Consider the following 244,102-nt stretch of genomic DNA (forward strand, 5'->3'; position numbering starts at 1 on the left):
ATATTAAATTACTCTACAAATGACAGTTCAGGAAATTGCATTATTTGCATTTTAAACTGAGGAAATTGAGGAATAGAAATGCTATTAGACCAAACATAAATGGTGAATCACATATAAGACATAAAAGAACAGAAACGGTGACACAGATTCATTTAGCAGCACTTAACTGGGTCAAGCTAGGAGTATAGTCACACCACATTCCCTTCATCGAGACAGAGAGTAGCCCAGTAAATACAACTTTGCCATTATTGACAAAAGGCCACAGGCTTTTTATTGCCCTTACAGTCCTGGGTCTGAGGACTTGCCAGGACTTGTCTTGGTGTGGCTTAGCCATGATATCAACTGTCTAGGAGTGAGGTTACTATTGTCAAAATTTGCTTTACCTTAGTTTTAGTTCATAATAACAAGCAGTTATTCTATGTGGACTGAATAATCTAGGACTCTAAAGCAAAAATGGGAAGGATGATCTAAGGTAAATGATCTACAGTATTTCCAGACTGTAAATGCCAACAACAATTGTCAACAAGCAGTCACTATACAAGTGCAGCCTCATGAGTAATGTGATAACAGTTGTAAAGAAAAAAGCAAACAGAAAAACTGAGTAATCTGGAAACAATTAAAATAAGCAACATGTAAGTCTGTGTGATGAAAACAAAGAAAAATAAATCCAAGCAGACACAGGACTGAGGAAAAAAAACGTATCATGAGTATCACACACCATCTGACAAAGACCTCAGGAGTCTGGTGACTTGTTATAGACCTCCCTTCTCCATTCTTCTTCAGAAGTACTGAAGGGTCAACTTTGGACCCAGAGGGACATTGAAAGGGTGAGCACGACACCAATGAACAAGGGGGAGATACTAGGAAGGCTTAGTACAAAAATGTAAAGAATACTATTGATGAAGATTATCTGTGTTAGTTCAGACTATTAAACTGTTAAAACATTAACTGGTCTAGCAATAAATTCTTAGCTCTATATATATGATGCTAATGCCTTTTGCTCATAACTGAATTTTGAGCATAGTGAGACAGAGAGCCTGGTCAGATCCTAAGGCACATGGACTACCATAAGCTACGTGGTCCTCTCTTAACCCTTGGATTCCATTACCAGAGTGAAGCACTGTAAGTTCTCCAGGAGCTCATACATTCCCTGCCTGCAATAACACCCCTATTTACAGACTCAGGTATGAATTCTTACTCTACATTTAGAGGAAATTGTGCTACTTTCAACATTTAATAATTATGATACATTCAAATGTAAAACTCATTTTCTAATATGAATTATCAATAAATAATAACAATTTTCAGGAGCAGCTGAACTCCTGGTCAGTTTCAAAGATAATGATATGTGAATTGCAAGTAACACTTTTCCACAAAAGGGTTTTCATCCTTCCTGATAATGGTTCTACTCCTTTCAGTCTTAAAATACATGGTATTGTTGCATTCTGCCCACTCTGAAATGGTTGCATTTCAATAAGAGGTGAAATAACATTCTTCCTAATACATATGCCAAAAAACTACCTTGTAAATAGAATGTAATTTTTATTATTAGTCCCTTTTCAGACTTCATAATGCAGAGTTAGCACTTTTCAGCTGACTATCACATTGTAGAATATCCTCTTTCCCTCTTACGTTTAGTATCACAAAATACCATGGCAAATTAATTCTGTTCAGTAGCATGATGCCCCAGCAGGAACACTAAAAAAAAAAACCACCCCAGCTTTTTCAAAACCTTGCTTCCTGCAACAGTAGCTTTCATTTCTTTAGAATTCATGATTTCCCAGTAAGCAACAGTAAGAATAGGAAATTATTGACAATGGGCCTAAAACAAAAGCAGACTTAAATAAGCTTAGTATTTGGTAAATAAAGACCTGGGCAAGGGAATAATGAGGAAAATTATTTTTGGGACTACAACCAGTGCAAAACCAAACAATACTGAAGTTGGACAATTCCAAAAAAGGAAATGCGCTAAGACTAATTTGGGCTCACAGGGAGCTCTCTGAATATTTTGGAATCAAGAAAGGATTGTCCAAAAAGTATAAACAGGGAAAAATTGCTTAGGGTGGTTAAGAAAGTAGTACAGAAGCACAAACAGACAAAACCAGGAGAAGATAAGAGCAAATGTGTAAAATCCAGCAATGGATAATAAGCTAGCAAAGGATAGTTGGAAAAAAAAAAAAAATATATATATATATAAAAAAACAGGGTGTGGGAAAGCAAAGCAAAATATCTTCAGCTTTTTGGAGAAGGTGAGCACAGTAAAGGTAAAAATGTCCCAGGGTTTTCCTTTCCTTTTTCACAAAAAGGTTAATAGTGATCAGATGCTTCACAAGATTGTTGTTAACAACAAAGGGATGTGAACATAGGCCAGACTAGAATAATAATACATCAGAGAATATTTAGGTATTCTGGAAAGTTATATATATTCAAGTCACAAAGCTTCAGAAAATCTATTGTAGAGCAAAGCAATCTTTGAATGGTTAGTGATTATTTTCTAGACTTCATGGAGAATAGATGAAACCTGAAAGGGATGGAGAAGGATAAATATTGATCTTACCTTTAAGAACAGGAAAAATAAACAGCTGGGGAATTCAAGATCAGCAAATATAACTTTGTTATGCAGAATGATACTGAAGCAAATGATTAAATAATCAATTTATAAGCTCCTAAAAACAATGAAATGACATTAAGCATCCACTATCCATTTCTTGAAAAAAAACCTTTCCAGTGACTAACCTGTTTGCCTTTTCTGGCTGTCTCTCCCTCAGTAAGCAGAGACGCAGCACAAGCCGAGCTGCATATGGAACTAGGGAATGTTTTTGGCAAAGTCACTCTCAGGAGAAAAAAAGAGGGGCAAATGGTCTGCCAAGACATCACCCCAGCCACTGAAAGAGTCAATAAGAATGACCAGTGTCTGGCATTTTGGTTCTGCCTGAACACAGACGCATAGCAGGTCAAAGAGCCATTTTTAAGCAATTATCACTAGGTTGCAACACACTGGAATATTGTATTAGGGGGGAATGACGTAAGGTTGCACTATGTATAATTCTAGTCAGTGTTTTCATGAACAATATGAATAGTGGAAAAGCTCCTAACATTTGTGGATAAATGATCTGGGAGGGGATGCAAGCACTTTGGAGAGTAGGTTTAGAATTCAAAATAATCTTGATAAATTGGTGAAATGGGCTGAGATCAATATGGCAAAATTCAATAACACCACCTGTGAAGTACTACAGGAAACTCAAGTGCACACATGTAACATGGGAAACACGTGACTAGGTAGCTATGCTGCAAAAAAGGACCTGGGGTATATAAAGACTGAAAACTGGATACAAGTCAACAGTGTGCTCCTGTTGCAAAGAAGGTAAACACTTTGGCATGCATTACTAGGAGTACGGCATATCAGAAACAGAAGGCAACAATCCTGCTGTACAAGACACTAGAGTGGCATCCACCGGAGTTCAGTTTTCAGCAGCCCACTTTCAAAAAGATGCAAATAAGCTAAAGAAAATGCAGAAGACAGCAATAACAATGAAATGGTTTAGAAAACACAAACTGCAAAAAGAGGTTGAAAAAACAGAGTATTTTTAAACTGGAAAAGTCAAAAGGGAAGGCAAGATCAAACCCATCACTGCACTCCATGGTCTGTCGCAGTATTCATGGCTCAGCTGACTCCTCCTGAGTATGTCTCTTTTCCTTGTCAGTTGAAAAAAAATCTAGACTAAATTCTTCCATATTACCATCAAACCAATAGCTGGGTGAATTAAAACTGAAACAGCCTATTTACTTTAACAGGCCAATTGTCCCATCTTTAGACTTCCCCACCTAAATCCTGATTTCTTTCAGCTTTTCTTGATAATTCTGTGCCTGTAGTATGTAAATTAATCTGCCTTTGAAAAAGCTCAACTAGACATTATGGACTAGATTTAGTTCAATGCGTGATTTATTAATTGGGACATTTATAAGCATAAATTGATCTGACGTTTTTAGCAACAGATACTTAATAATATGCATAATCCTTAACATATGCAAGATAAAGATAACAATACAGCCTGTTATCAGGAAGCCATTCTAAATCAGCTCCAAAATCATACCAATTGAAATTACACTTCTCAGCTGATTTTCGCTTCTTTGATGCTACTTAACTCCCATAGTACCATAAACAAATTACGCATTTTCACAGAAGAAACTTAGCTCATTTGTGGCACTTGAGCACAGCAAAGTTCCTTACAAGACTTGAGGCACAGGGTAATAACCCTTCCTTCTTATCAACTGGCTCAGTAAGTAAAGAATTTCAGCTGGAAGAATACTCCCTTGTTTACATTGGGAGACGAAGCTGGAGGAATGGTGCCACACTACGTCATCCTGTATGCCATGACCTAGATGTAGCATTCCACCTTATTTGAGTAGGGACAATGTCAAAAGGAACCTTCACTTTCTTGTTCAGGTAAGAATCAAATAAACGTTGGAAAATTTGCAGACCAAACTCCACTAGACAGGGACAACCTACAAAACTGACTGTTCAGTCAGCAGGACTAGGAAAGTGATTGTTCCCCTGTACTCAGCACTGGTGAGGCCACATCTCAAATACTGTGTTCAGTTTTGGGCCCCTCACTACAAGAAAGACATTGAGGTGCTGGAGCGAGTCCAAAGAAGGGTAATAAACCTGGTGAAAGGTCTAGAGCACAAGTCTTATGAGGAGCGGCTGAGGGAACTGGGGTTGTTTAGCCTGGAGAAAAAGAGGCTCAGGGAAGACCTTATCGCTCTCTACAGCTACCTGAAACGAGGTTGTAGTGAGGTGAGTGTCAGTCTCTTCTCCCAAGTAACGAATGGTAGTATGAGAGGAAATGGCCTCAAGTTGTGCCAGGGGAGGTTTAGATTGGATATAAGGAAAAATTTCTTCACCAGAAGGGTTATCAAACTTTGGAACAGGCTGCCCAGGGAAGTGGTTGAATCACCATCCCTGGAGGTATTTAAAAGACATGTAGATGTGGTGCTTAGGAACATGGTTTAGTGGCGGAGTTGGCAGTGCTGAGTTAATGGTTGGACTTGATAATCTTAAAGGTCCTTTCCAACCAAAACTATTCTATGATTCTATGATTCTATGATTATATATATACATATACACATATGTATACATATATATATATACACACATGCACACACACACACACACAAAGAGGTACATACATGTGCAATGTGGGCCCCTCCAACATGTGGGTTCAGACACCCATTCTGATCAGTTACTGGCCCCTGGATCCCCCAGTCTTCCAAGTTGCTGGCATCTGAGTACAGATGTGTCCCTGAGGCCACAGTCCCACTACATCTGCTGTAACATACCCACTCACACAGACACACACACAAGCTGGCCAGGTCTCACATGGTCCCCAGCAGCCAACCCTGCTGTGGTCTCACCCTCTGTGCTCCTTTTTGGGTGTGCAGACCAGCTTTTATCACATAACCCAACAGAGAGAAGGCAGGCAGTGACCGGGAATCACATTTGGAGATGGGAAGGAGGTAGTAAGTTAGGCAGGAGAGAAGCCCGTTCCAGGATTATAAAAAGAAGAAAATCTGCAGAAGATTGAGGAAAATTCTCAACTGATAGGAGAGGCTTCTTCAATAAAAGCAGAAGAAAACAGAGGAGGATTTATAGACTTGGTTTGGTTTTGAAAAAAGAGAAAACATGTATCCCACTGAGAACAGTTATGGACTGAGTACATGCTTGTTCGTTTACTGCTGTATCAAAAAGCTCTCAAAACTGCAAATCCAACAATGTGCAATACTATGGACCCATTTTTTTTTTAATAAAATGTTGCCAAAACACACAGTGGGTGGAAGCTCAAACTACTGTTTGTGAAGGTTACTTACTCATTCCAGTTACTTATTCACAGAATCACAGAATCAATCAGGTTGGAAGAGACCTCAGGGATCATCAAGTCCAACCATTGCCCTAACACCACTCTGTCAACTAGACCATGGCACTAAGTGCCATGTCCAGTCTTTTCTTAAACACAGCCAGAGATGGTGACTCCACCACCTCCCTGGGCAGCCCATTCCAATGTCTAATAACCCTTTCTGTAAAGAAATTCTTCCTGATGTCCAACCTGAACCTCCCCTGGCGAAGCTTGAGGCTGTGTCCTCTTGTCCTATCGCTAGTTGCCCGGGAGAAGAGGCCAACTCCCACTTCACTACAACCTCCCTTCAGGTAGTTGTAGACTGCAATAAGGTCACCTCGGAGCCTCCTCTTCTCCAGGCTAAACAACCCCAGCTCCCTCAGCCGTTCCTCGTAGGACAGACCCTCCAGACCCTTTACCAGCCTGGTCGCCCTCCTCTGGACTCGCTCCAACACCTCAACATCTTTCTTGAAGTGCGGGGCCCAGAACTGAACACAGTACTCAAGGTGCGGCCTCACCAGTGCCGAGTACAGAGGGATGATCACTTCAAATATTTGATCGGGATTGGCAAAACAACATAAGGAAAAATAAAACTCAACCATGACTTGAAAAGACACTTGTGGGACTGTGATGTTTATAGAACACAGGAGGTGCCCTAGAGTTCACAACAAAGAAAGGCTGCCAGATGTTTGCCAATTTATGCACGCCTCATGCCATGGCCCTTTGTAGCATTTGGCATATAATGGAAGAGAAGCCTGCACAAGAGGAAGGAAAACAAAGGAAAGAGTAATAGAAATGGACATTTTGAGCAACAGAATAGGGAAAAGATGTCAAGTCCATTTTGTCAGAAACTTCCTCTATACTCATCTTCCCTGCATAAAGATACAACAACAGCCCTTTTTTCCAATTAAACTTCTTATGAAAATATTAGAGAAAGGTTTCTTTAAAAAGTTGTGCAGTCTCCGTCCTTGGAGATTTTTAAGACTAGTCTGGATGAAGCCCTGAGTAACCTGGTCTGATCTCACAGATGACCCTGCTTTGTGTTGGAGGTTACACTAGAGACTTTCTGTGGTTTCTTCTAGCCTTAATTTTCCTGTGATTCTGTGATCCTAAAAAGCTTTGTACATCAGAAAGTTCATTTGCATACCTGAAAGCAGCCAAGGCGGCAGGCAGGTTCTGAAAAGTTTGTAAACATGTCATATCTACGGATGTCCCTTCTACAGGCTATCAGTTACAACTGTGGCTAGATGCCTGGCGTAGAAGTTTGGGGTGTTTTTACCTCAAAACCTTTTGAGTTCAAACCAAAGAGTTCATTGAGCCTGAACCCAAATTATCTTAGAATGCCATTTTTGTGACATCTGTCAGTATAAATGTCATCAAACTATGACAGAAGAAGAGGGTGAGTTTCAGGGAGGAGCCATCCACTCAGACGAGCTGTCAGTCTCTTTAGCGTGCAGGGATGAGGCAACAGATCTTGGAACTGTACCGGTAGCTCCTCTCTTGACAATTGTCTATAAGCAGATTATTGAAGTACTTGCTTTTCTAGTTGCCATAACAGTTTTGCTGCAAATTTCGTGTTTGCATTATTTTTTTTCAATTTATTGTGAACCTCTGGGACAGACTCATCAGTCAGTTAAACCTATTTTCCACTGTTTAAGCAGCATGAAGGGTACCACTGATAACTGGTAAGAATTATGCCTATGCCAAGGAGCATTCCATTGGCAGAAAGATAGTGAAAGTGGAATTGCCACCTTGCATGGCATCCTATTTAATGTAACAGATAGGAAGGAAAACTTCACAGTAACAGTGCTGAAACAGTGCTGAAACTGTGCATAAAGTCAGCTGATAAATATAAACTGGGGATGCTGCTTGGGAACTATTTAACCAGCAATAGGAAGCAAAAATGAAAAGCTGTAAGCACTTCCTGAGTGCACCTGAGTAAAGCTCAGATGTAGCTAAAACTCTGCTCCTGCTGTTCCTGTTTAATTTGGTTAGCTCACACTGCTTGTAAATGGTTAATATTTTTATTTCAAGTTCCTTCAGTTCTACCTTAAAATTTTCTGCAAATGTGGAAGAGAATGTAACAGATACAGAAAAATGCAGGAATTGGGAGGAATCGGAACAATTACTGATAAAATGATGTCCCTTCCTTAAATACAGCATTATGAGTATTGACAACAACAAGAATACTTACTCTGTACAAGATTCTGATTTCCATTCAGGCAAGAAATTGATGCCCTTTAGACGCAGTCATTCATAACACTGGAGAAAATTCTCACTATGCTGAACATGCAGCAGCTGGTGGGATGCTCAAATGTCATGCCTTCTCTGTGAGCACACAAAACTATTGAAGAGTAAATATGTTAAAAGTAAAACAGAGATAAGGAGGGTTTGGTGGTGTGGGAGATTTACACTTCCTAAAGTGTTCCTGAAAACAAGTTTGTTCTTTCCATTTAAATTATGTCCATGACAATTAAGAGCTAGGAAGCCATTGACAAAACATTTGTTACCTCTGGACATATATGAGCCAAGAAAAGATAAATAAACTAACTTACTTGGAAAGTCATACAAAAGTTGTGTATAGACTCTTTCTTGTCTTATCAGTTGTCATCTCAATAAGATGCTTGTAATGATAAAAAAATTTCTTACAATGATATGGGATGTCATGTTTGCCTGTCAATGTGTGGTTCTTATTTCCCTTCTTCCAAGAAAGTATATTATCTGTTACTACACACAGAAGAGTTTTGCAAAGACAAATACAGAATAGGGAATTAAAAATATTAGCAGGTGCACATATGGAACATTAAATACAGCTGGATGTTGATCATGAATCTATTTTCTGCGCTGGTTTCCAATCAGAATTTGCTGCATGCGTTTCAAATCCTGTCAAATTAAACAAATTCACACTTTTCTGGAGGCTAAACTTTAGCTAATCTAAAATTCAATTTTAATACAAGTGGATCAAATAATGGCACATATTTTGTTTGTTGCTCAGATGTGATAATTGTTAATAACTTTAGCTGGTATTTTCCATTAACATATATTAGATTACATCAGTTCACTTCATCTTGTGGACTGAGGAGATTAAACATTATTGGGGAAAATGAACCCTCTTTATGCATCATTTCTTATGCTTTCATGAAGGGTAATCTGTAGTGGTAATGTAACCATAAAAAAAAAAAACACGCCATTTGTTTGCTGAGCATTTTAAGTAAAATCTGCTGTAATGCTTTTGGTTATACAGCTGATTATTAATGGTCCTGGAACCTAAAAATCTCTGCTAATCCACTAAAGAGCGAAGTAACAGTGCTGGAAAAATAGTGTCCACAGATCACACTGTGTGCTTCTGTCCTACAATAAAGGGTCATCTTGAAAGTGAAGACTGAAGACTTCATGATCATTCTACCCTTACCTTTGTAATAAAGCTGCCAGCAAAAGATGTTAATGATGATGACTTTGAAATACAAACACTCATCTAATAGAAATGAGTGAAAGAGTGAACAGATTTGCAAGATCCACTAAGGAAAAAAGATCCCCATGAAATGGAAATCACTTTCTCATTCAGAGCCAGACTGCAAGGAATTAGTCTAATTTGTAATGGTTGTTAGCTTTATAGTAAGCTTTTCTCTAGCCCAGGAAAGGCTTACTGGAACTACATCCAGCACACAGATAGTAAGCAAAATACTACTACCCCATCCTCATAAATTTGTCTAAAAAAACACATAGCCCTGAGTACCCACATTCAAATACCCCTACTGATTCTCACGTTTAGCACAAGAATGCTTTGAGGGCCATCCCAGGTTTACTAGTAATGTATGGAACTGTACAAAGAATAGCTACATGATACACAGTAGGGAAGGACTTGTCTTACCATGATAGGGATTTTTGTTGGCCAAACATTCATCAGTTCTGTGTCTCTGTTGTGAAGTTAAAAGCATGATCCATTGAAAGAGCTTTCTGTAAGCACACTCCAATGATAATCATATAGAGTGACATTTCAAAGGGGCTGAGCCAGCTCTCAGGCACCAAAGAAGCACTTGCATCACCAAGGATAGAAATTTTTCTTGTGGAGTGGGCTTCACATACTGCAGTGTGCTCCACAGCACTATCACAGCACATAGAAAGCACCCTAGAAGCAGTATAATCCCTGGGTGAACATAGGCAAGAAAACTGTGGCACCCACGTGAATGCTTACATCTATGGTGCACATGGTGATTTAGATCAGTCATTGATTGCAAATCCAAAATACCTTAAAACCTGCTGTATTGATATGTTGTAAGGTTTTTAAAAGACTGTATGTTTAACTTATTTTCATTTCTATGGTGAGGGGACTGCTAATCTGCACTTAGTATATTGCATCTGATAAATTTTATGGGTTTGACTGTATAAGGGTTGATTTCTTTGTCAAATAAAGTATTAAATTAAATGCAAGCCTCTATGCTTTCTGCTTCAGAGACATTGAGTGCTATTTAATTGGCCTGTGTAGATTGCTTGCTGATTTTTGATACTTTAATAAAACCCTTTGGCATTTCTGTGGTTTCCCATTTCCTTCCAATTAAGCAGAAAAAAAGTCCTTAATACAAATGCAGAACTTTATTAAACTTACAAATATACGCAATAAAAAATTCCAGAGAAGTGCAGTCCAACTTGCTGATTGCTAACAAGGTATAAAAGGGCTTTTTTAATTTATCAAACAATGCTTAGTTTAAAAAAAAAAAAGAAAAAAAGTGTTAAATAAAACTAAAGCACAGCTTGTAAATAACATTTTAAAACTTCCTACAGGCAAAATGAATGGCAGTGATCTCTATTCTCTTTCCTGCACCTACCTTTTCTCTTATGCACAGTGTGGAGCCATACCAGAGCTGAACAAGCGAGGAGTATTGGTCCTGTTCCTCCCACAGTTACTTGAGCCGTGCATTTCCTAAAATATGTGAATGTAGCTAGTAAACCCCGTGTTTGGGTACTTGCTTGTTCCCTACCTGATGGATTACCAATGGCACCTTCCCTGATTCTCTCTGCTCATATTTTGAAACTTTGTGAGGAATCTATAGCTGGGGAAAATCCAATCCATCTGCAATAGCTGACATTTCATGATGTTGCACAGATAGAAAGACTGTAGCAAAATCTCAGCCTGAGGTGGAAATTCACTGCAGTTCGTTGAGCCTTTCATCTGCAGCAAACTGTATAGGTGCATTTGGGCCATTTGGATTAGGCCATTTTTTTTAGGACAGATGGATTAAGCTGAGAGGCCTGATTTTGCATTGTCATGGTGAAGGACTCTCATTCCACCGCAAAGTCAGGTGGGACAGTCGCACATCTATTCTATAGCTTGTGAAGACTCAATGGACCTGCAGATACAGGAGCACCTGGGAACTGGGAGACTGGGGGTTTGCATAGGCCCCACTACTAAATTTAAATCCTGATCAGCCAGAGAGGAAGAAGGGATTGGGCGGGCTCTGTTGCATGTGGCTATGTACATGCTTTGTGTGTGTTTAAGTAGGTGCTGATGAAGGCACCAGTCTCTTGCCTGTGTTGATCTGTGTTGTATTGTGTGTATATTTGTATCTTCAAAGTACAGGCCAAGCCTTGCTACAGCCTGGGCCTGGAATCAGGACCAGCAGCGGCCATGTGTGGCAGACTGCGAGCAGAAAGCCTCTGTGTCTTAAAGTCCTCAGGATCTAGCTTCCCCTAATGTTACTAGAAGCTCATCTTCAATATGAAAGTTCTTCTAGAGGCCAGTTTTTCACGCATACACCAATAGGATCTTGTGATAAGGAGAAACCTGGCACTGCTGAGAATAGCATGAACGTGAGTCACCATAAGAGAATTTCCCAACCTACAGGCAAGCTATCTTGTACCAGCTAGTCTGTGTGTGGCCAGAAATGTTCTTCACTGATGGCAAGACTGGTCATCTGTCCCTGTAGTGGTTGGCTCATAGTAAGGAACATAGATGTGATTAGAAGTCCTTCCAGTTCTGCTGGTAATATGAGGACTCCTTACCTTCCTCACAGAAGAAAAAGCAGTACAGTCTAGTTTTGTTACAATTGCAAAGCATATGTAGTCAATTAAATGTTTATTGCAAAGAAAATATGACTTCTCTATTAAAAAACGAAAAACCAAACCAAAACCAAAGAAAAACTGAGGAGAGCACAGCACAGAGACAGATCCCAGGGTAGATTTCAAAAAAGCACGTTTGATATTACCATATTATTGATGGGAGTACAGCATCGCATGGTACTGCAACTCCCCGATCATGTGGTCCAGACCACAGACCCCATTGCACCTACTCCCACTCAGATCTCTGAAAACTAAATCAGCTCCTGCTGCTGGGCAGATTGCTGCTCCTGCTCACAGTAGCTCATTGCGAGCTGGCTCAGGCACCTCTGCAGTCTGCTGTGTGGATGCCCCAAAGTGCACACAGATCAGCAGAATTTGCAATATTAAACTCCTCAGCTCACACTCTTCGGCATTCACACAACATTTTTTGTTGAAGCTGTTAATTAAATATGTTGAAATTCTAAGCCTACAAGCACCAATATTTCAACCAAACTCATTTGTGCACTTAGCGGTTGATCCACAGCCCACTAGAGACAATGGGAAGACTGCCATTAACTTCACATCAGGCTCATAATTAATGAGAATCATGTATATAAATCACCTAACCGCTGATGGAAAAATAAACCTTTTTCTGTTCTGCTCTTTACACATCTTCCACAGTATGTGATGTTCATCCTCCTCCAATAGCATTGTGAAGACAAAAGGTTTTTCAACAGCTACATCTTTCTAATGATTTTGCTTTCTGTTAATATAAGCCAATTCATGTAGACAGAATACATTTAATAATACAGTCATGAAACAATTACGTTTTAACATGGTAATGAACAGACTTAAAATTACAGCAAAATTATTTCCTAGAATGCAAATGATTATTATTTCTCAATTGTTGTTGAGAAAGTACAGTAACAACGCTTGTTTTTCTTTTCAATTTACTTAAAAGAAAGAAAAATTATTTTCCTAAATTTACATTTTAACTAATAAAGATAACTAGTTCCCTTTTTGTACCGCTCTGCCATCCAAAAGGTGGTTTTTTTCACTTCATTCTCTGATTGCTTCATGTTCCCTTTACATCATACAAAATCCCTTGCCCTACAATGAAAACATGCACAGACATACATATGCGGAATTATAGAGTGCTGTACAACAGGTCCTATTTGCTTCAGCTTACCTTTCCTCTTTACACACTGGGTATGTCCTGGGTAGGCAAGATAATATTAAACCCCGTGGTTAATCACTAATTCTGGTCTAGTATATTAGCCCCTACTAGGCTTATGTGTAGTTTAAAACTTTTTTAACACTCATTAATTCTACACGAAGAAAAGAGCTTTCAGATGTTCAGTATTTTCTAACTCTTTCTATTTGTATAAATACATGTGTAAAAATTTTGAAATAAATAGAAATTAATTCTCTCCTTTTTAACTAGAAGGTAAAAATGTAATATGGCATTAGCCTCACTAATATTTAAATTTGAGAGGAATTTTAATAGCATTCCAGAGGCTGCATTTTCCTGTACATTTCAATAATGATGGATGGTCAAGACACAGTGCAGGAAAAATGAGCTACTGTTAATGACTTGTCACCAGCAGGAGATATTAAGATTCTAGAAAGCATTGCAAATGGATTTTTAGTTTTCAAGACTAGACTGTAGCTGCTTTGCTCCACTAGGTTTAGCCTTTCTTTGTCTGCTTATCCTTAACTCCTTAATGTGGCACATTAATTATAGCCTCTCATATGTTCCATTGTTTCAGGTCCCGGTGTCTAGAAATGTTGCCACTCAAATAGCAAAGCGCAAGCTTTCCATCATTCTAATAGTTAAATAAAGGCAAGGCTATGCAATTGAAACAGCATGAAAGGTCACCTTGACAATACTTTGACTGGTAAAAAGTAGCTTAAGGCATCACAGTTCTTTATTGTGAATGAGTTGACTGAGTTTATGACTCTTGGGGATATTTTAATAATTTCCAAGTTTGACACAAAGTAAGAAATGCCATTTTGGAATTGCTACAGATGATCAAATATGTCAAATGTAAAGACAATATTTACAAAGCATATTTTTGACTACATTAACGAGCAACAAAGTGGGGACAGGTAGGAGTTTGAATCAATGATGAAGTTTTTGGAACAGCTGGCACAGGTAGTCAGTATGAAATTTAAACCTGAGCAGAAGTCCATAAGAAGCTTAAGTCACCAGCAAGGTTCTCAGAAAGTTCTATTTTCAGGATTTAAGAAGCACAGGCATGGAGTAGAGACCTTGAACCGAGACTTTGAGAGGAAAAGTTTTATGTCAAATGCCTTTCATAAATTGCTTTTGGTATGTGTTTTATGGCAGGACTAAGAGCAGGACTGAATTTCACATATTTCTCTGTTGGAGGTGGGACCAGGACCATGTAATTCCCACAGTTATACAGCAATATGATATCTGGTGAAACTGTAAAGGAGATCCAAATTTTTTGTCACTTGCATTTTGTTCTTACCTAAGCCCTTGATGTTTCACATGCCCTTTCATCTAGGTGTTCAAATTAACTGCAGCTTAATTTTCTGAATTATTTAGCTAGAGTGCTTAAGATCAGATTTACACAGAGAATAACTTCATTAAAGACAGTGGAGCTAACCAAGGTACAAACTGCCTTATACTTCCTTTTGTGTTTCCTTTCAGAACTGCTAATTGCAGGAATTGATTGGTTTAAGGTCCTTATGTTACACACTTCAACAAAATGTTAGGTAAGATCCAGGCTATATGGGCTTGGGCAATAAAGACATCATTAACTGAAGTCCAGTCAGCACTTTAGCTCCCACTCTTCTTGTAGATCTATATTTCCTTCCAAAGACATAAAAACAGGGAACATACTTGCTACTTTCCTTGTCCATTAGGAACACTAGGTAAAGCCTTGAATTTGAGATGTCCTAGATACTTCACTGCACACATCAATACTTAAGAATCCATCTTTCAAGTAGCTATCTATCTTTTATATAAATATTACCACTGCACAAATTTCTGTATAATAAAATCTGAATCAAAGCGGAGGGCTGGATATTCTGAATGTCGGAACACAATCTTACACACAGGAGCTATAACTTCCTTCACTGAGCAAGGTCTAGATATTTGCCTGAGAGTAATTAAATCAGTACATCTTCAAGGCTTTTACTGCTTTGTCATCTATTTTCCAAGGCTCGTACTGACAGAATGGAAAAACCACAACATACTAATGAAAGACTTACAACCCAAAGAGCATTTTCCTGCAGTGACTAAAAAGTCACTAACTGATGACACTATTTTAAAAGGTGCCACCAGTAGCTGACAGAGAGGTTAATACGTACATAGCACAAATGAATAAATTGTAATAGGATGAACAAATAAGAAGCTGCGAAATACACCTTTTAAGTGCATTGTTCAGACTGGTGCAAAATCATGAATTTTGAACTTTAACCTAATAATAAATGTTTATCCTGTAGCTGTCAGAAAAAAACATATAGAACAATCAGGATTGTCAGTATAAGACAAAAGCATGTATGGAAATGCGCGTTTTACTTCCTGCTGAGGCTTGTCAGAGCAACTGTTCTGCTCTGAAAGGTGCAGGGCAAGTGGTGCAGCTTGCCAGCAGCATACTGTGCAACTCAGAAGAATAGCACAGTAACACAGTCCAATTTCAGTAGTAATAGAGGAGGGTTATATCTGAATTTCTGGAGACCCTCTCTCAAGACATGACAGCAAATCTTGGCTTTAGACAGGGATATTTGCCAACAAATACACACACAGCTCCACTACAAATGCTACCTAAACATCCATTTTGTATCTTCTTTTAGAAAGGCAATGACCTAAATGGAAACATCCTGTGGACGTATCTGACATTTATAAGGCCTGTAGAGCCACACCGCAGGAGATACCCATGCTGTTTCTCTGTGTCCTTCCAATATTCATTAAGGTATGACATGTGATTCAGGTCCATGCAATAAGAGATATCCTGTCAGGATTGTTTCTTTAGGAGCTGGGCAATAATGATGTCTGCAGAAGTGTTTCTCCAGCTCAGAGGCCTGGATATGATCCCCATCCATCAGTTAGCTTAGCTGGATGAAATAAACATTATCCCTTTTTTTTTGTGAAAGACAAACAAGGTATTCCTAAAAGTCACTGTGTTGACATTGAAATCACAAGCCCACAGCCAAAGGCCTGATCCTGCCAACAGATCTGTATGGGTGGAACTTTGACTTCTGGTCATTCCTATTAGCAAAAAGATCTTACACGGCTATAGTTCAAGTAAATATTTGGAAAAATAACGTAGGAAACAGATAGTTGACCTCAAATTAACAGCAAAACTCCCACTAGCATCCCTAAAGCCAGGCTTTAACCCATCATCTGTAAGAGTCTCTGAATTCACTGAGATAACAGCTCCATAAATGTCGATTGCCTTACGAAGTGGGAAGAAAGAGTTCGTTTGAACTTTCTCCACTAAGTTCGCCTGTGCACAGAGGTCTTTTATAATATAAATTTAAATACACAATCTGTTTTACAATGTTTTCCATCATCTCTCCTCTCCATATGTTCTCCCACTAGGAATCTAATGAGTTCTACATATGAGGGATGACAAGGGAATATGCCTGAGAAATAATTCCAGCAATTACGGCATATGGAGGCTTTGTTTTTGAGTCACTTTGGCCATGAACATTAGGCAGAGCATCTGGGACCAAATTCTGTCTACCTGCCTATGGACATTAGCAAAATCATCATCTTCCATTTGTAAATTCTGCTGAGGTAATCTGCCATACAGAGAGGACCATTTCATCAGCTTTATGATCAGAGAGCATACTAAAACACAGACCATTTATAGTTAGGAAAAAATGCTTCTATTCAGACAGGATAGTTTAAGTTGGAAAACATTTTAAGAGAAAATGATAGAGCCACATCATCTCTCTCTTTCTCTTCTCTCCAAAAAGAACTATGAAAAGCCTGTGTTCTGTTCCAGGCCACTATTTATTAAAAAACTTTTCTCATCACTACTGAAGTTTCATAAGAACTGACTGGATTCCAGGTAAAGAGAAAATAACCAAAGAAAAGTAATAAGAACAACAACAAAGAGACCCAAACTCTAAATCAGTAATAGGAAGGATTAAATTCTCTGCATCCAAATATTGTCAAGGCATTCGGAATTAATCATAAATAGAGAAACAGACTAAAAAAACTCCTTTATATGGAGACATAGCGACTAAAACAACTAGCATACATTTTGTGAGTTCTGGAGATCAGATCTAAATACTAAGACATAAGGCTGGAGAATTCAAGTTCAATTTTTGTCATGTTTGTTATGACAGTAAGAAGAAAAGAGATCAAGAGAGTCAACCAATTTGCTGATATGGGGTAAACTTGCAACTCCACCTATTCATCATGTTCAAGAAAAATGTCTCAGCAATGCAAGTAACATCAGTGTTTTTACATGGTATTTTCCCAGCTGTGCAGTTGAAGCAGTGAAAACAAAGTCATAAATCCCGAACTACAGGGCCCTTAGGTTACCTCGGTGTTATAGGGGGAAAAAAGAATGGTCCTGCTGTTATAGAGGATCTAAACAGAATTTTACAGTTATGAATACAAACTGTAATTTAAAGAGCTAATATAGAACTTTTACAGTTAAGGTTACATATGTGCAATAGTATTTCTATTACACAAACTATTTCTTGAACTTAGTTGGGCAATAAACTGGTTTTCAGAACTGAAAACCAGATATATTTCAAGTCTTTCAATCATGGCTAATATTGACGTGATTAGTGATATTTAATCAACAAAATCTATTATCAAGGAATAACTGGATTTCACTTCCCATTGCCACACAGAATTACCTGTGTAGTAGCAAGGAGTGATTGAAAATAGAGGGAAGGTTCTTTAACCATTAACCTGAACAGGGACAAGCATGTGACCTTTTACGAACTTGCTCATTCAGAATTTACTGAGCAAAATGCTGAATACTCTCAAATGCAGGTGAAGGCCTTATCCAAACCCCACTGAAATCACCAAGGCATCTTGCCATTTCTGCAGTCTGGCTTTGAAGCAAATTCCAGAGACGTGCGAGACAGACCTTTCCACCACTCCAGAGAACAAGCCCGAGGACCTGCTGTCACCACCACAGCCCCAGCTTCGGGATGCTGACTGTACCCCAGTTCTCACTTGCAGGATCCACATCCCCAAAACCTACATCTCTGGTGATGAAATCATACTACAATGGTTTTACCTAGCCTGGGATCCCACTAACAGCAGTCCGAGAAAGAACAGTCATTCCCTTATACAATAGTTTCCATCTGCCACCGTCAGTGGTCCTCGTTCCAGATGGTCTTACGTTAGTTTTGAATTAAGAGATGTTGGAAACATTTGTCATCACCTATCAAAACAAAGTTGTGGGAAAATCAGCCTTTTCATATACTACCTCTTGTAATCACCGCATAAGCAGTGCAGATGAATACAGTAGATGCAAAAGAAACAGTCATGGAAGACATTTTTGCTAAAATATTTGCAATGACTGACTGCAAAATGGTATCAGAAAACCTCTTACAGAAACAAGATCAAAGATGAAATTTGGACATGTTTTCTCATTCTACAAAAGTATAAAAAGAAATGTTTCTCCAGATACAAACTGTGTTATAAAGACTAATAAAGTGATTAGGTAATTCCCATTATTCAGTTTAATACCACTGAAACCATGAGAAATCATTTAATACCATCAGATTGTTCAGGTGTGACGTTTGATACAGAGCTGTCTCACTATCGGCAAAAAGAAACCAGAGTTTAAGGCAACACTTGTATTACAAACCAAAACTGTGCTCCTTTTCCTTGCAATATATTGGTTAACAGCAGATGTGTAAAATTCAAGGCATGAAGGAGGAGGCAGTAAATCAACAGAAAAGGATGCCAATCACATCTTTCTGTTTTGTTGTTATAGACCTCCATGTATTATCTGGAAACTATAAAAGCCAGCTGTACAATCATAATGAGCAAAAAAAAACCCTGCATATATTTTTACAAAACCTAACAAAATAACATTCTTTATAGTAGGTTTTTAGTTTCAAAACAAATTTATCTATCTGATGCACTCTGTCTCCAGTTTTAAAGCATACACATTCTACACAAAACAGAGCTGAATTGGCTTGGTGAAGTACCGAAACTGTACACCAGTTACATTCTTGAGCAGAACTGAAGGAGCCAAGATTTAAAAGATATAGGATAGATAGGAAGATTTAGAGGATACAAGATAATAGGTGGATTTAAAGGTATCTGCAGCAGTGCTGTTTCAAAGGTTAGCACTTACTTATGACCAATAAGCCAGATACAACCAAGATATATTCTTGAATGTGTTTTAAGCTCTATTTTAGATTTATTAGATCTGATGTGGAAATTTTTTTCATTAAGACTCATATTAGGATTTCCTTTTTGTTTTGTTGAACTGATCCAATACATTTATTTTAGAAAGGTTTGAGCAAAGCAGTGAGTTTTCTTTCCCTGGCGATGCACTGCCATATGGAACTGCAGAATATGAACTCATATTCTCCTGCAGTTCAGAGTTCTTGATGATTACTGAATTCAAAGGATAACATGGATTTCCCTCTGATCATAATGCCTGATCATCTTTGTGACAGGATGAAGCTGGTATATCAAATAATTTGGGAAGTAGTATATAAGGAATAAAGGAGTAATTAAAGTAGGATTCATCTTCACACGCCTACAACATGAATGCCCATAGCTGATCTAGTCACCTGTACTCCATTTTCAAAGGTAGCACTAAAACAGGTACTATGGACAGCTGAACTATGGTTCCCAGCTTGCTTCAAGATGCACAAGTAGAGTTCACTGTTGAACTGGCCTTTTATTTCCTTTTAAACAGTTCAGCAAATTAACCTGACACATTACCTATTCAGGAATGTCTACCATGTTCTCTTGCTACTGAAAAGGTCTAAATGAGAATTTTTCAGGATTCCTATTTTGTGAAGAAAAAAAATTTTATTAAGTCTGGCCTGAAAATAACAGTACGCCCTGCAGAATTTCCCATGACAATGCTAGAACAGTTGTGGTAGATATCAGTTTCCTTTGGAAAAGGACCTTTCAAAGTGGTAGGAGATATTCCCAGCTCTACTGAAGAAATAAAAAAAATAATATAACCCTTGAGATTCTTATTCATTGAAAAAAAAATTATTTTGTTCCATGGGTAAACAGAATAGATCTCCAAAGTACACATTCATACAGGGAACTCTATTTTATATTACAATTTTATTCACTTGTTATGAATATTCACAACATTAATCTACTGCAGATAATCTATCCAGTATTTTTGAAAATCCATTTATTTTCACTTATTGATATGCATGTGTTACACTTGTATATAATACAGTATTTTCAATGTTGGTTTAAGAATAAAGAAACAAAGAAAACATATTGAGAAGCATGATGTAGATTTTTTACCAAAGAGAGGCCATATTCAGATTTTACAAAACAGCACATTTACACTTCGCACTGTCCCAGACAATCTCTTTAAGATGCTACCTTCTGTCCTGCACCTGTTAGCACAAATCCATACAATATTAATCCATCCTAAAACACTGAGCTACCTAGTTGCTCCTACAAACAGTTTATCCTAATTAAATTTTAATCAGAAAAGAATATCTTTCCTTGCCAACATTTTTATTATTTCTCTGCAGAATGATAGGATATATTCTCAATTTTATTCCCAACAGTCATTTATTTTATTTAAGCTCTCCTGTGCAATAATACAGCGGAGGTAATGAAATGGTTTTGGAACAGCAGGGGCTACTGTGACAGACAGAGCACTCCAGGGTGTTCATCCATCATGGAACTTAATACATAACTACCTAGCCATGTCAACGGCTTGTAATGACAAAATCATTTCCCTCTTTTTCTGGGAGCCTGGTAACCACACAGGACTTTTAAATAAGCTTGCCCCTATATATTTTTGACTACCATTAAGTGTGTGTGGTTTTCATTTCAATGGACCAAAACATACAGTCAGAACTCCCTCACCCTCTCCAGTCAGCGTGCTTATGCAGAGTCACTAAAAGGAATTGCCAAATTTCTGTTGTATCAATATTACAGATGGTACAATATACATTAAATGGAGTATAAAATTATACATTCTGTAATAACTTGGAAAAAAAGCTCATAGATGCTTAAGGCCTTTAAATATTGAGCATTTTTTTCATGTAAGAGCACATCACAAAGTTCAAAAATAAAAATAAAAAAGTAAATGTGATTTTGGCAAGGATCAGATCTGAATTGGATGACTGTAAGCAAGCAAAATACCCATGAACTGTGAATCTGGGAGGGCACTAGGACTCTTTTCCTTTATAGCAAACAGACTGAGCAGACATCTACATAAGCATCCAATAGTACTTAGGTTCAAGCAAGAAATTTTATTTTTTAATAAAAAGACAAAAATTTTGAATGATTACCATCCAATTTCATAAATGCAAAACTCATTTACATTCCTGCCTACTTTTATAAAAAGGGATGAAATACTGTCATTGACTGCTTAACATGAATTTCAATGAATTAAAGGTTGGGAAAGTAAAGTATATATCAGGAACACCCATCTCCTTCAAACTAAATGGAGATATATATCTTAAAGGTATAAAATGCCTAATAATGCATGTGGTAATTGAGTTTTGACCACTACTTTTTTAATAGCCAAAGAGCTGCAGTAGTTGGTTAGCCTTAGGGAAATGTGTCAACCTGACTATACATTCTAATATGACTGATGTATTCAGATAACTATTACTTGTCAACAATAATTATTAACAATGGATATATATTTCCATTCCTATAACAAAAGCAACTTCAAGATGTTGAAATATATACCTCTGAGAGCTCCAAGATTAGAATACAAATAAAAATGTCTAAAACTGTGCCATGCCAGAGGACAATTTCTGCAACAGAAATTTAATTAAAGCAGTGTGCAGTCCCACCAGCAATCTGAATGGTGGACCAGGGATCATTTTAGAGAGAAGGAACCAATACATTTTGGAGGTTGACTTCATCAAGATGAAAGCCAGCAGTCTGGAACGGAGAATCCGAAAGACTGCTGCTTTTCTGCACCTTTTGAGTATCAACTCCTGTGATTACAGCTGCAAATTCCTCAGCAAGTGCAATTTTACAAGTGTACACAGTTCAATCAGTTGAAATCTTTGTAACACAGAAGTTCAAAATAACTTTCCAGTAGTTTTGATCTCAAGGCTGTTGCTGATTACAAGCCAGGTTCTCATTGAAACAATTGATTCTGAAGGATACACCCCAGCAATATAAAACTTCCCTTCAATGATTGCCTGGAGGAATGGAATTCCTATGTGTTGTATTTAATGTTATCAGCCTTGAGACTGACTTGATTTGTCTTTAGCTATCGGGTTACCTGTAAAGAAAAAGAAAATCAGAAAATCAAAACTGTACATAGAGAATCTACTTATGAAGTACTGAAAACTGAGACTGAAATATAAGATCTCTGTCCAGCAAAGCCCTTTCAATTGTTTTTGCATAAATTAATAATTCCCAATGGTAATAGATGGGATTGCTCTCCAACTTCAATTGTGTGTTTAAGTGCTTTGTTGGAATTGGACCTGAGAAAGAGAAATTGAAGTGTGACCATGCTTAAAAATATAATAAAAAAAATTGCAGGTCACAAATTACCAATCCACAAATGTCAAAAGCATTGGTTTCAAGGAACATTTCTGTATTTTGTTCGTCCTTTTCAATGTCAGACCTTCTGCACGGTAACAACTATGCTTTTAAAATGTTAGCCATTCAGTATAACAGTGACTGATACTGGAGATGTATTTCTCTGTTCTTTGTATGCTACTTTGAAATGCAATGTCCTGTTAAGGGCTAAATGCATCTTAGCAAGCAATAATGACTTCGTGGAGAAAGAGGACAAAAATCATGCACACATAGACAAAAGATAGATATATCCTGTTATTCACAAGGTACAAAATAACTACCAAGGAGTTAACTTAGAGTGGTTTCACCCAGCCTAACATGAAACAAGAGTGGAACAGAAGGACCAGAGACAAAAAGTGAGAGACAAAGCATTTCACAGGATCTGGACTTTCCCTGTGTCTGATTTGGATTTTAAACATTAAAAGAAAAAAAATCCATCATATCAAAGAAACATAACTTTGAGGAATATTTCTGCTGTGTCAGTGGATACAATTAATGACCATGTAACATTTTAATATCAAATTGTGTCAGGGGACAACATCCCAAATCTTGAGGAACAACCCATTGGAATGGTCACAATAAGACTTTATGACATGAAGGGGCATATGCTTTTCGTTTTGATCACAGATAGAAGGGTCATGCTCCTTAATGATGAAACATGTTTTTGCCCTCAGCAAAACTGTGTGCACACAGCTTTTGTCAGCTCTGCCAGGCTCCCCAGTACAAGACAGACATAGACCTGCTGGAGAGAGTCCAGTAAAGGGCCACTAAGGCAAATAAGGGACTGGAGCATCTTCATATGAGGAAAGGCTGAGACAGCTGGGACTGTTTAGCCTGCAGAAGAGGAGGCTCGAGGGGATCTTGTTAATGTGTACAAATACCTGAAGGGAGGGTGCAAAGAGGATGGAGCCAGGCTCTTTTCAAGTGGTGCCTAGTGATGGGACAAGAGGCAAGAGGCACAAACTGAAACACAGGAGATTCCCTCTCAGGAAACACTTTCTTAATGTTAGGGTGACTGAGCACTGGCACAGGTTGCCCAGGGTGGTTGTGGAGTCTCCATCCTTGAAGATGTTCAAAAGCCATCTGGTCCTGGGCAACCAGCTCTAGGTGGCTCTGCTTGAGCAGAGGGCTTGGACTTCCAGAGTTCCCTTCCAACCTCAACCATTCTGTCATTTATTACTTCTATTACACCCAGCTCTGCCAACGCATGAGCTAAGGTGATATACTGCAGCTAGCAAAAAGTATTTTCACACATACATGACTACCCAGTTACATGGCTGTTTGGAAGTGCAAATGTGTTCTTCTTCAGTCACAAAGAAACTCAGTAAAATCATAATCTGCAGGCCTATCTGCTCCCTGCCTTCCCCCCCCCCGCTCCCCGCTTAGCGCTACAACTGTGTGGTAAAAATATCCCTATAAAAGCAACACACACTGTTACATAGAATAAATAGGTGATATAAAGAAAAACATCATATAGCTATCCAAATCTCTGCTCTACAACAGGCAGCTAATCATATACAAAAGTCATTTTGTTTATACAGACTGCACGGGAAGTCAAGCTGCATATTCCTAGTTTTTACAAATACATGACTGGAGTTTTTAACTGCTTTCCCTTGCCAAAATTTTTATTATTCCGTCTGCTTGCTGTTTTTTTTTTCCTTTTCTTTTTTTCTGTTAACTTCCAGGTCACACAATGCTACTCTGAGTAACATGCATAGTGGTTTACATTTGCCTCTGTGCAAGCACAGACCAGACATTAACATTAACAGACATTATATATCCATACACATTAGGGAGAGAATAGACTTCAAATGCTAAAGGCAGTTTCATAAAGAAGCAATGAAATTTTAGCTAATATCTAGTGATGGTATTCCCAGAAATGTTTAATTTTGGATATAGTAAAAGCTATTTGGTTTGAGTGGTTGGAAAGCAAGGTATTGTGCCAAAGGTCTTTATAGGAAAGGGGGACTGATAGAACCATGTGTCTGATCTTTAAAATCCTACAAGAACAGTAACACACTGAATCGGTGCAAATCAAGTTTAATCAATTTTTCAGTTAATAATTAATACGTATAGAAAATTAACTTTGCTGCCGTTTAACAACACAAATGAAAAAAAGGACATAAAACCTTTAGCATCAATATGTGTTGATTTGAATTAATTGTTCATTCTTGGAACATAATTACTCCCTTTATGCTAATATATTTTTTCATATGGTTTTTATATCATAGATACAATGCATTAGACTCTCTTCACTTTCTTGTACTAAACATGCAATTAAAGTATAATTACTCTGCAGTTGCAGATTTTTTAATTTAAATTAGTGAGTGGCTGCTGTAAATTGGCTGTAATTGTATGTGAACTTACTGGTTTTATTTTAAAATAATAATACATAGTTAAATGCAACCGAAGTTTTCCACTGTTCACTAAATTTTCAAAACAGATTCAGTCTTTGGGTAGAACATTTTTGCCAGGGTGTCCTGGTTTGGCCCAAACCAGGCCAATTAGTCTTAGAGAAACCAAGGTCACTGCTAAATTCCTCACTGCTTACGAGTGAAGAGCCAAAGGGGGTCGCACCTGCAGGGAGGAGCAGATGGGGCAGGTGGCCCAGAATTGACCAACGAGGTATTCCATCCCATACACGTCATTCTCACTTTCCTGTTTATTACTAACCCACTGCCCCCTGGAGGTGGGGCCCAGGAGGGAGGGGCCCTCCTGTCTCCCACTGATTGGTACCAGCTTTGCCAATTCTCCAGTTAAAAGCCTGCAGGTGTGATGGCAGGGGGAGCTACTCATTTTCCCCTCTGCCTGTGCTGGGGGGAGCAACTTTGCCTGAGGAGGATTTCCAAGCTCTTGATCTTGGTTTTGTACATATTTGTATATATTTGGTTATTTCTATTATTATTGTTATTATATTCTTTTTCATTATTATAGTTTATTAAAACTGTTTTAACTTTCCAACCCGTAAGTCTCTCTCCCTTTTCCCTTTCCCTTAGTGGGGGGGAGAGGGTTAACAGAGAGCATCTGCCACCTGGTTAATAGCCGACCCAGCTTTAAACCGTGACACAGGGTAACACAGAATGGACCAGAGAAAAACACCTCAAAAGAAGCTCATTAGAAAAGCTACCAGCTCAAGAGATTTTCTGGACAGCCTCCATTCCAGTGTTGCTGACAACGAGTGAAAAATGTCCTCACTTGTGAAATCCCCACAGCTAATAAATACAGCAGATAATACCATCTATTCCCTAAGAATAGATTCCCAATAAAAACCCAGCCTCATACTTTTACTCAAGACTTCCTTCTGCCTTAGAAGAGGAAGGGAGGATGTAAAGACTGGCTGACTGAATATTCTCTGAATAGTAGAGCACTTTTCCTTACTTTCATGCACCTAAGCATCAAAGTCACAGGATCACAACTAGGTATAGTACAAATCTTCTGTTTCTTCAGAGAAACAAATGTATCATTAATTATTTGCTAACTGCAGAATAGTTTATACATGCAAATGAGGCACATAATTATTATTTAATGATGTTAGAAGAATATAGATAACATATGGTATATTGAAATAAGTGTGTGCTGGAACATTTAATAACACAACTTTGTACATTATTATTTTTGACTGGCAGCTCTTTTAATTTTTTTCTATGATGTTTATTGCAAACCATATACACAAAATCCATATTAAAAGCAGACTCCTGAGTTTGCAAAGTCAAGCACTTGAAAGTTAGCAGCTTGCCTTTCTGTGGGTGCCCTTGCAACTCCAATTCTATCTCTTTTCCATCTTGCAGAGTAAACAACAGAATTTAGTGGGGGAGGAGTGTTGGAGGGAAGCCTATTATAATGTAGTCAGGACTATGTATCAACGCAAACGCAGAAAGGGGCAAGTTTTTAAGCCAGTGTTTCTTCCCTTCACAGATGGTTCAGCAGTATGCTGGACCTTCTTTTCCAGGTCTTTGCCAAAGAATACAAATAAACACAAGAAACAGGAAGAACTTAATACTGGGGTTTTTCTTTTTAATTAGAACTGTTCCATCAAATGTATAGGATAGTGTGTGCGGTCATAGCCTGAGTGTCGTCTAAGCATACTCAAGAATCATCAAGCTATCTTTTTTTTTTTCCCTTAGATACATAAGACAGAGAAAGGAAATTATTTTTTTTAAAAGCAATTAATAGCTCACCCCAAGCTAAGTGGAATTTCATGAGACAAAGGAAAGGCATCCTGGCAACCCTAGCATTCTTCTGTAAAATATTAAAGGCCTGTGGGAAATAAAAATGGTGTGGAGATTTCTTTAAAAAATAAAAGGGGTCTCGCAAATGTATTTAATGAACAACATGAGATAAGTAAATACAGGGAATGCCACAAGAATCCCTTAAATATATGCTTGGAGAAAGAGGCATAAGAAATGGCTTGAAGAAATTACTGAATGCCTTCTTTGCCTCTGTCTATACTGTTGGAGGCTGTCCTGAGGAGTCCCGGAGCCCTGAGGCCCCAGAAGAAGTCAGGATAGAGGAGTTTGTCTTGGTTGATGAGGGCTGGGTCAGGGACCAATTAAGCAAGCTGGACATCCATAAATCCATGGGCCCTGATGGGATGCACCCGCGGGTGCTGAGGGAGCTGGCGGAAGTCATTGCTAGGCCACTCTCCATCATCTTTGCTAAGTCGTGGGCAACGGGAGAGGTGCCTGAGGACTGGAGGAAAGCGAATGTCACTCCAGTCTTCAAAAAGGGCAAGAAGGAGGACCCGGGTAACTATAGACTGGTCAGCCTCACCTCCATCCCTGGAAAGGTAATGGAACAACTTGTTCTTGGTGCTGTCTCTAGGCATATCAAGGATAGGGGGATCATTAGGGGCACTCAACATGGCTTTACCAAGGGGAAGTCATGCTTAACCAACCTGCTAACAGCCTTTTATGAGGACATAACCCGGTGGATAGATGATGGTAAAGCTGTGGATGTGGTCTATCTTGATTTCAGTAAAGCGTTTGACACAGTCTCCCACAGCATCCTCGCAGCTAAACTGAGGAAGTGTGGTCTGGATGATCAGGTAGTGAGGTGGATTGTGAACTGGCTGAAGGAAAGAAGCCAGAGAGTGGTGGTCAATGGGACAGAATCCAGTTGGAGGCCTGTATCTAGTGGAGTCCCTCAAGGGTCGGTACTGGGACCAGTTCTATTCAATATATTCATTAATGACTTGGATGAGGGAATAGAGTGCACTGTCAGCAAGTTCGCTGATGACACAAAACTGGGAGGAGTGGCTGACACGCCGGAAGGCTGTGCTGCCATTCAGAGAGACCTAGACAGGCTGGAGAGTTGGGCGGGAAGAAATTTAATGAAATATAACAAGGGCAAGTGTAGAGTCCTGCGTCTGGGCAAGAACAACCCCATGTATGAGTGCAAGCTGGGGACAGACCTGTTGGAGAACAGCGTAGGGGAAAGGGACCTGGGGGTCCTAGTGGACAGCAGGATGACCGTGAGCCAGCAATGTGTCCTTGTGGCCAAGAAGGCCAATGGCATCCTGGGGTGTATTAGAAGGGGTGTGGTTAGTAGGTCAAGAGAGGTTCTCCTCCCCCTCTACTCTGCCCTGCTGAGGCCGCATCCGGAATATTGTGTCCAGTTCTGGGCCCCTCAGTTCAAGAAGGACAGGGAACTGCTAGAGAGAGTCCAGCGCAGAGCCATGAAGATGATTAAGGGAGTGGAACATCTCCCTTATGAGGAGAGGCTGAGGGAGCTGGGTCTCTTTAGCTTGGAGAAGAGGAGACTGAGGGGTGACCTCATTAATGTTTATAAATATGTAAAGGGCAAGTGTCATGAGGATGGAGCCAGGCTCTTCTCAGTGACATCCTTTGACAAGACAAGTGGCAACGGGTGCAAGCTGGAACACAGGAGGTCCCACATAAATATGAGAAAAAACTTCTTTACGGTGAGGGTAACTGAACACTGGAACAGGCTGCCCAGAGAGGTTGTGGAGTCTCCTTGTCTGGAGACATTCAAAACCCGCCTGGACCCGTTCCTGTGTGATCTGGTCTAGGTAATCCTGCTCCAGCAGGGGGATTGGACTAGATGATCTTTGGAGGTCCCTTCCAATCCCTAACATTCTGTGATTCTGTGTGATTCTGTGAAATGCCTAGCTATGGATTGTCCTTCAAGACATGGAGATAAAACAGAAATCTCGTACCAAGACAACCCTTATTTGTATGCAGCACTTTTCCATCCATTTTGTGTCTTTATTTTTATATTCTTTCTTACACTGTATGTAAACAGACCACAAAAAAAATTAAGAAAACATGGTCAACAAAGTGATTCTTTAGCCAACTTTTCGTAATAAGGAATGGACTTGAAGAGGGCTATATCAGTCACATTTTTCCATGACATAAATAACTTTGTTTTGGTAGTGAAAACCTAATACGAATATTAGAATGCAGAAACAGAAGGGCCCATACAACCAGAAACAAAGATCTGTCAATGCATTTTTCCCACTTATGCCCTCTGCAAAAGAGGTCGAGGTTGGAAATTAATCTTTTGAACAGATGGATGTGCACTATTTCCTGGAAGTTCTAAATCCATACAGTGTGTTTGTCATGCACTATCATCATTCATACGTGGCTTATGAAAGCGAAAGACAATTTGCCTTGCCACTTGTGCATATTTATTCACTGAAACAGTTCAACTTGTAAGCTTGAAGGTGCTTCTGATCTAATACTACTACCTTGTACCGGTGATACGCAAAAGTACTTTGCAAATGTTAACAAAGGACAGGCTCACAATTTCCTCACAGCTTCAGAATCCTGTAATTTATTTTCTAAAGAAGGAGGGAAGCTGGACAAAATGATCTTTTAAGGGCATTTTAGCAATAGGGCACCTATATGCATATGTACTTAACAGTAGATAGGTGTGGATTTGTGTGTTTATGCTAGATAACTAAATTTCTGAGTGCACAAGGAACCATTATGTTAAGGTGATATATCCACATTTCAAGGGTATGCTTGATCAAGTAACTGCAGCAGAGAACTGTGAGTTAGGAAACAGGCTCTTGTTTCAGCCTCACAGATCGCTATTTGAGTTGGGCTAATAACAAAAGGCAAAATCTGAGTGATTTGTGAGCAGTTTGGAGAACATTATATTTAATGATAACTATATGGATTCATTTACTTTCTCTGAGGATTAGGTATTGATAGTCTTTTTTTAAAGTCTTCACACATTTCGTTCCTGCTCATAAAACTTTTGCCCTACCTAACTTTTGATATCAAGACTGAGGAGCTTTACATTTTTCCCTTTAACTTCATTTTAGGCACTACAGTATGAAAAATGTTAGCCTAAACATGTTCCCAAACCTGTAACAGAGCAATTTAGAATTCTAGATCCTGAAGTTCATCCTTTGGCAAACACCTCTAACTCATTTTATTAATTAAACAGAACATTTCCCAGTACATTTAAATGGCTCAAAAGTTTCCAGTATCTTTGATAACTAACAGACTCTAAAGCTTTTAATTCTTTCATACTTTTATTGCACTGTGACTAATCAGAATTGCATTTCTAATAATTCTTGTGCTTAGGACCTTCCATTAGGAAGAAACAAGCATGCTGAAAACTCATTTCACACAATGCCATTTGAAGTATAATTCTATATTTCATTTTTCCCACTGCTCTTAATGATTTCAGCAGAAGATTTTTGGTGTTAAAATGAAGACCTAGAAAATCGGTATTAAAAATTGTAATTAAAACGAAAAGAGTTAGGAAATCTTTCACATGTAAATTGAGTTTTCCACTTGCTCCAAATAGTCGTAAAGTTAGGACTAGAAAAATAGGTAAAGGAAAAATACTTTAGAGCATGGCATACGTTCCTGAAAATGGCAGAGGAGTTCATCTTAAACATGGTTTTAAGACTAAACAGACAACATCTAACATATCTTAGGAATATAGTGGAAATACCCCTTTCTCAACTTTTTCTGAACTTTAAGTAATCCAGTATGGGATGCTGAGCTTTCAACTACAAAGCAGCACCTAGCTGAATGTACCAAGACGTACTTCCGTTTCAAGCACTTTTCTCCATAGCACCTGTTGCTTTCCCATGATGGTGAGTAACAAGTTTATTAATTGGGTCTACCTTTGAAAGGAAAGTGAGTGAAGAAAGATGTTTAAAGGCTCCCAGTAACATCCGACTGACACACTGAGGCTGCTTAGAAGAGCAATGAAGTCTCTCCAACCACCCTCCTGAAGCTGTGCCCAAATAAGCCATGATTCCTGGGTATCTGCAGCAAACTAAACAACTACAATGAGGAGTAAGGTATAACAATTCCTGTTAATACTGTGTAAACCTGTATTTGTACACACCTGCTGCTCTGTGAGTAATAAACCAGTGCTGGAACACATTTTCTGGAGTGGTTTGACTCTTTATTCCTCAGCGAACGTTCTGGCCCTTCCTTAGAATCCGACCAAGACTAGGATTCGTCACAACTAGTGCTCCAACGTGGAGCCAGAATATTTTGTGTGTGTGGAAAAATCAAAAATTGTCATCAGGCACAGCAGAAAACTCCCTTCTCTACTTCTCCATTCAGACTTGAGGAGTTTTACACGTTTGCCTAAGAAACAAACACATGTCAAGTACTACACTGTTACTGAATTAGTTACAGAAAACAAAACTGGGATAGATGGAATTTTCTTTAACTTACAAGGAAAAGTCCAAAATGACAGGAAAATTTCAGAATCAGAGCAACTTCTCTTAGCAAAAGAGCATGGTCTCAAAAACACCCCCAAGAACAGTAACCCCAAAGGAAAAGGTTTAAGCATACTCAAATTCAAACTCATTGATTTGTGACAAATAAAAACAATAGAAACTGATAGATAACACTCATTTTTGCAAGTATATCATCAATCTTTAACTATGATAATGCTGTAATTGAAAAGTTCTTTTAAAATAAGTTCATGGATAGACCTGTGGTACAGAAGAGAGCCATGAAGTCAAAACACAATTCCTTCTAAATGAAAGATTTGAATGTGTTCTTCCCATATATGTTTAAAGTAAAAAAAACAAACAGAAAAGAAAACCCTGAAAGTTTGAAGTTTGAAAAATGTGAGCATTCTGAGGACAACTTTACTTAAAGTCATTTCTATGGTTAGTACGTTACAGGAAACACCGTAAAATAACAGATGACACATTTCAAAAGACAATATTCAATTCAGACAGCTAATTACTTATCTAGACATTTGAGGTAGTTTTTGGACCTGCTGATAATGATTGCTTCTGAAAAGGGTTGCAGAGCACCTCAAAAGATCACCTAAATTTCTTTAAATAATGCTTACAAAAAGATTATTATTTTCCTTTTCTATTTTCTTTAGGCTTTTTAACTTAAAGGTCATGCTGCAGATCATTAGAAACATACATTACAAGATTAAACTTATAACTTTAATAACTTGTTGCTTTAATAAAATCTCTACACATTTGAATACTACGAAACAAATTAATATGGCTCTGTATTCATATTTCCTTGAACTTGATAGTTTACAAAATAAACTTAATTGATACAACTCACTGGGACAATTATCACAGTGCACATCTGATGAAGACATATGAGTTATGTCAAGGCTAAATCTAAGTCATTAGTTTTTCTAATGTACTTGATTCTTACTCTCTTCCAAAAGGTAATCCCACTACTTGCACATATCTAAACTGTCTCAATGTTTTTGTAACTCAGCAGACAAATTAAGCTTATGATAGAATTGTTTTAACTTCACAAAATCCTTCATTTAGAGACAACAATTTTATATTGAAAGAAGACTTAAACATAAACCTTATTTTACTTTCTGTAACAGATAATAACTGTAGCAATTCAGACAAGGATATATCCTCTTGAGGTTTTTGTGGTGATCACAACTCCACAGTGGGACTGCAGCATGGCGGCATAAAAGACTGCAAGACAATTAATTAAATAAATGTAATTTTCTTCTCTTTTACACCACTTATTCCATCCAGTCATCTCAAGTGGGAGACAAAAGCAACCTCCTCCTTTTTTTACAGATGAGGAAACTGAAGCATAATAAAGAGTCATGCTACCCTTCCAATTGTCAGAAAGTAAATGGAGAAGGAGGGATGGGAACAGAGTCCTTCTGTCTCTGGCTTTTTCTGACCTCACTTACCTAAAGAAAAGCCTACTGTTGCTCTTGATTGGAAAGGAAAACCTGTAACAAGCAGTTTCCTGTGTTTAATATTCTAAAAGTGAAAAAAACAAACCAAAAAAAACCTCAGTCTTGTTTTAAAACTAGGTTGAGGTTTTAAAGTGCCTAATAGGTATAATGGATTTTTGTCTTTTAATATATTTTTCCAGAAATTGGGTAAGGTTGAACTTCAAATTATCCCCATGAAAAAATCAGGTAGTCTAAATGCATCACATTTGGTATCTTTTTCTTCTTCAGATGTTTATGGTGTGTTATTTTTTCTGGGATTTTGAATGGAGAGTAAAAAGCCATTTGGACAAGATCAAAATAGAAACATAAATTATTTCCTTACCTGTAATTTTATCTTCTCTATGAGGGTACCTGCTGCTCTGTTAGTGCAGTACTGATGTGTTTTCTGCCTTTGTCCCAAGCTTCAGAGATTCCTCTTGTGATTTTTCCCCACTTGCTTACCAGCTTCCACTGCTGGCATTTGGAGGTAGTGCACTCACATTTGGCTCCAGGAATACTGCCACAGCTGAGGGAATATAAGACAACTAAAGAACAAGTTAGAAAACAGCAGAGCAATATCCAGGCAGGAAAAAAAAATTGTTTAAAAACAATGAATCATTCATCAGCTTGAAACCCTTTGATCATTTTCTTCTCTCTTTCCATCCATTTAGAATCTCCACATGAAGAAAAAACTTTCCCATGCTTGAAGAAATTTTAGCCAAAGTAGTGGGTGCTGACAGAGTAGTGGATACCCATTCAGAGAATATAAAATTATTTTAAGGGAATCTAATTTTAACTTTCTCCAGTATGAGTACCCAGCACACCATCACTCTAATAGAGATAAGAAACAGAAGAAATGTGGCAGATTTGAAGGATTTCAGAAAATCCCTGTCTCAAGTCTTAATAGATCCAGGGAAAAGGAAGACTCGAGGGCTCTTCACTTAAAGCTGTCATAGATGAACAATTAGAAGGATTTCTCATTGCCCAGGAAAAAATATAAAAAGTTTGGTTCACTAAGATTATGGTTGCTGATTCACAGCTAATAGATGTAGTCATCTTGATCATCAGAGAAAAAGAAGGTAAAAGAGAAATTAGTACTGTCAATTTAATAAGTAAATAAATTAAACACAAAACAAAGAGCATATCTGCCATCAATGCTTGAAGTTGCGTGTAGACGACAAAATTTCATTGTAATTCTCTTGCATTTTTTACATGTGATGGTCACAAGTTCCTGTGGCATTCTTGGAAGAAGATGGCGTAACACACTGGTATTAATTATAGAAAATGATGTCTTTGATGCTTTTCCCTGGCATTTGCCCTGAACTCATGATAAACTGATGCATGTTACTAGCATCATTCCTGGACTGATTAGAAATGTCTTCTTGCTTGAGTATTATGGAAATTTCCAGGTGAAAGTTACAATTTCCTGTAACTCCCCTGTACTGGGGATCACCTTGATACTGTTTCTGAACTTCACAGTACACAGAAAAGCTGTATCCTGTCAAAGGAAAATCGAACTCTAGAAATTTAAGAATCTGCTTTGGTATCTAATTTATTTTGTCCTTCTTAAAGAACCTAATCAGTTGTCTTCAAATCTGCATCTTCTCATTTTCTTCTAACTAGTATGTGACCCAAGACAAGGTAAGTGTGAATGAATCGGAGTAGCTAATCACAATTAGACACTGGTATTCCAAAATCTCAAGTAATGAAGGAAAGACCAAAAGGCTCTGAAGAGGTTATTGTCTTCAAATTTCAGGAATGTAACAACCAATGATGTGCTTTAAGGTCAAGAGAGAGAAAAAGGACTCTGGTAATTTCTAGAATGAGCCTCCAAAAATAAATTGGCTTTGCAAGTAATCAGCTTCAAATTTGCCAAGTTGCATTCTAGGAGAAAGTCTCCTGTTCCTTTTTTGCAATTTGAAAATGTTGAACAATAATTATTAACAACTGGAATTAGAATGATGCCTTGAAGATAATAAATTTGCTATGCTCTTGTTTTCCAAGGTCACTTTGAAAAGATGATAAGGAGGTAGGACAGAGGGATCTCAGCATTCTAGAAGAACAATTACTCTGATTTTTCAGTGCATTTGCCTGAATTGGTAACAGCACAAGCGGAGGTAAAGTCGTTTGGTCTTCTTTTGGCAGGGACATGTTCCTGGGCCACAAAGCTTGAATTCAAGATGAATGAACAAGTTGTTGTTCTTCTGGCTGGCATCACTCAGATATTTTCTGGCATTTTTGAACCTGAAGAGCAAAGCTGTTTTAGACCTCTTAAAATATGCAGCTCCATTAAAATTCCCAAATATTCTATTACTACTGAGTTTGTAGATACATGTTGGTTAGACACAATCCATTGTTTCCTTGAGATTATATCTATCTTCATAAACTGGAGACACACCTGTGTTCACTTCTGGTTTTAAAGGTCTTGTCAATATAATTCTACTGGTCACTTCATACAAATAAGTCATGGTGAACTGGATATTTTGTAGCTTCACCCTGAATCTCCACTTAAGAGCTCTATGACATTTTTCATTGCAGATATGGAAGGGGATGAATGATGGTCAGGACTGTAAGATCTGGAAGGAATCATCTCTGTATGCTAATAATGCAGTAGAAGAAAGCTCAAAGTCCGTGTTATAGAATATATAAAGTCCTTTGGAGTCTTTCCTCCAAACACAGCAGTAGTGTCTTTCCTAAGACGAACTTGGTGTTCACCAAAGTGGAAGGAATAAACTACAAGCTATGAAAAAAAACCAAACAATTTTGAAACTGTTATGGAAATTTATTTTATGTTGGTCCTCTTCTCTTTTAATTTAGTCTTAGACATCAATCTTCCACATATTCTTGCCTGAATTACATTTTTTCTTCATTTTGAACAATTCTCAGATAGGACAGGACTATCTTCGTTATTGTTATGGAGAAATAAGTAAGATTTACAACCATGCTCACTTTGCTCTGCAAGGGAATAATATCCGAGTAATCTGATTTCAGATGGTTTGAGACTTTTTCACTCTTCCAACAGTGACTGTGCATAATGCTCTGCATGACTGACTTTCTCCGCTTTATATTGATTATTATCCATCTCCTTCCTTCCCTATTAGAAGGCAGAAAAGCAGAGCTGTGACAGGGCAGTACTTCTATACAGTTCTAATGAGTAAGGAAATACCTCAAAAAAACTATGGGATTTTGGAGAATAGTAATACCTTTTGGACAGTTGGCCCCTTTTCCACTCCCTCATATCAGTTCTGCAACTAAGCAGTGATGCACAGCTTTTGAAGCCTGTGCCAAATACTCATGGAAAAAGGCAAGACTTCTGCCTGTAGCTATTTAGGTAGTAGGTAATGTGAGGTTTCAGAACACTCTAGTCCCTCTGAGCTGAAATGTATAGTTTCTGACTTACAGAAATGATCCAAAGAGGCCTTTACAGACTGCAAAGGAGGGTGAGACAAGGAAGAAGTACTAGGTTTAGAGCATGCCAGCGTGACTCACACAATACTGGCATTTGAATATCATCTTCCTATATGGTAACTGGTGAGGTAGTAGAAGCTGACAAAGATTTCCCAGAAAAACTAAAAAGGACTGCTAGATATTCAAAGAGCCCTTCTTGCACAGCTGTGAAAGGGCAAAGAGACTGGCAGAAAACAGAGCTGCAAATGAGAGTGGAAACATCTTTGATTTCAGTGTCAGGATTTTTCTACTTCGTGGAGAAAACCAGTAATTTACATACAGCTTTCAGAACTCATTCTTATTTTCCATCATAGAGGCAGAAAATTATTCTTCAGACATGAGGTCAATATCTCAAACATGCTAGCAAAGGACAAATTGGGGGAAAAAAGAAAAGAAAGAAAAATAAATCACAAGTCGAATTGTTTGGGACAAAGGCAGAAAACCTCTTGGCTGGACTGATGGAGTGGAAGATTCCCATGTGGAAGAAAGTAATGCTTGCAAAAATCACTGATTAGTTAATTAGTGACATGCAACTGAAATCCATTTGCATTTTTCTTTAAATATGCAGAAATATTTTCCTTTTATTTCAAAGTAATTCCGTCAATGTTCAGGTTCTGCAGAAGCTAAAATGATGCTTTATAATGGATGCTAGCTGCAGTCTTACCTTAGGAAAAACTATTCCCTCATAAAAATGTATAAACCACAGCATATATTACTAACACTCTGTGAGTGTGATGAAGGGACTGAAAAAGATTTCTCATGATTTGTATAGTGTGTCTACTCACAACAAAATTAAAGTAACACTTCTGAATAGCTAGAGACAAGACCCAGTGTACTCACAAGGAGATGCAGCAAAGGACTGAAAAAAAATAAGGAAAAATTGCAAACCTTCTAGGCAAAAGCTGCTAATTAAAGAACTAAAAATACTGTTCTGGTTTTAGATATTATTTTCTTTCAAATAATGCATTAACAAGCTCCCTCTTTCCAGAAGAGCTGTACCTATCAATATTGCCTTTAACCAATTCTGTCTTTTGATGTTCCTCACTTTCAGTTCTTAACATCGGTATCCATAGGACTCAAAGTCAGAATAGAGCTAAATAAAATTTGAGACTGAAAATGTCTTGGGAGATGAATGTCTGGATTATCTTCACCTGCCCACCTGTTTTACTGACCTTCCAGTCTATGACTTTGCCTATAACATTTCACACCACAACACTTCTTTCTTTAATCCTTTTCACTGTAGCTTGTGTTTTGAGGGTATTTTTAAGTACATTTGCCTTTGAGGAAAGAACTATGAGTTGTCTAGATTTCTGTGACCTACAAATGAACATCATCAAGCTGTAGGCCTAAACTCATGTCAAATGTAGACCTGCAACAGGAACCTTTTCATAGGGTAGAGCTAGCATGCCAACTTCACATTAAAGAAGAAATTTTGTTATATAGCAGCTATTTTTAAGAAAATCAGTGAATTGCATAACCCTGAATACTGATGATTCCTTGTTACATGTGTTGGCTGGAAATACTATCTATCTTCATCAAAATGTCCGAGTGTCCCAAAAGATTAGTGTTTAGGTGCCCTACAAAAAATACAGAGCTTCAGTATGAAAGAATTGTGATGTTAGATCAAAACCATAATTACTGACTAATACAAAGAGTTAGCTTGACCCCAGAAAATGTCATCTTATTTCCATTACCAGCTCATTTGCCCCCTGAAATTTGTATGTATTTTTACGAATATGTGTATGTACCATTTATTGCTATTTTAATGACAGATTAGATACAGTGGGTCTCTGAGTTAGCAATGAGAAACATGCTGAGACAGCTGCAAATTTCTCCTAGTGACAGATTAGCCAAAGGCATGGAAAGAGATACCATAGCAACAAAGAGGCTGTCACAAGTGCAGTCACTCTTTTCCATAGGTAATATTCTGCTACAGTCTGTGCACTTACTTATATAGTAATCACATTCTTTTTATGAACCACAAGGTATTGCTAGTCACTGTATATATGTGTATTATTCCTATAAATCTTCATCTGAAATTAAGGTAGGTGAGGAGTCTATAGACAGAGGCTAAGTGAGGCAGGGAGAGAGAGCAGTTTTACAGTGAGGTTGTTTTTTAATTTATTCATACAGCCACTTAAACAATATTAGGAAAAGCACTTCCTGTTATTATCTGCTACTGACACATGGCAGATCATTGATTTATCATGTAAGTATTTCAGTTTCACAGTAGTCAAAGCAAAAGGCAAATTGTTTCATGTGATGGAGGTTAGTAGCAGTTTTACACTGAAAAAAATGTGATGTGAGAAATACATTGCCTTATTAGCACTGACTAACCACAACTACCATACATCTGGCCTATCAGAAACATCCTAGAATAACCTATACACAATGTTTATATGATGCTTTTCTGCTTTTTCTAATTACGTGTCATTACTACTGCTGTTTTTGAAAAGCCTGGAGGAAGAAGAGGAATAAAGACATGAGGGAAGAGGTGACCGCAAGGGCAATATTTCTTTCCAGCTTTGGCAGAAGAATGAAACTTGTTCTATTTTTTTCCCTCTGCTGCTGCTTAAAGAGACTATGCATCTGTTGCTCATGCAAAGGAGCACGATCAACAACTAACATAGCTGAATTGCTTACACTGGTGTCAGGCTCAGTTACAAGAAAAATGCCATTTTCTTCTCATATTCAGGGATACATTTTAGGTCTCTTTTGTTATGTTGTCTTACTCAAGCAGTGGCTATGACAACACTGGTAGTAGTTGAGTCACTACTAATGCTGCCTCCTGATACTGGGAATCTCAGTAGCCCACTGCAAAGCATTACTATGTAAAGGTACCTAACAGAGGTCCTTTCATTCCTTGTGCTGAAAGGGTTATGATCAGCATACTTTGTAAATTGAAACATAAACAAAATTACTGCATCTCCTTTCAGCAGCAGTAATTAATTTAGAAACAATCCAGCATCTGCAAGTGAGAAAGAGGAGATAGGGTAAAAATGTAAGCAGTATTTATAGACAGCAACAGAACTGCATTGATTCAGAGTAGTGGAATGCACATACTGAACACCATTTGGCTTCATGTGCAGCCAGTTGGTGTGTTTGGAGAGTACACTATCTCCTCTTCCAAGAATGTTACTCAGTTTTTAGTTTCTTTTAAACTCTGGATGCCATAATGTAAAATTAGATTAAATGGAATATTACAAATATCTGACTTCAGGCTCTCTCCAATATTGTTTTGGAATGTAGATAAACACTCTCAGTATAGATTTCTCTCCATCCTGGCAATATTTCTGCTCTTTTCACACTAGTCATCTATCTCTGGTATTGATTTGGAAAGCAGATTTGGATTTGGAATGTAGATAAATATACTCAATATGGATTTATTTTTAGCCCTATAATATTTCCCTTTTATTTCTCTCTGTCCTTGTAATATTTTTTTTTTTTTACAGTACTTTATTTCTAATATTGGTTTGGTATATAGTTACATAGCAATATATTAGATATTGATTTCTTTCTGTTCTACAGTGTGCTTTTCCCCTCATATTAAAAATAATACCCAGTTTTCAGAGTGACAGTTGCAGTTCCTTCTTCCCCTCATAAAAACGTGGGTGCTCAGCTATTCCAGAAGTTGGATGCTCATTTCCAAAAGATGGCCCTTTATGATCTGTCTGAAAATGCTACTTTCACTTGTTTACAGGAAAACGTTGTTCACTTTCACCTTCTAGAGGTTAGTAATCAATACCTGCTATGCATTACATTTGATCTTTTTGGTTAATTTATATTATTAGTATTAGTATTATTAGTAGTGTTACAGCAACAAGTCAATTCTAAAAGGACATGCACTGATTGCCAATTTTTGCTGAATAATAGATACTGGACATGTTGCTCATCATAGTATGATTCACCGATTTAGCTCATAGCTGTATATCTTCAGAACATGAACATTTTTGAAACTTCTCTTATATTATATTGCATTTGATAGTGGTCAAAGTCCAAAGCTTCCCAAACTAACAAAGAATGAAGGGGCTTTTTTGACCATCTTCCTACTGAAGACCACATCAAAGAGAGTAGTCTCTGAGCCAGCATCTTCCTATTCAACATTAAGTATCTAAATGTTAGGCACTAAGCTAGTCATCATAGTTATCCTTTAGACTTATTAGGGAGACATAAGCACCTCCAGGAGATAATTCATCTGACTTAACTTAGGACAAAATGAATTGTCCTCTGGAATTGAACAATTCTTTCCAAGACCAGAAAGACAGCTTAGAGCTTAGGGTAGTCATCTCACTCTAAAGAGTCCTAACCCAAGCAAAGTCCAGTAAATTTCACTTCACATATTTTAACCAGAACCTAGCACTTCGCATTAAACTATGCCTCATACCACAAGCAGTTCTATCAAATCAAACTAAAAGCTTAAGGACAAGGTACTATGTGATTACTGTGCAATGGTTCAAAGCTGCACCAGGGGAGGTTTAGGCTGGACAGTAGGAAGCTTTTCTTTACCAAGAGGGTGGTCAAACACTGGAACAGACTTCCTAGAGAGGTGGTTGATATCCCAAGCCTGTCAGTGTTTAAGAGGCATTTGGACAATTGGTGTGGAATACATCCCATAACTGAGAGAAATATGAAATTCTTTCTCCTCAGCTCTTATCTGACTGCAAAATGTTGTTTTCCAGTCTTTGTAAAGGGCTCCTTTGTTTAATACAAACCCATAGCATTTTTTTTAATGTAATTGTGAATTTTATACATAACTGCTATATTTTGTAGTTTTCAACTGATGGGAAAATTCCTCTGTTTTAAACAGACATTTTCTTTATTTTGCAAAAAGGAAAGGAAACACAACCAAGAGTGCTTTTTGAATGAAAATGATTATATTAGAAAAATGTTGTAAGAAGAAAAAGTATTTCAAAGGTAAAAAAAATTCTTTGTATTTTCCTCTTTTTTTTACACTTTTGTCATCATTTAAAGAGGGCAACGTGACAAAATTTTTATGTTTATTTATCTCAACATTGAGACTAGCCATACAGAAGAAAATTCAATTGCTTCCTCTCACGACAGTTTCTCAGCCTGGAGGAGAATGCCACAATGGGCCTGGCAAATCTCAGCTGTGCACACAATCATTTCGGAATTCTACTAATGTGTTCCTGAACATCCTCTTTTGTTGTGGTATAATGCTCAGGAACACAAACACACATTTCTTTATATGAAGTAAAAAAAGTTACTATTTTAACTAAATTGTCATTGCCTTTTCTCCCCTTCCCCTTCTGCAGTCTACAAGACCCAAAATAGTCCATTCTAAACCAGCACAAGTTAACTCAGTACTCAGCTTATTCATACACACTTGCCCCCATGTTCATTCCTTTTCCATAGTTAACTCCTAATGTCAGCCCTCATCCACTAATATGCAGACAAATTAGGAAAAACAGTTTAATCTTTCCATAATACCTGTTTTTGCTTTCTGGAGGTAAATAATTTCCATCTGACTTTTCTTAACATTTGAATTCTGAGTACCATAACATTCATGCTATTTCTAATACATTATTCATGTAGTACCTTATTAGATCCCCATATCTGAACAAAATGCAAAACCTCAAGTAGACCACATTTTAAAAAATCAATTCATTTTCTCCCATTATTCACTTGGCCTTTTTGCTTAGTGACTGATAGCGTAAGTATTAAGAAGTTGGTATCATCATTTTTGCAATAGTATGATTAAATATGCTAACAGAGGTGGACAAGCAAAATACCTCCTTCCTCCACTGGTTTTCTCTCTAACATAATGCTTAACTATTAACAGCTCAAGATGTGGAAATGTAGGTGCTGCTTTTGAACTTGGTATCCTGTAGAAGAAAATACAGTACTTTACTGGTTAATTGGTGTACTTTTTCTGCACATGAAGGAGGGAAACTTACAAAAAATGTTTGGAGGTGAATATAGACTTTCTTAGGCCTTTCAGGAAAGCCTTCACAAGGCTTTTCTGCAATACACTTAAATCACCCAAGCTGTTCAGTTCCCTTAGTTTCTTTATGCTTTCACATTATACATGATAATCACATATGGGTTATTTCATTCAACAATCAGAAACTTATTATTCATGACTTCTTAATACTGACTCTGTACAGTCCTTTTTCTTTTTCTCAAAAAAAGGGGGTTTTGAAACCACAGAGCACTTTAGAATTTTTCCTTTTATTTATAGACTTTGGGGAGCAGAAAGAGGAGCTACTAAATATTGTAGTCACTACATATTAGGGAAAAGTACTTGCTTCTTGATAATAAGCTACTCTCCTAACACAAAGAATCACATTTCCAATAGCAATGTATATTTTTCTGGGCATCAGAATGACGTCTGTTAAAATCTCAGCCCCCTGCATCTGGAAAACCAGAGACCTTCACTCACCTGCCACCTAGTTTCAATGACTTAGACCGACTGTCAGTCAGAAATTTGAATTCAAGTTTGCTATTGTCTCAAAACAGCTTTATAGCTGTGTGGGAAATGAAGGAAGAAGGGGGCAACATACAGTATATGTATAAACTAGAAAGCAGAATGAATAGTGGGAGATTTAAGGGGATTAGTATTTTCTTTTTAGTGGTGGTAGGTCTGCAAGCAGGTTATGGTAGCCATTGTACTGAGTCAGCACATATGATGGCAAACAGAGAAAAGGACTGGCTTTTTCATAGCATCACTTCTGAAGAGGTATGATATGACTCCTGAGGATTGCCACCATCCATGAAGGACAAGAGTCCAACTCCTGCAAAGAGCCAGACCTACGAGTCTGCAACAGAGGCATAAGCCCTTAAGGACAAGAGCCTTGGGCTTCTGTAGACCCCTAACAGTGGACAGAACTTCATAATCTTGACCAGTGCAGAAAAACCTATCTTCTGACAAAATGTAAGGAAGAAATCTCCTCAAGGGAATACTAATTTATATCTTCCACTTTTGTGATCTCTGTTTTCCTACAGAAATGTAATCCAGATCCACATTTTTACTTACTGCTTGTAATACCCTCACAATAAATATAAAATGGCATGCATTCTTTGACACTAATACTGTCATGTAGTAGTAGCCAGGAAAGATTTCAAAACACACACACATATATAATTATTTTTCTATTTCTATTACTATTATTAAATTCTGTCTGGTTCCTTTTGGTTATATTACACATGCACACACATTTTACATGCATATAATTAGATTTGCATTGGCATGTAGAAAGTTAAGCGTGGGCAGCATTTTAGCAAGGTTAGCTTCAGAAGAAACACATTTGAAAGAGGATTCAGGAGTCGAACTGTATATCAAACATTTAGGAAGTATCCTTCCTTCAAAGAATGTCAAAATGTTTTAAAGACTTATACATACAGAAACCGAGATGTGTAGAGCTCTCTGCGGAACAGAAGGAATATAATTCAGTCAGTGCACACTACATTTCACTACAACCAAGGTGTACCACAAATATAGTGCCTACACAAGGAAGATTTCAATCAAATGACATGGACACTCAAACACCTGCATACAGCAAACGCCACACTAGCAAATTACAGCCTGACACTACAAACAATTACTAAATACTTGCACGCAAAACCAGTCATCAGTATGTGTGGTGAGGTGTAGGGGTGAAGGTGTTTATGCTTACACACATGCACGTCTGTCTTCAGAGTGCATTTTAATCTGTTTTATGTTGATGAAGAACTGTGTTGACCCTGTAGAGATACAACGCTGTAGTTTTACGAAGTTTGAGTGCTTAATACTTATCTGAAGAACTGGTTATTCTTCTGCTTCTCTTAGCCACTAAAAGGCAGACATGACAGCACATTTACTTTGCTTGTGGGCACTGTATATGATGAATGTTAAATGTATCTCTGTTAATGTAATTTTGAAACAATAATATAAAAAGTGTCAAATGGAGAAAAGGAACTCTCTGAAACTCTGTCAAAATTTTTTAGTAAATCCCAGTCATACAAGACAGAAAGAACCAGAAGATCACACTGTAATGACACATCAAATGCTTACCATACTCAGCAGTTTCTATGTAGAAACATGGTAATTCCATGTTATTGATTAAAATGCACTTGTTTGCTATCCTGTGAATGAGGAGCTTAGCAAGGTGTATAGACTCTGTGCAACTGGTTTCAGAGAAAAATACATATCAGATAATAATACATTTGATCATTACTGGTAGTTGAAGAAGGGGTCATCTCTACTATCTCCACTGCTTACCTGAGAAGGTCTGGCATACTACTTACCATGTTCAAGCAGTTGCAAAGTATGTTGAGAAAAGTGTGCAGGACCAAGAAGTCCAGTCCCACTATGACTCTTTCCACACTTCTTTAATCTTCTCAACTCACGTCTTCTATGTGCACCCAATTTCCTGTGCACTTTTTTTTTTTACCTGTTGGTAACATGTCAGGTTGGTATCATACCTACCCTAGTTGTTTTCACTTTATTCCCAGAGGAACAGCTCCATCCTTTACGATCTGGAAGAACTTTACATTCCTCCCCCTCAAGACATGGTTGCATGTGGCACCACCATTTCTGCTCCACTATTGAAGCTAGAAGAGAGGAAAACACACACATTCGCATGTTGTTGAAATGGGCATTTTAATATGTCATTATGTCGCAACATTTCTTTTATTTTCCAGGAAAATATTAGAAATATATTGACTGATAGCTTGCCTGCCATTTTCAGCCAGCTCAGAACCTTCATAAGAAATTGAGTCTCAGTTTGCACAAGGTGCTATGTGCTTCAAAGTCAATCTCCTTACTGTGTTTTTTTCTTCTCATTTACTGCAGTTCAGGAATTAATTCCATAGCATTTCTTTCCAATCCTCTTTTTTTTCTTACTCAGCCAGATTTCAAAGTTTTAAGCAGAATCTCTTCTTTTGAGTTAGTATATTTTGTCTGATCTACTATATAGTCTAGCATAGCCTGATTAAATTTATTCCCCAATGATGACATATTTACAGCCTCTCTGACAGCCAACAACACATCAACAGTAAAGAGATCATGTAAAGGGTGAATCCATCTGCTCTTCTTTCAGAGACAGAGATGTGAAAAATCAGCTAGTACTTTCCCAAACAAAACATATAAGCCTGTGCCACATTTGTTAAGTAAAACATTGATATTACACTGTGAACAGGAGAAATAGTGTTGGTCTAAAAAGACTGAAAAACAGCTAGAACTATGTTCTGTTTGTTTGCTTGTTTGTTCCTGTATGATAAAGTTAAATATATAAATAAAATGTAAGGCTGCAGCACATGAAAATTATATGCTCATGTAGATTTTGCATAAACACTTTTAATTAAGTGAATTTCATACAGCTCTGAGGGCACTCTGTTAGTTAGATCAAATTTGCCTTCTCAAGAGGTCTCTTTCACTGGCATCTAATAATTTTGCTTAGCATTTCCATGGAGTAATAGCAAATAATTCGTTTTTCCCATCTTCCATTCACCTTAGGCATGCCCTTCAAAATGATGAAGCTTTCCTACTCTTATTTTAAATAGCTAACTGTAATGCAGTGGTTCTCATTGACAACATTAAGCCAGCAAAACCCCCTAGGAACATGCAACAAAAGGAGGAAATAGAGTAGTCGCACCATCAACACAAGAAGGAGCTGCCCGGGTGGTACCTGCTACCTGCCCAGGGAAGCAGGAGCACTTCACCGTCTGTGATCTTTCTTCTATCTTGTTCTTATTGCAACATCTGTGGAGTGCCACCACTTCACAGGTCCCAGTTTTAACATGGTGAGCTGTGAAAACAAGATGATGAGCAATTTGATAACATTGCGAGGTACCTTCATACTGTTTGGGTGGTTTTTTAATTAGAAATGCATTAAACTTGGCTTTGTAAGGCAATCTGCCATGCATGAAACTAGAATTACAATGGTACTAACACTAGAATGTAAAGTTCATTTATTTTCCAAATGTAGTGTAACTACCTCAGGCAGAAAATGCTGGCTAAAGAAGAACAATTGGAGAAGGCTGCATATGGGACTGTTCCAGTGAAGTGGGAAGTAGAAACATTATAAAAGTAACCTAGAAACTATATTAATTTTTGGACTCCTATAAACAGCTCTGTATATCTCCACCAAGCTTTTTCTTTTCCCTAAGGGAGAAACCTTGAAATGGAAGTGTATCAATGTTAAAATACCCATACATGCATATGTTTTCAGAATCTATGTCTCCAGGCTTTATGTCCAGGGCAGATGCAGTTTTTTATATGACATCCCAGAGCCTTCCTACAGATGGAGAGAGAAGACCTGGCAGGATACAGGGACAGCCCTCAAACAAAAAACAGAAATAAAATCTACTAAAGATTCACATTTTACGTCTTTGCCTGTCACTGCAAAGAAAGTCTGGGAACATGGTGAACCAAAGATTTTCAAAGACAGAAGGCAACAGGACAATCTTCATTATCCCATATACAGTACCCATCACCCCCACCCATGAGAGGACCAATTTGATAAGAGGGGAGCTCCCTTTCTGGTTCAGCTGCCAGTTACCAAAGGATGTGGAATTCAGAAAAAATCATTTTAACAGAACTTTCAGTGGTTACTGATACAAGACTAGATATTTCTGGGGATAGTTCATTTCCATCAGAAGGGAGAAAGAAATCTGAACTCTTAGCTTGTATTAACCTACAACTTTGTACAGGGAAGAATATGAATTGTGCAAAGCAATATGTGTTTTAACAGCACCTCAAAGTCCTCTATTTCTTCTGCTGTTTAACTTTTTGTATGCTTTATGCAAAGCCTATATATTGAATGCTTCAGCTACCTTTTATATCCCTAATGGCAAACAATAAACAAGAGCTTCCATGAGGAGAAGGCCCTACTAACAGGCTTTCAGGAGCCCAACATCGATCCCTGGATCCACTCAGTAGTTATTACACAGTATCAGCTCCCAAAAGGCCTAAGGAAGGAAAACAAACTTGATGTAGGTTATGGACCCCAAGAATGTGCCTAGAGGCAAAAGCCACAGGCAGCAATTAGGCCCTGGGTCTTCATCAACAAAACATAAACTTGTAAACATGTCATTCAGGCAATTATGCATTTTTCAGTAGAACAAAGTCCACTGAACAGTCTGTGATCTTTGTAATCACTCACTGAATCGTACTATGTCAGGTTAAATTATGCTCTATCACATCATGCTGTACTACAGCTAAAATGATATAACACAATGTGAGCAATTAACCCTTGATCCATCATATTGTGATACGCTGAAATGTTACATATAAATCAGAAACCTAGGAGAGAAATGGTTTTTTGCATAAAAATGCTTTTCCTTGGTTTTTAACTATTTATTATTTTAATTCAATAGAGGATGAGGAAAGCAATTCATATTATCTGCTTGAACTTTGCAGTCTCTGATATTTTCATAGCTTTGATGATGAGCAAATATTTTTACATCTACCAGTACACAGTCCGCTGTAAAAATTACTTTTAATTATTTTCTAAAAACTTTCACTGGTATATATGCCAATAAAACAACTTAAATAAATACATTCATTTTTCTCATTAAAACTGTTACAAGTTCTTTTTATTTGTGAATATGGTAAAAAAATATTCTATATTATATTTAAAATGTATAACATATAGTAGAACAAGAACATGCTGCTTTTGTAAGTTCACATTAATTACACATCTTATATTCACACATGCTGACATAAATTCACTAATTTGTATTTTATGAAAGGTAAATAAAAAAACAGACACTGAATCTACAAAAAAATAGTAAATTTAGAGGTAGGATGTGAACTTCACCCAACTTAATTTTTCACTATATTAGTTTTCAGCCCTTATCTGTATTCTGATGTGTATCACTGATCCTGAAATTTTATCTCCTCACTCTCTTATTAAATAGCTTGGCACAGCTCTACCAGGTCTACAGAAGTGCCATAATATACCTGCTAAGAGAAAATAAAGTACTGTGTGGACCAATAGCCATCTGGAATGGAAGCCAGTTCAAAGAACTGTTGTAAAATGCTGTGAGAGAAATTGTTGATACTGAAAAAAACTTTTGAAAGACTCAGTTTGTAGTAATAAGGGCGAGAAAATCAGGTGGTTTAAGACTTTTGTGGGAAAAGAGTGTAATTAAATGAAATGGTCGCTTAAATTCACGTACAATACAGAAAAGCATTTCAAAGGGTGAAAAGATAAGTGAAAAATGGGAGAGAATAAAAAAATAATCACATACTATTGATAGTATTTTGGGAATCTTTAATAAAGCTGCTTTGAAATTTTCTTGGTATAAAAACAAAACAACCTAGAAAAGTATACAAATATTTCAAACACTGAAAATTTAGGCCAACCATCTTCTAGTTTCTATTTACCATCTAGAGCATGCAATGAATATTCCTTGAGAGGAAAAGTAGGGATTTCAGCTCCTTATGCTATCAAATAATTAAGTTCCAGTGCAGTAAATACATTCATGGGAAATGAAAGCCTCTATACAGTAGATAAAGGATTTCCCACAACATAATACAAATTAACCTCATTAAGCCACTGAACCGTTCCACGAAAGGAGGATAGTACTTTAGGAGATTCACATTTTGGTTTTGTTTCTTTTTCTCTTAGCACGGACTTCAAAGTATACTGCTTGCTTTGCAGAAAGTGTTTGAGGAACTGAAGGTCATTTCTGGAATCCTACAGAAATTCATTATTCAAAACCACTGCAAACACTCAGTCCTGCAGTCTCTGCTAATGCAAGTAATCCTTCCCGGAATCAATGTGAAGAAGGACTGAAGAAAGAGACTTAGACATATCTATGTATACAGACTGTGAAGTTTTCCTGATGATTATGCATAACACAATATATGTATATTATGTTCCAGAAGATGTAACACTGTATTAGGAGAGTGTAACTTTGAAAATAGACATATCTCACCCATTAACGGTATATCCTGTAATTAACCTGTCATTTTTATAGCATTTTTCATGTAGTGAAATCATCAATAGCTACCTCATAAATCAGCATGATATTGGTACCCCAAAAACTTAAGTGTTCTCAGTCATGCTCCTGGAAAAAATAAAGCTAAGTAATTACTATTCCTCATTTTACATAAAATTGAATGTGCTTAAACAGTATGTTTAAACATACACAGCAGAGACCTTTAAATACATATAAATTTTAGTTCTTGTTCCTTCATGGCAACTTTACATTTCTTTCCTTCAGGTGAGTGAAATTTCAGTCATATTTGCACGGTCCATCTGGCAGTAAGCTATGGCCCTTACTCCTTTACTTCTGCAGGAAGTTTGTTCCAGGCAAGAAGGCAAGTTACTGTTCAGGATTACTACTTTGCAACTCACGAATATGAATATAAGATATTTTGTGCAGTTTTATAGACAAACCTAGCATTAAAACAAGGAAAGTCGTCTGAATTTCATTGTTCATTATGATCGCTGTTTCCTAACCTTGTCACTTAAATATTCATTTCCAAATCTGACACCTATCTGCTTGGCAATTTGAATCTGTTCTTTCCTGAAAGTTGCACAGATCATGCGTTAACACATACATTGGCCATTAACAAAGAGGAAGAAACATGTTGCCATGGACTAGATGAAATAAAGTCACAGGCTGTTTCTGTCCTCAGGTTCCCCATTATTGCAGTAGCCGCAGTACAAACAGTGGGGGGAAAAAAAAAAGACTCTATTATATGCTCTCTGCAAAGACACTGGCACAAATGGGTGATACAACTAAACCCATCTAATGACTAACAGCTACTGGAAAAAAAAAGATCCCTTGTCCTTTTTCCTGCACTCTTTCATCACTTGCTTGCATGAGCATTGTCAATTGATGGTGACAACAGTAAGCCAGGGATTTAGACTGACAGAAAAAGATCCCCTTTTTTGTAGGGTTAGTTCTCTACTAGTTTACCTCCTACAACTGGGTGCAGAGACTAGTGAGAAGCAGTTTCAGCCACAGGGAAGCAGCAGGAGCAGGCAGCCACGGATAGGAGATTGCCTCCTTCTGCAGAAATCAGTTCCATATTGGCTTACAAGCACTGCAGCTCTGCACTCTCACATGAAATAAATGTATCTTATTTTACTCCACTCCAAGTAATTCCTCTGAGGTCAGAGAGACTACGCAAAGTGTGCAAAGCTTTGTTTGCCTGTGTCTGTGTGTTTTTTAAAGCTCTTCGCAAAAACAAAGCTTTAGTTGAAACAAGAAGCAACAGATCAGCAATAAGGAGAGGAATGGAAATTTCTTTTAGCCATGAGTTTCACTCCAAATCACATCCAATATTATACAAACTTTGGCCTTTTTGTCATCTTGGATATAATCAGGAAGATGTCCCATAGGAAATACTATAGTGACCTAGTCTTTGAAAGGAGGCACATAAGTAGTCTTTATTTATGTAAACCATATCCACATGAGTAATCGCATTAAGGACTATAATGGAACTACTTTTTTTTTAATAACCATCTGGAAGGGAAAACAAATAATATTTCAGCAGATTATCAACCTGCTTCATCCATTTCCCTGAGTGATTGGTCACTATTCTATACCACAATATGCAAACAAGTATGTGAGGGGGAGGTGATTGATATCAGAAAAATAAATAAAATTAGTGGTTATAATGTACCATTTTCCAGATTAGGCTCTAAATCACTGTCCTGCTCTTAAGTGACCAGGAAAAAAGTGGGTTTTCTTGTTCACATACTCTGTTTGCTTTGTTCATACTGATTGACGTGGAAAACAAATGTAGGTTATCTTTCTGCTACACTTCAGCAGTTTCAATATGTCATATCAGTCTTAGTGTGTCACTGTAGATAGGAAGGATACATATAAACTTGCAAATTCTCACACACACAAAAACACACGCGTTCACACACACACACAGAGTATTGTTGCATTTTTCCAATAGTTTAATAAGTGTCAGTAGCTGCCACATCTAAGAAATCTTATGCAACCACAGCTAAGCCATGATTTCCATCTAAGCTTTCTCTGTTTAAACATCAGACAAAGATATATGAAAAGAAATACACTGTCCAGTTCCCTCATTCAATTAATTTCAATATTTTTCAATATTATATTATATTCACTTAACAGCTGGTAAAGAAAAACCTGAATTTAGTTTATTCATACTCTAACAACATTGGTGGTGATATTGATGCAGTTGTGTGATCTAATAACTTAAGCTATGTGAAGCTTTTTATTAGAGGTAAAATCTTTGATTTGACCAGTCATTAGTGTAATTGGGAAAAAAGCGGGCAAGATTTTGGGAACACAAGCTTCAGTTTGCTTGTATGAACAAAAAACAAAGCACACTTTCATTTCACCTCCATGGGCCAGAGGGAGAACTGGCAGCATAGACATCAGGAAAAGCAGAGGTGTCTCCCATACTCGTCATAATCTCGTTACCTCTGGCATGCAGCAAGCCACTGATTCCCAAAGAAGCACTAGTAGATACACATTGATCTTACTGAACATGACCTTTAAAGATCAGATTCAAAACCTTTTGAAATAAATGGTTTTGATTTGATCAGTGGTTTTGGATCAGAATTTCAATGACAGAGTTAAAATTTTGTATTTTCAATAAAGATGACACCTGGATTTGCAACTGAGATATTTACTGTGGTGATTGCATATGGAACACCTATTACGGTGATTGAGCAAATGATGACATATAGTCTAGATAAGTGACTGAAAAGTAGGATGAATTAAATTATTAAATCATGTTTTAAATGATCATTAGAGTTGTCATGTGTTTTCCATTGAACAGTTCATTTACTAAAAGTGCAGTATCCAAGCAGTGTAACCATTTTTGAAATCTAGTTAAATTTGGTTAAACATTGAACTTAAAAGTAGGCATTCTCAGAGGTAGGCAAAAAAAAAAGTTGTTTCTATATGTTTTTTTTAATTTTATTTTTATCAGTATTTTTTCTTGCTATGACAAAGGATTTTAAAATTGTAAAAATTCTCAAAAGAAAGCAAAATATTTTATTTAATTTGGAAAAAAACCTACCTGGTATTTTTTTTTCCCCCTGTTTGGCCAGTGAACTGAAAAAACAATTACAGACACAGCAGTAATTCCTGTGTCCTCAGTGATGACAATGAGGCATGCTATAGTTGTGGTGCATCTCAGGAAAGGCACTCATGCTGCTTTATTTTCCAGATGACACATGGGGTTGTGCTATAGAATCAGCAGGAAAAAATGATAATTTTGTTCTGTCTTATTCTACATTATCATTACATTTCACATAGCTACTTAAAAACTTATTTAGCTATCTATCTATTTCATTGATGTCACGCACATTTAAAACATTCACGTAATTCAAAACTAGTGTACAACCAAAAAAAAAACCACAAATTTTACTTTTAAAGAGAGAATTTTCTGTAGGGAGAAGCTGCTCTCTAAGTCTCTTCATGATTCCTTTTCCAAATGCCTAGAACTGAGGATGTGCCAAATAACCCTCACCTTGGCATGGCTCTTGGCTAAACGTGAAGATCCTGGGGGTCCAGAGGGTCCCCTGGATGCTGATGAGCACCAATGGAGTCCCCGGACCTGGCACTCCCAGTGCCATCCATGGGGAGCGATTAGCCCCTGGCCTTTGTAGGAAACTCACCAAGATGAGTCAACCCAAGAAACTACCTCCCCAGAAAGCCTTGCAGATTAAAGGGAGTTACTGCCTACGGGTGTATAGGACCTGTTATCAGATGAAGGAGGAACAGAGTTTTGGGATTGTGTAAAATTTGCCATCAGACATTTTGTAGAAACATGTGAGACTCATCATGGGATGCTTAGTGGAAGGACCAGGGGCAGACAGGGAATGGGAGGGGGTCAGGGTGAATTGAGAAGAAACAAGCATGAGTGAATAAAGGGGACAGGATAAGAGGGGCCAGTGAAGTATAAACAGCAACTGATCAGTACACTTGTCTGGCTGAGCCTTGTGCTCAAACACTGCAAGCTATCCTACATTCTCATTAAATCCCATTTCTATCTTTTTTGTGGGTGTACTCTCTTCTCGGAGTACACATGAATGCTAGGGAAATTCAGCCCAGACTAGTTCATGATAGATTAACAGATCTGATTACCTGCAACTGGCATGGGATCACAAACCTCATGTGCTCATAAATCCAAGTGAGAGTAACTGGCGATGTGGGGGCACCTCAGAACAGCTACCAGTCAGGCTGAGTGTCTAAGACCAGCTACTGGAGTGATCCATTTTATGTGTTTGTATATATATGCATCTCCCTCCACTAACAGACTTCAATTCTGATCAGCTAGGGAAGAGGAAGAGGATTGGGCCGTTCGTTGTGTGATTGCTGTGTGCGTTAATGTGGGTGTTAGGAAAAGCATTTTGTTCTCTCTGCATTGATCTGTGTGTCTGGCTTTCTGTGTACTATGCGTGTGTGAGTCTGCATGTCTATGTGTTGATCTATGTGTGTCTAAGGAGCATACATTCTCAGCCTCACCATTGGCAGAACCTGGGGATAAGGAGCCGCAGCAGCTTCACATCTACTCAGCTACTGTATTCAGCAACTTCTAACAGATGTGAGCATTAGAAACCTTTTGGAAAGGGAAAAGAAAAAAAAACAAGGAAGACAGAGGCAGCATTTGGCAAAATCACAATTAACCCTCAACCTTTGCTTCTAAGAAATGTACACAGACTGTCAAGATAATTCTCTCGTATTAGGCAGGTTACCTGCTAGATCAACAGATCAATAGCTGTAGAGAGGCACGTGCCAAAACACTGCTGTGAGTCATGCAGAAGAGTTGCCCTGTTTGATGAGAGCAGTCCATCCCATGCCAGAGGCCATGCGGACAGTTTTTTTGCTTGATTTGGGTAATGCTATGATGTGGACAACTCCTTCCCATGCAAATATTTCCTAAACCGCTACGAACACACCTTATTGACAGGACTTTGAGGTCTTATTTACTGCATTCATGTTTCCATACTATAGCTGTTAAAAGTCACTTGGTCACCTTGGGCACTGAAAAAGTCCAGATAGACAGACCACCCACTACATTCTACTTATACCAGTGGAGAATCAGGTTACCTTAAAAGTACAGCATTGTTTTTCATTTCTCTTTTACTCTACAATGTCTCTTGCATTTTGGGACAGGTTCTCAAGTGAATTGTTAAAAAACAGAGCTGATTGCTTGAACGGATTATTTTTTCAGTGCCACCTGTAGGCAATACATACAAAAAAGATCCTCCTAACTGCAGCCCCTCCCAGGCTTCTTGGATTCAATGCGGTGTTTTCTCTCCTGTTATTTTAAAATAACAAGAGTAATTCTTGATTAGTGTTTATTCTGCAGATGTTAGCCCAGTTTCTCTCATCGAGCTGCCTCTACCATGCAATTAACCTGGTTAGTCTACTTGGGCGGAGGATAGTAAGCAGAGTTCATATGACAACACTATGCAGACAGCATCTCTGGTAGTCTTTAAAAACTGAGATAATGAATGGTTTGCCACAGTCACATTGCCAAGCATACTTTTCTGCACAGTGCCAAAGAAAAATCTCCCATCAGCTTGTCTGCCAGCCACCAGTTATAGCCATCTGTGTGGGAAGACTTTCTCCATTTTGGAAAAAAATCAAGGCGAACTACAATGTAAGCATTCCCCCAAGAAGAGCTCACTAATGACCCTGTGAGATCAAGCCTCAGATGTTTTCATGGCACTACCTATGCACTGAACTGGACTGAAGGATTGAGTGATCTCCACTAAGAGAAAAAAAATACTTACTGGAATAACACAGCAAGCTGGAATCATCCCAGCTGGTCACACAATCCTTACAAACATAAAACCGTAGATGGAGCATTTCACGTAGGATCTCTTGGACCTGGAGAGCTTGAAGCCATCTGACTTTTTCCTCCTGGCCTTACTGAGGCTATTTTTATTCAATCAGTCCTTTGGCAGGAGCAAGCCAGTCTTAAATAAGCTTATCTCCTCTCTCACAAAAGTCAGAGGCTTTTTATGGCAATGGCTACAAATGACGCCTTCAAGTCAAACTTTTAGCCAAAAACACAGGAACTCAAAACACAACTAATTTTAAGGTAGCCTGAAGGATGACTTCCTCTTCTTTATATGGGCCTCCCTCAGTCTAGAGTGTTGCCCTCCCTAAGTCCCACTTTCAATTTTTAAATCAGATGATTGCATGGTTCACAAACCACAAAGGGTTCGGAGACAAGATCAAAAGCAGTGATCATTCGGGCTCTTGCAGCTCTTTATATGTTTACCCACTGGAAGAAGAGGAGAAGAGACTTCTGCACGTTTGCCCAGTTCTCACAAGCTCAGCTCCCCGGCTGCAGCCAGCCTGCCAGGTCTCTCACCACTTCCCACCACAGGTACCCAGGGTGTAACTGCTCAACCATAGCCACCCTGTTTGCTGAGTAGCGGAGCAGAGAGGGGAGGAGGCTGATGGCAGCAAGGGCCTATGGGCCAGAAATGGAGCCGTTTTGGTTTTTGCAGGCAAGACGCTTCCCATGTTTCTTCTCTAGTGGCTGCGGGCTGACACCATCCACAAGACAAGCTGGTGCAGAGCTGGCAGAGAAACACCCAGGGCGAGGCGCAGTTTATAAATACTACAAGAAGTCAAAAGCCCCAGTATCTCTGAAGTTGTTACCAAACATGTTAAGCAAATGATATATTAAAGTGTGCAGACATTTTGTAAATTAACAGGCTGAGGTTTGAGATTACTAATTATATGATTTCACAGAGAAAAAAGACCAACCCAGCTCTCAGGCACTCAAAAGAACATTTGGCACAAAGACTTTTTATTCTCTCCTACTCTCTCTGTGGGCCTTCTGCCAAATATCTCGACTCAGCAAGAAGCAGTAGCACATGTCTCAGAGCAGCCTTCAGCATCTGACAGAACACAGAAAACATTTTTTTCCTCAGTCTCAAGGCTTCAAAACGCTGTAGCTTACACTTTTTATGGGGAGTATGTTTCCCCTGTTTCCTTAGATGACTCTCATTATCAATTTTCTTTTCTGTCCAGCTGACCCAAATGGTCTCAGGGCACACTGTACTAGATGACAAATTAACATGTTCTCAGGGACACATCAGAAAAAAAAAAGAAACAAAAGGTTTTTTCTACCCCCACGTATTTGAATGACCCTCTGGCACACAACCGTCACCTGAAGTAATGTTTTAAGAAAAGTGCTGTGTATGGGAGTCTCTATGAAACAGGATTAGTGTAACAAGGTGAAGAGGTAAATTCAATAGTCCTTTTGAACAGCCTGCTTTCAGGCTTCTCATGCTTATAAGAAAATAACTCAAGCACCTCAGTAGACTTTAGGTGCCTTTGTGGAGACACAGCTGAAGCCAGGGGAAGGACAACCATGGTTTCCCCAAAGAAGGGTGCAGCTGGATCCCGGTGCTCTATTCCCATATCAACACACATCTAGCTCCTTATGTATGATCTTGCTTCCACAGTTAAGGTACTGATTTATTTATTAAGGTGCAGAAACTTATTTAGATAATAGACCACAGTAATAAGAAGGTCGATTCATATTTAAGCACCTGAATGCCACCATGAATTCCATTATCAAAGTCTTTATGTTTTATTCCTTTCTTCTTTTTAAAAAATTATGCTTTGTGCCCCTTATTCACCCCATACTAAGATTCTTCAAGGTTAGAAAAGTAACGGCCCCCCCAAATTTATTTGGAAAGTCTCTAATAAATTCCACCAAAAAAAAGAAGAGTAAAGAGAAAGCAATGACTTTCAACGTAAGAAGAACAAAGATTTTTTTCTAAGGATGAATATGAACATCGCTTGCTTAATATCTGTATTGAAGAACTATTAAGCTAATTAAACCTAGAATATATGCTATACAGAAGCACTCTGGGACTTTAGTGATGACCTGAGAGAAACTACTCAGTGAGGCCAAGATGGACTTCCGAAAATTCTGCCAACTGCAAGATTCCCATTATGCAGAATTTTTCCAAACATAATATTCATAATACTGAGTCATTCTATATCCCTCTTCCATACAGAAAGGCAGTTATGTACACCTGTGCACCCATTCATCTAGAAAGGATATTTAAATAAAAACATACCATAAGATTCTGAAAGTACTTTTGTACATTCATATGTGTGTGCACATTTGTCACATAGATATGTGATGAAATTTAACATAACCTATCTATAAAAATCATTTAATTTTTGAAATTCCACATTTTAAAAACTCTCCAAGATTTTTGTTTGGTTGGTTGGTTAGCTAGCTGTTTTTTACAGATGAAGTTTAGTTGGTGTGTCATTTTTTTTTGTTTAGGGTTTCTTTTGGCTTTGTTTTGCTTTGCCTTACCTATTTTCATGATTGGATAGAATGGTAACTCTGTACTACTTTAAAGTTTCTTTAATTCTGTAACATATTTTCATAACACATAACATTCCATTTTGCAGCTCTGTAATGTATTTTTACTTAATCTGTCAATTAAACCAAATTATCAAATATACCTTGAAATATTCCTTCCACAAACTGCAGGCACATGTATGCATATTCGCCTTTCTGAAAACTACGTAACTGCTTTTTTTCCTTTTCCACCTCTGCCTTCTAGGACTTCCCAACAGTGCTTCAGACTCCTCCACACGTGTTAAGAGAAACTCCATAGGATGTCACAGCACACAGTTCACCATCTGAAAGAAAGATCTTAATTTTAAGTTTCAGCTTGCTTCTGTAGAGCCCCAGGCAAGCTCTTTGAAGTGCAAAGTCAGGGGAGGAACTTAACTCAGGCCTTTCAAAAAAAACTGCTAACAAGGCACATGTCTAGTCCTGTGAAATCCCCTCTTTTAGACTGATCTCCCCTGCTAAAACCTTCCCACTACATTATTGATTCCATATAAATAGCAAGACTCTAAGCCATGGGCATGATGAATCAATAAGTATCTAGACAGAGTCTATGAATTGAAACTGGATGGCCTGGGAAGAGGCTGACTATTCTTCAAGTCAGAGGAAAAGAAAGCACATCTCAACCAGCAAAATAAAAGAGGAGAAATTGCCAGGAGAACCATTCAGAGCTGTGCAATCAAGAATATTTTTGCTCAAGGATTCCCAGAAGATAATACTTTCAGATATCTCTTCTTGCTGAAAAAATATGTTTTAAGATGCTCCTAGAAGACTCGCTGGCACTTGTTTCTGAAGGAACTCTGGTTAATAGAAGCTGTTGACAGGAAACATATACACCACTCTCACTGCTATCCAAAGTCAGAAGCTGCAAAAATACCACAGTTCCCAGAACTCCAGAAGCCTGCTTTGTAAAAACTGTCAGGTAATTAAAGCATCTGAAGTAATTCACACCTTCAAGAGAAACCTATTAAAAACCAAGATACTGGGAAAAAAATCATAATTATTCAGGGGCTTTTTCAGAGAATGAGGACGTGTCTTCATGCTTGGCATTTTACCCTGTATGCCTGCGGAAGCTCATACAGTACATCCAGGGATGCGAGAGGCCATGCCAGGTCAGCTCATGATCCCTTTTCGTTGCCGTCCATCCCTGAAATAAGCCAGGCACCTTGTGCGTTGTGACAGATGCACTCGACCCCCCTTAACCAAACCAGCAGCAGTTTGGTGCAGGCTCCAAAGGACGTAAAGGCCTGAGCCGTAGCTGGGCCAAGAACTCCTGTAGGAAATCCACAATGCAGCAGAGCGACACAATGAACACCGATAAGTTGTGGGTACAAGGACTCTCGTGCACACCTTTCACACTGTTTGCAATTTGACTACAAGCCAGCCACTTTATCCCATAAATACAACAGCCTAAGTGAGCCTTCTTTGAGCTCACCCTGCTAGGCAGCGTGGCTGCATGGCGATGAGCTCCTCTTGAGCTGGGATGCCTCTCAAGGCTGCTACTCGAAGCAACAAGATCTTTTACCAATGACAGATTGCTGGATGAGCCCAATTCAAATTCTCCTTGGGCGACAACTTTCTCCAGTAGCAGGGACCCCTCTCAATGTTAAGAGATATTAGTGGTTTAGCTTAAATAAGTAAGTTTTCAATAGAATGAAACACTTAGAGTTATAATGTTGTGTGATTTAGTACGCTGTTTGCTTACCTTTACTTACTTAGCAGGAGTAGCTACATTTGCTGAAGCCTTAGGCCACAAGCTATAAATTTCCACTTAGGTTTACTGAACACATACCTACTTAGTCAAAACAGGGCCTCCAGAGCCAGTGAAAATCAGAAGATATGGAGGCTTCAAGGTTACCAACCATCAACAGCAGGTGCAACTAGACAAGATAACAGCCTGTCTGAAGACAGTAAAGGAATCCAATGAGGAATCAGAAGACCCAAGACCCAGATATTGCTACTGGACCAAACCATCACATGAGGGGCTGGTGAATAGTCTGTAAAGGTATAATTGCCCAGGGATTTCTTTGTTCTCTTCTTTAGCCCTTCTCCGGAGACACAAGCTGACCATGATGCTGTATCACTCTATTAAAGTTTTTATTTAATAAAATCTGATGCCTGAGAGTCTGCTTCAGGAAACCTAGGGTTCGAACTTTGGAGTGAACTAACACCAGATGCCCACGCAGAAGGTAAGTGAAGTGAGAATAAGGATGATGAAACTTTGAAATCTTAGCTAAGTGATATAGCAAATCGTGTGTGCACATATAATCCTTTAACTGTAAACACATATAATCCCTTATCCTTTGTATCTCTTAGACATAAACCATTCACAGAATCACAGAATCACAGAATCACAGAATGTTAGGGATTGGAAGGGACCTCGAAAGATCATCTAGTCCAATCCCCCTGCCGAAGCAGGATTACCTAGACCATATCACACAGGAACGCATCCAGGCGGGTTTTGAATGTCTCCAGAGAAGGAGATTCCACAACCTCTCTGGGCAGCCTGTTCCAGTGTTCGGTCACCCTCACCATAAAGAAGTTTTTCCTCATATTTATGCGGAACCTCCTGTGTTCCAGCTTGCACCCATTGCCCCTTGTCCTGTCAACGGATGTCACTGAGAAGAGCCTGGCTCCATCCTCATGACACTTGCCCTTTACATATTTATAAACATTAATGAGGTCACCCCTCAGTCTCCTCTTCTCCAAGCTAAAGAGACCCAGCTCCCTCAGCCTCTCCTCATAAGGGAGATGTTCCACTCCCTTAATCATCTTCGTGGCTCTGCGCTGGACTCTCTCTAGCAGTTCCCTGTCCTTCTTGAACTGAGGGGCCCAGAACTGGACACAATATTCCGGATGCGGCCTCAGCAGAGCAGAGTAGAGGGGGAGGAGAACCTCTCTTGACCTGCTAACCACACCCCTTCTAATACACCCCAGGATGCCATTGGCCTTCTTGGCCACAAGGGCACATTGCTGGCTCTTGGTCATCCTGCTGTCCACTAGGACCCCCAGGTCCCTTTCCCCTACGCTGCTCTCCAACAGCTCTGTCCCCAACTTGTACTCATACATGGGGTTGTTCTTGCCCAGATGCAGGACTCTACACTTGCCCTTGTCATATTTCATTAAGTTTCTTCCCGCCCAACTCTCCAGCCTGTCTAGGTCCCTCTGAATGGCTGCGCAGCCTTCCGGCGTGTCAGCCACTCCTCCCAGTTTTGTGTCATCAGCGAACTTGCTGACAGTGCACTCTATTCCCTCATCCAAGTCATTGACCAAGTCTGGGACTAAGTTTGGAACCAGCTGCACCTAGACTCCTCTCTGAGGAGTTTCAAAAGCAAGAGGGTCCATTGTGAACCTTGTGACTCAATGGGAGGGTCTCCCTTACCTTTCTGCACCTCTAGTCCCTGTGTCAATCATTCTAAATTGATTCTAATCTGATTTTCCCTCTGTATGTTTCCTCCATGTAGTGTAAGTAATAGAGTGAACCTTGCCATCGAACTCTGTTAAGTCACACTTTTATCTAGCCACTCCTCCATGACACGTATCTAGACCACTGCTGAGATTCAGGTGTAGAGCACAACAGAGCTCGCTAAGCAGCTCTTGGGCATGAGATTTCCAGGCCCATAAAAAGCACACCTGGAGCAGGATGTAAGTAAATTATTAGTAAACTAATTTTACATTACCCCAGACTCGTCAAGCCTCCTGCATTGAACATGAGACTCACAGACAAGCCAACCAACCATGCCTCCCACCATGGAGCAGAAGGAAGGCTACAATGCTGTGCTTCTGCTGCTGAAAGGGGTGATGAAAGCGCCACTGTTCAAGGCAAGCTTCCCACTCCTCACCAGGTTCAGCTCCCACAGCTCCTCCTCTGCTGTGTTACCCAACACCGAGATCCATCTTTCCCTGACAAGAGCCAGAGCAATGCTCCTTCAGTCCCCAGGACTGAGGCACCCTCCGGGGGGTCATGTCAGTGCCAGAGACTGCTCATTGCAAAGGGAGAGTCTGAAGTGGCTTCCACAGTTCTCGTATCTTTCTTACCACTGTGAAAGGGTGAGGGGGGAAAAGGAGAGGGTGGACCCTCAGGGAGCAATGAAAATTAAAAAAAAAAAAAAATTAATGTTCAAATTTTAATTCAGATGTTGCTAATAGTAACTTGCAAGGAAGCACTTAATGTATAGGCAAATGACCATCTGCACATAAAATGATAGCATCTATATACTGGCTGTACACATTTTTATGGCTGCATATTCTTTGATCTTTTTGTTAATTTAACATACAATTTTCCTCACAGAGGTCAACATTAGAACCTCAAAACTTCAACTCTCAGATTGCTTTGAAGAGTGAATTTTAGTTAAATGATTGAAAGATCAGTAGATTGAGAAGCAGTTGTTATCTCTGGTCTAGTTTGCATATACTCTTTCAAAAGTCCCAAGTGTGAAGCTGAATGCTATATACAATACAGAGTAGTACAGTGTATTTGTCTTCCAGTGGCTAACAACATGTCAAAAATGACAACAGACGAGTGGCCATTTATAAATATCCATAGGGCCATGCTTGTTTTCAAGGTTAGATGAAATTGTTACGGGGAAATAATCAAGTACCCACAGTTCTTTAGGAGTATCTACACTGACTCCCGACAAATGTTTTTACTGCTTTAGTTCTAATATGCACACCAGAAAAAATAGATGAGTGTTAAATAACTGTCCAGGTCCGCAGCACTGATATGTTGTGAAGGGAAGCAAGAGTACTCTTCTTCAGCATATGGGAGACTGAACAAAACAAGAATTGCCTTCCCCTTTGATTCACCACCTTAAAAGCTGAACAGCAAGGGGATACACTGTAGGTTTTGACAAAATGCCATTCATGAAATACCCTTGTCTGATCGCATATGCAAATCTAGGGGGAGTTTTATCTTCATAGGGGTCACAAGTCAGGGAAATCTTGAGAATAATCCTAGAGCATATCCTCCAGGTGCAGCTGTAGTTAGCAGAGCATTGTAAAACAAAATAAAAAGATGAGGAAATCAGAAACTGAAGATGCAGCAGAGTGAGCCAGCCTTTCCTGACTTCAGTGGTACAGCCTTGTTTTAACAGCTAATTCATAACGTGAAAATACTGCTTTGCCTGGGAGTTATATTACGGCTGGGCACCCGTAATTTCTAAGAAACAAGACCCACAATATAAAAGCAAACATGGACACCATGAATTTCTTTTTATTTCACACACAACTACTCTGATATTTGTGTTTAGTGACAGCTCTTTGCTTGGATTTTTACTTTAGCAAATATGCTGCATAATACAGATGCCATCTGATTATTTCTGATCCTCTGTCTCACCTCTTCAAGGGAGTGGCGTGTTTATCCACATTTCCTTTCCTGTACAGTCGTTTCTAGAGTCTAGCAACACACATATTACATGAGTATGTTGTCAGCTGAATGAACAGAAACCAAATTTCAGCAGTGCATGTATGGTTCAGAACCCCAAATGCAATGCACGGCAGTCTCTGAAATTGCAAACTGGAGAGACTTGCTGAAGTTTTGTCCCTGCTTGTTTTTTTCAAGTATTATACATATGCATACATATATACATACATATACAGTCAAGGACATATAAGAAATTGTCTCTAAGTAGAAGGATCCAAAACTTTAACACAGCAATGCATCTTCACATTTTCATTCACTTTCTGGACCTTTATACTATCATTTATTATATAACAATAAGGAAAGTGGGGCTTCCACTGTTCTCTACAAAAGCCAAGGCACGTCACCATGTGTTGGATATCTACAGCTCTGGTATCTGATCTAAGTTGGACATCCCTGTATAATCAATGCAGAGCTAGAAAAAGAAGCACCCCCAGGAGTTTATACCTGAATTTTAAGTGTGCAAGATTAGATCCCTCCCTAAGGAAAAGAGCTACATCAGCAGAGCCATGACTTGGTCCCCGGCTAGTCATTTGTTTTGTGAGATTGCTCTCATGAGAATCTGACATTACCAAAATACTGAAACAGGCCTAACAGAGGGTCAGTGCTCTATGACCATGTCTGCTCTAGGACTGATAATGTACGTGTATAACTAAAGCAAGCTAAAATACATCCACTGATTTATCCTCCACTGTAAAGTTGACCTCTAAGATTTCAGACATTTGCTAGGACTCAGCAGAGGAGTGACTTTCAGGTCCAAATATAACACTAAAGTCAGAGGAAGAAGCAAAAGGACATTTGAGGAACATACTCCCCTAGCAATTATTTCAGGAGCTTTTAAAATGTTACCAGTTATGTCTGTAAGAAAGAAATCTCATATGTCCCATCTATCTCCTCTTTAGTTATTTATTTTTGATATGCATGAACATAGGAGATTTTTCCATAAAATAAAGTACAAAATAAATGCTAAACATAAAAACTTCATTAAAAACTATTGAAATTGTTACACCCCAGTGATCATTGTTATGAAAAATTGAGTGATATTTTATAATTTAACACTCCTCTCTTACAATGGCTCTATTAGGATAAGCCCTAATTTGGCATTTTCTCATATTTTTAGTGTGGATCATAATGCTGCTTAGGTGTAGACTGTTGTATTCCTACCATCCAGCAGAAGAACAAATTAGTTTATAATCACTCCTACGGATCTGTTCAGACAGTAGAATAGATTTTTAGGAGAGCTTTTCTGGCAGCCGAGATCAGTTTGATAAGTGGAGCTGTTTACGTTCTTTTCCTTACACCACTGTTTGGTGTGATAGTTTTAAATGTGAGTTCTTCACAGGATTTATTGTATATACAGGTTAAAAATGCGCATCAGACTAAGTTATATTTGAAAGAAGAAGCAAGAACTAGACTTAAGAAAGGTATTTGCTTCAACAAATTCATTATTTTTAGATGAACTTTCAGTACTTACTGTCAATAGTACCCAACAGACTAGCAGTGTATTTCAAAAAGATGAAAAAATAATGAGGGTTAAATATTACCTATGATGAAATAAACCACATGAACTGCAAAAAATAAGAGTATGTTTTCCATGTGCCATTCAGACTACTCTAATTTAGTTTTGCTCTGACTTTCAGCAAAAAACTCAAGTTTTAAATGCTTATAACATGAACATAAAACGTTCATAATTTATTAATGGAGGTCTTAGTCTGAAATAATTAAAAGATTTTTGTGTTGTGCTATTTCCAAAAATAGCTGATTGATTCTGAATATTTTTTGGGTACTTCTATGAGTAAAAAATGGCTGTTCTAGAATACGGTATTTTTATAGGCAATAACATGGAGAGGTCCTTGTGGTTTGGGGTTTTTTTTAAAGAAAATTTAAAATTACACCAGTTTAAAAGTTGTTTCTTTTCCTCTAACCTTTAGGTTTTACTTTGGATTTGTGAAGTACAATATACCTATCCCCTCTCTGGTAGCTAAGCTCTTTTCTTCAGTCATTTTCCTCTACACAAGCTGTTTTTCAGAGTAAACCCAGGAAAATGTGATGACAGTAATGTTGTGACAGAGGGAGAGTGGGGAATACATACCGTCCTTAAATCGCTTAGCAGAAAGCACATCTAACGATGCAGGGCAAAAACTGAAAAGTCAAGAAAGGCATGAGATAAGACTGGTGAGCGCTGTCCTTGCACTGGCATAACAAGGATCTACCTAATTCCCCACTTCTAGCTGTTTACATCCCATCCCATCTTCTCTCACATTAGGCAGGGGGCTGACTGCACTTCATTCCTGCAGTCCCCAAAGAGCAGTTTCCAGGGCTGGTGTGACAGCAAAGACTAAAGAAACATTTGTGCTCATCTAAACTACACTATGAACAAGAGTGACATAAGTAGGATGAAAGGTTAATTCTTTTCTCAGATGTTTCCAGGGCATAACCTCTGCAGGATGCCCTTTGTCTTCTGCAACCCAGCTTTCTAGTATACTATGTATTGTTACAATGAGTGACAAATAAGCAAAAATATGGATTATTTACTTATCATAAACGAGATTTTCTGGTTTTCCCATGTTCTGAAAAAATAAACATAGGCATGGAAATTGTATTTTTATTCTCCTAAGGTGTTTTTGAACCAAAACTAGGAGAAAAGAGATTTACACAGCCTTCATATGCACAGCATGCAGCAGTGTAACAAGATGGCACAATATTACTCTTCCTCCTTCCTTATTTAAACTTACATCTTCTCTCAGATACAGTTATATTTGCTCTTAATGTCTCCAGCAGATGTTCTGGGGTGAATGATGCAATTAAGAATCTAAAATTCCCATTTCTTCCAGATGCTTATTTTCTCAATATTCACTCACTGGAAATACATTTACTTTCCACTCTGTGGTGTCTAGCAGTTAGCACACCTTCTGGGTTCCATTTCACAAAATTTCCACAGTTAATCTGACACATGCCAATGCATCTTAAATGAAAGTTTAGCACCAGTAAACTTCTTTTTTCTATCAGTAGTAAATTTACACAACATAACAAAACTGAGAAAAGTTTTAAATAAGTATTTTACTTAAAAAAAACCTTCATTTTGTTGTTTATAGGCACAATACTTTCTGCTATCTGTCATCTTTTTAAACTTAACTTTGGTTTTCCTTAGTCTCCCAGCTCACTGAAGGAATCTGACGATGATTTCAGTCTTTTGTATGATTCATTCTTCTCACTGAGATTGAACTACAGGCTTAACCATTTCATCCTTGTTCCCCTCCCATCAGACACATACATAGTCTTGGGTTCAAATTCTGAACCCAGAACAATTCTGACCTTCCCAGCAACTCAGCCAGCCTCCTACAAGCCCTAGCTCTCCTCTCACACACAGTCCTGGAGCACAGACTCAGCTGAAGCAATTCTAATAACTTGCACGCAAAAATACAACGGCACAATGCACCCAAGATTTGTGTTGGACTTAACAGAACACTTTTCTCTGGCACATCCTTTCCGCAGCTCTGCGTTCACCCAGAATAACCCATGCATTCAGCTTTATACTTCAGTCGTTCAAGGACACTTGATATTGAAGGCAGAACTATTTTGCAAAAAGAATTCTAAGTCTACTGCCTTTACTTGAGAACAATTTGAGTACAAGAGTTATACAAATCTATGGGGAAAAAAAGAACAAGACAGACTTGGCAGCTCCTGCCTCAGCCTCCTCATCACTACAGACAGAATTCTTGCTCAGCCTGGTAAAAGAAAGCTGCACAAAGCAGACTGCTCTTTTCTGATTTTCCTGCTTTCTGTCATCTAAACTCCCAAGCCAGCCTCCATTCCCCAGTAAGTATGCCACGGCTTTGTCACCATCTGTGTGGAGAAGTGGGTTTTCCTTGGTCACAGTCACCTCTTTATCAAATGGTACTTTCACACTTTAATGGGAAGGTCAAAATTTCAGTATTATCCCTCTGCAAATTTCAAGAATTCTTCCTGACTTTCTGTGTATTTTAGCTCAACAAGGAGAAATGGAGCAAACGTCAAATCCAGGTTTTACAACCAAACCTTTTTTAACACAACAGAATGACATTTGCAGAATGATATGCAGATATAAATGAATCTGTCACAGACCAAATTTCACTGGCTTCTGAACTGCAACATAAGACTCCATTTGAACAGTAGAAATAAAATAAGACCTTTACAATTTTATTCAGACATTATGACCATGATACAGAAGAAGAATTATTAGGCATATAAAAGAGCAACAACTGAGCCCTCCTGCTAGGAGACTTTCCAAAAGTTCCAGAAGGTTTCCAATAGGTTGAAAACTCTTTGGTATATGAATTCAGGGAAGTATTCACACCTACACTGAAAGCTTGAGTTCCCACTTTGTGAAAGGAATGAGCTCTGAAGAGTGTTTCAGAGCACCTAAGGGAGATGCCTAAAGCTGGATGTTGTGGAAAATTCCCAGAGTTTTCAGTTATGTTTGAAAAGCTCCTAGTATTTTGTGAAGCTCCCATTAATAAATGATAAGAATTTTAAAAACACTAAAATGGCCCACGTAAGCTATTTCATCAGTGATGACCTTGCATTTTTCTCTTTCATCCAAGTCTCTCATATCTCTGCGTGCATACGCATCACATATGCATGTATACAGACGCAGGCTTTGCTGCTTTGGAGCTGTTGGTTTGTGCAGCTGGGGCTCAGATCAATTCTCTTATCTTCCAAAAAGATGAGACTCTCTTACAAATCTCTACTACAGTGGAAGACTGCCCCAGTGAGCCTTAAAATGGTAAATCCCCTCAGTCCCCAAAGAACAGAACTAAAAATTTTGGTTCAGGAAGAAACTTTATAAATCGCTACCTAAAGTATCTTTCTCCTGCTATTCCCCAGAATAGATGACTGTTTGTGAACATTTCCTTGGCAATTGTATGACTAAAGAACAGCTGTTCCAAAATACGACATTGTACAAGCAATCACTTAACACTGCTATCGAGTAAATTCAGTGAAGAGTGTCAAGAGAGAATGGCATAGTCTTTAGACATCATCAGCAGAAAATTAATGCAGCAGAAAGTTAGATTAACATACCCCCTGGATCCTATAGAAATAATCTCCACATGGGATGCTATTTTCCAGGCACAAACCTCCCAACCTGAGTATGTGAAATCCCCTGAGTAGGAATAACAGGGGTGTGCAGTAGATACCAGCAGACGCATGGCGCAGTCATCACTGCATGTATAGAATGTATGTTGGATGTATGGAACATATATAGGAAAGCCTGAGGGGCAGTGCAGAAAACTCTAAGATCAGCACTGGGATATATGGCCTCCATAACTGAAACCAGATCTAGACTTTGAAGACAGAATTGGCCATAATCCTGCCATTACAGTAATTTTACATATCGTGATACTGTTAAGGATCAGACTCTAGTTATAATGTGATATTGACCCATTATATTTGACCTATAAAAATGACACGATCTTAACATGTTGAATTTGGAGAAAACATAACATAAGGGAAACCAGATTTTCTTTTCAATTATTTTCCTGTTTGATAGTCCCAGACAGTAATAAAATTTTATGAGCAATTCTCTGAGGAAAGAGACAGGAAAAAACAAATTTGTCATACCAGTGGAGAAAAATCTACTTGGTTTCTCCACTAAAGAAAGTTGGTTCCAGGGTCTTGGACATAAACTTTGTATTAATCATGACCTTCCAATATACCCGAAGGTCATCCTACCATCTGAGCTCCAAAGCCATCAAAAGATTCGGTCACAGCTCTTCTACAACCCCTGGCAAATTCCAAGGCTGAAAATCTGCACATAATGTTTCACACTTTTGGAGTAACTCAGTAGTCTCTTGTTATCAGTATTAAGTATTTATGTAAAAATAGAGAACAGCATTCCTCAAAAGGTGTTATTTGTGTAAACTCACTCTGATGTTTATGATTAAAATTTTGCAATCATTTTCCCATTTATAGCTCCTATACTATCAGTCTGTACTGGAAGGATCCCCTTTAAAGACTGTAGCCAACATAGTCAATGAGTAAAAACATTTCCAGAAAGGGAGAAGGGGCTGGGGAATGGGTACAGGCAGCTGCAGCAATCCCACCAGCTCACTATGGCTTAGCACCCTGCTTCATGGTGTATGACAGGAGTCTCCAGGTCACTAAACAGTCCTTTTCTTCCTTTTCTCTCTTTTCTCTTCCTCCCTGATCACAACTGCATCTAATGCCCATTGCTTTCCTTTTCTTCTCTAAGGAAAAGTTTAATTAAGACATCATATCATATAACACAATGTACATTTAGACAAATGAAAAATTCAGAATAAAACTGTAAGCCCAGAAAATAATATTTAAATCTGGAAATGCTAACAATAATATACTACTATATGCTACATTAATTAGGCACTTAACAAGTTAATGAAACAACAAGGAAAATTCTGATCCAAGAAAGCAATACTATTAAACCAAGACTGACTGAATAAAGATGACTATCTAGGGGGCTAATATTTTATTTCATACTATTTTTATGGGTTTAGTCAAAACTGTGGCATATAAATATAAGCACTCTGTTTTCCTAGGTATAAGGATAAAGGAATCTAGCAGAATGCAGTACGTGGTACACATAACAAATCAACAGGAATAATTTGAAAGAATATGAAACTGGAAAAGTAGATCTTATTCCAGTATTAGGAAAATGTCAACATTTACTCATGGTAGGAAAAAATAACAGCAAGGTAAGCATACTATCAATGTTTTTTCGGTCCTAACATCTTACAATACTTTCCTAACAAAAAAGCAAGGGAAAGCTTAATCTTCTAAAACAGAAATGGACTTAAAAAAACAGCTGATTGGTGGGCCAGCTGTCCGAGGGAAGATAACATTACTAATAAATCAAAGGGCTGAAAATGTTAAAAAGTTTGGCATTTCTAACTGTAAAATCAACTAAGTACATAACTTTTACAAGAATGTAATCTTCTGCGCAAACACCTCCTTTCCACCACAACACAAAATCTGAATGTATTTAACAAAAAGATCCTGGGTACTCAGTTATGGAAAGTTAATCAAAATCTGACATTGGAATTACAAGATCAGGTCCAAAATAAAGAACTGCTATGCACTTGCTTTTTACTAGTCTTAGAAAAACTGCAAGAAGCCATAATACTTGCCCAATATAAACTGAAATATTTTTAAGTGATCAATATAAAGGGAAGTGCATGATATCTCATTGCAACTCTCCAACTTCTCTCTACATGGATGCCTCAAGGACAGGCAAGTTTCAGCGTTAAGGTGGTGGTGGGAATGGGGGCAAAAATGAAGGCAGCCATTTGCTGTGATAGAGCTGGCAGCACAGAGAAGAAATAATCGTAATTCTGTTATTGCCATGATTTCTGCACCCATGTCCCAGTGAACCATCAGGACTATTGGCACCTTGGCAATCAGAGAAAATTATTTTCCTTTATACCCTGGCAGAAGGCCAAGGAATGTTATCTACTGAATTCCAACAGATATTGTATTAACATTTTAGATTGCAGTGACAGATACTGATATGAAAGTGTTTGACTGACTGTTCTATCTTATCTTCAAGCAAATGGCAATTTTGGGATCAGGTTCTGATCCTGATATAACCGAAACTTTCAATTAATGCCCAAGCCAGATAAGAACATCTAATATCTTTCTTCCCCATGTCTGCTAAAATGACTATCATCTTCCTTTGTTTCTATATTTAAACATTAATTACATTCAGAATTAAGTCAGTGAAAGCTGCACACAAAGCATTCTCATTTAAGAGAATCTATCTCTGGGAAAAACTTCCACATGAGATAAGATTATCCATGTTTGAGACATTTAGCAAAAATGACAAAAGAGTTTGACAACACAGGACTGACAGATAAACAATAGATGAGTGGATGCCTCCATCTAACATTTTGACAGACCCCACTGACATTTTCCAGCCTCATCTGGTAGCTCCTAAGGCATCCATACATATCTCTCTGCGTGCTTGCAACTTTCGTCATCTAAATATTAGGCAGTTTTCTCCTACCTAATTCCAGTCAAGAACCTGGGAATATGCAGAACAACTGTTACATCCTTTGACAGGCCCACACATCCAGAATGTGCACGTTGAACACATACAATTTACCCACAGGGTCAGATCCCTCACCAAATGTTACGGTACAGACTCTGAAACAAACTGCAAACTGAGGAAAAGATGGTGCTCCTGCTGCTTACCCTTTATATTACAGCCTATATCGTGGAACTGGGAGGTCTGCATTCGGTGCCTTCTTCAGCTCAGAGAGGTTCAAATCATGTATCTTACGTCCCCAAAGAATGCCATTACCTCCAGCTGGACTCTTTAGGAAGGAAGAACAAGAGGGAGCATGTGGCTATCTAGTAGTTATTTAGCTGGAAGGAGGGCTGTCTTTGATCTAGATTCTGTCCTCTGCACCAAGGGTACTCACTGCTTTTAAAATTGAATACAAACACCCTGTATTTCTGCATTATGAATGCTGTCTTCTAAACAGTGTAAAATCCTCAACAGAAAGGACAAAGGTACATTCATACTAAAATACTATAATTTCATGATGAAGGCACTTCTACAAAACAACAACGGTTTGAATACTTCAGAGGTCTCCCGTGTATCAGTTAGAGCTATTCTTATCTAGACACTGTGACTCTAAATGCTGGGAAGCTAGATCTCAAACACCAATATGAGAGGCAATCCCCTAATTTGCCTGAATAAAGTAAAATAGCATTATTTAGCTGCAATGTGTTGTAGGTATTTACCCAAGCCTCTGAACATTGTTGTCAGTAACCTGCACAGTCTTAATGCAGTAAGAAGACACCAGAGCGAAGGACTGATACAGTCCTTCACCAGCCCTTCTGAATGATTGTAACCTTTAGTGTAATTCCCAGCAGTAGAACTGATTACATCTATTCTGCAATGTTCCAGTTGTTATAACGTTCAAGAACTTCTGATATGATTTTTCGTACAAAATGCAATGAGATCAAAGTCAATCAGAGGTCTGTGGTGGACCTTTTCTTACAGAGTACCCTAAAACTTCAGCAGGACTAATAATTCAAAGTTATTATTATAAACTAGACACAAACATATTTTAAAACAGAGAAAACTCAGTGGTGCTGAGTAAAACTGAACAGAAATAAAAGAGCTTATAACAAATCTGCCCTTGGTGGGACGGATTCTTCTTTCCAAGTCTGCCCTCAGACTAGAACCCCTCAACAAAGTCACATTTGTCTCCTTAAGTCCCTTTCTTTCCATCACCTCAGAAGGCTAGGTGTTTGTCTCTTCATCAACCTTAAGTCCCTTTCTTTCCATCACCTCAGAAGGCTAGGTGTTTGTCTCTTCATCAACCTTCTCAGCTGTCCCCCAGTCTTTGCCCCTTCTGTAGACTTCCTGCAAGCTAGTCTCTCTTCTTTTTTACCTGACCAACCATGTCTTCTGGAGGCTTTCTCCCAGCCCACTCAAGACAGTTTCATTTGGTCTGTAGCAAGCAGTGAGAACAAGAAAAACAATGTCTTCTGCTCTGCTGCTTCAGATTTAAACATACAGCAAATCAGGAAGACAAATGAGCAGAACTAATCATCAGTGCTCAGAAGCATTTCTACTTAGGCATCATCTTTAGTAAACTTCAAGGTACATTTACCCACGTCCATAATATATGATACTTCTGACGATAAAGTTTTGTCCTGGGAGTCCAGGGAGTGCAAGCCAGTGTTAGAATTTAAATACTGACTTCTGAACATAGATTCACATGTGTAGTAATAGAATTACACATAGGCAACTAGATGAATATCAGTCAGGGGATAACTGTAAGGAGAAAGTTTGGCTAGGAGAAAATCTATTGCAAGCATCAGAGGATCAATGGTATCTTTAAGGCACAATTCACAACACTAAGAGTTTGCAAAGCATTGTGCAAGATTCACCAGCATGCCTCAAGTCCCTTGCACTGCCCTAGTGATACAAAACCATAAATAGGACATACTTCACCCATTAAGCCATCTAAACAGCTGTCCTAACTCACCACTGAATTTCACTCCTTGTGCATAAAACAGACATGAGGGCATTGAGGCAATGCACGCAGGCCATTACCATAGCTTTTAACAAAGTGCTATATTATCTCTCCTCAGAACAAATCAATTCCACAGCCCCGGGGTCAGGCAGAGACAGGAGCCTGTCACATGCTGATTCAGTGCAGCGTTAGCATTACTGCACTTGCTAACAGGGCCCCGTTGAATGCTAGAAGCCAAAAGAATGAACTTGCACCACCCCACCTGTCTGCAGGGGCTACAAGTCCTTCTGCTCCCTCTCCAGAACCAGGCATAGTACTGCCCATATTGGCCTATGGTATCACATTTGATTGTGTTTGTTCATTACTATGAGATTTTGCCCGCCAAAAAAAGGATACATTCTCAAAGATACACACATGTGGGACTTGTGTTAGACTATATGGAGCACTGTTGAGGGCTTGCCACCTTTTGGTTCATTTTCTTAATAGAAAACATGACAAATCTAGACACAAGACTTAAAAGTTCTTGCAAAGCAAACAGAAATTATGAGTTATCCAAAGAAAATAAGATACCTGGGGACAATTATTACAATTTAGCTGCATTTCTAACTCAGTTGCACAAAGACTTAAAACCAGTTCCTTAGGCTTTCCAGGACTGTTCTGCACATTTTATTTGTACTCTTTTCACAAAACAAAGGGTAAGTAACCTGGTGGCCAAGGAAGAGGATGACCGCTAATGAAAGTCCATCCATGTCAAAAAATGCGTCGACATCACTTGAAAGCATGCTACTGCTGCCACTGGGTTTCTTGCTTCTCATGGTCATACTCATTCCCAAACTCCAGGGCACATGCTATATCCTACATCACAACACTGGTGCCAGCAGTGCTTCTGCCCTGGCAACACAGCTGAGAAAGACAGACCCATCCAGACAGGGTAATCTATCAACTTCGGAGGCTCAGTGGCTCCTTCATTCATCTGGGCTTCAGAACAGCTACTTCTCTGCAAGGAGAAACCAAGACTCATTTTCTCCTTGTGAATAGCAAGACATTCCCTCAAACTTCTAATTTACTGCAAATTCACAGACAAGAAGGTGCAGCAATTCTGCATCACAAACAGAAGTGTTTAGATTGTTTTAACTATATGATAGGCATCAGATGAGTAAGGTCAGCTTCTAGGCGAAATTTTTAAAATGAAAATAAATTATCATGCCTTTTCATCTAGTAAGTCCAAAAATACTCAATTACTTTATTCATCTACTTGGAGCATTTTCTGGTCCCATAACAAATTCCTTCTGGCAAGCAAGCATTCATGATTAGCCATATTTTTAAGTAGCTTTTTATTTTGTCCAGGGATTTAAAATTTAATACAAAGCTTACTGGTTTGCATTTTAAGGAATATTAAATTTTGCTCAGATTCAAAAGCACCCTTAATTTATTTAGATTACCTTACTGTGTTATCAATGTAAAAAAACTTAGTAATCACAAAAAGCTCAAAGAAATATGAATTTTGAAAGATTTTTTATTTTTAGGGTAGAAACTGTGTCTCATTGTAGCCTCTTGTCTACAAAGGAGTGCTTGTAAGAGGCTATCAGTATATTTCTTTCTCAAAAGGACCAGTCCAACATTTGAAACCTTAAACACGGACTATGATACAATGGTCACCAAATCAACTCATGTTCCCTCGGACAGAAATAGCAAACAGGCAGTGATGCTGAACTGATGCCTGCCTGCCACATCTGTCAGTGAACACTATATGTTCGCACGGGTTTATTTGTTTTCCAAGGGCTAGCAATGAGTAGGAGGATCAAGATCAATCTTATAATAAAATACCTTTATGGATTTCTTTCAGCCACCCTCAAGGCATATCAGTTTTTAGACTCATAACCTTGACAACATCCTTTTGGAGATTGATATGCCATTCTTTACTTGTCTTCTCATACATAGCTACTGCAGCACAAATGGATCTGGTACTGTGAGCTGATTCCAGGTGCATGTGTTCGGGTTAGGCACCCATCACTATAGTATCAGGGTCCTCAGCAAAATGAAAAAGAAAAAGCAGAGTTCCTCTTTCTTTCCAGAAGACAGGATAAATGGAATATAAGTATGTACACACCCAGGAACTATGCAGGAGAACTCATAATCCTGTGTGCGGCAAAAAAGTGAGCTTTGTTTTAAATGCTGTGAGTGCTTATCTCTTTTAGCTCTTAGACTTTCTGCCCAGACTGATGAAACTAAAAATCAGCCAAGATATAGGAAGCAGACATGTCTTCAAACCAGTCTTCTCAAAAGAAGGATGGACTTGGCTCCCACACACCTGCCACTGAAAGCTGTAATCTGAAATCCCAGTTTGTAACCCTGGTGGTTGCTCAACTGGACCTCAGAGCCTGGTTCCCCATGCCCTGCCTCAGCCTCTGTTTTTCTTGCTGCTGACTTGGGATTTCTCATTTGTGCCATATCCCTGAAATAAGCACAACAAGCGTAGAGACGGCTTGTGAGAGTCAGCTGTTTATATCCCTGCTAAAGTCTGTCTGGAGAGCAGAATGCTCATTAAACAATTTTTCACACATTGATGATCTTTCTTGCTTTTTCTTTTTCTTTTCTTTTACAATAGCCTTCAGAAGAAGAGATGGGTTTAAGAGTTGGTGCAACTGATGCATAATACGACTAAGTCAATAAGAAAGTAAAGATTTTTTTAAATGTAGATTATCGATCTTTGAAATTGCAAGGGCTCCTTCAAAGTCGTTAGGGTTTGTCGTGTCAATATGTCAGTAAGAATTTCTATAAATGAAGATTAATGATGCTAGAGGTAATTATCACTGAAGAAACTCACATATTTCTCAGTATTTGGAAATTCCATGCAAAGGTGAACAGTGTCAGATTTTCCTTGACTGCATCTTAGCTCCATTTCTGCTGTCAGAGCAGGGAGAAGATTTTCTTTGACACAATGGGAATTTAAACTCCCAGTTTCTTTGGAAATCAATGGTAGCTGAGCTGCGTAACTCTGATTTGTGCTTTTAAAATAATCCCCCATACACAGTGAGTGCAGCTGATTTGCAGATCTACTAAATCCACGAGCCGAAATCCTTCCGAGCATTTTTTCCTCCCAAAAGAATCTGAACATGTACAATAGTTGCTTTTCTAAATTAAACACTCAAGTCATGCTTCTTCTTCTTATTGTTACCTGCAAGACTTTGTATATTTTGCTAAATGGGTGAAAAGTTACAACTTAAAGAACCAAAGCTTTCTGTTAACTTGCAGGAATGTAAAGAAGTCCCTACAGTTAATAACCTGATTTTCCAGGGAGCTCATGTGCATATTTTTTTTAATCTAACAACATTAAATTCAATATTTCTTAAGTTATTTCTGCTCTAAGGTTGGGGCTCAAATGCCAAGTACTGTCCAGATAATTAATAGTATAGCTCTGCTGGAGTTTCCATTGCATGAATATATCTGGAAAGTTAAAATTGGTGGGGGATCATTTGATTCTCAGTTATGAAGCACTAATACCCAAATAGTCCTTAGGATTATAATTTGTTTCCATAAAATACTTGGTGACAGGTTTTACTAATCATTTTTTCAAACACAGTAGCAAGTATACTTTGGCAAACTTTGAGTTGGATTGAGGCAAACACAGCTTGACCAGCTTTTTTGGATGGAATCAAAATGATCTGGAGATGGGCTTTTTGATTTTTAAAGAAAGATAATCAAAGACAAAAGAATTCTGAATCCAGGCTAGGATATTTTGGCTCTTTTCCAATAGATGACTAAACTGGCAAGCCACAGCACAAATCTGTATTCTGGTTCAGAGGGGGAACAAAGGCTGAGCAAAGGGTGCCAGCATGGTTCCTGTCTGGCGTGATGCCCATCTTTGGTGGCTTGCAGGACCACACCAGAATCTGTTTTGTCTACAGCCAAATTGCAACTTGCAAAAGACTTTGCAGAAAGTACCTCTGCATCTTGAAGTCCTTAATCAGTGAGGTATTTTGAAGAAAGATATCTTCACACAGCAGAAAAATAACTAGCAGCTAGATATATAAATTACCGGCTCACTAAATCCTATCATCAGAGGGAACATTATAAAATGTACATGAACACAGAGAGATGAACTGGCTGGTGTTATTGGAGTCCTTCCCCAGTATTAACTCCTTAGCTCTCAGTAATGTTCATGTCCCACCCTTACTTTACCCAAGTTGTTAGAGTTTATTCTGATCTTGAATAAGTGGATAACAGCCAACAGACATTATACGAAGATGAAGTGGACTTCGAAATCATATTGTACTGCAGATCACATTTCAAGTTATATTAGCCTATAAGAAGATATTAGTACATGAATCTGGAGAGCTTCTTCCTTGCATTAGGGGTTTACAGAAACACACATACACAAAAAAGAGACCTTTTTACAATCTCAATAAACCATCACAGCTTCTGCTGTGTGTATACATTTTAAGGGCTGGAATGACCAAGAGGAAACAAATCTCACATTGTCACAAGCTACTAAAGTTCCTGGTCCGGTGTTAGGAATGAAGCATAGAAGGAAGACAACGCTGCAAAGCAACGGTCTTTTTTTGGTGGTGAAACAATCACATTCAGCACACATTATCCATGAAGTTAGCCTTGACAGATAACTGCACACAGTAGCAGCGTACATTTTACTCAAAATTGTTTCTTTCTAAGGTTCATTCCAGGAATTCATTCGTAGCACACATATGTGCTGATATATCTATTTTTATGAGACAAGCAGTATTCATTGTTTGATTTTTTTACTTTAACATCTTTTCAACTGTACCATCATTACAAAATGACCTAAGATCAGAAAATGCTGAAAATGGGACTGAAATACTCAAATTCTCGAGAAATTAATAGAAGTCTACACATTGAAAACTTTCCTCCTTTCAAACTGATTAGTGGAGACACAAATACGCATAAGGAAAAAAGGTCACATAGACTGGACACTTCTGAATTTGTTGACAGAGGCCACAGATACAACAGTATAATAGAACAGAATAGAATTTCTTACCTTTATGATGATTTGCCCCAGATACTAATTTCCCCCACAGCGTTACAACAAATATTATTATTAGCAGTTTTCCTTTTGTTGCTTTCTGTAAGTATCTCTTATTCATCCTGAAAACAAAAATACACAAAAATAAGTATTTATCTTAAGACTTCTTTAAAAAACATTTTTTTGTCTTAATTTAAGGAGAATTCAGGACGTTTTTATAAGTGTCTGGCTGACAACCCTTAAGTCTTAAACTCTGCTTAGCTCTAAATGAGATGCATCATATAGAGCATCAGTATAACCTCCCTCCCTGGTCCATCAGCATTCCTCCACCCTGGTCAGTTCCAGGAGAATTCAACACCTCCACTCATCACATTTCTCTCAAGGCATAAGCCATGCTTATAACCACAGCAGACTCCAAAGATGGCAAGAAGGATGAATCCGTGCAGCTATGCAGCAGGTTTTGATGAATAGAGCAGTTCCATTAATGTGTTTGGGGCCAGTCATGGTCATTGTGGTTCTCTCTGACCACGCAGGGGAGTTTTTAGCTTTTGGGATTGCAACTCTTTTTGAATTGTACTTATGAGTCATAAGGTGATAACAGTTTGAATAGTGTAGATACACATGTACCAACCCTCCCACAGAGAAATCCTGTTAGGAAGACATGAGTGGTTTGGAAACATGGACTCGAGTAGGGAGGATTCACTAGTCTCTCTCCTGTCTATCTTTCAATGATGAAAAGATTTGATTTACTGCACCAAGGAAAATTGCACACACCTACCCTCATCTTGCTCCGTGATGTTTTCACTGTGACAGCAAGCTACCGTGGTGGTTTAAGCACAAGGTAACACATGACTTATTTCTCAGTAACCTCCTCCAAAGACAAAATACCCCTCCACCTGCCAAAAAGACAAGTTCCAGAATATAGGTTCCAGTGCTTAAGCATTACAGTTGTGCAGAGAGTGGCAAGAGGTATAATAATGAAACCTTCTCTCACTTTTCATTCTCTGTAGAAGAGCCCTAGGGAGCTGGCTAAGAAACAGCTCTGCACGATGGTCATGTTTCTGCTGATAGGTCAACAGGACAATGATGTCTATTTCAAATCGCTTATACTAGAAAAGCTGCAAATTTGATCACTTGAACAAAATCATTGCTGTTTTGCAATGCCTGGAACTAGGGTGCCTTTCTGAGCAGAAAAAACTGCATTGCTTTAGTATGGTTGCATGTTTGTGTCCTATTATGTTCATAAGAAGTATAAATGAATTTAAGAGCATCTCTTTTGCTCTGTTCATGTACAACGCTATCTTGGGCAACCACAACTCTGTGGAAGGCAGACTGCTCTAATACAGAATTAACCAGTAGTCTGTTCAAAGTCCCAAATCTCTTTCCTTTCCTTCAAAGCAATTCCTTTCCTCTGAGCAAATTGCTTTCTAACAGAACACTACACGTTGATAAGGCAACCCCCCCACCCCACAAATCCACTCATGATTTTCAGACTTGTAACTAAACCACTTCCCCCAAAACTGCCAATCTTGCTCTTCAGGAGACCGAGCAGATCTTGTTAAGCACCAGTAAGTTTCCACACCAGGCTGTGTGTAACAAAACACTACGACTCAAATTAAGAACCCGCTGAGGAGTGTACCAAACCCTTTCAAACCTGAATTCAGAGCAAACAGAACTCAGCATCCTTTGACAGAAGTCACACATCTACAGTGTGTTTCCCAGAGGTTCAGATATCACATTTATCAGGGGAAAAGAGAGAGGAGTAAGCAAGTGCTATATCTAGGATGGTGAATGTGTCCCTGAAAGCCTGACTGATTAATAATCACAGCGGAGGTCACAGTGCGCTGTGAACCACACCAAGCTCTGTCTTCTTGCACTGATTCCAGTGCCTTTGGTGTGGAAACTGCATATTCATCATCAGCTCTAGGTTTATGAAGCACTCAAAGCTAAAGGGAAATATATTATTTGTCATTGTAAATAAGAACAAAAAATGAAACTGGAATGCACATTGAGCATATGCTCTTTCACAGCTATCTCTGTGAACAGAATATGAATTAACTCTTTCATTCCTGGATTCTCATACAGCACCTGTTATGATGCTGGTGCCAAGTCATCTCTCATTAAAATCAAATCTTTCCTCCTCACCTACCCAACACTGCTCAAAACCCAGTGGGACTTGCACCATTAAGCAAAGTTGAATCTAATACAGTTCCTTCCTGTACTGTGCTGATGCCAGATTCACTCGCTGTGCTGCAAGACTGGCAGCAAATGCACAGCAGAAAATGCAAATATGTAAGGAAAAACAGTAGCAGCAGGGGGAAAGAGAGAAAACCAACCTATCTGCCTGTGAAGAGCAGCCCCTCAGGGTAGGTGGCAGAGTGAAGATCCGAACCTCTGCCCACAGCCCATCACACCAAAGAGGAGTAAGCCAGCACTGAGTATAAAAAAGACTGTTCTGCAAAGTAAAGGAAGGGTTTCAGCTTTGACACAGAAAATCTGGGCTCATTGCCATTGCCAGGTTTTCCAATCAAAAGAAAAACAATACACCATTTCTGTACCACAAGCCTGTTACACTATTCTGCATTACTTACTTGTGGTATTCACCTTTAGAAGGACAAAAATCATAACTGTCTTATAGCAGTCCCATAATAACCACAATTAACAGAAAAGTCAGTGCAAGTAGCAGTTCTAGCTTGGGACTAATAGTTCAGAGGCCATCAGCAGAAGTACAAAAAAGAATAGCTCAGCAGTTAAAGCATTCATAACAAACAGCAGCTCAAATAAGAAAAAGTGGGAATATGATGTTAAGTTTCGAATAGATCATGCAGTATAACACTAGACCTGCAGTTGTGTGCATCGGCCACTCACAACGGTCAGTCCAAGGACAGACAAGTGGCTGCATAAGCACAAACAAAGTACAAAGCGGTCTGCTCCCAGCAGTCCTGCTACACACACAGAAGCCACACTGTAGCAATACAGCCCTAGAAGTAAAAAATGAAGGGTTTGTAGTCCAAGAAACTCGGGGGGTTGGGATGGATGCATCTCATCAGCAAAGCAGGCAAACAGCTAGACAACAAGGAGAGGCCCTGAGATAGGCTCAGTATCGAAGTGCATGCATTATCACCAGGGCTCAGAAACTGTGATGCTGGCTATTTTTTGTGGATTTGCAAAGCAGCCCATGATATAGCACTGAGAAGACACTGGAACTAGATAGCATTTGACCTCAGGCCTGAAACATAACTATTAGCCTCTTGCAACCCTGATCCATGTCAAGTAAGTGCATCCAGGAAATAAAATTCAGTCCATTACCGTACTGTTATTACACTAGCATAACAGGCTGTGTTAAATAGAACAAATGAGCTCTGAAATGAGGTCTACTTTTACTAGAGGTGATGCAGAGCTCCACAGACAAACTATAGCTATTAACCTGAACGATTTTCTTTGTGAAATATTTTCCTCTTCTATTTACCTTACTTTCTGCAGAACCTCTCCCTCTCCGTGATCCTTACTGCCTTCAATAATGAGACATAAGCCAAGGGTGATCAAAACTGAGAACAGACATGCTATAGGAGATGCCTACCTTTGAAAATCAATTTTACACAAAAATACATACTTATGTGTAACAAAAACTTCCTTCAGTTTCTAACCCCAATATGTTGGAAATAAACCCAAGGAATTCTCAGCACTTTCATGCAAAAGAGGACATGAAAGGCTGCCATGTTTGAGTTTTTTTTCCAATGTGCTCAGAGGCAGGAAAAAGAAAGATAGCTCCTTTTGTGGTTCCAGGAACTCATTCAAAATAATAAAAAAAAAAGATGTCACCCATAATTCAAACAGGCAGTGGCTGAGTGTGAGATGACTCTGCCATGACCAGCTCTTCACTAACACCGTAACACAATGAATAAATTTATAGGATTTGTTGCATACAATTCCCTTTTTGCTCCATACAATTCCCTTTCCCTGAAGCGCACTCCATGAGACCATCACCAGTCTGGTATCACAGACTCACGAATAGACTGTTTTGGTGATTAGTGACAAAAACAGGTTAAAAATTGCAGGATTTTTTTCTCAGGGTGAAACCACATCTGATGCTGAAGAGAAGCTTCACAAACTGCTGTTTGTAAGAGCAGAAATCCTTCTCCCTGGCCTCTGTGGCTCATCAGAAGAAAACTGTGAATACACTAGTAGGTTGCACAGGCTCTCCTCATCACTGCTCCACCTCACAGACAGCCCCTTCCCTACAGCAGATGTGGCACAACTATTCGGCTGTACTGAAACTGCCATGCACAGACATGTATTTTCAATTTCACTGCAGCAATGTAGCATCCATAAGCTTTTGAATTTCTACTTTCTTCCTTCTTTGCTTCTGGGCTTGAGATTAGCCACCTTTCCAACAGCTCGGAAATAGAGGAGAATCACATGGGAATCACCTTACATTGTGTGGCCAGTGCTAAATTGCCTTGCTTTCCCATTTTAAGTGAAGTGTAACCTCATATAAGCTTTATTGTTGAGGAGAAAAAAAAAATAAGAAAATAATAGCTTCCATTCTTCCTTTAAGAGATTATACACAAATAAAATTCTCATTTGTTTCCTAGGAGTGACAGCATTTTTCTCTGTTGCTCCTTTTCTTTCTTTTCTTTACAAACATCAGCTTCTGTGAAGCTGTTCAAAATTCATTCATTCCTGCTTTACATATGTAGAAACTTTCAGTGTCACTAAGATCCATTTGTCTTCTGCAAACACATACACCCTGTGAATGCAAGTGTTCACAAAGAGAAGCATAAGCCTATTTCTCTCCTGAATCCTGATGAAATCTTTAAGAGACAAAAACTCGATACAAAATTAGTCTTACATTCTCTTACTTTTCTTTTCATAACAAATATTTTATTTGCTACTTCAGAGAAACCCTGAATGAGTAGTACAAATCACTTCTGACCCCAAATCTCTTGTACAGAAATAATGCAGCCATTTAGATTATGCTCTGTACTGTGTTGAATCTTACATTATTTATTAGTTGTGTTAGTTTCTACATCCCACGCAATGCAGGTATTTCCAGTTTTATTTAGCCTTTCCTGTGTAAGCTAATGCAGATTTAAAAATGCCCCTCTGGTGGATAAGGTCACTTTGTAAAAGTAACACCAAGGTAACCCCTGTGTGTTTGCATATATATAAATTCCCTCTACGACATTCCTGTCATATTTGCTCAGTGAACAAGTAATTTGCCACTCTCATTACTTCAGGTACAAGGTAGCTTGTGAAAATCAATCTTTCTGCTTCATACATCACAGCCTGTAAAAGACACAAAGTGCATTCTGATTCTGAAATGAAGCTGGGGGAAAAACACAGACCTGTTTTCATAAGTTACTTTCTTTGATCGAGGTGGGCAAGGAAAGAAAGGGAATAGGCATTTAGCCTAGCAAAGCACGCAGGTCTTACATAGGAGTCACACAGGAAATCTCCGTATGCAAAGCAAAAGGGGTGGGTTTTGTTAGGTTTTTTTCAAAAAGTTGCTGTTTACCAGTGTGGATCTTTTGATAGCAGAATAAGTAGCCCTAGAGATCTTAGCCCCACTATTGAGAAATATTTGGAAATAGTTAAAGCATTGTTGGCAGATCAACACAGTAAGGTTGTCACTGATACTTCCAGCTGAAGTGTACCAGTGGAAGCAGATTGAAGAATTTTAGGCTTAATGCCGTAAGCGGGGCTTTTGAAAGGCTACTGTGCTAAGACTTAAGACACCGAGGCAAATGAATTCTTCTTTCCAAAAGTAGTTAAGCATATGATTGACATGCATGCCCTTACTTGTCTTTTATTTAAATCAGTGGAACTTAAACACATACTTAAATTTAAGCACATACTTTCCCAGAGATGTATGTACACAACATGAGTTCTTGAAAAATGATTAGTGAGTGAGATTTTATAAGAAGAGACATGTTCAATAAAATAAAATATCTCAAATATCTGAAAAATAAACAGTTATGGAATATATGAAAATATGCAATAAACCAAAAAACGTTTTTCTTTACATACTGCAATTAGTTTCCCAGTAGCGGGAAACTGAAGACAGATGCACATACAGGTAATTACATTTGCCGACAGTATCTCACAGCACTCGGATGTGAAATTTACATATATATTATTGTTTCCAAAATCTGATAAGCACGGATGCTTAAATTGCCAGACGTATAAAATGCTTTAGCCACCTAGCTGCATGCCACCTCACAGCTAGAAACCCTGAGAGATTATGGGGAAAACTTTTTTCTTCCAAAAGGGCATGTATGGTTGTGATGATACCACCTTGAAAACTCAGATGATAATGATGAATGGCCTTCCCTCTAAACTGCTATCAATGTTAATCTCCCCTGCTTCCAGATTAACACCAGTTCTTTGCAGACACAATTGATTGTAATTTTCACCTTCATTAATTTTCAGATGCAACACCTAACAGAAAGCAATAAAGAAAGCAAAGAAAGAGTAAACAAGAAATGCACTGTCCTAGCCAGCTTCAACTCAAACAATACAGATGTGTTTAACTGTGTATACATTGAATTTCTTTCTTGGTCATTTCATCAGGACCAGTAAAGAGTGTTCACCTGATGAACATTGATGCTGACACATTACTAAGTACACAGAAAGAAATGTCATGAATTTTTGTGGGGTTAGATTCTGTACTTCTATGTATTTCTGAAAATATAAAACTAATAATAATAATCTAGCATTAGACCTGCATATGCCATTCATTGTGTTTTTAAGTGCTAACATAAAACACTACATAATATTTAAACATCCAAGATATTCTAATATCTTTAATCTGCCCAATGAAGTCCTACACCCTTGTGAAGTAAGTTCTCACAGTTAAGTGTTCTGTATTAGAAGGTACTTAGGCTCCAATTCACATCATTTTCACTGATACTATTATGCCACTTTAAACTCTTTCTCTCCCAGCTTCTGTGCTTAAGGGAGCTTTAAATTGTAGGGGGTACTATCTATTCACTTAATCATCACGGCGGTAGTATTTGCTTATAACTTACATGTGATCCTCTTGCAGATGGTTATTTAAATTTTCTTTATTCATATCTCACTAACCAATCAAAAGTTTAACTGAAAAAAAAAGGATAGCAGTTCAATGGGCTTTGAACAAAATGTCTCACTGAGACCTGAATCACTAGGTGTACTGTGATTTCATAAAGGCCATTGCAGTGGCACAGATAAGCCTCCAAATCTATCAAGGCAGAGAAAGCATCAAATATTAGTGGGGAATGGCAACTGAAGTGCCCATATTAAAAAGTGAGGACGAAAATGATCTGGGCAAACGTAAGCCTATTAGTTTGACCTCTTCAGTTTGCAAGAGCTTAGAACAGTCTTTGAAGAAAAAGATAAAGACAGAGAAGTAAATAGAACATAGGATAAAGTGTAGCAGTGTTACCAAGGGCAGATTGTGCCAGACTAACTTGGCAGCTTTTTTGATAACTGATTTTCCAGACGAAGAAATGAAATAGATATAATTTGTCTGGATTTAGATAAAGCATTTTCTATGGTGTCACTCCAGAATTTACACATTAAGCTGAAGACTCTGTGGATTACTACAAGAATTGAAAGGTGGATCCATGGGCGATAACAGCAAGTAGTACTGAAAGGGAGTATCAGGGATTAATAGCATTTCTGCTACAAGTTGGGAATTCATCATTTGAAACAACACGTGCAAAAAACAACGTTTATTTCAGTTGACCACCAAGAGCACATCAGTATCAATATGACATGAGATGGCTGTGAAAAAGGCAAATCCTATGAAGTACCAAATGATATATTTCTGATAAAGACACATCTTCACAAAGAAAAACTGAACCCACAAAACATATGGGCACAGTCTTCTATGATGGTTACAAGAATGAAGACTCTACCACAGGAGGAGTTTGAAAGAGCTTGGCTTGTGGAACACAGCAAAGGCTGAAGGGAACGAGAGAAATCAAGGAAAGGGAATAAACACAGTGAGGACAAGAAATATATCCACGAGAAATGGATTACACGACGTCTTGCCAGCAGGCAAGATCAGGATGCTCAGCTCAGTGATTCAGGAAGTCTCTTCCAGTCTTGTCTCTACATCAACATCATGATTCCTTTTTTGTACATTAGTACAGGAAGTCAAGTGCTAGCTTTTTCAAGAATAAATGATAAGCAAGTTCTTTCCAAGTGCATTAGTGTAGTGGGTTTTTTCCAAGTCATTTCACTCTTCTCAAAAAAAAAAACAAAAGTCACAGCATTTCTGTGATATTCTATGTGAAAAAAACTGCGAGGCTCCTCACTAATGACCCCAACCTGCACTGGGTTCCATCCAAAAATTGGCCATGCTGATGAACATCTGATTAAGATGAATATTCCTCCTTATTTTTCAACATCTTGAAGGTATAATTGCCACCTCTGTGTCATAAATTTTAAGATGACCCAAACAGTCACAGTACAATATTTGTGGAAAATTCAGTACTAAAATTGCTTTTTGACTAACTTCAGTGAATTAAAGTCATACTGTTGAGCATGGGTGACTATTCCATGATTAAGGCTCCCTCACTTTTTTTAGAACTCACTCTCTTTTCTATCACTCTTGCTTTAAATTTAAAATCTTCCTATTGTCATCCTGTTTTTAACATTGACATCATGGAAACATAAAACTGGCAAGCATCACAATTGTCAAGATGTGAAGGAGTCTTGTTTTCCACAAGAGTCTAAAAGTAGAAGACAAAAACTATGTACTTTCAAAAAATAATGAAGCATTTTAAGATAAAAACAGAAGAAAATACCATTAGAAATATTTTAACAGTGTCAATACAGGAATTTAAAAATTTCTGTTATTATTAAATCCATTTAAAGTGACTACCATCTTAAACATAATGTCTTTCAAGCAATACTAGAGGATTAATTCTCAGATTGTTACAAGGATGTAAGAATATGGATGAAGTGCTATGATTATACTACATAATCTTGTCAGACCTGAAATTTAGTATGTTCACAGGAACCATTCAGATTCTACTGCATGACTTCCCTACTGAAGGTTAAATTTTGTTTTTTCCAAAGAATCCTTCTGGCAAATAACACTGTGACAGACCTCTGCAGATGAACAGGGAAGCAAGACTCAGACTAAGTTCTCCCCTGCTATTTTCATGACAATTATATCTGTCAATAGGCATAGTAGCACTTCTGACAAATAATAGGTCTGAGCCCAATCTATGTTTTATACCTGACTCCTACACATTTTGAGCCACACTCGAAGGCAAGGGTTCAAGTGTAAATAAAAAATGACAGGTTGCTCAAATCACAGAAAAGAATGAAGCTTGCTTGTGCAATGACCAAAATAGCTCTAAGAGCTGACATAACACACTAGGAAGACAGGAGAGCCATCAACTGGGAGTAAACCTAGTTGAAGCACAGTTGGAACACATTCCTCCACTCTTTTAGTGTCAAGTCCTAACACATGCTCATTCGTCACAGCCACCATAGGCACCACTTCCAGGGAAAAAAAAAGAGTGAGACCAAATTTAGACCAGACTTTTCCAAAATATGGATCTGGTGCATAATGCAAATCTCTATTCCTAAGCTAGTGCATAGGAAAAGACTTCTTTCACTCTGAGAGTTGCTAAAGAAAGGAACCCAGGCTGCACAACCAACCTTCAGCTACAAGCAGAGCAGTAAAATATGAAGTCCAGCAGCTAATCCAGATACAGAGCCTTGTACTCAACAGAGGTATGCCCACATAGGCACACAAAGAAAATCTGAATTTTTAACTTACTTGTAGCAAAGTACAGCAGCTTTCTGTCTATGCATAGGGTTTTATCAAATATTGGTGGTTTTTTGGCCCTGGCATGCTATCTGATCCGTCATATAGACTATAATAACTAATGCTGTCTTGAGAATCATGCTATATGCCACACAATTTTGAACTCTCAGTCTCTGTTTCCTCATCAGTGCTTTGAAACAGTACGAAATTATTAATAACAAGCTCATACTGAAAAAAAAATTCAGACTATTCCTGTGATGGCTTGCTAGGAATGGATTCAAGTCAGGTCAGGATTTGCTTAATGATAGTTGGAGTATCTAAATGGCACCCAGTTCCTTGAAAAATCTAATCAGTTTACCAGCCCCTTTTCAAACACCCTGTTTTGAAGGGTATCAGCAGCTATATAAGAGCCATATTGACCATACATGCCTGAGTTTCATCCAAGTGAGTGTACCTCCAGAAACGATACACTCACTTTGGCATGTACAGTGCCAGCCTTGCAATGGCATTTTAATATGGCAAGGAGCTCATTAAATAGCCAGACATAACCTGCACTTCCTAAAAGTCTATACCCAGCTTCCTGTTGCATGATACGTAGCTTGAGATTTGCAGGTAGAGCAAAACAGGAGGGTGGATGACAAAACAAATCAATAGTGTTTTGTCCCTCTAGTGCCCTGGATCGGAGACTCTTATGAGGTGCATTTATGTTAGCATTTCAGTTTGGAGCTGGACTTCACTTTTCAAACAAATTTTTGAGTTGTCTCCATTTACTGTGACCTGGATCACATCATGGAATAATTCTGGAGGACACAGAATTAATCCTTTTTAGATTAAAGCAGAAGATGAGCCTGAGAGCGCACCTAATGCACTCCAACTGTTTAGGGGTGTTCATTTCAGGGGACAAGAGCTAGACAAAAACAACGTCCTTCTCCACTAAATGAATATAATGTGGACATCATGCCCTCAGCAACAACTGTTTGGGTCTACAAAATCACTTCCATAGGGATAAACTATTTGCTGATGTAGACGCAGACGTATAATCTCACGAGGAAGGAGATAATAGTCATCATTGTTTTATACTTGGATAAAATGCCCTTTTGGTTGTGATTAATCTGAAAAGCACTTTCAGATTCTCAGCAAAACTCAACGGTATATTGTAAGGGAACTGTCACTCGGGAGGCCCTCAAAACAAGTTCTGATCCATATTTTAAGGCCATTATTCCTACTGTGACACCACAGCAAAGGGAAGGAGAGCTTGCATGCCAAAATCAGGGAACAACTACCTGCAGTACTTCCCCTTAATTTAGAGCATAGAGTAGAGAATAAATTACTTCAAATTACTCAGTGAATTGTTCCATTTTGTGAAACAGCAAAACCCTTGTCTTTGAATGCAGAAAATTAAAGACAAGAGCTTTGCTGTCTTTTTTCACACTGAGTACTACCTAATCTACAAGCAACTCGACTGTGGAAGGAAAATACAACTCATTGTAAAACTGTGAAACTGGGTACTTTACTGTCTCCATAGCCATTCTCAGCCATTGGATTATTGATTTTCCCTGAGTCTGGTAGCCCAGCTACCAATAACCACACTTTTAAAATGTGTAGGTTGACTCTTTTAGGTGAACAACTGAAAACAACAGGCCAAAGGGGAAAGCTTAAGAAATTACTGACTGGAGGTAGGACAGGCCCTGGCCAGCTAGGACCTGCCCTGCCCACCCCCTTACATCCCCTGGCCCAGAGGGAAGGCATTGGCTTCATGTTGCCCTGGCAGACAGGACTTAAGGACTGAGCCCAAGTACATTTCAGTTGACTTTATCCAAAAAAAAAAAAAAGCTCATATTCATAATTAGATTAAAATTCTTTTATTCCTGCCTAGGAATGTAAAGTGTCCTTAAATTAGAAGTTTATTAGAGTAAATTAAATCTGACTCGAGAGGTTTTTTTGTTCCCTAATACAGATTTGGCTGAGAAAATTTACAACAGGATTAACTGTTTCTAACAAACTCTGTATTTGCATTCTTATGCATGCTCAGTGGAAAAAAAAATTATTTACTTTCATTTGTATTTCATTATTAAAGAGGGTTATGACATTATACTTTCATAACAATTGCATTAACAGCACCAGTATTAGATACAAGAATGTTCAGGATTCTGTGCATCTTGTTTCAAAAAAGGGTTTACAGCCTGTGTTTGTAGTATTTATGATTAAAGAAAGCCTTTTTTTTTTCTTTTCTTTTCATTCTTCATTTTATAATAATTAACTGGAACTGTCTAGGAACCAAGCCAAGTAATGCCTATTCTGTTGTCAATAACAATCTAAATTTGGTAACATACAAGAGCACTACAGTCCACTACATTCTTTTAGTGCTGTCTTAGAAAGGCTTTCCATGTGTGTCCTATATTAAGAGAGCATTATTCTCTAAATATGCAAGACTTGAAAAGGGTCTTTAGATTAGATAAGAATGAGAATTAGCTAGTACAACATAGGAAGAGCCATAAATGAAAGACAGCAGAAAATTACCCAAACTTCTAAAGATAAATGGTGAGACAGAAGGGTTTAGAACATTGTTTCTGTGAAATTGTGATTTATTTTAATAAGGGAACATTATAATTTACTAGAGCACAGGTATAATACTGTACATACATTACTTAGAAAAAACTGATATAATAATATTACAATACCATTTCAGTCACAATTATAGATATTGCACTGCCATCACCATCAAAGGAAATGATTACATGTTTGCCAGACTTGCAAGAAACTATACGTATGATACTGAGATAGATCAGCAGTTCATTATATGTTGTTTTAATTTTGGAAAATCACCGCAGCATTCATAACTAGAAGAGAAAAAAAAGCACAGTCCAAGCCAATCTGTATTTCCTTCTGCATCAGTTAACTCGATTTCTTTTTAACTACCTGCCTTGCATTTTCTATAATCCTTGCCATTAAAAGGTGAAAACTTCTTACGACACTGATGCAAGACAGGATGTTTGCTGTTCTTATATTCCTCCTTGCATAATTTGCAGATGTGATTGCTAACAATGGGCCTCCATTTCAGTACCCTATTGCACAGTGAAGCAAGCATAGCTCCCCCAGTGTTTTTTTGAGTCCTGTGATATTTGGTGTTTCTCTGAAAGTTCCCAGAGTCCAATAATTAGATAAGAACTGCAATTTTAATTATCCTTTGTAGCTGCAGAGAAAATGTGATTTCTAAAGGCAACAAAACAAAAGGATCCATTTTCATGTATTAAAGCCTTGAGAACTTGAGAAAGATGAACCTAAATTTCTGCACAATCAGATTTTGCAAGTATTGCCAAATTTTTGGTTTGGAAATAATCAGTGGAGGTTACGTATTTATTTTATGCTGCTTTTTTTCAAATTATCTACAGATGCTGTATGGAAATTCATTCTGAATAGCTACATTAACCATGATAAATTCACTTACATAATTGTTGTTCATATCTAATTAATAAAAATGCCCAACTAGGAATATAAAAATTCACATAAAACAAGTCACAAATTCTGGAACGGGGAATTTTCACCTCATTTTCCTATGTAAATTTTGAAATTACACAGAGAAAAATGAAATTGAAATTTCACGGTCAAGATTGGTTAGCCCACAAGTGAATTAAAAAATGCTGCCTAAGCGATGAAAATTACTTACCACAGAAATATATATCTTTAACAAAAAGCCATTAAGATAAATGGAAATAAAAGTGTGTTAAATAAGATTGCTTCTTTTGTTTTTTTCTGTTTTTTAATTCGTAATAGTACGTGCCCCTTCCTGTTTTGCTGGTGTCACAGCAATGTGTATATTGTTTTCACTGTTACACCCAAACGCTGCTAAGACTCAGACTCCTGTGAATGGCAGGAATGAGGATGAATTCTCATGGACATATTTCTGGAAAAAAAGAAGAGCCATGAATTTGTAAAGTTATCGTCTTTAGGTATTTTCCATGGTAGCCGGGTTACTTTTGTATATCCAGTCTAATATATTGTATTTGATGGTGGCAATTCAAGCCCTGCTGGCTGTCGACTGTTTGGCATAATTTTTTGATGCCCCTGAAGTGGATTTTCCTGTACCTATTATCCCTGCTCACAATGGAACAACAGTAATAACAAAGAGTCAGTAAATAAGATTACAATGCCTGTTTCTCCATCTGTACAGTAATTTTATTTTAGATTATTTAGATTATATTTAAATTCTTCAGTAGAACAAGGAGGACCAAAATCTAGTTGAAAGAAAATAAGTGCCTGAAGGACACTTCTTTGCACACTAAATGAGCGTTCACACTAAATCCTATGTTTTCATTGTACTTTACCTAAAATAAAATAGAGCTGATGAACTTAAGTTGTATGCTATGACCTGAAAGTTTAGCAGTCATTTCAAACTGTTTATCATCTCTTTAACTGCAAGATGTGTAAAGCATTTAAATGAACAAATATTGGAATGTAGTGGGAAAGCAACTCACCCAAAATGTATTGCTCCCATAAATATAAACCACTATATATTTGCAGTGTACTATCAGCCAGATTAAGCTCATCAAATATCAATTCTTTGTTCAGCTATAATGAAAATCTTTTACGTGAGGCAAAAGATAAATGGGACATTTCTCATGATTGCTGTAATTCAGAAGTACTCATCTACAGGCAGTATGAGAATGAGCTTCCACACCAAAAAACATTCTTCTCTGAGCCTCAGTATAACTGTTTTTTTTCTATTTTGGCCTGTTCCTCTAAACATGATCATTGCCAAATACTATTTAAAAATGAAAATGCTATGGTTTATTACTGTTGTCTTCTTGCTTGAGCGATGCCAATAGGTATACATGCATTAATGATCTGAAAAGTAGGGGGTAAAAATAAAGATAATCCCACATTAAAACTTGAGATCAGAGAACCACAGTGCTTTAGCAAAGTTCAAATCCAGAAGAGAATTTTAGTTCAAACTAACTTAAAAAACACCCTAACTCTTCTTTTCAGCTTGTGAAATGCATTGAAAGAGGGGTAGAATTTATTTCTTTATAGCAGGAGGAAAGTTCTATAGCCTACTTGCTGAGAAAATACAGTTTCATTGATTAAAAATTATGCAGAAATTTTCACTGAGCTCATCTAGACAGCTGTGAGAAGGGAAAAAATAAATCAAAAAAAATACACAAAATGAAGGTCAGGGCAACAGAACTTTTAATTTAATAATACTGCATAAGTCATTCATCCAGAATATCGAAAATCCACATTCAGGTCCTTGAAGGTAGCTGAAGGAATATGAACATTCATCTTCCAGAAAAATATCCCGATGAGTATGCAGTAGTGTATGGTACTCTCAGATTCTTTAGCTAATGCTGCCCCTAGAAACTTTTATTATTCATTGCAACATCAAAAATACATATTTCACCTCCTACGTGAATATCCCACCCACCAGACTTCAGTCACTCTTTCTCTGAATAATTACGTTTGATACAAAACAGAAAAAGCATCAAGGGATAATCTTTGGAGCAAGCCATTCACACCGTCACTGCATGATCCAATTTCTCAAGGTAAAAAGACAAATCTAAATACAGGTGACCTATGTCTTAAAGGAATTTTGTACAGAAGCAGCTGTTTCTTCTCATTTTTGAGGACTAAGACTAGGCCTTTGTTTTGCTATTTTATACTGTCTGTAAGAGAAATAAGATGTTTTCTTTTGGTCAAATATTTTGTTCAATGCAAACACAAAAAGCATCAAAACTCCCCCAAAAAAATATTTCAGCAACAGCAAAACAGAAAAACACTTCCATTTAGGTTTTATCAAATTAAAATTTGATGAAAATCAAATGGTATCTTGAGATCTTGAGCTTCCACAAAGCTTGCCCTTTCCCCTGTATATATCTACATCTACATCACCCTGGGTGTGTAGTGGTCCCTGCCTCCACCAGCACATTATCCTTTGGACTCTGACAATTGGCGATAGAGTATTCCCACAAGGCATAATGATTATTCAGTCCCACGGAAACAGTGTAATGGGGAGAAAAAGTGCAAATCAGAGGGCAGAATGGAAGCACAAGGAACAGTCTCAGTGGGGCAATATAACTGGTGAGGCAAGTAGACTGCCAACAATCTGAAACTGTTTCAGTATTTGCACATTTCATTTTAGTCCTATTGCATCTAAATCTTTGATTCTGAAAATTATCTAAATACAAAACATTAAACTCTTATAACCCCAAAAGTAGTATTTTTCAATGCAGGTGAAATGAATCTTTAAGGCCATTTATGAAAACCACATTATATGAAATCTACACAGACAAACTGATAATAAGATATTGTCATAGAAGCTGTGCCTTAGTTTCAGTTAGCTTGGAGTCATATGTGAATGTCCTGACATACTGCAGAATATGGTTTCTACGTATTGGAAGAGGTGAGCTTTAGAAATAAAACATGGTTTTACTTCATGTTCAGCTTTTGGTCACAATCTGTTCTTGAATTATAGCAGTTTTGTAAGTTCTCTGGTTGAAGGTGTTCCAATTTGAGGAGATGATTAAATATTCAACAGAACAGACAGAAAAGATCTGATTCCACTGAAAGCTGAATGATGTGAGTGAGGCAGCCATCACACTAAAAAGTCATTCCTTGATTCAAAGACCAATTTTTATATATATATATATATATATATATATATACGTAGTGTACTAGCGCCATGAGGACATACCGTGGGAGACTTATCTCAGAAGACCCTCTGCTCTGGTGGTTACAACACTGACCTCAGGTAAAAGACTCAGTTCAATTCTGCCTTGTGCAAGACAGAAGTGAAAACTATATGCTGCAGTCATTAAGATAATGACATAATCATGCAAAAGCGAACTCAAATCCCTTCAAGTAGAAGAGGAACGTGGTCCTGCATAATTGGAGAAAAAACTTAGTCTGTATGGTGCAACCAGGGAGCTTTATGATGAATCTGTCTTGCAGGATTCTTTAGCTGTCTTACTTTTATCTGTCCTACATCCTTTTCTCAGCACCTCTGGGGACCTATCTACTGTCTACAGATAATCACAGTTATGGCCATTGTATCTGAGCGTGTGTGAAGGAAGAAGGTGGGACATATCCATGCCATGAAAGCACTAGATAGTGCTGAAAGAAGCCACTGCTATCTCTCAGAATGAGACCCAAAGACTAAGTTCCAGCTGCTAATTTTTGACCAATCTACCCCAAACAGTGGACAATACTATATACATGTTAATCTAGACCCTGTAAAATCCCATATGCAGCTTCCCCTATTTTTGCAGAATTCTGAAGTACTTGTATAATTATGAATTAGTTGGCCACAGCTAAAACAAATTTTGGAGATACAATTTAGAAGTCAGTGCACAGCATACTTCAAGTACTAAGAAAGAATGTTAAAGCTACACAATAAAAAAAGAAGTGAAAAATATCCCTTAACTACATGTTCAATAATGGTTGCCAAGAAATCAAAGCATCAGAACGATTAGAAATGATTCAAATTGACATTCCCAGAAGTACTATTTTTCTATCAATAGAAGAATCAGTAGAAAGCAACTGCCTACCTCACAGCTCATCAGAAAAAGAATCACCTAGCTACATTTCATCAAAAAAAAGACATCACATCAAAATGCCATTATAAACCAAGAATCAAGGAAATAATTCATCTCTCTATTTATGAGCCTATGAGGTAGCTGGTGTGATGTGCAATGCTGATTTAAAATCTACTCAATCTCTCTTCAAACTCTGATTCTTGAAAAATATTCAGTGCGATTAGAAAAAGTATTTAAGTTTATAATGGCCATTATATTTAAAAAGTGAGAGAAATCATATTTTTTATCCCAATAGCATTTTTTTCAGTAGCATGAGAGGAAAGATCTATGCTTACTTTTTTTTTAAAACAAAGGCTTTCCAGAAGCGATCAAAGTAAGGTGAGTCAGGTGTTTAGACTTACTAAAGAGAAATCTGAGCCATGCATATCTACCTACCCTGTTACATGTACTTACTACTTCAGTACAATGTGGAATGGCTCAGAATTTATGAACACCATAACCAGGAAAGAGTAGAATATTGATCCTGCTTCCATCATAATAACTAGCAGAGCATACAGGGCATGGAGCAAAATGAGACTTTTCTGCATGGACTTAAAGAGTCCACATTAACCAGGTATTCTGTTTATATCAGTTGACATCTTGTAATGTAAACCTCTGATGACCGTGCCATGCAGAATTCTGGTATCTCTCATGCTGAAGTTTTAACTGAATACATAGCCTTTGTCTGGCAGGCAAAACTTAATTTTGAGACAAAAAAAAATGGTTTTTCACAATTTGAAGAAGGAAACATTCAATTCTATGATCCTTTCTTTCTCCGGGATAATACATAAGAGCTGTCAATATGCTTTAAAGAAATCTGAACTTTTCTGCAAATTCCCTGACTTGATTTTACTCTTTAAATTTTGTTCTGTACATCCATTGAGCAAGGAGAAGGTATTTACGACAGCTCTTTGAATGTGCCATAATTGTTGATGCATGTGTTTATCATTTCTCTAAAAGTCCATCTAGATATTTTGTAGATAGTAGTCTGGAGGAAAGTAGTTTGGATTTGGGAAATGGAATCACTGCTTTTGATTGTGCCATTGAGTGTCAGAATAGTATCAACATAAATTGAAAATATACTCATTGACTACAAGCCTGTCACCTTTTCACGAAAATTGCAGAAATTCAACACTTCATAAGATGAGAGGAAAATTACTGTCCAGAAGGCTGTATAGAACCTACATGGCAGACACACACTGAAGGTTCGAAATAAGCACCCACACGTTACTTGCAAGCTTATTCCCCTGAAGCAGCTCTTTTATTAAGATTATTAAAGACCTAGCTGAGCTTCATGGCTGTGACCTCCTAGGCACAGTATATCAAACAATAAGGAAGCAGTCACTTTTAAAATATCTAAACGTTCAGTGTGTCTTCTCTAAAGGAGGCTGATGCCATGTTTGTAAATATGCAATTAGATGTATTTATAAGACATTTGGCTCAGCTAAACTGAAGAGCTAACCATGGAATAGTCCCAAAAACACTGAAGAAATCATCTCTAAGTTAAGAAATGAGATCTGTTGCTGATTGTGGGCAACAAAATTGTTTCTGAATACAACAAGAAAATGCAGATGATCTCTAAAATACAAGAGCTATTACCAGGGGACTTTTTCAGTTCAGTGTAGGTGACACACTTGACTATGATGTGCAACAACATTTTGACTGCAAAGATTGCCACTCTCTCCCCAACAAGTCAAGGTCAGGGATTTGATCTCAGTGTCACATCAGAATTTAAGTCAAAGGGAAGGCAGGCCTATAACTGAGAACACATCTGGCACTCCAGAGACTGTGGAAGCATATTTCAAGGGCTGAACATCCAGAATAAAAGCTGAGTTTAACAGACATAATACCATGAGTGTCACACTACCAAAAAGGATCAGTAGCTTAGAATCAGCAAGAACACCTTCAAACTGGTTCAGAACACTGGAGGACATGTCACCAAGTTGAGCTATGTACAAGTAACCTTTGCCCTATTACTCATAGCAATTAAACATTATCCAGGAAAGAAAAGTTTGGAAAGGGCATTTAGAAACAGTCTGCAAGCACAATGCTGGAAAGGTAGCTGCAGCCTCAACCGTTCCCCAGTCTGCTCTTAGTAGAGAGATAACATAGTTTTAGCCACATAAGCTGGGATTCACCTTTTCTAGCTAAAACATTTTAAAGATTAAGTATCTAAATGTCTCCATTTCTCTTAGAGTTGATGGAGGGAGGGGAAAGGACAGGTTCAGCAGCTGGTTCACAGCAGCTTAACACAGGTATCTAAGGGCTGCTGAATCATCCCTGCAATTGTGAATTTCCCTCCATTCATTATAAAAGGAGTTAGAGAAACTAGTGTAGACAGACAGATCTGCCTTTTAGAAGTCTAAGGCTAGATGAGATGGACCCCACTCATGAAATCCTTTACTTACCCAGCAAGAGTACATCAAACAGCTGCAGTCTCCTCCTTTCACACGGTTATGACAACTACCTCCTCCTGGTAGGAGCAGCAGCAACGAACTGCACACCTATGCCAGCTACTGAGGTGTATTTGTTCGAGAGCATTATGTTCACTGTATTCATCCTCTGCCATACACAGAGTTCTCCACTGAAATTACTCTTGATGGAATATCGTAAGGCACTGACTCTGGAAATTGCACACCCCACTGAGATTTAGAGGCAAGTCTATTCCTCAACACCATTTTCCAGAATATCTGAAGTCCTGACATATCCTTAAAAGGTATTCTATGTTTGCTAGCTTTCCTTTATCACTGTAAGGAGCAGAAATGACATTTCACTCAGCGAAAGCTGTGATTTCATTGTGCCAAGAGCTGGAGCACTAAGTCTACTGTGTCTCTGTACAGATGTCAATCTGTGTAAGATCAGAGAACTGCTGAAATTTCTGCAGTTTTTGCTGTCCGCTTTAGAGACAGAAAAACACAGTCTAAATAAAAGAGCACATAATATACAGCCTTACATATTTTACAGCTTTTTAAAATCTTGAAATAAGAAATTTGTTTTTCTAATCAGAATTTAACTCCTGTTGCTTTAAAATTCCTCAATAAAAATCTATTCCAATGAGGGTGTTTTATGAGTATTGAGAGTTTTGTTTTTACCTGGTAACCAGATGGCAGCTCTTTGAGGTTTTGGTGTTATTTAGCTGGATTTTAGTTTTTGTTCTTAATAGGTATGGCAAACATTTTGTCCTGCTACTACTATATTTTAGCATATTTAATTGCCAAGTTCACAAGAAACCGATCCACTGTTTTTCCCAAGCAGATGGTGGAAGTTGTTTTTAAAATTGTAGTGAGACTTCTTTTCCAAAATGCTTGCATAGCTTTATGAAGTCTAATCACTGTTCAGTATACACACAGAAGATCAGCTCATGAGCATGTATGCAGTTAGAGGCCAAATATGCAAAGTGTTGAGCTCTCTAGCCTGGAGCTCTGCACTGGGACAACGTTTTGTATCTAAAACCCAGCACATGTTCCAGTATCTGTGGAACTAGGACTACACCTTCAGTTCCTGGGAGACACGAGGTCTTAATTAACACTGGTGTCCATTTTGGACTTTATTATTTATCCTTTCGTTATACATATCTTCTCTTATGAGTTTTAAATATGGGTAATTTATAGCAATACAAGTCAGAAAGGTATACAATAAAAATAATAAAAATTAAATTAATTCTACTTTAACTGCCAAGGTAAATCTATGGCTGCTGCAAAATGAATAGTGCTCTAAAACAATGGTGTAAAAAATAAAGAATTTACATAAGCTTATTTTTTGTAGCTTGGCAAATAAGAAATATGAAAAAGCACAGTAGGAGACATAACTCAGAAATGTAGGTTCAAATATCTCCCAGCACTTTCCAAAGTTCAAATCTGGATCTGAACCCAAACACTGTGCCTTGCCAATCACTAATAACTGTAAAGTAATATTTTAGAATAACTTGTGTGCAAATAAAAAAAAAAATTAAACAGCAGTAGAACCACCTCTTGCCAACCCATATACAGCACAGGAATACAGCTAGGGACATGAGTTGGAGCAGCGTATCTGCCCTGACCCGCTCTCAGAGCTCTGTCCCCCAGCAAAGCGAGCTCCTGCCACCCCACTGAGGCATGGGCAGTCCTCAGCCAAGGCTACATCAGCAGCTATGGCCCACGAGGTGCGCTCTGCTGGAAAAGAATTGCTAGAAGCAAAGTGCGCTGGCAACAGCCTCCTAAACCTCCCCCCACCTCGAAAGACCTGGCCCATATATTTTATACGAGAAAGTATTAAATACAATTGTTTCACATAAATATAACCCTATTCACACAGAAGCCTCATATAAATGTCCATTGGTTGTTAACAAATCACTCTAATTTCAGTGAGTTTGCAATATTTTTGAGACTGTCAATCCATGGCTTTTGCACCATGCTTGGCACAGTACTAACAGCTGATGCCCAGAGAAATAAACAAGAGCTATAACAAATAGTGTCCAAGTAACACGAAATCCTACCAACAGCTGAACCATCAAATTAACAGGTCACTGCTATTAATTGGGATATTTGAATATTGCAAAGTGAAAGTACAGTGAATATTTGAATATTGTACAGTGAAAGTCTGATTTCTTACATAGTTACACAAATACCAGGACAGAATAAATATAATGGATTAATGAATAATATGAGAGAATGAATAGTATGCATTATGCTATGGGAAGATAATGATGCGCCATTCAATAGACTGGCTATTATGCTTCCTAAATTTCAATAATGTAGTTAAGAAAGAGCAAATAGGGCAAAAAGGAGGAGTGAAAGAAATGTAATGTTGATATTTAAAATGTGTGCCTAAGGACCTTGTGTGTATACTCCTTCACAATTTAATCTGATTAACCAAAAGTAATAATTTTCTGCTTAGCACTGCTTGGGAAAAAAACAAGTTTTCATCTTACACAAGATTTTGTATAAAATGCTTTTCAGCCTCAAGATAGCTAACTAGTTAGTTATTAGAGAGACTGCATAATTTTATGACACAAAGTAGGGCTTATCACACATTTCACATCTAGACTGTATTGTAAAAAAATTGAATCCAGTCATTGCTGCTTCTGACTGACTGAAACTAAACATGGTGAGAATAAAATGCACATTCTTTTCCAAATGCAAGAAGAAAGGATGTTCTCATTAAAATGTTTTGCTGATATGACTTAAAACAATTTATTTAATCATCACCTTTTTTATGTAAATATCCTTCAACTGAGAATTTAAAAAGTATAATTTAAAATAGATTTTGTAAAGTATAATGAGATGCTCTGTCAGATGGGAAGACAAATTAAAAGTGCAATTCACACTGTTATAGCAGCATTGCCACCATGGAGCTACTAATCTTTTGCCCAATGCTCACAGTAGAATGTACTCCAGTCTCTGTAGGGCACATGATTATAGACTTGCAGGGAGACTGGGATTTAAATTATTCATCAATGCGGATTTCCTTTTGCAGAAAAATTAGTGTGCCACATAAATAGCAAACCTGTTAATTCTTGGCCTTTTGCAAATTAACTGCCTGGTAATAGCGTCAGTTATTACCAGTTAGTTTCCCTAGCAGTTACAATAGCAATATTCTGTCAACAGAAAGCTATATATGAAAATAATGCTAAAGACAGAACATCCACATAGCCAATTAAATGTTCAGAATGCATTAGGTCCTGTAAATGTAAACAGCCGTGCATAAGCCTGTCGTGAGATCTGATGAATGTCAGACTACGGCCACAACCTATATGTCCAGAGAACAATGCCATCTTAGCTACAGCATGTCTTTACATATGAACATCCAGAGGGAATAGGATATCAAAATAATTTGCCTGAAAAAGACTTGCAGTCTTCAAAACTGTCAGGTATGGATTTCAAGTGAAGTGATATGTGCTTTCATCTGCCTGTTAACCACAGAACACTACAAGCCCATTATTTACAAAGTCAAACTCCATTGTCATCTAAACAGTATGATTAAACTTCCACGCAAGTGGTGTCTGCCCCAGTTGGGTAGTAGAGGATGGCAGCGTCTGTGACATGCCGTCTCTGCCAGCCTTTCAGCGCAGGAATACCAGAGGTTGGTTTCTTCTTCATTTGGGAGAACTGCCACAGAATCTCCAAACTATGGGATGGATTTTAATAACCAGTTCCTAGAAGCTTCACTGAAGGTATTCATTGGGCACAGGGTTAAGCAGATGCCTAAAATTTGGCCATTACTACAAAACAGGCAGATCAAATCAGTGAAAGGACTGTACCGGTTCCTTCCTAAGTGTCTAAAATGGCTCTTTGGACTTGTGTCTGGCTCAAAAAATTGTAACCTATAAAAAAATATAAAAATGAAAGGCTTCATAAAAATAATTTTGACAGTTAAATCAAAAAAGTAAATATCCTTGATTTTAACATGTAAATGGAGTCACTGCTTCTGGTGACTGGTTTAGGAATGAAACACTCAGAAGTAAGAACTAGTATCAAAGTGGAAAATATCAACCTCAGCAAAATCTAGGGGAAAAGCCAACATTAAAATTAGAGGGAAAAAACCAGACACTACCTAAATAATTAAGTGCAAAGAAATGTATGCATGATATTCAGCCAAAATACACCATCTCCAGTTCAAAATGTAACATCTTTACCTCTGCAGCCTGAACAGGAAACAAAAACGTATCTTCTGCCTAGACTTGGGTCTCCTCTAGTTACACGGAAATCGAAGCTCTCCATGGTGTGACACAACATGGAAATTAGTCTGTTACGTCAGATTTCAGTTCAAACCTCAATTCATAGTTTTGAGAATTCATATGACAATACTTGGTCTCACAGGGCAAACTGCATTCTTATTTTCAGTATTGTTCTTTCAGTACCACCATAACAGTGTGATGGAGTTATAATGGATGTGGACCAGTCCTATGTCTGATCAATAAATCTGAACATTTCAGTTAGTCTTGATCATCCTCTCCTGGCAGGCCAAAAACACTACATCCAAAAAGCTTAGGGAAGACAATCCATTCTCCTCAGAAACGCAGTTAGATCTGGTCAGCCTCTTCTCCTGCCCTCTGAAGGACACACGGAGAATACTCAGACCAGCCAGGGCTTTTCTCCATTTCTCATGGCTACCAATGGAGGCAGTATGGGAGGTAACGCTTTCTTTTTATTTCCCACAATAATGATCAAAGTACAAATGCTTACAGCTCAAGGAGATCTGTCTACAGGAGCTGAAAATATCATTTGGGACACAAACCAGGCAGTTCTAGAGAGAGGACTTGATCACTTATGTATTGCTTTTCTTAAATGTTGACCTTTTCTTTATTTTGCAAAGATATTCAGCATACTAAAGAAAGATGTATTTTACTCCATAAGAATAAGGTTGATCTTATTCACTAAACTATTAAACATCACTGATTCCACCTTCACAAAATCCATGAGGAGTGAGTGGCCACTGCCAGCAAGTTCTACAGACTGAGACACTCCTGCCAGGAATATAGACCTGAACCTAATCCAAGAAGAAAAATGCACTGCAATATTCTTCCCAGGTTTTAGGCCAGATAACATTATGATTTAAAAACACAGCAGGCTTCATTATCTAGAAGGGGTTCATTTGCTACTATAAACAAGTCTGTTTTTTTCAAGAACAGTATTCAGTTAATTCACCTTCCCTTTCACTCAGAGACAGAGGAATGCAAAATAGCACCCACATGGAAATCAGTCCTGGTTCCTAGATATTCTATCACAATTTGTAACACTGACAGATGCAGATGCAGTTTTTATTTCACTTAGGTTTCAGGTGTGAAGTTAAGCATCTTCTTTCACATAATCTACCTTATAAAACTCCTATTCAAATTAATTTAACTACCTGCACATGGATACAGAAGGCATGTTTGACTTCTAATGGACAAAACCCCACACAGTGGTGGTGACCTGAAGCATTCCTCCTGCATGTTCCCTCCCCTCCTTCCAGCCTCTTATCCCTTCTTTGCTTGGAATGTGCAATTTAGATATCCTTCCAGGAGAGCTCCAGAATGCCAAAGCTTTGGACACATATAAGGATAAAAGAATGAAATGCTTTTATTTAAATACAGTTGGTTTTATACATAGTCTTTCCCTTTTAAATGTCACATATTTCCAAGTACGTATCTCAGTGATGATTCCTATAATTTAAAAGCAACATAGTGGAAACCTTGCTCTGCTGAAGCAGCACTCAAAAAAAAAGATAATTACCTTGCCTATAGTCTCACTTGTCTCTCTGGAACTAGCAATCCCAGTGCTTGGGACAGAACTGTATATTGTATGTAATGGAGCAGCCAGGCTAAATATAGCTCCATGCCACTGCAGCTGGACTGCTTCTGTTACTCCAGTTAGTTCATTTAGCAGGGATTAAGTATCTCTACATTGCACAAAGGAGACTGAAGGCCAAGTCCCTTGGTAACTTTAAAGAGATTCCAAGCACAGAGGAAATTCCTTGCAGATAAAATACAGCTGTCAGACTATAAACTTCCCAGTTTTTCTATTCCCTTCCTTTCCTCAAAGGGAGGAAAGGGCTGAGCCTGGATAATTACATTGTCCTTTCAGCATAATTACCCAGCTTTGTCACTGCTTCACACATAATTAAGTATTAATATTACCCTATAAGTAAACAATACGTACATGATATCTCTGCAATGTGCGAGAAAGCATTGCCTTATATACACTGTTAGCTGGAGTAAAATTGTAAAATGCATGCTGAATCTGAACCTATACTATGCTGTCAGATATTTTTGGCTAAAATGAATTTGTTTGCTCTTCAGTACAATGAGCCATTAAAAAATAATTTGCACAATGCTAAAAGGATTCATTACTGAAGGGATTCCTGTGCAGTGAACAATGTGTCTAAATACCTGAATCATCACAGAAAACAAGATTCTAGATTCAAGACCACTGTTTGGAAACATCATTACATGTGTGTCAGTGCTGTAAAACTGCCTGTGGTGGCTTAACCTGAGCCAGCAGCTCAGCCCCACCCAGCCGCTCACTCACTCCCCCCCAAGAAGGATGGGAAAGAGAATCAGAGGGGTAAAAGGGAGAAAACGCATGGGTTAAGATAAAGACAGTTTAATTGATAAAGTAAAAGCTGCTGCACAAGCAAAGCAAAATAAAGAGTTCACATCAGCAGGGTGGTGTTCAGCCACCTCCAGGAAAGCAGGGCTCCATCACGTATAATGGTTACTTGGGAAGACCAATGCCATAGCTCTTAATGTCCTCCCTTGCTCCTTCTTTGCCCCAGCTTTTATTGCTGAGTACAATGTCATATGGTATGGGATATCCCTTTGGTCAGCTGGGCCAGCTGTCCCAGCTCTGTCCCAGCTCTGTCCCCTTCCAGCTTCTTGTGCACCCCCAGCCTACTGGCTGGCTGGGCAGCATGAGAAGCGCAAAAGCCTTGACACTGTGTAAGCACTGTTCAGCAATAGCTAAAATACCCCTCTGTAATCAACACATCACAAATCCAAAACACAGTAACTTACAAGCAACTATGAAGAAAATTAACACTATTCCAGCCAAAAAAAGTACACTTCCAAAGAAAAGTGACACTATATTAGATGTTCTTTGCATAAGTGCTGATGACTGCGTGGGGAAAGGTGCACAGAGCTGTTGAGAATGAGGTCCTCCATGTTCATTTGTGAACTTTGAGACAAGTCAACTTTAGAACTGCTTGGTTTGGCCACTGTCCTGTATTGAAAAATCACCAACAAAGGACAGAGCTCACACAGAATGTTTTCCTCATACAGCAGCCAGCAGTGTAGGGACTCACTGGGCCTGATATTGTACTAAGACCAATAAAAATAATAACTATAAATGCCCTATTTGCCATAATTTAGTTTCATCACTTTCAGAAACCATCTCTGTGTTTGCCTTTCAAAATATCCCATAGCAGGGAGTTTTAGAATTTACTTATCAGTTGCAAGAAAAAACACTTCCATTTCTTTGTCTTAAACTGCTAAATTAAGTTGGTACTCCTTAGCTGTAGTGTAATGAGAAAGAGTGATCATTTTTGATTTTGTACATATTTTCACATTTCTTCACAGCTGTCTGTTTTCCAAAGGAAAGAGTCTTAATTTACATTGTCTTTTCTAATAGCACAGCTGCTCCATGCTTCTGGTTTGTATTTGGTTAAATTCCCTGTACCCTTTCTAGTTCTGCTACACCTTTCTGTGATAGAATGAATGAATCTTGCATGTAGTATTCAATTGAGCTTGTGTAACATGTAATTGTAGTTTAATGAAGTTCCACTGTTTGTTCTCAAAATCTTACCTCTAAATATTCAACATCATCTTCTCCTTCTCAGTGTTCAGCACTGAGGTGACATTCTGTATGAAATATCTTCTGTGATTCTAATATTGCTAAATGATAATAGTAATGGTAATTTTGAGGTCATTATTCTGTATGTGTAGTTAAGACCATTTCCTCTGCATGCATCACTTGATATTTATTGACATTGAATTTCATTCGTCATTTTATTACCCAGTATTGTACCATCAGAATCTCATCACAGACTGTTTTAAATACTAGGCATTACTTTGTTTTGTCTGCAAACTTTGTCACTACAATACTCATCTAATTTTCTGAATAATTTATGTTTGTGAAATTCAAATTTATGAATATGCTGAACAGCACAGGCTCAGCACAGACTTCTGCAGGACTTTATTTGTAACTACACTCCATTATAAGAACAAACCATTGATTTCTAACTAGCATTCTTTTAATAAGGTGGCAATATGGGTCTTTGTTGAAGGAATGTGTCATAATCTCTTTCACAGGTCTAACTACATTATATCATCTGAAACATCTTTATCCCATGTTTACTGACACATTGAAAGAACTCTAGATTTTTGACTCATAACATCCTTCTAGTTTCCAAGTCATTTTAGTGCTTATTGTATGTATTTATTTTGTGTCCACTAATTCTACTCTTCATAATAATGTCTATCAAATAGCTTAATGCAAATGTCAGATTTCTTGGTATGTAATTCACAGGATCATCCTGAGACCACATTTTAAACACTAGCATTACATTTTCCACTTTCTACTCATTCAAAATTGTAGGTTGCATATTACTATTGGTAGCTCAGCAGCTTTATATTTAAGTTCCTTAGAACATTTGGATGAAAGCCATTAGATCATGGTGACTTGCTACTATTTATTTTATTGACTTGCTCCAAAACGTCTTTATTGACACTCGAATTTGAGACAGTTCCTCAGATTTATCATCCATAAACCGTAACTCTGGAGTAGGTATTTTCCTGACCTTCTCTGCAGTGAACATAAATGCATACAATCAATTCAGATTTTCTGCACAATGGCCTTATTACACACAATGACTTAGATTATCTACCTACCTACCTATCGCTGACATTCTCTGGCAGACTTCACAATTCCAATGTGTGGGGGGGAGGAGGGGGTTATTTGTAGGTTTCCGTTACCAAGCTGTCCTTCAAAATATTTTTGGCTTTTTTCATTGCAATTTTACATTTAAACTGCCAAGTTTACATTTATTTCTGCTTTCCTCATTTGGACATGACATGCACGTCTGTGAGTTCTAATAGTTTCTCTCTGGCTGCTGCTTAACCTTTTCAAAAGAACACTTTTGAAAGTAGTTTGCAATTAGTACTTAAGTTTATAGTTTATTTAAATGTATCAAGGTTACCTGCAAGCATTTTTGTCCTTGTTACTGCTCCCTTCAATTAGCTTCTTTACACTTTCCTTTCTCACAATCCATCTTTTTAATGTAAAATGGTACAGTGGAACATTTTAGGGTTTTTTTGTACATATTTGGAGGTCACTGAAATCTCTAAACATTATTGTGTTTTCTGCTTTTACAAATTCTCTAGTCCCTGATATTAATCTAGGGAATGCTCATTTACTACATCTATTTCAGTACAAGAACTACAGGCATCCATGTGAAATTGTCAAGTAGAAACTTGTCAACAGGAAATGGGAAGGACCCTTTTCATCCAGTATTTCTTCAGACTATGGAATTCCCTGTCAGCATTTAGGCTAGGTGTTCAGTAACGCAGTATAATAAACCTTTCCCTACTTAGGCATGCCATGTCAACCTCTAGCAAACCTGTGATTATTTTAACAAAGATATGACTTAATGCTCCCACCCATCCACATCTTGACTTAGTGTGTCATTTCTATTTACTTTCTACTCCAGTAATACATGTCCCTTTGATTGTCTTCTCTCCATTTTACTTCAGAGATGCCTTTTATACCAATACACTCATTTAAAACTAGCCATTTTCATTTCTCCATTTGGGGTTCAGACTTGAAATGTAGAGATGGAACTGAACCTGAAAGATATACACAGGGAGGTATATGGAATATCACTGTATTGCTGATTACTCAAGATAAGTGCAAGATTATTAAACAGTTATTCCAAAGGCTAGGAACAAACATTAACTGGGAAAGGTGTTCATTTACAAGATATTAACTATATCAGATTAATTCCAGGTGTGAATCTTCTCATTCTAAAACAAGAACTTATTACAAAATAGTTTTTTGCCAAAAGTGTGTGTGTATATATATATGACATTAATCAGAAAGACTGCACTGCAAACAACTTTTCAGAAATACCTCTCATCAGCCAAATTCTTAATTTTCTTAGGTCATAAATATTCAACGACAGCTGGTTTTACTTTTCTCTAAGAATTTATACAAATTAAACATGGTCTTACTCATTTCATGTAAACACTTTGACACTAAAATACACGTTGTATAGACTGCTGTGCACTTGCAAAAAATGAAGTCTGTGTATCTCCTTTGTCTTGTTCCTAATTCAAGTTCTGCAATATTAATTTATGTTGAATCTTCTAATTGAATGGAAATCTCAAATACAAATCTCAGTTACAACAGTGAGCTGGCGACACTACAACTACTCATATACAATAGTGAAATGGCAGGCAAATAAAATGCAAGTGTAGGCTTAGACTATGAACACGACATTTCAAATTGTCTTCCAGAGGTTGACTAAAATATAAAATTATACACGTGTTTCATTGGCTTTCAGTCTCTAGTATGTGCTATTATCATGTCCTACTTGGAGGAGAAAAGTCTCCCTTTCAAGAATACAACAGATGATACTGATTATACAGATTATACTGTCAATGTCAAGATAACTATTGTGCGAATATATAGACAGATAGACAGACAGAAAGATATATAACTTTTTTTCAGTCCAGAAATTCTAGTCCACTCTTAGTTGACAAGTGAACATGGAATCACAAGAAAATGTTTCATCTTGTTTCTCTTCATAGTAACAAGACATAACAAAAGGAGAAGAGGCATATATGTCAGATCAAACATTCATATAACTCAATATCCTGTCTCTGGCAATAGTGAATAATGATACCTAAGGAACAGTATAAAATAAAGTACGTAATGGTAATTTCGTGATAAACTCTCCCTACCTATAGAAAACTTCAGCACAAGGCTGGTCAAATGTCTCTTTTTCAGGTTGAAGTACACTGGCATAGAAAGTCACTCTTCAAGTATTTAAAGAAGTCATTACACACCTTTCATGAGTCACATCTTATTTATCTTTTCTAATTCTTCTATATGGTTTTCAGGGCTAGAACCCTAGAAGTGTACAAGTTATTAAGGATGAAGGCAGACCAGAGATTTGTACAATGCCATAATGATGTTGCCTGCTTTATTCTCTATTCCTTTCCTAGTAATTCTTTTCATTTTATCTGCCGTCTTTGTGCACTGTTGAATCATTGGCTATTTCTAAGCACTGAGCTGACTTTTTCATAGAACGTTCTATTATAATTCCAAGATTTCTTCCTTGAGTGGAAATAACCCATTCAGAGCCCGTCGTTATGTACGTAAAGTTAGCTTTTTCTCCCAATGTGCATCACCATCAACATTGAATTTCATCTGGCGTTTTATCACACGGTCCCTCTGTATTGTGAAATCTTTTGCAACTCTCCTCAGTTAATTTCCATTTTCACTTCACTGAATAGATTAGTATCAGCACTCTTTGCCACCTCATTATTTACCTCTTTTTCCAGATCATTTATGAACATCTTGAACAGACAGACTTAGCACAGATTCTTCTGGACTCCACCAATGATCTTTTCCCTACTGAAAAATACTATAATTTCTTTTTTTTCCCCTATCATTTAACCATTTATTAGCCTAAGAGAAGACCTTCCCTCTTAACTCATTGCAGCTTAATTTTCACTAGATTTGATGAACAATCTTCCTAGAAACCTCTCTTCAGAATGCAACGGAGAAATAATTTGCAAATATTTTCTGTGAATTTGGTGAAAGAAATTTACTTGTGAATTTGAATTTCATTTTCTGATTTTTTGACCAAATGCATTTTCCATAACATAAGTTGGTTAAATATTTATGTTCATTTTCATTTCTGTTTTCTTCTTGCTTACTTTGCTGCCTCAGAACGATCTTTGGTACAGTTTTGTGCATTGTGGCATTAGGACATTTAAACAACTCAAAATACAGGATCAAATAATCCTGTCTGATTTCATTATGTGCTAAAAATAATAATAATTATTTGTTACTCTTTTCCAATTCCTAGATAGAAATCCTATGTCAGTTAGACATTTTGCCTTTTTTATGATGGTCAAGTCATAGAACTACTTGGAAGTAAATGACTGAATCACACTGGCCAATAGCTGAACTGGCCAAATATGACAAAAGTTGCTTATGGGTTTGTACCCTAGCAACTTATTTCAATAGTATTACACCACTTTCCTTTTTTTTTTTTGTTTTTGTGAAAATTTGGTAAGTAAAGCTTTCTAGTAATATTCAAGAAAAGTAGAAACTAGATTATGAATCGAAGGATAAAGCAATATTCATAATAGTATTTGCTCTGGAATTGCTCCAGAGGCCTCTTTGCAAGCTCTCTGGTCTTCATTTGGCAAGCAGTTTAAGTATATAAATGGTTCTATTCAATTAAAAATTTCAAAAAAGTACTTCAAAAGAATAAACATTTTATGAATTGGGGCAAGCAGTGAGGTAATAAAAACCAAAACATGGGGTCTGCTTACATGGCAGCAGATGCAAGTTCTCAGTGCTTTCGGTTTCTACACATTGAAATGACCACAGTCCATACAATATCATTATTTATAAGTCCTTTACTAGTGAGATGACAGATCATAGTTGAGAAGAATTTTTAAACTTTACCAAAGACAAAGGTATGGAATAATCAAATCCCAGGACATCTAGGAATACCAGATCAAGACCAAAGAGTGCAGAACAGCTTACAAGCTTTAGCTTTAGCTAAATTCTAAAAACAGCTACGCTCATGGCACTGGCCTCTATGTAACAGGAAGCATACTGGGATTTTTTTCCCAGGATATCACTGTGAGCTACAGTTTACTGGAGAAAATGCCAAGTCAGTAGAAGGTGTCAAGGAAGAAGGTACCAACAGGAATCCAAATAGTTATAAGGTATCACTAAGAAAGCAAGGCACCTTCATATCCAAGAGGGTGCTGGAAATGTAAAAGGATGCCATATGCATACAGGACAGCAGCTCAAGGAAATAGTCACAGCCAGCAATCATTCACCTCTGGACTCATACCATTATAACCTTGGCTCTTCATGCATGGTGGATGCTGCTACATTAGGATTTAGTAGTCTGTCCAAGTTCCAACATTCCTGTTATCTGCTAAAAATGGTAATCGTGCTATAGGGAAATCTGGCATGAACTATTAGTTCAGTGGTTACTCAGCTTTTTTGCTAATCTTGGAAAACATACCATTGATAGGTCTCTCTCTTCCCTGTCCCACAATGTCATGCCTACTTCTTGTGTTACATACTCATAATGTTGCCTTATCAAGGTGCTACCAGTCAGTTTCCAAACTAACTCTCCATAATGAGAATATCACTCCTTCTTCAACAACCACCCAAAAGACCATTACTACCTATCTTAACATTTCAGTTTCTCAAAGCAGTGGCACACTTTTTCTTTCTTCTTGTTCGAAATAAGGTGGAGTAAACCTTAGTAACAAATAAACTGTTTCTGAAATGCAAGAAAATGTACCAGTAATACGCTAAAAAAGTCAGAAGTACAGGTCAATGTTGCTCCTATGACTTAAATGTTTACTAGTCCTATACCTTCAGGCTGTTTTCTGCTAACCTTATTTTAATTCAGTACAATGCAAATATTTATAAGACTATGCTGGCACATTATGAATATGAACCCCACAACACTAAAGGATCTATATCAAGAGATTTAGCTGAACTTTCTATGACCATTATTCTTCCAGAGTTTTTAAAACTTGTTTAGTTTTTCCACTTTGTACTAGCCAGATGATTTGTACATCTTGTGCTTTCATAATTACTTTTTCAAGATTGTCAAACAGATACCAAACATGGATGATCTGTGAATGTAATACTTCTTTGTGCTTTTGCTTTTCAGATAAGCAGCTGAAGAAGGCTGGAAAGTGTAGTGCTACATTTTATAAACAAGATATAAACATGATTTGTAAAACTGGATGCAGAGATTTCTCTGTTTCAGTCACTGAAGCATCACAAAGGAAAGATGAATTGGTAGTACAACTTTGTCACTGCTTGGTCACAGCCTTTATAGTCCCAATCAATAAACAAATTGAGCTTAGTCAGCTTGCATCTTGCACTCTTCATAACGAGGCAAATATCTAACTTCAGCAGTTGCTGCAAGTCAGTTCCTTCACACTAAATTCAGGACTTTTAGCAATAGAAATTATTCTACAGTGCTTGAATCGCTACAAGGCAAATTAACCTTCTCACTCAGTCCAGAACAGATAGTCTTTCCAACTATGAAGGGAAGCTGGAAGAACTATTCTCATTAACATCAGTGACCAAGCTTCCCTTTGCTTTCCTAGAGAGGTCCCTTCTTTGCTTTCAGATCACAGGGATTAGTTACACATTGTCTAAAATATAAAACACTCAAAGAGGTTCAAGTGCAATTATTCACCTGTTCCCCTCCAACCACCAGTGACCTTAACTGCTCAGTTTTCTCAATATAAAAACAAAGCATTCATCTTGGGGTACTTCAGTTCAGTTAAAAAAAAAAAAAGCAGTAACTCACATGAACAAGGTTCAAAAGGGCATAGACAGTGGAAACTGAAGGTGTATACTAAAAAAAAATGAGGGGGTGGGAACATTTTTAGTGACATGGAACAGAACAGAGAGCAAACTTGCTTCATTTCTGTTTCCATGCTTTCCAGAGGAACTGCAGTGAAGTAAGCTGGAACTCCAAAGACATGGCATTTAAACTCGCAGTATCTGGCCAGTTTTAGAAGAAAAGGAAAAACAGAAAAGGAATGAAAAGGGGTGAACTCCTCAAATTTTCAAAGAAAAGGCTAGACTATGCTGAAGCATGGAGAGGTGAGGATGGGGTAGCAGGGTCTCAGGGATGAGGAAGTAAAAGGAGGTAATGCAATGATGAAAATTCAGTGTTGTCATGAACTGAAGGAAACTGTATCATTAAAGTTCACTCTTCTGCTTTGTGCCAGCACTGCTTTCAGGTCCTGTACTGCTGAATGCAGGGAACTTTCCAAAATGTAATCAGTAACCTGTGCAGACCCCTCCAAGCAGCACTCCTCAGCATCAGCAGCCATCCAACCTAAATGCATTTCAGACCTTCAGTTTCTCCAGGGGCAGTCAAGCACAGAGCATATGCCAACCCCTTGCTGTGAGATGAAAGTCTTCAGCCCTGCAAGTCCTATTCTGTCTCTGAGTGTCCGACTGCTAGTTTCAAACGTTTTCAGTAGACATTTGTCGTTTAAGTTGTAGCCCTGTTGTCATAGTTTTTCTTCCTATTCTGATTTAGTATATTTGCACAGGTTCCTAAGGCAATAAAAGTATTTTCATTTTTACTTTTGGTTTAAATTTGATTTTAAAGAACAATAATCTAATAAAACTTCCATAAAATCTGTAAAAAGTGCCATAAAAAATCCCCAAGAAGGAAAATATAATGCCATATTAAAGAATTTTCATTTAAAAATCATTTACAGGTACATGAAATGTCCCTTGATTTTTTCATGAAATATTCATGAGTAAAGTGAGAGAAATTATACAAAACATTCTAAAAATAAACAAAGTTTTAAGTGGGAAGATGAGCTCCTATCCTAGATAAACTGTGCAACCTCTCATGATCATCTTTGGTTCTTTTTCAAGTCCTGTAAAGGGTAAAGAGAATAGTATGAATACAGTCATTAAGTGTCAGCTATGTCCATTCCCATTCTATCATCATGCTCTTAAATATTTCAGTGACAACTGAAGAATTTATGATATAGTCCATGAAGCACTCATGAACTAATCCCTGAAATTTTCAATAATCTGAACTATAAATGAAAGAAATTTTACTTTTTTTTTTTAAATCATCTTATTTTCTCGAAATAGGAATACAAAATATCTTTGATGAGATATCCCTAGAGATTGTAATTTTGCATCAGTATCTCACTGGCTACTTGTAAATCTTGGTAAGTTTCCAAATATTATTTCTTAAATTGCAGTAAGGCTTTCTCTGTGCTGCCAGATATTTTGCAGCACACATCAGCCAGACATAATTCCAGGAACTATTGTTCAGCAAACCCTATCTCTGTCAGAAGATGATAGCATCATTTCCTTTGCAGTCTCCCAAATGCACAGTTGGTCAGGATGCAGGTAACAGTTAAACAACCCTTTTGCTCAATCCAATCGTGTAACAAGAGAGTGTCTCTATTAGGATAGTGAAAGGTCAATTGAGTCTCCCAGGACAGCAGCGATAATCGCACCACTTTAATGTCCACCAAGCAAAGAATTGAGTTCCTTCCAAAGAAAAACAAAACAAAACAAAGAAAAAAAACCCAACAAAACAACAACAATCACAGTCTTCTACTGTGATTAGCTGGACCTTGCAGCTCAATGGAAAATTATTTCTTTCTGTTAACAAACTCAGATGTCTGGGGCAGAAGCAAAGAGAAATATGGATTTTATCAGCAGCTACTGTAATTTTGCAATCCCACATTCTCAAACATACAAATGCCTGAGCCAGTGTCTGAGTACTGGGTTCTCTATGAGTATATATATATATCTCCTTCCCAGGAGCTTAAACAGTCTATACCTACGCTATAACTGCTACCTACAGACTAATACAAATGGTAGCAATTCTGGACAGTGTTATCACATACTACCAAATAGTTGAAGAGCTCTCATAGTGGTATATGGCTTCCGTAAATATCAAAGAAGTAGTCTTTGTTACTCCCAAGTTTGGAAGCCACTGCTAATCATACCAGATCTGCACCATTATTGTCACCCACCAGTCCATGCTTACCTCCAGCCCAGTATTTTGTCTTGAATAAAACTGACCTAAGACACAATCTTTCAGATACAGTTGTTCTATGTGCTCTTCTTCCACATGCTGTCCTTGCTCTCCATCACTCTATTGCTGTCTCAGCCACTACAAGCAGGTATCAAAACTACTGGAAAATCTGTTCTATACTGGTAGTAAAAATTGTGCTTAAGCCCTCTGCAGATAAACAACAAATACATCACACAGACAGCTCCACAGTTGTAATAAACATTTGTCCATGCTGACCATATACAAGTTGAAAGTAATGTTTGCTAGCAAAAATACATACTTGGAATAGCAAGAAGTCAATGCAAATTTTGTCATTTGGCCCTAAATTGAAGAATTCCTGTTGATTCTTGCAGATTACCAGTTTTGCTAAACCTCTACCATAGCAGGGCATCCAGTAGTAGGGTAAAGTGACTGAGATAACTTGACCTGTTATCTTGCTTTCAGTATACAAATTTATGTAATTATGGAAATTGTATAACCAATTATGAATAATCTGTATTTTTTTAGGTGAAAAAAAAGCCCTGTACAATATACAATGAATTCATTTAGGGAAATAAATTATTCTAAGTCATAAGTTATTTGCCAAATAAATTATTCACTGTGAATTGTTCATCCCCTAGTAATCAAGGGCTAATCTGCTGTTCCTCCAAAAACCAAGTCAATGGAAGAATGCAAATTAATCTGGAAATTGTAATAACCATTGATTAATCTCTCTGGCATATATAACAATGCAACTTCATATTGTTTCCTATTTCTTTATAAAGACTATATTAATTCATTTGATGAAGATCAAATCTAAAAAGCAGAAATAATCAAAATAAAATAAAAAGCAGAAAGAAGGAAAAGTTCTTCTCTTGCAACAAACTGTAATATTCTGCCTAAGCAGAATTAATTCTAAACAGTATATGCCCTTATACTCCTGTTGTGGTATTATAATCCTCTTTGCTCTCCCAGTTATCCACTCAGATCACTTACACAGCTTAAATTCTCTAAGTATTATATTGAACAAGTACTCTTTCTCAAGATTTTAGTGAAGGAATTTGATACCTGTTTTAATTTCACTTTCACTTGGAGAGATAATTTTGGAGGCTGCTGCAAGAAAAGTAAAAACCAATGTCTGAAGGTAGCTATTCTGTGCCTCTTCAAGGAGAAAGACGCCTGAGGCAATACAGTACTTGTTAAAATTATGCCAAATGCTTCTCATTAAATCATACCAGAAATACAGTCGTGTAAATTATTTAATCATACATGGTTAGGTAGTAACCTTGCACTGAAGCAGGGGTTTGGATTAGTAGACTTCTTCTGGTTCTTATTTTCTATTATTCCGTAGTTAACCGAGTAGGTCTAGAGTTCTACCCTAGCTGTAATACCTGTATTTCTCATTTCTCATCTCTCTTCCCTGCTACAGTGTCCCCACCTTCTTTACGTTCCTTACTTTTTCTGTATTGCAATATGTCTGTCTCCTGGCGTATCCTCTAGCTTCCCTCACTGGGAGATTTCTAACTTTCTACATTTCTATTTGTCCCTTCCTATCTCCCAAAGTACACTGATTTATCATAAGTTCCTACTTTGTTTTCCCCTCTATTTTCAGAGTGCTTGTAATTCCCTAGGAGGGTCATCGTCTGCTCAGACCTCTTCCCATGACATGCCAGGACATCTTCTGGCAAATCCTCTGACAGCAGTGGGCACAGACATGCTGTATGTGGAGCAGTTCATAGATTCCCAATTCATGTGCCTTCACTGGTGAAAGGAAGACCCTGGCACACATGTACCCCAAGAGCTCCAGGTCACTGTCCCCTTTCCAGCTCCTCCAGATCCTCTTGCTGATACTTTGGACACACAGGTCTCCTCACTTCTTCCTCTTGTGTCCTCTCTGAGTTCCCACAAACTTGCACCTCCTCGTCCACCTTCTCCTGGCTCTGGCATGCTGGCCATCAACACCACCAGGAAGAAGAAAATAATAGCAAGGATCCTTCCATCAGCTCACCTCTCTGAGCAAATCACCACCAGTTGTCTTCCAGAAGCAATGGGCTCTCTCAGACTTGTTCTGCTCCATGCCTTCTTACTGAGCCCACTCAATCCATTTTGGAGCCCTTGAGCCTCAAACCCTGGGTGGTTTTTTTTTTCCATTAGTTGTTTCCCATCATCTATTGTTGCCTATTCTTACATTTGCTCAAGAGATATCTAGGCACATTAAAACAGGATGCGTCAAGCACCTTGGTAAGGTCACCTCCTTTCTTGACCACATATGCCTCAAGCTTCACTCATATTCACGCACCCAGTGGACTCCTCAGTGTAGCTGCATGCTATCTCTTTTCATGTGCTGTAACAGATCTCAGCGGGAAACTAATTTCCTACCACACAAAAATATTTGTGATTTCAACAGTTCTCTTTTCCCATACACAGGAAAATACAGGCCAAAATTTCAAACCTTTTGCAACTTGAAAATGCCCACAGAAGACATACTTTGGCGAGTCAAAATATTTTATTTTTTAAATTCTCATTCCATTGCTGATATTGCTATATAACAAATACATGTTTCAAAACACTTGTTTCTATTAAGAAAGACTGAAGTCTTCATTTGGAAAATGTTAAAATGGGATGTTTCCATAATTTTGAAACTTTTTCCAAATAATTTTAAACCAGGAAACTAATCAAAAAAAGTTATTTCCCCACAAGCAGTTTAAGTGCAGTCCAATCAATGTTTTCCAAAAATGGTTTCATCAGAAATTATTCTTCTCTACTCTATCTTGTACATTATTGATGATATTTTGATAGTAAGTCTTATGGGATTTTTTCCAGTTTGCTTGTTCTAAAAATTTTATATTAATTCACATGAAGTATTTATTTTACTGATTAAAATGCAAATACTTTTTTTCATCATATGCACAATCCATAGGCCAGAGTACAGTCACAGAATCACAGAATCACAGAATGTTAGGGATTGGAAGGGACCTCGAAAGATCATCTAGTCCAATCCCCCTGCCGGGGCAGGATTGCCTAGACCATATCACACAGGAACGCGTCCAGGCGGGTTTTGAATGTCTCCAGACAAGGAGACTCCACAACCTCTCGGCAGCCTGTTCCAGTGTTCAGTCACCCTCACCGTAAAGAAGTTTTTCCTCAAATTTAAGTGGAACCTCCTGTGCTCCAGCTTGCACCCATTGCCCCTTGTCCTGTCAAGGGATGTCACTGAGAAGAGCCTGGCTCCAACCTCTTGACACTTGCCCTTTACATATTTATAAACATTAATGAGGTCACCCCTCAGTCTCCTCTTCTCTAAGCTAAAGAGACCCAGCTCCCTCAGCCTCTCCTCATAAGGGAGATGTTCCACCCCCTTAATCATCTTGGTGGCTCTGCGCTGGACTCTCTCTAGCAGTTCCCTGTCCTTCTTGAACTGAGGGGCCCAGAACTGGACACAATATTCCGGATGCGGCCTCACCAGGGCAGAGTAGAGGGGGAGGAGAACCTCTCTCGACCTGCTAACCACACCCCTTCTAATACACCCCAGGATGCCATTGGCCTTCTTGGCCACAAGGGCACACTGCTGGCTCATGGTCATCCTGTTGTCCACTAGGACCCCCAGGTCCCTTTCCCCTACGCTGCTCTCCAACAGCTCTGTCCCCAACTTGTACTGGTACATGGGGTTGTTCTTGCCCAGACGCAGGACTCTACACTTGCCCTTGTTATATTTCATTAAATTTCTCCCCGCCCAACTCTCCAGCCTGTCCAGGTCTCTCTGAATGGCTGCGCAGCCTTCCGGCATCTCAGCCACTCCTCCCAGTTTTGTGTCATCAGCGAACTTGCTGACAGCGCACTCTAATCCCTCATCCAAGTCATTAATGAATATATTGAATAGAACTGGTCCCAGAACCGACCCTTGCGGAACTCCGCTAGACACAGACCTCCAACTGGACTCTGTCCCGCTGACCACTACTCTCTGGCTTCTTTCCTTCAGCCAGTTCACAATCCACCTCACTACCCGATCATCCAGACCACACTTCCTCAGTTTAGCTGCGAGGATGCTGTGGGAGACCGTATCAAACACTTTACTGAAATCGAGATAGACCACATCCACAGCTTTACCATCATCTATCCACCGGGTAACATCCTCATAAAAGGCTATCAAGTTGGTTGAGCAAGACTTCCCGTTGGTGAAGCCATGTTGACTGCCCCTAATGATCCCCCTATCCTTGATGTGCCTAGAGACAGCACCAAGAACAAGTTGCTCCATCACCTTTCCGGGGATGGAGGTGAGGCTGACCGGTCTATAGTTACCCGGGTCCTCCTTCCTGCCCTTTTTGAAGACTGGAGTGACATTCGCTTTCCTCCAGTCCTCAGGCACCTCTCCTGTTGCCCATGACTTAGCAAAGATGATGGAGAGTGGCCTAGCAATGACTTCCGCCAGCTCCCTCAGCACCCGCGGATGCATCCCATCAGGGCCCATGGATTTATGGACATCCAGGTTGCTTAATTGGTCCCTGAGCCAGCCCTCATCAACCAAGACAGATTCCTCCTCTATCCTGACTTCTTCTGAGGCCGCATACAACTGAGTTTCATATGCAATATAATTGTCTTTCAGATAATTAATTCTTACTTTGATGTCCATAACACTTAAGCAACTGTTGGTATTTCTTGTTATGTATTAGAACACAATGTGAATCTTATTTTAGCCTTCTAATTGCATAATTTCTCCAAGATAAGGTGATGTTCAAGGAGTTCAACGTTTTCAAACCTTACCTCTAACACTAAAGGCAGTGAGCTCTATACTTAACAAAACAGAAAGAGTAAAAGGTTCATTCTTTATTACATTTCACATCCTATGTTTGGTGAAAGCTTAGCAGGTAACACCAGTGCTTTGGAGAACTGAGCCATAAATTAAAGCTGAGAACTATAACGAATCTTCTTCTGAAAAATCAGATCCTACAAAGGGATCTACCCCAAATACAGACAACTCAGGAAGTTAGCACCATCCAATATCAGCTCTTTAGACTGTAAACTCCTGCTAATAGAGTCTGGACAGAATACATGAAGTGTGTGTGAGTGTGTGTGTGTGTGAATACGTGTCTACAGAAGCACAATAAGTAACAGCAGAAAATCTTTCTGACTAAGCAAGTGGCAACTCCAACAAACCCTTTCACTGTTGAATTTAATTTTGATAAAACCAGAATTTTTGTTGAGATAAGGGTATCTCCTTTCTGTTTTATATAATGAATCACAGGTTTTCTCAAAATAAAGGAACAGACAGGTTTGTCTTTAATTGATGAGAGAGATTAAAAATTCACCTACATAGATATCTACAAAATTATGCAACCTTTCATACAAATAAAATTAATTTAAATTAAAGAAAAAATCTTAAGTGTGCAGCACCACGTGCATTTAACATGATATGTACTGAGAAAACCTTTTTCAAATGAAGTTGATTTCAAAAACAGTATGAAAGCAATCTGAAGGAAACTCTACTACAGTTCATAGCTAGATACTGCTGGTTGTTTATCAATTAATCTGGTCAACTGATCAGTGAAAAACTGCATCAGTGTCTGCACTAGGTTCAATGAACACTGAGATGCAAGCCTATGATTATAACGGTTTTGGTTTTTTCCTCTGCTCTGTATGTAGATTGTTAAAGTTAGAGAAAGTTATTTACAAGCTAGACATATGGAACATGAGCAAATAAACGCTATATCCTCTAGTGCAAATCCATGTGATGGCATAACCTGTTCCTTAGAATTGTTGAAAAACATTACTAGATTAAAAGCCCATGAAATAAATCTAACCTATTACTTTCTTTTCTGAATTTCAGGACAGAAATCCACAAGTGATGAGCTCTTCTTTTATCAAGGCCAAAAGGCTTCTGAGGAGAGAGATTTTATGTAATAAAAAATAAAGCCACCTCCTTTCCTAACCTCTTGTTTTTTCATCCTGGCCTTTAGCAATAGCAGCTGAGGTTTCACGAGGATACAGGTGCCAAAGCCTTGTGCTCACATTTCCCTGCAAAAAGAGCTGCAGTTCTTCACATAGTCCCCAACACCTGTGACACAGCTGCAAGGCTCTCCCACACCCTAATGCTTGCTCCAAGTGCCTTGCTGATTTCTTTGAGCAGCAAAAACCAGTGCCCACTGTGCTATATTGTTTTGCTTCTTTTATGACAGTGATCAGTGAGGCCTTTCAGCAGGAGGACCATTCATTCTGCACTATTAGAGACAGCCCTTATTTGGTGCCTAATGTTCCATGACCCATAAGCATTAAAGGAACTTCTAAGAAGTATTTGATCAGGTAAAGGGTATATTTTTGAGCCACAGGCATGCAAAAGAACATATTGGAGAACAAATATGTTTCATACAATGAATAGAATACAGCACAGTCAGGTAATAAAACAACAGAACAAAAGCACAGCCTCATTTAGAGGCAAATTTTTGCACGGAAAAACCACCACCCTCTTTGTGGCAAAGCCACAGAGACAGTCAGTCCCAGGCATGAGAACAGCTGGCCTCTCCTGGAAACACTGCTTGACCTGAAGGTTACAACACTCATGTAAGTAAAAAAATCATGTCATGTTTTATATTAGTCCATTAGTATCTGATTTCCTCTGGATTGTCAATAATCCTCTGAGAAATAGACTTTCACAGAACCAGTCTCAGGGTTAATCCCTTGTGAATGCATGGGTCTGGCAGACTAGCAGAACAGTCCAAGCCATAGTCAATGGCAATATTCTGTTGAAGCTATATCTGGTGGCCTAGCAAAAAAAATGGGATGTACAGGCACAGTTTCTCTCTTCATCCTCCTTCATCCACTTTCTTTCCTGACAGCAAAGGAAAGGTTATTTTAGTTAGGCAAGGCTGGAAGGGACATCAGGAGGCAGGAGGTCTCTAGTGCAGCCCCCTGCTCAAAGCAGCATCACCTCTGAGCTCAGACCAGGTTGCTCAGGACTTTATCCAGTCAGGTCTTGAAAACCCCAAGCACAGAGAGCACAACCACCCTGGGCAACCTCATGGCGAAAAAAAAGGTTTTCCTTATATCCAGTCTGTACCTCTCCTCTTTCAGCTTATGCCCATTATCTCTCAGTCTCCCAAAGAGCCTGGTTCTATCTTCTCATTAACCTCCATGTAGGTTTCAGTAAGCTGTTGTTTAGTCCCCCCAAAGCCACCTCTTCACCAGGCGGTGAACAAGCCCTGGTCCCTCAGGCTCTCCTTGCAGGGCAAATGCTCAAGCCTTGACCATCATGGGGGCCCTCTGCAGAACGTGCTTCAGTTTGTGTCTTTCTTTGAGGGGCCCAAAACTGGACACAGTGAGACAAGATCTAATGAGTGCTGAGTAAGGGAGGAGGATCTCTTCCCTCAATCTACTCCTTGTGACCCTGTTTCTCCGGCCCAGGAGGCTGCTGGCCATCCTTGCTGCCAGGGCACACGGCTACCCCATGCTCAGCTGCCCACCAGGGCCCCAGACAGCTGCTCCTCAACCAGTTCCCTCCCAGCCTGGGCTGCTGCAGGGGTGCTTTCTTCCCAGGGACAGTGCTGGGCATTTCTCCTCATTAAATTAATATGGATCTAAACACCTTGCTAAAATGGATAACTGAGAGCACCACCAAGAGGAGGAACTGAACCTCTTGCAACAGCTGTCTGCCCAACAAAATCACGCACTTTCAGCAGGGTCAGAGTAGCGGGAGCAGCCACTGTGCCTGTCGGACAGGTACCGGCCTTGCTGCAGTGGCAGCAGCAGCACCTGCAGAACCAGCTCCGATCGTCATTCCTGCGCCTTCCAGCCCAGGCAAACCAAAGAAGGGTACAGACAACAACTCAAAGGCTTGCTCAAGGCTATCAAATGAAGTGGCAATGGCAGTCTCAATAAGCAGAGTCCAATGAGTAGCTCAGGGGAAAAGCTATCATCTTGTTAGTCCTTAATCTGACAAGAGCAGCAGAGAGCCCATCCTAAGAGCTGAACGTGATTAACAGTTATTCTAAGGTACCTCTGTGTAATCAGGGAATGCTCTAACAACAACTCCAGGAAGAGATTAAGGTCTTTTCTCTGCCTATAAAATAGGTAAGTCCAGCTTCAGTAAGCTCCGTAAGGGAAGTATCTATTTTGCGAGCAGGCCAGGGCTGGCCCTGCTCATGCTCTATGCAGGCTCTCCAGCCAGAAGCTGTAGTCACAGTTCTCCTAGTGAAAAGTCTTAACCAGCCCTATGGAGAAATGGGACATGTTGGTTCAGACCTAGTGTTACAACCTTCACACAAGCTCAGCAAGCAGCAGGTAGGCTGTGGATCCCTCCTGCTTTAATCAAGCCCTAGGACCACAGCCCTGCCCCTTCCCTTACTCTGCTGCTTCCTCCCAGCACATCCCAGGGCAGCCCAGAGCATAGGCAGCAGTGTCAGCCTGGACACAGCCCCATAAGGAGGCAACTGCACATGGGTGACAGCAGCATAAGGAGGTGGCAGCAGCACTGAGCCCAAGAAGCAGCCCCTCACCTGTGAAAACCAGTGCCCTGGGGAACTCACACAATCCAGCTGCCTCTGAAATACAATTTACAGGAGCCTCAGCTGCCTGGCCAAGTTTATTTTGTTGCTGCAGCAATCATTTTCCTCTTGCCCCACTTGGCCCTGCCACCTCCTGCATTGCCTCTAAAAACAGGTTTCTCAGTGGGGGGAGTGGGAGGGTGAAAGGTCCTATGGAAGAGGAAATCTGCAGGCAAAAATCCATTTAGATCTATACTAACTGTACAGCCAAAAAGATCCTCAAGGCATTTTTAAATAAACAAGCACTTGAGCATTCAACACTAAACCTGGAAGAAACCAGAAAGGAAAAGAGAACCAAGGGCAACACAAGCCACAGCGTATTTCCCTTTGCACTTTGTTTTCTCCAAACGACAATGCCGCGTACTTTATCACTGCGCTATTCCAAGAGGATTAGTCTATTTTTTTTCTACTATATTGCTGCGCCAGCTGATGAATCTAGTAACAGATTTCAGTAGTAAAATTTCGCAAATGTAGTAACTTTTACTCACTAAAGGTTGAAACTACACTGTATAACTCCCTACAACTGCAGTAATCATTTAATGTCTTTTCTTTAACGATAGCAACAAACCAGCCTATGTTAAAAGCTGGCTTTCATAAAAATGAGGCAATTTGTTGACTTGGCAAATAAGAAAGATGAAGAAAAAATACCCAAATGAGGTAATAATTAATTTCAAAGAACCAATCATCAATTTAGTAGCTTACGCAGTAAAAAAAGGTGATGTAATATAGTGTAGCTGCATGTACAAGATGTGATTTAATTGGTAAAATGAATCAGCTAGAGAAAGGACTGTAAAAAATCCAGCATTTTTCAAGTTTAGGGAGAAAGTTTCCTTTCTGGTTCATAACGTGAAACATTATTGCTATTCTGTTCCCATTCTACTGAAAAAAAATGCCACTGATGTCCACTGGAAGTCTGTCAAGTCCTAAATATGTAACCGATTCACCCGCAGAGCGCTAATCATTTTTTTGCCCTAGACCTGTACTCAGTAAATGCTCATTATTCTTGTTTACAGTGTAAAAATCTCTTTATGTATCACAGGCACATATAAAATTTAAAGCTAGACCTCTCAAAACTCTGCATTTTCCTATTGTTTCCTCTATTTTGCCTTCTTGCCCAACAAAATTGATTTTTCCTGAACTGAAATATTATATTGAACGCAAATATTAAGTGGAATGCAAATATACATGAGAAAGCACCAGAGGAAACAGCAGAACAGGGTTAAAAGAAGAATGGCCTGTACTGACAACCAAGGACATGGACAACAGCAATGAAACACTCAGGGATGTGATGTTTCCATCGAGACTGCAGCCTGTGCTCAGTTAAGGCCACAGCACAGATGACTCAAGAGCAGAAGACCCTATGCTTTGATAAAAGGACGAGGAGAGCAAGGTTACAGCACATCACATGAGCTGTTCCTCTTCTTGCAAGCCTAACAGGAAGACAGGTTACAACTCTGAGACACCTAAAATCAGGAAACATAAACAATGTCCAGTAAACTTGCCTAAAATTTATGACGGCTGAAAATTCTGAGGCAAAAGAATCATGCCATAGTAACAGCTGAATCCTGAAGGATATAAAAGGCCTGCTTAAAACCCTGTTTGTCATCACCAATCAAGAAAACCCATATGCTGTGATGAGGATTCAGCAGCCAGCATCCCACATCCTTTGTGTCACACCGAGTCATCTTGGTCAAACCACTTTGACAGACCTATCTCAGTGCTGTTGAGTATGTGGAGGTGAGAGTAGGAATAAGTGAAATCTGTGACAAAATGAATGTGAATTTAAACAGTGTTGTTTAAAATAAACTCACTTTCCTCTTCCACAAGATCTCACACTGAGTCTTACTAATTTCCTACAAACAGTGATGGGGACTGTGTGGCTACATAGCCACAAGTACATAGGTTGGCATGTACTTTACCAGCAAGGATTAAGGAGGACCTAGAGCTGCCATGATCCTAAAAAAAAAAAAAATATGGATTAGCCTTTAATTATTTAGAGTCTTCTGGTTTTGTTAGATGATGCTTTAGGAACCCAAAGTCAAGGAGTCTCTTCTCTTATTTGATGTATTTCAGAGAATCTTCCTGATTAATGCTTGTCCCTGGAAGACACTTTTGTCATTCCTGAGCCCTCAGATACAAGATCTGACCCATGTAGCTCCCTGTACTTTGGGGGGGGGGGGGGGGGGGGGGGGGGGAGGGTTAACAGAGAGCATCTGCCATAAGTTTAATAGCCGGCCCAGCTTTAAACCGTGACACTCCCACAGAGACATAGCCCATTCCCTTTTGGATTTCCTCAAGCTGCACATCCTGGGGATCTTGTTGCTTCCTACTCTTGCAGCAGCTGGGCTTTAGGGGTCACTATCCTTTGGTTTGGTAATACCCTGACATTTGAAACCACACATTGCTCAGGTACCTGTTGCACTGTTTGACCATCCTTCTGGGGGAAAAAAATATAATAAAATAAATTCCTCCTATCTAAGCTCGATTTCCCCTGTTGCAAGTTGCATCTATTGCCTTGCATCCTACCACTGTGCATCTCCAGGAAGAGGCTGGCCCTGTCTTTTCTACAGCTGTGCAGTAATTACCCTTTCTCACAGAGTGCTCCAGTCAGACTCAATTTCTCTCTCCCCAAGCTGATTCATCTTTAGCAAATCCAGAACAAAGTTTTAATATTCCACCCACTAAGTTATAAACTGGCAAGATGATGAAAAGCCTTCTTCAGTGGGCCAGGTACTATTCTTGTATTTAATATTCTGCTTGGCCATTTTGGAGTAGCACTTTCTCCATGTTTCTGCATGAATTGCTTCTATCCAGTAAACCTTCTATTTCACATCAGTCTGTAGTGCAGCAGATACAAAAATATAGATGTGATTCATGCTTGCAACTTTTTACTGTTTCTTCACTGAAATCAGACACATGATAATCAACCATTTGAGGTGACTGTGAGTTTGAGATTGCTGGGCCTCCAAGTCTTTGAGGAATAACAGTTTTCTATACAGTAGAAATTCTCATCCTGAAACTTTTCTATGGCTTTTTAAAGTTAGTGTTGTGTTTGTTCGAGTCTTGAAGGTTTTTTCATTACTGATTAAACAGGTATTTGGCATGGTGACAGCAGCATCTGACTGTCAAGCATATCCTGACAAAGTGCCTTAACAAAGAAGATCACTCACCAGGGATATGAGGGAAGTTTCAATGTCTACTTAATCCTTGTCTCTTTATTGAAACTTGAAAGACCATAATTAGTGCAAAACAAGATGGTATTTTTGCGATTTGGACTGTCCACTACAAATTTAAGACTTTCATTTCACATAGGCCAAACAAAAGCTCTCAGGTGATAACTCCATTCAGACAGTGCCAACCTAGCCTGGGACCGTAAATCAATGCCCTAGAGGTGAAAGTCTTCAAATCCTGTTACTATTTCACTAAACAATCCATTCTTCCATCCTAAGGATCCTTGGGAGTTGTAAATACCAAGGCAATAACACAACCTAGATTGAAGAACATTTTCACACATCCTTTAGCATCCTGTACTGGTCAACTTATTAAGATTGTCTTCACATATCAATACAGAAAGAAATATTTGGCCATCCAACTGCAAAAAGAGTTCACAAAAAATAATGGCAGCTATAAAAAAATCTCATCACTTTATTTAGACTGAGTCTATTCTTACCATGAGCTTTGGAATGTGACAGCTATATGTGCTGTACAGAGGATGAAAAATGTGCTGTGGCATAACTACAGATCCATGATACTTTCCAGGAAAAACTTTTTTTTTTTTTGCAGAGCATTCCCTAAGCAGAAAATCAACAAATGTGTGAATGCATGTTGAATCAATCAAAATGTTTTAAGCAAACATCTACTTCAATTTGTAACTTCTAAAAACTATTTTACTTCAAAATACATCTACAAAAATATCTTTTGTTTAAGTTTAAAACATTCAAAAATCAAAGTATTTCCTTTTGATTTCAAACACAATAGTTTTTAATTTTTAGTACAAAACCACAATATTTTGGTTTGTGATTCTTCCAATACATTTTATAATTTCAGTAGGGCTGGTCAACAAAGAACACACCTCTTGCCAAGCATTCCCCATTCCTCTGCATAGTTCAAATTATCCACTACCCCATTTCTTCTTTGTTAAAGATTTTCTGCTTTGATAAGCTCAGAGAACAACAGTCATCCAATCAAATAAAATAGAGTTAAGGAACATCCACTAATTTGTGTGCCTTGTAAAAAAAATAAAGTGACTGTTTATATTATTTGTATTAAGACTTTAAAAAATTATTACTATTTATTAAAAAAAAAAAAAAAAAAAAAAAGGAAAAAAAATGAAAGAAAAATTGAAATATTGCAAAATAATTCCAGAACTAGAATGTCAAATCAAATTGACTGTGTGACAGAAATTAGCCTTATTCTAGTATACAGTAAAGCATTTTTATTTATCAATATAATTAATGATTACAGTTTGCATTTAAAAGAATTTGCATTTTCAGACCTCAGCTATAACAACAGTCACTTGTGTGCTGCTGGCAGGAGTGGTCATGTAAGAGCTCAGAATTAGCTAACAGCCTTTCCAGCTGCTTGTTCCTCTCTGGTTCTTCAGGTCATGCCAAAAGCAAAACTCTCTGCAGGACCATGGAAAGAGCAGCCAGGGTACCTCGTGCACTGCCTTGCAGCAGGGTAGATTCTCTCCCTCTTACACTGGGACTCGCCAGCAAGCACAGTTGTATTGCACATACAATGGTGCAACTGTGTGTGCATAGAATCATAGAGTCATTTTGGTTGGAAAGGACCTTTAAGATCATCAAGTCCAACCATTAACCTAATACTGCCAAGTCTGCCACTAAACCATGTAGAAGCTGCATGTTTCAATTTTGTTCCACAACTTTTAATACTGCTTGGAGACACACCAGCATTCACAAACTGGTTAATCAAAATTTATATATAAATAAGTGCCTTGAATATTTAGGAGATATCTATCAGGATAATGTCCTAGAAGATATTAAGATAGATAGGATAGGATAAGTATTAGGATAAATTACTAAAAGGATCATACTTTTTGAAAGGAAGTGAGGATGCACAAGCCCTAGAGAAAATAAGTGGATTTCAGTTGTATCGATGTGTGCTAGTGAATGCAAGACTACTGTTACCACATTACCTATAAGCTATGAATATAGAAATACATTTTTAACAACCACTGGCATTTCCTTGATTGAGTTCAAAAGTGCTATAAATATTCTTAAAGAGAGACTGGAGGCATAACAAAAGAAAGTAAGAAAACTGCCCAAGTTTTCAGATATGAAACTCAGATCTATGATTTTCATGTGTTCTTCTGAAAATCTCTTACTTGACTTAGAATTTTATCACAAACCAGGCAATTTCCACAGGTTTTTTTTCACTTCAATTCCATCCAAGTGTTTTCAAACTGTGAAAAAAAGTTGGAGCATCTGTTAATTTTTTTCAAAATATGTCATTTTGACAGCCGTGCATTTGAGCCCCATATTAAGCAGTGCAGAAGACACAGATTTGGGAAAATTTACAGGAAAATAATGTGATTAGGGAACTATGCTTCTGAAATGATCCTATCACTGATGTTATCTTTTCTGCCTCATACACACTTATTTTGTTAACCGTTTCCAGCATAATGATACATCAAGAATTTAAGTATATGTCTTCATTCAGCCCGCACCCATGGCTAAACAATAAGCAGTTGTTCTATCCCTCACCCAATGCCCCTTCCCCCATTGAGAAAGGGAACTGGGAAAAGAAGGGAGACTTGGGAGTTAAAATTTAAAGAGATTTAATAAAATAAGGAAACCACTATCAATGTTCATACAAAACACACATAATTATACGTAGCCCACAGAGTGGTGGTAAGTTCCTCCAGGGATCACAACCATTGGGAAGAGAGGAGAAAGAGGGAAACAGACAAAAAAAAGCAGAGCAAAAGAAGCCTCCCCCCCTCCTCAGCAAGCTTTCCCATTTATAGTGAACATGACATTAATGTTACGGAATACACCTGTAGGCCAGCCTGGGTCAGCTGCCCTGGCTTACTGATAATGGCCTTGATCACTACACCATGGCTGGCCACAAACTGAAACAAAATGTAACAGAAACTTGATTCTATAAATTTTATCCCCACAAAACCAGGCCAGTATATTGGGCAAATAATGATGTATATCAGGGTCCTGATCATTTGTTGCTATGGCTTTGTATATTGCTGTCAGTTGATTTATCCAAGCTGGGGGGCTGACTTTATATTGTCACTGTTTTGAGTCAAACAAAAATATTCAAGGACTGAAAGAACGGGAGACTTCTGGAGGATATATTTTAAATTAATTCACTGCACTAAGTTCTTCTTCATCATAGCATTTGCATGTTCCATTAGCATGAATCATAACACACGCAGATGGATCAAGCAACAATCACCACTCTATCACATCCTTAAGCACGGCACAATGAAGCTGACTAACAGAAGTTGCCTTTTATTTGCTAAATGTGGAAATTCTCAGTCAGCATTAACATTTCTTCTTTTGCACGGAGGAAAAGAGAGAAAGCAGAAAAGGACAACTAAACTGAGCCCTCTTTATTTTGGGATCACACTTTGGGACTAACCTCCTCTGGCACTGAATGAATTAATTTAAAAGTACTTCTTGTTAGACACATATGAAAAACTTCTAGGCCACAGCAAAATATCTTCATAGAAAAAGGTGTTATGTGCCTAAATATTAGAAACTGAGATGCTAACGTTACTCCATATTCACAAATTCTCAAACATCTTCTTCAAAAATGAGCCTGTTATCTGAACTAAAGATTTTTATATATATTTGTATATATGTCTATATGTATATATTCCCTCTATTCCACACATACAGGCCCTGGAAACAACAGTTCACATGTTGTTTCCAGCTTACAGTTATGGAGAAAAACTAAATGTAAAGGAATTTCCTTTAATTTATGCTTTACCCTTTAAACTGCTTTCCTGCGTAGATTCATCTGGATGCCTCTCAAACCAATGACTACAGCTTTCACTACACCAAAACCAATGACTGCCTTGCCTGTATTTTTCCTTTCCAAAACACTACTGAAATAATCTTGTCTAAATACTGACGTAGCCAAAACTTCAAATCATTACAAACACAAATCTTGACCGAGATTCCACTGGTAAATGTTCCATTTTTCACAGAAAAGACAAGATAAGAAAGTCACAGGATGTTCTCCCTGCCCAAAGAGGGAACCAGCTGTATTTATGTCATTCTTCAGTGGCTCTACATCAGTCCCTTCTTCTTCAGCCTCCCTTAGATAAAATGCTTTACTGAAGACTATGAGAGGTTCCCCAGCTAGTGAAAAATAAACAAAGATCCTGAGCTCTGTTTTAGAAAGATATTTTTAAAATTCCTCTTCATCACATCTTTGAGAGTCTGAAAAAAATCCTTCAAATCTGTACTCTGAAGAATTGTACCTTCACTGCAGAACAGATTTGCAAGTATACTGCTGCAGACAGGCACTGCAGTAAAATTTTCCCAGTTAACAAAAGAGCTGCATACCCCTGACACACACACTGCTTTTATATTACAATGTTGAAAATTAATTCTTTGCCCAGGAGGCTTTCATGGCCCTGTCATTCAAGTTATGCATGTTCTGAAAGGAAATGTTTAGATTATCTAAAGGTGCTGTCAAGCAAATTAAGCCTATTGTTGAATGTTTGCACTTCACTGTCAGACATCTACCGGCTTCACTGGGACTATCTGCTGCAAATAGCAATGAAAATACAGGACAGTAAATTAACCAAGATTACAATTTACAAGAAAATACTGAATTAATTCAAACTTTTGAAATCTTGAGGAAGATACATTCATCTCTGAATGCACTAAGGAAATCAAGATTCATACTCCCACGCAACATTTATTATATCCTCACAGTTTGACTTAATAGTGGAACAAGAATTTTTCGTGGTAAAACATTTCTTAAGATACAAATTAGTTCAATAAATTTAAAGAATACAAATAAAGGAGGTGCTCCCATTGTTAAAAATGTAACACTTCACTCTAAGGTACATGAACAGTAAAGTTAATGGAGATAAAGTTAGGTCTCTTAATTTACCAGGCAAGGAGCTACAGTTTGACATTTATTTGACAGAGGTCTCATCCTGAGGAGATCACACAGTTTGTTATACCTTACAATTTTAAACAAAGTTACAAGCTCCAGTTTTATCTCAGCCTTGATAAGACTATCTCCTTTCACACCATCAATTTTTAAACAGAACAGTGCAAAGAAATCAATGGGGAGCTCTACTGAATAATTAATACGGCCAACCAAAATTCAAGCATTACACATTGTGCAGCTGCCCTAAGACGTGCAATAAATGGCTGCTATTATCAATCATAGTAATTAGACTTCCACAGTATATTTGTATATCGAGTTGTGTAAAAGACTCAGTTTGGTGTTTTTATTGTTATTTGTTTTAGATAATTTTCGTGATGTATCCACTCCAAGCACACAAGGAGACACAGCTTCTGCTATTTGTTTTAATCAGTACTATAACATAACATGCAATTTATTTCATTCCTTAGTGCAAAATAACTATATGCATTATTAAAAGTAGGAAGGTGATAGATATTTGATATTTCTTGAATAGCTAAAGGTTGAGAACTCTGCTAGTTCAACATGGAATTGAGAGTTTTATTCATATGTTCATTACGGAAAAGTTGTTCATGAGAAGCTATGTGGCACAGAGGGTTAAGTGCAAAAGCTCTTCGGTACTGAGTTTAAGTCAGGACTGAAAATGAGCTTTAGTGTTCTCAGGTAGCTAATCCAAAAGAAGTCTATGAGCTTCAGAAGAGCACATCAATTTGTCGCAACTGATAGCCTGCTCTATAGATATATCTTACTGAAATAAAAGAAAGTTATTCCAGCAAAACTGTCAAGTTACGTGGGAAACTCCTACACAAAAGAAACACCTCACAATTGTCAACAGGCTCTGTCTAATGAGTTACAAAAGGAAGCAAAAAATATTGCAAGGCATCTAAGATCAAGTGAATAGGTTTAATACTTTTTACATGTACTTGTTTAATTTTGACAAATATTAAAATGTTTCTACCCCTTTTATATTTGGATTCTGTCATTATAAAAAAGTAAAGCTTATTAACATGGATATCGAAAATTTTGAATTCAAGGCATGTCTTCATTATTCAACAAAAGCAAATTATTTTATAAGGAAGAGCAAAAATTTCAAAAAGCATTTTTTTACATTTGACTACATTTTGAAATTAGCACAACTGGTTCCTAATCAAATTAAAAGAATAATTTGATCAAGCAATAGAAAAAAATATAGTTTAACAATGCCAATGCACACTGTAGGGAGAGAGGGAGTAACACACATACTTTTCTGCAACTTATTATCATACCATAGAACTGTGATATTAAACAGAAAACTATTACAAAGTTGTGACCATCTTGAACATTTATTGAGCTAGTTTACCTTCAGGTACATATTTGGGCCTTCTGAAATCTGCCATCAGCTTCACCAAGTAGAACACATTGCTTATTCTCCGCTAGTGCCAACACAGGACATTACCCACAAACCTGAGGATGACTATACATTTCTTCCTCTTCTAAAACTGTTCTTGAGATCTCATTTTACATTTTTTTTTTGGCTCATTTACACTTCATTTCATAAGCTAAAACACAGAGTTTAATATTTTACGGAAACTAAAGACTGATCTGCTGTGCAAGTGTCTTTCTTCTCAAAACTGCATTGAGATGGCTGATATTTTACACATACCTCCATGCATAAACACAAACATCAGGCTGAAATAAAATCCCAAGACAATAAACATTTATCAAAGTTATAAGAAACTGAAAACGGGGTCCTATGACAGGACTTATTAGGGAATCTGACAATAGGCAGGGCCAACAATCCCATTAATAATATATACACATACACAGTGTATGACACATTCATTGTTTATGATGACTAAAACTAGTTCATGGTGGCAGAGAATCAAGCTTTGTAACTTTAAAAGTCCTTTTCTGTATTCTTTCCTTAGCCTCCATAGAAACATTTAACTCTGCATGAGATGTGACATGTGAAATTTCACAAGGAATGGCTTGTTTTGGGGACGAGTGGTTGACGGGAGTTGTAGATCAGGCTTGTAACGGAAGCTAGCTTCAACCTTAACTGTGCAACAGCTATAACTGTTTCATAATAAGAAAAAAGATTTAAGTCCTGGTGTATTGTTTTGTCACTCTGGCACCCTGGAATAGGCAAGAACCATTTGCACAATCCAGTCAGAATAAGGCATGCTAAGAAACTTGAATGAATATAAGTTTCTAACCTTTCTAGGGCAAGGATTTGTCAGATGTTTCTTTCTTCTAGTTTTATTTTGGGAAAGGTATTTTAAACAATTGAATTACAAAAGCAATATACAGTGTTGCAAAGGTGGCTTGTACAAAGCAAATCTCCATAGACACAGGAGAGCCATTTACAGGTTTACACAGAGGTCACAGTGCAGAGTTAAATAGAAGAAATACTGAAGACTGAATTACACTGCATATTCAGCAAATGGATTATGACATATTTGTCTCTTAGTTGTACTTCAGCAATGATTAAAGACTATTTTGTTAGATATTTGACATTTTGAAAACACCAATGGCAGAATTCTGACCTGAGTTTGCTTCTGTGTAAATGAAAATTAAAGGTCAACAGAAATAAACAACTCAAGAAAGACCAGAGACATGCACTGTATATTCCTCTGCGTGATTGTGGCTTCTGAGAAATTATGTTGCAGCAGACCAAAACATTAATTCCACTCTGCTACCAAGTACATTTTTTAAAAGTTTGCTTTACTGGGATGAGAAGATACCAACCATCACTACTACACCTCGAAGAGAATGAGAGAAACAGAGGCTCTGAGAACTGCTTTCAAACATGTAGGAAGGCATTATTAACATGAAAGAACTACCACTTTACTGATAAAAAAAACGTTATTACTAACAATCTCTTAGGTATTTTGGTCATACGAATTTTACATTTGCACAGCACAAGTTATCATGCTTTAGTTTTCCTCCTGTTAAGTCATACCTGATGTCCTGTCCAAAGCAACTTCAAGATGGTCAAAAAAGTGGTATATAGTCTTACAGTAACAGTGAAAATATTTTTAGGAATAGTTTCTTCCATAGTTATTTTTAGGTGGCATGGAATGAACAAATAAATCAGAAATGTGAGAGACTATTTATATTTGTTAGTAATAATTAAGCTGCTATCACTTCAGAGAGTTTATGAAACATCTGGATTTTGTATCATTTCAAACATCGTTTGAGAAATGTGGCCATTTTCTTTTGGTTGCAGAGAGAAATGTGAATACAAATTATTGAGTTTCTCATGTCTCCAACGGGTAAATTAGACTTTTTTTCCTAAGTAACTTTCTTGTGCCATAAGTTTAAAAGACAAGACAGTTTATTATCTCCTATAACATATTTTGTGTGTCAAAAACACACTTAACTTCTGTAAATAAAGCTGCTCTTTGATTAGGGAAAACTTTTCTGACTATAAATAAATTAGTCTACATAAAAGCTATGATTTTCTTCATTCTTATAAAATAATAATGCTCACAGAAATTGTTTCAAAATGTTTTTCCGAGGGGTTGCAATTTTAAAAATTAATCTTATTTACAGTACTTTATAAAGAATCACCCCAGAAAAGTTCATAAGGATCTTATTTGTGTAAGTAAAATGGGGTCAATAAAAATGAACAACCTAAAGATGGAGTAGCAGAATTAGATTGAGTGTGAAGATAAATACATTTTGTTTTACTGCCAGGAGTTACTATACTGAACTCAACATGTACACAGGTGCCCTGAAATGCAGACTGGCTGATCTTGAGATGTCATTTCTGGACACACATTCCTTTTATTGGAAGAGCAAGTCAATGATTAGAGGGAGGAGTTATAACTTTTATTGCATCAGCCAGAATGTATTTGCAGGAAACTAGGTATTTGTGGCTAGATATTTTTATAGAAAATGTCTCAAATATACATCCACAACTGGATCAGAAAAAGCTGTGTCATTTACTAATTTTCTTACAAGTTTTAATGTAAGCACATAAGATTTTAAGAAGATTAATTACTTAAAAATGCAGACAGCCTACAGGGAAATGCCTACTTGAATCTTCCAAAAAGGCTGCTGACCATGTCAACAATAGGACTGAGGCATCATTTAATCAACTTAGTCAACATGGGCCATCTACAAAATCCCTGCATCCAAATTCCTGCCATCCCTTCGTGAGCACATAATCTGCAAGTTCAAATCCTGGATTCCAGTCTCAGCTTCCAGTGCATATTATTCAGCACTGGAACTGGATCCTAGAGTACCTCCTTTCTACACAAATGGGCTTCATTGCTGGGCTACTGACTTGGTCCTGGTCCTAAGATATTTGCATCCCTTTCCACAGAGTAGCACGGATTCACTGGAGAAGTAGATTTAGAACACATAAAATACTCAAAAGACTGGAGAAAGAAAAGGATCAGTAATGGATGTCAGATGGAATCAAGATATAACCAACAAACCCAGCCAGTGGAGAAAAATAGCCAGATCTGAGGAAATATACTTTCAAAATAGGTCAGATGAATCATTCTCTGGGGTTGCCTGTTTTTCACCATTGACTAAAGGTATGCTGGGATTACTACCTTAAACTACTTCAAAACCACAGGTTGGACTCTCCAAAGACCAGGTCTGCAGAGCAGCAGGATCCTCAATCAGGAAGGCAGCAGCCATCCCCACTACGGAGAAGGATGGGACAGAATTATTGCATATTCCTTGGCGGAGGATTCACTTTCTCTTTCGGAGGTTTCTAAAACAGTAGGATTTTATGTTTCCTTTTTCTATCTAGCCAATAAAATATTGGTTGTATAAGCCTGTTTAATTTGTTAAGTGGAGAAGTATGTCCCACCAAACACTTGCGTAGAGCTACTCAGTTTCCCAGGTCTCATCATTGCATAGTTTTCTAGAGTGCAAGGCGGTGCAGTGTTTTAACAACCCCTTGAATCTGGTCTTCGCTATAACAAATGAGTACCTGGCAGAAGAGTCACATAAATAATTGTAATAATGGTGTTAAGTTTATTAATAATGCTGCAAATTTCACTTTGTAAACTTTCTCACAGCTTCTGGGGTTATCAGAGAACAGTAAACCACACCAGAATGGTGGCATAAATTGATCAAACACTATTTGGCTGATATTTTTTTCAGTGAGGTTGGACAATGCAATACTTCCAGCTATGACATACCTACCTTATCAGTAGTGAGATTTGTTTCAAATCACTACTCTTCACTGCCATGAACAGTGAAAAGCTGAGCTTTCTCACACTAATCTCCCAGTAATATCTAATATTATAGAAAGCTGGAATTTATGAAGGATTTGCCATTAATGAAAACTACTCTGTTTAGTCAAACTCCCAACAGACAAGGGAACATAAATGATATGACATCTATAAGAACTATAATGATTTGAAGTTTCAGAAACATCATAAAGATCAACAAAATAACAAAGAATATTTTTAAACTTTTGTAGCTTTGTTGGCAAACATTTACATGGCAACATTTTTTAAAAGCAGGAAAGCAGAATGCACTAGAGCCATCTACCTATTGCTCCTTCCCAAAATCAGGCAGAAATAAAATTATTTTGTAAAAGTTCTTTATGTAATCTGTTGAACAGAATATGATAAAAACTCCCAAGTATTTCAGTGACAAAACAACAGAAACCTAAGAACACTGTAAATACAGACAGAAAAATTAATTTCCATTGCTAAAGATGTGTCAATTTTACTCTTAAAAGAACAAGTTACCTGCTTTTTAACACATTTTACTTTATTTTACATATAATTACCTATGGATTACTGATCTTATTAAAATACTTCATTCTTTGTTATGATTTTCACATTTCATCATTTTATCTCCAATATACTTTAAAAATCTTATTTTGGGGGACATTGACCACATAAAGTTATCCTTGTATAACCCCTTCCAATTGCATCATCTGCTGTTTGCACTCCACTAAAGCTACCCTTGGTAAAATCCCTAATGACCTCCTTGAAGCCCATAATTAAAACCCATTGAATCCCCATCCTCCTTGATTTATCAAATTACTTCAAAGCATATCCACCCTCTTCTTCTTCTTAAAACACTTAACTACAAAAACTTGACTGATTAAAAGGTTGGCGTTTGTATCAGAGAAGACGAGGACTGAAAATTCTGTCTTTTGTTTTTAACCTTTTTCTCTATGTCTTGGCAGAATCTTGACACCACATAGCTCAAGTGAGATGCACTTATTTCTTCTGCAGAAAGCGAAATCAGAAAATGATTAAAAAAGTGTAAGTTTTGAGCTACTCAAGACTAAATAATAAAAATAGATTTGACAGAAGATACACAGTATTTCCCTGACACCCCTTTGAAAAACATAGGAGGACAGGACAGAAATCTACAGCCCACAGAGAAGTCCCCTCTCAAAGGACTTGGTGCTCAAGGGGGACATTAGCAAAGACAAGACCGTTGAAGTGACAGCATTTCAACACTGCTTGCGAAGGCCCTCAAAACTGGAAGCCTTGCTGTACCCTCCGTTGGAGGCCTCTCCTCTCCACAGCCCTCAAGTCTGAACCGAATGTGACAGAAACTGCTCCTTAGGTTGAAAGGACAAGGACAAGCCAACACCCAGGCTTCTCACCTGCTCTGTTAACTGTTAGTTTACTCAGCCTGGGGAGTCAAGACCACTTCTTCCTATTCTTAAAGAAAATTAGTAAGAATCAAGATTTTAAATTGCATTGCTCTGTGCTAGTAGGCCTTAAGAGTACATCAAACGTGCTGAAAGCACAGATTTTTATTTTCTGTTTGTGGATTGAGAGAGAAAGAAGAAAACGGGACTTCAGAAATTAAACTAGGAGGTATTGTACCACTGAGAGGAAGAGGTCAAAGAATATACCTCTATATTTGTTTTCATATCCATTTTTCTTTTATCAGTCTTCCACTATTACAAAAGACACTGAAAAAAATAAAAGAATATTTAAATCTGAAGTTAAAGGCCAGAAATAGGAAAGAAACTGCTCATGATATTCTCTTCTTCATGAAAAAGAAATAAAGCTCATAAATAATCATAAAAGTCGGCAAGGCTGTGTGGTTTACAGAAAGAGCCACTGATCATCATCGATGGCCAATATACCTGCTGAGCAAGGGAGCTGTAGTCACAAATGCTATGTTCATAGCAGGCAAGACAGGAACAGCTCTGTTCATCCATGCCGTCTAATATTGGGCTCCTGTGCTCCTGAACAGAGCTGCATGCCCAAAAGCAAAGGTTGATGCTTTGCAGTACCTGGCACCAACGGTGGAAGCCTCGTAGCTAACCAGCATCAGTGCTTTCCACTCTTCTCATGAGCTGCTTAACTCTGCCTGCCAGCTATATGGGGAACCTGATGTGCCAAAAGCCCAGCGACATAAATATGTTGCCAGAGTTTTTAACCTCATTCAACCCAATCCCCTTCTTACAGTCAGGTACACATAGCAGAGGTCTGCTTTATCAGTAGAACACTTTCTCTATTGATAAACCTGCTGCTTCAGTCATTATCAATGTGTGAACAGTCAGTTTCAGTCACCTTCTCATAGGCAGAAATTTCTTATTATTTCCTTATGAGCCAATGAATGAAATTGAGAAATTATGGTGCTACCTATTAATATTAACGTGATTAGCTTAGTCACCTTCTGCTGAAGAATGTCATTTGCAAGTGTCTGTTCTCTAAACATCATGCTGATGATGAAAATTCTGTCTTTTGTTTTTAACCTTTTTCTCTATGTCTTGGCAGAATCTTGACACCACATAGCTCAAGTGAGATGCACTTATTTCTTCTGCAGAAAGCGAAATCAGAAAATGATTAAAAAAGTGTAAGTTTTGAGCTACCCTTGGTAAAATCCCTAATGACAATCACTGTGGGACCTACATAAATTACTCTGCAAGGCACAATAATGTTTAACATAAAACCACTTCATCAGAGCCACCATTCTTCAACCCAGCCTCAGGTCTTCTTTTGAAGTGCAACCAAAACCACTGAAAGTCCAGTGAGTCCAGCTTGGACCAGTACAGGAAGGAAATTTTCCATAGCAACATTTAGACGGAGTAGGAGCCAGTGGGGTCTAATGCTGTCCATATTTAGCTCCAGACTGTTCTGGTCTCTCTAAATATTAAAGGCAGCTGTCTTTACTAACCAAAGGTATGTCTGCACAGTCCCACACAGAGGTGTTCACATTAGTGTGGACAAAACTAGCCTTGGTACTACAAGGCACATAACTCCCTTAGCACGGCACTCCATGAGTTATTATACCCAATTTCTCAGTAAAGCTGCTAGCTGGGCAGTGACGCACGCTTACTGTACAGCCACTGGCACCTCTTGGGCACATCTGCATGGCCATTCACTGCTTTATAGACATGTCTTTAGAAGACACGACTCGCTAACCTCCAAGAATTAGTATTCTTTCCCAGAACAGCACTAGCACTTCTTTTTCAGACTCCTGCTAGAGGCTCAGAGGATTCTTTGCACGTGAGGGTTGAAAACATCACTATTATCTTATGTCCAGAAATGAATCAACACATTCTTGATATAAATGCTTGGATCTTCCCCTATTAAACCTTTAAGATGACCTTCCAAAGCCCTCTCCAGTTGTTTTCAATCATAAACTCCTAGCTGGAAGGTACAATCACATGCTGCGATTCCTTCAAAAAGAGGCTTTTCTCTGATCCTGTCAGCATCAAGATTTTCTTCAAAAAGAAGACAACATCCTTCACTTTCTCTATTGTCTGATAGGAAGTATAAACTCCATGAAAAAAAAAAATCCTCAACAGACTGGAAAAAGAAAGAAAGGGTCCTTTCTAAAAGTCTTAAAAATTGATATCTAAAAATATTTCTTTTTTTCCCATCGAAGATCAATTAGGGCACTGATGCTACCAATAGATCAAACCCACAAAAAGAGTATCACCTCAAAAACTGAAAAAAACAACAAACACCGTTTATAAAATTAAAGAAACAAAAGAATGATAAGATAGCACAGTAAATCTCAATGCTCTTTTGGAAGAAATAGCCCCGGTCATGGAAAGAGAGGAACCAGAAATGTTTTAGTTTCCTGAGTATTGGATCCAATAAACACACACAAAAATCATTAACAACTTACTACTCCTTTCCTTTTATTTATGAAGAAAGACTCCCAGCTCCAACAGCAGGGCTCCACAGACACATTGTCACGAAGACGGTAGTTTATTTTAAATAGAACATTACCAAACTATGATGCAGAATTATTTGGGGGGGGCTTTTACAATTATTATATATTTTTGTTATCAAAATTGCATACAAAATTAGTTATACTCAGCAAATAACCTTGAAAGCTCTGAGTTATTTTGGGTTTTTAATAAACTAGAATTTAAATATACAGAAACATACAACTTTGAAAAAAAAACATTCAGACTTAAAAAAATTTTAATTTAAATCCTCAACCATAGTGGCTTCACTTATGAGACTATATCTAGCAGCAGGAGATAAATCATAGCACAGCAATAAATTACAGTCTTAATTCATCTAATTATATAATTTTAGTCTTCTCTTTTTCTCTCTTTTTAAATCAGTGCTTGAAGGAATGAATTTATTGCTGAGACTTCTCTTCCTGTTCTGCATGATGGATCTCACATTCTTCTTGGAATTTCATATATATGGAATTTAATACTTCAAAAATCATTTTCTTTGTTTTATAACTTAGCTAAAAACATCTTCCACATACTTATTACTGAAATATTAGAAAGTCAGTGAACTGAAAGAATAATATAAAATATGTAAAAGTTCTACAAAACCATGTTTTCATTAAATTTTACATCTTTTTGCCTATCAGATCTTATTTATTGAAAGAAACTTTTCTAAAAAACTGTGATGTGAAAATCAGAAAGTAAAGAGTAGTTCAGTTAATTGATTATGATGAAAGACTGTACCATTCCTCTAAGACTGGAAGATTTTGAGCTAACAGATCCCCAGGTAACAAAATGAGTAAAGAGCTAAAGTCTACAATGCACTGACATGAGATTAAATCGCTGCAGACACAACTTAATTTTGGCATTAGTGGGAAACAGGTAGATGCAAAAGGATTGACAACTGGACACAGCTCGGGGAAAGAAGCAGGTGGCTGAAACCTAGCTGGGAGTATTCTTCCTTTTACTTTTTTTTGGAAAGAGTAGCAAGACTTTTTCCTGTGCCCTGCCTTTCCCAGGAGGATGAACAAAGAAAATTCTGTTGAAGGACTCGTACAGAAACAAGCCCTGCCAAGACGCAAGCACTCAATGCAAGCAGGACCTGCAGACTGGTAAGCTTGGCAGGTTGCCTTTCCCACTGGACCTTCCCTTCTCACCAGGCTGTCTTTTTAATCGTTCTCTTGGGATGAAAAATCCTGGGGTTAAAATCTCCAGCCACTCATGTCCTTTAGCTCTGCCTTGCTTTTTAGACAGATCCTTGTCTCTCTCTTCCACTAACTCCCAATAAAACATCACTCAATCAAAAAAAAAATTGTATTTTAATTAGGTTTGAGAGGCACTTCTTGTACAATAGAATAGTGAGGAAGCAGCCAATTCCTGTAAAATATTTGTCGTTTGTCCTCAGTTTATATGCTAGGAGAAGCTGAAATAATTTGTGTAATAACCAGCTGGATCTAAATATTTTTCTCTCAAGCTATTGGTTCATTCAGTCTTCTCCCTCTCTTCAGTACAGTAGTTTTCCCACTGAACTTGCTGTTCCTTAAATTCCATCTGTGCTTTCAAACTATTACCCATCTGTGCAGCATGAACTTCAAATAAACCTTCGACCAAGGGCTGAGTGAGCGTACTCTGGTTTTGTTATACTCTGTATCCTTTTTCATAAGCTGGTGAATAACCATTAAACAAAATCGACAATAGTTCAAGTCATACAACCTGACTCTCTTTATTTCTCTGTCGTAAGAAAAGAGGAAATTACATCTTTTTTCTAGTTAATAAATACTGGTAATTTTTCATGTTAAAACAAGATTTCTTCCTAAATACACTAAAGCATTTAAACTGGTAACAGCGTCCTCTGTGTAACTAGGCTGTCATTTTCGGAAGTAGACAGATATCACCTTTTACTGAACTGTATCAGTGCCCAGGAGTACCAGCCAAAGAGACTCTCAGAGCTCGCTTGTCTTTGCACTGAGCACTGGGGTCAGCTCTGCCTGCCTGCTGGAGCACTACGCAGTACCACCCACCCCACCTATGCAGCACAGTTGTACATCATGAAGCTATGCTGCACATTCGCCCAGAAGATGTGTGACTTGGTGTGTCACGACCTCTAGCTTCTCACTACTGTGCAAAATCAACATCTGCATTTCTCAGCAAGGCAATGCAAGGCGTTTTAAGAAAGCTTTTAAGAAGCAAGCAAGGCAGTGGCCTCTCCACTCTATAGATGTTTTCTTTCTGATAACACACTGTTTTCTTTTTTCAGTAGAAATGAAAAAACCAGCAGAGATTATGTATTTGGCCTACATGTAGTAAGAACTTCTGCATTTAATATATTCTAGCTAAAGTTACAATGAACGATAGCACCACCTTTAAAGATACAGTCAGGCCATGTGTCAGCCCAGCTTTCACAGAGCAATAGACAACAAAACTATAACAAAAAACATTCACTTGGATCACAGAACATGACAAACATGTTTTGCAAGATTATACAGGATTTAATTTCTACTGGTTCCTTAACAGGCCCATTCTTGAATAGCTGCAGCAATGATTCCTCAGCAAAATGAGATACGATATTTGCAAATGCAAAGCTATTAACAAAGCAAATGGGTTATAATACTAATTAAGAAACCACTAAGCAACCATGCATGACCTGTTCCTGATTTGTGCCATGAGACTCTGCAAACTGAAAGCAAATGAGAAAATTCAGCAAAGAGGATGACCATGCTGAGTTAAATGAATCCATCATTCTTTATTAAATTAGCATTCATATTCTAAAGTGTCGTTAATAATGTTTGGTTCAGTTAATACTAGATCTGAATTAACGTTAATTATTTCAGCAAAGTAGAGCTCTGCAAATCCATAGTATGAATTCTTACTTTAATCTCTACTATTACAGTATTCAGAATTGTATTTAAAAACTATTTGTCATTGTTTGAATGCAAAATCCATCTTGATGCAAATATAGACCCATTACTTTTGAATTTTAAATGATTAAAAAAAGACATGTTTATGTTCTAAAATCACATACTCTGTAATAATTTTTTTTCTTATATTTATCCTTTTTTGTATTTGTAAAGCAAAGAAGATCCTGTAGTATTTATAATATTTCAAAATAAGACAAAAAATTGCTGAGGCTTAAGAGTGAATCCTGTGGGAGCAGATTGGAGACTTTTGCTCTGTCACGCTATAAGACAGAATTTTTTTATTTAATACTAAGAAAAACTATTTTACTGTACTCTGCACAAGTTTCACATCCACTGTGTGCATCAGATCTTGGAATAACAGTTTGGGTTCTAAAGTGCACCTATGTTCTTCATTGCTACTCTTAGTCTAGGTGCTCCACAAAAAAAAACAGATTTAATCTAACTTTCCCTGGCAAAATTGTAGTCATATAAACAATACACTTCCCAGTGTGCTGGTGTATGGCTTTTTCCTTCTTTTTCCTATTTAGTATGATTGCTGAAAGTCCAACTGAAAATGCAAATTCAAAATAGTACCATCAATATAACATGATAGTCTACCCTATGCAGCAGGAAGGCCTACCAGTGAAGCATAATGTATCCTCCTTTCGCTACCATGATATTACAAGCCTGCTTGATTTAAGGCAAAGCATGACACATATCCAGTTTGTTTTGTGCCTAGGCATGTGACATGACTACTTGATTTAGGTTAGAAGGTGAATTATCTTGTAACATCTGCCTGCCTGGCAGAGTTGTATAAAAATAGTAAAACTAAGATAACAGCACCCAGTCTACAACTACTTGAAGGGTATCAGATAACCTGCATCAGTCTGCAAACATGCACACTCATCTGAAAAGACCACGATAGACACGTGTTGGAGGGGATAACACCTGCCTGGACAAGCTGGAACAGATTTGTTCCCACCTGTGGAAAGATGAAGTAATCCTTTGGACCAGAGTTGTCCTGATCCATGGAAAATGTTTATCCAGATGCCAGTGATGCAAGTGGAGTTTGGGAAAAAAAAACAAGACATTTATTTCAGCTCCAGTTTCCTTCATTGAAGAGCTCTTGAGTCAGGACATCTTGACCTCAAGCACCTAAGAACCACCAAACACTTTGGCCATCTAGGCCAAACATAACATTAGACTTGCAATATTGTGTCCCCAAGGCTTGGCTAGCTTGGCTAATTTGTTTGACTAATGCTTGATTTCCAGTTGTTTAGCATTAAGTAAAGGCTTGTTTGAAGTTTTGAGATTTGTCTGGTGCCTCAGTCTCTCAGGGTAGTCCCATCGCAGCAGCCCCCAGTTCCCTAACAGTAACAGCTGCAACACCTGGAAATAGAAGTTGGTATCTGGAAGGGCCATGCAGTGTATTTGGTGAATATTTTTCATTAACCCCTTATGTGTATATCAGAAAATTATACCATCCAGACTACTTCCTCTAGAGACTTTTAAAGAGATGAAATATACTTTCTTTGAACCAATTTTTATACATGGGTTATATGCATATGGGGAAATATACTAAAAAATTTTGAAGATATATTTTCAATTAAAAATCACAGAATTTTAGAATTAAGACCGAAATTCAATCTTTAATTTCTGTGACTTAGTCCGTAACTATACTAATTAGTCCATAATTATACTAAAGCTTCTGAGATGAACCTTTATTCAAAGAACCGTCAGTTTTATACAGAAAAGTAACATAACATTACTGGGGACTCACAATTTAGATTAAATCCATCTAGGAAACATTATACCATCCAATATTCTTGCAAATTATGTTTAGCCAGTGGCTATTTGAATTCATATAATTCATATGTAGTTCATGTATTTCAATTCATATATATACATTGGGATTAGATCTACTTGTTTTCCTCCCAGATTTTTTCTTATGTCAATAATAGTTATGAAAAGTGTGAATCTGACAGGTGAGAGGTTGGTGAGCTCACAATTAACTGGGAGCCATTAAGAATAAGGGCAGCAGAAGTATACATATGGCCTACTAAATATGCCTTCATTACCGGGCACAAAAAATAGCTGGCTACACTGTAAAATGTCTATTATCAACTAGTGCAAAGCAAGCTTTACATAACAAATCTCTTTCAAGAGCTCAAAGAAAGACGCAGAGACATTGCTTGAAGAGAAGTCTTTTGGGATATGTGAATATTATTTCTTTAAACAAAGATTAAAAATTTGGTTAAAAAATTAAATGTTTGAAAAATAATTGTACATCTTTCATTGAAAGCAAAAAAGGTCTTTGGGAACTCTCATGATGTCAAAGCCTGGCTGTGAGGAAGGTTTATTAACAGCAAAACAGCTTCAGTGTTACGGGAACTCTAGGAGACCACAGCATCCTCGCAGCTAAACTGAGGAAGTGTGGTCTGGATGATCGGGTAGTGAGGTGGATTGTGAACTGGTTGAAGGAAAGAAGCCAGAGAGTGGTGGTCAATGGGACAGAGTCCAGTTGGAGGCCTGTGTCTAGCGAAGTCCCTCAAGGGTCGGTACTGGGACCAGTTCTATTCAATATATTCATTAATGACTTGGATGAGGGAATCGAGTGCACTGTCAGCAAGTTCACTGATGACACAAAACTGGGAGGAGTGGCTGACACGACGGAAGGCTGCGCAGCCATTCAGAGAGACCTAGACAGGCTGGAGAGTTGGGCGGGGAGAAATTTAATGAAATATAACAAGGGCAAGTGTAGAGTCCTGCATCTGGGCAAGAACAACCCCATGTATGAGTACAAGTTGGGGACAGACCTGTTGGAGAGCAGCGTAGGGGAAAGGGACCTGGGGGTCCTAGTGGACAGCAGGATGACCATGAGCCAACAGTGTGCCCTTGTGGCCAAGAAGGCCAATGGCATCCTGAGGTGTATTAGAAGGGGTGTGGTCAGCAGGTCAAGAGAGGTTCTCCTCCCCCTCTACTCTGCCCTGCTGAGGCCGCATCTGAAATATTGTGTCCAGTTCTGGGCCCCTCAGTTCAAGAAGGACAGGGAACTGCTAGAGAGAGTCCAGCACAGAGCACCGAAGATGATTAAGGGAGTGGAACATCTCCCTTATGAGGAGAGGCTGAGGGAGCTGGGTGTCTTTAGCTTAGAGAAGAGGAGACTGAGGGGTGACCTCATTAATGTTTATAAATATGTAAAGGGCAAGTGTCATGAGGATGGAGCTAGGCTCTTCTCAGTGACATCCCTTGACAGGACAAGGGGCAATGGGTGCAAGCTGGAACACAGGAGGTTCCACATAAATTTGAGGAAAAACTTCTTTACGGTGAGGGTGACCGAACACTGGAACAGGCTGCCCAGAGAGGTTGTGGAGTCTCCTTGTCTGGAGACATTCAAAACCCGCCTGGATGCGTTCCTGTGTGATATGGTCTAGGTAATCCTGCTTCGGCAGGGGGATTGGACTAGATGATCTTTCGAGGTCCCTTCCAATCCCTAACATTCTGTGATTCTGTGATTCTGTGAGACGGACCTACTGAGAATTGTAATAGCTCTTTTGGATTCTATAAATAAATAGAGAAAAAAAGTGCACTGACATTATAACAGCACTTACATTAACTTAAACCCTGCCATGTCAATGCAAATCTATGTATCTTTTCAACTAAAAAAAACCAAATACTTCACAGGTGGTATCTTCAGCATACACATTCTTTGAACTTGATACAGTGACCTGGCACAAGCAGGAATTTTACTACGGGTCAATGGAATTCAAATTTGTTGTACATTATACTCCTGAAGTTAGGAAGTAAGACACTGACAGTGATAGTTTTCCCTCATATTGAAGCTGAGGGAAATCTGTGGCCATTCTGGATTTCTATGCAGTACCTACCCACAACACATCTGTAAAAAATCTAGATGCATGGGGTCAGAGCGCAGTGCAATACACTGAGCTTTCACTTTATCGCTACTTAACTCAGTGTAAAAGCTGTTCTTGAGTGTGATGTTTCAAGATCAAGCTTCTAGGGATATTGTGACTTTTTCCATTATATTTAGGTTTGACCCCATTCTCAAGAACAGCTACTCCTACTGTCAAGCAAAAACAAAAAAACTGCTCAGACCAGTAGAGAGAGAGAAAGAACTTAAATACAGCTAGAACAGGTCCAGATTCTTATTTATGAGGTCTGAGTGGATGAGGCAGGGTCATTACAAGGTGCACTAAGGATCAACCCACGAGTAGCAAGCCCATGCTCAACTCTCCCAAAGCACAGGGTCAATGTTCAGAGACCTGCAGTGTGCCCACAACTCAGCAGGCCAGAGAACATGTTAAGGTTGAAAGCTGGGCTGGCTGTAAAACAGATGGCAGATGCTCTGGGAAGGAAAAAAGAAAAGGGAGAGAGACTTACAGGTTGGAAAGTTCAAACCGTTTTAATAAACAATAACAATGAAAAATAGTATAATAATAATAATGGAAATAATTAAATATATACAAATATATACAAAACCAAGATCGAGCTCCCCCAATGACGATCATGTCACCATCGGCACTGCAGGACAGGCTCCGGGAAGTCCCAGACTGGACAAGTGCGACTCTTTTATGGCCTTTCACTTATGGACCATAAGAAACTTAGCAGTGATGTCAGTTTCTACAGGAATAAGTATAAGCAAGAGTCTTTTCTGCATACCATTCCTACTGTTACCTCAGTAATAACTATAAACTCCAAGTGTTATCAATTCTAGAAGCTGACGCTATCTGAAAAACATGCAGTTAACTTCAGAAAGTACAGTTACTTAGAAGAAACTTAGCTGAAAGGAAAAATCGCTGAAAGGAAAAATCACTGAAAGGAAAATTGGTTCTGTCCTAGTCCAAACCAGGACAGAAGATTACAAATTCTGAATTTCAGACTTTGTTTCTGAGCACAGATTTATCCCAAGAGGTTACTTCACAGAAAGACAAAGCTAAATAATAAAAATGAACTTCATGAACAATCAGCTTGTGGTTGAATAGTGCACTGGAACTGCAACAGAGCTGTCTGGGGAACGCATACAACCACCAAGTTTTCTTCCTGGCCAGAAATAACCCACCTTATTTGACAACTTCTGCGTCTGTCTTTTGCCTCTGATCTAAGTCCTACACACGTTGAATCACTGTAGATGCACACTGGACACACTTTTTATCCTGGAAACCTTCCCTGCTAGCTATGCCAGCTATCAATCAAGTCAGAAGCTTTCATAAGATTATTTAGTGTATCTGTATTGCAATATTTTTCAAATACTTTTAATTATTGATATCAAATCAATAGCTTGTATGTCTAGTTTCGGGTTTTCAACTATTGCATTTAAGCTTTCTGTTGTCAATGCTAAATATGCTAAATGTTTTAATAGTCATAGTCAAAGTACACAGCTTTGGTCACAAAGTAAACCTGTCATGATAAGTTTAAATAAAGTGGAATAAATAAGGATGAGAGAGACTAACAGGGAACTGTTAGTTAGTATTGATATGGTCCAGCTGGGATTTGCTACTAATTCTGATAAAAATCATATCAAAATTCTAAAAAACATAAAGATAAATTATTTTGGAAAAGAGCAGAAAAAAAGAGAAACTTAGATGGTGATCCCTTTCTCTGGAGCAATGCTACAACAATCCTTTTGTTAATCTGCCATTCTAGCAGTATAAAATCTAGTGAGCAATCTGTGACTGATATGCAAAACATTATGCAAATGATATGCAAATTACAATGATTGATATCAGGTCAAACAGCATGCCATTAATATTCTACTAGTGGTACTAGAATTACTGCAAAGTACTGTCTGCACACCACCAAGGCAATTAATGACATTCTCCACACATACGCTAACCCACATTACATTTTTTCTTCATCTTCTTAATTTCAGACACAGTGAGAAGAAACCTAGTCACTACTTCAGCATTTTAGCTTTCATCAGGACATACAGAACATTTCCAGCTGATAAGCACTAACCTTTCTAGCACACAAGAGTTTCCAAATGCCACCCTCACATATTACCCAGGGGATGTACATTTTAATCTCACTCTTAATATGTCTGTGTCCCAGTGAGCCAGAATTTTACAGCAGGTTGATTAAACAGAAGTATAACTTTTGGTTTCATTTTACCTTTCAAAACACATTACCTGTACTAAAATTAAAATATTGTTACACATAGCAATGCACAGTCAGCTGTGAAGAATAACACAAGAGCCAGGTATTTCGCAAGGGAGGGTAGCAGAGTCCACATTCTCCAAGCAGAGTCACCACGCTGCTCTTTAACAACCACCTCACACCGCCTTGGGAGCACATTTATACAGAACAAAACTGACATTTTGAATTGAAAACTTATCTTAAGCCAGCAAATTAGCATCACATGACAAAAACAGCACCATGAAAAATAAAAATGATGGGTAATAATAGAAGGCTACACACAAGTTTGGGGGAATCTCAGGTATTTTCCCTGGATTACACAAAGTGACTGTGGACCAACACTGAGGTAGCTGCTGTTCACTGAGCAGAAATCTCCAGCAGGTCTCAATGCTATAAACCACTTTTCTCTTCTTATCCCATTCCATTTCTTGTAAGGATCATTCATTTTCGCCCCTCAGATAGAAGGGTAAAAGGAGAAATTGTCCCTTGCTTCTTTCAGTCACAATCTAGGTCATCATATGAATCAGCAGGCACAATCCCTTCCTTCAGATGATTCCATTTCATGAAGAACTTAATAGTTATTTTTAAGAGTCTTTGTAGGTTAAATATCATAGCATTTGGGGTCAGATTCATGTATCTTGAATGGATACTAATTTGGAAGGATTTAATATTTTGGAAAGTATTCAAGGATTCACCTTTCCTGAGAAGAAAATTCTTGGTATAGAACAAAAGCTATCTTTGAAATCCCAATATATTGTGGCACACACAGCTCTTTACACAATGACTACTTTTTTTGTTTAAGAGAAATCCATGTTCTAGGTAAAAGTTCTGTATGTTGTTTCCTGGTAATGCAATAATCCAGGAAAACTCTTATTTTTCCTTGGTTTTAATTTAATATTTTTTTTTAAATCTAAGAGTCACTATTGGAAGTTATCTCCTCAGGCATATGCCAACTGATGTGATGTCAGTTGCTACTCAAAGATCACACCGGCTATAAACAAGACAATCAATTCTCCAAGTGCAGGTTATCTCCATTTTATGATGACTCCTGCAGTGTTGTAGCTAATCAGTTCTCTGAGTGTGGGTTATCTCTACCACAACTCCAGTAGTGTGTAGGCTGACTCACAACAAAGCTGTATAGCTGCAATGGGTTCTTCTGCACATACACATACTAAACGTTATATTCTGTGGCCATTGTCTCACATCAGTATTGTCTTCAGGAAGCCAACAAGATTGAGTAGAAGGATGAGTTAATATTTTCACAACTCTTAGGCTTATATGTTTAATGTCTGCACAACAGTCAAGCATGTATGCAAGTGCCAAGTGTTGTTACTCACATGTGGTTTCTCCAGCTGAACTGAAGCAGCCAGGCAACAGAATTCACTGGTCTGTCGGCAAAAGGAGCTGCCCATTGCTATGTCCTCACTGCTCTGTTCTCTGTCTGTCCAGTTGTGCACAATAACTCCATCTCATTTTTGTTTTCTGATTAAAGTTCCATAAAGAATGAAGATGAAAATGACTGCATATGTACACTGGGAGAGCAGCAGATGTCTTTTACCTCAACTTTAGGACGGCTTTCAACACCGTCTCCCACAGTACTCCTTTATAAAAGCTAGGACATTACACTCTGTACAGGTGGATAACCAGATGGGTAAAAAACTGCTGATAGGGTTCTGAGAGTACTGGTTAATGGGTCATAGCCTGCCTGGAGGCCAGTAAGAAGTGGAGTTGCAGGGGTCGGGGTCTATCCTTGCACCTGTCCTGCTTAACATCTTTATTAGTGACTTGGAGGAGGTAACGGAGCGCACCCTCTTCAAGTTTGCAGATGACACCAAGCTGCAGGGGCCAGCTGATACGCTGGAGGGTAGGCCTGCCATTCAGAGAGACCCAGGCAGGCTGCAGAAATGGGCGGACAGGAGTTTCAAGGACCTTAATGAAATTCAATAAGGAGAAATGCAAAGCACTGCCTCTGGGAAGGAAGAACACTTGTAGCAGCCAAGACTGGGGAGGGACTTGCTGACCTCCTAAGGTCCCTTCCAACCTGAATTATCTGTGACCCTATGATCCTAAGAGCCATAAGCTTCCTTTAAATAGGTATTATATAATACAGTCATAGCTGAAGGTGAAATAATAATGGAACAGCTGCAATGTTTTAATTAAGTGTACTGCTGCACCTAAAAATCTCTCTCTCCCTGTCACACCTACTTGCATACACACTTTTCCCAGCTTCTCCATCTTTGCAGTGAAAGTATCGTATCAAGGACACTATCCCCTTATAATCACTAATTTTGACAGAAATCCAGATCTTTCAAAGAATTCCCATTTTCTCTATCTGAAGATTTCTCAGTATCTCTTCAGCAAGAGGTTTTGCCAGTTCCAGCCACGTGTGTTCTCACCTTGTGAAATGTCCTTTTCCTTCACATAATGAAGTGTCCACTATTCAGGTGTTTTCAGAGGTAGTGGATGCCTGATGTTTGTTTGCATGCTTGAAATGAAACAGTTCTGTATTTGTATCTCACTAGTCTTTCATCAAAAGCAAGAATATTTGCATCCTTCTGAACAAGAAATACAGATATAGAAATAATCTGAATCACATGTTATGAATCCTTCCCTCTAAGTTAATTTCAGTACAGCACAGTGGTCTGTAACAGCTACATCATTTCAATTATTTCCTTTGTCTTGAGCAACAAACATTTCAGACAGAAAGAAAAAAAGAGTCCAGTGGTTAGGTCAACAGCTGCAGATTTAGACAAATCTGCCTCAGTTCTCTAACTACTATAAATTTCCTACAGGACCTTACAGAACCCATCCAGTCTTCTTACATGGAGACTGCATCCATAAAACTGGAAGGCATAGTAAAACAAATAATCATCTTACAGTACAAAGTAAAATGTTGAAAACTCAGATACCATGTTAACAAAAGTGGACCATATAAATACCATTAATATATAATCTTCCAATTAAGATATTAATGTGATGCATTGTGAAGTAGACATGCAAATACTGAGAAACCAGGAAAAGCAAATCAAACTCATTTCTGGTGGCAAACTGAGTCTGCCGCAAAGCAAATCTCCAACAGGTAAAAAGGTTTTATGTTCTTGTTTTTACATTAGAAATATCAGGAACTGAGATCCCTGTAGTGTTTTGTGTTTGTTCTGAGATGTTTGCTGAAGGGCTAGCATTGTTTAAAGAACTCACATGAACAAGGACATTATATTGAGCAAGATATCTGGTTTAGAACTTGTCTATGCATGACACTGTAGAAAAATTTCTCACCATTTTCATCAGCCAGATCCTAATAATGTTGAGCAACATTTAGGCGTGGAAAAACAGGCAGGTGCTAACACAATAATGAATATGTAATGGAAATGGCATCTCCATGTATTGAATTCTGGAGACTTACAGTGAATTTTGCAGGACCACGTGCTGCTACTATTATCATTCAAATATCACACCTATGCTTGTAGTACCATTCCTACACACTCCTGACAGGTGCCTACTTGCAAGCACAACAAAACCAGTGCTGTTTCTCCAAGAGCACTGTCTTAACACTCATGATTATTTCCAGTTTGGAGTTGGAGGTGCCGGGGGGTGACTGTGTTGGCTGCTACACTGTGAGGTCTTGTGTGTGACCATATTTCAAGGAGGCTTCTCACAAATTCCATACAGAACATCAGATTCTCTAAGGAGATCAGTCCATCCCATCTTACCTTTATTTTTCCAGGGGTGTTCCCAGAAGATTAGAAAGTCATTCAGCTTAGTTCTCCATCTAGGGAATTCAGCCATAAATATAAGCTCAAGTCAAAGACCGCAACCAACTCCCAGTTTTTTTAATAACAAGTATTTGTTTTTCATAAAAGCAATTTCAAGTATCTGGCCTATTTATTTCAGTAAAGAAGAGCTCATTACTTGAGCACTTCACTCTGTCTATGAGAGGAACACAAACATGCATCAACTGTTAAGTGCCAGAAGCAATCTGATTGGGATGGGGGGTCTCTCTTTACCATGACCCCCAGCTAAGTGATGGGAGGAGCACTGAGAAAACAATTACTCACTAGGATAAAACACACTGTTTCTGGCTTTCTGAGTAGCTGAGAAGGCAGGAGGCAACGTAACTGTCCCTCCAAAGCCTATTAGGAAGGTTTCTCACAGGCCATGGTCTCTGCAGTGCTAGAAGACCTCATCCAGAGCCTCAGTGAGCAGCAGACAGTTTTCAGCACCTCCATTCCTCTCTCACGAATTGCGGAAGACAGTCGCAACTTTTTCAAGGCAGAGTGCCTTCTCGTGTTCCTACAGTACACAGTACAACACAACCTGTGCAGAACTGTGTCTATAACATGGAATCAAACTGAACTCTTTCATTCCTTATTTGTGCCTCAGGTGTGCATAAGATGTCCATTGCTTTCACTGGGGGTCTCACTCTATAGATAACAATTCATTCTTTAGTGGGACATAAAAAAAGTTCGTTGTACTTCTGTGACAAATATTACACAACCATGTAAATAAAGTATCAATTTTGTCAGTCTGTTTCCTGAATCCTACTCCTTTCTTCTAAAAATGCCCCCTTCTATTAATTTATTATAATTTCTTACAAAGAGTGAACAAAGAATCAGAAAAAAAATTAGAACAGATAAAAAATCAGAACAAGATAGCCTCTGTTATGGTCCTTTGCACTACAAGATGTTTATCAAAAATCATCCATCACTCTTTCAGCTGGGGAGCAATGCTAAAACCAAAGGGATGAATTTTTCTTCTTCCAAGGGCTTATAACTGGAGGTTTTAACAGTCATCTTTGCACCCCTGAAAAATCATTTTATTTTATAAAGCAATCCACATCAGAAATTCCATGTGTTGTCAACACATTCTCATCACTGTTTGCCTACACTCTGAACTGTCTCTTTTCAGCTACAGAAATATTAAAACTGCATTTTCCTCTGTTGTGTCAAAAAGCTATGCAGCTTAACAGGACATTCTTCTATAGTCCCTGAATGCTCCATTCTCTCCAGTGAAACTGAAAGTGGGAATTAAATGCACGATTTTATGGAAAATAACAGTTAAAATATAAGAACGATGGGCTTGCAGTGGCATGGAGAAGTGAACAGGGAATTATCATCCATTGTTCTTTCATAATAAATAATAAATACTAAATGGTAATTAAGAAGTATCAGATGAAATAAGACAAAGTTAAAAACATACACAAATAGCAACGTTTGGACAGAGCATACAGTCATGGAAATCACTGTCACAGGATATGTAGATATCTAAAGTTTATATGGGTTCAGTTAGATGAACTCATAGAAGAAAACCATCACAGTTTATTAAAAACTACAATGCAACCTCTGATTCAGAAGGTCCCTAAATGCAGACTGTTGCAAGGGTATAACCAGCAGGCAGGACTCTGAAAGCCTGTCCTGTTCTCTGCTCTTCCACAGGTCTCCATCCACCAAGGAAGCCCAGGGTGGATTGACCCAGTACAGCTGTTCTCATATTCTCAATACACAGCAAGACTCATGAATGAATTTAAAATTACCAGCCAAATCCAGTAGTTCAGTAAAAGGCACAGAGAGTAGAACTGTGACAGTCAGACATGACATTATATGTGTTTGAATTGTTTGAACTTAGCTTTTATTAACAGGTCTTACTAATTTGTTTATTGGTCTGACTTTCATCATTCTTATGCTGTAATTAATAACGGTATCCTCCCACATACCTTCCTCTTTCAAGGAAGGAAAATGTTAATATTATTTAATAGCTGAGGAGTCAAATAACAGGGAAATTAGGCATTCCCCTTGAGATGAATCAATTTACAGGAAGGAAGCTGTATTGTGGAGTCTGCCTAATGATCTAGTCACCCCCCTCATGTCCTGTTGTCCTACACTAAGTACTGTACAATAAATTTGTTGATTTGGGGGATTTGGGCTTGATTCTGGAGTCCCAGTTAAGTGCTTTAGCCAAAGAATATCTTATGCTCTCAAGTCCAGAAGAGACCACTTCATCACAAAAATCAACTTACTGTCATTTCATTCAGCATTTTTTCCCCTCATCCTTATGACACTCTGCAGTTACCTCATGGTGTAATTTTAGCTTATTTTGCCAAACCAAGGACCTTGTTGTATAAAATGTCTATCAATCATCACACTTTTGACTGCTGTGAAGTAAATAACAGCAACTTAAAAATAATAACAAGAACTTATTGCAATCTCTTGAACATTCACCGAGATGTGCTGTGGCAGATGATTACTTGGGCTACAGAAATGGATTATTTCTCTTTCTGTCTCTCACGCAGACTCAGACACATTGTCTTAATATAAGTTATATTTGGCCAAAGGTTTGAGTGTGCTGAAAGAAGTGTTAAGGAGCTGTAAATTACTAAAGATCAGTCAGAACTGTATTTGAAACATGATTATTATTCTATACAAGGAAGCTAAGTATAAGCTGACTAGTGGGCATGAGAAACTGCACCTTTAAAAAAATGTAACTGTCCTTATATCCCCTGCTCAATGTCAACTCTGCTAACAAGTCAGAAGTTCCTCCATGGGAGCCCCACAGATAGAAAGAAGAGGCAAATGAAGGATTTCATGCAATACAAGCAAAGTTAAAATCCAACCATAAAGTTCAGATTTGCATATGAGTGGTACATGAGTTCCTGTAGAAAATACAGTCACAAATAAATAAAGCAATCCTGAAATTTTCTCATACTATGCGTTTCTTATTTGTTTATGTGTTCACCATATACTTTGAAATCATATCTTATCCGTTGCATTATAGCTATTTGTTTCTCAGAGTGAAACTGCAGTAAGCATTTGGAAGATAATAATGTTAATGGACTCCTCCCACCAAATATTTTGAACAGCTTTTATTTTTAATAGCAGAGCTTTTCTAATCATTATGAGATACTTAATGAGGTAAGATTTAAGAATTATACACCAATTTTATTTGTGAACCCAAAAATATTTCATAACAAAATAAAGACTATGGATGCTGCTGATCCCAGGGAAGTGAATGAAAAGGTTCAGAGTGATTTCTACAGGAACAGTTCAGAATCCCCAGTGGGTTTGATCCAAAGTCATATTAAGTTAGTGGTAACACTTACCTATCTTCTTTGTCTGGGATTTGTCCTCCATTCAAAAAGCAGTATGTTATATTGACCTGTTTAAAACCTACTTCTCTTGATTGTCTACATTCATTTTTAAGGTATTTGTAGAAACATCATCACAGAATCACAGAATCACAGAATGTTAGGGATTGGAAGGGACCTCGAAAGATCATCTAGTCCAATTCCCCTGCTGGAGCAGGATTACCTAGACCATATCACACAGGAACGCGTCCAGGCGGGTTTTGAATGTCTCCAGACAAGGAGACTCCACAACCTCTCTGGGCAGCCTGTTCCAGTGTTCGGTCACCCTCACCATAAAGAAGTTTTTCCTCATATTTATGTGGAACCTCCTGTGTTCCAGCTTGCACCCATTGCCCCTTGTCCTGTCAACGGATGTCACTGAGAAGAGCCTGGCTCCATCCTCATGACACTTGCCCTTTACATATTTATAAACATTAATGAGGTCACCCCTCAGTCTCCTCTTCTCTAAGCTAAAGACACCCAGCTCCCTCAGCCTCTCCTCATAAGGGAGATGTTCCACTCCCTTAATCATCTTCCTGGCTCTGCGCTGGACTCTCTCTAGCAGTTCCCTGTCCTTCTTGAACTGAGGGGCCCAGAACTGGACACAATATTCCAGATGCGGCCTCAGCAGGGCAGAGTAGAGGGGGAGGAGAACCTCTCTTGACCTGCTGACCACACCCCTTCTAATACACCTCAGGATGCCATTGTCCTTCTTGGCCACAAGGGCACACTGCTGGCTCATGGTCATCAGGCTGTCCACTAGGACCTCCAGGTCCCTTTCCCCTACGCTGCTCTCCAACAGGTCTGTCCCCAACTTGTACTCATACATGGGGTTGTTCTTGCCCAGATGCAGGACTCTACACTTGCCCTTGTTATATTTCATTAAATTTCTCCCCGCCCAACTCTCCAGCCTGTCTAGGTCTCTCTGAATGGCTGCGCAGCCTTCCGTTGTGTCAGCCACTCCTCCCAGTTTTGTGTCATCAGCGAACTTGCTGACAGTGCACTCGATTCCCTCATCCAAGTCATTAATGAATATATTGAATAGAACTGGTCCCAGTACCGACCCTTGAGGGACTCCACTAGACACAGGCCTCCAACTGGATTCTGTCCCATTGACCACCACTCTCTGGCTTCTTTCCTTCAGCCAGTTCACAATCCACCTCACTACCCGATCATCCAGATCACACTTCCTCAGTTTAGCTGCGAGGATGCTGTGGGAGACTGTGTCAAACGCTTTACTGAAATCAAGATAGACCACATCCACAGCTTTACCATCATCTATCCACCGGGTTATGTCCTCATAAAAGGCTATCAAGTTGGTTAAGCATGACTTCCCGTTGGTGAAGCCATGCTGAGTGCCCCTAATGATCCCCCTATCCTTGATGTGCCTAGAGACAGCACCAAGAACAAGTTGTTCCATCACCTTTCCAGGGATGGAGGTGAGGCTGACCGGTCTATAGTTACCCAGGTCCTCCTTCTTGCCCTTTTTGAAGACTGGAGTGACATTCGCTTTCCTCCAGTCCTCAGGCACCTCTCCCGTTGCCCACGACTTAGCAAAGATGATGGAGAGTGGCCTAGCAATGACTTCTGCCAGCTCCCTCAGCACCCGCGGGTGCATCCCATCAGGGCCCATGGATTTATGGACGTCCAGGTTGCTTAATTGGTCCCTGACCCAGCCCTCATCTACCAAGACAGATTCCTCCTCTATCCTGACTTCCTCTGGGGCCTCAGGGCTCCGGGGCTCCTCAGGACAGCCTCCAGCAGTATAGACAGAGGCAAAGAAGGCATTCAGTAACTCCACCTTCTTTTTATCCTCTGTCTCCAGGGCCCCCACCTCATTCATCAGTGGGCCTACATTGCCTCTAGTGTTGGTTTTACATGCAATGTATTTGAAGAAGCCCTTTCTGTTGTCCTTGACCTCTCTTGCAAGGTTTAATTCCAAGGAGGCCTTAGCTTTCCTAGTTGCCTCCCTACATCCTCTGACAACAGACTTATATTCCTCCCAAGTGGCCAGCCCCTCCTTCCATGATCTGTACACTCTCTTCTTCCACTTGAGTTTGCCCAGCAGTTCCCTGTTTAACCATGCAGGTCTCCTGCTACCCTTCCTTGACTTCCTACCTGCTGGGATGCTCTGATCTTGAGCTCGGAAGAAGCAGTCCTTGAATGCTAACCAGCTATCTTGAGCCCCCTTACCTTCTAGTACCCTGTCCCATGGGATTTCCCCTAGCAATTGCTTGAAAAGGCCAAAGTTGGCCCTCCTGAAGGCCAGGGTTGTGATTCTGCTAGCTATTCTGTTCCTGCCATATGAGATCCTGAACTCTACCATCTCATGGTCACTACAACCAAGGCTGCCCTCAACCTTCACCGCTTCAACCAGACCCTCCTTGTTAGTGAGGATAAGATCCAGCAGCGCTCCTCTCCTAGTTGGCTCATCCACCATTTGCATCAGAAAGTTATCATCAATGCACTGGAGGAACCTCCTGGACTGAGGATGGCTGGCTGAGTAGGCCTCCCAGCAAATATCAGGGTAGTTGAAATCCCCCATGACAACCAGGCCCTGTAATTGAGAGACTGCTCTCAGCTGCCTGTAGAAGGCCTCATCACCCTCCTCATCCTGATCCGGTGGCCTGTAATAGACACCCACAACAGTATCACCCCTGCCAGCCTGCCCCTTAATTCGCACCCACAAACTTTCAACTCGCTCCTGATCCGGCCCTGGACAGAACTCAATACATTCTAGCTGCTCACTCACATAAAGAGCAACTCCACCACCTCTCCTTAGTGGCCTGTCTTTCCTGAACAGGACATAGCCATCCATGACCACATTCCAGTCATGTGAGGTGTCCCACCAAGTCTCTGTAATTGCCACTAGATCATAGTCCCCCGACCGAACACGGATTTCTAACTCCTCCTGTTTATTCCCCATGCTGCGTGCATTGGTGTACAGGCATTTCAGGGAGCGAGCTGAGCACACCGATTTCACCCTAGGGGGATGGGAGGCCTCCTGGTCTACCTCAACACTAGAGCGTTGCCCCAGTGGTGCAAGCCCAGCTACTACCCCATCCCCCTTCGAATCTAGTTTAAAGCTCTCCGAATGAGCCCTGCTTATTCCTGTCCCAGAACCCTTTTGCCCCTACGACATAAACCTTTCCCATGTATTACCGTCACGCCTGGTGTCTTATAAAACCAGCCATTATCAAAGAACCCAAAGCCCTGCCTGTAGCACCAGTCTCGTAACCAGGCATTTATAGAGAGAATCCTACTATTCCATCCCACGTCATCACCTGAAAATGGAAGGAGGGAGGAGAAAACAACTTGTGCCCCAGACTCTTTCACCAACCGTCCTAGGGCCTTGTAGTCTTTCTTCATCCCCCTCAGACTACGGGATGCAGCTTCTTCCCCACCTGTCTGGAAGATCAGCAGGGGGTAGTAGTCTGTGGCCTTCACCAGGTTGGGGAGTTGCCTGGTGATATCCCTGATTCGGGCTCCAGGCAGACTGCAGACCTCCCTGTGATGGGGGTCAGCTCTGCATATTGGGCCCTCAGTTCCCTTTAGGAAGGAGTCTCCAACCACTAAAACTCTTCTCTTCTTCCTTGTGGAGGAGGTAGCTATACGCCTGTCAGGTTTTTTCTGACTGTGGTGGGACCTCTGATATAGGTTGCCTCTCCACCATATCCCCATTGGACCAGCTGTATTCCACTAGGGCTTCATATCTATTTCTCAGAGGCACCTGTGGAGGCGAGGTGGGCAAGGAGGTCACTCGCCTATTGCCACGGCCATAGACTTGCCTCCACTCACTCCTTTCCTCTGGGTTATTGTTTTCCACCTGAGAGGGGCAGAGTACAGGAGTCCCTCGATCCTGGGAGCTCTCCAGCAGGTGCTCCCATTTTTGTTGCAGGGAGGGCAGATCCTGGCTCCACCAGTCTATCTCCATTTCAGCCTCCCGAATGCTCCTAAGCCTTTCTACTTTGGCTTGAAGCCTTTCAACCTGGCTTTGCAGCTGTGCCGCTCAGCCGAGCAGATCATCTACCTACTCACAGCGCACACAGCCCCCTGTCACCACAGAGACGCTGTAGCATTCCCTGCAGCCTGCAACCTGAATTCATCATGAATTACTGTACACTTGCTAATAATGGGCCATTTAACTCAGAAGCTTGATCTGTCTTTGACCTCCCAATCTTTTCCATGTCACAGGTTTGATAGCTGTCACATGATTAATCAATGGATTACTGAATAGTCACAAGTCTTGATATACAAGCCACTTTTTATTAGTATTTATTTTACGAAAGAGAGTGCTAGTGAATCCAAGATAACTGATAAAAGAATTACCTCCCATGTTTTCCAGAACTGCTTTATTCAAGATAAACAAACTGAGACATAAACATTCATGGATGTCTTTTCAAGAAACAAAACTGAACAGGATGTTCTGATGTTATGTCTGATCTACATCCAAAACATTAGCTTATTTTTTCTCCAACTTCACAGAGATACCCACGCCTAAAACTTCTAAAATAAACTTTACAGATGAAAGACAGGCCTGACAGTATCAGGATCATCTTAGAAAAGCAATGAGAGAAATTTCTGAAGTGTTGGTCCTAGGAAAGAGCCATGTTACCCAGGGCTTACCCTGTAGCACTGGGACTTTAACAGTAGGAACACTTTATATTCATTTTCATTTAATATTTCATAATCACAACCCTATTCATATATGTCAATGCCTTTTTTTTACTATGAAAAAAATTAAAACACCATTAAAAATTCCAAGCTTCTTAACCCCTTTGCCTCATCTATAATGCCCAATGACATTCACAACCCTCAGGCTGCCATGGTTCAACTATAGTACAACATGGTTCGACTGGTGTACAACAAATGGCAAAAATGATGGATGCAAAATATATTACTTCAAGGACACTGAGATCCAAATGATTGTTTGACATATTAGAAAACACTATAAAGTTTTTAAACACTTTAGTAGCTTTTATTTCATACTTCTATAGCAATGAAGTGACAATTTGGTTATGTATAAGTAACTTTGAAGATATTTCAAAGCTGTATTTACTTTATATAGGAATATTTGGAAAGCATTAGAGAAACATGCTAACTTTAACTGTATTTACTATAAAATAAGGTGGCTTCATATCAATTAAAATATAATATTGTAAAAAACTGTAGTACGAGAACAGCCCAGTTAGTCCAAATCCAAAACTAAATCAATAACAAAACCATCCAGCCACAGAAACAGGGACTCCTCTTGTCCTGTTGTACCCTTAATACACCTGCAAAAGCAGCTAGATTGCCCTGCACATCCTGAAATTCAACAGCTTCAAGTGAACTGGAAAACATGAGATCCCTTTGCTGAAGAATGCTGTTCCAACTCTACCACACTCAAACAAGGGGAGATACAGTTTGTCTGCTTTTGCCAGTCCCTAAGAGTTGACTTACTTTTTCACAAGGATTAAAAAGTATGATTTTACAATAAAATGTGATCTCACGTATTAGAACTAATAGCTGAATATTGTCAGTCTCATATAACATACGCTGAAAGAGATGCTGTTTAAGAACCCCACTGCTGCACGCTATGCTTTTCTAAATGTCTGAATATATTCTAAATTAATCTCAACATTGAATGAAACACAAGAGACTCCTATCAGATCTACAAAGGCACCAATGACTATACAAAAATTATTCTACATTCACAGGATGGAAGAGCAACCTCTTAGGAAGACAGAGAAGTGTGGAAAAGTAGAATTCAGGCCACACTTAGTCCCTCAGCTTGGGAAGCCAGCCTTCCCAAACTGGGATCTCCATAAAAAGGAGCAGCTGCACATTATCTACTACACTAACTCTTTTTCCTGTCAGAAAACATCACCTTTATCAGTACAAAACTTATTTCTCAGCACCACTGATGCTGCATAAGCTGAAGAGGAATTTTATGTCAGTTATGCAGCTGAAAGAATACCTCTTTTGTCATTACAATTCCTTACCTATTTTTTCCAGTATTCAGAGCGGTGAGAATCAGGATATCAGAGCAAAGTCCTATCGCCTTAATTCAGTGCTATAAACTGCAATATATAAAAAGTTCTACCAAGACTAAACAAGTAAAAAGTTGGACACACTAAAGAAAAGTTAGTGGCCACAATCCTCTGCTCTTGCTACAGCTGCCTCATTCACCTACGTAAGGAGTGACAATGGCATGTACCAATACACCGGTACTGTCAGCAGGAGTCAAGCCTACAGCTTCTGTCACTGGAAGCACACATTGCTGTCTAATGAACTGAAGCAGAGATTAAGCAGCTTAGCAAATCAGCCAGTAGTGAGAAATATGAGCTCAAAGATGAGTTCATTTGAACACACCTTCAAATTGTTTGTTTAAGGAGACAAGTTTCAACTAGTTACACAATGGTTTCCCTGTAAAGTTCCCATTCCAAGCCAAAGAAATGATGAATAACGGCATATAACCAACTTTTTTCACCTGCTATTCTACAAAGTGTAAAAGCAACTTAAACCACTGTATCAAGACAAGACCTGACTGCTGAAAGACAGTTTGGTACATATCTATACAGTAAGTTATTATAACTTTGAATGGATCATGCTCTTTTAGTATCTAAACTTTTCATGGGAGAAAAAAACCAAAAACTTTTGCACATAGCATTACCACAGTAATTGAGATAAAAAGTTACCTTTCTTAGATTACATTTACAGAACAAAGAAAGAACATTAAGAAATATTTTGTAATAAATAGAACAATGTTGGATACTTGGAATAAGATAAACTTTTTCCAAAATTTTGATAGAACATTAACAGATTTCAGTAACATGAATGTTTTGAAATATGATAGGTTTACTAAGGACTTGAGGATGTTTGCATTCCAAGTTTATAATGTAAAGCAAAATAACTTTATAATGCAGAAACTCTTTCCATTTTTCATCCTGCCCTTCTAAACAGTTGTCAAAATGAAAAAAAAAAACATTTTTTTCAAGATGTTGGAACACTGAAACTTGTTTATTTCAACTCTGATGGTTTCAGAAATGCTCTTACATTAGAAAACAATAAAACAAACACAGCAAAAGGCATTAAATTCCCAAAACAGGAAACGACCAAGGTGGATCTGAGATCAAGAATTCATATTATAAACCTATTATAATAAATCTTGACATTCACCAAAACATAATGTCCTCAGCTCAAATCCCACAGCTCTCTTATAGGCCAAGCTCCACATTAACTTGGCTGAAAAATAGGAGGTTTCCCTAGTGAAGAGATGACTTCTCACAAATATCATAATTAAACTCCAGGAAAAGCACACAGCACTGAACTAAACCTAAATTAATATGATCTCTACCCTGAAGAATTTACAGACCAAAAATATAAACACAGGCAAGCATCGAAGCACCAACCACCCAGCCAAAGGGCCCCCCAAGGAGCCTTTTTATCGTCTCCAGTGAATTTTAAATGTCTGACAAAAGAGAAGAAAGTCCATCTATTGTGTTCGGAGGATTATCTGGTTTGAAGTAAGTTATTTTGTCTTCCTCACTATGGTGGTTCAGGGTTTGTCTCTCTGCTGTCAGCTTCTCACAGCACAAGCAGCAGCAGGGGCTGCTTCTGCCCCGCAGCCAGGCTCAGCTAACCCAGCCCACACCCCATGGTGCTCAGCAAGGGGACACATCCAGGCTCCGAGCTCTCTGCAGCTCACAAGGTGCTTGTATACATCTATGCAGATGAAAATGCCTATACATTCTGCTTTACTTATATTAGTTACCCCTAGAGAAAGATTATATCCCATCTATAAACCTAACCGAGACTCTTACAGTGCTTTACAAGATACAATGTGTTTATTATAACAACACATTTCAACCTCTTAATTACAAGGCTGGAAACCAGAAGGGAACTATTCTAGAGTCCTTCTTGGCTACTTTAACATCACATGTGGGAAAATCTTTAACTTGTCTCAGAAATTAAAGTTGAAGGACAAATCTGTACAGCAACACCTCATCTTCTGAGTGTGGCTCTGAGCCTGCACCTTTTCTCCCTCTCAAAGACATACCCAGCTCCTACACTTCTCTTCATTCTCCATTTCAGTGCAAATAACGTATTTCTCTTCAGCAGGCAACAGACTTGATAAACAGCCACCATTTTCTATTGGTTCCTCACCTCATGCTATCTGGGGCAGGTGAAAAAGAGGCTAGATAAGAGTTATTCAGCATAAACCAGGTCTCAGTTCCCAAGCTTTGGAGCCTGTCTACCTGTATATTCTCTTTATACAAGAATATGACATAATATGCTTCAAATAGCAAGAGAATGCTTTGGAAGATGCTTTCTTTAAGCACAGTAGATTGAAGGAAAATGCTACACAGCTAAATTGTCAGAATTATGTTTGATCCAGTGGATCCACTGGAGTGGATTTTTTGAGCTTTTCCAAAGTCTGTGTGTTGCTGTAGACCTTTATTAAGTGACCAAAAAATAGGTACACAAGAACTGTTAGAATGGAAAGCTTTCATTAAGTCATTATAATATAAAGCATAAGTGTCTTTTCCTTTGAAACTGACCTTTTAAAATGACTTTGTAGAGGTTCAGGCTTCCTCTTAGAGGGAAAAAGACTTCACTAACATAAGGTTGCTAATTAGACAGTGCTGACTGGCATACATAAACAGGTTAGCACTATTACCTGTGTTGCTAAAACCACTCTGATGATTTTTCTGCTTAGAACAACTAAAAATCAGGATTTTCTCACCTATGTAACACTGAAAGAGAGATTTGCTCAGAAGAAAAAGAAAGATCATTATTTCTCCTTTTTCTATCAAAATCTAAAATAGCTGGAGAAAAATTGTAAAAATAACACTTTTTGTGTCCTCTATGAAATTTTAATATTCAAAATTATCATCAAATCTGGACTGTCATTTGGTGAATTTCAATATCTGTAACTAATTAGCTTTCAGGAAGACTCAGCCAAGCCCATAATTATACACTTGCAAATTGAAAATAGGAATAGGAAAACCTGCAATTCAGATGTTCAAGTAAATACAAAGCATTTCCACATTGATTGAAAAACAACACAAATTCAGCTTAGAGAATATCAATAGATAATTTACTCTCTTGATGATGTACAAATCTTAATAGACTTCATCAGGACAGTTCAGTAAATTGGATGATCTACAGGAAAGATCAGAATAGCAAAGTGATTACTCACATGATAGGCTCGTACTAGTAATGCTCTAAGATCCCCCAAATATATGTAATAATTAATATGAATTTTTTCTACTAACAATTTTTTTTAATTTAATAATCAGCGTAATACATTCAAATAATCTCATTTTGAAGAGAATCTTCATGGCAGCATAATGTGTCAGTTGCAATTTCCTAACAGTATGGGCTGAAAGTCCCTAAAAGAGGGAATTACAGTAATCAGCCCTTGACATGACAAAAGCATTAATCAGCATCTCTGTATCTTTACTGCTGATCAAGGTCTCAGCTTGGCAATGATACAGAGACTGTAAAAAGGAGCCTTTGAAACAGATGCAAATACTTACCAAATGGTAAATCTAAAAGCAATATGACACTTTGTGTCCAGAAGTATCAAATGATGCTAAAAGCATTACAGAAGATAATAGCAAAAGGGAGAGACCAGAAAATAAATCATTATTTTAAATATTCTGCAATATAATTCATGCTCTGTGAAGTATACCATTAGGACTGGTATTTTTCCAAATAGATTAAACTTCAATTAATTAAGAATAAACGGAATAACTTCTAAATGACTTAAACACTTGGTCACCAAAAATGGATTATTGTTGTTGGCAGACTTCTCCGTTCTTCTAATTAAAGTCAACCATTTAAAACACTTTCTTCCTATTAATCTAACACATTTGGCAAAGGAACTATAAAATTTAACATCCTCTAATGAAACTATTTCCACCCTGTACTACTTCTCAGTAAATGGTGACATTCTGTTCTCCAAGCAAAACAAACAGCCCCATGGATTTCTCAGGGGCTGAAGACATAAGTAGCGTTTAACAACTGAAAATGCAGATAAATCACTAGCTGCCTTTCAGTGACTTCACTGAGTGGAGATTACCTTCGCTGAAGACATTAAGAACATTGCATGTTTTCTAGGAGAGGGTCCTTCCTGATCAAAATCAGCAATACTTATGAAAAATGTAGCCTGACCATTAGTCACTATTGATCACTTCAAATAAATCAGGATATAAAATTCATAATTGGAATGAAAGCTCAGGACAGGAGGAGTGCTTCCATAAAGACAACTCCTATCAGAGGTGTGATCTAGGAAGTGTCTATAGCAAGTCTAAAAACAGTAATGGGAGAAAATTTGCCAAAGCAAAAGAGTCATAACCATTTTTATCCAAAAACTGCAGTTTGAGTGGGAAAAGACTCATATTGCCTCATAGTTGGAGGTATCAGCAAGAAGTGGGTAGGTTCAGAGGCTTCTGCAGCCTGAGAAAATACAAACGTATTCCTGTCTTTCAGGGACAAGGCGCTTGCCCTGAGAGTACAGATTTTTTTTGTGGAATTGGAGGGAATTACGCAATTGATCACAGTGGCCAAGGCTTTCCTGAGTCAGATTTTAAAAGATCTCCAATGATGGAGACTGCACAACCTCTCTGGGCAACTGGCTCCACTGCCTGACTGTTCTCATGGGAACAGTCTTTCCTTATATCCAGTCTGAACCTCTCATGCTGCAACTTATGTCAGTTATTTCCTGTCCTCCCAGCATGCACCACCGTGAAGTGCCTGGGTCTGTCTTCTGGGTAACATCCCCCTAGGTATGGTGGAACTGCTGTGAGGTCCCCCTGAAGCCATCTCTTCTCCAGGTTGAACATAGCCAGCTCCTCCATTTTTTCGTCATGGACAAGTATTCCAGACCCCAGCCAGCCTCACTGACCTCTGCAGAGCTCCTTCCAGTTTGTCCATGTCTTTCTTCCACTGGGTGACCCAAAACCAGATGCAGTATCTAGGTGCAGTCTAAAAGTGCTGAATAGAGATGGATAATCCTTTCTCTCAGTCTGCTGGCTGTGCTTCTACTTATATAGCCCGGGAGGCTCCTGGCTGTCCCTGCTACCAGTGCATGTGGCTGGTCCATGTTCAGCTGCCCATCAGGGCCCCAGGTTGTATCGGGTTGTGACCCGTCACAAAGACAGGAAATCAGAAGCTTTTCTCTCTCATGTCAATAGATAAAACAGTGGCACCTGGGGCCCTCTTTCCTGCATTGACAATGTGACTAATGGGTTAGTTGTAGAATAATACTTTAAGAGGTGAAGACAGGGAAAATCCCAGGTACTTCCTAAAAATCTCAGACAAAATATTATCCTAAAAATTTTTTAATATACTAGACAACATGGTACCTTTGGGGACCTTAAAATCCGTGAGGTCTGTGACTTACCCAACTGAAAATGGACAATGGCAAGGCCTTTCTGAATTTGGTATTAACTGTCTTTTTATTTAAAGCTTCTGTGCACTGCCCCATACAACATAGGGCAGACTTTTAAGGACACCAAAATAATTATTTATGGATACTTTTAATATAGCATCAACTAAGATGAGAGTAAAAATGTACCACATAAAGATGCACTACTGGGAAATCCCACAAAGAGCTCTAGACAAAACCCTCTGTTAAAATTTATTAACTACCCAAGCCTCTGCTTTTCCTACTGTAAATTATGCACTAATTAATGTTTGCTTCCTACTATGGAGTGGCATTAATATGACAAGAAACAAGATCACAAACACTTCAAAAAACACACACAAAATATCTGATCAGACCTCATTACTGAAAAAGCAACCCACCACATAATTAATTGGTTTTACTACCTTTAGCTATTCCTAGATCTTATAAGAGGACTTACATCAGTGTAACACCTATTCCTATACCAGAATATCATCTGAGGACCTGAACAAACCCTTGCCTTATGTTTTTAATGACAGCTGTCATTTATAAATCCAGCACAGAAAGAAGCTGCCACTTCACTACAACATGATCTCATTTGCTGGGCCATCAATGTGGGAACTTTCTTTTGCTGACTTGACAAACAGAAATAAATCCTACATTTTGAAAACATATTTAGGAATTATTAATTTTTACTAAGAGAACAGAATTTAATCAAGAAGCCTGCATCTGGCCATAGAACTGCCTATTTTAATTTTAAATATCTTCCCCAATATATACTTTACAAGAAATATTCCTCGATGTATTTAAACTTTCAGAACTTTAATGAACAAAATACGACAGACTTCTTTTAATATATTATTTTGTTTCCATGCAAAAGAAAAATTGAATACCAAACCAAGTATTATGTTTAATGACATGCAGCATATGGAATTATATGCATGCAGTAGTGTCCCAGCTCATGGGCAAAGAGTCAGCGTTAGACAGGACTGTTTCCTTTGAAATATTCTTCTAGATCATCCTCTGAAAATACATTTCTACAAGCAGAATTTGGTGCATATAGCTTCACAATTTTCAGGGAAAAATACAAACAGGTAATAAACTAAAGTGCTGACATTACCAACAAGTGTTTCTCATTTCATTGACAAGGATCTAGACTTGCAACAACAGCATAAAAGAGCTGATATTAGTAATTTCTCAAATGAAATTGTGCTGCTAGGTAATTCTGACAGCTTTCAACTACAGATAGCTCACATAATGAAGACGGATGTTATATTAACAGAGAGATGGTTGGAAGTTAAAACACTGCACATCAACGGAACTGGGTCCTACTCTTGAATGACTTTGGACTCGTTTTGAGGGACAGCTTAATTTTTTTTTTCCTGAAGCACTGGAGTTCACCCCCAGATAAAAGCAAGGCAGAAAGGATCCAGGAGCATGGATGCTACTGCTTCAGCCTAAGTTCAAATGACTCTCAGATTTCACTTCAGAAGGAATTTGAACTTTTCCTCCAGAAGAATGAGCTGGGGTCACTGGACTTTTGAAAATGTGATTGCCTCTTGGGATCATTCAGGAGTTTTAGCTGGTAAAACCCTTGTCACCTCAGAGACACAGGACATGGGCAACTCCCTCAATCTCTATTTTCTTTACTGGGACATTGTAGTTGTCTCTTTTTGGCCTTTCACTGCTTTAGTCTTGGCTTAGCATTTGTTACAGAGCAGTAGGAATCACTTTGTGGTCGACGATATGTGACTATTGGTGCAGCAGCTGTTCTGCAAACATCAGATCCTGTGAGGCAGCTGCTCTATGAACCTCTGAGAATACATCTGTTGTAATAATTGTAACAATCCTCAGTAATTGCAGGGGATCAGACTCAATGACAGGGTTGGTCTATACCTGCCCTATCTCACCTCTGTATAAGAAATTCCTTCTCTGCAATAGATATTTTTTTTTTCCCACTCTTAAGAATGATTTTTTTAGTTGGAAAGTCTTCCTCGGGTCCCAGAAGGCAACAATCAGAGCAGTGAGTTAGTCTAAACTCTAGAAAGGGCACACAAAGCCTTTGAAAAACAAGTCATCGCACTGCAAGATCCCCCTTGCTCCCCCATATGCAGACCACAGCCCCCATCAGCTGGTGATGGGGGACCAGATGACTTCTTTAAAGCAAAGAGCAACATGCAGAGGCTTTAAGTCTCCTCCTGTTTCCCTCAAGCCCCAGCACATCTGTTCAGGACAGTGGATCTGAAGCTTCCCTTACCACACAGCAACAGCAGATACCAGAAAGATCTTAGAAGCAAACACAGGAATTTCAAAGCCTCAGAATTGCTTCCCCAAAGCAGCCAGCACTAGCTATAGTTAAGTACTTAGGAAGGACATTAATGTTTTCTGTCAGGAGGCAGTTTTGTTGAGCTGGCTCTCTGACATTCTTTTGGTGGGTTTGTTATTTTTTTTCCTTTACAAAACATTCTTGACTTACAGAGGAGCTGAATGAGCAACACTTTGGAAACAACCATCCCACAATGCTAATCCTGATCTCTTTGCCATAATATTTTGTTCAAACTTCTTTCCCAGGGGTTCAGTACCAGGAAATGGTCTCAAGCACACTAGGATTCTCTTTCCTAGGTTTTGAGAGGAAGGATGAAGAGGCTAAATCACCTTCACCAGCACTAGGGGGAAAAAGAAATAATGTCATTTAATTGTCAGAAAAATAACAGTATCTACGAGTTCTGCAATGACCTAATTCTAGCTGTTACTACAGAATGACTTCAACTCAGAGGACTCAGCCAGTGTTACCAATATCAAAAAAGACATCAAAGAGAAAGATGAAATCTCAGAATATTGATGTTGACGATTTAGTATTTAAAAGGCAAAGTCATTGATGTATGGCTCAGGATTGTCAAAATCTAAATTCTGCAAAGACAGGAAGACAAAGGGGAGATTAGCGTTGTTAAAAAATGAATTAGCTTGGGAGCACCAGCCACGGTACGAAACAAATGAGAATGCACTCTTGCCCTGCCCAATACTAAGCTAGCTATCTTCATCTGTTTGATGTCAAAACTATTTTTAGACTGAATTGTCAGAGTACTTTCTTCTCTACTTGCAATGTATGGCCAGGACAGGGACAGGACACCCCACGACGATGGAATGGCTGCATCCAGTGGGGCTCCTGTCACCAGCAATACTTCAGAGAAAAAAAAAATTCTACAATGGGATAGTTGCTCTCATCATTGCACAAGAAACTTTTCTTCAAAATTACTTCACTGTATTCTGAAGTCTGAAAAATATATGCTGGTTTCAGATAACCCTTCAATTCTCTGGGACTGATGCAGTCCAAACCTTTTGAAACTGATCAATTCTCTAAAAAGAACATAACCTCACAGGACTAATATACTTATTATTTGACCACAAGCCAATGCCATTACTTCTGCTTAGACGTTTACAGACAATATATTCTCTTCCTTTGCTCTTAGTGCTTGTATTTAAAATTATTCCTGGAGAAGCATACTGACACTTTAAGTCTCAAATATTCAGCATTCGATGGACGATGTGGTATTCCACTTCACATGCTTTCACTGTGAAAGAAACTCACACACTTAGATAGTGCAGTATGATGATCTCCCCTTCAGCAGCCTGCAGATGCACATAGAGCTGCTTCACAGATACTACTGGCCCGTTACATTTTGCAAGTCATATCAAAAAGGCAGAGGTCATGATACTGAGCTGCTATTCCCAGTAGTTCTGTTTCTTAGTAGAACATCTCGCTCAGAGAAATTTAGCACCATTACTGCTGCCCTTTTCATGACCCAACAGCGTATTGTCTCATGCAGCAAAGAAGAAGGAGCTTTGCAGGTAAGAGCACGCAGAAACCAGTAAGACCAGGTCTTATTCTTCAAGGTGTTACACAAACCTGCAGCAAATGACAGATACTGTCCCATGTATGAAATAAGCCATACAATCATGAGACGCACAGATAAATATAGAAAACTATCTTCTTTCTCTTATTAGTTTAACTGTTCCGCAACTTCAGAACTGTAGACCAGCCATGAGAAAATTCATGAACAATAAATTGATTCAGGTTTATTTCATTTATAGAGGTTATGGAGCTACGAATTCTTTGGACATGGAACATTTTTATATGAATGCAGTTAGCAAAATGGTCTAACTAGTATTCAAAAGGTTAAAAAGAAGCAAGCCAATAAATACTAAAAAGCCATAGTATTTTGGTAAACATGATATTGTCATCAACACATTGATAAACAGCAGCTGACCACAAATTCAGTTTGTCTTATTTGATATGCCATTTCTATTAATAATTTTTGTTACTGTGTGTTTCCTAGGGCAAAAAAATCTTAGTTCCTTATCTTAGGACCACGAGGTGTGTCACAAACAATTACTTTTTTTTTTCCTTTCTTTATTCTTAAACAGTTTACCACTTTGTGCTTGAGATGTGATAATCATGTTCTGTAAGGCTCCATTCCTTCAGTAGGCAGCATACAGAAGTCCAGGTTTCCCACAAAGCCCACCAAAATTAATACGCGTATTTCCTTCACAGAATGTTTTGCAAAAACGGTGCTGAACATTTACCATAATTCCCTTTTGGTGGTCTTTATATTTTCCTAAGGTATCATCCTTCTCCTGTGCACTGACAAGCAATCAGAAAAAGTACGCTTTGAAAAAACAAGCTGAGTGGAATTAGGAGGAGTAAATAGTATGCTCACTGGGAAGTAATTAAAAGCCATGAAGCAGGAAGAAGGCTGGAGGTGCCTAAAAGGCATTATAATTAAAGCCTAATGCATGTTAACTGTGAGTGAAGCATTGAAGTCATTGACATGAATGACAAAACTCTCACTGAATTCAATAGGGACAGGATTTTACTGTGTAAGTGCTCAACAAGAAGGCCAGTTCAGCTTCAGAGAGACTGATTGGAGGTTTGAGGATAAAAAGAAACCTTGTTGAAAATGGGAACTGGTGATTTATGTAGACAATGATATGCACAGTTGTGAAATATCCACAAGAGAAATGAAAAGAGAGAATGAAAACCAAATGAGTTAATCCTTGAGAAAGGGGAAGAAGAAATTATTTTTAAAATATGGTTAGGGAAAATAACAAAGACCATTACAAAGGAGACAGAATCAAGATAAATCCTGAACATTGAACAACTTTATCCCAACTAATAACTAGAAAGTAAGTGATTAAGCAGTTAAAAATCAGTGATAACTTTGTAGAGAATAGCTATTGATAAAAAGCATATTGGGAATACTTGGAAAATCTGAATTGGTTCAGATAGCACATAGTCTATTTAACCATGAAACAGAAATGAATTAAGAAGTAAAAGAAAAATAATTTGCCATTCAGTATATCTAATCTCTAGAGCTCAGTTAAGTAATGGAACCATTCTTTGGAAACAGTCAACCCAGTTCCAGTGGCTTTAACACCATGTTGTCAAAAATTGAAAACATAATTTAAGTTTGCCTAGATGTATTTAATGGATTTACATAAAACTCAGAAATTTAAAATCATATTGTATGCCGCTTCTATCCTATAACAAATATATAAATATAAATATATATATATATATAAAAACAAGTCCTACTTGTACGGGGAGTCTATCAGGACACAAATTTTGAATGGGAAACTTGGTGTTTAATTTGACAAAAATGAATGAAATTTCATACTAGATACACCGCATGTGAATAGCAAAAAAAAATGCAGAAGAGTAGGTGCAGAAGATTACATAAGTATTTGGAGTTCAACTGTTGCAAGAAGGGAACTCTGTTAATTTGGCTGGTATATCCAAAAATCTGACATCAACAGTCAGCAAGCAACGGACAGAAAGGAAACGCTAGCAGCATCTGATGAGTAATGTTGAGTAATTGATGAGCCTGTTGAGTAATGACACTCTCCATGCCTGGAGAACACTTACAAGGCCACTCCTTACCAGACCTACAAATCTTCCTAGCAGAATATTCCTAACATTGATTACTAATTCATGAAAAATTACAAGGTGGAATTGTGAGCACGTAAATTGTAGAAAGGATATGAGAAACCCTGAAAAAATTTGTGGAAAACAAGTCTTTTTACCAATAGCAACAAGCAGACAATCTCCTAAAACACCACACAACCTTTCATTATCTGATCCTGCAAGTCAGCAACTAAAAATATGCACTTAGTTACTCATCTAATTTCTCTATGTGAGATAAAAAAGGACACAGAGCCAACTGAGAGAGCTTGAGGGTCCTGGGACTCCAGAGAGTGACTCCAGAGAGTCCTAGTCAGAGCTTTCAGCTCTGATGAGACTATAACTTAACCAGAGAAAGGGCAGAGGATGGAGCTTCTGAAGCCTAGTGAGTGCTGTCTCCTCATCTTTTACTCAGTCAGGCTGCCCAAGAGGTAGTGGGTCTTATGCAGACTGTACCAGACATTGCTATATTTCAGATACTACTATACGTTCTCTTAAAGGGCTGGTTACCCTAGTGCTGTGAGCAAAGACACTTCCAACTGCTCTCATCTGTAGAGTACCCTCATGAGACACTCCTGGTACTTCTGCACTGCAATGCAAAGGCTTATTAAGAAAATATTCCCCTGAGACACCAGTCCTAGTCCCTCCCCAGACTATGCAGTTTGTTCCTACAGCCACACAAACACTCCCTGGGGACCTGACGCATATTCTCACATACATTCTGCAGGGAGCTCTATTTTTCTCTCTTGTCCACATCCACACACAGTATACAAAATGCAAACAGGGCAGTCTTAAACTTTCAAAAAGCACACATTACTTATTTATTCTTGACTGCAGTTCCACAAAGATGTAAGAAAAAGACAACCCGACCAGCAATTGTCCTATTTACTTTGTCCTACATCTTGTACCCACTGATTCATATTTAAATTTCCAGTCATTTTTAGCACAGTACAGTTATTTTTATGTACCAGGTCAGGTCATTCTAGACATACAACTGACACTGTTATCTGCGAATTTTGGAAGGAAAAGGTCTCTTCAATCACTATGAAGAGCTGAGAAAATGTTGACAAGACTTAAATTATTAACAAGAAAATCACCTTAATAATATTGCACTTCCACTACTAGTGGAGAAATAAGGAGTTTCTTTTTAAGTAAGAAGTCACTTGTTCCTCTACAGAAGTGATATTCAAAGACAAAATCCCACTTATTTCTCTCTTCTTTTGCTCGTGAGTTGCATCACATACAACGTGTAACATTGTGCACTATTTTTGGAGCTGTGAAAATCAGACATAAATCATTCTTGTTTCACAAGTCACCTTTAAGGAAGTATTTAAGGTTTTTTTACTCTACTGTGACTACATAACTGAAAAGTAAGTACTAAAAATGTTTAAACATAAGAGTCAATGGCTTAAAATGAATATTGCCACAGTAAAAATAGATTCCTTGAGAGAATTAACTAATCATTAATAACTTGAATTGACAAAGGCAGCACTAATCAAGTTCTGGATTCACAATAATTCTTATAAAAATGGATAGAAGGGGAGAGCAAGCTAATGAAGTGAGAATAATTTCTGCAAAAATAGTAATGAATCTACAGCACATTAACTCATTACAGAATTATACTTTTATTTCAGTATTTCCTTTCCAGGTCAAGAAAAATGCAGGCCACTAGGACAGGCTGAGCAGGGAAAAGATAATGCTTTTTATTACTGGCAGCACTTATGTCATGTGAGAAAATACCAGAAAAAGAGATCAGTTTTATGTTAGGAAAGAGGATCGAGCATCTGAAAGGTGCTGACCAGAAAGAATGATCCAGTTGTAGAAATAAATGTACAAGCTATGTTGAATATAATTTCTTTGAAAAACTATATTGTTAACTTGAGGGCCCAGCTCGCAGGACTGTCATGCCACACTAAATTAAAGACTAACCTGAAAAAAACACATTTCTATCCAGGAAAAGTACAGTACTTGAATCTGACCCTTAAAGTTGACAAAAATGTCTGAGGACTCCAGGGGGACAGAATCAACCTCCGTATACAGAACTTCCCAGGTTGAAATGCGTGTGCACTGTGAAGCACACACACATTAAGCCTTTACCTTCAGAGAGGGATCAGTACATGCATAAACCGACTGGATAGCACAGGCCCAGAAGACCTTCCAGAAGTGTCAAACAATGCATGGCTCAACAACTCAACACACGTGTTCAGAGGCTCCAAGTAAAATTGCTTCTACATCCAGAGTCCCAGATGAGACTACTATGAAACACTGATGTGCAGCAGCTGGATTAGGGGCACCTCGGCTAGGGTTATCAGGTGTCCCTAAATCCCAGACACATTTATAAAGTATTCAAAATGTGCCAAGATTTCTAGAGAATACAGCTGAGAAAATCCAGACATATGTATGCCCTAACCTTCAGTGAGAATGTGCCTGAACAAATTTCCCAAAAGTCCACAACTCCCAGCGTTTTTTTTTCTGAGGTGATAATGGGTAAAACACAGTTACCCATGTACTACACATGGACACACTGAGAGTTCAAATTACTTCATGACCCTCCTAGCCAGCTTCAATTTAAAGTGTTCACCTAAAAACTTCATTTAGCCTCTGCAGCTGCTTCAATCAGTGGGAGTCTTTGGCTGGCTCTGAGCTCTGGTCAGGCGAGACAGCAAGCAAAAGGAGTTTGTAAAAGCTTCTTTTCTTCTTTTTTTTTAAGTCTTTACTTTTGTGTGAATAGAAGTAGCTGCATTTATTTTCCTTGAAATAAATCTTATTTGACACAGTTATTCTGTCTGACTCTCTGCAAGGCAGACTTTTTTTGCCAGGAATAAAAGCTGAGATCATCATAAAACTCTAAAAAAAATTGACGTCATATAAAAGGAATGGTTATTTTATATATGTACACAAACATTGCACATAGTATGAGACCTGATCCTCTGATCATGCAAATGAGTAAACAAATTAGTTACATTTGCTGAGGATGCCTTCTAACACTATGCTAGATATTTTCTGGAGGTAGGGCTGAGAGAAAGCACCCACACAAGTTAACCAGAACTTGCTATTTATTCTTCTCAATGTTACATATGATAATTCAGTTTATGTAAGCCTACAGCTAATTTAAAAGATCACTGTAATGGCAGTTTTGCTAATGGTTTTCCTTTTAGACCTCAACAGATCAGGATGTTTCCTCTCAGTTTTCTATTTGTAATTCTGCCTTGCACAACGCTAACTTTAATTTGAAGTATTCTCTCTTGTGTTTTTAAGAAAGTGATATATTTTCCCCTTCTAAACAAATCATACCTTTGTCCAATGGTATCATATATTTAGATTTTGTTACTAAAATATCAGGCCCTTCTACTTTCAATGTTTTTTATTTTTCTCACTAACTTCTTCTTTAATTTGACTATGTATGACCTTCTGTTACAGCATTCCTCTGCAGAGAACCTGAAATAAACAACCAAAAAATGCCATAATTTCCAAGTGTCTTGAGAAACAAAGTATGTCTGCACTATGCAGTCCTACTTTAGACTGAAAATATTTCAAAATCTAAGATTTCTACTTAGTACATTACAACACATATCAAAATCTCTGGTTGCATTTGACATTGAAGATTTGACTTAATTACGTACAAACATCACTCCTTGTTTGAAGATTCTCCAGTCAGACAGCTCTGGCTGCTTTATGTATTTCCTCTGTATTATTTCAAGTACTATGTAAGCTTTCACAGGGAAAGCTCTCTGTTCCAGTACAGTTTGCTTTAATTCTTAAATATCCTCCTTTTACCCAGCCTGTGTTTGTACACTGGCAGAAGGGCTGCGCTCTGTAAGAAATCATTTCTGCAATTGCCAGCTCACGATCGGTGAGAAGGAATCGTACACCGCTGCTTGATGGCCATGGGATGTCACATTAGATGTTTTGCTCTGCCTCCCTCCCCAGCAGTCCCTGATGTTGCCTCTGGGCCAGGCTGTCGGGAAGGGGGATTATGCTACAGCACATGCCCGAACAACACGCCAAGAACCCTAATGGCTGGGTGGGCTTTTCTCTAGCTGCCTTTGGGAACAAACATCCAATCACCTAGCAAAGGCCATACCAAAAAAAACCAAACAAAAAACAAGCAAGGGACTGGTAGCTGTAATGTTTTTCTCTCTTAACTGACACATCGGTTTGTATATTGCCAAAGGGAGTTTTGACTAAATATTTGTCTCCCACTCTCTCCCTCTATGAAAAATTAACATGCACAGGATCACTCAGATGAGGAACAGCATGAGGGGCTAACAATGAAAGAGTAGCATAAAGAGACAAAACATTCACTAAGGATTAAAAAAAGAAGGGTGGCTTTACACACTGCCAAACAGCTTTTATTTAAACAGGCTATTGCATCCTGCCCCCACTATATACAGCCACACAAGGTTGACACTAGAATAAATCTCAACTCTATAAAAATTTACTGACAACACATACCGCCAGAGAAGAGTTTGTTTACTCTCATCCTCCAGCTCTTCCTTTCCTGCAAAATTTGGCAGTTTAGTGCTGCATAAATCTGTTGAACATTTCCTCCAGCCAGCTAACTTCCTTGGAGACCCAGAGACCACTGGAACTTCAAGGAAAGCTGGGCAATCCCTTCCTTGCTGAGGTAGAGGATCCCCCCCAAGACACCTAGAAAAGCAGAGGAGATAGAGGGGCAGGAGGAAAGTGATATGACTCAGCTATACCATTTTGATTTTCCAAAATGGGGGCTGGTGGGAAAGGGGGGGCAGGTCCATGGAGAATGGGCACACTCCACACCGCCACATGAAGGGCTTGGAGCAGCAACAGCGCCACGCTGGGGACTGCAATCGGGGAGCAGCACTTGATGCCCACTCGACCCGCAATGCACCCTGCAGGGCCGTGACACACAGGTACTAGGGAATCCCACTGGTTTTCCAAATCCCACAACCCAGAAGCTCTCATGCTGATTCAACTACAGCCACAATCAGTCCTCCTCTGGACTTCTGTTCACACTAAAAGGACAACTTTTCAGTCAAGCAAGTAACTCAGTACACACCTCATGTCTGAAATTTTCAGATTCCAGTCTAAACCACCCAAAGCCACCTTGCTGTTTGCCTTCCTCTTTTTGTTGGCATAAGGAACATTTTCTGTGATAAAGGCTAGTGAAGCCCTAGGAAAGATGGCCAACCCAAATACTGCAAGTTTTTTATGAATGAACAGGCTGCACAAATGTGGCCCAGGATGCTTTAGGTTCAGTTAACTCTGTCTTAGGCTAGGATGGATTACATGACTCTTACAGTCCTTGAGAAAACCTTCCTCTCTGATTTTGTTGTTTGTTAAAAAGCTATCAACCACCTTCTCCCCTTTGCTCTCCACCATCTAACACAATATCTTCAAATCTAGTTTAAAAATAACGGTTAAGCCCTGCAAGTGCAAGAAAGAGTTGGAGCAGGCGTCTTTTTATGACAAAGGAAAGTCTGAAATTAGACATGTTAGGTTAACCAAGCTGAACAGATCCAGTGGAAAACACACCGTATGCTGAAGTAATGTTGACAGGAGCTAAAACAATGAATTCATCACAGACTTGGTGGCATGTCCACCTCCATAATCCCTGGAGTCCTGTCCATGTGCTCCTGTGACACCAGAGAGTGGCAGACAGGAGATTAAACGGGGCAGCTGAGCAATAAGCAGGATGGACAATGTCTATCTGATGCCCAGCACAAACTGGTAACATCAAAAAAAACTAACGTGGCCTTGGGCACTTGTCCATGCTCTGCTCAACCCTCCCACTCAGGACTGATGAAAACAGCTCTCCCCAACAGGTGATCTGGTAGATGATCTAAAGTGAACAACGAGATGCTTGGTGGGGGAAGATAAACTTGAGGAAGGGGCCCAAACTGTGACAGGCCTTCCACGTGATGGTTGTGCTGGAGACATGAGACCCCACATGCGGGCAGCCCCCCTCAATGCCCTTGCCGTCTCCCCAGGAAGGGATGGGAAGAAATCTCTACCCCTAGATGCCCCTTCCACGTATCTCCCTAGAAAAGGATGTTCTAGGCCATGCCAAAAATACCAGCGTGGTGTGTTTCCACACCACTGGCTTGATGGTTTGATTGCTGTTCTGACTGTTCCGACAGGGTGAAAAAGAGGCCGTGAAAAAAAATGTCAGTTACATTTTATCTGGAGAATCATTTGACAAAAGTTTGATGGAACAGTGTGAAGCTTTCCCTGGTGTGGGACTAGGACATCCACTGAACTGGAAGGAGGCCAACGGGCAGAAATCAGAAGGGCTGTAAAAGATTCAAGTGGAAATATCTTTGAGCAAGAGACCTTTCACAGTTTATACTCATTCTTGTATTCAGGTGTTTAAAAACCCTCCCAGAAACTAAGAATAATTATTGTCTTGCCCTCGATGTTGGACATTTCATTCAGCAAATTTTTTTAACACCTTATGTCAAGAAAGATAACATTTCCAAACAGTGAGAAATTAACCTGGGGTTTTTTGTACTTCTGTTTAGCATGGCTCTGGCAATAAGAGCTGCATCCACAAAACAAGCATTAAAGAACCCAAGCAAGCACTGATTTCTCCTCAGAAAATCAGAGGGGTTTAGCTCTCTACTCTATTAGCTTCTGCCTCCCACCCTGCTATATTATCCCCAAAATCCCACTGTTGGGCAGAAGAGATTTTGTCTGATGAGAAATGGTGCTCGGGCTGATGGAGCTAAAGACCTCCTCCCCTGCGCGGGACACCAGCACTGCCCTCTCAAGGATTTTCTGAGGGCCGGAGCGGTCCAATGCCCCACATCTGGAGCAGCCACAGCATGTCTCTGACGGGAAACTAAACAGGCTTCAAATAAGGCACCAGAAGGACCTTCAAGCATATGTTCAGGTTTTTAACCAAGTCCATTCACTCCAAAGAATTCAAGAAATGTTAAACACATTTCAGCTTTTAATCAGTTCGGAAAGAACTTATGTGATATATTGAATTAGGACTGAAAAATAATACCTGACTGAGATGTGCTTTTTACAGCAAAGACATGGCCCTTAAATTGAAAGAAGAATAGTATAAAAATAAATGGTGGATAATCTAGTGAACAAAGCGCATGTTTCCATCTGGAAATTTATATCAATTTTAAGATTTTTGTCAAATTTTGGGCATAAACAGGTTAACAAGAGTATAGCAAAAAGATGCTATAAAGTCAGAGATATGTCCCTGAATGCCTTATATTCTCCCCTCTTTTTTTGTTTTGTCTTTTTCTCCTGTTAAAAGACCCAAACAACAGTGTTAAAGGGGAAGATTTCAAAGTCTGTAAGTGTTATTAGATGAGGAGCCACAACATCTCATATGGAAATCAGAAGTGAAGAGGAAAAGATTTCTGTCATTTAAGACCCTGGTCTTGCCAAAAGCAAATGTAGATGAATGCAGACTGACAAGCCCTGGAACAAAGAACCAAACTGACATACTATTAGCTAAAAGAAAGATTCTGCAGCATAAAAAGAGATGGGAAGTTATTACAGAAAAATCCTTTAAAGCCTTTAGCCAAGTATCCAGTTGTAGTAAAGAAAGCAAACAAGAAGTTAGCTAGCATTGCTAAAGGAATATAAATCAAAGCTGTTGATATTATCACTATAATAACACAGCAACTAAACTTGCAGAGGGAATACATAGCACACTTCAAATGCACACACACTAGAGGAAAATAAATACAACTTCTTTTTGGCAGGTTGAGCAAAAGAGCTATCAAATACTAACAGCAAATGCAAGGTTTGGATCAAACCAGAAGTCAGAGGCAATATTTGAGGTCCTTCCTCCAGTCAACCTGATTATTTAGATGAAGGATTATTTGAATCATTGCTAATAGTAAAACAGAAATCCCATCTTGAGCACCCCCACGGACTCTGTGCAAGAGGGTCATAACTGCTTCTGTAGGACAGACCAGCTACAAGTGAGTTTTCCCTTCCACAAAATAGTATCTTTTGTAACAACTGCTGTCCCTCTTGATCATTTTCTTCAGCATTTGCCAGCAAATCCTGGAAAATAAGGGAAATATGCTTTCGTTTTCTTCAGTTACAATGTGCTCTCCAGCCTTAACTAATAAGGGTAGCCAGCAAGTCACTGAAATTGCTGGGTTTTCTCTTAATGCCTTTGTTAAACTCCCTACAAGTCACTGAAGATCTAATTCATAATTACCAGGACTGCATATGCCTGGGATATATCTCTTTAAAATAATATTTATGACATACAAGTTACACTATTGTCTAGTTTAGTATTGTTTAACATAAAAGCACTGCACCTTCCTGCATATTAAGAAATCTTGGGCTCAATGTTCTTAGATCTTGTTTTTATAGGTTTCATGCTTAGCATATACAACTATGTTTACTAACTTCTTTTAGAAGGGGAAAAGAATGACAGAAAAACTCTCCAGGTGGGTTTCGTGTTGTTTGGGTTTTTTTGGAATACACTTAAAATAATTGTATTCCTGAAAGTCTTCTGTTACTGAATTGTACCATTGTATTAATCACAAGTGCAATCATTCACTACGATAGTCGTTATTTCAGTTAAAATTTACCTATTACTGTTTCTAGTAGAAGTCAGTGCTAGGCCACTCTCCATCATCTTTGCTAAGTCGTGGGCAACGGGAGAGGTGCCTGAGGACCGGAGGAAAGCGAATGTCACTCCAGACTTCAAAAAGGGCAAGAAGGAGGACCCGGGTAACTATAGACCGGTCAGCCTCACCTCCATCCCCGGAAAGGTGATGGAACAACTTGTCCTTGGTGCTGTCTCTAGGCACATCAAGGATAGGGGGATCATTAGGGGCACTCAACATGGCTTCACCAAGGGGAAGTCACGCTTAACCAACTTGATAGCCTTTTATGAGGACATAACCCGGTGGATAGATGATGGTAAAGCTGTGGATGTGGTCTATCTTGATTTAAGTAAAGCGTTTGACACAGTCTCCCACAGCATCCTCGCAGCTAAACTGAGGAAGTGTGATCTGGATGATCGGGTAGTGAGGTGGATTGTGAACTGGCTGAAGGAAAGAAGCCAGAGAGTGGTGGTCAATGGGACAGAGTCCAGTTGGAGGCCTGTATCTAGCGGAGTCCCTCAAGGGTCGGTACTGGGACCAGTTCTATTCAATATATTCATTAATGACTTGGATGAGGGAATAGAGTGCACTGTCAGCAAGTTCGCTGATGACACAAAACTGGGAGGAGTGGCTGACACGTCGGAAGGCTGCGCAGCCATTCAGAGAGACCTAGACAGGCTGGAGAGTTGGGCAGGGAGAAATTTAATGAAATATAACAAGGGCAAGTGTAGAGTCCTGCATCTGGGCAAGAACAACCCCATGTACCAGTACAAGTTGGGGACAGACCTGTTGGAGAGCAGTGTAGGGGAAAGGGACCTGGGGGTCCTAGTGGACAACAGGATGACCATGAGCCAGCAGTGTGCCCTTGTGGCCAAGAAGGCCAATGGCATCCTGGGGTGGATTAGAAGGGGTGTGGTTAGCAGGTCAAGAGAGGTTCTCCTCCCCCTCTACTCTGCCCTGCTGAGGCCGCATCTGGAATATTGTGTCCAGTTCTGGGCCACTCAGTTCAAGAAGGACAGGGAACTGCTAGAGAGAGTCCAGCGCAGAGCCAGGAAGATGATTAAGGGAGTGGAACATCTCCCTTATGAGGAGAAGCTGAGGGAGCTGGGTCTCTTTAGCTTGGAGAAGAGGAGACTGAGGGGTGACCTCATTAATGTTTATAAATATGTAAAGGGCAAGTGTCATGAGGATGGAGCCAGGCTCTTCTCAGTGACATCCCTTGACAGGACAAGGGGCAATGGGTGCAAGCTGGAACACAGGAGGTTCCACATAAATATGAGGAAAAACTTCTTTATGGTGAGGGTGACCGAACACTGGAACAGGCTGCCCAGAGAGGTTGTGGAGTCTCCTTGTCTGGAGACATTCAAAACCCGCCTGGACGCGCTCCTGTGTGATATGATCTAGGTAATCCTGCTCCAGCAGGGGGATTGGACTAGATGATCTTTCGAGGTCCCTTCCAATCCCTAACATTCTGTGCTTCTGTGATTCTTGTCAGAGACACAAAGTTAAAAGACAAAAGAAATGTCAATCCAAAAATCACTCATTTAAAGAACAAACACATATTCATAAACAGCTATTGACTTTGCTCAGGCATTCCTCCCCAACTACGATCTACCTCTGATATCAACAGTAGAAGAAAATCTCAAATAGTGGATTCCTTCGCTGAAAATGAAACTGCTTCACCAGTTTTCAAGGGTTCATGCAGGAAACTGTTAAAGAAAACACAGACACAGACCAGCTAATCTCAGAAATTGGTAAAACACAGAAAAGAAAAGGTAGATTTCATTTTTGCTCTCCAATGTTTATAAACAGCATCATGAAGTTAATTGAAACAAGAAGCAAAATTAAATCCAGGGGAAAAGAAGCAGCACTAGGATGGAAAACTATACAAGGAAGAAAATGCAAGAAGAAATTGATGTAGGAAACGAGTATGATGACATTTTACAATCCCAGTAGCCTTCCTGTTGTTTTACAATATTCTTGATGACTTCTTATATGAAATACATTTCTCTGTTGCATGTTGGTAAGCAACATTGCGTGATGAGGCATTTCTGTTTAGGACTTCATTATCTGTGAGGCATCTTAGCCCTAGTACTTATTCTGAGCTTGATATAGAATTTTCTCCATCAGTTCTTCCACTGGGATAAGAACTAGAGTGATTTATACCTGCTAGAAACCCAGCTCTTTAAATCACGTTTTCCCTCGCATGTGATACATGAGGTGATTATGTCTACACTGTCTCTCAGAGCATCCTGAAGGCCCTTCTCGAGATCAGACCTGGCTGCCTTGCAGAGAGGAAGCCTGAGGTGTCCCATCAGCATAGCCAGTGGAACACGGACCAGTGCCGGGGGCTCGCCTGTCCAACCCGCCGGCAGATGCTCGCTGCAGACAGGAGGGAGCCTTCAAGGCAGCACCACATGCCAGAAGGGGAAGCAGACCAACCGTATGCTGCTAACGGCTGCTCCCGAGCCCGCTGCCATCCACCCAGGGAGGCACTCTGAAAAGCCAGGCTTTAGTTTTGCATAGATTGTGAACATGCTACACCTTCAAGTCTAACTAAAACAAAGAGCATCACTGAGAAACAAGTATCAAGAGCTACACCTTCTCCTTACAACACTGAGTTCTGTGCATGTATCTTCCCTAAGATTAGTATGAACTCCTGGTGGCTGGGGAGGACTCTAGGAGGGCTCAGCATGACTCAAAAATATTCAGTTGACTGCCACTTTTCTGTACTGAAACACATGTTTCTAAATACATGAACTAATATGAACTCTGGGGCAGGTACCTAATTTTGTTGTGGATTCATACAATTCCCAGGAAAATAGGGGTTGGTCTCTGACTGCGGCAGCGTAGCACTGCCACAGCAACAACACGGGAACAACGCAAACGTCAGTCACAGCACTAAGACCCCGCAATACATCTGCCTGTGACTCAAGCAGGAAATCAGCAGATTTTCAAACAAAGCCTGGCATGAAAGAGCAATTCAAACTCCAAATCAGCTGAAGTAAAATGCTTTCTCTCAATATTTTAAAGAAAACAAAGCTGTAAGGCAGTGTCAAAGTTGTTATTAAAAAATACAGAATGTTTCTCCATTTCTTATGTAGAGTTTTTCAAATGAAGGCAGCAGTCTGTTCTGCTGTGCACAGGAGAACTACTTCTCTATCCCGAACTAAGTGAATAATGCCTTTCACACAACAGTGAGATAAAACAGTTCATGCAGACTTTCTTAGTACTTCACAGAACAAAGCATCTTAAGAACTCAAACAATTAACAACTGGTAATTGTTTTCTTTAAAAGGTTAAAAGTCAGATCTGCTCGTGTTCCTGCTCATACAGCCATCTTCCCTTCTCATACCGTTCCTGAAAAATATTCTTTGTCAAGCAGATGTGTGTTTAATGAAAATCAAATCCTTAGTGGGCAACAATATGTAAAATATGGTGGAAAACAATGACAGGAATTGAAGACATTCCCCACTTTCCAGTGTTTTGTCAGCATACGCACTAAGGTTACTCATTTGCAAAAACTTGCATTATTCAAACAAGCCTGAAAGTTAGATTAAAAAAAATAATAAGTTATGGCTTAATTAATTGCTAAGCCTTATTCCTGGGGCCATCTGCACTTCGCTCAGAAGCAGCCATTGGCACCTTCCCACAGCCATTAAAGGTCCTCTTCCCTGCAGCATCCCCTCGCGCAAAGCAAACACTTAATCTCATATAACGATACCATCTAGTGGCAAAATATATTCATTACACTTCAAATCCCCGTCATGTATTTTCCTACACGACCATCGGATACACACAGCGAGAGCAGGGCTGGCAGAAAACGTCTCCTCAAACTGCCTGAACACACACATCTCAGCCCAGCACCTGAACAAAATCATAATTCTTCATTTCATCGAAACACCTCCTTAGCTTTAAGCATACGAATAGCTCCATGTAGATCAGATGAGCTTGTACCCCTTCAAAGAACATTAATATACAGATGCCATAAACCATCACCCAAGAAGCAAAGACACAGAACCAGACTGGAAGTCACAAAGTGCAATGCTACCTGTTACGAGTGTGCTGGCCACACGTCTGGAACGACAGTGTGCCCACAGCTCCTGTATGCCACGTAATACAAGAAACACAATTTTCTCCTGTCCTGAACACAGTAAATAAGAAAAAAAGTGCTTACTCCTCTCTACATAAAGACAGAAGTTGTATTCAGGTGGTATCCTGAACCAACCTCCTTTTCATGACTCCACTTATACATCTAAAAAGAGTCAAAACTGAACAAAAAGGCAAATTGTTACATTTAGCTGCAATCGCTTTAGGAGAGTGTGAATGTTTTGAGACTGCACAATAAGGCTACAATCAGCAAGGGAGAAAGATGACAAACGGCAAACAGCAGCAACTTGTTCTACAAAACAATAAATACTGGTTACACTGATGATGCACAGCTAAAAAGCTATTTGACATGAAATAAAATTATTCAAAGATACAATCCTGTACTAATGAAATGGGACAATTCGCCCTACTTCAGCGGGCGTTGTGGGAACATTAGTACATTGTAAACAACATATAAACAGAGAGTGCATATTTGTGAAGGGCAAATTAGGTCAATACTCAAGCGGTAGGAACAATTTAGCACATAAAGCAGTGCCACGTTCAAGTCTGGCTTGTCATCATCTTGGCCTCTTGAATTTTTCTCTCTCAAAAAGAACTAGCTTTGCCCAAAAGCTGAAACACCCCTAATACCTCAGGAAAAAGAAAACATTAAGCACGCACCCTACCAACTTACAGAGAGATCCGTTCAAGGCAAGCTACAAAGTTCTGCTTATAGTAAAACAGGAGGTTCTACAAAAACTCTATTGTTTTAAATATGTTGTTATAAAATCAAGTAAATTGCTTTCACAAAACATGATGGTCTAGAAGCCTTCTTCAAACTTTCATTGGAGATGTTGCTTTTCTGCAATATACATCTTCAGCCAAGAATCCTGAAAACTATTTAAATGCTTGCCTTTCTCACACTCAAACCCCCTTAATTACCTAACTTATCAAGACTGATAATCAAGACTAATAATGTAACTATCACCCTGTGAAAAACTGATGTTCTTTAGAACCTTCTTTAAGCAGCCACTTCATTTAATGAAAAGATTGGCAAAAGAAGCAAATTTCCAAACATGAAACATTTATTAGCCAGCAATAACAACTTCCTATTAAAAAATGGCCAATTAACAGCAATGAATCCAACAATTGTTTAGAATGCTATTAAGTGTTAAGATGTTAACAAGGGAATATGGTGACAGCCTCTTATGAATAAAAAATGATGGATAATATTATGTTTTAAGAGATTCTGAACAGAAATGCCACTGACATCATGCAGTTTCTCTCCAATGTATACTTCTGCCACCCTCAAATATACAATCACATTATCATGAGTTTCAGTTTTCAATCTAAAATAATAATTTTAGATGTTAGTTATAAGCTCTAATGCATTTTGGTTTTTAAATCTTTTAGCTTTATTTATTAAGCTATGTATTAAGATGTATTAAATCTTAAAGCTTTAATAAAGCTCTTTACATGGGCAACTAAAATTAATTTGAAACTCGGCCTTAACAGAATCAATATTTGGTTGGTATCTGTAATTTATTCAAGTCTGTTTACATAGGGAAAACATTAGTTTCTCTGCTGAATTTGAGGCAGGAATTGACGTATTCTGTTCCCCAAGGTTTCGAAAATTGAGAAAATTAGGATCTGAAGACAGAATACTTGCTGGTACAAGATTCTTGAAGCAGCATACCTGCTCTGCTCAGCCACCTGCACTCTGCTCCTCATACCAACAATCCATACCCAGGTCTCTACAAAGTTTCAACCTGTCATTAATGATTATTGGCTAACATAATTTCATTCAATGAAATCAAAATCTAAGGCCAGGCCTCGGAGCTAATCCATATCACTGAATGAAAATAATTTTCATTTTTCATTTTTAGAGCAAAGTTGTATTTATGGACAAATGATTTGTCATTGATTCTTTGCTGTTATATGCACTTAAATGAATATCTTATGATATAAACTTCAGTGCACACAATATCGGACTGTCATAATTGTTATAATCATATCATAAAAAACTTGCACATTGTAGAAGCACTAGAAGTAGTATTCAATCATGGAAAGTAGCTTTCCATCATTCCCACCTTCATAATTCTTAAGACAAAAATTGCAAGGGGCCAATCACCACCTAGCATACAAAAGCAAATATCGAACAGGAAAACATTCATATCTCTGTATCTGTGGAGATTTATTACAGAATTATAGAGAAAATTTCCCTGAAGGGGCATGCCTCAATATTTTCTTGTCTTAAAAACTGACAAATGAAATTCTGAAACTGTTTTAGTAGATTAAGAGAAGTTGTTGAAAATTTTCATTGTACAGCTTTCAAGATTCCCTGATATCTGCTGAAAGGGCATCATGGCAGGACACAAGCAGTCAAGATTTCTGAAGGTGTCAGGGAGAACTTCTTGATACAGGTACTGGATGGGCCAAGCAGGGTGATGCTCTTACAGCTTCTGCTATCCACTGACATGGGAGAGCTGGCTGGGGATGTGATAGTGGTTGGCAGCCGTGGCTGTAGTGACCATGCAATAGCAGGGTCCAAGATCCTCGCCAGTAAGAAAAGGAGTACTGCAGGGGTCTAGCCTGGGACCTATCCTGCTTAATATATTTACCAGTGCCCTGGAGGAGGCAGTGGAGTGCATGCTCATCCAGTTTGCAGATGACACTTAACGGTGAGGGGCCAGCTGATACGCTGGAAGGCAGAGCTGCCTTTCAGAGAGACCCAAGCAGGGTGGAGAAATGGGCTGAAAAGAACTTCGGGAAATTCAGCAATGAGAAAAGCCAAGTGCTGGCCCAAGGAGGGAAGCACCCCTGCAGCAGTCCAGGATGGGGAGGGACAGGCTGAGGAGCAACTCTGCAGAAACAGCTCTGGTGGGAAGCTGAGCATGGGCTAGCCCTGTGCCCTGGCAGGAGGGACAGCCAGCAGCCTCCTGGGTTGTATTAGCAGGGGCACAAGCAGCAGATCAAGGGATCATCCTCCCTTAATCCTCCGTTCAGCACTCACTAGACCTCATCTAACTCTGTCCAATACACGAAAGACACACAAACTGGAGGGAGCTCAGCAGAGGGCCCCAACAATGGTCAGGGCTGGACCACTTGCCCTATGAGGAGAGGCCGAGGGACCAGGGCTTGCTTAGACTGGAAAAGACACAGCTTTGGACATACCTAACAGCAGCCTGCCAGTGCCTACAGGGAAATTGACAAGAAGATGGAGCCAAGCTCTTTATGGCACAAGGGTATAACCTGAAATGACAGTGGGCATAACCTGAAATGAGAGGTTCAGAATGGATTTAAGGAAAAAACATTTCACCCTGAGAGCAGTCAGTCGGTGGAGCAGGTTGCCCAGAGAGGTTGTGCAGTCTCCCCTCTTGGAGGTTTTCAAGATAAGACTAGGTAAAACTCTGCACAACTCAGTCTGACTTCAGACCTGACCCTGCTTTGAGCAGGAGTGGACTTCTGAGGCCCCTTCCCCTGAACTACCCTGTGATCCTCAGACTAAGTGATAACCTGTCTCTCTCATATCTTCCTATAAGATACAGCATATAAGCTGGTTAAATAACTAGAAGCAAATAACTTCCATTAGTTTGAAAGCAGAGTGATGTCTATCCATGTTAAAATTAGCATTAATAAATACAAATAAGGATACACCATCAGTGTTCAAATACTTCCATTTTGGCATTTTATGTATTGCCAAATATTCGTAATGAAGTTTTGTTGCTATTTTGAAAACAGACATGCAGATAATGGATTACTCCCCTTTCAGTTGCACGGTAATGATAACCCTCAAAAACACCTGGATATTCCACAGTCTGAGGATTCACTGACCACAAAGAAACCGATGTCCTTTTCAACTGACTCTTTAGCTATTTTTTCAACTAAAAGAAGAGGAAGAATGCACCTGAACATTTGTACTACCAAGGCGCACATCTGCTCTGTTCCAAGATTAGACCAAAACTACTCTTCAAATTTTTGTTGTGTTCATAAAGATTAGTCAATGTAGATTTCAATTCATTAATCATCTTGGTTTTTTCCTTATTTTGACATTTATTAGCAACCAAAAATTTTCAACACTTCTTGGAACACGTTAGAATTATATGGCCCACTACACATTTTATATATGAGCAATTAAGAAACTACTTCTACATACACTACAGTAACCTTTATAGCAATCTTCACTAATTCCTGGAAGATATTTTTTCACTCATTCTGGAAACTGCAAATCTTCTTCCAGCTATCCAGAGCATTCTGACTTTTTAACAGATATTAGTCCACAACCACCGTCATAATCACAACCTAGAAATAAATTTAACCAGCTAAAAATTATAATGTTCAACTCAACATTGGAGCATATTTGCTCTGTTACCTTTGCATCCTTGTGTATAAGCCAACAGACCTCAGACATTTTTCTCTGTGTAATATTTATCTCCTTGACAAACACATAGAATAAAATGATGTTTGGACAGAAAATATTTAAGTACATACATAATCCAATTTGCAATATTTTTATGTGGACCATATGCATTCTGGAAATACAGTTCAAAACTCATCTTTTTGCATTTACCTCATGGCTGTACACTGTTTAAATGTGAGAACCTCTCACGTTCCTGGACAGCTGATATGTAGAGGTGAGCTTTTGATGCTTCAGATCAAGTACACAGGACCGTTCTGATGCTCCCATTGAGAGGTCCTCTATGATAGAGTGATGATTCATAATATTTTGCTAAGTCCTCCTTAATTTGCTGGTGAGGTCCATTACTCATCATAGGATCTGAGGGATCTTCTACCTCAGTTCTCTCTTCTCTGAAACTCTCACCTAATCCTTGTCCTTAGTGAAAAAGGATCCAATCTCTCTCTCCAGTTCTACCATGTGCCCTTGAAGCATCCCTGTAATGGTCATTTCAGCAATTCAGAGTGCAAGAAACACACTGCCATGAAGATGAAGAGGGGATGAGGTCAGCTTCTTTTTATGGGCTGCAGAAATCAAATGGTAATAGCAGTGGCTCTGTTAAGGCCACTAGATATGAATTTCCGTGTCCCATCAGAAGAAGATGGCCTGCTACTGTATTCCTGCTACTCTATTCCATCCTGCACAAAACATTCAGTGAATAGTTGAAGTAAAACTTATAAATGCCTATATGGGGCAAAGTTTGGCTTTTTACATAGCTTTAAAAAAAAATAATTCCAGGATTTTTATCCTTGCATTTCCTTATCTAGGTAGCAAGTGCAAAAAAAAAACAGAGGTCTGGTGTAACGACAAGTTCAAACAAGAAAGATCTGAAATATGAAGCTGCCACCATAATTTCTATTTCCTGCGTGCAACTCAGTGCATCTTAGAGGGATACAAAGGAAGAAGTTTTAATTGGATATATTTTTTAAAAACTGAACTGTAAAGCTCAAAAAAAGGCAAGGTGTCTTTAGGTTGATTCTTAAATAGAATTACAGAAAAATAATCAATCCAAACTTACACTGCTTAGTGTTGCTGTGCAGAAGTTCGACTGTTTGGTTCAGGTGTCCTCTTACACATACAAAAGACAAATGAAATGAGAGTAATTCCCTTATAGAGAGAGATGTGATCACTATTTTAGAGTGGCACAAAGCTGATACAGAAAATCCTCTTCAAAACTTAAGGCATTCTCAGCATCCCCCTTTAACAAAAAGATTTATTCCTGAAGACTGATGAGGATAAAGTACAGATCATCTTCAGGATGGCTCAAAGCACCTAATATGGATGCTCTGAACTACCCTCTGGATGTGCCCTATGGTCCTTATCGACTGTAGGAAAAGCTGTCGGAGGACTAAGATAGCTGTCTGGAGCAAAAGAATAGTAATAGATTTTTAAAATATAGTAATGATTTTTGGATTTGTGAAGTACTCAGTGACAATTTGTCCTCTGCTGCACTGACATACCGTCTCACAGTGGTTCTGTGTAACTTTTATAGAGGTATACTTCACTGAATTTTTGTTCCTCTCAAAGAGCATTTTAGGACAGGGCACATGTAAAGGCGTCCCAGTACACAGGAGGTAAGATCTGCCATACTCTCCTCTGTGGAAAGCTTTGGTGTATGCCAGATCACTCAGATCTAGCTTTACCATTGCACAGTGTTTAAGAAAAATTAGCATGTTTACTAGGAAAAAGGCATGGAACAAAACTGCAAAATGTCAAAAATAACAAAATTTTATTAAGATTATATCTAAAAATAAAGATTTGGTTACTTCAGCTTCTTAGCTAGCTTCTCCCCTTCTAGTTTAGCTGAAAATTCTCTCTAACTTAAAATGGAGTTTCTTTGCCCAATATGAGTGCTGCGCATGGAGGAGGAAAGGAACCAAGACTCTCTCCTACACCTTCGCAGCTTTGCAGGCCCCAGCATTGTTTAATTCTTTTGTGCATTTGTATACCATGTGTGAGGTTTTAACGTTGTTAAACAGTGAGAATTATTTAGTGAGAATTCAGCATTAGGAGAAATACTAACAAGTATCATATAAAGACTGATCACAGTATTATTAGAAGCTATATAATTTGGAATGGAGTAGTTCAGTGCAGCAGTGCATCCTTCTCTGTCTGTTTTTGGTGCTGCAGGGTACATTGAGGGACGTTGTGATCCAGGTTCCTGTTCCTCTGATCACATAATGAACAGTCGAACACCAACCGAACCACGTATACCACATCAGCTTGGGCTTCCTGAGTCTGCATGCAGCCTGAAACCATTACTCAGTGACAGGGACTTTCTCATTGCTTACTGCTCCCTCTGAAGTGTCACACAGACACAGCCTGTAATGCTTTCACATGAGCTAATCCAGCAAAAGGGTGCAGAAACAACACTGAAGGGGGTGAAAAGTGGGTCTCAACACAGAAGAAAGGAGAGAAAGATGGAGAAAAGAAAGCAAAAGGCAGGAAAAAGATTGGCCTGGTAAGACGCAGAGAGTCCAAGTGACAATACATACAAATAAATTTAGTGACAAGTGCTTTATTCTCCCCGTGATCTCCACACAAGTCCCCCTGATGTTACAGGGAACTATGGAGTTTGGCCTCAGTCTATACTCCATCCAACAGACTATAAAATAAATGCAGAATCTCGCCTTTTCCTCTTCATGAATTTGCCATGCCAGATTAAAGAAGTGGGAATTTGGGAGCAACACAGTACTGATGCAGCTGGCAGAGTTGTTTATTTGAGAGGCTAAATTCAACCTTCGCTTGGTCGAATAACTTAATTGTGCTTACTGGGAGCCTGCTTTTTAAAAGGTTCAATTCTTTCTGCTGCCAAGAATCAGAGTTTGCTTTCAGCATGTTGAAATTTTCTCAGGGGAAGGCTTTTGTGAGCCAAACCATTCCAAAAGTATTCTTAATTGCTTTCTACACTCTTGTGAAACAGGAGATTATGCAGCAAATCCACATTCTAAACCAGAAAAATTAAGGAGAGAGAAAAGTTAAAAAACAACCCAACAGAGAAAAATAATAAATTTAACCGTATACCTTAAATAACAAAATGCAACTTAAAGTGTTAAGAGTTTTTAACAATCATTGTGCTCCCCATGGAAACCTATAATCAGGTTACATTAGTGACAGAACGTACACTATACAGATCTATTCAAACAAATCATGCAGGCCACTATTTGAAAACTATTTGACTGGTTTATACAGATGCATATTATCTTTAATTGAAAATTTTCCCATGAATTAAACACTAGAGAGCCTTCTGAAGAATAAATAATTTTTCCTTTCTCTTGGTTTGCTTTTATTAACATGTCAGAAGTCCCAGGAAGGATGAGATTATCTTTCATGCTAGAATAGCAATGCTGACACAACAATATCGAAGCTATCATTGAAAAACATTAGTCTGCAGATAGTTTTCATCTATTGTACTGAACTACAAACATATTTCTTCAGGTTTTGGCGGCAATGCCTCCATATGAAGGTAGACAAAAGGAGCAGCTGAATACGGTCTCCGTAATCAACAGCTTTATACTCTTCAAAATGTCTAGGATTATGTGAGGAAAATTCAGAGAATTTCTCAAGTTTAGAGAACAAGGAACTAGAAAGCTTTGAAGACAGATTAGTTAAAAAGAGAATGTCTGTAAGTATTATGAATCATTTAATACAGATATGGGTGCAGATGGGTCAGATAGATATCAGTCTAAATTCATATAAGATCTGACAGGTTTTGTCTCTTCACTGATTCTTCTGTCAGCTCAAATAATTTGCAGAAGGATATATCTGCTTTTTTCCCCCTCTACAGAGGCATCTCATTCTGCCACTCAGTAAATATAAGTATCCAAGCAGAAGCCTTTTCTAAATGTGTTCACAAACAGAATCAGGCACATGTTTGAAAACAATTGTAGGAGAAGGTCTGAGTGTTTAGGTGACTTGTATGCTTATAAACAGAATTTGTAAGTGTTCCCTAACTGTATTCTGTTTACAGAGGAAATAGAACGGCAATCCATAATTAGTGGTAGCTCATCTTAAAGCTAGGGAATGTCGATATACTAGAAAATGTAGGAGTCTGACATAAAGTCTTCCAGGCTCGAAGCAATCTGAGGTGAGACACTTGCTAAAACAGGCAGTTTACAGGAACATGCAATACAGGTTAGCCAATGCACACCATATGAAACGCTCCCGCCTACAGCCATGTTTAAAATTAGCATGACACGCACCAAAAATAATAACAGTTTTTCAGTACATGATGCTATTTCATATAAGGTGGAGTGAGTTAGGCTGAAGCAATGTGCATAGAAAAGCAAAAGGTCTGTAGTCTCTCTACGACTTCTTTATAAAAGATAAGATATCCACAGGACTCCTAAGATGCCATGGTAAGGTGTATCTGCTTGGAAGTCTATAGAGATATTTGATCAAATTCTCAATCAGAAAGTAGAATTTATTAGATTTAATCTCATTAAATACCTTCAAATTAAATTTCTTATAGATTAGAATATATCCTCAGAAGCTGGATATTTTCAAATTCAGTTGATATAATACAGTTAGGCATCTATGAGGCCTTTGACACAGCACTGTCTGACATACTGATGAAAATGCATTACACAAAATCGATTTAGCACATCTTAAATAAATTAAAAATTGATTAAATGAGAGATCTCAAAAAAAAAATTCTTCCCCAGTGAATCCCATAGGATCTATTATTGATCACAGATAAAAATATTACTATGCAAAATTATTGTTCATAATATTTGCTGAACTCATCTTAATTTGAAATAATGTTAAGAAAAATCCAGATTCTACAAAGCAACTTGATGGTTTGGTAACTTGGGCTTATTTGAATTAGTGGTACTTTCAACAGTAAACTGTATAGCAGGGTTGAATTATTCACATCATACTTACTGTATGAGAAACTTTACTTTGAATAATTTGGGAGGTAAGACAATTAATCAACTAATCTGAGGTGTGCAACATGGTACAGTGCCATGACATATATTTATTTTTAATAACTGTTGAAAGGGGCATTGATGGAAATGCTGTACTGTGCACTGCAAGGTATTACATATTACAAGCCCACCTGCAGAGTGAATGAGGAGGAATAAGGAGAGAAGTTCCCCAGACCTTTCTGTTTCACTCTGCAGCACAGTTCTTTGGGAAGGAAGAGAAGCTTCTGACTCCTCCTCCTCCTCCATAAATAAAGTAGCAGATGTCAAAAGAGATTGTTAGTAATCAGAACTAGGGAACTCATTTAGAAAGTAACACCAGGGTATATAAGCTAGTTCCCAAGCAACTGCATCAATACCTACAAGTACAAAAAAAGAATGACATGTGATTTGCACATATATGGAAAAAGAATCCCATTATATTTGCATAAAGTAAGATAAAATGGCCAGGCTCCACATAGTGTATCAAATAGCATCCTTCAGTAGATCCATGCAAACGTTGGAGTTTGCAGCTGAGGTAATAAAATGAAGAGGACAAAAAAAATTAAAATAAAACAAAAAGTTTTCTGTTCAGCAAACAACAAAGAACTACAAAAATTCTGTTTAAACTCATAAGTTTCATCTAACTCAAAAGGGGATTTTTAATAGTTTTGGTGTCAGGTTATTCAATCATTTTAGAATTCAGGTCACTTCAAAAGAAGAATGTCATTTCAAAGTAAAAATCAAATAATTTAATTTTTATAACATAAGAACATTCTGTGTATTGCTCAAAATAAATGCATGGATGTTTGCCTTAAAAACGAAGAACATTTCTATGCTGTTTTCAAAAATCCCTTTTTATCCCCAACCAAATCTGTTTCTCAGATTGCATCCCATTTCACATTTCAGCCTCTCCTTACAACACCACTGAACCTGTCAATCAGGTGAAAATGTATTTCAGGATATGTAAAATAAAAAGGTTACACTGTGTAAATTACAATCTCCAAATGTCGGTGCTACATTATTTCATACTGTTGTTCACTGATCTTTTCTATCATTCCCATTTTGAAGGACTGCGTGTAAAGGCTGTAGAAGAGGTGAGGCAAACATTATACTCAACAGTATTTTTCTCTTCTGCAATGATTATATGGAGAGAAAGTCAAAACAAGTATAATGACTCAAAAGATTAGCAAAATGTCACATGTAAGTAGCACTCTTATGATGACATCTATAGAGGAATCTCACTGGTACTCTTATGTTTGACAAACCAAAACCATGACAGAAAATAGTAAAAGACTGGAGAAAAATTGCAGCCTAATGTAGCTCTGAAGGGAACTCACAGTCAGCATGTTGAGATGGGAAAAAGTCATTCCACTCCAGTAATATTGTCATGGCATGCATGAATAAGAAATGCACGTAGGTACACCTGCATGCTCTGTTCACTCTTGTGATACTGATCTCCAAAGTCCTTTGGAAAATTTCCATAAGAGCTGCATGGCTAAATCCCAGAAACAGCAATGAAAATCTCAAGCATACATTTAAAGTATTTAAAGACTGCTTACTTTTGAGTCTCATTAGATAGAATGAAATCTTAGATCTGTATTTAGACAAACTATATGCAACACACAAAAAGTAAGAGCTTCTCAAAAAAAAAAAAAAAGATAAAAACTTAAACAAAATTTAATACCCCACTCACTAAGAACAAACATTTTGAAAAGTTTGTGGCATCCATTTTTGATTGAGCACAACAGAAACTCAAACATAAGCTTGTGAGTCTTTTTTTGAGACTGATAACCTTTTATTAACCTAAACATTCTGCTAAAAAATCAGTTTCTGCCTTATAAAGTGAGAGGTTTTTTCCACCATTGTTGCTGATACTTTCTGATTTGAGTTTGTTTTGATCTGTTATGGAACCTTGAAAAATAGATCAACGCAAAGTCTTGAAGAAACTGCAAATAGTGTGAATTACATTTACAGTGAAGAAACGGCAAGGGTTTACCAGTTTAAATAGGCATCTTAAACTGTGTTTAAAATCCATCATTAAATATAAATGCCTGGCATGATTCTTTTAAAATAATTCAAAATTAGCTTCTATTACTAGAGAAAACCAACAACTGAAACATCAATAAAAAGGTATAACACTTTTTATCCTGATTGGTGGCAGGGTCATGTGTGGCCTCATTATCAATCCTCACATTCACACTTACTCAGAGAAAAAAAATAAATTAAAAAAAAGTATCTCCCAAATAGCAAGCTCACAGGTCCTCCAATGATACAGTTCCTACAGAGTCAAATCTTGGACTGAGATGTTATGAGAAGTGAATTTGGTCCAAGCGACCTATAATTATACCAGGAGTCACCCTTACCAGGTAAAAAGCTAAAGGCATTTTGCCACCCTCTCTTGTCAAGAAAATGCATCATTCACAATTCACATCTTTTCTGATGACTTTTACTTTACTTCATAATCCACAGAAAGCTGACACAAGAGAGTTCTTACCCTTACCAGAGGGCCATCTACTGTTCACAGGATTCTTACTCTTGAAATCCTGTCTGCCAGCTCATGAGAGCAACTGTATGAGGTCAGACTGAAAGCACACCTCCTCCAGTAAATAGTTTCTAATAGACATCAACAGCAGGATCCTTGTAAGCAGCTTATACAGAGCTTTTAACAAGGTAAACATGCAGTGCTAATTTCTCGAGAACGTGCTCCCAACCTCTAGCAATTTGCATCTCAGTTAATTTCTCAGGCAGAGAGTGTATTCCTGTTTTTAATAAGAACTTGGTGGAGTTTTATTCATGGAAGTGACCATTTTGGAAGCCATGTAAATGTTCAGAGTCCACAACATCCTGCAGCGAGGAGTTCTGCAGCTCAACCACAAATCATACAAAGAACACCCTCCACCTTCCTGGAAGACCCAGCCTGACTCTCCTCTCCTTTCTCCTTCTTCTCGCATGGACTCCAGGGTTCCTTTCATTCTCTTTCAGTGCTCTGTCAAACCTAGGGCACTTCAAAATCTCCTGATCCCTAGCTGATCAGTCCTGCATGGAAGACAGCTATCTACTTACCTAAGCTTGATCCCTCCAAACACTCTGAACTACGTATACCACTTGCCTGTCACATTCATCTTGAGATAAGAACATTTCAGGGCTCTTCCCAACAGAATACTAAGGCTCCCATCTTTGTAATTAATATTCTTGTTCTCTAGCTTTGTTATGTGAAGAAACAGTGGGTCACAGTATCACCTTATTTGGGTTAAAAGTTTGCAATATGTTGTACCTGTTGTCTTACTGACTTCTCAGGTAATTAAGAGGCAAGTTCAAGTAAACAGAGATCAATAGCACCACCTTGAAGCATAACACCAACGCTGTTATGACAAACAAAAAAAAAAAAGACTAATCAGTCTTGGAAGCATGTTATAACATATTCCCTACAACCCATATTGCTAAGCATACGAGACAAATACCTAGGAGTCATGACATAATTTTCAATTACTGGAGTTTGAGTGAGACCCCCAGCTAAGAGAACATGCTCTGCCGAGTGCCTGAAGAAAACCATAACCTCCACAGGACATCACCTTGGAAGGTACAGGATCTGTTGTGAGCCTGAAGGAATAATTAACTAGAGATGGTCACAATACTGCAGACAGATGGCAAGGAACTAATCAGGGAATAAAGGAGTCTTTCCACAATGCCTTTTTGACAATTTTATGCAGTCTCCCATTCCAGAATGATTGCATAAAGTGAACCTGAACCTAAGTACCTTCTACAACCAAAAGGCCACTTTAGGGACCACACCCGTTCTCTCAAAAGCTCATACTGAAGTCCAAAACAGATTTCTGACTTTGGAGGAAAACTTAAAAGGAAAAGGTTTTTATTCAGTTCCCTACCAGAATAATGACAAATTCCAAAAGCATGAAAATGAAGTAGGGTTGATACTCTCTGGTAGTAATTAATCGTTTTTTCACTTTTAACTTTCATTGGGAATCTCGGCCAATTTATACCACAAGAGGAATCCGGCTCCTACCTATGATGGGCAATTTTCACCCATTGTCTACTTGAAAAATACTCTCAAGAGTGTGTCCCTACACAGGGGAAACAAGATCTCATAAGAATCCCTGAACTGGATCATTCCTCGACCCAGATACTTTCTAGTGAACGCTGGATGAGACACTCAAAATGCCCATCAAAATCACAGGCTCATCAAAAAAATCATAGCCACTACTATACCATGCTGTTGGGTTTACTGTCCACTTACAAAGATTTTTTTTTCTCAGAAGAGTGCAAGTACTCAGAGAAAGACTGCCACATGAAGCTTTGTCAAGATTCTTGCTAACTTTAACAAATCTTAAACAAAATTTTTATTTGAAATGAAACACAGGTCTAAACAAGATGATTGGCCCAGCTTTTTATTTGTACAAAGATCTTTAAGTCTTGCCACTTCTGCAAGCAGAACATTTAGAAAGCTCTTGATGGAGGTTTTGAACCCTGAGGATTGAAACATAGGTCTCAGGTCTTTTAGAACGGCACAAGTTGACAGAAAGCGTAGTTTTAAAATCTGAGCTGTAAAAGGTAGAAAGCTTTGCCAAGACCACTGTTTTCCCCATGATTTTACAGGGAAAGTTTCCCAGCCTTTCTTGGGAGGCTGAACAGCCACGCAAAATTGTGCTCACTCCCTGGCATAGGCAAGGTGTTCTAAAAGAGGTCTCGGCACCTGGTTGGGTACAAATTGAGCCTGCCTTTTGCTAAAGCAGCAAGAATTCTCTTGCAACTCTCCTTCTCTTGCAAAGGAAGTATAGCAAGTACATACTGTCAAATGTTTTTACCAAAGCTGGCAGAGACAGAGCCATCGTTTGCTGCACCCCCTTGACAATGCTATTATTTAACTTCTCAGCATGTCTTGCGGGAGATGCCATCTCCCAAACCCGACTTCAGTTTCTCTTACACATTGAACAAACAGTGCCCTTCTTACAGTTATAATCTTGTTATAAACTGTGTGAAAACTTCTGTGAAGTTATGCTGCTGGAAAGCAGCCTAACTTATCTGCAGATTTTCCAGGAGAAAACTTTCTTGTATAATCACAATATGCACCAGGACAGATCCTGGTTCAAAAATAAAAGGCTACAATGTCTTACGTAAATCCGGGTGTTGAGTGAAGAAAGGACAGTGATCTGGAGGTCATAAATATTCTGGCTATGCTCACTCCATATGCTCTAAAGTCCAACTATAAATAGCCTTCAAATTGCTACACATTTCAAGAAAGTTGAGTAACCCAGCTTTAACTTTGTAATGTGAGGGTAAAAGTCTAATGATGCCACAAAAGGGCAGAGGAAAAGAGCTCCTGAAGCCATGTAGACATCTGCTGAAAGGGTCCTAGCTGTGAATTTCCATAGAGAGAACCAGCTGGCTTTAACACAGACAAAGAAATGAGAAAGTACAAGGCCAGCCAGAACAAGGTCAGCTCTGCGTGGGAAGCGAGCAAAGCAGCAGTGGTCTATGGGAGGGAGAAGGGAAAAGCCACACACACCTCTGCTTCCACACGTCCAACTCCCAACAAATTCTACAGCCAGCTATGACTTTAGACTAACTTTCTTCTACATGTCAATCACAAGTCTTACATATTTATATGTTCAGGAGTATAAGTACTGCAAACAGAAATTGGGTCACCTGCAACCCTTTTCCAGATTATTTACTAATAAATTTCATTGACTGTGAAACACAATTCCAAGCAAAAACTACTGATGTGCTGCACTCTGTAGCCTTCTTGCTCCCTCCATTCCCCCATGACTCTTTTTAACCTTTCTGTGTTCCTTCCAGCTGCTGGCACTGCCTATTCAAACGGTTACCCTAGTTCTGGACATTCCACATCCCAGGTAGCAGGTAGCTGAATTTGGACACAATCACCAGCACTTACGATGCCAGAGCTGCTTCTGTCATACTGCCCTTGCAACAGTTCTCAATGAGTTCTCAATGTGACAATGAAAAGGACTCTGTCATCTGTTCGGCTTCACACACAAATGTCATCCATCACTTTGGAAACCACTTCTCCCACACCCCAGATTATAGTTTTGGATAGATGCTGAATTGTAAATAAATATCCCAAGAGCACTCAAAAGAGAAGCTGACTCTTTTTCCCTTTTGTAATGATCAAAGCAGGTCAACCACAGCATTTTAACAGGCAAGAAAAAATTCTAATTAACATTAGCTTATTAATGGTCATTCATATTAGCGTGCTACTTTTCTTGTGACAGTTACATCTAGAAGTCCTCAAAACATCCAAACAAAGAAAAAAAGCTATATATTACTTCTTCTTCAAGGACATTACCAAAAAAAATCTCAATTTAAATAATCTCCCTAGAATCACAGCCTAGAATCACAATTAATTGAATAATCATTCATTTAGTTTGAAAACAGAAACGAAACACTTTTTTATGAACAGTCTTCTATTCCAGGCAATCAAAGAAAGCAGATCATGAAATCTAGTATTTGATCCATTTTTCATAGGCATGGTTCAGAAAACATCTATGCTTAGGACACAGATCTGTACATACAATACTTTCTTTGAGAAGTCTCTAGATGAGCTAAGCTCATTGATCTAAGATCTTGTGGATTTGAAGTTTTTGAAGGGCAGCCAAAAGTTTCACTTCATTTTTCAGCTCCTTCCAGAACTTGAGATCTTGCTTCTTGTTCCTAAAATATTTAAACATATTTACATTGTAAACGTCATTATGCTGAGATGTATGAAGAGGGAAAGGTCAGAAAAAGAAGGGCATCCTTAACGTTTTATTTTCTTTTTCAAGTTAAGCATCGAGGACAGATTTTATTCTAAAAATAGGTCTTGAGCTCTAAATTGAAAAATGATGTGGTTTTTGTTTGTTTATTTTTTTAAAATGTTGTCACACTCCTCTATCTAGCACTCCTTTCAAGATGCACAAGTTCAATTGTTTGGCCCCCATGTTTACTATAAAACACTTTCTGATAATATGAGGATGACCTTTCTCCACAGAACTCCCATCTCATGAACACTGTCTCTCTGTAAGCCCTTTGAAGGACATAACATAAATGAAGTGGCTAATTTTAATTGACTACATAAAGATTCTGAATGCGTTTACTCAGCTTCAGACAAAGAACAAGCTGCATACTGCACTGGAGTACTCATCGGTGTTAGGTGTTCATTCAGAGTGCCAAGTCCTTTTTCCAAGAGTCTGCTACCCCCAAGCAGCTCCCAAATGGAGGATGCTGTCTCGGATAGAGTGTGTTTTGCTTCGACCTTAACTGGTCCCACGTAAAAGAACAAGTTTCATACCCAACTTCTCTGTATTGTTTCTGGAAAAATTTCAGTCCTTCAAACTGAAGGGTTAAAAACCAGCACCTCAGTCCAACCCTAAAAAAAGGAAGCCTGATTTACTAATCTTCCTACAAGATGGGGTGCTCCAATTTGAGGAAGTGATCAGTAGGGCTCAGTAATGCTCTACTGTCCCTGGTATTAGACACACAGTATATATCCCCAACAGAAGATGGCAAATTTCCTATATAGAGAAGCATCAACAATACAGTGATATCATGAAATCAAACAGAATGTGTAAGTAAGGTAAGATTTGTAAAAGGAGATACTTTTTCCTTTAAAATTAAAATAAGTCAACACAAATTGTCCAGGTCATCATAGATAACTGCATAGCTATTCAAGCTCTCATTTTCCACAATTTTGAAAATTGCTCTCCAAACTATGATGTGGAAATACAGTATTTTCAATAATTACAGGCAAGATCATAAAAGCATTCCTCTGTAGAGTTTTAAAAAATTCAACACATATCAAGGGCCAAAATCTGTTAGTCCTGAACTACAGGAAAATATGCAAGTTTGATTAGCTGAAATTCTTCTGCCTGTAGCCCAAGCTTAGGCATATTTACGAACCAAACAAAAGCACCTGCAGAAAGCTCAGATTTGGTCCTCAGAATAGCATGCAGCTGTCCTGATAGCTTTATGTAGACAAGAAAAAGTGATTCAAATTCTGTTTTGATTAGCTAATGTGATTATTGCTTCAAGGTTGTTTCACTAGGGATTGAAACAGCGAATGCCACAACTAAAAATGCTTTGAATATCAATCCTTTCACTAGAGAGTCACATCTTTTTATCTTAAGGCTGTAACAGCTCTCCCAAGCATCCAAAGTCCACAGTGATTCTAACCTTGTAGCTGACACGACAGCATCCCCTGGCTAACTAAGCTTTCTAACTAAAGCGCAAAGAAAAGGGCCTTCTTGTCACCTGTACTGCATAATAGCTACTATCACTGAACTAAAGAATCTGAACTAGAAATGCCAACTCATCCTCTGTGCAATGAGGATGCTGTTCTTACAAGAGCTTGTTCAGTGATCAAGACCTAAAAATGTTCTAAATCACATTGGGCTTGAAGCCAAAAATTTCAATTAAATGTTAGAGAAAGAAAGGGGGAAAAGAAATTCAACACACGACACACTACTTGCAATCATCAAACTACTTCCTCTTGGGAATGTTTTGCAGAAGTCCCTGGAAATAAAACCCACTGCAGATATCATTATAATAAAGGTATGCAAAAACATTGTTTAGGTGGAGATTGTTTGGAGATGGGGATTATTTTCTTTGAGTAGACTGCTTGAATATAAACCTTATTAATGTTCATCTCCCTTTTCCAGGAATTCATGACTGCCTTTGGAGTAAGCTGTATCTCCAATAATTTTTCAAAATTTTGATCTGGCAGTGGCTGCTTCTTTAGTGTAGAGAAGGGTTTCATACAGATTTGAGTCAGGACTCTTAAGGGCAGATACAAGTAGCATAAATTTGATTTAATTAGGGAATTTGATTAAAACACAGTGTTGTTTTTTCAGCATATGGGCTGAACTGTATGCACATAATCTTTTTACATGCACAAATGACAGTAAGTTATGCAGGCTGTCTCACAATTACACATGCGATCTTAATTTGTGCTTATTGAAAGTTTCCACTCAGAGCTGCAGAAATGCAAATTATAACTGAGGTCAATGGAAGCTATAAGGACTTCATATCCCTAACATAAAGTACCATCGGCATGCATCAGCTGAAAATGCAGACCTCATGTTCAAAAGATGCTTTGACTGGAGAGGGTGGAAAGATTGGGTTTATTGGCTCTGAGAAAGACATCTGCATCACCCAAGGTAAAATCTGCTGTCTCCTCATGTTGAAGTTTCATTCCCATTAGCACTAAGCAGTACTGCTGATGTAGCCCAGGAGGTTAGCTGGATGCTACAGAAAATCAAGGGAGCTCCCCAGAAAGCAGACTTCCTGGTCTACATTTAGAGTGGAAGTGATAAAAGTCAAGATGCTAGCGAGAGTTTTTCTGATGCTCTCTTCTATGCTGCTATGGAAAAGAAATGAACCTGTATGAAGAACTAGGTAAGAGTAGCAAAATTTCTTCTAGGAAATGATGCTAATATACTCATTTAGGGAGGCTTGTGAGGAAACGAAAGGTAAAACAAATCGGAAGGGCTTCCAAAGTTCCGTTATCTCCCTTCTTTTTAATTACAAAAATGGGGGCTGGTTATAAATATGTCTATATAGCAATTGAGATAAAACCTGCCAAAAGCTACAAAGGTAGTGCTTCAAATTTAATGCAAAGAATGAACCCAAGTTAATAAGGCAATCTGCTTAATATGGAGAAAGAACTTAATGACTCTTGACAGATGTTCACCAAAACCACAATATGTATCCTGATTATCATTGGTCCTACAAAATCTACCATGTAAATAATCAAAAAGTAGATAAATAACTTTTATTTTCTCATCTCTTTCAAAGTCTGCATTTGTTTACAGCAGGTACATATATATGTGTACAGCATGTGAGCTGCTTCCTAGAGACCATGCTGTGTTACAACCTTCAAGTACTTCTATCCCATCTAAGGGATAGAGAGAGTAGAAAAATGGGTTCAGCAGAAATGTTCCACTTTGCACAAGTACTGCTGGGCAGCTGTTTGTACTTGGTTTTGTGAAATGCACTGTATGAACTCAGCAAAAAAAAAAAAAGGCCTAAAGCAGATGTAGTATAGCCTTGTTGCTAACCTTTAGACGTCTTCCTTTAAAGATGTTATCGCACTGCTCATGGGCATATGCAGGCACACGGCTTGGTCAAAACCCGGTCCAATATGTAATGGTTACTTTGAACCAGGGCTAAACAAAGTTCATCCTTCATTCATTTTTATCTAAACAGCATTCACCACCAGTTCAGATGTACAAATTGCTGATGCTAATTCTTTCTATTATAGACAGGCCCTAGGGTTTTAAACTGTATCCATCAATCTAAGTACATCTTTCTGCTCTGACATTTAAAGACAGATTACGTCATTAGTTATGAAACCTGCTATAACAGTTATCACAAGTTATCACAAATAATGTACTAGGAATTTTTTTTTTTCATCGTATAAGCATTTTAAAAGCAAATTTTAAAACTTTTTCCTTTTTTTTTTTTTGGTTATAAAAGGAGGCAGAGAAGTACATAAGGAGGATAATGTTTATTCACTAAAAGAAGTATAACCCTCATATTTCTGTAGGAGCTTACAACTTTACCGGACAGAAAATATTTTATGTCTGTATTTTAAGTGGCAGGAGAAACGTTTTTTTGAAATATTGTGTCTTTGGTTATTTGCATCATTTCCTGCACTTAAAATTGTAAGAACTCTTCAGAAAACGGTACTTAGAATCTTTCCAATCATAATTAATGTTTTCATGTGTTTTGCAATTAATTAGAAAGTTAGAAAACTGCATTACTCAATACTTATTTGGCATTTCATATCTAACTAGTCAGATACTGATGTTCTAATACAAGTGTCCTGAAACAAGAGCTTCTCAAGTACAGGTATTGGGGGAGTCAAGACAGGTTCTTCATAGTCTAGAAATAGTAAGGAGCCTTGAAGACCCTCAGCAAATTAAAATATAGTCAAAAATTATTGTGCTAACAGTGAGGAGTGAAGAGAGGAATTCTGGGGAACAAAAAAAGACGGGGATATGGTATGAGGAAAGAAGGTACATTGCCTAATCATGTCAGGGTTGGGGCCCAGGAGTTCCCACTCCTCATAGGTTGAGGCACATGGACCACTGCCACAGCTAGGACAGCGTTCTGACTTACAGTTGTAGACCTAATGGCAGGCAGCTGCGGTAAGGACTAAGGACTGAAAGACTCTCTTGAAGGGGTTCATCTTTCAAGTGAACCGAAGTAAAGGACAGAAAAATATTTTGCTTTATCTTTTTTCAGCACCTCACTCCTGACTGGTTATGCTAAGTACTACTGTCACAAAAATAATTAATATAGAATATGCCTCTTTCAGGACTGTGCATTTGGTTTATTGCTCTGAAACTCCGTAAGTAGGTTTTTACACACATTCAGTCTATGCTTATTCATTCATGTGGAAACTCTTTCTCTCATTTTCCCCTATTACACCATAGTCCGATAAATGCTTGTTCTGAAGTTAACAATCCTTCTAGATGATGCTCTCAGTAACAAAAGTTGACCTGAGAAATAAAATGTAATTAATGTCATGCTCTTTATGATTTAGAAGGAAAGCTGGAATCACCCTTTCCAGACCTACTTTTAAAAAGCTATTCTCTGATTTTTTATTTCTCTTAGAATTGTCAGAAACATTAAATCTAGCTTACCCAGACTCACTAAGAGGTTCATAACTTGTGAGATTCTTCAGTCCTCAGCTGAAGATCCAGCCTTTAAATTGGGAGCAGAGGTGTTTTTTTCACAAGTTAGGATTTTGCATTAAACTATATAACTAAATGACAAAGAGAGAGATGAAAATAAAGTTTTAGCAGAAATTGCCTCCAAGGTTAATTAATTTCATAATTGTTGTGTATGATGCTATTATTCTTCCTGTTATCTATCAGTAACATAGGTACCAGTATGTTTGAGATGAAGACATCTAAATTTAGGCATTGAAATATAAGTACTCAGTTCAGTTTACTAAACATGGTATCTTACATGCCCATGAATCACATGTCATACATCTGATACAGTGCTATAAATTCCATCCAAGTATCTTAGATTCTTTGACACATTTAAAATGCTCACTACGGATAGTTAAAATATATGTTTAGGGCAAGTTATTCAACTTGACTAACTTGCTGTGACTCGAAGCACAGTTCAGCTGATCCAAAGTAGGTATCTGTTTTAGGGCAAGCAGCATCACTCTACAGGTCTGTTGATAAGGAACAGGGTTCAGGTGCCTGAACATAACCATCTAGAACCATCTGAGATGCCTAAGGGAAGGGATTGCCGGATATGATGCAAGGCATCTTGTATCTGATTCAGATTGGATTCTGCATCCATCTGAAGTAGCACTCAGAGGCCAGACAAGATACTGCAGAGTGTTCTAAATTATGTTATGTACATGAACCCAACACTAGATCTCTTTTGACTATGAAGCTAAAGCAACTACCTCACATGTAGACAGTTACAATTGGACACCTATTTTAAGTGTCAATCTCAAGCTGAATCCTGCCTCTACTGTCCTTTTTGGTAGGCTATGACCGAATTTCCAACACCAAAAAACAAGCAGCACTGGACTCCTTTAAACTTCACAAAACAGCAACAAGGTGACACACAAAGTGTTTTATCCTTTGCACATCACTTAAGTCTCTGAAGAAGGAGTTTCTATTATCATTAAAATAGGACATTGTAACTCTGCAAAGGTTCATTATCTAACAACAAAATGAATCATAACTAAAGGTGTATTTACTTCTAATCTTGTGTAGCTTGTGTTTTGTGGTAGGTTTGTTTGGTTTTCTTTTTGAAGAAAGAGAGGGAGGTGTCTAAAAAGGTGTTCTTTTCAGATTCTTTGTGCTGGCTTGGGAATTTTATTTGATGATGCACCATTATTACTCTTCTCCAAATACATTTTTGAGCAGAGACCTCAAGATTAAAAAGAATAACTTCAAAAAATAAAATTACTACCATACTTTTGAACAGGCAAAGAAATACAATACTATGAGAGCTATAAGACTACTGCTACACCTAGCTGTATCATTCCAAATAGTAAATTTTAATCACTGGGAAAAAGATATTCAGGCTAATCAAGTAACACAAGACGGTGATAAAACACAATTGTAGCTGTTCTCCAGCTTCTGAACTTGCTAATGTCAGTAAAAAGGTAAATTCCAGCTAGAAGTTTTATTAGTGTTGAAAATACTGAAAGGCGGCTCCCCCTTCACCTTTTCAATCAAAATCAACCACCCAAAGAGCTTTTATTATACGAGATTCATAGAGTGAATTTCAGAGTAACTGCAATGGTTATGTGAAGGGCTCGACTCTCTTTTCTCTGACAGATCTAGGCCATCTGAGCAGGTTTTACACTTCCTTCCCCACCTTCAAGACTGAAATTAGAGAGGAGGTATGCAGTACTCAGTCTGAAAGTTCTGTAGTATTGAAGGCTAGCAGAGAAACTGAACACATGGAGTTAACCATGAAGGGATATGATGTTCTTTTAATAACCAATATTAATGACAGGACTGCTAGCAGTTTCAAAATTAGCTGCATCTCTGTCATGTTTGGCGTGTCTGTTTCTCAAGTCCTTTGACTTTTTCTCAAAAAAGCTACTGTGTTACACAGATCTTTGAGCAACTGCAGAAGCCAAACCAACCCGGGCTACCAACTGGAAGAGATAAAACAGAGTAAGACAGAAAGGACAGCCCTTGGTTTAAAATCCATTTTCTATTTTGCTATATTTGATTCTTAGCATTAAAAATAGCTTTGGATTTAAAATTTTTCTGGCTGTTTTATTCAACCCTGGTCTCAAATCAGTTATATCTGCCAAGGAAGCCTGCTGTTGAAGGTCAGTATGTAGTATGGGATGGCAAAATGATGGCTATGCTCAAAGAGGGATAAAGGGATAGGGGCTTGAAAGCATTCAGAGGTAGGAGGAAGTGCCCTCAAATGGCAAAGAAAGGGAAAAAAGTAGACCTAGTTCAGGAATCATGACAAGCTCATCGGAAATTTAACTGGTAAATTAAAACTCTCATAGAAAATTAATACTATAAATTATCATGCTGGTAAAAAGAAACACAAGGAATTGTACTCTCTTGTTACACGAGTACTGAAGTAATTGGCACCACTATTCACTGGGGTGAGGGACATTTAACTTAGAAATCCAATTTTTGTAGAAGAATGTATCTATAAGTATATAGAAGTTCTTATTTGTTAGTATGTAGTTACTAATCAAAGACAGTATTTCATTCAATCACAATTACAAAAAGAAAAAAAAAAATAAAAAATCTAATGGAACAATAGATTTGGTTTCATTTTTCAAAGAAAGTGTTTCTTGGACAGAAGCCTAAATTAAAGATTGCTTAAATTAAAAAAGGAACGACATGCACATCTCTTCATCATTCTCCTTTTCATCAGTTATGGTCTTGTCTTCTCCAATGCTAGAAAGTATTTACAATAGTTAAGAATGAAAAGGCCTTACAAAGCAGGGTTCCATAGAAAGTCATAGGCAGACATGCCTTTCTCCAATGTATGGTTAGACATTTCTGGGAAACACTAATGAAATGTCTTCCACAAAGGTGAAACTAGCACAAAATAAAAATATAGAACAAAAAAGTAGAGGCCAGGTACAGCTTCTTTCCTCTGAAATGGGAACGACTGTTCAAAACCTGCACGAATTAGCATTATATAAATCCTCTTGTAAATGTTGGCTACCACTAAACAACAGAAAGAACATGACAAAACATTTGTGAAAGTACTAAGCAGTATTTTTCTCACATTCTCATTTCCTTCTTTTGTCTAGTCCCATTTGTTGTCTGGCTCCAGCCATCACTGAAGTTCCTTAACAGAGCAACTTCAGTTCTCCTTTACAAAAGAGAACTACTGGATAAAAACTAAATGTCTTTATCAAGGTCATAGTCACTGGAGAACCTCAGCAACAGCTGATAAAAACAAAACAGAGAAATTGTTTGTCCATTATGCTATTTCCTTTTCCAGTGGGCTCCAATCACAGACTTCTTATTTCATGGACAATGACTTAAGTTTAAAAATTCTCCTGATATCAGGGGAAAGGAGAGACTAAAGAGAACAAGGACTTTCAAATAATAATTTCTACTAGAAACAATCACATTGTGGGAGCCAATATATCATTATGTACAGAGCTTCAACATCCCCTCTACCTCCAAAACTACCCATCATCTACTACCTGAAACCATTATGGTAGGCCTGACTCATCCTCTGTCAAAGACCAACTGAGAAAATGATAATCAGCCAAAAAACAACAACCCCAAAAGTGGCAAAACAGAGAAAGATGTACCTTTACATCTTTACAATCTGACATTACTATGATCTGAACTCCAGCAGATATCAGGGTGATTGAAGTCCCCCATGAGAACCAGGGCCTGCGATCGTGAGGCTACTTCCAGCTGTCTATAGAAGGCCTCATGTACTTCCTCTTCCTGATGAGATGGCCTGTAGTAAACACGCACAACAGTGTCACCCGTATTAGCCTGCCCCTTAATTCTTACCCATAGGCTCTCAACTCGTTCTTCATCCACCCCTAGGCAGAGCTCGATACATTCCAGTTGCTAGTATTTTATATGCAAGTGGGAGTACCAGCTGTAAATAAAAAGAAGAATAAATATATCTGTGGAGAGACAATAACTTTGAAGTTGCAATAGCTTGGCCAGTAATTGGAAAGATGTTCTTTCAGATGCTAGATAAAAGTCATCTTCTGGCCAAGACCAGAATACGTACAGAAATTAAGAACCAGACAGCTACAAATTGTCTCTCCAAGAAGGAGGCCATGAATTGCCAACAACTGCTTAATTTAAGATACTGAAAGAAAGACACAGAGAGACTGAAATATGCAACTCAAAACAGCTGCGGACATAAGCATTAAATAGCTTCTTATTTTTCCAATAAAACAGTAAAGTTTAGGTACAATTGGGTATACACAGACTTTTCTTTTATCATTTTGTTTAATGGGTAGGAAGTTTGGGAGAATAAAAAATATTTTGCTTTAAAAATCTGGTTTTGAATCACCTTAATCATTCACTAGAAAGAAATATTTTATTTCAGCTGACAGAATTGGGCCTGTCATGTTACTATGCCAAGAAATAAGAAAAGATTGCAATTAAACTGAAGCAGTGCTGAACTAAAAAGTTCCAGCTCCAAGAGAAATGAGAGGAGAAGTGAAACTATCTGCTTAACTACTTACTCATCTGTGTACTTAACTATTTACCCAAAAGGGGGTGCAAAGGTGTGTAAGGCACAAGTTGTGAACTCACAGGATGCAACAGAGCAGAGGATGCACATCACACCCCTCAGCTATGAAGGTGACAAGAATTTTAGGTAGCTTGAAAACTTCTCAGCACATTTTCCATTATATGTATATTGCACTCTTTTTAACTCAGCATTTAACATCTACTGATTCAGAGAAAGGACATTTTCCCCCAGGAACATTTTCAATATTGTTTCCACAAAGTAATTGTGAGAAATAGGCGCAAGCTCCGATACACAAGGAATGAAGTCTATTAGAAACTTACTTGTACTACAGCTTGAACATAAGGTTCAAACCTGAAAGACGAAGACTTCTTAAAAAGTACATTTCTACCTACTGCCATGGCAGGGTCATGGACAAAGTTTCCTTCTGTCAATCATTTCCATATTCTGCTAAAGTGGAACTCTGAGTAGCAGAGAAAAAAACTATGGAAAAGTTATTGGGATTTTGTACAAGCTAATCTATTGGCAGAATGCATGCACAGTTATGGCATTTAGTTTGTATGCATTAACTAGATATAATTAACCACAATGATAGAACCAGGATTATATAGCCTGAACTAGTAGATATTATTGAATTTAATAAATACATAGATGTAATGGAACCTGTGAGCAACAAAGATTGAACTCACTCATCATTACTGAGTCATCTGCCATTCTCATGAACTTTTTATTAGACAACCACTTAATGTGATTAATTATTCTAACAAATTGAATATTACCATTACCTAAAGAATACATGAGAATAACACACCAATTTCAAAATGTCCACATCTACACAACACATATGAAATATTATTTGTGTTTGTGCTTAATTTAAGTTCACTCAAAATATTCTCCTGGGGTGGAGAAAGAGCATAAACTGAATTTTTTTATTTAGTCAAAGCAAAAATTAACTATTCATCCATCCATGTATCTTTTTATTTTGTGTTTTATTAAAATAGCAAATACAGTAGTCTTATCTACATTATTGATGACAACATGGTGGCTATTGGACTGATATAATGGTCTCAAGGAGTTTCCAAATATAAATATATTCTAACGAGATAATCCCTAGAGCATGGATATGGAGGAATTGTATCTAAATAATGACACTTCTGTTGCAGAACTGGTTTCAAATTAATTGTTTCTTTCTAATAATTATCAGGAGGAATGCAGTTAGTCAGAAAAGATGAAGCTAAAAAGTGCAAAATGTTTAATAGCTCATTAAATAGAAAATATATTGTAAATTTGGGAATCAGAATGACTTGCAGCTAACTGTGAGATTATGGGTCATGGCATATGAAAAGAGACTTTTTTGGCAGTAAAGCAATTTGGTAATGCTGACTGCAGTCTGCATTTACTTGACATTCGGAAAGATCATATGACACCAATGCAAATGAGGTGAACAGTGAAGAGAAAAGGAAGGGCAAGGAGAGCTAGAGGAGAAAAAGTTAGGTTATGAGCAGCTGGGAGGATGATGAGGAAGAGGAGAATATGACTGTCATTATTGGGAGTTCATTTTTTAAAGTGGGAATGGGAGCAAGGTGTTATATTAAATAGACTCGGTGTATTCATGCAGCTATAGTGACAGCTGTGTCAGCACTTTTCTCACAGAGTGGATTTATGTAGCATTCATATAGGTGAATAATTAGTAATTTCTCTCCCGATAAGAAAACATAGTAACTGTTATGTACCCATCGCCCTGAGTATGATTTTAAAAGCGCACTTCATTTTTTAAAAGCATGAAGTGTGTATTTACCAGATGACAAATATGCATTTATAGTAATGCAACAAATCAACTCCAAAGAAATTCTGAAACGTTTAAGAATAATTATACTGTTAAAAAAAAAACCTAAAACATCACACCACAGCCTCAAAGCAAAAGCAGCTCAAAACAGCTGAGCTAAGCTTAAGCTTCCTCCTAGTGCTTTCTCCTAGTACTTTTTCACATAAGCAGTGACCCCAACAATTACATGAGAGTACACAAATATGATCAGAATGGGAGAAGGCAGCTGTGCATTTGCATGGTCACAACTAAATGCATGCCACACCAGTATGCACAAACACGAGGGCTAAAGGCCCTTAAAACCTCGTACAGTCAGCTAAAAGCATGAAGTGATGTACGAAGTACTGCAGCATGTCGGCTCAGATTCCCAGATGAAGCACAACCAGCTTAAAAGAGAAAGAAAGTTACCCAGAGTTACATTCTTTTATTTTGTTAGGTTTTAACCACAAGCTGATCTATGTGATAAAACAAAATCTGGGATACAATCACCAAAAATACTTTTATCAATGTACTGGTTTTGGCTGGGATAGAGTTAATTTTCTTAATAGTAGCTCGTAAGGTGCTGTGTTTTGGGTTTGTGACCTTGAAGTGTCAGTGGCTGTGGATAAGACCACAGCAAGGACTCCCCTGGAGGGACTGTGGCCCATGGATAAGGCCACGCTGGAGCAGATACACCCCTAAAAGATTGTGGCCTATGGACAAGGCCACGCCAGAGCAGGTACATCCCTGAAGGGACTGTGGCCCATGGATAAGGCCACACAGGAGAAGGTACACCTCAAAGTGACCGTGGTTGTGCGTAAGTCCACGCCACAGCAGGTATACCCCTGAAGAGACTGTGGTCTGTGGATAAGTCCATGCTGGAGCAAGGGCAAGGGGAGGAGTTCATTGCAATGTTAAACCCTATGGCCTGGTCCAAAGGGACCAGAGGCAGAGATTGTAATGGATTGACATTTAAACTGTTGTAACCCAGTATTTGAGCTGAATGTTATAGGAAGTACTATAGCAGGAACCACCTGAACCAATGGAGGGTGAGCCTCAAAAGAAGCAGTGCAATTGCAGCTGTGACCCAAACTGAACTGGCTTCGGTGCCCAATAACTCCACACAACACACCACCTCTCCTGTCCTGAGTGATCACCATAACTGAGTGGTTAGAACCCAAGTCATGGACTAAATGAGCTCAATGGACATTTTATGGATATTATACAGGAGCGGTCCATAGACTAAGGGAATGACATCTGTGTATATATCAAAGGGCAGGAAGGGGAGGGGAGTGGTTAATGAGGATGCATTGGATAGTGTGGGACCTGAGCATGACATAACTGGTAAAGAACAACAGGTGGATATTGCACTGGTTTTGGCTGGGATAGAGTTAATTTTCTTCGCAGTAGCTTGTAAGTTGCTGTGGTTTGGATTTGTGACCAAAACAATGTTGATAACAGAGGGATGTTTTAGTTATTGCTGAACAGTGCTTACATAATCATCAAGGCCTTTTTTTCTGTTTCTCATATTGCCCCACCAGTGAGAAGACTGAAGGTACAGGACAGCTGACCCCAGCTGACCAAAGGGATATTCCATACCGTACAACATCATGCTCAGTATAAAAGCTGCAGGGAAGAAGGAGGAAGGGGGAACGTTTGGAGTTATGGCACTGGTCTTACCAAGTAGCCATTACATGTGATGGAGCCCTGCTTTCCTGGAAATGTCTAAATACCTGCCCACTGACGGGAAGTAGTGAATACATTCCTTATTTAGATTTGCTTGCGCATGCAGCTTTTGCTTTATCTATTAAACTGTCTTTATCTCAAGCCACGAGTTTTCTCACTTTTGCCCTTCTAATTCTTTTCCCCATCCCACTGCAGGTGAGTGATTGAGCAGCTGGGTGGGGCTGAGCTGCCTACCAGGGTTAAACCAGAACAATCCAATTATACGGTTTATAAACAGAAAATAATAAAATCTCATTGCCATAAAGGAAAATGAATCTGCATGGGGGAAAAAAAACGTTTCCTAAGTCGGAAGCTCAACCAGCACCTGGATTCACGGCCACTTCTTTCTTTGAACGTCCATTGTACGAATACCAATGTAATGCCTTGATTATGAAGGTTTGGACACTGGCAGGAATGTTTTCTAAGTATTACCTTAATTCCAATGCAAGGGATATCCCTCGTGATTCTAGACTGAACAGAAAAAAGCAGGATCATACAATGAGAAGTGTCAGGCAACATTAAGCATATTGGCTGATAATACTGTATCAGAATCTATAGCATGTTATGTTAGCATACAAATACAATATTTCTTCTGTCTTGATTCCAGCAATCTTACAAACCAGAACTTATCTCATTTTATTTGTTGCTGCTACCAGACTTCAAGATAAAAATTCCCATCTCATTTAAGTATAGCTTATGTGTTACAATACATAGATAAAAAATTTTTGAAGCTAAGTAAACACGGGTAACACAGTCCGGAGAGGGTACTCCTCTCCTGTCATGGTGCTGAAACAGATCTTTTTTCTGCAATTAAGCTTTAAACATTACCTCATTTCTTGCAGGAATACCACAGCCTGATATACATTGTCAGAAAGTGATATTTTACTTTAGTGCCACACCAGTAACATCACATTTGAAAATTTACATGATTGTAATTGTAGCTTCTAACACTATAATACAGGGTAGCTACTTGGAGCATTTTTCTGAACATATGTACTGTTATATAGTCTCAGTTCTGAATTTAAGGGGACTGAATATTTATAAAAGGTGTAGGACTGACAAGCCATTGAAACAAACCTCAAGTCTTGAATTTATACCCAGAATGCAGACACAAGCATAGTAGTCCCAACAGCACTCCACCTACATGTCTTCAACATAGATCACGCCAAGCAGTTAGCAACGTTTATTCAGGCTCGCTTCAGGAAAGTCTTCAAGCACATAATTAGTTTGACTAGTCCCATTGAAGCCACACACTTACACCTGAAATGCCTTGTGTGATAAGACATCAGGTTTTGCCTCTCTGTGTGCACAGCAGGCGCACATCCTAATTTTTGCTAGTGGTGACTTTTGTGACTTGGACACTTCTACAGTAAGAACCGAACTAAGACTACTAACTCATTTTAGATAAACCATGAGACAAGCTTCAGATGGTACTGACTTTCATCCCTTAATGGAAAAGATCCAAATTTCAGTTTCCTACACACAAACAGCACAGAAAGCCATTATCTTTCCTCAAAGCCATCAAGCCATTCTGCGCTAATTTGCAGTGCCATTAAGTGCAATGACACAACAGCAAACGACAAATTATGGTTGAACCTAGAACCCGAAAGGCCAAACAGATATCTTAAATGGGAACAAACACTGTAAAAGCCCCAACTGAAAGGGGATCTAGAGCACACAGTTTTAATGCAGTGCTCACAGATCTCCCATTTGCACAGTCATGAGGCAGAAGGAGGCACCTAGCCTGAGACTACACATCAGATGCTTTAGGACAGGTTGTCTCATACGTGTAGTTTCACATGGTGAGGGAGAAGCCACAGGGAGAGCCTGTAACCAGGAAGAGCGTCCTGCATAAAGATGCTCGGATGAGCACGGAAAGCCATTTGGTGACCCAAGGGCTGCACCATACCCTCTTCCCTGTTCCATGACACAACATGTCAGACAGAGATGAGCGGAGGGCCACACGCCACATAGCTAACTGTTTTGTGGAAAGATGGACCGGAGGCCACAGCTCTGCCTTATCAATAAGTGTTGCAGAAACTGCAGTGGGGGAGCGGAAGAAATCCAACACAAGAATATCACTGCAAATGTGGGAGACTTGTCAGGTCTGTGCTCCTGTCACTAAAAGAGCTGGTGTGAGACTGCATGTTACTGAGAGATTTATTTTAGAAACCTATTATACCCTGCTTTTAAAATGGAAAAATAAAGCAAAACCAGTACACTAAGCAATTGCAGTTTGGTTCTAGCAAGTCAGTTAAAATATACAGTAGTGCAATACCACCTCTTTGCATTTCAAGAAGGAAATTGCTTTATTGGATCAAGCCAGCGGTCCATCTAGTCCAGTAGCTCATCTTCAAATGCTGGATCTCATATTGCAACAGGGGCAAGAAATCTTCCATGCAGAGAGGCCGGCATACAAGCAAGTCTAAAAACTTGGTCATCTATTTCAAAAATGTTTCATACTTACCAACCCATTTCTTAGTATTTAGCTATTTATGCAACCAAATAGGTTTGTTGAACTGTGCTTGTGCATTTATTTACTTGTGACGTTTGTCAATCTGAAGCACCTTATGCGGCATTAGCTCCAATTTGTGATTTAAGCATAAAAGATTACTGAACACCCATGAGCCCAAAAAAAGCTCTGTGTGCTTTCACCTGTGTGCTACCCTGTACTGTGGCTCTCCCCTTGGCATTGTTAGAGGGATGCTCACAGTAGAGGCAGCTGTATACAACGCTGTCCTGGTGCCGAGAGACCTATGTTCAGGTTTCATATTACAAGATCAGCAAGATGTGAAGTGAGGCTACTGGAAAATGTAAGCTCTTAACATAGGATTATGAGGTTTGATAAGCTTTAAACAAGGGGAAAAAAAAAAACAATTTCCCGCTTTTTACGTATGCAATTATATAAGTGATTCTTCCATACCGCAAAAGATACAGGAGCTACTCCTGTAAGTGCTTACTCATGCAAGGACTAAGGATCAAATCCATACAAAGCATTTCTAGTGCTACTTCAAGCAACAGCTACAATGCATTCTACAAATCAGTGTCCTGATGTACCCGAACAGAAGAAAAAGCTAAGAAAGCTTTTTTTAGTGACTTCATCTCATTTTACGTAAGTACGTAGTGTCCTGCCATAACCACTATTGTAAAGCACGTCTTTATTTTCTCTCTTCTATCTCCAAAGTGTTTTTCAAAACACACTGCATGGAAGAAGCTCTACAAAAATGCCTTGAATTGTTTATCTTAAAAATGTGACTGTTTTGCACTTGCAGTATGAAAAAGTACATTAGGTAGCCATTATTCTTTTGTCTTCTCTTCTGATAAATAACTGACTACATATGGCAAGCAAGAGTGGCTGGCAAGGATGTATAAAGAATCAAAGCACAAAAATCACTATCTTCCCAAGTTCTACCAAGAGCAAAAGGAGATAGCTCTGTAGCTGTCACCAGGAAAAATGAATGACATTACTATTGATGTTTCCATATGCATTGCTATGTCTGATGAGTTTTATAAATCTGAACTGAGTTATGAGGAGGGGTGTTTTGAAGTACATATTAACAGCTTACAAAACCAAATCACTGGGCCAAATTTCCTGTTGAAATAGGGCCAAGAGTGGGCCTCTGTTTTTAAAAAGTATTTCAAATGTGAAGGTGTGCAATTACAACACATTCTGTGAACCTCAGTATACTATATAAATGTTTTCTCATCCTAGAAAAAAAAGCAAGCAAAATCCTTTTAAAGTGCACACTTACATTCAGTGATCTAAGGATAATGGAGCAAATCTCCAGCTGGTTTAAAATGTCAGAGCTTCAACTACTTCAATGGAGCAATGAAAGTCTACATCAGTTGGGGATGCCCCTCTTAACACAGAAAAATGGTCGTGAATGGGGACAGGTCAGTTTTCAGCTCTGCTGGCATACGACCCTTCTGTTATATTCATACAAGCACAACTTTTGCCTCAACGCCTTTAATATTCAGCGTTTCAAAAGGTAAATGAAAAATGCATTTTCAAATGGAAACCTATTGCTAGGTGAATTATCTGGAGCTGTAGCAGAAAATCAATGAGAGAAAGACATTTAAATGAGATGTTTAAATATAGACTGTAAATATGAGACTGAACATTAAGTAATTAGATTTGTAGGGTCTTCCCTTGCTTTAGCCTCTGTATCATCATGCAGTCTTTGTTTACTTTCTTTTTTTTTTTTGTTTGATGACATTTGACTAATAAATACATTGATGAATTGCATCAGTAAATGCCATCCATATATCACAAAAATAGGATGTACTCAATGTTTCTGGCACACTGATACTAAAGGATTTTTTTTTTGTTTGAACTTTCAGTACTTAACAAAGGAAATAATACTGCTTTGCTGGATAAACTGCCTGATTTTTATTTTAATTTTCAGTGAACAAACAGCTGCAGAATAATGTGACTTAATGAAGCATTTCTAATAAAATCCTGCAGAAGTTAAAACAGGGGCATAGAACTGCTTGCTCACTGATAGTTGTATAAGAATAATTTTTCAAGATGGTGATTACATTTTTGTGCAGATTAATATTAGGTAATGTGATTGTCTCTCTTCCAAAGTCAGTGACTTCCTTTAGTGTGATAACTAGTTAGCATTGTTCTATTACTTATTTATAGTAATAAAACATACAACATAATTAATGCAACATATTTCTAATACACTATTTAGGCTTTGCAGAGGTTGATAAGTAGCAATACAGCTAGCAATAAATTTAAGTGTGAAGATGCTCAGATCTGAAAAATTCCATGGTATGTTTTGCTCACCAAAAACATATAGCCTGCATTTGTAAAGATGTCCTTTATCAAGTCTGTCATCACCTGCAATGAAATTATGAAACTTCTTGGCTGCTACATGTTTCTCTGCCACCACAATTCAGTGTGAAGTATTATTTGCTTTATGTAAATCTAGACAGGGTTCAATGAATCATCACTTTGCAACCTGCCAGCAAAGCAATCTCCAATATCTGTCTGTACACACATCTATTTACTTCCATTCAGAACAAGTTTTTCATGTATTTCCCATCAGAATTATCAAGTGCATTACAAGCATCTACACGTAAAGCTGAGATGCCTCAGATCATAAGAAGAGACAGGTAAAAAGGTTAGCTGGTATGTCCAGTATGATAAAAGATACTGCCAGATTACTCGTCATTCTCTGATTAAAACAGCATGACAGGAATCAAGATTTTTATCTCAAAGTCACCCACTACCAGCAGCCTGTCTAAAATTAACACCACATTTCTGAAAGCCCCCTTATGTTCAAACAACATGTGGAACCAGTGAACAGTAATCCTGATTTGCTATCAACTAACTGAGCAAAGCCTTCCACTGAAATTATGGCACTTAGGTAGTTTACATTTGTAAGAATAACAGTACTGTAGTTTTGGAAACTGGGACTTTATGAAACAAAAACACACCTAGCTTTCAATATTGCCTCAGTAGTATCAGCTCTCTGAAATAAAATGTTAATAATGAAATTTGTATTAATTACTTTACTGCTGTTAATTATACACTCACAAAACAATTTAGGTATCAGTATGAAATGATGCACGCTTACTGCGAAAAAGTATAATGAAAGATGTAACCTTTGCCACCCCTGATAAAAATGCCTTAGTATGTTTTCCCAACTTCAGCTAAGCTATACACCTAGTACCATTCAACTACTATTTTCATAGTGTTTACCCTACACTACAGAAAAGAATCTTAATTAATCAATTTGACTTCACTTAGATCAGCCCATAAAGTAGCTTTAAAGTGTTAAATATATAGCAGGCTGAATGCTAATGTCTGAAACTAGTTGGTAAGACAGAGAAACCAGATAACAATTATCATTTAGTCAATAGTAATTTAAATGTATCCACTGCTGTGCAAAGACCCTAAGACCCTGAATGCTTTACGGGGCTTTCAGGGATAGGGGTTGAGTGTGTTTATTATTTAAATTGCCAGTTCTGCAGGAGTCAAAGCACGGTTCTTTAAATACTGAGCCGGTGTCTACTGGGGGGTGGGTGGTAGAAGTGAGGTACTTAGTGCTCTAAAAAAAATAGTGACAATCTCCAAGCAAAAGCTGGAAAGAGACAACTGCAACTACACATACAATTTAAAATGCTTCAAGCAATGATTTTAACTCCCGGTAAGAACGAAACGTACAGAAGAGCCACGCATGGCAACTCCTAGGAGGGCAGTGCAAGCTATTGCCCTTTATTCTTTGCATAGATAACCTGGTGTCCGATCCTACAGCTCCACAGGAACAAAGCAGGTTATTTTAAAACTTTCTCTTGCAAAGCCATAAATGGAGTGGAATAGGGAAAAGCCCTCTCCCTCTGTGGCATACAGAACCTGCAACTATTTAGTAGATGAGTTCACTGGAATGCAAAGAAAGCAACGTGGATGGACAAGATATGTTTCATACTATATACACCACAACTTGGGGAGCGTTACACACAGAAAGAAATGAAGCCACGAGCCATGTCTTTAAAGATATTTTTTTTTCCAAAGGATTCATACAACGACTGACTCCTGGTTCTTTCAGACGCTCTTTAAAGGCAGCCAATAAAGCGTCCGGGCTCCGAAGCAGAGTAAATCCCCAGGCTCCCGGGGGTGCTGCGAGTTAGCGGCCACCCTTCCTAACCAGCAGCTGGGCTGAAAAAGGAGTGGGTTCCCCTGCCCGCCCCCCGCCCCCCGTGCTGAAACGCTGAAGTGTTCCTTAGAATAAAATCAAATAAAATTGAAAGAAAAAAAAAAAAAAGCCTTGCGGATCCGCCGGCGCAGGGCTGGAGCAGGCTGCCCCCGACACCCGGCAGGAGCGGTGGAAGGGCGGCGGAGGCAGCTCCCCCTCACACCCGGCTTACTGCAACTTTGGGGCAGCGGGAGAGCGCAGCCCGCAGCACCCGCCCTGCACACCCCGCGCCTGGCCCCGCCGCGGGCGCTTTCCGCCCGCCGCCCCGCGGGGTCTCCGCCAGCCGCGGAGAGCATCTCCCCGGCGCCCCCACACCAGCGCCTAGACAGACACACGGACACACGCCCCTGGAGCGCTCCGCTCACCTACCTGCAGCCCCGCTTCCTGCTGGAAACACCTAGCGATCGGCCGCCTCCCGTCGGGGGGAAGCTCCAGCCTTACCGCCCGGGCATCGCCAGCACACGCCCCGCGCCCCGCCAGCGCCCGGGGGCATGGAGCGGCGCCGCGCTCGGCTCCCCTCGGCTGGGCTAGGGCAGGCAGCCGTCCGCCGAGGCCCGGGTCTCCCCCCGCCTCTCTGGGAATACACCAGGAATCCGGCTAAGAGATGCTAGAGGAAGGGTGAAGTAAGTGGGAAGGGAGGAAGACTTGAAGTGTTTCTCGTGCACGATTTCAGAGTATTAAGAAAAAAAAAAATTAGAAGAGGACTAAGTATGGATTCGCTATCGGAAAAGCGGAGGGTGAGGAAGTCCTGCAGCCCGGTGCAGCTCCAGCCCCTCCGCCAGCTGCGTGCGGTCCCGATTCAGCCCCGCCGGCAGAGGAAGGGAGGAAAAGCCGGCGCGTCCTGCAGCAATCCCTCCGTTAGAGCATCTCTGATTGGTTTGCCTTTCACACACAGCACGACTTCCCCCTCCTGCTGCCTCCTTCTCCCTCTTGGGAAAAGTAATTGGAGAGCGAGAGCTTCAGCAGCAGCAGCCACCCCGTGCCCAAGCTGCGCGCACGCACCGCCCCGCTCCGCACCACGGAGGGGTGCGGGGCCGCCTCGGGCGGCCAGACCAGCAGAGGCAGCTCCAAGCGCGCCCTGCCCGAGGCGGGAGTGGGAGGGACGCCCTTGTTTACCCGGCTCCTCGTTGCTCTCCTCCCCAGCCCCTTTACGAGGCAGCACGTCCCCGCAGCCGCCGCTCTGTCTGACCGAGGAGCGGGGCTCCGCCGACAGCTCCCGCCACCTCCCCCTAGGCCCGCGCACACCGGCGCTGCGCTGCCTCCCACCCGCCCGCCCGCCCCCACGGCACGGCACGGCACGGCACGGCACGGCACGGCACGGCGCGGCGCCGCGCCGCTCTCCTCTCCCCTCCCCTCCCACACGGCGGGGCGGGGGGTGCGAAGTTTCCGCACAGGCGCACGTGGCCGCGGAGAGGAGGGGATCCCCGCGGATCCCCGGCGGCCCCTCCGCGGGGGTGGGTGGCATGGCCGCCGCTCCACCGGGACCCCCTTCCCCTCCGACGGGAGGCTGGGCACCAGGCAGGCAGGCAGGGAGCCGCCAGGCCGGGCAGGGCCGGGCAGCTCTCCCGGGGGGAGCTGGGCCGGGGCCGCGGCGGCTGGAGCGGGGGCGGGGGTGGGAGCGGGGGCAGGGGCAGGAGGGACGCGGCGGCGCCGGCAGCCAAAAGCTGGGCTGTGTCTCCCTCCAGAGGGAGAAGGGAGTCACGCACGGCAGCTCCGGCGGCGGGGGAGCCGCGGCCTCGGCCGAGACCCTCTTCCCCGGGTGGGGGCCGAGTGGTGGGGTCGCGGGCTTGGGCCGCGCACCTGCGCTTGGGAGGTGGCAGGGGAACATACAATGGGTCAGATCCTGAAGGTCTCCTTCTGCTCAAAGATGGGTGGTGGGACGCAGCCGTCTGCCACGACTATTGATTACTAGAGAGAAATGTTGGGTGAGGATAAGTAAAAGCATAGCTTGCTCATTTATGTCAGTGTGTTCTGTGCTGTTCGAAAGGGGATGCAGAGAAGTGGAGGAGAGGGAGCCAAAGGAGGTGAGAAAGCACCCTTATTCGTTACAGTAATATCAAAGTCAAATTGTCAGTTTTCTCCTAGAATGCTTGTCCACTCCTAGGTTAAATGGGGATGAATGCATGCATCATTAAGTAGTACTGTTGTACTTAATCATCTGTTGTCTATTTTTAATTTGTATCAGCTAGTATAATAGCAAGTTTTCTAAAAAGAAGCTTTTGTTTAGTCCTTAACTGTCATCACATTTTATATGATGTTGATAGTCAACTCTGTGAGAAACAGAAGAGGGAAGTGAAACACTTCCCCAGTTGATATTGTTCATTTTTAGAGTTTTTCCATGTGAGTAAGGATTTGTAGAATGTTTGAATTCTTTTTTTCAAAGCAAATACAGACCTAAAGGTCCATGCAGTCAAAAAAGAAGGCAAAATGAAGGCTTAATGTTGACTACCCCGCACACCGTGTAGGATGAAATAGAAAGAGGCTGGTATGGAAAAGGCAATTTAAAAGTAGCCTGGCATGTGGCTGTCACAATCGCTGCTGCAGCAAGCTCTGCGGTATGCATATATGCCTGGATGCGGTCTGGAGCCAAATTAAAAGGCTGCTGGTTGCAAAGACAAATGTGGTCTTGTCTCATTCATTGAAAGCTGATACAATAACATCACGATTTCCCTCTGGGAAATTACCAACTGGTAACTGTGTTTCTACATTTGCAGACAGCTAAAAATAATGCAACCAAGGCCTTTCTGCTATCGGCAGTGTAATTTCAGTACATTGAGGTAGACCCAAACTAATGTGGATCCACAAGGGTTGGATGCTCCTGCTCCAGCAATGCAAAATGACCAGGGATCCTGAATACATGCTAGGATGGGTAACCTTTACTGTTGCGTGGGTCAGTGTAGGACCACAAGTATTGTTATTGGATTAAAAGTAGTCAAAGTACACCGAAAATGCAACTACAGCAGCTAAAATGCAATTACAGCAGCTGTTGCACTTTAGACGTAGCAAACACCTTGTAATTATAGGAGCACATATGCCTATATCAGCTGCATGTATCATTACACTCGAGTTACCTGTGTATTGTGAGACCAGAGGATACTTAGTACTGTTTCATATTGGTGTCCTGCTGTTACAGAAATCAGGCAAACACATCTGAAGACACAGAACTATTGTCACCCACTTAAAACAATACAAACAAGTCACATGCAAACAGCAGAAGCAAAAGCAACAGACAAAGCAGTAGATAAGATGATTTGTCTTGAAACCCAGGAATTTTGTCTGTGCAAATCTTGGAAAATGTGGTCATTATTTAGGGCGTGATGCTGCCGCACATGAGCAGTTGTTCTATATCACTTTGCCCGACATCTGAAAATCTGAACAAATCCACAGGTTGTGTGACACCATGCAGAAAGACATGCTTTCAGGAAGCTTTTCTACATGCTTTCACAGTATGGCCAACGCTCCTGGGAAGAACTGAAATGATCCCTTGCACCTATACAGTGCAGCGGGTTTTACAGATGCTTACATAGTAAGCCTGAGTCATCTCCAAAGGTGTATTTGTACATGCTGCACATGCATGATATGATAAATTTACCATTTTCTGGAAATACCAGACTGGCAGTCTTTGTTCTACACAGCCTGTATTTATACCTTTCTGACTGGAAAATCCCCAGCTGAATATTGTGGCCTTAGAACACAATACAGTTATGAAAGACAATTATTATATTAATGTTCTCTCTTTCTTCAGCTTGTTTCATTTTCGAGTTAGTGTCACTATTTCTTACTTTTCATCATTTTGTAGGGCTCTTCCACACTCTAAAAGAAAAGCATAAAACATGAAAATGGGCGTTGGCACTCACAAAAGGTACAGTGTTTGGAACAACTTCAGCATTTCTGTTTCAAGGTGAACAGCACAGCATAAAAATCAGGAAAATAAAAACTTGTTTCTGAATAGTTGCATATATGTGGATCTGGTATGTATCTCAAACACTGATTTTACTCAGAGGCATGCATGTTCTGAGCTGCTAAATAGAGAAAAAGAAAACTTATGTTTTGGTAACCACATGTAGAGTTTGCCTCTAAGAACCAATGAGTTCACTAATGTCTACCAAAAATTTTGCTCCTTTCTCTTTCCCAAGAGACCCCTCCTCTCCCATCACCCACCATGCTACTAACCTAAACTAACTGAAAGTGCCAGTTGCAGCACTGTTCTTCAGTTTAGTAGTTAGGTTCTTGGTTTCTCATTTTGTTCATAAAGATTAGGTTTTTACTTGGGTCTTCCATCTCTCTTAATATTGAACTTCAGGTACTAAAATAAGCAGGGATACAGACCACAGCTCTCATCAGGAATACCTCCATGTAAGAAGACCTATAGTGGCTTAGAGCTTGATGTGCAGCAGCATCCTACAACATTCCTCTATTGTCATCCCCTAAAGCTGGGGAAGAGGAAGCACAGATCCCAAAAGCCAGCTGCTGTAAATTATTTGTGGTTATCATCCTGACGCTCTGTGAGCTGCAACAGTCCAACAGTGCCTGAGAGTCCCCTTTAAAATGTGTATACAGATATGCAGTTACATACTCATGTTTTTATTGCAGGTGAGGGTCTGGTCCACCAAATTTAAAGCTCTTTATAAGCTCTGGTACATTCCAAATATTCACATACAAGAATAAAGGTAATTGACTCCTGAAAAGCTGATGGAAAATGAAAAGGCAATGGAGCAAAGTTATTCTGGGGTTCTTTAATAGGTCTCCCACAGGCATTTATTAAAATCGTGCTGGCTATTGGATTTTTAAGGAAATAGGGTTTTTAACGAGCATACTGGAATCGTCACTGATCTTTCAAAGTTTCCACGTAAAATGGAAAAAGCTGACTGCAAAAATAACAAAAGTAACCATTCTTCCTTTTCTACAACACATAAGTGATACAGGTAAACACTATGATGATTTTTTACCATCTAAAACCATTCTCTTAAGATATGAAATGATGTGGATTGCTTATGCATGCTAACATAAATGCTGCTTATAGAGTAATGCCATATTCCAGGATGAAAAACCAGATACATGTGCATACTCAATGTCAGTTTGAGAGCAAGACTGTTGCTTTCAATTAAGAAGAGCGAAAGCTGGGAATCAGAGAAAAAAATTGGGTTGCAAGGGATCTCTGGAGGTCTGGTTGGGCTGAGGATCCAAAACCCAGTCATGGGTGGGCTGACTTCAAAGTTAGATCAGGTTGCTCAGGGCTGTGTCCAGTGGTTTCAGATATCTCCAAGCACAAAGATTCTACCTACCAGCCTCTCTGTCCGTTCTCCAGCATTTTCCAGCATTTGACCATCCTCATCATGAAGGATTTTCTTCCTTACATCCAAACAAATTTCTCAGAATTTCTCTTTTTGCCTCTCATCGCTCTGCTGTGCACTTCCAAGATGCTTCTGGCTCCATCTTCCCTGTAACCATCCATAAGTTGTTAAATACAGCAGTTAGACTCCCACTTTCCCGTCTTTAAAAGGGCTGAACAAACACAGCTTTCCATTTTCTTGTATGTCATGCCTTCACCACTGCTAGGAGACGCTGCTGACTTAAGTTCAATTTGTCCACCAGCACCTACAGGCATTTTTCTGCAAAGACATTTTCTAGACAGTCAGTGCCAAGCTTGTACTGTTGCATGGGATTATTCTGTCCCAGGTGCTGGATTTGCATTTGTCTTTGTTGAACTTCATGAAATTTCTGTCAACTTACTTCTCCAGCCTGTTTTGATCCTTCTGAACGGCAGCACTGCCCACCAGTGCACTGACTGCTGCCCACATGTTGGTGTCACAGGCTGGGAGTGTTTGCCACTGTCGTCCAGACTGTTGCTGAAGACTGTAAGCAGTATGGGCTCCAGTACTGAACACTGAGGAATGCCACTAGTCACCAGCCACTGTTCTTTAAGCCTCACAGTTCAACCAATTTGCACACATTTTATAAACTACCCATCCAGCCCATACCTGCCCAGATTGGCTAAGACGATGTTATGGCAGACCATGTTAAAGCCTAAACACCCACTGCTCTCTCCTTCCCCACACAGCCAGTCATTTCATTGTAGAAGACAATCAGGTTGGTCAGGCAGAATTTGCCTTTGATAAATCCATATTGACTATTCCAAATCACCTTCTTGTCCTTCATATGTGTGGAAATGGCTTCCAGGAGAATTTTCTCCACAACCTTCCTGCATACTGACCTGTAGTTTCCCACATCCTCCTTCTTGTCATCTTGAAAATGGACATATTTACTATTTTCCAATTATTCAGGACCTTCTGTCTCTATGAACATCTGCAGATGACAGAGAGCGGTCTCATGGTGACATCATCCCACTCCCTCAGTTGGATGCAAAGTGTACCTGGTCCCACGGACTACTGTATGTCCGTTTTGCTTAAGTGGTCCCTATTGATCTTCCCCTATCAGGGGAGGTACTTTACTCCCCCAAACTCACCAACAAAGCAGAGTTAAACAAAGATGAAGAAACCCTGGGATGAATGCTGTTTGTCTGACCTACCCCATGGAGTATCCTACGAACGGATCTTTCTTCTTATGCAATTTCATCAAAAAAAGCAAAATCCCCCAGGCTATGAGAACGGTAGCTATTTTGAAATATAAAGATGCTTCTTTCTAATACTTCGTAAAGCACCTAAGCTCCCTAAAGGGGAAAGATTTAAAAACCTGCGCTCCTCATTTCTCATTTGCTACCTCTTGACAGGTCACTACTTAGCTTTTTAGATCTTTTATATATCATCATAAGGCACCTTCCTTTCTCTATGCGTTAGAGATCCCATGCTGCCAGGCATAGCTTCTGAGTCTTGCTCTGGGTGAAGCACATACCAAAAAGTTAGGTGTTGCAATATTCTGTGCTGTGGCTCCTAAATTTCTTTTTGAATCTAGGCTGTAATCCATTCGAAAAGCAGAAAAAACTCCAAAAGAATTCAGATGAAAACTAGAACAATACTTGGCCTCCACACCTTTTGGAAATGGTCTTAAATTTCCTTTCTAACAAGTAATTTGCTTTGTTATATTATATATTTAATAAGCAGCAGGTCTGTGCTTTATTACATCAAGAGGAAGAGTCCATGAGTCAAACATTTTGGGGTGACTACAGGGTTCTATTGCACAATAAAGGTTTAAATTACAAGAATATTAAATGTAGTGCTAGTTTCTTATTGAAGGTACAGTAAGTATTATTCATGAGCTTGGGAAAGGCTCCAAACTATATCCAGGAAAAAATATTAGCCATTTTTCCTTTAAAAAAGAAAATCCACACCTATTCCTTCACCTGCATCTGTGGGACTCAGAGCAAGAAATAGAAACAATCACTAAACTGGGCATCCAGAGAACGAAATCAGTAGAAAAATAAAAAGGAGAAAAAGTGTTCACACACATCTGGCCTAAATTTGGGTTACTATATTGTAGAACTCATTCATGCGTGTGTTTGTCTTAATCTAATACACTATGGTAGTTTCTATTTTCCTGTGTATCAAACAGCATCAGCTCTTGCAGTCATGCTACCAAAAACTTCAAAATGAATAAATGTTTTATCCTTGGTTAAATGTCTGTTAATTTTGTTTCAATTTTACATTAAATGTTGCATTATAGACAAAATGGGGAAAAAAACAGACCTCCTTACCTAATGAGATTTTTCATCTAATTTCAAAATAAATATAATTGTTTCCAAAATTATGTCTTGAATTATTTTAATGACTTAATTATAATTAAGTCATATTAAAGAAATGGAGACCTTGTGTAAACAGGAGGTTAGGCAGACCACGAGTAGTAAAGGTAAGTAAGGATCAAACTGATTTCACAAAACGAATCATACTTATTTTTTTTTCCAAAACCTTTTTACTGAGGGCAACATGTGTTGGCAGACTTGAGAACTCATCTACAAGAAGGATTAGATTTTACTGTAGAGATTCATGGTGCCATTTATTATCTCATGATACAGCATTTTCTAATCTGTGTAGTGTCATTTAAAAAACAGGCATCACAAATTCTGGTTAAAAAGGTGTCAAAGCTTATTAGCCCAGTAACTCAGTTCTCTCAGGGCAGGAGATAAATTAGGGGGTTGTCAGAAGTGGTGTTTGCTGCAAAACAATGTCACTGTGAACTTACCTGGGTTGTTTTTTCTAGAGAAATAATACCAGGTCCGTTTTATAGTTACAACACACTCTTTCAAATAATATCATCCAAAGTTCAGTAAGTAAGATTAGTGAAGGATACAGTGCATTAAATAGGAATAATCAGTATTTCTTTCCAATTTTAAGTCTCTCTTCCTCTGAATTTTAACCACCCATATTTTAATAAGGAAAGGAAAAATAAAAGAGAATTGCACTCAAGAATGTACTAGGCTTGTGTATGTGCATTAAAAAACATTAAAAGATGCCTTAAAGGTTGTTACAGACTTTGCATTTTATGGTGTTTTAATAATAAGGCAAAAAGGTGTATTCTGATATAATCTTTCTGCATATTGAGTACAGACAAAAGTAGAGCTTTCGAAGAGTCAAGAGTAGAAGCAGCACTATTATTTAGAATATTATCTACCATATTTATTCCAAAACAGCCTGAAACTGGGGGAGAAGGAGGGAGGGAAAACAAAGCAAGAATAGAATATGATCATGTTTAAATGTTCTGAATTGCAGATTTCAAGATATTTTCAAAAATATGACCAAAAGGAAACACATCTTTTTGAGAAAAGACAACCAAAGCGCATTTTCGCTTTGCTGAGGACAAGCAGCTATTAATTCAGCATGAAAAAATACCTCTGATTAATGCACAACCAAAAAAATACACTCCATATATGTAAAAAGTTACATTTTTATTTAGAGTAGCTATACCTTTCAATGAGATTACAAATGTGGAGCTAATGGATTACATGGTTAATAGTCTGAATATAAGTAATTTCTCTTTGTATAAATATGAAAGAAAACTACATGTACCTAGAGAGGATTACTGCCGCTTAGATCTCAGGATCTGCAGGGCTAGGAAGTCAGACTGAATGAACTCTGCCTTCCTTCTCAAGCCTTTCCTCCTTCATCAAATACATGGTAGGAAATGCTAAAGGATGTGTGCCTTTGAGGTTTTTCTGCTTTTGTGGATGTCGTTGTCTGATTCCTTTGAAGGCAGTAAATTTGTAGTCAACAAATCCTTCAGATTAACCTTGCCTTATTCAGAGCTTGGACTGCATGATGGCAGAGTACTGGGATGCCCTAGAAGCGTTTGTGTGTGCCTCTCTCCAGTGTTACAATTGAGTCCACCCTCACCTGACTGAGGTGAAATTGGTATCTGGTTACCCATGCTACACATCCATGCGTGGATGGACAGCAATGTCACCACGCGACTCCCTGCACCCCACATGCCCCGCCTGGCATCCAGCATCCTGCCAAAACATTTGCCCTGAGGGACCGACTGCCTCAACTCTGGCCAACCTGAAGAGCTTCACCACCTGCCAGATTGCCTCACATAGTAGGTCAGTTCAAATTTCCAATTTTTTCTCACCCATGGGGCATGGTAAACATAACATAAACATCTTGGCTTGATCTTGGATCCAGGTAACGCTTATTTTAGGAAACACTGAAAACCAGCCCAAATATAATGTAAGGATGGTGTGCAGTAACTGGGGAAGCCCTTAGTCCTTGGGGATGTATCTTGTCATGAGAATCATTTTGACATTTTAATTCTGACCAATGCTTAATCACTTATAGTTTTCTTCTAAAAATATATTTTAGGACCAATCGTTTCTTGCAGCCCCAAAACTCAGCATTCACAACGAAAAAAATGAGCATTTTTGCTTGCGGTCGAGGGGCACACATCCATAGCAGCTGCAGTGTCAGGCAAGTGTGCTGGGACTTGGCAATCGGAAGCCGGCTCCGTGCTCAGAGCTCGGCGTGGAAAAATTTGCTTTTCTGAGCAGTTCAGAGGTATCTCAGATGTCTCCTCTCTGCACAGGAGGCACAGCCTGGGAGGCAGAGAGCTGCTGCTGCTGCTGCTGCTAGAACAATAAACCCGCTACATAAACCTCCCACTTTCCTCCCACTTCAAGCTTCATAGCTGCTGCTCCCTGCCAGACACCAGAATTACCTTCTCATCCACAAGTGACCTGGTTTTCACTGGCGTTAAGCACCCACAAATGTCAGAGAAGCCCGTAGAGTTGGGGCAGGGGAGGATTTCTGAGGAATTCCTCCAAGCGCTGCAATGGAGGGGCTTTGCCACCAGGTGTCAGAAGGCAGAAGGCAGCCGGGTTCCTACCCCGCCCTGCCCGCCGCTGGAAAAGGACATTGCGGTCCTTTTCTGCTTCCCCTTCCTTCTCCCCTCCTCCCCTCCTGTCACATATATGCATATACACACAGAACGAAAATCACCGAGGGAACACTGGGTTGGGTTTTTTTTGTTGTTGTTGTTTTCATCGTAGCCTTACACAGATAAAAAGCAGGAGATGTAATACCCTGTTAAGCTTCAGGTGACATATCAAAGGAAAAGAGTTGTCTAAAATTTGAAGTTGCTAAACAAGCTGAATAATAACAAGTTCTGTGAGCTCTGAAACTAATGAAGTCTCGTTTCCTATGGATTTTACCTCATGGTTGATTGAAGCTTTTCCTATGCTGGGGAACTTCAAATTTTCTCTTTTCTCTGTAAGGGTGATCCCAAGAGACAGCTTTTCAGAGAGACATACTTCTGCCTTTTCTCTCTTCTTCACAGGCATCTTTTCTTATTGTAATTGAATAACTTTAAGACTTACTACCCATCTCTCAAATTTTGTTGAAAAATCAGATAGTGCTTGTCGGGTTCCAGATTTAAGGTCCGCCTCCAAAGCAAATCTAGAAATAAAATGCAGACAACCCCACCCCCCGTCCGCCTCCCCGAGAGAGAGAGAGAGAGAGAGAGAGACCCGCCTAATTAGTCAAAAAGGAGCAAATCTAGAAATAAAATGCAGACAATCCCTCTTCCAAGAGAGAGACCCGCCTAATTAGTAATTCCAGTGCAGCCCACGTGCGGCGTGCCTGGTTCAATGCAGACAGCCCGCGCGCAGGGCCCGCGAAAAATATAAATAATTCCAGTGCAGCCCACGTGTGGCGTGCCTGGTTCAATGCGAACACCCGGTATGCTTAACCTGCCTGTAGGTAAAGCACCCCGAAAAAATCCTGACCCGAAATATTAAAGATTCGTGATCCTTGAGTTCAGACAAAGCACAACCGAGGCACGGTATCAACAAACTTGGCTCTGACTTTATTAGGTCCAACACTGAGGCAACTCAATATTCAAGGAAAAGAGAGAGAGAGAGGTAAAAGAAAGAAAGAAACAGAGAAAACAGTTGAAAGAGAAAGAAAAAAAAGAAAATATTCACCACCCTGAGATCCAGCGGCGTCCCGCGGGAAATACCCCCTTCCTACTTGGAAGATGGCGGTGAGGGTCCCACGTGTTGAAGTGATCCAGCCTCTTTTATAGAGTTTTTCGGCAGAGTCATGTGACTGGGAGCCGTCAGTCAACAGTTCGCACCAATCACAGGTCCGAAGGCGGGACATGTCCGGTTCCTGCGCCGTAGGATTGGCCCCTTGCCAGGCTGTCACCGGAGACACGCATCCGGAGGCGGGTGGAGGGCGGGCGCCTAGCTTATTGCGCCATCTTACGTTGCCAGGCTCAGGCATTCCAGGCAGCCGCCATAAGATGTCGCCCGAGCACGTGGTTTATGATTTCTGAGACAATGCTAAAAAGGAAGGGCCAGATTCCCACAGTGCTCCAAAACGCACAAGGCTCGCTTCTATAGGAAACCTAGCAAAAGAAAATGCAAGGACAGCTTAATCTACTACAGACTCAGATTAATGAGGCCATTTATTTTACAGTATATCTCTGCTAGAATTACTTAAACAACTGAATTTGCACTGGCAATTTAAATGTTCCATTAAATATTCTGATGATTCCTCATTTTTCTACCAGACTATGAATTTATTGAATATGCAGAAATGTGCCTGACTGACCATCAGTCTTTGCTGATGAAACCCTGGTTCTTATAGCTGTATGTTAGTGGGTTACCTCTCCCTTCTTTTTTCTCCCTTCTTTTCAAAACAGAGAGTAAATGATAGCATGAAATGCCATCCTTTACATCAAGTTTCCACATCCTTCCAGCACAGCCAAACAGGCAGCATTGATAACAGTGAGCAGACTGGCCTTCCATCAGTGTGCTCTGACTCCAGCTGAAGCAGCTCTGAATTTCTACGATGATTTCAGTGAGAATAAGACTAAACACTCAGCACTTTTCTCTTATTGTAGGCTTGTGCTTATTCCAGCTCTTTTTGATTGTACGTACTTTTATGATGCTAAATTAGTAAGCTTTGCTTTATTATCCTATCACATTTTAAGCTTTGATTAGTCTAGCTCTTAAAATGTACATAAAATGAGTTTGATTTTATTAGCTATTATTTAAATGATCACCCTTAAATTAATCCCTTTGTATTGTGAGGCTGTTTTTGTTGCATTAAAATGGTTACTTATCCGTCCTGACCCAAGATTATATTGCATAATAACAATTTAGCAACATATTTTAAAAATTAAATGGAATTTTTATGAAGCATGAATGATTGCCATGCAGACTCCTCTATATTAATCTATAATAATGATCCCTTTTGAGCTATTTTTACAGAAATGGGTCAATTCTATGAAAACTTAGAATGTATCTAAACAGACTTTGACATGACTGACATGTTAAACAAACTTTAGCAACTTCACATTTAAAATATCATCCTCAGCAGACAGATTCAGAGCCATTTCATTGTCTGGTAACACAACTATACAATTAGTAAATCAGTTGTGGGAGTCATACCCAGCAAAACGCCTTAAAGGTATACCTGGAAATTGCACAAGTGGATGAGCATGAGCCAAATTTACTCCTTGTGTAAACAAGTTTGAGAAATGATGATGACACTTGTTCAAAACCAAAGTCCATACACCTTACTAATTTTCTGGGGTTAGATTTGTCTTTGTTTTTTTTTAAATAGTGGAATATCAATATAACATAGCCCAATACAAGCCTTCCCTTCACCCTCCCCACACTGGAACAGCATATGCTTACTCAGCTCACCTCCACCCTGACATTTCTGTCCCAGTGCAAGTTGTCTCTGTCATGGTAAGTTTGTTCTTCCTTTCACTCATCTTCTGTATTGTCGATACAGAATTGCAGGTAATTGTGGGGCAAGGACAGTTTTCATCCTAGTGTCTAGTAATATCCACCTTTCTTCCAGGGTAACACATGCTTTTATTACATGGTACACATCTTTTGAGGTCAATGGGTCCACTTACTAAATGGACACATCTGAATTCCACACCAAGCACTCATCACCTGCAGTACCCCAGGGCTGGAGGCTGGAATTAAACCACCAGCAGGCACACAGAGAGCACTGTGCACAGCATCAGCTTACCTCCCTGGGACAAAGGATGTGTAAGTTCACATCCTTGCCACGTTTGGGCCTGACAGGGACTTAAAAAGAAATCCAATATTCCAGGTAAGTGTCCTGGCTATTGTATAGCTTATTCTCCCTGATTTTCCTTTTTTTTTCTTTTTCTTTTTTTCTTTTTCTTTTTCTTTTTCTTTTTCTTTTTCTTTTTCTTTTTCTTTTTCTTTTTCTTTTTCTTTTTCTTTTTCTTTTTCTTTTTCTCTTTCTCTTTCTCTTTTTCTCTTTCTCTTTCTCTTTCTCTTTTCCTTTTCCTTTTCCTTTTCCTTTTCCTTTTCCTTTCCTTTTCCTTTTCCTTTTTCTTCCAAAAGAATATCTACCTAAAAAGATTATCTGGTTTAAGCACATAACTCCAGGAGAATGTTTACGCTCACGAAAGGAAATCTGAAATGGTTGTGTGTCAAAGTGTCTCATATTTTCCACATTTCATTGCTACTTAGATCATAATTTTTCATGTTTAATTCCAGATTATTTTAGGTGCTTCCCATGCCATGGGTTTCTGACACCCCTTTTCTTGGGTGCCAATTCTCCACAGGTATTTTTAAGAGGCCCAGGACATAACCTTGATGCTAAGCCCATGCAAGGTACCTTGAGATTCCCATACTTCCCAAAAATCTAACCTTGAATACCTTTACATTTTAAACCTTTCAATAACTGCACATTTGTAAGTGCATGTTATGAACAAGACCTAGGAAATGAAATGGTACTTTGAGCTATTTCAATTTATCAGTTAAAATTATTAGCACTTTACATAGTTGGCAAGCTATAATGCTGGAAATAATCCCTAAGAAAGCGGGTGGAATTACTTTTCAAAATATTTCATTAATTCACCATTTAACTGGATTTTTGTGCATGGACAGTGGATACATGTTCTTTTCCAGACACAGATGACCCTGCAGAAAAGGCTACATGCTCCCTGTTGGAGGCAGCCTCTGTCTTTGATTTGCCACTGGATGTGTTCCTGTGAACTCTCTCCAGTGCTTTTCATAATTTTGAGGGTTGAAAATACTACATGAGAGAGAGCAGAGGTAAAAAAAAGTTATTGCGAAAGTTATTAGTCAATAATTCTCTTTCCCAGTGGATAACTATAAAAACAAAAGTTGCCAATATCATATTTGAAGTTCAGCTGGTAGCTACTGAAAGTAACTAAATTATGAAAGTGTGCAAATTCATTGGTTTTCCAGACTGCATAGGTTAGTGCCTAACTTAAGCTTAACTTTTCAGGTCTTCCTAATGTTTATGTGAGGTAGCTTTGGCTGCTCTTCTCTGTAACTTTTATTTCTAGCCAAAGAGATACCTAATGCTTTTTTAGTTAGGAGTTTTGACCTGAATTTATCAGGCAGCTGCTTAATGTCACAGTTGCCTTTATCCTTCAGAAATAACTTATTTGCAAATTTAAATCACCTTCACCCAGAAACACCTCCCAAGCTGATATAAATGATGATCAGTTTCTAATTTCTCCAAAGTTGATTACAAATGGACGTTAATATAACTTTAACTGCTTATAAAATCAAAAGCAGTGCAATCCTCAGTGAATAATCCTGGTGCAAAATGCAAGCACATAAGCCAGCTTTATTAAAAAACAAGTGAAGCCACCACTTCTCTCTTCATGGCAACAGGATTTTCCCCAGGAGACAGCATTTCATCCAGGGTGCTTGGGTGTTCAAAGATAGAAGAGAGATGTTTAAAGATAGATAGAAAAGAGATGTTTCACTCTTCTCAGAGGATACTTAATGATTAATAGGAAAATAATGCATTGATCTTGCTTTTTTAAATAAACGATGACTTTGTGTCAGAAAGAATACAAGCCAGCAAACCATCATGGAGCTGTCACTACTTTGTAACTCCTGAATTATCTTGACAGTGCTTGCTACTTTTCAGTCTTGAATTTAGATCTCAAAATTCAGAAGGCACTTCAAGCAGGATTCAGCTCACCAAGCATTAGCTGCCTAACAACTCATTCATTCTCTAGGTTCCCTTTACAAACAACAGAAAGACATCTCCAGACAGCAATTTATCTCACCGTAACACAGAGGGCATGAATCACCCTTTAGAATAGGCCATCTCTCTCTATTGACTAATGAAGGACCATATCCAACTAGCTAAGACTAGACAGTAACCTTTAGATGTTATAGTGAGATCAGATGAATCCTATACATCACAGAATCACAGAATCACAGAATGTTAGGGATTGGAAGGGACCTCGAAAGATCATCTAGTCCAATCCCCCTGCCAGAGCAGGATTACTTAGATCATATCACACAGGAACGCGTCCAGGCGGGTTTTGAATGTCTCCAGAGAAGGAGACTCCAGAACCTCTCTGGGCAGCCTGTTCCAGTGTTCAGTTACCCTCACTGTAAAGAAGTTTTTCCTCATATTTATGTGGAACCTCCTGTGTTCCAGCTTACATCCGTTGCCCCTTGTCCTGTCAATGGATGTCACTGAGAAGAGCCTGGCTCCATCCTCATGACACTTGCCCTTTACATATTTATAAACATTAATGAGGTCACCCCTCAGTCTCCTCTTCTCCAAGCTAAAGAGACCCAGCTCCCTCAGCCTCTCCTCATAAGGGAGATGTTCCACTGCCTTAATCATCTTTGTGGCTCTGCGCTGGACTCTCTCTAGCAGTTCCCTGTCCTTCTTGAATTGATGGGCCCAGAACTGGACATAATATTCCAGATGCAGCCTCACCAGGGCAGAGTAGAGGGGGAGGAGAACCTCTCTTGACCTGTTAACCACACCCCTTCTAATACACCCCAGGATGCCATTGGCCTTCTTGGCCACAAGGGCACACTGCTGGCTCATGGTCATCCTGCTGTCCACTAGGACCCCCAGGTCCCTTTCCCCTACGCTGTTCTCCAACAGCTCTGCCCCCAGCTTGCACTCATACATGGGGTTGTTCTTGCCCAGACGCAGGACTCTACACTTGCCCTTGTTATATTTCATTAAATTTCTCCCCGCCCAACTCTCCAGCCTGTCTAGGTCTCTCTGAATGGCAGCACAGCCTTCTGGTGTGTCAGCCACTCCTCCCAGTTTTGTGTCATCAGCGAACTTGCTGACAGTGCACTCGATTCCCTCATCCAAGTCATTAATGAATATATTGAATAGAACTGGTCCCAGTACCGACCCTTGCGGGACTCCGCTAGACACAGGCCTCCAACTGGACTCTGTCCCATTGACCACCACTCTCTGACTTCTTTCCTTCAGCCAGTTCACAATCCACCTCACTACCTGATCATCCAGACCACACTTCCTCAGTTTAGCTGCGAGGATGCTGTGGGAGACTGTGTCAAACGCTTTACTGAAATCAAGATAGACCACATCCACAGCTTTACCATCATCTATCCACCGGGTTATGTCCTCATAAAAGGCTATCAAGTTGGTTAAGCATGATTTCCCCTTGGTGAAGCCATGTTGAGTGCCCCTAATGATCCCCCTATCCTTGATGTGCCTAGAGACAGCACCAAGAACAAGTTGTTCCATCACCTTTCCGGGGATGGAGGTGAGGCTGACCGGTCTATAGTTACCCGGGTCCTCCTTCTTGCCCTTTTTGAAGAGTGACATTCGCTTTCCTCCAGTCCTCAGGCACCTCTCCCGTTGCCCACGACTTAGCAAAGATGATGGAGAGTGGCATAGCAATGACTTCCGCCAGCTCCCTCAGCACCCGCGGGTGCATCCCATCAGGGCCCATGGATTTATGGACGTCCAGATTGCTTAATTGGTCCCTGACCCAGCCCTCATCAACCAAGGCAGATTCCTCCTCTATCCTGACTTCCTCTGGGGCCTCAGGGCTCCGGGGCTCCTCAGGACAGCCTCCAGCAGTATAGACAGAGGCAAAGAAGGCATTCAGTAACTCCGCCTTCTTTTTATCCTCTGTCTCCAGGGCACCCACCTCATTCATCAGTGGGCCTACATTGCCTCTAGTGTTGGCTTTACCTGCAATGTATTTGAAGAAGCCCTTTCTGTTGTCCTTGACCTCTCTTGCAAGGTTTAATTCCAAGGAGGCCTTAGCTTTCCTAGTTGCCTCCCTACATCCTCTGACAACAGACTTATATTCCTCCCAAGTGGCCAGCCCCTCCTTCCATGATCTGTACACTCTCTTCTTCCACTTGAGTTTGCCCAGCAGTTCCCTGTTTAACCATGCAGGTCTCCTGCTACCCTTCCTTGACTTCCTACCTGCTGGGATGCTCTGATCTTGAGCTCGGAAGAAGCAGTCCTTGAATGCTAACCAACTATCTTGAGCCCCCTTACCATCTAGTACCCTGTCCCATGGGATTTCCCCTAGCAATTGCTTGAAAAGGCCAAAGTTGGCCCTCCTGAAGTTCAGGGTTGTGATTCTGCTAGCTATTCTGTTCCTGCCACATGAGATCCTGAACTCTACCATCTCATGGTCACTACAACCAAGGCTGCCCTCAACCTTCACCACTTCAACCAGACCGTCCTTGTTAGTGAGGATAAGATCCAGCAGCGCTCCTCTCCTAGTTGGCCCATCCACCATTTGCATCAGCAAGTTATCATCAATGCACTGGAGGAACCTCCTGGACTGAGGATGGCTGGCTGAGTTGGCCTCCCAGCAAATATCAGGGTAGTTGAAATCCCCCATGACAACCAGGCCCTCTAATTGCGAGACTGCTCTCAGCTGCCTGTAGAAGGCCTCATCAACCTCCGATGGTTAACTAAGACAAAATATACCTTTTTTTTATTTTTTCAAGTCCTAGGCTATTAGAAGTTTTCAGTGTATGTTAAACAAATGCTTAATCAATAAAAGTACAATTTATTAACTACATTTGTTAATTTTAAACTGTTTTAATATTTCAACATATTTAGCTTATTATTTCTTTTGTTTGTATAGTTTATTAAGAAGCCATTCTCCAAGAGTCTATACCCTTGTTCTCTCATTTGAAAGATCCTTTTGGTAATACTAATTACTAAAAATGTAGAAAAATGTAACAGTTTGATTAGATTAACTAAATAAAAAACTATCAAATTTTTAAATGTTGTTTTTTTCTTATCTCAAAGAAAGTGTGTCACTGCAACAATATCTAATAATTGCAATTCCATCTAGCTGAAACAAGAATTTCACATGATTACATTCAGCCTATGTGAATGAGGCAAACCATGCACAGACTGGGTTAAGAGGAATACGATTCAAAAACTACAGTGCAGTTGTGCTTTTACATCTAGGACAGAAATGAGTATCTTACATGTTATTTCCCCACCTCTCTGTCTTTAAAATTTATCCCGTATTTCTTTATCTCTTAAAAAAAATGTGTATTCTTATCTTGCGTCTCTCCACCATTCATCCCATCTTCCTTGGGTTCCCCCATCTTCACTTAATACTGAATTTTTGTTCCTATGTCTTCCCCCTTATGCCTACCTTGCAGAAGGCCTGCTTTAGTGTGCCATCGTATAGCTCTAGTCCACTGTTATTTCTGCTTTCTTGCTTTTGTTATTGAACAGTTTCAAAGAGGCTTACAATTCTATCACTATTTTAAAACAACCAACTCCCATACATCCAAAAAAGTAGGATATGGAACAAAATCAACAGTGATGGCACTGGTAATTGACCTTTTGCTTCACTTCAAATTTGTAAAAACATATTAGGCTAGTAAAATTAGCTCTAAAAGGGCATCAGATTTCTCAACCAAAAGTGAAATTACCTGTTTTCTTGAGTCTATGTGTGAATGCTATATGTAAAATACACACTCATCATATCCATTCTGTCAGGCTCTGTGTCTGACGCAGCTCCAAATTACAAGGAAATGCACACGGCCACCAGCAGCTCTAAGCCCACCGTATACACAAGTGCTTGCCAGACCACTGGGGAAGGGAATCTGAAGCCCTGTTTTCCCCCTCCATAAATTCACAACTGTGTTGTAGAAGATTCAGGGAGAAAATAAAAAGTGGTGAATTTTTTCTGTAGTACCTGTGAGTGAGACTTACAATTGTCTGTTATTTCTACAGAATTTATTGTGTACATGTTTCCGCCACTGAGAAGCAGAGCTTCTCATATCCCCAAAAAATAAAGTAATATTTTAAGTTTCTTTAGCCAAGTCCGCTAATTGACTTGAAAACAAGAACTGAGAGCTTAAACTTTATGTGATATTGGGAATCAATAGAATCATCAGTGTACACAGTTTGTTATCTGCAGCCCATTTGCTGAATATCTGAGCTGCTATACACTGTATTAATTGCATCCTTTTCTAGGATCAATGTTTAGAACCACAAAAAACATGTTTATAAAAATTCATCCGATAGCAATGAAGGCAAGTAAGGCTGGAGGCCCAGTGATTACTGGAAAGCCTGCCACCGCAGGTAGTTTTACAATAACCTACATTCAGTTATATCAAAAGCAGTTAAGATAGATACAAATCTAGATTACAAATGCTTGTTTTTCGTCAGAGAGGGTAGGTCATTCATCAGTATCTCCAGTGCTGTTTCTGTTTACGAGATGGTTTAAAATCTGAAGATCTTTAGGCACTCTCCAGGACAGAGGTACCTGGAAACAATTCCTTGCTAGCTCAGAAACCTTTTTTAAAAATAGAGATTTAACACTAACTGGCATTTTCCAAGAATTTTATGTAGAAGAACATTTTTCTCAAGATGTTGCTCTATTATGAAAGACACAATTACTTCTTGTGAAGCATTGATGGTCCCAGAAAGAGACTCAGTTACTCTTGTCTCTCCCTTGCAATTCTTAAACAAATCTCTGCTTCAGATGGCACGTTATATGCTTTTCTGTCTAGTATTTATAGCACCTACTATCTGTCTAGTATCCGCTTCTGTACCACGAACAGACTGAATTCAGGAATAGGAGATCTTTCATCTAATTACTGCAGTTATGCAACCCAAAAAGTAGAGGCATGGGTGGCTCCAGGTGAACCTTTTGGCAAAGTAAACTCTTGATGGTTCTACTACAGACTGCTGAACAATGACGCTGTTTACCAGCATAGTGGATTGAGAAATATTTTCCCCTAAATTTCCATGAAAATACCATTTTCATAAAAATTTAAGTTTTGGCACACAGATAACTTTTCAGGGTTTAACTTTTGCAGGGGGTGAGAAGGCGTCACAGTTTTTTTCCAGACTCCGAGATTCTAATCCAGAAATGTATTCTTCAAATGGCTGGAAACCTTGTTCTTGTTGTCCGGTTCAGTTTTCTCTCCTCTCATTAAAATGTACCCATTAGATCCACAGCTCTCAATATAACTCTCCATGGATCTTTAACCTGCTTGCTCCTCCTCCTTGAATTTCAGATTCCAACTCTTAGAGAAGCCGTGAGTGTCACCACCAGTCCCTCTGAGCTCTTGGGAGTTCTACTTACACATTTGGTATGACTTTTGTACTCCCTTTCCAGACACAAATCCTGATTTTGCCTTTATTTCAACATCATCTTTACTGATAATCCTGGCAAAATATTTACTTAGCTTTGGACTGCCATGGCTGCATAAGAGCCTTATTTCCATTCTCTTTTTTGCTATGTGTATATCTAAAGACCAATCTTTAGTGCTCTTTACAACAGCTACATGCTACTAGCTCATAAGTGCTAATTAGCTAATAGATAATAATGTCTAATAGCTTATAATATATGACTGGCAGCCTATGATGCATTTCTAGTGTTAGTCATACAATTCAGCATACTATAATGACTTGGGTGGAGGAAGGGGGCTAGATATACAATTGCTTGCATTATAGATAAATTGGTTGTATGCACAAGAACAAACTTTGGTTTTGGATGTTTGTAATCAGCGTTTCCCACCCTCCAGCACAAAATTTTTACACAATTTTATGAAACCTCTATACAAGTGTGAAGACATAGAAAACCCTGCTAATGTAACACATCGACTCTTTTTTTTTGGTGAAATGCCAAATGACAGGTTGTATTGTTTGTACAAGGTTCAGGTAAGAGTGACTGAAACAAACACAAATTATCCACTGGTTTCTGCAAAGGTCTGGGAAAGTTAATGCGAGTCACACAGCCTATTTAAATTCCCAACAGTATTTGTACAATAATACAGACTATATCATTATATGAATTATGGGAATCCAACCACTCATTTGTTAGCAAGGCATACAACATCTAATTATGCACAAGCTTAAATTAAAACACTAACACTGAAGGAGACGGTTCCTTATTCTATAAATACGATCTCCTCTTGCTGACACACTTCAAACCACGGTCCCACAAAACATGACCTAGGCCGGGCCGGGAAGGCGGGGGAGGCCGTGGGCGCCCGGACAAAGCAGGCAGCCGCCAGGCCGCAGGGG

At 39.0% G+C, this 244,102-nt stretch overlaps 1 protein-coding gene across 1 annotated transcript; it reads right to left on the minus strand.

Annotated features, from left to right (window-relative positions):
• Nucleotides 1-22,333: 22,333 nt before the first annotated feature.
• Nucleotides 22,334-222,801, minus strand: TAFA2 (TAFA chemokine like family member 2). Its single transcript, XM_068401730.1, has 5 exons — nt 222,738-222,801; nt 77,988-78,094; nt 45,849-46,001; nt 44,681-44,805; nt 22,334-22,345 (listed from the first exon to the last, which is right to left on the minus strand). The coding sequence occupies exons 2-5, from the start codon at nt 78,091-78,093 to the stop codon at nt 22,334-22,336; spliced, it is 396 nt and encodes a 131-aa protein (XP_068257831.1). The 5' UTR covers nt 78,094; nt 222,738-222,801.
• Between the last annotated feature and the right edge of the window lie 21,301 nt (nt 222,802-244,102).

Source organism: Nyctibius grandis, chromosome 5, assembly GCF_013368605.1.
Source record: "Nyctibius grandis isolate bNycGra1 chromosome 5, bNycGra1.pri, whole genome shotgun sequence".
NCBI classification, from domain to species: domain Eukaryota; kingdom Metazoa; phylum Chordata; class Aves; order Nyctibiiformes; family Nyctibiidae; genus Nyctibius; species Nyctibius grandis.

Bases quoted from the DNA above. Each gene is read 5' to 3' on its own strand.
- TAFA2 (XM_068401730.1), bottom strand. From the start codon at position 78,093: ATGAATAAGAGATACTTACAGAAAGCAACAAAAGGAAAACTGCTAATA. The intron at 46,002-77,987 runs GTAAGAAATTCT...TTGTTTTCACAG, and splicing joins TGGGGCAAATCATCATAAAG to CTCACCATGTTAAAACTGGG. The intron at 44,806-45,848 runs GTGCGACTACTC...CCTCTCTTCTAG, and splicing joins AGCTCCTTCTTGTGTTGATG to CTTCAATAGTGGAGCAGAAA.